At 37.7% G+C, this 288,358-nt stretch overlaps 2 protein-coding genes and 1 pseudogene across 4 annotated transcripts; all 3 read right to left on the reverse strand.

Annotated features, from left to right (window-relative positions):
- Window positions 1–38,249: 38,249 nt before the first annotated feature.
- Window positions 38,250–148,507, reverse strand: AFTPH (aftiphilin). 3 transcript variants are annotated; one of them, XM_016428037.2, is made up of 10 exons: window positions 148,373–148,507; window positions 108,067–110,003; window positions 73,130–73,281; window positions 70,792–70,918; window positions 70,141–70,197; window positions 66,428–66,550; window positions 55,734–55,794; window positions 54,067–54,150; window positions 50,406–50,529; window positions 38,250–39,413 (listed from the first exon to the last, which is right to left on the reverse strand). In XM_016428037.2, exons 2-10 carry the CDS (start codon window positions 109,969–109,971, stop codon window positions 39,269–39,271), a joined length of 2,778 nt encoding a protein of 925 aa, XP_016283523.1. In that variant the 5' UTR covers window positions 109,972–110,003; window positions 148,373–148,507; the 3' UTR covers window positions 38,250–39,268. The 3 variants fall into 3 exon arrangements, 2 of the variants coding, with proteins under 2 accessions (XP_016283523.1, XP_001374789.1); XM_001374752.5 differs by lacking the exons at window positions 54,067–54,150; window positions 148,373–148,507; XR_008915624.1 differs by lacking the exons at window positions 54,067–54,150; window positions 55,734–55,794; window positions 148,373–148,507 and having other exon boundaries at window positions 39,389–39,413.
- Window positions 148,508–156,169: 7,662 nt separating this feature from the next.
- Window positions 156,170–156,532, reverse strand: LOC130457316 (gamma-aminobutyric acid receptor-associated protein-like 1; annotated as a pseudogene).
- Window positions 156,533–249,966: 93,434 nt separating this feature from the next.
- Window positions 249,967–268,751, reverse strand: LGALSL (galectin like). Its single transcript, XM_001374799.4, has 5 exons — window positions 260,352–268,751; window positions 259,358–259,429; window positions 259,121–259,209; window positions 257,913–258,090; window positions 249,967–255,601 (listed from the first exon to the last, which is right to left on the reverse strand). Exons 1-5 carry the CDS (start codon window positions 260,385–260,387, stop codon window positions 255,458–255,460), a joined length of 519 nt encoding a protein of 172 aa, XP_001374836.1. The 5' UTR covers window positions 260,388–268,751; the 3' UTR covers window positions 249,967–255,457.
- Window positions 268,752–288,358: the final 19,607 nt, after the last annotated feature.

Genomic DNA, 288,358 nt, shown 5'->3' on the forward strand with positions numbered 1-288,358 from the left:
GGTCTTCTCTGCATTCAAACAGCCACTACCCTACTTCAGTCTCTCATCACCTCTTGCTTGAACTATTACAGTAGCCTTCAAAATGGTTTCTCCTCTTTAAGTCTCTTCCCATTCCTGTCCATCTTCCTCACCATTCTCAGTGATTTTCTGGAAAGCAGGGGCATGACCATGCCTCTATTATTCAGTAAATTCTGTGGCTTCTCATTACCTTTAGTATTAAATGCATTCTATTTAGCACTTAAAACTTGTTGCAACTTGGCCTTAAAGGCAGTTAGGCAGTGCAGTGGATAGAAAACTGGGTATGGAATTCAATTCAGCCTCAGGTTCTTACTGGCTGTATGTACTTGGGTAAGTCATTTAACCTCTGTCTCAGTTTTCCTAGCTCGAAAATGGGAATGATCATAGTGTCTCCCTCTCAGAATTGTGAAGATCAAATAAGATGATATTTGTAAAGCACTTGACACACAGTAAGTAAGCACTTAATAAATGTTTATTCCCTTCCTCATTTTACCTTTCCAGTCTTCTTATTCTTTCCTCCCCTCTATGTACTCCAGAATCCAGCAGTTTTATTGAACTTGTCCTTCCCCACACAGTATACTCCATTTCTTGTCCTTAGGTGAGCAATGACTGTCCCTCCTCATTTCCACTTCTTGACATCCCTGGCTTCCTTCAGACTCAGCTCAGATTCTGCTGTCTGCAGGAGACCTTGTTTCCTGATCCCCACCACTGGCTGCTATGCCTTCTCTTAGATTTCTTCCATCTACTTTGCATTTATCCACTTCTCTACCCCGTTATTTGAACATTGTCTCCCCTCTTCAAATGAGAGCTCCTTGAGGTCAAGGGCTGTTATTGGCTCCCTAGTGACTATTACAGAGTTGTGCTTGGTCCTTTGTTTCCAAGAGAGCCAGTGACATCAAAGGGTGATGCCTGGACTTGAGCCTGAAATGGTTTTAAGTGAGGTGGAGTTGTGCAGAATCTTCAGTCTCATTCTTTCTTCTAGAGTCATCCAGTCCAGTGGCAAGAACAAAGTCAGCAGGGCTGGTGATGGCCCAGGATGTAGTGGATGACCTTGGCATCTTCCATGTCTGACCAAGCTCTAAGCACTCCCCAGTTATTGTTACAGAGTAAGTCTGGGTGCAGAAAGAGGGACTGACCAATTCAGTTGGACTTTCATCACTTTCAACTGTACTACTGGAATGGTCCAGATCTCCCTGTATCCAGTTTCTTTCGTCTCCAATCCATTGTCCCCATAGCTAGTGGCTATCTTCCTGACTCACTGGCCTGACCACATCCATCCCTTCCTCAAAAATCTCCTGTTTCCTATCACTTCTAGGCAGGGGTGTGCTGGAGCCACTTCAAATTGGCTTGTGGGAGCCCATAGTTAAATCTTCGATGTGAGCATTTACACTTTGGAACAAATGAGAACTTGCTCTATTGTTTTGTTGATTGGCTAGACAAGAAAAGTGATGGAGAAAATGCGAACTTAAGATGAAGTGATGTAGAACATGTTAATAATGCAGATGTAATATGTTAGGTTTATACTACTACTTTCCATGCTCCTTCGCTCTTCCCTTTTTCCCTTTGGAGAGTCAGTTGTTAAACTTTCTCTAGAACATCTCTCCTTCTAGGATAAAATACAAACCTTTTACAGATATTTACAGTCTACTTTTGTTTAAGCTTTTATCTTCTGTCTTAGAATCCATCCTAAATATCAGTTACAAGGCAGAAGGGCATTAAGGGCTAGGCAACTGGTGTTAGGTGACTTGCACAGGATCACATCTGAGACTGGATTCGAACCCAGGTCCTCCCTTCTCCAGGCCTGGCTCTTTATCCACTGAGCCACCTACTTGTCCTTACAATCAACTTCTTTCCATTTTATTTTAAAAACCTTTACCTTTTGTTTAGAATCAATTTTGTGTATTGGTTCCAAGGCAGAAGAGCAGTAAGGGTTAAGTAATGGGAATCAAGTGACTCTCCCAGGGTCACAAAGCTAGGACAGTCTATTTCTAATCTACACTGCCAGACTCACAGGACTTCTCTTCATTCACACAACATTCTAGGTAGACAATAATTTGCACAAACCTTATCCCAGACCCATAATGCTCTTCTTTGCTATCATCACAGTATCTTCTTTAAGGCTCACATTAGAGACCACCTCCTCTGTGAAGCCCTCCCAGATCCCCTCAGTTGTTATGCCTTCTCCCTTCTCACATTTTCCTTAAGTCCTAGTTATCATCTTTTTCTAATATTCTCTTCTCTGTGTACAGCTTATACAGTTTCAGTAGAAAGTCATCTCTCTGAGGGCAGGGATAGGTTTTTGTTTTGTTTTGTTGTGTCTTTGTGTCTTTAATGCCTAACAAAAACCAAATGTTTGTCACATTGAATGAGTCAACAAGCATATTTAGTCATAGAATATGAAAGCTCAGAGGAACCAAGAAACCACAAGCCCAACTGTTTACAGTTGAAGAAACTGAGGTCCAGGAAAGTTGATTGTTTTTTACTGAAGTCTCATAGCCACAGTCCCCGAGAGAAGCCCCCTCTCTGATCTCTTAATCAGTGTTTTTCCCCCCTGATGGCAAAGCCTATTTATTAGAAAGCTGATCATGTTGGGACATGAAGGGCAGGTGTTTGATGAGGCTCCTGCCCTCTGAGGGCTTACAGTCCAGCTGAGGAGAGTAGCCATGTACCCCTGGAATGAGGGGAGGAAGAGTTGGAATTCCATTGTCAGTCTTCTGCCCCCACATTCCCATGCTTGACATAGGGCTTGGCAGATGATAGACAGATGCTTGTTGTTGTTCAGTTGTGACCCTGGCTGGGGTTTTCTTAGCAAAGATACTGGAGTGATTGGCTAATACCTTCTCCAGTTCATTTGACGGATGAGGAAACTGAGGCAACAGCGTTAAGTAGAGTCCCACGGCTGAGGCTGGGCTTGAGCTGAGGGAGAGGAGTCTTCTTGCCTCCCGGCAGGCACTCTGTCCACTGTGCCGCCTAGCAATGAATGTGTGCCCACTCACTGCCCCAGTACTCTATCCGTCTCTACCGAGAGGCGCCAGACTGAAGCCTGGAACAGAGCCCCAGTCCTGAAACCACTGTGACGCTGACTCCAGTACCGCGGGCAGATGGGTCCCCCACTCTTCGGACCTCAGCTTCCAGATTCCATGGAGGGAGCGGGACGGACCCATTCCGTCTCCCCCTTTCCCCCCTCCCCCCCCCCCCCCCCCGTTCGAATAGTCCGTGTTCTCTGCCGCCCTGCCCAGGCCGTGACATCTGCCCGAGGCCTCTCTCCATCTCCTCCGTCTAGCGCCTGCTCTTCTCTGGGGGAAAGGTGCCAGAGGCGCTGGATGGCGGAAGAGCGCTTCATGGAGGCGCAGGGAGGAGCCCATGGGGTAGCCTCTCCCCAGAGCAGCACAGCTCCTGGGGAGCCCGACCTCCGGGGAACTTACACGCCCCAGGGAGGGGAGCAGCCCGGGATCAAGTCCGTCCCGCCCGGCTCCCCAAGCCGGTTTGAGCGTTCGGCCCCAGTGACGGCCCTTGGGCCGCCCCTCCCAGCCTGCTTGGCTCCAGTTTCGGGAGGTGTGGGGGTGGGGAAGGATCCGCCCCAGCCTATCCCCTAGAGCCCCGACTTAAGAGAGGCAGGTGGGACTGGAAGCTCGGAGCGGGGCCTGGACTTCCGCCTGGTAAAATGAAGGCTGTGCTCACAGTTAGAAGAGCTCCGGCCCAGACGGTTTCCCAGCCATAGATCCCGTAGGAAGTCGGAGAGCGCGACAAAGTGGGGGGGTTAGGAGGGGGCTTAGCGCTTCTTGGCATCATGAAAGAAGCTGGAAGAGACCCCAGGGGTCGTTTAGGCCAACTCTCTAATTTTATAAGTGAGGAAACTGAAACTGAGGTGCTGGACCTGGAATCAAGAACTGGTTTCAAACCCTACTGTGACCCTGGGCAAGTTACTGAATGGCTCTTTGCCTCAGTTTCCTCATCTGTAAAATGGTAATCTTAACAAAGTCTACTTCACTGAATCCATCTTAGTCTCAGTTTCCTCACCTGTTCAGTGTGGAAGATAAAGCCTGTTTCACTTAACTCCGCTCAACCTCAGTTTCCTCATCTATAAGAGAATGGAGAAAATAAAGCCTACTTCACTTCACTCATCTCAACCTCAGTTTCCTCAGCAGTAGAATGGGGACAACAATAGCACAGGGCTGTTTTCATGGGGATCAAATGAGGTATTTGCAAAGCTCTTTGCAAACCTTAAAGTGTTATCTGAACGCTAGCTACCATTATTTATTCAATTTAATTCAATAAACGTTTATTATATAAATTTCTTTACTGCTGAGCGCTGGGCAAAAGAGAGAGTGCCACGGGACTCTCAGTTTTTATAGGAGCGACGCCATGCAAGCACATAGACACAAACACACTTAGGTGCAACACAAGTCCGATGCAGGATCTTATTCTCATTATTACCCTAGGAGAGTGAGGGGCAGAGCTAAGATCCGAAGCCAGGTCTTCCGAGAATGAAGAAAGACTGGGAATTCCTGAAGTTTGGGGGTCGGAGGAAGCCGGCTGATGGGGGGGGGGGGAGGAAGGGGGCCGGACAGGGGCTAAAACAAGTGTCGATCACTTCTCAATTTTCCCGCCGGAGGCTCCTGCTGTAGCCCAGGAGAAGGGTCGAAGCTGGCGGAATCCTTCCCGATTCTCTGCGCCAATAAGAGGAAGGCGAATCCGTTGAGCGAATCTTGGAAACCCCCCACCAGCTCCTGCGTAGGTGTGCTGCCATTGCGTGCTAAGAAGCTAGGGAGGGAGCAGGAACGAACAGGCATGGTAGAAACCGGAAAATCCAGCCTGGTCAGAGGAGGACCTGAGGTTCTTGTCGAGACTCTGAGCCCAAGCTGAGACAGTTTTCCTCTTCGGCCTGGAGCTTTGGTCAGAGAGACACTCGGTTAAGGAGGCTCTGCTAGGACCTCCATCTAGGGTGAGGCCCTTAGGGGGCCGCCAAGCCCCAGGGGAATCAGATAGTCTTTCCTGAGAAAGGGCAGAAGTCTGGGAGGGAGGGAGCTTTGGAGCAGAAGGGAGCCCAGAAGGAGAAGACTAGGCTTTTGTGCAATAGGTTCCTCACCCTCCCCACAAAAGTCATGGATATGTATAATTCTGAAAAAGATGACTCTTCATTTCTTCTTACATGACAGGTTCAGAAATGTATTGATTGCTGTTGGGTCCTTTCAATCATGACCAGCTCTGTGTGGCTCCATTTGGAGTTTTCTTGGCAAAGATACTGGAGTAGCTTACCATTTTCTCCTCCAGTTCATTTTTACAGATGAAGAAACTGAGGCAAACAGGGTCAAGTGACTTGTCCAGAGTCATATAACTAGTAATGTCTGAAGCTAGATTTGAACTCATGAAGATGAGACTTCCTGATTCCAAACCTGGCACTCAGTTCTTCCTAACTCCAGGTCCAAATTCTATCCACTGAGCCACTGAAGTTCAAGTACTGATAACTATAAAAGCTAAAGATGAGGCTTTTAAACATCCTTTTTTAGAGTCGGAAAGGGTTTCAGAGTTAGTCTAGACCAGAATGGTCAAACACAACATTCATAAATAATGTCAGAATCAGATTAAAATGTAATTAGGAGGGGTGGCTCAGTGGATTGAGAGCCAGGAGGACCTGGGTTCAAATTTGGCCTCAGATACTTTTTAGCTGTGTGATCCTAACCTCTTTGCCTAACCTTTATTGCTTTTCTGCTTGGAACCAATACACAGTACTGATTCTAAGATAGAAGGTAAGGATTTTGGAAAAAATGTATGGGAAATATTTAACAAAATAAATAAAAATACAGTGAAACATAGATCATGTTAATATGCTGAATGTTAACATGCAGTTTTCCAAGTCAGTGTGCCCACCTACATCAGGATATTTATATATGACTTAGTGCCCCCCTATCTATTTGAGGTTGACACCACTGGTCAAGGCCACCTCCTTTGATTTACAGATGAGGAAACTGAGGCCCAGGGAGATGTGATTTGTAACAGCTCACCTAGGGAGTGTGGTGCTTGAGCCAGGATTCAAATTTTTCATCCTCTGATTTCAAATCCAATGTGTCTTTCACAGATCCATCTTGCCTCCCATCTCATACTTGAAACCAATAGATCCTCTAGTTGGGACCCAGTTTGGTACCCCAGAAGAGAGGGGGGTAAAGCTTCTAGGGAAGAAGTTTTCTAATGTTTGGAGAGGAGGAAGGCAAAGGGAATGCCCAAAGAGTCCTCACTCTACAACTGATTCAAATTCCATTCTAAGGCTAATTTCTGGGTGACCTCAGATAAATCACCTAAACTCCCTGAGCCTTAGTTTATTCATCGGTAAAATGAGACAGTCTGATTATGTGGGCTTTTCAGCTCTCAATCTAAGACCAGCTGGGTCCTGGCCATTTATGAAAAGCCAGTGTAGTGACTGTGTAGTGTCCAGAGCTCCCTGGTCTGCTGTTCTGTGTAGGTCATCCTGTTCTCTCCTCAACTGCCCATGTGGCCCAATGTAAAGTCATTTTAAAGTGATGGGGAATCTAGGTTTGCCCATTTGTATTTCTTTGATCATGAAGGCCCCTCTTTTCCTTTTTGGCTTGGGGAAGGGCTTCCTTGGATAGTTAATTAGCAGCAATGTGTGATAGGACCTCCCCCCCTCACTGCCCCCCCCCAAGAGACACCAAGGTTTCCTGATTGGCCGAGAGTGAGCCTGAATCTTTAGGATGGATAAATGAGTTCAGTCTGGAACAACTGGCTGAGCTGATCCCAAATGGGCAGGGGGAGGGAGGGGAGTGTTCTGGGAAGAAAGAGGGAATTCTCATTTTGGATCATAAGGGAGTTGGATGCCATAGTGCCCAGGGAATGATTACAGGCCTGGAGAATGTTAGCTAGCTAGAATAATTAGTGTACAGAGGCACCACCCAGGATATGTTGTGTTAAATAATTTAAAAACAATTTAAAAAGTTTTACGGTTTTATTTTTCACATCATCTTTATTAATATCTATTAATAGCCATATTATCTGTAATATCCATTAATATCAATGAACATATATTAAAATCCATAAATATTAATTCCATAAGTCTAATCCCAAGTACAGTTTTCAACTATTAAAAGTTTATTTAAAGTTGCACTAAAACCTTGGGGACACCCATCCACTTCCCTGACCTTATACCAAAGAATAAGAAAGGAGACATTCCTGCCCTGCAAGAAAGGCAATTTAGCAAAACTAATCAACACATCTACCAAGTTGGACAATGCATATGAGTCCTTTCCCCATCATCTCCCACTTCTTCAAATAAGGGAGGGCACCATTTTCTTTTCTCTTCTCCAAGACCCAGTTCCATCATTCTAATTAGTTTTTTAGTTTTAGATTTTTGTTGGTTTTGCTCCTGTCCTTTTCATTGTTGCAGACTTTTTTTTCTTAGTGTTTTAATATTCAGGTTCTGCTCAGGTCACTTTACATCAGTTATATACATTCTTCTTGTCTTTTCCATTAGAACATTAATTCTTCGTGAAGAAGGTTCTTTCCTCCATTGTATTTTCATCCCCTGCACGAGGTTCAATGCCGGCTGGCACACAACAGTCACTCTATAATTGCTTGATTGGCCAGGCAAGATTGCCCACCCTTTTCTGTATTCTTCACATTCTTTGTTTTTTGTGCTTCAATGCTGTTTGTGCCACGATTTGTTTAGCCATTCCTCAACCAATGACCATCTATTTTACCCAGGAAATGGGTTGTGGGATGGCCCTTGGAGCTCAGAAGTGAGCTAGCTTGAGGTGACTAGAACAATTCTGGGGCTCTCAGTCATACAATTTACTTTGACTCTTCATCACCTAGAGACTCTATCAGGGTCATTTGCATCACTGGCCCTGGATAGGAGACACAGGGAACTTGCTATGTTCTATCAAGTGAGAACATGGGTCTAAAATGGGGGTTTTTAAACTGGGATCCCCAAACCTGGATCTGTTTCTTTGTTTTTTATTTCCAGCTTTGTTTCTACAAAGAGTTTGGCTATGAGTATTTTGGAATATGTAGGGCTTTTCTTTCTGTCTTTGAACTCTTTAGGGTATACATCCAAGGTTTCTGGATCAAAGAACATGGATATTATAATCGCTTTTTTTAAATCCTAATTCCAGAGTGACTGAAAAGGACTAATTCATGGCTACTCCAACAGAGTATCCATGTGTCTGATTTTCCACAACCTCCCCATGGTAACAATTTCTAGTTTACCATCTTGTATTATGATTTGCATATATGTCTAATTAAGTTGTGCATTATTTCTGAATTTATATCCTCTTTTCCTTTGTGAACCGACCCCTAGAAAAACATATATACTGACTCGATGGCATTTTGGTGAAACCCTAGACCCAGGGAGCAAGTGGCTTACAAGTCAGGTACATAGAGATAATGAGCCAGAGATGCCACAGGTTTGAGCTCATAAAGGTGAGGTTAAGGTGAGAGGAAGTCCAGGACAAAGATCAGACTCTGTTCATTTTTGTTCCCAGAGATTAAGAGAAGTTGGGTCAGTGGGAATCTGAGAACCTTGAACCTTGGCTTAGGGCAATGATGGTGAACCTTTTAGAAACCAAATGCCCAAACTGCAACCCTCACACTACATGTGAGCTATTCTCTTATCCCAGTCTGGGGACGGGGGAAGCTCTCCCATTGGGCTCCTGGGCAGAAGAATGGGTGCTCAGGCACCCGTGGAGAGGGGAAGGGAGCAGTCCCCTCTGGCATGCATGCCATAGGTTCACCAACATGGGCTTAGAGTTCTCTCTTATACTGGCTACCCTCAAAATCCAAGAGCTCCTAGAAATACTAGGATTATAATTCAAGTGAAGGAGGCACTCCTAGTGTTTAGTAAAACTAATTTTGGGCAGCTAGATGGCTCAGTGGATAGAGTTCTAGGCTTGGAAACAGGAGGTCCTAGGTTCAAATACAACCTCAGCTGTATGACCCTGGGCAAGTCACTTAACCCTCATTGCCTAGACTTTACTGTTCTTTTGCCTTGGAATTGGTACTTAATATTGATTCTAAGACAGAAGATAAGGTTTTTTTTTTATAAGATCACTCAATTTACAAGTATTTATAGACCCATTTATGTATAGGGACCATAACAGTAAGGATGAGTTTAAAGGAAAGAAGTCCCAAAGAATCAGAAGATTGGGGTTCTAGCTCTGTGACATGGACAAGTCACTCTGAATCTGTTTTCCTCATGTGTAAAATAAGGACAATCTCTAAGGGTGACCCTTTTGCAAACAGGCCCTGTGAAGATTGGATTTGGCTCTCCCTTGATTGTAACAATGAAGGTACTTAGTTCTCCACAAAAAGTGCAAACACAATATTTGAGTTGAGTGGGAAGATCTTCCCATGTTAGATCTAATCACCAGAAGGCAGTTAGAAGATCTTGATTTGTTACCTACTATTTCACACCTCCCACCAAATTATTAAGTGGGATCTTTACACCTTTGGTGTTGAATCTAAAAATAAGCAGGTCTCCATACTTAACTTTTAAGTAGGGTGTTTACACTTATGGGGATTAAAATCTAAAAATAGACATGAGTTATCATTTAAATCTTCACAATCAGGGGAAGAGCTAAGTACCTTTATTGTTACAATCAAGGGAGAGCCAAATCCAATCTTCACAGCACCCTGCCCCCAAAACAGACTAGCTGCTTGTGGATACTCCTTTTGTGATTCTGGATATTCAGAACTCTGTGATATACTAGCCAGGATTGTCTTGTCCATGATTCTCCTTTGGCCATGCCCAGAGAGGCCCTTTTGGTGCCTCTGATTTCATACCTGGGTAGTAGGTGCTCATTTCAGTTCAAGTGACAACTGGAGAAATCCTCTATTAAGAGACTAATTCCTTCTCTTAACACCTAGCGCTTCCATCCCTAACCCAGGCTGTTTCTTCACTTAGCACAGGGAAAGGCAGGTATTTGTAGATTTCCTCATTCTTGGGCAACTCTAGAATTTGGTCACCGATCTCTAAGGGTTCTCAACTGTTCGTTTGTTTGTTTTTAGTAATAATATGTATAATAATGTCTTGATAAGTGGGAAAAGGATGACAAAGAGTTATTCAAAGACATCTTTCCCTTTCTCATAATAGCTTAGATCCAGAATTAAGGCCATATCCTTCCCCTCTTAAAACTTTTTATTTTATTTTAAGCCCTTACTTTCTTTTTAAAAAATCTTTATTTCTTTTAAAATATTTTTCCATGTTTCCATGATTCATTTTCTTTCCTTCCCCTCTTCCTTCTCCCCTCCCAGAGCCGACAAGTAATTTCACTGTAAACCCTTACTTTTCTGTCTTAGTAACAACTCCAAAACAGAAGGACAAGGGCTAGGCAAACAGGTTAAGTGACTTGTCCAGGGTCACATAGCTAGGAAGAATCCAAGGTCAGATCTGAACCCTAGTCCTCTTGACTCCAGACCTCTTATACATTTTAGACTAGAAGTTTTGAGGATTTTTTGTCTATTGAAGTGATTCTTTAGAATAATGTTTTTTTAAATATATAAAATAAAATCTATTAGATTACAAAGGAAAACAATTTTATTGGAATATAGTCATCAAAGTATAAAAAAAAAAAACTTAAAAAAACCAGGTTCCTGGATCCCAGTTTAAGAACTCCCATTTTAGATGTTTGCTCTCTCTTATGTTCCAACACAGCATGTCCCCTGATTCCCATATCCAGGACCATCGAGGCAGTTTCCCCTAATGTAGAAGGTCTCTGGGTACTAGAGAAGCAGTCAAAGGAAGATGTGTAGATGAAAGCCCCAGAGTTGTTGGTTGAGCTCCAGCTAGCTCTGAGAACTAGCCCACAACCCACTTCCTCAGCAAAGCTGGTGCCTGGTGGTCCTTCCCTCCCTTAGACTTTGGAGCACCTGTTATCTGTGCTCCTCACATGACTTCGCACCAGCTGCTTGCATTATGACTTTTTTCATGTGTAGACATCTGTCTAAGCTCCCCAGTGAGGTAGTGGGTTGCAGCATTAGTAGATCATCTTAAGGTTTGCAAAGTGATTTCCATGCCTGAATTTTCTCCTCTGATCCTCACAATCATTCTAGTAGGGAAATGCTGTTATTATCCCCATTTTACAGTTGAAGAAACAGAGACTGAGAGGGGGTAAAGTGACTTGTCCAGAGGGGGAAAATGGGAATCATAATATTTGCACTGACTATATGCAGTAGACACTTGGAAAATATTTGTAAACTGAGTATCCCCTTTAAATGATACCCAAGACAGATGGTGAGGTGGCTCAGTGGATAGACACTTGCTAGCTGTGTGTCCCTGGGCAAGTCACTTAACCCCCATTGCCCAGCCCTTACCACTCTTCTGCCTTGGAACCAATACACAGTAATGATTCAAGTTAAGATTAAAAAAAAAATGATTCCCAAGATCCCATTCCACTTGCTCTTCCTTGGCATCCTTTTCCTCATGAGCATCACAGACATCCATTGACTGCTTACTATCCTTGATAAGAAATTCCCCAAAGGGCCCTGCTTCTCCCCTAACACCAGCCAAGACAGAACCAACCTCTATTTCAAGAAGTCTTTTTTTTGTGGTGGTCCTTGATGACTAGCTTTCTTCCATCTGTGGTTGGGTGATTCAAAATCACAAACCATCTGTTAAAGATCTTCATCCCCCCCTGGGAGTTGTGCGGTACCTCTTCAGGGTCTGATGGCTTCGTTAAAAAAATAATAATAAAGTTCTCTTAAAAAAAAAAAAGTTCTGCTCCCCAAGCTAGAACCCATCATTGGCTTCACCACTGCTTGCTCCAGGAGCCCATCCTGAATTTGTGTCCAGCAGCTCCAGGACCCTCTCCGAAAGGTTAAGCAAGTGACAGACAAAGATCTAAACTCCATTCCAGCAGGGAGGAAGAAAATGACTTTTCCTTCAAATGGTGAATCTCTTTTCTTGATCTAAGAAACATGACATCCATTGCTGACCTCGGTGTCAGAAGTCTTACCTCTGATACACGTTGGGCTGTGTGACCCTAGACAAGTCATGCTACTTCTCTGTGTCCCCAGATGACTCTCAGAAACTACAAATAGTGATTATTGTTCTTATATAGTTTTTTTCAGTCATGTCCTCTTCTTTGGCACCCCTTTCTGGGTTTCCTTGGTGGAGATACTAAAGTGGTTTTCTATTTCCTTCTCCAGTTCATTTTACAGATGAGAAAACTGAGGCAAACAGGGTCAAGAGACTTGTTTAGGGTCACATAGCTAAGCTGTATTTGAACTCAGGTCTTCCTGATTCTAGGCAGGCACTCAACACAATATTCTCTTTACTTTACCACCTAGTTGCTGTCCAAAAAAGTAGTGAAGCTGGTGCCAAGCAGTAATGGGAGAGGATGTTGCCTTGAACCCATGAAACCATAGGCTTGGGCCAAACAAAAGCAGAAGCCGAGTTCCAGATTAGGATTTTAAGCCCGCTGGTGGGTCCACCTGGATCATTAAGGGTTTCCCAAGCACCTACTATGCGCTGGGCGTGTGAAGCAGACGGGGAATACCGAATCATAGTCCATATTCCGTTCCTCGACTCCTAAGAGAGTTTCCAACTTTTCCAGATAGATGAGATCGAGTGGGGAGTGGTGGGAGGGAAACGTAGCCGGGTGGGACCAGGGAAGTTTCAATATAAGAGGTGAGGGTGAATGGCATGAGGAAGAGGCTCTCAGGAAGCTCTGCTTGGCAGTGGGGCTACAAGGATTCTGGTCTAGCATTTCACCTCTTCCTCCCAGAGACCCATCTGTACCTTTTTAGTTTTTGGATCCTCCCTCTGGGGCAGCAAGCTTGTGCTAAGGCCAGGTTAATAGCATCCACCCTATGCATGCAGCGAACTCCAGGCACTTAACCCTCTCCTTCCCAGCTGGGGTTAGAGTAACGCGGGCAACCCTCATGGAGTGTGGGAGCTCTTCGAGGCTCTTCTTGAAGCTGTTGGCATGAGGACTTGCTTCCTCGGACTCAGGGCTGTGCTGGAGCTAGTGTAAGAATGGAGACTTGAATCCAGGACTCCAGTCCCCAGAAATCCTTGTTCACTTCCCAGAATGCTTTGTAATCACACTGAATTCTCAACTGGTGGAGATCACAAATTATTATTTAAAGGAGGTCTCTGCCTACTGAGGGTCTCTTTCCTACTTCCTCTTTGGAGCAGACGTGTCTCATGATGTGAGTGAAATTTGAATGGGCCTCTCTGCCCACCTAGCACATACTTCTTTTACTTGAATATTCTTAAATTCCTTATCTTAAATAAAACTCTGAAAATATAATACTCCTTGCAGAGAGAAACTAATTTCCACCTGCCTCAGTTTCCCCCTAAATTTTAACTCTTTTGCTAATTACCTCCGGAAGAACCCATTGGCACATTTTCCTTGGGAAGATTTTCTGCTCAGAAATCAGTGAATGCTATGGATCCAGGTTGGGTTTCTATTGTTTGGGTGATTGTCTAGACCAAAGTTGGCAGCTCCAAGATATCATTGAGAAATGTTTAACAAGTAAATCGAAGTACAAGATATATAATGCCAATTTGTGTTTTTCTAAGTCAGTATGTGGTCCATTGGGATTTGTTTCTATTTGAGTCTGACATCATTTGGAGCTAGAGGCAGCTGGGTGGTCCAGTGGATAGAATGCTGGGCCTGAAGTCCAGAAGACTCCTCTCACTGGGTTCAAATCTGGCTTCAGACACTTACTAGCGGTGTGACCCTGGGCAAGTCACTTAATTCTATTTGACTCGGTTTCTTTATCTGTAAGATGAGCTAGAGAAGGAAATGGCAAACCGTTCCAGTATCTTTGCCAAGAAAACCCCAGATGGGTTCACCAAGAGTTGGATGTGACTGAGCAAGAACCACAACCATTAATAGAAAGAAAGCCATGGAGACAATGTTCTTAATGCAGATTAAATTTGAGTGTGTTGTGCATACGGTGCCCCCAGCCCACCCCGGAGACCTGATTGCTAAACACCACTGTTCTTTTTCCACACCATGCAACTAAGTCCTTGTGCCAGTGGAGCACAGTTTTGTACCCAGGATGTGGTTGCCTAGGCTTCTGCCTGGGGCTCTGACATTATATGAGGCTGTTTCCAGAATAGCTAAAATAGCCAGCTCCTTCTTTGCCCCTACCAGCCTACGATGAGCTCCTTTGTACCTTTGAGTTTCTTCCTCCACTCCCCACCCTTACTCTTTCCTCCTCCCATTCAATGGAATTAAAATAAATAGAGAAACCAATAAACCAGTCAATAAATAAAAAGGAGAATCTTAGATCCTTTAGAAGTGAAAGGGGGAGGTGGCATCTAGGTGGACAGGAAGTTCTGGGTTCAAATTTGGCCTCAGACACTTCCTAGTTGTGTGACCCTGGGCAAGTCATGTAACACGATTACCTAGCCCTTGCCACTCTTTTGTCTTAGAGCTGTAAGGGATAAAATTTAGGGGTTATTGACTGAATATATTATACTAGTGGTTGCCTGGGATTAATTCAATCCCAAAAAAATACTCAAGTCAGTTTGGGATTTTTATGGTGGTTTAATTATAACAGAGGGAAGAAATTAAGAAGAAGAAGAGAGAGAAAAGAGAATTTAAACTGTTTCAGCCTGGGCTGAGCCAGGCAGGAGTTCAGAGACCTTGGCCAAAGGGCCTTCTCAATCTAACTCTGTTACCAGCCATGAGGCCTCCTCCGAGATGAGGGGTCTCCTAGGAGGATAGTGTTTTAGGAGGTAAAGGAAAAAGGAATCAGCCTAAACCACTCACCAAGCATGCTAAGAACTTCTCCCAGTCACCTCATCGATAAGTCGCAAGCCATGTTGCCACAAGCAGAGAGAGAGAGAGAGAGAGAGAGAGAGAGAGAGAGAGAGAAATCGAGGGAGAGTGCAACGTCTGTATGTCAGAGGCCAGGGAGACGAAGTGATGTAAAATATATAGACCATTCTTTACATCACTTCCTGCATCTCACATGTACCAATGGTAGCTTAAGCTTGACTAAGGACAGCCCAGAGGGTCTGTCAGTTGTTTCTTATTTGTCATTTGCTAGCACATGTCTGTTATAGGCCATCCTCCTCAACACTTAATCCTTAAGTAGGGGTGTATACATTCTTGGTTGCTACGACTTTAAAGACTAATCAGGGTGGAGAAAATCTAAAATTCACAATTCCCCCGATGATGATTGGGGGACTAGTGTCCCCAACTAATCACTAAACATAATCATCTTGCACCTTTAAATTCTTCTATCTGCAGGTGCATACAAAATTTTCCCTTTGAAGAGGAAACTATAATCATTAGAGAGAAGAGGGGAATAGAAGAGAGACAGTAAAACCAATGCTTTGCTGGGCATATTGACAAAAACCAATTAGGGGAAAGTCTCCTTTTGGCATTAGAGTATACATTCAAAAAATGTTCAATCAACCTTCAGTTCAATCAATCACACCCAAAGTTCATTATGGATCTTCTTGATGTAGGCATCTTTCTGCAATAGTTCATTCTCTGGATTTAGGAGTTAGCAAGCTTCTTTCCTTGAAGATCTTTCTCAAACAAAAAAAAATTTTAATTTTGGATTTTTTATTAAAATACAATGCCCCCTGAAGTGGGTGTTAAGAAACACACAGTTTAGCTTAGGCTCAGGGTGTATGAGTCAATTATCAAAAGAAGAGAAAAAAAAACATAAAGAAAAAATGGAAGAAAGTTAAACTTTTGGGAGAAAGGGAAAAAATCAAAATCAGAATCAAAATATCAAAATCTATATATACAAAATTTTGAGTAAACAAGAATAATTTCATAATAGGCCCTTGTATTAGGGTCTAATAAATTTCTAACAGGCCCTTGTATTAGGGTCCAATTAAAGTAATTTCTACCCCACAACTCTGTAGGACAGAATGCAGTAATATTTCACTTACCCATTTGCAGCCAAGATTACAGGAAGTTGTCATACTATAGGAAAGAAAAAGACTAGATTTTTGTGTGTGATAGGGAAGTGTCATTCCCTGGTCTGATTTTTTGTCATTCTCAGGGATATGGGGAGCCAGTATGATAGCCAAACTTCAGTACTTGTTTGTGAGTACTTCACAAAGAGTGTGGATACAGAGAAGTCCTACATCTTAACATATGTCAAGTGTCGCAACCTTGAGTCTCACACTAGGTTCAAGTCCTTTCATATTGGCTTAGAAGTTCATCAGTCCCTACCTGAATTGGTTTTTTTCTTTTGACCTGTGTGCTCTTTTTGGCACTATTCAGGTTAAGTCTGTGCTTCTATGGCACTGTATAGATGAAGTCTGAGCTCCTTTTTGATCCCTTTTCCTAGAATCAGACACAATCTTTAATCATGGTCCCATAACATTTAATTAATAAATGGTAGGTTCCCACAGTTTAAAGCTTTTGGGTATGCATTAATATTATAGCACATATATATATGCATACATATATAACTTATATTACTGCTGAATAAAAAACTAATATTAATTGTATGTACCTTAAGTACAAGAAATGAAAAAAAGGAAAAAATCAAATATTCTAATAAAAATAAAAGCAATAATAAAAATTAGGAAAAAAATTCAGGAATTCGACGTGTTCCCAAAAAACAGCATCCACTTGTCTATGGATTATTATCTCCAATGCATGTGGTAGGATACAGTCAATCAGTCTCAATACTGGTGAAGTGCTTCAAATGCAAAAAATGAGAGAAAAAAATAAAATACTGTATGGCACAAGTAAAGTGCAACAAAATAGTACCGATCCATCAATAGGGAAGAAAAACAAAAATGTTAAAAATGCATATATTTTATAATCACAGATGTACTGTATTCAAAAATCCATTTCTTCTTTTATCTTCCTTCTTCCTTCTTCTTGCTACTATGTAGAGGGGACACAAAACTGAAAAGGGTTAATATCTACAAAAACAATAGAATCTAAGAGGTACCACCTTCTTCCCCATGTGGAGGGACAGTAGCATCCTTACTATTTCTTGGACGAGCTCCACTTAAGTTATATTGTTGTGGAGTCATTTGGTTTGAGTTATCATTTTCCCAATTTCTATTCCTATAGTTATCATTCCTAAAGTTGTGGTTTCTATTATCATTATTATAGTTATTTCTGTAATTATTATTTCTGTAGTTGTTATTAAACTGCACATTATTTCTGATTGCCTTGAATAAATTTCTACACTCCATCATTCTGTGGCCCTTTTCAAAGAATTGACAGGTAATGGATCAATAGTTAGATTCTTGGAGAGGGGTAAGTGCCATTGGTTGAGTATCATGCCCTTTTCCCAGTTTAGCAATCTTATCTGTTAAATATTTCAATTGTTTCTCCATATTCTTTATGAGATCATTAGTCTCTTCCTCTTTTTCTTTGTTTCTTCTGTTTCTTCTCCTTCCATTCTTCCTTCCTTCCTTCCTCCTTGGAAGGATTTTTTTTGGGTCTATTTATCTCAGTACCTAGCCCACAGTAGGTGCTTAAAAAATGCTTATTGGATATAGTTCTCAGTGGATTGAGAGCCAGCTATAGAGATTCCGGCTGCAAATACTCCTGAGCTGTGTAACCCTGGGCAAGATACTTAATATAGATTCTCTGATAGAAAATAAGGGTTTAGGAAAAAAAGAAAAATTCTTGTTGAAGTGAATTTGGGTCATTTACCTATGTTACCTGAATGAATGAATGAATGAATGAATGAATGAATGAATGAATGACTTTGGGTCAGTTTCTGCTTTTGAGTTTCCTCATCCCTGAAATGCAAGAGGTGTTCTTGATCTATAAAATCTCTTTCAATTCTAAAGCAAATAGCTCCTCTAAATCCTACCAATCTCAGAACCACAGAAATCATATGACTTCAGACATAGAAGAGGCTTCTGAGATGAACATCTAATGGCATTTTATAGATGATTTCTATTGGAGGGTTTTAACTTTTATCTTGGGGGTGTGTATATATATATATATATATGTATATATATATATATATATATAAAATCTTTCCATCTAAGAATCAATACTGTGATGGGATGGTGGTGTCTTCAGCCTCCTCCAAAGCCAAAGCAGGAATCTCCACAATCAATCTCTCTAGAAGCCAGGAAAGGAATCATGCTAAATTCTGTTGGGCTCTTTTTAGACCCCCTTTTTCCATGCCACTTCCTTTCACTCCTCCTTCACAAAAACCAATGGCAGTCTTTCAATTTGCCTAACACTGCCCAAGGAATGGGGCAGTGGCCTTCGGAGTTGTCACTTAAGTGGCCTGTGAATTCTCATACTTAATGGTAAGTAGGGGTACTTTTAAGTTCTTTATTTGTAGCTAAAAATAGGCAAGGGAAGAGTTAATCCTATCTTCACCATATCCCCAGTTTCTAGTGTTTAATAAATGCATGTTGACTCAGAATAAATATCAAGGCAAGATCATTAGATAAATGATGATATTTGATTCAATAACTGAAGGATTATGAGGGTTAGAGATTTTATAGGTTAATAAAGCTGGTCCCCCATCAAATAATGAGTGGGGTGTACCACATCCAGCCAGTTGGCATCAAAGATGGAGTTAATGGTTAGGCCATTGGCAGTGAGGAGTAACTAGCTGTTCATTGAGGAAGGTAAAGAGGTGGGTGCAATGCTGGAAGCAGGAAATGATGGCTGAACGGCCAATTTTGAAAAGAGAGCCTCAGAGAGAGGCACTTACTCCACCAGGACATCAGGATTAGAAGTCTGGGAATTTAGAATGGATCAACTTATTAAACTGTATCTAACAGGGACTGCTATTTTTGTTTGTTTGCTTTTTTTCCTCTTTGCACTCCTGGCACTCAGTACAGTGCTTGGCATACAATAGGTACTTAATTAATGCTTGTTGATTTTTTTTAAACTGGAAAGGACCAAGATGGGTGGGTGGGATATCATGGGTTGGCTCAGAGTAGTGCTTGTTTGGAATCAATCAATGTGTCAAAATAAAATATGATCAACCTAAAATTATTTTCCTTTCTTTTTTCTATTCCTGTCCCTTTTCTTCCTTCCTTCCTTCCTCCCTTCCTCCCATCCTTCCCCCTCTTTCTTTCTTTCTCTCTTTCTCTCTCTCTCTCTTCCTTCCTTCCTTCCTTCCTTCCTTCCTTCCTTCCTTCCTTCCTTCCTTCCTTCCTTCCTTCCTTCCTTCCTTCCTTCCTTCCTTCCTTCCTTCCTTCCTTCCTTCCTTCCTTCCTTCCTTCCTTCCTTCCTTCCTTCTTTCCTTCCTTCCTTCTTTCCTTCCTTCCTTCCTTCCTTTCTTCCTTCCTTCCTTCTTTATCTCTCTTTCTTCTCTGTCTCTCTCTTCCTTCCCTTTTCCCTTTCTTTCTTCCTTTAACCCCCTTTCTCTCTTTCATGAAGTTTTCCCTGATAATAATACTAGTTCCTATTTTACAGTGCTTTAAAGTGTTGCCTCCAGGCAGCTGTGATCTTTTCCTTTCCTGACTGTTTCTCTATTCTTTTTGGCTCTTTCTTGCACTTATGAGGCCAGTCCAAAAATACTTGATCACACTGTTACCTTGTATTATTCTTTTAAAAAAATGTTTGTTTTTTATTAAGAACTATAACAATTATACAACACACAAACATATTGATACTTAATGAATAAAAAAGAGGTTTTTATGTAAAACCATGAACTTCTGTTAAATAGTTTGTTTTAAAAAAACTATATATTACATTAAATGAGTCAGTAATTAAATCCCCCTATTTGCATTCCTATTTGAACTTTAAAATTTTTTCCAAAAAGGATTTTTATTGTTATCTTTTGTTTTTGTATCATTTAGATTTTTCCTATATCCCTCCTTCTACCCTCTCCCAGAGAAAGCTATGTCTTGTAAGAATTAAAAAAAAATAAAGAGGAAGAAAAAATGTTTTAGCAAAACCAATCAATATGTTGAAAAAACCTAATATTATATACAATGTTCCCCCCTCACCTTTGTCAACAAGTGGGGAGAGTTTTCTTCCCATGTATCTGCATGTTGTCTTCTATTGTTTTCTGAGTATTCTATGTTTTTAAAAACACTTCGTGGACACCACTATAACACTAAGCTATCCACTGGTTATCTCTTGCTATCTCTCCTTTTCTGCCAAAAATCTCTTTGATGATGATGGCTTTAGAAAAAAAATGATGCTGGCTAAGTGGATAGAACACTGGACCAGGAGTCAGAGAAATCTGAAGCTCTGATATGAATTAATTACGTGGCACTGGGCAAGTCATCTCCGCCTCTCAGCCTCAGTTTCCTTATCTGTAAAATAGGGATTATAACACCTACTTCATAGGGTTATTGTGAGGATCTGAGAGTTAAAATGTAAAGCCCTTTGCAGACCTTAAAAATTCCATCTAAATGCTAGCTATGGTTACTCATTATGACTTTGACATCCATCAAGATTGAGTGTGAAACAAGCTATCATCTGGCAATGTGCTGCAACTTCCACTCTTCTGAGATTATGATGTTCCCTGACTCACAGCATTATACGGATCATTGGTGTTAAAAAGCTGGTCTTACTGGATTGAGTTCCAGGACCCTTGCTTTGGGGACAGAGCTACATAGCATTATACACTTTGGATTGTTGAGAGTCCTTGATGCCCTATGCTTCCTTTCCTCTGGAAACGATCCTCCACTGGCAAAAATTACAGCTCAACTTGGGCACTGCTGGGCATCCACCTTATGAATCCGACAAGCTGCCAAGGACCATTGAGGGCTTATTCGCAGGAGAAATAGAACTGAGAGCCTTCTTTTGTTCTTTGGCTTGACACCAAGTCCCATGTTGAAATGATTATCTGAAATAACCAGCTCTTGCCTACTCTTTCACAATCTTTCAAAAGCAAATCACATGACAATTAAAACCATGGGCAAATGAAGGGACCTGTTTATGGAAAAGTCTGCAATAAGGATTCTCACAGGATTTCCCCAAAACACTGAAGCCCCAGACTCATTCCTTCAATAGTCTTCTCTTCTAGCTCCTCCCCCTCCTCTACTCTCAAAATATAAGTGAAAAGCATTTCTGAAGGTTTACTATTGTGCCCAAAATTAGTTAAGACACTTTTTTAAAATTCTGAACTTAACAAACACCAAATGAGCATTTCCATATACAAAGCAGACCAGAAAACCAGAATTGAACAAGCAGCCACTAACCTATACTGGGTATAGTTTACTTTTCTCTCCAAGTATACAACAAATGCAATAGGTTATTTTCAAAGCTGTCCAGCTTGCCTGTGTTTCTCACTAACTTTCCCGTTTTTTTTCCTATGGATTTAAAAAATGCTTTAGCTCCTTCCTTCCTTCCTTCCTTCCTTCCTTCCTTCCTTCCTTCCTTCCTTGCTTCCTTGCTTCCTTGCTTCCTTCCTTCCTTCCTTCCTTCCTTCCTTCCTTCCTTCCTTCCTTCCTTCCTTCCTTCCTTCCTCCCTCTTTTCCTTTCTTTCTCCCTCCCTCCCTCTCACCATACCTTCCTCTCTCTTTCCCTCTCTTCCTTTGTTCTTCCTCCCTTCCCTCCTGTATTTGAGGGGTTGTTTATTTGTATTAGAGGGGTTCAGTCTTTCAGTACTGAGAGAGAAGAGAGGAGACTTCCCTTCTCAAAGTGGGGGTTTAGGGGAGAGAGCTGATGTTTAGGGTTGGCTCAGAGAGAGGAGAGGGTTTTTTTTTTTTTAAAGATTTTTCCCTTTCTGCCTTCCCTCCTTAGCTAAGGCTGCTCTCCCAGATTCACTCTGGTCCCTCTTGTCCCCCATCCACTACTAGAGACCAAAGGGTCTCCCCTTGATCTGTTCACTCACACTTGTTCATACTTGAAAAACAGATAACTTTTAATGTCAACTCAATCAGGGTAATATAAAGAATAACTAGCACAGAAAGAATGGGAAAGGGAAGTGGGGAAAAGGGGGTCCCTGTCTCTATCTAAACCCTTTCTCCTCCCTCGAGTATGGGGGGGAACTCAGGCCTTGGCAGCCTGAGCCCTCTGAGAGAAAGTTAGGTTGACTCACCCTGGGTTTGGCCCCCCAGCCGCAATTCAGACTCAGGGCAACAGGAGCTGAAGTAAAGTTGAACAGAGATTTAAAATGTCTTTCTCAGGCTTCCTCTTCAATAGTTTTTTTTAATTTGGAAATGTTGGGGGGGAAGGATTTCCAGTCACAAGCAGGAAAAGTGAGTAACCCTCAGGAGAAAGTGTTTTTCAACCTTCTCTCTTCGACTTCTCCTCACTGAGAGACCAACTCCTCTCCCAGCCAGAATCTTCTCCTCCTCAAGATCCCAATCCCTTGGGGCCCCTCTCCCATCAAGGTGATCAGTTTCACACACTCTTCAGCCTGGCACCTTTTCTTTAGTGCCAGCCTCTGTCACACTCCTCCCTCTCTCCCTCTCTTCTTTCATTCTCTTGTTCTTTTGTTTGTTCTTTCCTTCCTTCCTTTTTACATTTTGGCAACTCCTAGTATTGCTAGCATTCCTCTCCCCCTAAAGCCCCATGGAGGTAAAGGAATGCAAAACACAGAAGAAATACAAAAGAGATACAAAACCCTGGTAGCTAGGTAGTAAAAATTAAGCAAGTCAGATGCTCCCACTGGCTGTGTCTGAAAATATACACCTTATTCTATACCCTGTAAGTTCTTTATCTCACTTTCAGGAATCAGATACTAACATTAGTCCTCTGAAATCATGTCTGGTCATTGCATTGATCAGAGTTCTTAAGTCTTTCAAAAAGTCTTTTAAAAGTGTAGTTCTTAATGAATTGTTTTTTGGGTTCTACTCATAATGCAAAGGTGGATAAGTGGTGGTCTTTTTTTTTTAAAAAAAATCTATTTTAGCCTGTTTATTTTATGGATCAAATTTCAGCAAGGAACTCAAGGAAAATTGTACCTGCCATATTTAGGCATCTGTGTAAAAGGGTTGTTTTTATTAGTTTTTACTTTTGATGCCACTTTTTCCAAATTCCTTTTCTGCTGTTCTCTCACCAAGTTTAAAAAGTTACACTTTTGAATAGATTTTGTTATTGTTGAAAATGTGTTTTGGAACAAATGAAGAAACATATTTTCTGAAATAACTAAATAAAAGTCTTAGAACTGTCAATCCTTTTTAAAAATCTGCAATCTTCTCAGGCCTCACCGAAACTCTTTTTTTGTCATTTCTCATGGAGCAATAATAATCCATTACATTCCTATACCATAATTTGTTGGATCCTTCTGTGAATGATGAGCATCCCCTTAGTTTCAATCTTTGTTCTTATAAAACACCACTATAAATAAATTTAAAAAAAATATATATATCCTTACCTTCTGTCTTGGAGTCAATACTGTGTATTGGCTCCAAGGCAGAAGAGTGGTAAGGGCTAGGCAATGGGGGTCAAGTGACTTGCCCAGGGTCACACAGCTGGGAAGTGTCTGAGGCCAGATTTGAACCTAGGACCTCCCGTCTCTAGGCCTGGCTCTCAATCCACTGAGCCACCCAGCTGCCCCCTATAAATATTTTTGTATGTATAAACTTCCTCCTTTTTCTTTGATCTATTTGGGAATAGAAGCAGGAGTGTGTGGGACAGCTCATGCCTGATTGTTAAATTTTCCCTGTGAGTGTTTATTCTTCTGTTATCAGAGAATACAACAAATTGAAGCTTAATTGATTTAATATTTTGTTGATTGTGTAGAATTAAGAACATATTAATAAAAATGAAATTTATAAGTGCTTACCCATTTTTTCCCCCCTGAGGGGGAATTGTTAAACATTTATCAGCAATATTCCTGGGTAGGCTTAATAGTGGAACTAATGGCTCAATTCATTGCCTTTTGGAGTAAAATCCCAAACTTCTTTCCAGAGAGGCTAAGCCAATTGACAGCTCCAACAATAGGATATCTGTGTACCTGCTTTGGGGGCAGCCAAGTGGTCCAGTGGATCGATAGCTTGGCCTAGAATCAGGAAGACCTGAATTCAAGAGTTGTCTCAGATACTTATTAGCTGTGTGACCCTGGACAAGTCCCTTCCTCTCCAAATGCCTCAGTTTCCCCATCTCTAAAACAAGGATAATAATAGCCCCTCTCTCCCAGCATTGCTGTGAGGATGTAAAAGCATAGTGCCTAACATGTAAATATTATCTAAATGATGATAATGCAAGGTCATCTAAGCAACTGTCATTTGAGGTAGAACCTCAGATTTGTTATAATTTTCATTTTTCTAATTATTTGGAACATTTGTTCATATAGTTACTGATAGCTTGTTTGTTTTTTTTTTCCTTTTTGAGAGTATGTGTTTTATTTTTATTTTTTTAAACCCTTACATCTTAGAATCAATAAGGCAGAAGAGCAGTAAGGGCTAGGCCATGGGAATTAATGACTTGGCTAGGGTCAAACAGCCAAGAAGTGCCGGAGCCCAGAGTTGACCTCAGGACCTCCCATCTCCAGGTCTGGTGGCGCTCTATCCACCAAACCACCTTGCTGCCCTCTAGATGTGTCTGTCAGCTCCAGCCTTCCCTGGCTTATCTACATGGGAATCAGTTCCCTGTTTATTCTGGATATCAGATCTTTCTTTCTAGGAGAAACTCACTGCCGAGATTTCCATTTCTGATCATGTTTTCTTCTCTTTCCGTATGTTCTAAGATGGGGCCAAGTCTGCCCATGTTCCCTTACTCTGACACACCGTAACTTGACACAGGTGCAACCTGTGAGCATTTCATCCTTTTCAAAGGTATTTGGGTGAAGCAAGAATCACTTGACTTTGATTTGCTTAAAAAAAAAAGAGAGAGAGAGAAAAGAAAAGTTTGGGGTGAGTCTGGGAGAGGGCAGAGGGAAGGCAGGGAAGGAAGAGGTGAAAATGAAGCTTTCTGGATCATTTAACTGAAGATTTTTCTTTCCAAACATCTGAAAGGCCAACAGATGATCAAATAGAGGGACCGGCGTTTAAGGAGCCAGCCGCTGCCCTCCTCCCAGGGCCCAGGCGATGTCAGCGCCGGAGTTCCACCAAAAGCATGTCTGTATCATCTCTCAAGGACGGCACAGCGGAAGGATGCTGGAAGGGACTTGGGAAGGGTGATCTATGCCAGCCTCCTCGATTCAGAATCTCCGATGGTCAATGGACTTGTCCAAGGCTGCGGGGACTGTCGGAAACAGCTGGGATTCAAAAGGAGCCTTTTTGACTCTTTTCCCTCTCCCACATGGAGACCCAAAATGTGAATAAATATTGTGGGTGATGAAGCCAACAAGGAAAAGGGAGGGCTCCCGCTGACCATTCCAGGGTGATGGGGAAATGTGTTCGATGTGTTTTCTGAAAAGGTTTTACTTTGAAAAGATACTCAACATTGGCCTGTGATGTTCTTTTGAGCAAATTAATGAACAATTCCCACCCGTATCAATGTTCCGGTTGCCAGGGAAACTTGGGAAAACGGCAAGGAAACATCCTAATGGCTCAAATGGATGGTTTTTGTGACAGAATCCTTAACCAGGGGGTGAGATGGCTCTCCTTCCTCCTCCCAGGACGCCAAAATATCCATTACAGCAAAAGCTGCCTGGCTGGGGAGCCAGATTCTGTTGTTGCTGAAATTTTTCAGTAAATAACAAGCAGGCAGTGCCTGTGCAAGATTTGGGCGGCATACTTGCTCAGTAAATTGACCAGATTTATGGTCCTGGGCCCAGGAGGGGAGTTTGGCCACAGACATAAAAAATTTCGCCAAGATTTCAATGCTTAGAGAAACATTACCCCAACATGGACTGAGCATAATTGGAGAAATACACATCTTTTGACATGCAAAAAAGGGTAAAAGCAAAGAAATTCTGCTCTGAAAAAAGCAAGTGAGTGGCCAGGAAGAAAGTTAATCCTTGGCTGGGTAGCTTTCTCCCCAGGGTAGGCCCTCCCTTCAGTCACCTTCCATCAGATTCCTTGAAACGGGGGACCGTCCCATCCATCCATCTGACAACATCAGTGAGGCAGCTTTCCTAGCAGCTGTGGCCATTGCACAGAACACGTGGCCATCCAACCTCTTCTAACCCATTTAAGTGATAAATGACAACATGGCCAACTTTGGACCTCAACAGGCCTCCACAGTGACAGTCTTCATGCACATTCTCTGGCTCTCTGATGGGTGTCCTGAGCCATGCTAGGAGAAGCGGAGGGATCTAGACCCTGCAAGCCAAGAAGCATCTGAGAAATTCTGAAAGCACGGCCTCTTCCTGTGGGTCTAGTCCAGAGAAAATCCTTCTCAGAAGTGCTTCAGGGTCAGGCCAGACATGGGGTCTTTGCTGCTCCAGATAATAAGATGATGGATTGAGTTCAGGAGTTCTAAACTGCAGTGGCTAAAGCCAGTGGAGTATTATTCATACTAGATCTAGTTGCAAAATGGCGAGCATCTAGGAGCAGAGGGCTGCTAGACCATGAAGGAGGGTAAATTGGCCCTGGTTGGAAAAACAGAGCACATTAAAGCGTCCATACCAGTTAGTAGAGAAAGATGGAGCCTGGGAGTTGCTACCACACTTCCAGCCTGGATGAAATAAGGAGCCAGTCTCTCCTTTGCCTTCTCTCCAAAAATGATTTTCTTGGCTCTTGGATACTCACACTGCTTCAGAACTGAACCAGAATTGGGGCAGAGAGCTCTCCTGTGACAAATTGTTTTGAAAAATAGCCATTTTTCACAAACATGACATGTTAATAATGGATTTATTGTTCTTTTAAAATGAATTGATAAATCTCTTCTATAGGCATTGGGAGAACCAATAGTTAATTTGAAAAATGTTTCAGTGAAAGGGAAGCCAGCATAGAGTATAGTGTTTTAGGGTTTCTTCAGAGGGATAACTGAGTCTGTTGTGGTCAATGATTGGATGGGAAATCCAATGGGAAATCTCAATGGGAAAACAGAGATAATCAACAACTTTAGTTAAACTCCTTGAAGGTCTAGAACTGAATGAGACCTCAGGGATTACTGAATTCAGTGGTTCTCAAAGTATGATCCTTGGGGACCCTTGAGGGTCCCAAAAGACCCCTTTAGGGGCTCTGGGAGGTCAAAATTATTTTCATAATAATACTAAGATGTTACTTACCTATTAAAATACTCTTCCTTTTTCCAACTACATGTCTGTATCAGGCTATATTTTCTTCAATACTTTAATAAAAGCAACGTAATCACAATAGATTGAATTCAGAAGTAGATATAAGAATCTACCTGTTTTCTATTAAACCAGATATTAAAGACATTTACAAAAAATATATTTTAAAAAATGTCCGTTTTCACTAGTAGGTGGCCCTTGAGTCTTAATTAAAAAAAGAAAATGAAGTTTTATATGGTGGCTAAGTTAGTTTGTGGAATTCGTTATCCCTATTGGTGAGACAGTTTATTAACAAATAGATTCCCCAAAAGTTTAGATAAATTTGTGGAAGATAAACAGTTCCATTTGGGTAATTTCTGGTTTGAGAAAGGCATATATATATATATATATATATATATATATATATATATATATATATATATATATATATATATACTCCATTTAACTGAAATTTCTCTGGGTTCTACACCACCAGAGAGAGAATACCAATTAATCAACAAGTATTTAATAGGACCTTCCTATGTACCAGAGTCTATGCCTGTGAATTAAAATACAAAGAACTAAACAGCCCCTTACAAGGAAGGAGCTTACATTCTAATAAGGGAGAGAAGGATGTATAAGAACATATATGTATAAGACACTATAAAGTAAATAAATACAGATATATTCAAAATTAGATATAGAATTATTTGGGAGGGATTAGAAAGGGTTTCTTATATAAGTTGGTGTTTGAGCTATATCATAAGGGAAGAGAAGGAGAGAAAGATATTAAGTGGGAGAGTAAGAGATAGAGACAGAGGAGAAAGAGACAAAGAGAAGAGGGAGAGAGAAGAGAGAAAGAGAAAAGAGGAGAGAAAGGAGAGGAGAAAGAGAAGAGGTAGGGAGAAAGAGGAAAGGGAGGGGGGAAGAGGAGAGAGGAAAAGATAGAGACAGAGGAGAAAGAGACAAAGAGAAGAGGGAGGAAGAGAGAGGAAGAAGAGAGAGAGATTGACAAAGATAGAGAAGAGGAAAGAAGGGAGGGAGGGAGACAGACTGTGAGGTGGTGGTGAGAAGAGAGAGCATTCCCTGCCTTTACAAAATCAAAGGAATAGGGGAGATGGAGTGTAGTGTGAAAGAAACAAAAAGAAAGGCCAATTTGGCTGAAGCATAGAGTCAGAAAGGGGAGTAATAGATCTGACTAGGCTGGAGAAATAGGTTGGGGCCATGTTGTGAAAGGCTTTAAAAGTAAAACAGAGGAGTTTATATTTTACTCTAGAGCAGGAGTTATTAACCTTGGATCCATGGATAGACTTCAGGGAATCTGTGATCTTAGATGGGAAAAACAATTATATCTTTATCGCAATGTGCTTGAGTTTCCTTTTGAATCCGAGTGTTTTCTCTTCTGTATTTAAATACATTGTTCTGAGGAGTCTGGGCTTCACCAGAGGGCCAAAAGGATTCACGCTACACAAAAGTGAAGAATCCTTGTCCTAGGGAAAAGAGAAGTCACTGAAGTTGATTGTGTAGGGAAGTCCCATGGTCAGATTTTTGATCCCCAAGAATGACTTTGGCAAGAGTCTGTAGGAGAAGCTAGAGGGATGAGAAACTTGTGGTAAGGAGACCAATTTGAAAGTTATTGCAATAATCAGGATGACTAGCTTCAAGGGCCTGAACTAAAGTGGTAGTTTTGTGAATGGAAAGAAGTAGAATGTGAGAATTGTTGTGATGCTAGAAATAGTAAAATTTGGCAACTGATTGGATCTGTGGAGATGATAGAGGGGAAGGAATCCAAGAAAATCCTGAAATGACTAATCTGAAACACTTGAAGAGTAGTCGATGCCTTTCTTCAACAAAAATAAGGAAGTCTAGAAAAAAGGAAAGTTTGGGGAGAAATGAGTTCATTTTTAGATATGTGGACTTCAAGAAGTCTCAGGGAAGAGCTCAATAACAGAAAAATGTATTGTAAGTATCCTCTGCCCTGGAAAAATCCCCCAAAGAAATCCAAAACTCTCACCAGACCAAATCCTGATGAAGAAATCCCACCTAAACGACAGTGAGTTATTTACCCAGTTCAGATCAGAATAGGGAGACAGAGATTTCTTTGGACACTGGGCAAGGGGTTTGGCCAGATGTGCACAGAGAATAATAGTCCAACACTCAGGAAGAGATGTGCACCAGGGCATGTGGAAGTCTCAGATCCACACAGGGCAACTTCGTTCAGGGTACAGGAACAGGTGCCAGCTGGCAGCTTTGTTTCCCACTACTCAGTTCTGGGTCACAGATCCAGGGCACACTGAGAAGAGGTAGAAGAGATGTTTAGTTTCTAGCCTGGAGAAATAATCAGGGCAGGCAGTGAAGACCAAAAGGGAGCTCACAACCCTGCTATCCTGAACCAAAAGAAATTTTGAGCTGGCTGAGAAAGTAGCAACAGGACTAGCCTAGCCCTAACATCCAAATCTGAAGTCAGGAAGTAGGCTGAAAGAATAAGCAAACAAAAATAATCTCACCATAATGGGCTATTATGGTGACGGAGACACTCAAGACATAAAATCAGAAGAAAATGACTTCAAACATCTACAAGCAAAACACTAGAGAAAAATATAGCTTGAAATCAATTCAATTAGAATTCCTGGAAGAAATGAAGTAAGAAAAATATTTTTGAATATGAAATGAGAACACTTGAGAAAAAACTGGAAAAGAAATAAGAAGTATGGAAGAAAGTTTGGAAAGGGAATTAACACCAGAGGTATAAAACCTTGACCAAGCAACAAATTCCCTGAAAATCAGAATGGATCAAATAAATAAAAGCCAGTCACTTTATGAGGCAACACAAGTACTATTAAAATAAAGTCAAAAGTCTGAAAAAAAATAGAAAAAAAGGTAAAGCATCTCAAAGGAAAAACAACTGACTTGGAAAACAGATCAAAGAGAAGAAGATTAAAAATTTTTGGACTATTTAAATGCCAAAAAAAAAAGTGTAGACAGAACCACAGAGCAAAGTGGAAATAGAGAGATAGAATCTACTGGTCATCTCCTGAAGCTCAAAATGGAAACTCCTAGGAACATCACAGCCAAAATCCAGAGCTCCCAGGTAGAGAAGAAAAAAGGAATGAATTCAGGTACCAAGGAGCCATAGTCAGAATTAAACACGACTTAGCAGCTTCCATTCTTAAGCAGTGGAGAACTTAGACTACAATATTCCAGAAGGTAAAGGATATGGATTTATAGCCAAGAATAACTTGCCCAGCAAAACTGAGTATAAGATACAAGGGGAAAAAATGGGTATTTAACAAAATAGAGGATTTCCAAATATTTCTGATAAAAAGCCTAGTGCTATACAGAAATGCTAAAAGTTCAAACATAGGAGTCAAAAGAAATATACAAAGGTCAACATGCTTGTACACCAATATGCGGTGATACCTACGTCCCCTTTGAACTCTACCATCATCAGGGGTCAGAGAGAGTCTAATTGGACTAGTGGTTCTATTTTATGATTCTATTATGTCCTGATGATCTTAAGAGAATGGAAGGAAAGAGGAATATATTACCAAAGGTGGGAGGAAAGGAAGGTTAGGAAAACTTTTCTCACATAATTAGGGTGCATGAGTGGACATCTATACAAACAAGAAGGGTATGGGGAAGGAGTGACTGACATTTTTATCTCACTCTCATCTAAACTGGTCAGGTCAGAGATAAAAAACATAATTACAAAATTTAATATAGATATATATGTCTTCGACAGGGAAATAGGAGGGAAAGGGGAGAAATAGAAAGAAGAGAATTAGAGAGAAGGTAGTTTAAGGAAGGGACTGGGAGCAAATTCTAATGAAGGACATACAAATTATGCATAGCTTTAAGTGAGGTGACAAAGAATGGGAATCTGAGAGGGTGCCCAGAAATTGGGAAATAGCTGAATAAGTTATGGCATATAAATGTGATGGAAAACTATTGTGCTGTAAGAAGTGAAGGGGGTAGTTTCAGAGGAACCCATGAAGACCTGCATAAACTGATGCAACGTGAAATAAATAGAACCAGGACAATTTATACATGAAAACAATATGGTAAAGATAAACAGCTTCAGTATAATGACTAATGGTAATGAATATACAATTCTAGTGGAATAATGATGAAACATGCTACTCACCTCCAGTTAGAGGTGGACTCCAACTGAAAAACAAGACATATCTTTTTGGACATGGACAATATGGAAAACTATTTTTCTAGACTACATATCATTGTTTCAGGAGTTTTATTTCTCTGTTGTTCAAAATTGGGGGTGTAGAGGAGTTAGGAAGTTGAGGTTTTTTGCTAAATAAAAAAAATACATAAAATTTAAAAATAACATTATTTTGTTAAAGAAGACTCCAGGACATCCAATTTGAAATGTTCAACAGGAGATTAATAATGTGAGATTGAAGCTCAAAAGAGAAATGGGCTGGATATATAGATATGGGAATAAATCTATGGGATCTGAGAAGGTCATTGAGTGTATAGAGGAAAAAGAGGCCCTAGGATGGAACTTTGGTGAATAATCACAGTTATGGAGTGATACACCAGCAACAGACTAAGAAGTGATCAGAGAGGTAGGAGATAAATAAAGAGAGATTGGTATCAGGAAAGTTCAAAGTAGAACATCCAGGAAAAGGAAGTCAAGGGTGACAAATGTAGGAGATTGGCCATGAAGGATAATGACTGAGAGACCATCAGATTTGGCAATGAGATCAATAGTAACTTTGGTGAGAGCATTTTCAGTTGAGTGAGTGAAGAGGTTGGAAGCCAAATTCCCAAAGGCTGAATAGTGAAAAGTGGAAGCAATTTGAAAAAAAAAAAAGACATTTGGCTGAGAAAGGTAAGAGACATAGAAGATAGCTTGTGAAGGGATAGTAGGACCTAATACAGATATATTTTTTTTAAGGATGGGGAAGACTTGGGCATGCTTGATATTGGGGATGTAACCAATGGAGAGACTGAAGATTCTAGAGAGGGGGGCTGGTCCAGGATATAATCTGCTAGAGAAGATGGGAGGAGGTGTGATTGGGAACATATGTAGAGGGGTTGACCTTAGCAAGAAAGGTAATTTCTTTGTCAGGATACAGGAAAAGGAGGGAAGGAGGAGAATAATGTCCAAAGGTTTTAAGATGAAGGGTTTGGGAAAAGAGGAAGCTAATGCTGAATAGCCTCAAATTTTTTCAGGAAGAAGCAGTGGTTTTCATGGAGGAAGAGGAGGTATGTTCATGTGTGGGAGGGTTAAACTGCAAAGAGGTTTGAACTAGCTTCTATAGGGAGTGAGACAGGGAATCAAAAAAGGAAGAATAGAATGATTTCTTTGCTGCAATGAGGGCCCATGGTTTTGTGGCAAAACATGAATTGGTAATATACCCAGTCTGTGATTCTGAGACTTCCTCCAATTTTGTTCAGGAGCTTGTAAGTAGGAGAGAAAGAGGCAAATGGATAACAAGCCAGAAAGAATACAGTAATTTTTTGTCCTTCTCCTAGTAAATATTGTCCCTCAAAATATGTTTGGATATTGGATCTATGGAAAGGAAACTAGACTAACAGTTGGTGGGGGAAGGGGCAACTGGGAGTGACGATTGGGTCTTGTGACTTTTTATGATATCCTTTTGTATAAAGTAGAGAAATGTAGGAAGATTAAAATAGATGAGTTTGTATCTTGTTGAATCATTACCAAAGAGCGTTGATCAAATGACCCATTGTCAGACTGGAAGGTCTTTACTGGTGTTAATTGTGTGATAACAAGTCAAAAACTAAAAAAACATTTTGCCTGGCTAAACAGTGGGATTAAATTAAAAACATGAAATTTGATTGAGATATAATGTAAACTACTTTTAGAGTAAAAAAACCAAACTGTACAGAGGTAGGATAAGGGAGTGTGTGTGTGTGTGTGTGTGTGTGTGTGTGTGTGTGTGTGTGAAACGCTGTGATTTACCAGCAGTTAAATGGGTATAAGACTCAGGGGTTCAATCTGATAGCAAGCTTAATGAATCAACAATGTGATGTGGCTGTCAAAGAATCAAATGATGTCATAGGCTACATTAAAAACATCCAAGGTCCAGAATGAGAAGTGATTCTCCAATTGTACTCCGTGCTCATTGAGAAAGTGTGGTGCAGTGGGGAATATTCCTGAATTTGGAGCTGGAGGACCTGGGTTTGAATTAGCTATGAGAACATTGGCCGATTACAATCTCACTAGGCTTTAAAATGAGCAGCTTAGACAAGTTGGCCACGTCTCTAATCCTATGAATAAAAAGGCCAACTTTGGAATACATGCTCAGCTCTTTGAAAGATATTGAGGGTTACTGATAGAAGGTGAAGGAGAGATGGCGACCGGCCGGGAAACCATCTATGGGTGAAACGGTTGGAGGAACTTTGGCATGTTTAGTCAGGAAGACAAGTCAGCAGGGACATGATTCTGCCTTCCAGTACTTAAAGGGCAGTAGTACCATGCATTGAGGATAAGATTGGATTTATCCAGTATGGATATACAACAGAATGAGGTCCAATGGTTCAGTTACAGGGATACAGATTTTGCTACCTAACAAAAGAAGGAACTGTCTAAAAATGAGAGCTGCTTAGAAATGAGCTTAATACCTCGCTGGGTATTGAGCTCTGCATTATTTGGTAGGCTTTCAAGTAGTGGTTTGATGATTGATACCTGGTCGAAAAAAATTGTTGTACTGACTGGAAGTCAGGAACTAAGGTTCCTTCCAAAGCTGAGATTCTATGATTCTCTTTAATCTAATTCTTCAACAAGAAAGGGAAAAGAAACTAGTATTTATTGTATTTTCTCCCGGCCCTAAGTGTTTTGGCAAATTTTATCTCATTTGATCTTCATAATAAGTGTGGGAAGTAGGTATTATTACCATTCCTCTTTAGTTGAGGAAACAGATTATGTGACTTACCCAGAGTTACAAAGCTAATATGCATCTGAGGGTAGATTTGCATTCAGGACTTCCTCTTAGGTCCAGTATTCAATCCACTGTCCCACCTGGGTCCCTAAATTTTACAGATGAATAGCAGTAGCACAAGAAAATGGAAGTGGGTTTACCCCAAGTTGGTGGCAGCCAACTCCAAATAGAATGAATACCTGTTCTACTACACCATATATATGATCCTATCATCAGCTTTTCTCATGGTGTTTCTCCAATCAATGAACAAGTATTTACCAAACATCTAATATGTTGAAGCAGCTAGGCGGCACCCAGGGCACTAGGTCTGGAGTCAGAAGACTCCTCTTCTGGAGTACAAATGTGACCTCAGATATTTAGTGGCTATGTGATCCCGGGCAGGTCACTCAGTCCTGTTTGCCTCAATTTCCTGAAGGAAATGGCAAACCACTCCAATCTCGACCAAGAAAATCCCAAAGGGAGTCAGGAAGAGTCCAACATGACTGAAAAATGACATTCTGCATTAAGTGTTAGGAATTCAAAGAAAAAGAATCACTTCTTGTTCACATTCTAATGGAGGAGACAAGAAATACATATCCTCCCATAAGCACACTCAAGTCATTAAATAAAAAGTAGTTTGGTAGTTGGGGAGATCGGGAAAGACTTCATGTCCAAGATGGTGCCCGAGTTGAATCTTTTTTTAACAATGATATATCTATTACTAGGATTTCAATGTCAGAAAGGTGTCCTGCCTTTGAATATACACACACTTGTGGATTATGGAAATCTGAGCTGCAGCTTAAAGGGAGAGGGACTTGAGTGGAAGTGTACGCCACGCATGTGGGAGGGAGGGCCAGGACAAAGGCAGGGGGCGATGGGAGATGAGTGTGAGCAACAGAGGAAAGAGAAGTTTGGTTGGAGCACAGAATGGGAGAGGAAAAGGGATATTCAGCGAAGCTGGAAACACAGGATGGGACCAGATTGCATTGGATTTTAAAAGTTAAATAGCATGGATAACCCAGATCAAATGACTTATCATCAAAGGGAGGGGAAGTGGGGGAGATCATTTGGATCTCATAAGCTCAGACACCGTATGCTGAAAATGGCTATTTACATGTAATCGGGAAAATAAAATATTAAAAAAAAAAGACAATAAAGCTAAATAGATGAGTATATTTTATCCTAAAGGCAACAGGAAGCCACCAGAATTGACTGAACAGGGAAGCCTCATGGTTAGATCTTTGCTGAAGTAAACTGAATTGGCTACAGTAGGGTGGAGGATGAATGGGAGTGGTAAGAGACTATAAGGGAGACCCATTCAAAGGCCACTGCAACAATCTAGGCAAGAGGTGATGGAAGTCTGAGCTGAAGTAGTTAGGTGAGTGGAAACACAGCATGTTCTCCCAAAGTCTCAAAAAACCTTAGGGCACTTGGGGAGGGGGGACAGGAGTGTGGTGTTTTAAGTTATGAAATGCTATAAAGTAACTTGGGAAAACAATATCCCAGAAGAGTGAAAATTCTCTCCTGGAACATTGTTGCCTACTTTGCAAAGACTCTGTCACCTACCACTTATTTTCACTATGTTGTATACTTAATTATGGCAGGCAGGGTCATGAACAGGAGACCCTGAAGGTACCAGTTATAGCGAATATAATTACAAATAGCATATAGAACTGTCAAGCGAGAGAGAATGCCAAGTTTCCATACTTGGGGGGCCAAGTACTGTGGTTGAGAGAATACTGGATTTGGGCTCTGGAGTGAGACCCAGGTTTGAATTGTACCTATGTGTCCCTGGACAAGTCACTTAAGGATCTGTAAAACAGGGAAACCTGTAGGTAGTACTTATCTTAAAAGGCTGTAAAGAGCCCGTGAATACGAATCTAAAATGTGTTGCCAGCATTAAGCCATCTCTAAATGTCAGTTATCATTATGACATATCAGACATAGAGACCAAAGCATAGAATGCAATGACTTGGGTGGTTTGAATCCAAACTTCTCATCATGACCTGAATTACCCCAAGACATTCTAGCTGTTGAGCACCAGTGGTAAAGGGGTGGGCCTCGGGGTGCTTGGTTGGCTGTTTCTATAGTACTGAATCCAGGCCTTCTGGCTGGTTCTGATGGCTCTGGGCACCAACCAGCTCTTTCATGTCTCAATGGAGTCTTTCCCTTCCCCCCACTGCTTGGTCCTCTGGTTGTGCTTAGGAAACAAATGGGCAGCTGCCACTACGGGCAGTTGTGAGGCTGGGTATGGAGATCAGCTTGCAGCTGGCAGCCTCTCCCTTTGCTATGCTCCCCTCCCTATGAGCTGGGCTACGGTGCCAGGAGTGATGAAAAGAGCCTACTATGTCAAGACTCCAAACATACTTTCCTAGACAATAGACAGTGCTCTTTAACACAATTATACCACAAATCTGGCTCAAGGGTACACATTTTCAGTTGTACAAACTAAAACCATGGATTTTAACCCTATGACTAAATGTTAACGTGCTTCATTTAAAAAGGAAAGAAAGAAAAAGCAGACAAAAAAGGGAAATACCAGTGCTGCTAAAACAAGTCCTGAGATAAAGCATGCATCATAGGAACCATCATAGTGGTAGCCATTTCACATCAAAGGAGGTACATTTAACCTTTCCTAATTGGGAGAAGCAATGTAATGTGGCAGAAGTCACAATAATGATAAATAGAGCACTTTGAAGGGTTAGAAAGTACCTTTTCCAGCATAACCTGTGAATTAGGTAGAGAGGTGAGCAGCAGACTTGGGTATAAGAAAGATCTTGGGCTCAAATTCTGCCCTGGTCATTTTTCAGTTATTCAAACCACAGGCAAGTCACTTAAGTCTCTGTGAGCTAGGTTCTTCAACTATAAAAATGGACTAATTATATTTGTAGTACCTATACCATGGGGTTGTTGTGACACTCGATCACTTTGCTTTATATAAGTGGCCAATGTTTACATAAGTCCCACATAAATGCTAATTATTAAGTGACAGAATTATGATTCCCATTTAACAGGCGAAGCAGCCAATGCCAAGAGGGGCTCAGTGACCTTCCTGTGGTCTTATCGTTAGTAAAAGGCTAGATTGAACCCTGCTTAGAGATCTTCTAAGTTCAACATTTTGAATTATACTATATGGCTTTGGATTTGAATCCAGAAGGCACAGAATCAAGCCTCACAGGCACCCCTTCTCGCTATGATCCCTCCATGTCCTCACCTCTCAGATTCTAGTTGCTTTATAAAATGGAGGTGACAAATGTTGACCTTACTTACCTCATAGGTTCCTCTGAGGATGAAAGGTGATATTATATACCAGAACAAAGTGTTATAGAAATGTCAATTCACAGAACACAATCAGAGAACTTTAGAGCTGAAAGAGATTCACTCCTCTTACCAACTCAACTTTCCACTGCTAACTGCTGTTTTTCACAAAGCCTTCCAAAGAGACCAGGATTTTGGTAGAGCTGATTACCCTTAGTCTGGCTAGGAGAGATCCTAAATTTGAAAAGATGCTATTTGTCAACTGGCACTTATCAAAGGGCTGTGGACACAGAAAAAAAGTATGTGGAGGTCTATCTTTTGACCCTTTTCATGGAAGAGATCTATAAAGTGAAACAGTTATGCCACCAAGAGATTCTGATTAATTATAACTTGGCATATTGGGAGCAACAAAAGTGGGTGATAGAGCCCTGGGTCACCACAGTTAAATAATTACAAATTTATTTTCTGATAGTATTATCAGATATATGACCCAAGTCATAAGGCTCAGACCCAAGTCTTACTTTAGGTAATCAGATGGAAGATGGTTTGGTTGCCTCTTCCATAAAAGGGCCATTTCATGAGGCTTTTCAAGTTTTGCTACAATTCAATGTAGCATTTTTACAAATTAATTTTTAAAATATTACTTTTTTAATAGTTAAGAATAGGTTCCTACTACATAGCTACAACATGAACAGGCTTTGATGAACAAATTATTGAATTAAAATCTTCCAGGAAGGTTTAAAAATCACTCGGGAGGAATATGTTGTATGCCTTGTTGACTTCATACTCTGCTTTGTTTGGGAAAAATCAAAACGAGAAATAACAACCCAGGTCTTAGCACTTCACTGTAGCATTGTCAATATATTCAGGATACCACCATGATCTGTTAGTGTTCTGTCATATGGTCACATGCCAGCACAGGTCAGCTGTGATCTAATTCTCATGGGCCAGAATAAAATTCTTTTCTAGCCTTTAGACAGTAGAGAACTCACCATTTCTGAAGGCTGTTTGGTATGGAAACTAAATAGAACTTTATCAAAGCATCCCTTGAAGTTCCTTAATTTTGTTCTTATTCACAAAACAGAACTGATAGCAACCTTCTTCTCTCTACAAAGAAGACCAGACTACACATCTTTTAAATTATTTTATTTCTGTATAAGCTAAAAGGAAATTTACACACTTAAATCTCAAAAGACCTGGGGCATGCATATTAACCTTGTTAGAGGTTCTTCTACATCTCTCTTTTTTCCATAGGAATTTCCCCAAACATTTACAACCCCCAGTCTTTTACTGTATATACAGCCTAAACCATAGCAATCTATGATTATGTCATTTTACACTGTGCAAAATCCTCAAACAAAATAGTGGTATAATAGAACGAAAAAAAAATCAGTAACAGGTAAGTTTCATTGCAAGACATTCATGTAATTTTGGTCCTTCTCCAAATCAAATTGATTAAAGCAGACACAATATTTTTCTAATCCAACCCCTCCCAATCAAGTTTTGACAATGATCCATCCCTATTAACAGAACACCAAATGATGAAAGTACCTTATAAAAGGCTGTACAGCTATATGCCAGATGGAAAAGATGAAAAAAAAAAATAGCTTCAAATCTTCAGCAACAGCCTTTAAGAAAAAGATCTGAACCAAACCCACCACATACAAAAAAAAAAATTAAACCTTTTAAAACTCATTTGTAATAGCAAAAGTAATTCCATGTGTTAGGCAAATTAAGAGGACATTCAATGCAATCTGAAAAACACCTGAAGGGGATTTCACAGACAGTGAAGATTTGAGTTTTTAAATTTTTTTTTCATTTTAAAAGTTTTGTAAGAAGGACACCACCAGTGTATTTCACAAAGACATAAATGTATACACCCCAGCAACACAAAAAGAATAGATCTTCAAAAATGTTCACCCCTGATTATTTACATTTTTCTAATATAAATTTAGGACTTCAGTATGTAAATAAATATACATTACTATGTATATCTTTCTAGTGCTGCTTACCAACAAATCAGCTGAACTTGAAATCTGTTTTTTTGTTTTTGTTTTTATTTTTTAAATTAAAGCCAGTATGCTTTTGGTGGTGGGAAGGGAAAGGAAGGAAGCAAAAATCAATAGAAACTGTCCCATTCACATCCCTTATCAGTCAGCCTTCTCGTGGCAGCTTGCTGAAGGTGTTAATGTAGCTGGGAACATCAACACCTTGGCGTGCATGAAGGTCAAGTCGGGAAGGCTAGCAATCACCTTGGCGGCCTCTTCACTCAGACGCTCTTCTCTTTTAGGCTTCCTGTTGACAGAAGAAGAAGATTTTAATCATTTCTTTGTCAATGGGGAAAATCTGCTCCACATTATGAACCAGCAACCCACCAAGGACTTAAGTGTTTGTTACTCCCACTAGTCATTGATGTTCTCTTTTCATCCCAAGCTCCGACTTGTATTTGCTCAATACAAGCTTTTCAAGATATTTCCTTTGTCAAATGCAAGGACACTTATGTTTCTACCTAAGTGAGTAGTTTTTATTTTTGAAAATAGTTTACAACTTTGCTTAGATATCTCTACAATTCAAAAATGTTACTAAAGGAGGACAATAAACCCGTGGTCACAGGTCCACTTTGCCTAACACAGGGCTTTCTTTATTCTCTAAAAAGCAGGGGCAGCTAGGTGGCTCAGTGGATGGAGAGCCAGGTCTAGAGATAGAGTACCTAGGTTCAAACCTGGCCTCAGATGCTTTGCAAGCTGTGTGACCCTGGGCAAGTCACAACTCCAATTGCCTAGCCCATACCATTCTTCTGCCTTGGAACCAATATTTTAGTAAGGGTTTGAGAAAAAAAAGGAATAAAAGGAAATATAACAATCAACATAACAGAGTATAAAATGCATCTGGCCTGAATCCTTGCAAGAAATTTCAACCTTGGGCTCTGTTGGTTCTCATCAGGGAATTCCAGAAAATGAGAAAGCCCTCTATGTAAAAACACCCAGACTTTGCCCCTTTGGGATTCAGATAGAAAGCCCATTAGCAGCAGCACAGAGGATGAATTCTCCTGTTGAGGATGCTCAGAGAGAGAGGGAGAAAGAGCAGAGGGAGAGAGGTAGTCTCTAAGGTAACCGGGGATGAAACCATACAGGGTTTCACAGGTTATGATCAACAGTACCAACTGCTCTGGAAGACTAGGGGGAGTAGTGGAGGCATATAGACAAAGCATCGCTGCTTCCCCAGTACCACTAGAAATGCTATATAATCTTCAAAAGTAGCTCAGGAAGATTCTATTATTGTAATCTAATCTACTATCAAAAAATATTTGCAGCCAGATCCTCATTTTTCTACTTAAAAAGTTTCTGATTTTAAATGAATGATAATCTTTCTTTGAGTGAAAAAGAAGTTTGGGAGCCAAGCTAATAACTAGTTAATGACTAATCTACTTCTTTTTACCAAGTCATTTCTTTTATTACTTCTTCCTTGAATCTAGGGAACAGGGAGAGAGGAGGGTAGGAGAAGTAGATATAAACAAAACTATTGCAGGCCACTACTTTACACCTAAACTATATTCTTCTATGTTACTATATGTCTCCTTAATCCAAGATGCAATCAAAAGGCTGGTAGGCTGCCAAGAAAAGTCAACACCAGATTATTAGGGCCAAGAGGTGAAACAAAAGTTCAGGGTTTCTATTTGAACTGCCATCAGAGACACTGGAAATTCTATCAGTAGATAAACTACTGAACCAAGAGTCTACAGCAGTGTGAAAAGAATGAGACATAGCCAAGGCTTTGCAAATGACCTGCTTCATCTGGAGGGAGAGAAAGAGGAAAAGGGCTGAGGGGAAGTAGAAAGGATATTTTTGCTTCAGAATCACCACACATGACTGCTGGAGATTACCCTAGGGGTTTCTTAAAACGTCTTCACTTTTTAACAATTAGGTAGGGGGGACTGGAAGTACTTTACTTTAAGAGACTAAAAGCAAATGACTTATAGCATGTATATTTAGTTTGTAATCATTTTTCACACTGACATGATACAAAGATATGTGGAGACTCTGAAAAGAAAAGCACACTTGAGACCTGTAAACAAAGTTGCATTGTTGACTTTTTCTTTCGGTCTTTGGCATCCTGCAGGTGCTGACCTAATTCTGGTTTTATCAATTCAGGTTCTCCAGGTATGACACTTCCAAAATCTCTAGCTAAGATCTATGCTCAGGTTTTATTTTATTTGTTGGGGTTTATTTTATTTTACATTTTGGAGGATAGAAGTCTTTTTTGTTATTTGAACCTTTAAAAAGTTTTCTTAATAATAAAAAATTTAAGTATTTTATTTTATGTAAAATACATGTAGTAATTTGATCATAAACTCTTGGGTTTTGAAATTCTATTTTTCTGTCCTTGAAAGATACACCTGTGGAAAACCATAAATAGAAGATCATTATGCCAATGAAAATAGAAATTAACACATTTTGTTGCTCTCAAAGTGAGGAGAACAAGGTGTTTATGTGAAACACTCTGTAGACAATGAAATAAATCTTTTCATCTAAAGTTAATGCCATGTATGCTTATCCTCTCAAGAAGGAGTTGATGTTTAATAAATGGTAGCTGCCAATGATAGTTATGATACCATTGTTATAATTCTAAAACCATTATATCTCTTCTGGATTAACTTCTGACTCAAAACATAAGATGAGAAGTATGTGTATGTGCATGTACACACACATGCATGCACGCATGTATAGAACTATAGGTATCCCTTCCACATGGTGACTTTCCCCATTGTGGTTTCACTCTATTGTGGGTCAGCATAAGAAATTAAATGGGAATTTTCCCCCCCAGTTTTACGGGAGCCATAGATGACATGCAAAGGCCAGCAGAAGATACATAAAAAGTTTAGATACTCAGAAATGCATAAAATATATGTATAATACTGGATACTGGATTTTATCTTTTAATACCATAGTCACACACACACAATTTCTTTTTAAAAATTAAAATGGGCAAAAAGTTAAAGGTTTTGAAAAGAATGTGAATGCCACCAGACAACACACAAAGGTTAGAAATATTGATATCTTGAAAGGTTTCGTAACTCCTAAATGTATATGTTATCATACAGGGAAGTATAATAAGACAAGAGGTGGAGGGGATGGTGGCTGATAGAAGGGAGGGTAGACTGAGGAAGTAATGATCAGAAGCAAAACATTTGAGGAGGGACAAAGTAAAAGAAAAGAGAGAAAAGGATAAATAGAGGGAAAAAGTAAGATGGAAGGAAATACACAGTAATCATCAGTGTGAATATGAAGGGGATGTACTTGCTTATAAAATGGAAGTAGATAACAGAAGGGATTAAAAACCAGAATCCTATAGTGTGCAGTTTACAAGAAACATGCTTTAAAAAGAGATACATATAAGAGAGTAACATAAAGGGGTCTTGGGAACTCTACATTTCTCCACCCTACTTATTAGTTTAACAAGGTCAGGAATGTCTGAACCATAGATTTTTTTAAGTCACAACTATAAATTATCCTTACAGTTTAATATTGATAATACTTTGTCGTCTGTTGTACCTTTTAGCAAAATGTAGTCTTCCCCCATTTATTTCTTTTAATTAGATCTATTTTTGCTTTTGTTTTTGTCTCATATCATCAATGCTATCCCTCCCTTTTTATTTCAGTAAAAGCACGTTAGATTCTGCTCCACTGGCCAAGACAGCAGTGACCATACCCTTCCTTAGATCTTACCAACTTGAAAGTATTGAAAACTTACAGAACCCAAAAACTAGCTGTGAAAGCCACTGCACACACTAAAACATATGAAGTCTGAGGTAATGCCCTGTCCATCCTAGGAGAAGAGTCCAGTGATCTGTGAGTGACCAGAAGCTTTCTTTTTCTTCCTGATATTGCAACCAGGATCCATAACCCACTGCAGCCACATGCTCTACTGTTTTGTTTTAGTGATCTTCCTTGCTCTGGCACTACATAAGGATAATCAAGAGAGTAATGCTCCCAGTTCCTACAAAAGGTGCCTTGTAATATCCCTACCAGATTTCTGACTCCTTCTCATCTGTGAGCTGAGAGCTCCTGGACACAGCCTATGCTGGACTGTGTTCCTCTCACAATTTGTCTTGAGATGGAAATTTGTTTTACCCTGTTCTTTTGTTGATTCTATTGTTCTTTATGTCTCAAGTTTTATGTGGATTTTCCAGATTGCAGTGGCACTGTACTCAAATGCTCACAAAATTTTAAGATAACATACAAGCACCAAATGATACAGCATCCATATTTTTAAAAGAAAATGTGAGTAAAACTGTACTAATGGGGAAACTCAACTTTCCCCCCTCAGAACTAGAGAAATCTAAATAAAAGAGAAATTAAGGAGATGAATAGAATTTTAGAAAAGTTAGATGTGATAAGACCTCTGGAGAAAACTGAAGGGGAATAGAAAGGAAACAAAAATCAAACGTATATTATGGCACAAAAACTTCACAAAAATTAAATTAGAAAAATTAAATGCATCCTTTTCAAATCATAATGCAATAAAAAGTACATTCAACAAAGGTTCTGAAAACAGATGAAAATTTAGAAAATCAGAAATTTAAAAATCTAATGTTAAAAGATTGAGTGGGACAAAGAAATAATCAATATTTTCATTAAAGAGAATAACAATGAGATAACATACCAAAATTTATAGGATGCAGTCAAAGCCATATTAGGGAAAAATATATATGTATAAACATTTAAATAAAAAAAAATTGAGTAAGGGAAGATCAAGAAATTGGGCATGAAACTAAAAAACCCAACAAAAAATATAGAAAAAGAACACATTAAAAATCCCCAATCAAACATCAAATTAGAAATCCTGAAAACCAAAGGAAAAATTCATAAAAATGAAAGAAACCACTGAACTAATAAATAAAAACTAGAAGCTGGTTTTATGTCTCCAATAAAATAAATAAATTATTGGTCAACTTGATTTAAAAAAGAAAACCAAATTATTAGTATCAAAAATTAAAGAGGGGAATTCATCACCAATGAATATGAAAAAGCATTAGGAGCTATTTTGCCCAATTATATGCCAATAAATCTAACGATCTGAGTGAAATGGATGAATATTTATAAAAATATAAATTGCTCAGATTAACAAAAGAGGAAATAAAATACTTACATAAATAACACTATCTTAAATTGAATACGTCATCAATGAGCTCCATAAGAAAAAAAATTTCCAGGATCAGATGGATTCACAAATGAATTCTACCAAACATTTAAAGAACAATTAATTCTAACAACTATATAAACTATAAAAAAATTAGGTAAAGAAAAAGTCCTACAAAATTCTTTCTATAAGACAAACATGGTGCTGATACCTAAACCAGGAAGAGCAAAAACAGAGAAAGAAAACTACAGACCAATTTTCCTAACTACATTAATGCAAAAATTTTAAATAAAATACTAGCAAGGAGATTATAGAAATACAATCCAACAAAACACAATGAACAGGTGAGATTTATACCAGGAATGGAAAATTTGTTCAACATTAGGAAAACTATCAGCATAATTCACCATGGTAACAAGACAACCAACAGAAATCATATGATCTTAGTAATTGCAGAAAAAGCTTTTGACAAAATATAACATTCATTTCTATAAAAAACACCAGGAATCAGTGGGGACTTTCCTTAAAATGGTAAGTAGTATCTATATAAAACTATAAGCAATCATTATTTGTGACAGAAATAAGCTAGCAGCCTTCCCAATAAGATCAGTGATGAAGCAAGGATATACATTATTGCTACTGTCTAGTATTATAATAGAAATGCCAATTATAACAATAAGAGAAGAAAAAGAAATGGAAGGAATTAGAACAGGCAATGAAGAAACAAAACATCACTTTCTGCAGATGATGTGATGGTCTACTTGGAGAATCCTAGAGAATCAACTAAAATCTAGTTGAAATAATTAGCAACTTTAGCAAAGTTGCAGGATATAAAATAAACCCATGTAAATCATTAGCATTCCTATATATTGTCCACAAAGTCCAGCATCAAGGAATGGAAAGAGAAATTCAATTGAAAACAACTATAGACAATATTAAATAATTGGGAGTCTACCCCCAAAAGTCTAGTCTATAAACCCAGGAACCATATGAATACAATTACAAAACACTTCACAGAAATAAAATCAGATCCTAAAAAACTGAAGAAATATTAATTGCTAATGGATAGGCAAAGTCAATATAATAAAAATGACAATTCTACCTAAATTAATTTGTTTATGCAGTGTCATACTAAATTACCAAAAATTATTTTGTAGATAGAGAAAATAATAAAATTCATCTGGAATAAACAGTAAAAAATATCAAGGATATCAATTAAAAAAATATGAAGGAAGGTGGCCCAGTCATATCAGATTTCTAAGTATATTATAAAATGGCAATCATCCAAACAACCTGGTACTGGCTAAGAAATAGAGTAGTGGATCATTGGAATAGATTAGGTACACTATATGCAGTAGGAAATGACTATAGTAATCTAGTGTTTGAGAAGCCCAATGATCCAAGCTTTTGGCACAAGAACTCATTATTTGACAAAAACTTCTGGGAAAAATGTCAAGTAGTTTGGCAGAAACTAGGTATAGACCAACATCTCACACCTTATACCAAGACAAGGTCAAAATGGATACATGACTGAGACATAAAGGATGATATCATAAGCAAATTAGGAGAAAGTTTATGAACAAATAAGAGATGAAAAGCTAATTATAGGATGCAAATGGATAATTTAAAAAAATTAAATAAAAATGTTTTGCACAAACAAAACTAATGCAACCAAGATTCAAGAAAGCAGGAAACATGGGAAAACATTCACAGTAAATTTTTCTGATAAAAGTCTCATTTCTTAAATATATATAGAGAGAGCTGAGTCAAATTTATGAAAATACAAGTTATTTCCCAATTGAAGAATGGCCAAAGGATATGAACAGGCAGTTTCCAGATAAAGAAATCAAAGCTATCAATAATACTATGAAAAAATGCTCCAAATCATTATTGATGAAAAAAAGCAAATAAAACAATTCTTAGATACCACTCTCATACCTAGCAAATTGGTTACTATGACAGAAAAGCAAAATGACAAATGTTGCAGGAGATATATTATAATTAGAGTTCTGAACTAGTCCAATCATTCTGGAAAACAATTTGGAACTATACTCAAAGTGCCATAAAACATCTTCTTTGACACAGCTATACCACTACTAGGTCTGTATCCGAGATTAAAAAAAAAGAATGAAAGCAAAAGAAAAGAATCTATATGTACAAAAATATTTAGAGCAGTTCTTTTTGTGATGGCAAAGAACTGGAAATTGAGGGGATGTCCAACAATTAGAGAATGACTGAACAAATTGTGGTATATAATTGTGATGGAATACTATGTGCTATAAGAAATGAAGAGCAAGATGCTTTCAGGAAAACTTGAAAAGACTTACATGGACTGATGCAAACTGAAATGAGCATTATCAAGAGAAACAGGGTACATACTATCAGGAATACTGTACAATGATCAACTGTGAATAACCTAGTTATTCAAAGCAATAAAGTGATCTAAGTCAATCCCAAAGGACTCATGATGAAACTTTAAAAAAAACACCTTTATTTTTTGTGTGCATGTATCTATGTTTTTTTGGTCTTCATTTTCTTTCATGTGACTAGCATGGAAATGTTTTGCATGACTGCACATGTATCAAATTGGTTGCCTTCCCAATGAAGGAGGAGGAGGAGATGGAGGGAGACAATTTGGAACTCAAAAAAAAAAAGAAAGAAAAAAAGAAAAGGTTAAAATTATTTTACATATAATTTGAAAAAATAAAGTAAAAAATAAAAAATGATAAAGTTGAGAGTTCCAATTTACTTTCATATCAAATGCATATTGTATATAGCATAATTCATCATTTTCTCTAATAACTTGTTTAAGCTGATGCTACCAAGACAAAACATTAAACACTATATAAATATTCTTTAAATGCCTAACAGGGATCTTGCTAGTAATTGTGCTCAAAAACTTTAAGCACTCTACTCTGAGTTTTTGAAAATGTGTTAAAAAGATAAACTCACAAAGTACTTCCTAGCAATAACACTGAAGTATTAATATTTCCTCCTTTTTCAGTGCTTATAATCTTAAAAAGAAAAAGAAATTGAATTAAACTATTAAAAACTCCTCAAATGATGTTTTCTTCCTTTTTATTTCAAAACCATTAAGTGCAGTTGCTGAGCCAATTTGTGGATCATTTGTAATTTTAAAAATTGTAGGAAAAAAAATAGGAGCTATCTTTGATGAAGGTTAATGGTTGAATTTTAGTCAATTTTTTTTCATAACAATAACATTAGAATAAATGAACACTTGAACTCTCTGCCTTCTTTTTCATTAAATATGAAAAAAGTACATGCATATACACCATGGACAATAGAAGCATGCTCACAATCACTACCTCCTTTTAGTTTAGAGTTAAGGCTTAGGCTATTCCTTCTAAAAATCTTAACTAGGTATAGTCGGTCTATTTTATAGGAAAATTTATGTGTGGAATAAAAGTTTGTATAGACCTTGGAGTCATGTATCTAATGTGTCTTTAGGAATAATCATATTCTAATATTCATATGAAATTTCTGAATGTTATTTTAATTGAGGCCAATGAAACCTTTCAAATCTCTAAGCTTATTGTCAATGAATCTCATTAATCTTTTTCCCTCTTTTCCAAATCTACCCTACTTACTGAGGTAAGTCCTCTAGGCGTACTTAATTAAATCCGACACTTAATTGTAGGATTTAATAGTAGAGGTCCATAGGAGGCTGGAAAGAAAATTGAAATTCCCTACTTGGTTCCTGAATAAAAATGGCTATATTTACATAATTAAAGTTTCTAATGCCATTTCATTAAAGTTAGTTATTTTTTCCTTCTGTCTTTCAATCTCAAGGATGATCAATAACTAGAGGAGGGTCTGTATATAAATAAAAATTTAAGGTGTAAAATTCAAAGAACCTTTCCTTAAAACTTGGTTGGATATGACCAAACAGGTTATTTTTTTCATTATTGATTTAAAATAAAAATGCCTTCTTGTAAGCATCATTTGTTCTAGTCAATATACAAACTACCAGTGTACCTGAAGCTAGGCTGTCTTTGCTGTATGAGAGACACAGTGTTTATGGAGCTGGACTTGAAATCAGGAAGACCGAGGTTCAAATCTTGCCTTAGGAACTTTTGAGCTGTGTGATGTTGGGCAAGTCACCTGATCTCTCTGCTTGAGTTTCCTCATTATAAAATTAAGGGGTTAAAAATTTTCTGTACTCTAAGGTCAATTTCAACTTGAAATCTTTAAACCTATAATTCTGTTTTTAAAATTTAAAACAGGGATAATAACACCTCTTAATAGCTATGTCACAAGGTTGTACTAAAGGTTCAAATATGAAGAAATTTATTAGAGTATTTTGCAACACTTAAAATACTATAAAAATGTCAGTCATTATTATTCATTTAATCCAGGAGGCTGGATACTGTCATTTTGCATTGTGTTTCTACAGTGGGTGTGAATTTAGCCTGAACAATCTATATTTTCTCGCCCAAGTTGCCTCTTGTGACCCAGGCATGGTGGCTTGGGGGGTACTTACATTTACTTTTGCTGGACATTTATATTTTCAACTTTCATTTACTTATAAAGTTTGCGGCCAATAATTTAATTCTTCAAACCTAGAAATGCTGGGCTTTCAAGGTTTGGGAGTTTTTTGTTTTGTTTTTAAAAGCAAAAAGTAAAATATACACTAAAGAACTCAAATGCAGCTGTAAAAATTACTATAGGAAACACTCTACAACTTTTTATCAATTCAATCCCAAAACATCCTAAAAAAAAAAAAGGAAAAGAAGTTCTTAAAGGGATATGGTTTGGGAAAGTTTTCTATATATACAGTACTCTTCAACAGTTATTTTGAAGAGCTAAAATTAGGCAAGTTAACCAAGAGGTTTAGAGCGCCTCCTAATGGTTCAAAGAATAAACTTTCATTGCTAGCAATTTAAAAACTTTCCAAGTCATATCATTAATAGAACAAAATAATAAGGAAAATAATATCAAACTAAATTTCCAATAATAGAAAGAATTAGTTGGGCAAAATGGAACTTAAAAAAATATTCTAAAAGCCTTAAAAATTCAACTTAATTTATAGTTTCATTTAATATAGAGCTTTATTAATTCTAAATGCTACCTTAAACATACTGCCAAAGAGCACAAGTATGACAAAAATGGTTGCTAGTTTAATAGGAGAGAATCTGAGGGAAAATAATGTGTAGAAGAAAAATTTAACCTGGCCAGAGTTATAAGTGGGTCTTCTGTAGATATTGACAGCATGCCTACAATCTTAAAATGATTAAACATATAGTAAGTGGAGTTCTGATTGGCACTGTGATATTTCATGCTAAAATTTGGAGACAAGGAAGAAAGTTCTGGGGGCAATTTTGTGATGAATTAAAAGTCAAATGGAAAGAGTTTGGTGTAAATGATAAATATCAGATTTGATATGCATTTAGAGGGTGTTCATTCAAAAATGAGCACTGATACATGATAAAGGGTACACAGGAAATGAAAGGTAAGCATTTTCCTTTTAATAACACTAGAGAATCACTAATCTTTTGTAGCACAGTTAGTATAAGAATGAAAATAATTCCTGAAGTAGTACTTTAATGTCTTTAGCATCCTACTTTTTCTAAAACCCATCACCTTCAAGGTTTTCATGAAGTGAAAAAAGTGTCCTTTCCCAAAACCAACTGGGTTTCAAAATAGCTTATTATAGAAGTATCTAGGAGAGCTGGCTGTTATTTTACTTGTAACAGTCTAGTAAAAGGTATACAAGGGCAAAGTTCTAGTGAATCTGGAGGCAGGTAAATAGGTATGGAAAAGTATAGCTTAATATATGGTGTTTCGTTAGATGGATACAGGGAGTGAAAAGGTATTTATAACCAAAATCAGGAGATTTCAGTATTGAAAAAATCTAAAAAAAGCCTACAAATATCAGATAGATAACCTGTTTATAATCTTTTATCTCTTATAAAATGATAATTATTATCATTTAACTAGAATACAAGCTTCTTAAAGGGATTTATTCAATTAAAATAGTTAATTTGGTTTATTAACACAACGGACACTTAAGTCTTTTCATTTCTGGCTTGCTTTGTTTAACATGGAATCTAAATAAGTAGTTAATATTTAGGATTTGAAATTAACAATTTTTATCTTCAAGAAGCTTAGGTTGTTAATGCAATTTACCTGGTAGATGTGCTTGTCTTTTCTACTGTGGACATGAGTCTTGCAAATGCATCAGTCACTTTTATGCTTGAGTTGGCGGTTTCCAATTTTGAAGTTGTCAACTCATACAATTCTGGATCCACACCTTATAGTATAAAATGACAGTCAGTGATGGTAGGATGCAAATGTGTCAATCAGCCATAATCCAAGATGCAAAAGGATTAATTCTGTAAACATCTGAGTAATTTAAAGTCACCACAAATTATTTTCAGAGTAAGGTACAATAGTAACATTCTCATTATAACTTTTGTTCTTAATGGAAGAAAATATGCTTTGTATAGATTTGGGTGTAAAAAGATTTTATTAGAATAGTTTAAAAATAGACAGGTAAGGTAACTGGAAAAAAAACCACCCCAGCAAATTTTGATTTAATTAAAATCATAAAAAGATGCCCCCAAATTTTAAATTTCCTATATGTGATTTAAGATATATAGCTAGGATTATTTAAAATTTTTTTTGGGGGGGGCGGGAGGTGGGGAAGAACAGACCGAAGTCAAACCCCACCCCAACATAAAGCATTGGATCTAGGAATTAAAACATTTAGATCATAGTAAGCTGAACGAAAGTTCAGGAAGACAATTTTAGTTGTTTACAGAGCTATTGCATATTGTCTCTCCCAATAGAATATGAGGTCCTTGAGGACAAAGGAGCATAGTGCCCTGGCATATAGAAGGTGCTTAATAAATGCTTATTGTTTGACTAATTTGATAGGTTAAAAGAAACAATGCAAATCCTGGTCTGACACTACATTATGATGCCTAAAAATGGGATTTTTAGGAAAACCAATGATTAAGTAACATTAGTAACATCCAGAACTGTCCTTTAGTTAACAGTAGGAAGAGGTGAAATACACTCCCCAGAAAAACTTTATGCTTCCATGATAGTTGCTAGTACATTTATTAACTCTTTGCCTCAGCTGTAAATTGTGCTGATAATATTTGAAAACTATGATTAAATGATAATAAAAGACAATTTGAAGATGTTTCGACCTTCTTACTCATAAACCTCTGTGTTAATGTGACATGCATTTTGTGTTCTCAGATTCTAAGTAAAACTCTTATTGGTAAATATAATGGAAAACCAGAAATCAGATTGTAGTAAGTCTACTTTTTAATAGATTGGCAGACTTTTAGAAATAGATCTCAGATGTTCACAGAATCTAAACAAGCAAAAGCAGCAAGCCCCACAATTTCCACTTCCAAAAAGGGAGGAAGGTATAGAAAATGCAAGAACTCCCTCACAAGTTCTTGGGAATCCCATTAAGGTATACAGCATATTATTTCAAAATACATTAATAGACCTATTCTTTTTAGAGTTCTGTATTTACTTAGTGTGATAGAATGTTAAAATTATGGATTTAAGAGACAAGTTGGAAAGAGAAAAAAAATTTCTTTTTAAAGGTTAAATTCTGAGGTTACTTTGGAGTCTAAGTTAATGTTCAATGCAGCATGGAAAAATTATATCCCGACTAGCAACACAAAGGTGTGAAAGAAAGCTTGGCTAGTTTTGACAGGTTAATAAAAGTAACACTGGCTGTTTTACTGTCAAAACAGTAAAACAGGAGATTTAAAAAAAATAGTATGGTTACATCTTAAAACACAGTAGAACTATAGTATAGATATAAATGGAGAATAATTTGTGATTTCAACAGAACCTTAATGAGGTTTGGTTATACAACTCAAGTTAGTCAACCAAATTCTATGCCAACCTCCTAAATAAGTTTTACACACAAAATAATAATTGCAAGCTAAGACAAAATGACTTTCCCAGAAACAAGTCAGAAAAAAATGCAAGCAAGTGGTGAAATGACCTACCAAGGAAGGTATAACTATTGTTTGAGGATAAATTTTGAACAAAACTCCAACAGCAATAAGCCAAAACAGTATTTAGATTAATCAAATTCATATTGTGGCTGGCATATTTATAAGAATACTGTAAGAAGTATAAAAATGGGTAAAAAGTAATATATGCTATGATTAATGGTGCTAAAATGCACTTGCCTCTCCAGCTTGTTCTTTTGGCTCTGAGCACTTGACATTAAGCTGGGTTATCAGGGCAATTCTGCATCTCTATGAATTCCTATAATTTGTGCTCTTGTGGAGGACTGGATGATTTTTAAATGAGAGTTTGGATTATAATTAAATTTAAGAGATTGTTAGGAATTCAAAAGAAAAAGGAAGTGAGCTCATTTAAATTATAATATGAAATTGTGAGAAAATGAATATAATGGAACTAATTTCATCCCAAGGAAGTTGGTGCAGCTTTCCCTGGTAATCAGCAAAACTAAATGCATTGGTGTCAGTTCATCAGATGTTCTCCATGACTAACTTATTCATATTGGCAAGTCTACTGAACCAATGCATTTAAAAGTAATTCAAATGAATGACAAATCATTTGGAAACAAACATTGTATTTGTTTTCACAAGCTTGCAAAATCTTAAAATGAAAACAGTAATCAATCACCTGGATTCCAGGGTATGGTCACTGTAGCAATTGGCAGCAAAAAGGTTCCATTAATGAGTGAGCAGATCTTTGGGGGAGATCCCCTGGGAAAAACCATAGGGTCACACCTCAGCCACTCCTCTCAGGACCTCCCTGATTCCTAGAAATTGCCCTTGACTGGGGGATTGTGGGGGAGGGAGTTATCAGTTCTTAAGAATCTCTTGCAAAGTAGGGCAAGGGGGCATATTATAGTAACTAAGAAAGGGGTATCAAAAGGGTCAACAGTAACTCTTTATTGACATATATAGGTATATATCACCCCAACAGCTGTTCTGTAGACCAATTGACAGGACAGCTAGACCATAAGTTGAGGTAACAAGAACTCATAGAAAATTATCTTAAAGAAAATATAACCATAAAAATCTAATTACAATGTTCATATTTTATTTGGTTAGAAAATGACAAAATCCATTAGTCCTTTGGTCAATGGATTGAACTTCAGCATAGCTGAACATTCCTTTTACAGGCATTTTGCAGTATATTTTCTTGGGTTTTAGCTTTTCATATCTTTCTACTATTTTGTGATAACTCTTTTCTTCAGAGGTAATAGAATACCTACTCTTTAAAAAATAACTACATAAAAACTATAATAGAGATGTATGTGTCATCTATATGATTAAACAATGGGCTCCAATATTTTAGAACCTAATTCTACAATAGCAGTACCAAAGTACATGTAATTATCTGAATGCCAGAATTACAATAATACTCTAATCACAGGCACTATAATGTAAAAGATGCATATGCAATTGTACTTGGATACTTTAAAAATGGCTTCATGGAATGTGCCTTTAAATTAACATACAAAGTTTCACATCTTTCATAAGTGAGGTTGGGAAAATCTTTAACACACTGAGTTGCTATGATTAATTTTTCATTCCTAAAAGCTACCTTCAGCCTTATAACAATATTTTGCCCTTAAAACATACTTCAAATTAAGTTACTAGCTTGGTACTGCAAAATAAATAACAGCAGACAGATGAAAGAAAAAAAAGTATTAGAAAGATACCACAGAAGAATATGATAAAACTATTTTCCTTGCTTATAGGAAAGTCAAGTGCCATGATCATGCTATTAGTAACGAGTTAGATCACAGTTGTGGTTTTAACACTCTGCTGACCTGGGATGGTGGTGCTGCTGCTAGAGCTACTGTCATCCACGGGCCCAAAGAAATCAAGGTTCAGGAGAGTGGAACCTCCACTAGCTTGGAATTCAGTGACCATGGTGGTAGGCAGCCATACAGAAGGTAAGCCAAGGGAGGAGGGGTTATGTGTAAAAAGGGGTAAGACACACACTTGAACATGCAAGTTATAATTAGTACTCATTATACAATTTAAAAATTAACATTAAAACAATGCTTACAGAATTAGTTTGTTATATCTAAAGACAGTAACAACTTAATAACTCAATATACTTTTTTTCATGTACAATGCAAGTAATTGAACACTAATAATTTTGTAGTTAGAAAAAGATTTATTTCAATTAAAAAAAGTGGAGCCATATCAGAAAGACCTGAATAAGTCTGCCTGTTAAAGGGAAACAATACTGTAATTTCAGTCCATCAGAAATTCATCATTGTACATACCCAAACCAGTCTTCCAAATTAGTAATGCTGGTTTATAATTAGTGACTTAAAAATCTGACAAATTTATTTGCCAGTTTCAGGATATGGATCAATAACAGTGACTTAATTCAAATATGCTAAGTGGTCCTAGATGCCACAAATCGCCCTACTCTGTTAATATACAACTTCATTGTTGTACTGTTCCCCTTTAACTCTGAAACAGGAATCAGGAATGAGATACATTTTTAAAGAAGTTGTTTGTTAAAAGAAAGCATGATGATTTGACTGAAGTAATAAGACACTAGACAATAGCAAAAAGGTCCATCCAGGCTTTCCTTCATCACTAAGGTATCCAATCTCCTATAGTCAAAGTATCCTTGCATCACTACTATCCTATCAAAAGGGACCATGAAAGAGTGATACAAAAAAGGTTTTGTCTAATGTTCAAACAACTATAATGAGGAATCATATTTTTACTGGAACCTAACTAAGTTTTTCTCAAAAAAACAAAAAACAAAACTCAAACAGAAACAATTCAACCAGCTTTTTATGTTTTTATCTACTTTCGACTCTCTAAATTACAGGACTAATTTGCTTTACTTGCCAGCATTTTGAAAAGCCATAAGTGATACCAGTTACGTGGACAAAATTTGAGTGCTGGCATCCATTACATATTAAGAATTCTGAACAAACTAAAATTAACTGAATTTAGAAAACAACCATTAAATCACATTTTTTCATTTTTAATATTGGTGTCCTATAAAATATGAATATATCTGAAAACTTGAGTCAAAAAATACGTATCTTTTGCAAACTGCTTTTGGTTAAACAATTATGTTTTGAAACACCTTTTTTCACTGTATTTTGCATCCAACTCCCCTCCCCCCCAATAAAATGAAGTTTGTCAGGAAAATATTTTTCCCAACTCATATTTCAAGCTACTATTTAGCTACTTATGAGAATGACCAGAATCATCTAAGTCTTTAATGTTCTATTGAAAAGAAAATTTTAGCTAGTTCTTACTAAGTACATTTTGAAATTATATGACAGATATTAATGGCTGCTTTTCTAGGGGGAACTACCAATCAGAAGGAAAGCCTGAATTTCCAAAGATAAGAATAAGAAATTATGTCTTTAAAAAAATCAGCAGAGAGAAGTTTGTCTGAACTTTGTAGCTTTCTTAACTCTAGCTCTTGTGCTAGAGGCTCTACGGAGAGACGTACCATCTAAAGGGTTAGTAAGGCCACTGCTACTCCAGTCAAACTGGACAGGTGGTAGAGATTCCTAGAGTTGGAAACCAAAAAATAAAAATTTGTCAATCCAGATTATAGCAATGTAAGATTTTAAAAATAAAGTTTGTTTTATTTATTAAAATGATAAGGTAATAGCATAAAAAAGATTAGAATACTTCATAAAACTTAATTTTACTAAATGGAAAATTATGGATTGATCTTAAGTTGTACTATAATCTTCTAAACCAAGCTTTAAAATTCTTGTTAACGAGCAATAAAAAGATAAAAATTTTTATTATAGGATCTTTTCATTAAATGTTAATTTTAGTCAGTACCTATGAATGATGCCTAACAAAATATATGCTGTAAAATCTTAAAATGTTGTCCAAGAATTAGTTACTAAAAACTTCTTACATATTGGGAGTCAAGAGAACAAGGCCATATAGTCCCATTCTACTAGTAAGGAGCTGTATGACCCATGCAAGCCATTCAACCTCTACCACCAATTGTTTCCTCACCTCTTGAATGAGTTGGTTGAATGAGTTTCATATTTTCACTTTTCCCAAAGGGAACAGAATCTTGATAATTGATAAAACCATCAGACAAAGGCTTAAAACCATGGAACTACCAAGTTTTTAAAAGAGTACTTAATTTTTATTTACCTTTTTTCATCCCTGTTAGTGGGAGAAAAAAACCTAAAAAAAGGGTTACTTATTGTATAATCATCTTTACTTCCCAAAGATGTGGGGCATCAGCCAAACTAATTCTAATCTGTGATTTTAAGGAAGCTAAATCTATTTTGTGAATTTAGAACATTCTTACTCTATAAAAATTAAATAAGATTCTGATGCCCAAACAGAAAAAGTTACGTATCAGATTTTGGCATTTATAGTTTTAAGTGATGTATATCATCAAAGACAAAACATTTAGAACCAAAGGCATCCCCCCAAATTTCCTTAACAATCTATGTTTTAAAATTTCTCAACTTCCCCTAAAATATCTCTAACTAAATTATGAGAATATAACAATGAGAAAGCAGAGAAATATAAACAGAAATGAGACATAAACAACAAAAAGGTGCTATGAAAATATACCCAAAATAAACAAATTTGGAGGTTAATTGAGAGTCTGAAGTTGATGGCAATTGTTAAAATAATGAGTTATTTCATCAGGTTCTCATTTAAGTGACAGAAAAGTTCTAAAAATGTTTTAACAACATCTATCATTTATATAGCACTTTAAAAACATCCTATTTAATCAATAGAACAATCAGGGGGTGAGGTGCTAATATCATCGCCATTTAACATATGAGAAAATTGAGGCAGACAGAGGTTAAACAAGTTACGCAGGGTCACATGACTAGTAAGTATTTGAGCCTGGATCAAAACTCCGGTCTTCCTAACTTCAGGCTAGCACTCCATCCACTGGGCCACCTAGCTGCCTCTCAGAATAAAAACCAAGACTCTAAGTTCTTCTAGGACAGGAGCCAGGCACTGTAATTAGTAGTATATACTATTGCAATATGTGGGAGTGTGTGTGTATATAATATATGTATGTGCATATATATGTATATGCACATATGTACATAATTAAGGACTTTCTCATAATGTTTTACTAACAAATATCAAATCTGTGTTCTTGGTTATTATTATATTACTATACAATTTCTTATTATATATGTCAATCAATAGTGCTTTAAAAAAGTCACTAGGCAACAACATTAAGTGAAATGAAAAAAGTACTACCACTGAAAATTCTGTAATTTTGTAAAGCTTACTTTTCTATTATATTATTTGTTTTACAATGTTTTTTAAGTGTTCTAAAAACAAAACTAAAACATTCAACAAACTTCCTATTATTTGGACATGGAATTTAGACCCACTACACTCATCCCATTCAATTTAAAGATCAGTTTTAAAAATTAATAGTCACATTCAGTATTGTATAGTGGATCAAACACATCATCTAGAGAGTTGGGATGGTGTAGTGCAAAGACCATTGGATTTGCTAGGAGTCAGAAGGTCCAGCTCTGAGTCCTTGCTGCTGACATTTATTAGTAGTATGAATACAAGTAAATTTTAAAACTTCCTGAGCTTCAATTTCCTCATCTGAAAAATAGGGATATAAATACTTGCACTACTTACAGAATTGTTGAAAGGAAAGTGTTCTGCTTAAAATACCATTGAGATGTGTTACTCTCTGAATTAAAAGTTAAAAAAGTCATGAGTAAGATCAGCAAAGGGATTCCTTGGCAATTACAATTACTCTGATAGTAAACTGCTGGAGAAATTATAGTTAAAGCAACAGAAGGGAGCATTACAATGAAGCACTAGGAAAAAAAATTGAAGAATGTGGCACAGTTAATGCTCTGAATAAATTGTAAGAAAGATATATTTGTTTATAGTCATTTGTTTATAGTCAAAGTATTCATAAGATGGTGGTGAGGAGACATGGATTTTAGCCATAGCTTTATCACTAACAATCTGTAATCTTATATGAATTAGGGTAACAATGTAATGGAGGCTTAAAGGCAAAAACAGCTGACAGTAAAGATGGGTTTTATAAAAATAGGGCAGACTATATATACTTATCACTGTATGAAATGGGTTTCACCATAATCCTCAGTCACATTTATAGTAAGAGGTACATGGGTAATAGGACTACCAGTGGTGTCCTTAATGTAAAAGATGGTAATTTTTTAAAACACAAGAAACCATTCCTAGCTTGTATCTACACATTGTCTTCTCAAATGCAATTGATGGAGGCATCAAAAAGTTAGGTCTTAATCAAAACAACTCTGAGGTATCACCTCACACCTAGCAGATTGGCTAACATAACAGCAAAGGAAAGTAATGAATGCTGGAGGGGATGTGGCAAAGTAGGGACATTAATTCATTACTGGTGGGGTTGTGAATTGATCCAACCATTCTGGAGGGCAATTTGGAACTATGCCCAAAGGGAGCTAAAAGATTGTCTGCCCTTTGATCCAGCCATAGCACTGCTGGGTTTGTACCCCAAAGAGATAAGGAAAAAGACATGTACAAGAATATTCATAGCTGCACTCTTTGTGGTGGCCAAAAATTGGAAAATGAGGGGATGCCCTTCAATTGGGGAATGGCTGAACAAATTGTGGTATATGTTGGTGATGGAATACTATTGTGCTCAAAGGAATAGTAAAGTGGAGGAATTCCATGGAGACTGGAACAACCTCCAGGAAGTGATGCAGAGCGAAAGGAGCAGAACCAGGAAAACATTGTACACAGAGACTAATACACTGTGGTATAATCGAAAGTAATGGAATTCTCCATTAGTGTCAATGCAATGTCCCTGAACAATCTGCAGGGATCTAGGAGAAAAAACACTATCCATAAACAGAGGACAAACTGTGGGAGTAAAAACACCAAGGGAAAGCAATTGCTTGACTACAGGGGTTGAGGGGATATGATTGAGGAGAGACTCTAAATGAACACCCTAATGCAAATACCAACAACATGGAAATGGGTTCAAGTCAAGGACACATGTGGAATCGCACGTTGGCTATGGGAGGGGTGGTGGGAGGAAAAGAAAATGATCTTTGTTTCCAATGAATAATGTTTGAAAATGACCAAATAAAATAATGTTTAAAAGGAAAAAAAAGTTAGGTCTTAGAAAAAAAATTACTGAAAAACTGTTGTTGATTTTTACCAGATTCAGAATTTAGACCAACGTGGAATGTGTCAGTGGAGGAAATAAACAAGGCTATCAAAATCTGAATAGAAAAAGACCCTTCATCTCAGAAGGTTAAGATGTAATTACAGAATTTAATTCAGTCCAGTTGGAAAGTTACAGGATCATAGGATTACAGATTTAGAGATCATTGATACAGCTGAAAAGACCTAAAGTTTGCTGAGGCCAACATTTTATTCATTTTACAAATAAAAACCTGAAGCCTAGAGAGGTCACATAGCTTTTAAGTATGACCCATGGCATATCAAGGTAGGATATGAACCTATGACTTCCTTACTCAACATCCAGTAATTTCTTCATTAAACCATACTGCCTCCCCAAATCACTGATTCTTTCATGCTGTCAGAAACCAAAACATGAATGAGAGGGTCTGGTGTCTGCAGATCATACATATTTCTTTATGTGAAAGGGGAAAGCAGTTCCTTCCTTAAAGTTCTTCAGCTCAAGTATGGTATTTTGTCAGACTGAAAAGCAGGTGGGATAAGAAACCTTATTATATGCAAAAAAATCTTATTAGTGTGTTCATTATCTAGGATTACATTTATACTGGTCAATCATTACAACTTGTTTAAAATGTGACATTCTTAGATGATAATATTCACTTCGGAATGGAAATAATATATTTGAATTTCTCAGATAAGTCTGAATTATACATCTATATTTTCTACAAATCTTGGTCATTTCTCTCCACACCAAAACAGTTTGAAATTCAAGACTTATAATCATATTCCTCATTAGTTCCCAAAGTCCCTAATTAATGATTTGTTAATTCCAAACTTATGTATCAAAGTACATAAAAAAGAAAATATATGATATATGTCTTGGAATAACATTGAAGTTATATATGTTCATACGTAAAAATGAAATAACTTTTGGACAAATGGGAAAAGAAAAATGTTCTCGGGGTTTTTACAAAGCACAGTAGGATTTTTTAAAAATTAAAGTTCACTTCCTAAATACCAAATTTGATCCAGACTATTCAAGATGAACTAGGAAATCAAAAGAACAAAAAATCTGCAGGTGTAGGCTGAAAATGGATGGGGAAGAAAATGTGACATTACTCCAAAAACTGGTACCAACTGCTAAAAAGAGCCTCAAAAAATCCCCAAGAAAACAAAGGTTCTCTAATTAGGAAAGCAGCAAATGAATACTTATATTCTACCTTAAAAGATCAGTTACTGAATGAATGCTGAGTATCTACAAGTCATTTATTCCACATCCCCATCTCCAATTAGATCACAACTGCAAGAGTGTAAAGGATGAGCATATAGAAGGCATGACTATAAAGTAATGAGACTGATCCTGTACATAAATACCAGTTGTATTACTTTATAATGACATCCTGTATCTTAGAAACCTCTAACCATGAAAAACCCATCATTTCTTTTGGAAGTCTTTTCTACTGTTTTTAAGGGCCTATGGAGGAAGGCTTCCTGATGTCTAGTTGTTTAGGCATAAATTTTTTTGTGAATTTAAAAGATAGGATTTAATGTCTCAGTTTTCTCTTTAATAGGCATATTATTTTAACTTTTTTAAAGGAACTGTTTGCTAATTCTTTGCTCATTTTTATTTTTCTTCTTTACATCTCTTAAATGATGTCATATATAGAGTAGTAGCACTACTTTTATAATCTTTTAACTTAAAAAATGCTTTTGATCCATACTAATCCTCAATTTTTTTAACCATATATGTTTGGACAAGCACTGAAGAGTAAGAAGACTTGAAGTTTAGGTAATATCTGGTTCTGTCACATATTTTACTTACTAGCCTTGTAGCTGTGGGCAAGGTACCTGATCATCCTAGCTCTAATATTACTCTTGATCTCTACTTCATTGGATTTCTTGTGAGAATTAAGTGAATCTAAGATGCTTCATAGCCATAAATGTAAGGCATCAAAGCTATAATTTATCGTTAGTTGCCCTTGCTTCATGACTTACTACTACTTCTGTGACTCTGGACAAGCCATTTAATTTTTCAGAGTTTATATCCTCATCTATTTAAAATCAGTTCTCCATCCTTAACAAGGCTGCTATGATAATTAGATAATGTTAAATATAAAAGTCTTTATAAAACCATAAAATTCTATACATTTGTTAAATACTATTAATCAGCTGAATTAAGAAAACATAATCTATCTTTATGTAATCTTTCTACCTAGACAGATTCCTGAGTTTTATCTCATTTATTTCTGCTTAAGTTGCTATAAAATATATTAATTTGACAGGATTAAAAATTCTTTTATGATGTTTATATAATACTTTGTAATTTATGAGGCACTTTTATACACAATACTTTCTTTATTCCTTATAGTCATCCCATGAGGTTGGTAATCACAAATAATACTATCTCTATTTTATAGTTGAAGAAACTGAGGCTTAAAGAAATTAAAAAGCTTGTTCAAAGTTACACAAGAAAAAAATTCAGAGCTGTTCCCAAATCCAGTGAGTGTTTTTGAAATATTGGATATTTTATTAGGTTGATGATTTATACTTAATATGAGAAAGGATTTTTTCACTATATTGTTTCTCAAAATAGACTGTAGACAAGACACTTAGGTGATAAAAATGGATAGAATATATTATGATCCTTTCATAGCTAAAAACATTCAAGAGTCTCCTAAATGAGATTTATGATCACTTTAAACAGTTTGGGTTAAAGCAAGGCTCACTCTGCTCCCCATTATTTGACAAAGTTCTAGAAATACTATTTGTGGGGAAAAAAGACAAGAGAACCCCCCCCCCAGTAAAAGTATCAATAATAAGATGACAAAAACTATTCCTATTCGTAAATAATATGGTAAATAATATAAGGTAGCTCCAGATTCAGTGAAAAGATTGATACAATTATAAAATTCAATAAAGTAGTAGAATGGAAAATACCCCTCCCCCAAATTAGCACTTATAACTAACAAACACCAAGAAAAAAATAACAGAAGTTTTATCCAAAATAACTACAAAATGCATAAATTATCTATGAAGTAATCTACAAAGGTATACACGAGTTACAAAACACTTTTTGACAAAATAAAGGAAGACAAATAATTGTAATGGGTCATGCTAATATAAAAAACATTTTAAACTAAATTAACAGATTCATACTAAAAAGACAAAATAGCAATAAAATTACGAACAAAAGGTCTAAGATCTCAAGGAAAGTAATGAAAAAAAATAAGAATGAAAGTAGCACAGCATTACCAGAATTTAAATTATATTACAAAATAGAAATCATCAAAAACTCTTTGGTATTGTTTTTAAAAACATCAGATCTTGTCTGTAGAACCAACTAGAAATAAAAAAAACAAAATCCAGTAGCCCAAGGTTTGCTAAATCCCAGGGAAAAAAAAAGATTGTGAGAAGATTCTCTATTTGACAAGAACTACTAAGAAAATTGGTTATCAATTTCAGAGAAAATTAGGTTTCTTTAAACTAGTATATGTAAATGCACTAAAACTTTGGGAAATTTCATATAAGACCTAGTGCCATTCCTCATAGACAAGTCAAGGATGTGTAAAGAGCTATTAACAATCATGTGAAAACATGCTCCAAATCACTAATAATAAAAATGAATTCAATCAACTCTTCATTGGAAAAAGTGACCCCAAAAAAAGGGTAATTAAGTATATGTTGGAAGGTTGTGGATTGGAAGGCTTACTAATAGGAAGTGGAACTGTGAATTAGCCTAACTGCTCTGCAAAACAATTCAGTATTATCTGAGTAAAGTAAATAAAATGCTCATATCTTCTGACCTGGTGATCCCATCAGTGGGCATATTCCCCAAAGAAGAAAGTAAACAAATGTTCTAGTATATATATGCCAAAATATTCATAGCAACATTTTTTTTATGTGTTAGTAAATAACTAGAAACAAACTGGATGACAGTTAAATGAAGAGTGGCATGTCAAATGATTACCTATGATATGGGACTATGGTAATATTGTACATTAAGAATTACAAATATGAGGAATTTAAGAGAAATATGGCAAAATCTATATGAAATAAAGCAGAACTAAAAAAAGGTACAATGCTGGCAATACCATAAATAAGTTGTATAAGCTAAAGGCAGCCAAACTAAGTTACAATCTTGGCCATAGAGAATGACACATACCTTCTTTTTCTTGGTAGAGAAGTGGGGGAACTACAGAAAAGGACAGAATGTTGCCTTCATATTTGATTCAAGTACTGTATTTGTTATTTTTGCTTAACCATTCTTTGTTACAAAGTAGGGTTCAACTAAAGTAGGGAATTCTGTATCTAGAAATGACTATGATAAATACAAAAAAAAGGAAACTCATAAATATATATATATATATTTATGAGTCTGTATATATATATATATAATCTACCCCATCCCACTGAAAAAGATTCAGTCTTAATTATCCACAAAGGAAAAGTCAAGTGGATGAAGAAATGTCTATTGTTTAGATTATGACATGCAGTTGCACAGAAAATCCCCTCAAAATGAGGGAACCCATCAATAAATATACCTTGGAAAGTCATTACACATGGACAATGAGCTAAGACCAAATCTGAATAGGAGGAGAGAGAGCTAAACTGCTTTGGGGAAATTACACAGTATTTTTTAAGGTCCCAAACTTAATCTCAATATCCTTCTAATAATGCTGTATCACTATAAATCACAGAATAACACTGTCAGAAAGATTAAAGTTGCAGGTTAATTAAGGGGTAACATTGATACATAATACTGATACACAGTAGTTATCAGTAGATGGCAATATGTTACCATTGCAAAATTGTACTGAAGAAATGGCATAAAGCATATCCTCAGAAATATTAATAACAAGAAAAAAGAGGTAGGCTTGTCATATAGTAAGTATGAAGGTTAATGAAGAGAGAAGGTGTGTGGTCCGAATGATAGTCTCGAAATATGAAAAGATCTAGAGAAAAAGCAACAAGTATGATAGGTAGATCCCATGTGGAGGAAATGAACATGACAATGATTTCATATTATGATGAGAAAGCATGGATGGGTTTCATTTTGTACTGTTGGAGAGAGCTTCCACACTGATGATTTAGTTCCAATATTAATGTGCTCTCCTAGCTTTAAGCTTTAAGTCAATCATACTGTTTGAGCAAAATAGTACAAAGACTATGTATGTGTGTATACATATACATGGATACAAACTAGATTTCACACAACTCAAGGGTTGATCTTTAATAAATATTTACCCAGTATCACTGTGCTAGATGCTGAGAGCCAGAAAATTCTGATGAGAATTTGGAGTTGATGAAAAATGTAAATCACTTCTGTGAGTTACATGTGGACAAAGAAAATTTTATATATATACATATATATAAACATGCACATTTATATATATATATATATATATATATATATATATATATATAAATATGTTTAATATATAAAAAAATATCCTGATACCCAGCACAATACACTGCATACAGTTAACATTTAGGATTAAAAACTAAATATATAGCAAAGTCAATCTATATTTAATAATATGCATCATAGTTATTGTGGTTCAGGGTAATTAAGCATATCTATCATTAAATAACGAAGTAGACAAAATAAGCATTTCTAGGGCCAGTTGGAGGAAGAGATGATTGTGAGAAGAAATAAGATTGTGGTCCCCAGAGCTCCTTCCTACCAAGCTTTCCTCTCTCCCAGCATTTCTGCTCTGAAGAATGGGTAATGCCCTGCCTCAAGCTAAGACAGTCTCATTGGTGTCCACACTGTCTCATTTTCAAAGAATGGTCTGCTGCCAGGGTTTTTTTTTTTTTTTTTAAAGATATTTGTCTTCAATTCAGCTCTCTGGGAAGAAAAGAAAAATGAATGTACTAAGGAGCTGATTTAGATGCTCAGCAAAGGAAAAGTCTCTAGTGACTTTTGGGGAAAGGGTAAGTAGTGTGTTATATTTTCACCCTAGGGAAATAGGATTGGGGTAGTGGAGAACAAGAAGGCCACAAGGGGGCACTGACCCCTGGGGAGAAGACAAAGAAGGCATCACAGACAAATCAGGCCTGCTCTTAAGTTCTGCCCAGAGTTAGGCTTCACTTTTGCCTTGTTGCCACAAGAGTCAAGACAAGTGAGAAGGAGAAGCTGGGCACACAAGATGGCCTAAATGGTTTTGCTTAGATAGTTCCCATACTATCAACCATGAGCTATGGATTTATTGTGGTGGATGCCCCGAGTTACATACAACATACATGCACATGCATCACAGGGAACCCCACCTACATACGTAAAGCCACTTTAGTCTTTTATAACTATCAATGCCTACGAAGCTAAGAGATGGCAAAGGCAACAAAGCCTTGGTTTTCCAAACCAGGAAGTGAAAGTTGGGAACACAGAATCTTAAAACATAAAAGCAATTAAAAAAAAATACTGAGCCAATCTGGATCTTGGGAGAGAAACCAACATACCCAGAAAGGTTTACCCTATGCTCTCCTTTTATCCAATGGGTCACGATACTGTAATATTTATACAGAAAGTAAATTGAGGTGTTCTGATACAAAGAACAGAAAAAACAAGCCAGATTAAATTTTGCTATGAAAATGTATGTATAAAATGATGATTTCAATAAACCTTTTGGCTTAGTTTAGAAAATAAGCTTAGCTTAAAGATGACATTTAATTAATTCAAAAAGAGTACCCAAACCATGGCTTTATGCAAATGTAAATACTATACCAGCTTTGCAAACCTTAAATGAGTTGCTTCTGACACTTTTAATGCTCCCTAAAATGTAATATTTCACACTACTCAGAAAAAAGTACTTAAAGTATAAGTCAAGATTTAGGATCATAGAATTTTAGAGTGAAACAGATCTTATTAGGAAATTGAGCTCATATTACTACTTTTTGAAAACAAAATACCCCCCCCCCCAAATTAACAAATAAAGCCTTTAAAAAATTTATACAAACTCACTTATACATATAATAAAGAAAAAATGGTCAAAATGCACCCCCCCCCCTTTTTTTTACCTGTAATTGATCAGATGTACATGCATTCATCTCTGGTGATATAAGGGGAGCTTGACCAATTGAAGCTATTTTCTCTGCAGCAGATAGTGGTTTCAATGGTTCCTTTGTGGGTTCTAACATACCCTAAAAAAATTATAATAGCAATCAGCAAAAACTATGTAAAAGGCTAGAAGATGCTAAATTCAGGATTAAGCAATAAAACACACAAGGGAAAACAGGACAATCAGAGAATACTTCCAGAAAAAAATTTAAAAAAAAAATGTTTTTAGAAATCCTTTTAAGCAACTATATATACAGATTTTGCTTTTGTCTCACATAAGACTTATTTTCAAAGTATCATCATCGATTAGGGTAAATTATCTCATAGGCACTTAATATTTTTCCCTTCTATTATTATCTACGAGAAATAATGATGGAATAAGTTATATCACTACAACCTAAAAACAGAGCAAAACTGGAATGGGAGGGCTCACAATGACATACTCTATTTGGGTTCTCAGGAATTCAATACACAATGTTTTCAAAGTATAATGTTCTACACTTTAAAGTTCTTTTAGGATATAATAATTTCCCCCAATGTTCTTAGAACAAGCTTCTCAACAAGATTTAAAATATTCAAGGGCAAACTAATCAATCCATCTTCTATTACTACATTTTTTGCACAGGCTATCCCTCAATGCCTGGAATGTATTCCTTTCAATATCTCCATCTCTTAGAATCCTTAGTTTCTTTTCAAAGCTAGCTCAAGTGTAGTATGCTAGATAAAAAGCCTTTCCTGACTCTTTCTTCACAACTTCCTATATTTATTTTATATGTTATATGTGTATATATATATAGTTGTCTCCTCCATTAGAATGGAAACTCCTTGAGGACAAGGTATGTTTCATTTTTGTCTTTGCATCCAGAAGACCTGGCACAAAGTGGTATTAATAAATTACTATTAATTGATATAGTGAATGTGCTGCTGGAGACCTTAGACCTTCAATATAGCTATGTGGGAAAAGTGAATGTACATGTAGAATTGATATCCAAATAATATTTTATATAAGCATCTACATATCACCACCAAAAATTTACACTGAGGCTACTCAAAATTTTTAAAGACCCTGAGAATTTAAACATATTGAATAAGTCATAAAATAAGAAATAGATTACAGCCAAGTCCTAATTAAAGCAAATAATGAATCCCATGAAGTGGCCACATTCCTCAAATTCATACAATATATTTCTAATAGGTCAGAACCAATTGCCATATTTTACATAATTATAACTTTAAATAGTGTGAAACTGAATACATGTGACCACTTCACAATGCATTATTCACACTAATCCAGATCTAGCTGTAAATTTGGAGATTAGGCAGAGCATAGGCATAGCAACTGGCAGTCAATCTGCTCTCTGGTCATGAATCTCTCTTTTTAGAAGACTAGAATGGTCCTAAGACAAACACATGGTTCATTTCCTAAACCCACATTTAAAACCCTTCTAGATCAGAAGATTCACCAGACCTTTTGCTCTAGTGGTATAACCTTCTAGAACCCAGGGCCATTTCCATAGAGGCAAAATAATAGTAATTTAGGAAAATGCCTGTTCAAACTGTCTCTAACATAAAAACCTCAAGCTACTAAACCACTAATAAGAGACACTGTATATTTCCAGATAAGCTATTAGGAAGGTTTATCCCTTAAGTATGGCATAAGGAAAGGTGACAAATAAGATTTAGAAGTTTAATTCTTGTCAAAAGTGCCTATGGAAGCCTTTGACTTAACAGTCAGGGATAATTTAAAAGTTTATCCCTTATATGATTATGTGCTACTTGTTCTTTAGAAGACTTTAAATTTCCAATTATATCTCCTAATGAACTACTAGAGTCTTAAAAAGTCTTCTTTTCCCTCCCAGCAACAGAACTTCACATAGGAATTGGAAGAGAGTGAGAGATGGCATAGAGAAATGTTGATACTGAATTCTATTATGAGTTTTACTTTGTACAGAAAAAGAGTATAAGTCATTACATAAAAAATAGTACTACTATTAAGCTTTCTGTTAATGCCTAGGAGGAAAAAGGAGGAGCAAATAAATCTTACTAAAATCAGAATTCCGGTATGCCTCTTTCCATCCAAAATAAAACACCTGAGAAAACTAATAAAGCTATGCATGCGTAAGCACAAATATACATAAATTAAAACTTCTCATATAATAAGTTCACAGTTCCTGAAATCAGAATAATGATAGATTCAAAGTTCTTAAAAAAAAATTTAAATAACATTCTGTTTCATAAGCACCTATACTGAAACAACTGAAAATAAAAACAATCAAGTCTGCCAGGAAGAACAGATTTCACGAAATTACTCAATCTCTTAAGGCAATATACTCTTCCTTCAGGAGCAGAAAAAACTTAAGTATAATAAAATCCATATGACATTAACAGTGACACCAAATGCAAAAATATCAGATTGTCCCATCCTCTAATATTAATTCACTTCAGGAAGATCTTTAAAGTGTAGTACCCATAAGAAGATATATTGAGTTTCCTTAGTCTTTGTTGATTAGCAAAATTATTTACATGTGTGTATATATGTAAATACACTACACATACTATATATACACACATGCACAAACACATATAAATAAAACAGCAAGCCAATATCTCTTGCAAATCCACATGCTCATGGTTTTAAGGACTTTTTCATAATTAATTTCATAATTAAGTTTTATAATTCTATGAATAAGTTGAGTTCAGAACACCTTAAAGGATCCCCCTGCCCTTTCTTTAAGTGGACCACAGGATTTTCCCTCTAGTTTAAGTTATTGGTGAGCAGGTTTACAAAACATTTTGTGTTTTACACACAGAATTGCTTTGGCCACCAATAATTCACAAGCACATCAATAAACACAGCAAACTTAAAAGTATTATTTCATAAAAAAGGAATTCCTTCTGAATTTTCCTGGACTACACCTGGCATATCTGGAAAAAAACAAAAAACATAAAATTCAACCAATTTTAAGTAACTGATCAATTTATAAATGTATTCAATAAGGAATCCATTATAACTATAACTTCGCTACAAAACAGCTGTGGTTTCTTTCTATAATTTCCATAAGAACACTAGTTACTTAATGCTAGGCATTAATGTTACTGTAAAGCTTCAATGGTAAATTAACTAAATGTAGCATTGTATAAGATTTAAATCCAAGGTTTTTTGTTTTTTTAAACTTTCAGATACACTTTATTAATTCACTCTTTTTGAAAGAATAAATACTCTTTCAAATAATAAGTACATTAGAAAATAATATGCATTTATATGAAAAAATACAGTTATTTATATAAAAAAGTTATCACAAGTGCCATCTTAATAATGAGGAAGAAATGGAATTTAGAGTGCCAGGCTTAGAGTCAAGAGAACCTGAGTTCAAATCTGGTCTCAAGAGACTCCCTAAGCTCTGTGACCCTAGGCAAGTCACTCAACCCCCAATTACCTTGCCTCTCTTCTGTCTTAGAATTCTAAGACAGAAAATAAAAGTTTAAAAGAAAAAAAATGTTCCTGCCATTTGCTTCATGAAAGAAAGGAAATGTTAATGATACTTCTGAATTTAGCAGAAAGGATTTTTTTCATATTTTCCAATTTCCACTAATAATTTATTTTAAAAATTGGGGACACCCAAGTTAAGTATAGTAAAGACTGAAGATCCTATGAGGACATTCCTATACTCACCAGTCCTGCTGCATACATGGGCACTATAACAGGTTGCTTCTTATTGCCTGTAAAGAGCTACATGTGGGAGAGAAATAACACACATTTAGAGACTACTCTACCATACCCTTAAAAAAAGTCCTCTAATTTTCCAAGTATTCAGTTGTCACCTGTATATTATACATTTTGAATTAGAGTAACAATTTTAATGTGAACTATTAAAAAATTGTTTTAAATAATAGAATTTTAATGTGCTGTCTAAATTGAAAAAAGTAACAACTCTTTAGTAAAAAAAGCAACCCCCCAAAACAATAGTCACAATTTAAATTGTAAATATTTATCATATATTAATGTGTCTTTTTGAGAAACTACTTCCTTACAACTTATAAAAAATACCAGGGGCAGCTAGATGGCTCACTGGATAGAATGCCAGGCCTAGAAGGAGGTCCTGGGTTTAAATCTGGCCTTAGATACATCTTAGTCATATTACTGGGAAAATTGCTTAATCCCAACTTCCTAGTCCTTACTATTCTTCTGCCTTGGATCTGATACTCAAGTCAGTGATTGTAAGACAGAAGATAAATTGTGTGTGAGGGGAGGGGCAGAGGGGAGAGAAGAATCAGAGTAGGGTTTAAACATACATTCAAAAGATAAGGCACTTTATAAACTCACAATATTCCGTGTGTCGATTCCCAAGGAGCATAAAAGTTTCTTGTTACTATGGGAGCCACCCCACTGGTATCTCAGGCCATATGCATCATGGATATCCTGTAGCTCTGTCCACACATCCAGCAGTTCCCTATAATAGTCAATGACCATTTGAAAGTCATCAAGATGAAGATGAGTTAACTCAGCAACTTTTGCCATATATAGTTGGTGGATGCATTATAAATTTCCTTTAAACTTGTTTCTATACATGAGTATTCTAGGGAACTAAAATCATTAGTTTTCTTAAAACAATTATTAATCAGACTTAAAATTGGGAAATAATACCCCTAGCAGAGAGAATACAATCTACTTACACTTCATCAATTTATAGAATTTTATAGAAAGTATAATACAATACTAAAAATAATTTAGGCATTGCCTAAAGTATTTGAAACCATTATCTACATGAAGAGGAAAGTTAACAACTGTTTGTTGACCACAAATGTAGTAATTATTAATTTGATTTGGTTGATATGCAAATATATCATATGTATGTATCAAATTTTATGTTCAGTGGAAGAGGAAGAATTCTTGGAGTTAGAAAGACTTGGGATCAAATTCTACTTCTGACACCTAACTATGTGACCCTAGAAAAGTCTCTTAATCTCGGAGTGCCCCCTGACAACTCTTTAAGATAGAAAGGTATAGAAAAGCTTTCAATCTGTTTGGGAAGGGTGGGGAAATGGCACATTGTTTCCACTGAGAGAATTTTCTGCACTTATAAAATTATAAGTCCAGATATGAACATGACTGAGATAGAAATTTAGTAACCCAAAAATGGTTTAAAAAAATTATGACACCCCTCCCTAAAATCTTACTTTTTTAAATCATATCTTGACCAAAACTGCTCTCCAATAATCTAACAGGGAAATACAATGGCCATTTACTATTTTTGACTCCTTTGACTCTCCTCCTCAAGTATTCTCTAACCTGCCCCCCAGTTTGGGGATTCTTTCCTGGTTAACTTCATACCTCATCCCTTTGCTATCTATCATTCGTGTTCTTCACATGTCCCCTAATTGTGTGTGTATATCCAAGGTTTAATAACCAGGCTGCTTCTCTCCTCTGGTGAATAGCTCATCAGTTCCTATGGTTTCCATCTTTTCTGTACTAAATCTAAATACCAATTCTCTCTCTCTACTATACTTCAGTTCTATATTTCCAACTACCTACTAGATATCTACATTTGGAATATCCCATAGGCATCTCATTCAAATTTCCCAATCTGTTGAGGACATATTCATCCTTCCAATCAACCCACACTTGTAATCTGATTCATCTTTGTCCTTTTACTCTCCCTCACTTTCTTTATCCATCCAGATACTAAGTTTTTCATATCCTGCTTCCACAATTTTCCTACCTTTTCCTTAGGGGTAGCTGGTGGTATTGAGGGCAGAGTGCTAAGTCTGGAGTCATGAAGTCTAGGGTTTGACTTTAGCATCAGACATTAGTTGGGTAACACTGGGCAAGTCACTTTGTTTGCTTTAAGTTGCCTCAACCATAAAATGAAGATAATGATAGCAACTACCTTTCAAGATTGTTGTGAAGACCAAATGAGAAAATATTTATAAAATTGCTCAGCATGGTGTTTGCCATATAATAGATGCTATACAAAAGTGCTTATTCCCTTCTCTTGCCTTTCTCCACTTTCAGACTCTACCCTAACTCAAATCCTAATTGATTTTTTCTTGGAATACTGCAAACAACTTCCTGATTGGCATCCTTCCCCTTTTTAATTCATCCTCTAGCCAGCTGCCAAAATTACTTTCCTAAAACTCAAGTCTGACAGTGTCTCCCCCATGCTCAAGAATTTTCCAGACTTCCCTATTACCTTTAAGAAAAAATATAAACTCTTACTTGATACCTAAGGCTAGCTTCAGCCTATTTTTCCTTCTTGTTTCAAACACATTACTCATGTACTCCAACAAACTAAGTCACTTGTTCTTCCCCATCAATGTTTTTGTCTCTTAGCTCTATGCCCCAGGACTATAATGCACTTCCTTACTTCTCTTAGAATCCCTTGCATCCTTCAGATTTTAAGTTGAGCCACCACCTTCTTCATAAAGTCTTTCCTGATGTGCCCAGTTGGTAGTATTTTCTTTCTCCTTAAATTACTATTTCCTTTGTATATAGTTTGTATTTACTTAGATGTGCACATACTGTATCACACTAGGAGAATGTTTGCTTTTTGAGGACAGGGACTATCTCTGTTTTTCTTTTGTATTACTAGCACAGTTTCTTTGCATAAAGTAGGCATTTAGTAAATATTTGTTGAACTGAATTAAAATCGTCAGCTACTCACCAATTTTCACCCAAAGTCTCTCTTGTTCTGATCTGCGTATTGCTTGCTTCTAGCAAATGTTCTAAGGAAGTAACTCCTTCTTTAGTTTCAGGGACAGGTAAGGAAGGAAAACAGGCTTCAAATATTCGTTCAAGGCGGTTTAGCAATGCTATCTGCATCAAAACAAAATTCCCATACCCCCCAAAAAATTACTTTAATTTTTCTAAAAGTATTTATCTCAGTTGGGGGGGGGAGGGGAAGAGGGAAAGGGAGAGAGTATTTCCTTGTAATGGCACTGATGGGAATAGAGAGAGAAGAAACACTGTGAAGTGGGAAGGAAGGTGGGGGAGAGATGACACGCAGTTTTCAGCACAAGAAATTTCAAATGATAGGAACATAATTCCCAATCATGTAAGCAAAAAACAGCAATAGAATTTGTGTATGCTTTGGCTAAAAGAGACCTCAGGTCAACTCAGTTCAATTTATTCATTTTAACCTTGAGGAAACTGAGAGCTGTCCAAAGTCATACAGGTAACAGAATTGGGATCTGAATTCAGGTTCTCTGACTCCAGATCCAGGGAGGGCTCTTTCCTCTATACTGTACTTTGAAAAAGCAATGGGAGTTTTTTATAGCTGAAATAAGAGCCAGTATGCTTTAGTGTAAAGAGTCTTCCATTTCAATTTTGATGACCTAGTTCCAAACTTGGCTCTGCTTATTAGCTATATGACCTTTAGAAAGAATTACATTCTCTGGGCACCAATTTTATGAGTAAAATGAGGGGACTGAATAAGATGATCTTTAAGATCCCTCATGGTTCCACCACACATTAAATAATATTGAAATATTTCAGAACCTTTTCATCTAATATATGGCCCTTCACAGCCAGTGCTTGGGACATGCTGCCCGATTTCCAATTTCCAACCATAACCAGAGTTTGGACTCTCACCCCTGTGAAGTTGTATTCTGATTAGGGAGTATTCACTCTATCATGCCTGGTTTCAAGCACACTGGGCAACTTCCTAACCTCTCAAGTCTTGCTCTGAGAATAGCAATCAAAACAACACTACAAAATTCCTAGAAAGTACATGCTGATTATTCATCCTATGGCTCTAATCACCACACAAGATATCCCTGTCCAAAACACTCCTTGATGGTCTATATTTGCTATTTTTTTACTTATTAGAATATGAGCTCCTTGATGTTGGGAATTGTCTTTCTTGCTCGTATTTGTATTCCTATTCAATCAATAAATTATTAAGCACCTTCTAGGTGCCAAGCAATCCCTGTCTTGAGTGCCAAGAATTCAAAAAGCAGCAAAAGTAGTTCCTGCATCTCAAGGAACTCACAGCTTAATGGGTGAGATAATATGTAAATACCTATGTACAAAAAAGACATATACAGAATAAAAAGGAAATAATTAACAAAAGGAAACCATTAGAATTAAGGGGAAGGGCAAAAGGCTTTCCATAGAAGATAGGATTTCAGATAGAACATGAAGGAATTAAGGTGATAAGATGAGAAGAAAGAGTATTCCAGGTTTGGCAGAATGGCTAGTGAAATTGCTGTCAGGAGATGGAGTACCTTGTGCAAGCAACAATAAGAGTAATGAAGAATACATGGGGGAACCAGGTGACAAGGAGTCAATGGAATTTATCTAGTGAGTGGCGGGTGACATGGTCAGATTTACACTTTAGGAAGGTCACTCTGAGAGCTAGGTGGAAAAACTGGAATAGAGAGAGACTTGTGGCAGGTAGATGATCCAGCAGGCTATTACAATAGTTCAGGCATGAGATGCTAAAGGTTTGCATCTATTTAGCTCAGAGGATAGAAGAGACTATATATAGGAGACATAACAAGGTAAGCCTGATGGGCCTTGGTAAAAGATTAAATATGGGGCAAAGAGGGGGAGGTTTGAGAGTAAGGAGATCAAGGATGACGCAAAGAAAGCAAACCAGCACCCTAAACATTAACAGAGAAATCAGGAAGAGGATAGTTAGTGGGGGGGAAATAGTGAGTTTAATTTTGGATGTAATTAATTTAAGATGCCTACAGGCCATCCACTTAGAGATGTCTAACATGCAGTTGGAATTGTGCAACTGGAGGTTAGCAGAGAGATTAAGGGTAGATAAGTTGGTTTGAGAATCTTTGGCACATAGTTGCTAATTGATTGCATGAGAACTGATGAGATCACCAAGTGAAGTACTATGAAGGGAGGCTGGTCAATTGTGGGGTTGTGGGGAACTAAACAGAGCCCCATAGGACACTTGTGATTAATGGGCATGACCTGAATGAAAATTCAACAAATAAGGAGATAGGCAGGAGGAGAACCAGGAGACAGTAGGATATTACGGATATTAAAAACCTATGGAGAGCAAAGAAACAAGCATGACTTCCATTGTCAAAAGCTGCAGAGAGGTTGAGAAGGATGAGGACTGAGGAACGGCCTTTTTTTTTGATCTTTTTTTTTTAAGAGAAAAGGACATTTAAAAGATTGTTAGTAACTCTGAAGAGGGAAGTTTTTATTGAATAAGAAGTTTAGAAGCCAGACTGTAGAAAATTTAAAAATGAGCAAAAGGAGAGGAAGTGGAGGTAGCTATTATAGATGGTTTTCTCCAGGAATTCACAAAAGAGAGGAGAAATATGGAACAATAAATACCAGGGATGGATGAATCAAGTGAGGTTTTTTTTTTCTCTGAAGACATGGGTATGTTTTGTAGGCAGTCAACAGACAGGGAGAAACTGAAGATAAATTGAGACATTAGGAATGATAATACAGGGGGGCCATTGGGGATGGGATGGAGTGGTACTGTAACAACTTTTAATAAGAGCTTTCTTAATCATTCACTCATATGCATGAGGTCTGGAAATGTTAAGGATACATCCAATACCAGGAGTAGAGATAGTAGTAGAAATTAAATAAAGAAAATGTTTTAATCTTCCAAAACTGAAGCTTCTGCAGGTCATGGTATAAAACTGAGAGTATTCTGAGCCACATTAAAATGCAATTGGGAAACATTTGACAAAATAAATAAAAAATATGATACAGTATGTTATTTATAGTTTTCTAAGTCCATATTCAGGATCCATTTCCAACACATGCTAATTATATGAAAGTTCTTGTAATATAATCTACTAGATGATTTTAAAAGTCCTTTATAGCTCTAAATCTTCTATTCTTATGCCTTAGAAACAAAAGATTCATGTATTATTCTAGTTGCTTATATTTACCTTTACTATTATTTGTCTTACTGTACAGCTATAATGAGTAGAGAGAATATAAATACCAAAAATATATAAATTATAGTTTAGGAACTATTATGTATTAATGGGTGACCTCAAGCAAATTCATTTTATTTCTTTGCCTAAAGAGTCTTCATCTATGAAATGAGAATTTTTTTTTTGCATTATCTATATCATATGACAATTTTAAGGAAATAATGTACAAAGAGTGCTTTGTGAACCATGAGTGATATAGATGTCAACTAATAGTACTATTCTTCTGCTTTGGCAAATTCCTAAGTAGATAGCTACACTTCTTTCCTAATAAAATTGATTCATGTTCTCTAGTGCCTATTTACTAAGATTAATTGGGTAAATTTCCTGGTATCTTGCCTAAATTTATTAGTCAATTTAAATATCTATTTAGATTTAGAGGATTAACTCAAGATCATTTTAATGATACTAGTTTTATCTTACATGTAACTGCTTTGATCTCAATTGTACAAGATAATATACTAAGCTCCAAATTAGAATATTTTGTCTGAAAATAGTAGTCATGAACTTCTAAGATGTAATATTACTTCATAATGAGTTTGAGCATTACCTTATACCATATCTTCAACAGTTCTGTTAAGACTGGCTTTTTCATGGCTTTATGCTTTAAGATAATATCTAACATTTCAATATGGGGAAATAATCTTCCTTCAAATGGAGAAAACTAAAATAAAGAATGGACTCAAGATCCCAGGACTCAGGCAACTTGAGTATGTCAAGAGGGGTAAGCATTTATTCTCCACAACAGAGGGACATGAAGCTACCTCAAAAGGGATCAAATAACCTGTTTAATTGGAAACATGATGCAACCTTTGCTTCTCCCAGGCAAAATAAAGTAAACAAAAATCGCATATATATGGCTCCCCAATTTATATTTTTGCAAATTAGAACTAGATCTCTTTCTACTATTCTAATATGCTAGTTCCCTCTTCAACCCAAGTGGAATGCAAAGCTGAGCATTAATAAAAGAAATGTTAGAATATATTGTTCAAGATTAAGAAACAGTCCAAAGTTTAGAGATAATTCAGAAACCGTATACCTGTACATAAGCATTTATTGTAAGTACATTAAGTACTTCCTGTGTGCCAGGTATTGTGGTAGGCAACGGGAATACAGTTATAAAGAATTTTTAAAATCTCTCTCACAAAGAGATTATATCATACATATAAAGTTAGTAAAAAAAAAACATTCAAAATATTTAAATACAAAGTAGCTTGGGAGGGAAGCAGTAGTGGAGTTGGGGGAGGGGGAAATAGGGATTAAGGAAAGTTAATTTGCAGCAATATGTAGGATGTATTAAAATGGTGAGAGATTTAAGTCTGGGGGATTTATAAGGGCTAAGGTGTTGGAAAGAAGAGGTCTGATAAAAGAATTGTAAAGCTCTGCCATAATGAACATCAAAGGACATCACTAAAAAATGAAACATTAAATGTTGACAGGTCAGTGATGGAAGAAATTTGAAAATGAATTACTAATATGAACACAGGCCATTGATTTGTTAGAACAAAAGTAAAAAACACCAAACAAATGTTATAAAAATGACATTATGGGGGGCAGCTGGGTGGCTCAGTGGATTGAGAGTCAGACCCAGAGACAGGCAGTCCTGAGTTCAAATCTGGCCTCGGACACTTCCTAGCTGTGTGACCCTGGTCAAGTCACTTAACCCCCACTGTCTCACACTTACCACTCTTCTGCCTTAGAACCAATACCCAGTATTAATTCTAAGACTGAAGGTAAGGGTTCAAAAAAAAATGACATTATGGACAATTATAAAAATTCAAACCTGACCAGTACAATCAAAGTTTTAGATATTTAAAAAAGGAGTGGATAAAGGAAAAGTTAATCTGTTGGAAAACTTTTAGAAATCTCAACTAAGACAGATTTTCCCTAAGTGTGTTTATATGTAAAAGGAGAACAAAAGATGAAAATTGTAATTTTGTTTATACAACCTCTTTCCATCATCTATAACAGTTTAGTTATTTACTACATTTGTAATCTTAACACCTTGATCCCTCCTAATGTGCTAAATGAAAAAGTGGAAATGGCTTAAAAATGAAGTAGAAAGGAACAAATGGATTGGATTAAGTATAAGAAAGAAATACGAGATGAAGCCAGCAATTTTGAATACAGTGAGACATCCCAACAAATTATCATTCAACTTTTGCTAAAAACTTCAAATAAGAGTAGAACTCTTTAACTCCAAAAAACCTATATTCTGATTCTGAGAAGAGGTCTAATTATTAGAAAAGTTTCCCCTCACATTGAACTGAAATCTGTCTGGGTGCAATTTCAATATGTTAGTCCTAATTCTGTCCTTCAGTGCCAAACAGAATTCATATATTTGAAGGCAATAATTATGTGTGCCTTAAGTCTTCTCTTTTCCAGGTAAAACACATTTTGCTCCTTCAATTGATCCTTTATGACAGTTTCTATGCTTTTTACAATCCTTGATGAGCCTTTAAAAAACAAAAACAAAAACCAGTGCCTTTCTTAAAATTCATTATTCCCTATTCCAGTGGCTAGAGAAAAAAATAATCTGGGACTCTTCTTTTCGTAGACAGAAGTGATTCAAAGGGTAATAGAAGCAAGAGGGACTTAAAGTAGGTTGCAATGTATTATCAAGAATGACTGTTTACAAGAACTAGCACAAAAGAGAACACCTAGGAAAAGAATGATAGGAAAAAAAGTGCTTAGCAAACAAGAGAAGATTATTGGGACCCATGCAGTGTTAAAAGAACAGCCTCTAGCACAGTAGGTAGATTCTCCTGGGCAAATTTACTGGAGATAGTAAATGAACTGAAAAAATCTATGAATGGATTATGATTGGCACTGTTGGAAGGAGCAAATATCACCAGTAATATCAAAGATGAATTGAAGAGTTTACTAAATAAATACTGTGTTATCACACTTGTGCATTACACATGGTCAACAGTTTAGCACCCACAACAGGTTTTTTTGGGGGATACTAATTATCATTAGCAGGCCTTTCTCCTCTGAAAAGCCTTTAGCCAAAAACTAGAGACAAGCTATAAAAGTCTTAGAATAACTGTTTCCATATGAAGACTCCTCTTCCCTTCAGATTTATCATTCTTTTTTTTTTCCATTGTTTATCTTCTGCAAGGAATTTTGAGTTTTTTTTTAAAATATATTTTATTTGATCATTTCCAAGCATTATTCGTTAAAGACATATATCATTTTCTTTTCCTTCCCCCCACCCCCCATAGCCGACGCGTAAATACACTGGGCATTAGATGTTTTCTTGATTTGAACCCATTGCTTTGTTCATAATATTTGCATTAGAGTGTTCATTTAGAGTCTCTCCTCTGTCATGTCCCCTCAACCGCTGTGTTCAGGCAGTTGCTTTTCCTTGGTGTTTCCACTCCCATAGTTTATCCTTTGCTTATATAGTGTTTTTTTTTCTCCTGGATCCCTGCAAATTGTTCAGGGACATTACACCGCCATTAATGGAGATGTCCATTACGTTCGATTATACCACAGTGTATTAGTCTCTGTGTACAATGTTCTCTTGGTTCTGCTCCTCTCGCTCTGCATCACTTCCTGGAGGTTGTTCCAGTCTCCATGGAACTCCTCCACTTTATTATTCCTTTTAGCACAATAGTATTCCATCACCAACATATACCACAGTTTGTTCAGCCATTCCCCAATTGATGGGCATCCCCTCGTTTTCCAGTTTTTGGCCACCACAAAGAGCGCAGCTATGAATATTTTTGTACAAGTCTTTGTGTCCATTATCTCTTTGGGGTACAGACCCAGCAGTGCTATGGCTGGATCAAAGGGTAGATATTCTTTTGTCGCCCTTTGGGCATAGTTCCAAATTGCCCTCCAGAATGGTTGGATCAGTTCACAGCTCCACCAGCAATGAATTAATGTCCCTACTTTGCCACATCCCCTCCAGCATTCATTACTTTCCTTTGCTGTTATATTAGCCAATCTGCTAGGTGTGAGGTGATACCTCAGAGTTGTTTTTATTTGCATCTCTCTGATTATAAGAGATGTAGAACACTTCTTCATGTGCTTGTTAATAGTTTTGATTTCTTTATCTGAGAACTGCCTATCCATGTCCCTTGCCCATTTATCAATTGGAGAATGGCTTGATTTTTTGTACAATTGATTTAGCTCTTTATAAATATGAGTAATTAAACCTTTGTCAGAGGTTTCTATGAAGATTTTTCCCCAATTTGTTGTTTCCCTTCTGATTTTAGTTACATTGGTTTTGTTTGTACAAAAGCTTTTTAGTTTGATGTAGTCAAAATTATTTATTTTACATTTTGTGATTCTTTCTACGTCTTGCTTGGTTTTAAAGCCTTTCCCCTCCCAAAGGTCTGACATGTATACTATTCTGTGTTTACCCAATTTACTTATGGTTTCCTTCTTTATGTTTAAGTCTTTCACCCATTTTGAATTTATCTTGGTTAGGGTGTGAGGTGTTGATCTATTCCTAATCTCTCCCACACTGTCTTCCAATTTTCCCAGCAGTTTTTATCGAATAGTGGATTTTTGTCCCAAAAGCTGGGATCTTCGGGTTTATCGTATACTGTCTTGCTGAGGTCGCTTTCCCCCAGGCTATTCCACTGATCTTCCTTTCTGTTTCTTAGCCAGTATCAAATTGTTTTGATGACTGCTGCTTTGTAATATAGTTTAAGGTCAGGGACTGCAAGGCCCCCATCATATGTGTTTTTTTTCATTATTTCCCTGGATATCCTTGATCTTTTGTTCTTCCAAATGAACTTTGTTTTGTTTTTTTCTAAATCAGTGAAGAAGTATTTTGGTAGTTCAATGGGTATGGCACTAAATAGATAAATAAGTTTGGGTAGGATGGTCATTTTTATTATATTGGCTCGTCCTATCCATGAGCAGTTAATGTTTTTCCATTTGCTCAAGTCTAGTTTTAGTTGTGTGGCGAGTGTTTTGTAGTTGGGTTCATATAGTTCCTGTGTTTGTCTTGGGAGGTAGATTCCTAGGTATTTTATTTTGTCTAAGGTGATTTTGAATGGGATTTCTCTTTCTAGTTCTTGCTGCTGAGCTGTGTTGGAGATATATAGAAAAGCTGATGATTTATGTGGGTTTATTTTGTATCCTGCAACTTTGCTAAAGTTGTTGATTATTTCAATTAGCTTTTTGGTTGAATCTCTAGGATTCTTTAAGTAGACCATCATGTCATCCGCAAAGAGTGATAACGTGGTCTCCTCCTTGCCTATTTTGATGCCTTCAATTCCTTTATCTTCTCTAATTGCTACTGCTAGTGTTTCTAGTACAATGTCAAATAGTAGAGGTGATAGTGGGCATCCTTGTTTCACTCCTGATCTTATTGGGAATGCATCTAGTTTATCCCCATTGCAGATGATAGCTGATGGTTTTAGATATATACTGTTTATTATTTTTAGGAATGACCCTTCTATTCCTATGCTTTCTAGTGTTTTTAATAGGAATGGGTGTCGTATTTTATCAAATGCTTTTTCTGCATCTATTGAGATAATCATTTGGTTCTTGCTAGTTTGCTTGTTGATGTGGTCAATTATGTGGATGGTTTTCCTAATGTTGAACCAGCCCTGCATCCCTGGTATGAATCCTACTTGATCATGGTGAATGATCCTTCTGATCACTTGCTGGAGTCTTTTTGCTAGTATCCTATTTAAGATTTTTGCATCTATATTCATTAGGGAGATTGGTCTATAGTTTTCTTTCTCTGTTTTTGACCTGCCTGGTTTTGGAATCAGTACCATGTTTGTGTCGTAAAAGAAGTTTGGTAGAACTCCCCCTTTGCTTATTATGTCAAATAGTTTGTATAGTATTGGGATTAACTGTTCTCTGAATGTTTGATAGAATTCACTGGTGAATCCATCAGGCCCTGGGGATTTTTTCTTAGGAAGTTCTTTGATGGCTTGTTGGATTTCATTTTCTGATATGGGATTATTTAAGAATTCTATTTCCTCTTCTGTTAGTCTAGGCAGTTTGTATTTTTGTATATATTCATCCATTTCTCCTAAATTGGTGTATTTATTGCCATATAATTGGGCAAAGTAATTTCTAATGATTGCCTTAATTTCATCTTCATCGGAGGTGCTGTCCCCCTTTTCATCTTTAATGCTGTTAATTTGCTTTTCTTCCTTCCTTTTTTTAATTAGATTGACCAGTACTTTGTCTATTTTGTTTGTTTTTTCAAAGTACCAGCTTCTTGTCTTATTTATTAAATCAATAGTTCTATCACTTTCGATTTTATTAATTTCTCCCTTAATTTTTAGGATTTCTAGTTTGGTTTTCTGCTGGGGGGTTTTAATTTGATCGCTTTTGAGTTTTTTTCATTTGCATTTCCAATTGATTGATCTCTGCTCTCCCTTGTTTGTTAATATAAGCATTCAGGGATATGAATTTACCTCTGATTACCGCTTTGGCTGCATCCCAAAAGGTTTGAAAGGATGTTTCGCCATTGTCATTTTCCTCGATCAAATTATTAATTGTTTCTATGATTTCTTCTTTAACTAAACAGTTTTGGAGTATCATATTGTTTAATTTCCTATTGGTTTTAGATTTGGTTTTCCATGTACCATTACTAATCATTATTTTTATTGCCTTGTGATCTGAGAAGGCTGCATTCATTATTTCTGCTTTTCTGCATTTGTGTGCTATGTTTCTGTGACCTAATGTATGGTCAATTTTTGTGAATGTGCCATGTGGTGCTGAGAAGAAGGTGTATTCCTTTTTATCCCTATTTATTTTTCTCCATATGTCTATTAATTCTAATTTTTCTAAGATTTCATTCACTTCTTTTACCTCTTTCTTATTTTTTGATTTGATTTATCTAAATTTGATAATGATTGGTTTAAGTCTCCCACTAGTATGGTTTTATTGTCTATTTCTTCCTTCAATTCTCCTAGTTTCTCCATTAGAAATTTGGGTGCTATATTATTTGGTGCATACATGTTGATTAATGATATTTCCTCATTGTCTAGAGTCCCTTTTAACAAAATATAATTACCTTCCCTATCCCTTTTGATCAGGTCTATTTTTGCATTGGCTTTATCAGATATCATGATTACCACTCCTGCCTTCTTTCTATCAGTTGAGGCCCAGAAGGTCTTACTCCATCCTTTAATTCTGACCTTATGGGTGTCAACCCACCTCATGTGTGTTTCTTGAAGACAACATATGGTAGGGTTTTGGATTCTAATCCATTCTGCTATTCGTCTACGTTTTATGGGTGAGTTCATCCCATTCACGTTCAAAGTTATGATTGTCATTTGTGGACTCCCTGGCATTTTGATAGCCTTCCCTAATTCTAACCTTTTCTTCTTCAGCTCTACCTTTTAGTGCAGTGATTTACTTTGAATCAGTCCCCCTTGTCCCCTCCCTTGATGTTTCCCTTTTTAGTCCCTCCCTTTTTGTTCCCTCCCCCTCCCCCCTCTCTTTCCCTCCCTTTTTGTTCTCCCCCTCCCCCTCCCCCCCTTGGTTTTCCCTTCTCCCTACCCTTGTTGGGTAAGATAGAATTCAAGATCCCAATGGATCTGGATGTTTTTCCCTCTCAGAGTTGACTTCCCTGAGATTAAGGTTTAAGTAAAAAAAAACCCCTCTCTTCCTCTCCTTCTTATAGGAGTTTTCTTCCCCTCCCCTTCCCATGTGAATCTTTGTGTGAGAAAGACTATTCTATTTGGTCTTTCTTTACCACCTATTTATACATTACATTTTCCCCACATATTAGTATACATAGATTGATATAAATGTAGTCCTTATAGAAGAGAGTTTGAGTAAAAGAAGAAGATAACATTTTCCCCTTTCCTTAATATTTACCTTTTCAGGTATTCCTTGCTCTTTGATTTTCGGTATCAAACTTTCCACAGAGCTCTGGTCTTTTCTTTGCAAAAAGTTGGAAATCTTCTATTTTGTTGAATGCCCATACTTTCCCTTGGAAGTATATAGTCAGTTTTGCTGGGTAGCTGATTCTTGGTTGGAGATCAAGCTCTCTTGCCTTTCTGAAGATCATGTTCCATGCCTTGCGATCATTCAGAGTAGAACTTGCAAGGTCTTGTGTGACCCTGATTGGCATTCCTTTATATCTAAATTGTCTTTTTCTGGCTTCCTGTAGGATTTTTTCTTTTGTTTGATAGCTTTGGAATTTGGCAATTACATTCCTGGGAGTTGTCTTTTGGGGGTTTAGTGTAGAAGGTGTTCTGTGAGCTCTGTCAGTGGCTGTATTGCCCCCTTGTTCTAGAATCTCTGGGCAATTTTCTTTGATTATATCTTGTATCACCATGTCGAGTTTGGTATTTATTTCTGGCTTTTCTGGGAGTCCAATTATTCTTAAATTATCTCTTCTCCCTCTATTTTCCAGATCTGTCACCTTGTCGGTGAGATATTTTATGTTCTCTTCTAATTTCTTGGTATTTTGGCTTTGCTTTATTAATTCTTGCTCTTTTACACGATCGTTGTCTTCCAGCTGCCTGATTCTGGCCTTTAAAGCCTGGTTTTCCTTTTCAGTTTCATCACACCGGTTTTGTAGATGCGTGAATTTCTTTTGCATTATTTCCAACTTTTCCTCCCAGAAGGCTTCCATCTTTTTGGTCATTTCTGATTCAAATTCTTCATGGGTTTGTGGAGAGTTTCCATTTCCTTTGGAAGATTTTGGAGCATTTTCTTGTATATCATCTTCTATCTCCTCTGTATTTTGTATTTTGGCTCCATAGAATGTGTCCAAAGTCGCCCCTTCTTATTTTTCTTGGTATTTTGGGGCTTCTGTGCTTCTGTGGAGTTTGCCATCTCTGAATGTGGAGGATTAGCTTTTCTTATCTCTGTCTGGTGTTCAGAGGCTTTAGTCCTGGGCAGACTGTTGGTTCTATGAGCTTTCCCTGGGTTAAATTGAGTATGCCTCACTGGAACTGGAGTGGAAGGGTCAGACCAGGGGGCCACACTCTCCCCCGGCTCTCTGGGCCGGGTTGCTTTCCGGAAGTTGCCTTCAGAATAGCTGGCCGTGAGGCTGTTTCGTCGGCCTGCGGGGGGATGGGCTGCGGCTTCCCGGAGCTCTGAGGGCAGTGACTTTCACTGAGACTTGGATAGCAGGATCCAGCCTGAGAGGCTGTCTTGCCCGCCCTGAGGGTTGCTGTTGTTTCAGACAAGCCTGCTCTCTGCGGGGGGAGCTCCAAGGGCAGTGACTTTCACTGAGACTTGGATAGAAGGCCCTGAGGGTTGTTGTTGTTTCAGACAACCCTGCTCTCTGAGCGGGGCGGGGCTGCGGCTTCCCGGAGCCTTGGACTCTGTGCTCCTACCCCTTAGGTCCAAGTGATCTCGGGTTCTGGCTTTTGAGGGGGGGCCGTACCTTCTGATCCAAGTCCAGGTCCAGGAGGAGGATTCCCAGGGTCTATGCTGTTGATCGTCTTGAATTTCGGAGCCTTAGGAGCTTATAGTTTTGAGATCGGTCGGGAAGGGTTTTCCGGAGATCTGAACTTTAGCTTTCTCTAAGCCGCCATCTTGACCGGAAGTCTTGAGTTTTGAAAAATAAAAACCACAACTGAATCTGAGTCAAGACACAGGAAAAGAGCCACCATTAAATCTGGCAGCAGCTAATGAAACCAGGAGCTAGGAAAAAAAAAAACCACAACAAAAATTGTGCTCATCTTTTTTTTTTTTTAAACCCTTACTTTCCATCTTAGAATCAATAGTATGTATTGGTTCCAAGGCAGAAGAGTAGTAAGGGCTAGGCAATGGGGGTCAAGTGACTTGCCCAGGGTCACACAGCTAGGAAGTATCTGAGGCCAATTTGAACACAGGACCTCCTGTCTCTGGGTCTGGCCACCCAGCTGCCCCTGTGTTCATCTAAATTAATTCTCTCTCTCTCTCTGAATTTTTATTCAGTTAGTAAAACTGTATACAAGAGAATTATATCTTTTTTTTTACTTCAATTCTGAGGCCTTAGACAGAGGACAACTACAGTTTTTGCCTTCAGTCAGGAAATGAATTTTAAGAACTGGGATACAGTCAGTAAAATATTTAATTTGTAAAAATGGAGACTTGAATCCAGGACTCCATTCCTCAGAAGTCCTTGCTCACTTCCCAAAATGCCTTGTAACCTCACCTGGGCTGAGAGCGAGATGGGGGTATTTAACCTGGTTGTAAAGGCTACGTGCCCTTTTTTTTTTCTACTTCCGCTGCCCGGCAGACGCATCTCTCATGATGTGAGTGAAATTGAATTGGGTCTCTCAGCCCACCTAGCACGTGCCTTTCTTACTTGTATTTTCTTAAATTCTCAACCTTTAATAAACCTCTAAAAATATAATACTCCTTGCAGAGAGGAACTAATTTCTACCTGCCTCAGTTTCCCCAAAATTTTAACTCTTACAAATTCGGAACAAAACCCACCACATTAAGTTGCATCAAAGACAAAGAATTAGAATTAAAGCCATAATATTAACAATAGCATAGAATGATCTTTCATTTTATATATAATGAGAGCCAGACCCAGAGATGGGAGGTCCTGGGTTCAATAATTATATATATATATATATTATATATATATATATATATATATATATATATATATATATATATATATATATATACACACACACACTAAAGTCCCATTCTAATGCTTCATCACAGTATGGAAGTGTCCCCAGGTTCTGGAATGCTATATTAGCAGAGTATAAGCTCTGGCAGGTTCTACCATGGTGACACGGCTTTAAGTATGGTCTTAGCAGCAGAGTTTGCTTTCCAATGATTAGTATAGCTAAGTACTGAGAAGCTTATCACCAGAAGGGTGTCCATTTAGTGATGATTTCTTGGATAAAAACCACAAAAGTATTCTTAGCTCTATGAAGCCCCTTTCTGCAGTGATGGTAAAAATGTGGATAAAAAAGGTGGGGTAGGAGGCTTCTCTAATCCCAAACACCTTCCACAAAGGATGAAGATTACAGAGAAAAATTTCTTATTAGCATAAGGAAATTCAGAGTGAGGAATCTGTTTATCAATGAATCTTTGCAACTTCACTAATGCCTGAAGTGCCTAGAGCACTGAGAGAAAAACGTTTTTTGCAAGGTTACACAACTTATTCTGTGTCCTGTTTTCTTAGCTCTAAGATTGGCTCTTTATCCACTCTATCATGGTGCCCTCCTCCACACCATGTGTACACACACATGTATATATGCATCCTCTACCATCAAAGCCTTCATTCAGCATAGATGTGGTTTGAGGGGAGAATTTTCTTAATAGATTTAGGGATCTGGGGGGGTGGAGCATGGGAACATGAAAATTATTAAATAATTTAAAATAAATAAAACCTGTAAAGTATGAAAAGTAGTCATAAGACAAGCTTGTATAGAGGCCTGAAATCAAGTCATAAAGATTATGTAAAACATAAAGTTATGTAAAAACCCCCAGAGAATCTCTTATAATAGAGTAACATTCAATTTGGATTTACTCTGTATTTTTTTAATGTAATTTGTAAACTTTTGCCAAAATAACCACCTGAATAGAGGCAGGCAACCTCACTGCCACATACTTACTCTCAACAAAAACCTAAAAATAATACTAGAACAAATACCAATCAAGAAATCTAATGAGAAACCAAGACTTCTTCCACCCCCAAAATGCATGAAAAGTCAACCAGAAGTCCAAAGGAAGCAGGAAATGCCATGGCAGAAGGCAACCAACATGGCAGTCTCTCAGTATGAACAGAGGCTGTGAGAGTTACTTGTCCCCTGAGACAGAAGGCTCCTCTAGAGAAAAAGCTCCAGCAAGGTCAGAAACCCACAGCCTGAACCCTGGAAACTATCAGGAGCAACTACACAGTACTAACAGGACACCTCAAGGCCCAGGGATTCCAAGGGCTCTAGTACTTTAGACATCAAAGATTGACCAAAGGACCTGAAGACCTAGTGTTCTCAACCTCAAAAATTCAGGGGGAACCAACCAATCCGGAGATGTAGTGGTTGGCATAGAAACCCAGGTAACTCAGGTCAAGACCAAACATCCTACTCAAAAAACAACAGTGGTTGTTGAAGCTTGGCTCTGGCAAAAAGCCTTAACTCAGGCTTGAGTTAATGAAGGACAAATAAATAGAAGAGGGCAACCACTATAAAAATTTAAAATAAAAAACCCAAAAATCCAGCTGAAAAGAATATACATGAATGTAAGCAGAGACTAAAATATATATATATATATATTTTTTCCCACAAAGACTATATGAATACCTATAAAAAAATGGGACAGGATTTAAAGTGGAAACAAAAGCTCTACAAGAAAGAACTGGAAAGAGAATAAAATTGCTTAAAACATAAAGCCATAAGCCATATCCAAAAAAACAGATTCTTTGAATATCTAAACAGGACCTCCCAACCCCAAGTAATGATTCCATGAGACAGCAATAAATATTGGGGGTGGGGGGGAATCTGATTTTTTTTAAATATAAGAAAATGAAAGTTCTCTGATTTTAAAAAAATAACTAACCTGAAAATAGGCCAAGAAGAGATTACATAAGAATCAGATTCCTAAAAACAATGATTTTTTAAAAAAGATACCATATTTCTAGAAATCATAAATGGAAACTCCAATGGAAATGGAAAAAAACCCACAGATCAACTTCTGAAAGAAACTCCAAAAGGAAGTTTCAAAAATGTCATAGCAAGGAGTTGTATTAATTTGCTTTAAAAAAAGGCCTTTAACAAAATGGACAAAAGGAAGGATACTTCAGATAGAAACACACACAGAGGTTTGTTAGAAAAAATTTTGGGGAGCACTGGTTGGTTCTGTTGCTTTAAAAATCGAGTTGAAATGATACAGGTATAGCCCAGTGGAATTGCTCATCAGCTCAGGGAGGGGGGAGGAAAAGAGGGGAAGGAAAGAGAATGAATCATGTAACCATGGAAAAATATTCTAAATAAATAAATAAGTAAAGATTTTAGAGGGTTGAGTTCAATTCTGTAATGTTAAAATTACCATAGGCCCGGGCAGATGTGGATGTGGCAACTATATATTCTGATGTTGAGGGAAAAAAATCAACACATTTTGAAGGTGGATGAAACAGGCTTAATTCTGAAAAAGGATATCTACCAGAATTTATATTTCTTATACTTTCCATTTCAACCTGGATTTAAAGTGTCTAAGAAGCACTTTTACTGGTGGTTAATACAGAAGGTGATTTAGAATTAAAGCCAATACTTATTTATCAGTCTCAAAGTTCTGCTGGCCTGAAAGGCTTCAACCATCTTGTTGAACCATACAGTTCTCTAGTGATCAAATAAGAAAGTATGGGTAAATAAAGCTGCTTTCAGAGATTGATATTCAATAATTTTAGCTCAGCTATTGAAATATTTCAAGGACAACAATGTCACATTTGAAAGCATTACTTATTTTAAGATAATGCCCAACTCATAAACTATACTTGGTTCACTGTGTGGGAAAGCAAGCATGCAAATCTACTGAGATGTGGATAAAGCTCTCTGCACCCACCAGTATATATATATGATTTAAAGAAAGAAAAAATAGTTCAGTTTATATTGCTAAACATTTTAAGAACATAGTTTTGTCATATCGTTAATATAGGTTTATCTTTAAGGGGGATAATCAGTAATGTTTTTATTTTTTAAATTTGCTTTCTGTAACTACTCTATTATCTTGGAATAGATTTTAATTAAAAATTTTAATACTTTGCTATGTTACATTAATAAATTGATTCTAAAACTGAGTTTAAATTTTTTTCATTGCATGTTTACATTAGGCTGGAATCAATGACCACACTTTTAATAATAATAATTGTGAATAGTATAAATTTGAATAATGTGATCATTTCATGGGGCTCCATTTACACTAACCTGGACTTTGTAGTAATGACTAGAATTCTAGAGCAAAAAGCTATATATAATACATATGGATACATAGATAGATAGATAAGTAGATAGCTTAGTTGTGCTATAGGTTCAGTACACATGATGATCAGGTGTTCTTAGCAAGATAACACTGAGTATATGCAATGGTTAAGAGCCAAGCACAGTGCTCTGCAAGTGTCAGACTCTCTTTTGACTCAATCAGTATCAAATACCTATGAAGCCTAAGTGAATGATCTGCTGCTTACATAGAAAATAGGGTGGTTCTCAGTAGGGTTCCCACTTGCTAACTATTCTGAGAAAGAGGACTAGCTAAAAGTGGTTGGTTTTGCTCTCAGAATGCCTCATGAGTATATTGCCAAGAGGTGGCTCAAAGGTCATTTCCACATATATTTACCAGTTACTTCCTCTGGTACCAAAGAATCTGACCAGTATCACTGTTTCCTTTAAGATTTTGAAGATTGGGGGCAGCTGGGTAGCTCAGTGGATTAAGAGCCAGTCCTAGAGACGGGAGGTCCTAGGTTCAAATCTGGCCTCAGCCACTTCCTAGCTGTGTGACCCTGGGCAAGTCACTTGACCCCCATTGCCTAGCCCTTACCACTCTTCTGCCTTGGAGCCAATACACACTATTGACTCCAAGACGGAAGGTAAGGGTTTAAAAAAAAAAAAGATTTTGAAGATTATCTTTACTCATTCATCGTTAGTTAAGTAGCAAAGCATTGTGCAAGGTGTTGAAAAGATGCAAAGATAATTGGGCCTGACTTATAGATCTTAAAATCTTATAGTGTACATACAGCAAGGTACTGAATAAAATGAGAGAGGATAAACGCATACAAAGTGCTAAATGATAAGAAAAAAAGAAAGATCATTTGTGATTGGGGAGGAAAAAAATGAGGGAAGATTTTACTAGCAGAAGGATCAGTGGAATTGATCCTTCCAAGTATACTATTGTTTTTCAGTGTTTGTGACTCCACCATGGTCAGTATGATTCATGGGGTTTTCTTGACAAAGACATGGGAGTGGTTTGACATTTCCTCCTCCAATGGATTAAGACAAACAGAGGATAAATGATTTGTCCAGAATCATAAACTAAAAAGTGTTTGAGGTCACATTCGAATTCAGGGCTTCCTGACTCCAGGCTCAGTGTCTCTGACTTATCTACTTGTCCCTTCCAGGTTTAGAAAAATGAATAATGGCACACATGTATGAGTTGCTGCTAACAGCTGAGTTTGACTACAATGTGACATGTGGATGAGAGAAGAGAAAGGAAGAGATTCCAGGTTATGAAAGGTTTGGAATGCCAATTTTAGAATCTAAACCATTTAGCCATAATACGAAGAGCAGATTTTGGAGATGAGAAACTCTTTCTTTTACACTATTTTTATCATTAATTTATACTATTGTTTTAGTTATAGTACACTATGGTATATGCATGGTATTAGACAGGTACTATATGGCATTTATTTGGCCAAAGTCCACACATGACTCTAGATTTCTCTGCCATGCCACAGTAGCCTTTTCACCCTGGACATTCACTCTGCCCTTGTGGCCCCTTGTTCTAACTGTCTGGTTCTTCCTATCACCTGCTCCTTGGCCTCTACTCCTGATTCTCCATATTATTCTCCACCAGGTTCCTTCTTGGGTACCTTCTCTCTCCTGTCTCCCTTTTTCAGTTTCCATATGTTGCCTTTCTCCATTAAATGTAAGTTCTTTGATGGCAAGGACTATCAGCTTATGTTACCATCAAGTGGGTGGACATTCCCACTTCTTAGCACAGTGCCTGGGCAGAGTAAAAGCTTAATACATGCTTAACTTGACACACAGTCTATAGTAATAAACTTATTCTTTTCTCCTTTCCTTTCACATTGTCTTCCTTTAATTGGAAAGGATGCTGATTTTTAATTTATAAAATTAAATTGATTTTATCTTCCTGAAATATCACTGTTGCCTGTTGCTGTAAAAACTGCCTGCAAATGCAAAAGAGCACTTAAATGCAACAAGTAATAGTGCCTAAATGTACCAATCCTGGTCCAAGGTGCCAGCTCCCTATCTCTTTTAATACTTGATCTTTGTCAGGTCTAATTCTTAGTGGAGTCCCTACTGTTTCATATTATCTCATCCTTCTTTCCATTAATAACACTTGAATGTAACTGTGATCTCCCCAATGTACATACTGCCTCCAGTAACAATTTGCCTGACTCCAAGCTCAGCATTCTATGCATTGTTGCTCAAGATCCCAAATGGCATATCTTGCAATTTAGCCATTTAGCCACATCTCACTCTGCAATTCTTGTCCATTTCCTCTGATAATTTACAAGGGTTTACACAGCATGTGAAAAGTTTTACTCTAGATTTCTTGACATTAAATGTGTGCTTAATTCAGCATAAGGCTGTCCATCTCTTAATTCTTCCCCATTCCTACATGACTGGCCTATCTTTCTTATTCTAGTCATATCTGATCTTTTACATGTCATTCATCACTATGCTATATATGCTAGTCTATCTACACCCATAATACATTTCTCCAATTCCCTTTGTGTGACATGATTTTGGTTCTTTACAAAATAAGGTATTCTATGATTCATAATATAACATTAGTGGAAGAATATTTATATTTATATGGGATTTTGTTTCAATAAGAAGCTTGAGGTTATTAAAAGAACTATATAATTGCCCAAATGCAGTCTAGTCTATTCTTTTCCCCCTAATCATTTCTGGGCCAAGTTTCACTGTTCATTTACATATCTGTCCAAGATATTATGTGTTGATGAACCAACTCCATAAGGTTGTCCACTAACTCCATCAACTTCTATAACTAAGAATTAAATCTCCTGTTTTACAGTTACAGAAATTCTGTGAGGCATATATGCACAAATGGCAATTCCATTTTGTGGATAACAAAAAGGAAAGATTTAGTGTGACACTCATGATGATACATCTTTACAAGTAAGCATGGGAATAAATTACATCCAGGTCTCCAGATTCATGTTGCTGTATTATAGTCCTTCCTATATACATCATCTGAAAGAGATCATTAAAATTCTTCTGACAAGCTTCAAGCTACTCTTCCAAACTTCCTTAAATACACACACACACACACACACACACACACACACACACACACACACACACACACACACAATAACTCTTACCAGCCTTTGTTGATCCTACAAGGTCCTGCATATACGTGAAAGTATAAAAAGCAATCTAAAAGCAAAAGTCACTTCATCTTCCATTTAAGATGATATCATACATATACCTCAATACTGTTAAATATTGAGTAGTTTCAGGTAGAAATCCACAACTGTATTTTTTATCAGTCTTCAACTGATAAATGAAGGATAGCCAACTAATCTAAAGTAAAAGTAACCACAGATATTGACTGTTCTTTTGAGGAATACTTTTTTTGATCCTTCTGTAAATTCTTTGAATGTAAATCTTTTATAAAAGTGCTACCACAGGGGCAGCTAGGTAGTACAGAGTAGAGTCCCAGGCCTGGAGTTGGGAGGATCAACTTCAAATCTGGCCTCAGACAGAGGCTGTGTGATGCTGGGCAAATCACGTAATCCCTTATTGCTCTTTTGTCTTAAAATCGATACTTAGCATCAATACTTGATATTGCTTCTAAGACAGAAGGAAAGGGATTTAAAACAATTTTTTAAGTGCTATTGCATTAAGTGTTTGAAATATAATAAAAGTAATCACGATCAAATTCTGAAAATGTATTTCAAAAGGCATATATCATCCTTAAATGATTTGCAAATACCTAAAGAGGGCAAAAAAGTCTTCTCCCAGTGAACTTTCAATCTCAAAAGCTGTCAGTATGTAAGTTAGGGAGTAGTAAGACAAATATTAAGAACCATGTTGTTTTCCCAAGTCAGGGACAAAGGAACTTGTCCAAACTTGCAAGTGTTAAGAAAGTTAGTTTTACTTTCTATAGTTTTCCTCCTATGCTTCAACTAACTGAAGAGAAGAATCCTAAATTTTCTCCCTTGTAAACCTTAAAATTTCTTAGACTTATGAATGTTGAAAATTTCCCCATTGGGAAATCTCATACTGGAAAAAATTTCCTACTGATAGTAAGAACTCTATTGAATGTGAAACCCCTTGGCATGGGAGGATCCTTCTCCTCCCTACTTAAGACTACTTTAGGACAGAAACCTTTTGCTAAATAATAGAAAGGGCTTTGACCTATGCTTAAGCATAGAACAGGAAGTTCTTTGAGTCATGATTGATTTTAGAATTGATACAATAGAGATACTTGGAATGACAGAACCAGGTATTGGAACTTACAATCTCCACCCTACTCAGTCTAACAGGATTTAGGAAGGGCTGCAGCATAGAACAAGATTTAATTATTTGAGAATATGACCTTCAACAGACATGTGCAAAGGGGGCAGACCTCTGGGCGGTCCTGGGTTAAGCTAGAGCCACCATTGGCACAGGGGAGACATCGACAGTGATTGGTAGATGTGAGAACTGAGGGGAGGGAACTGAGATTGTTTGCTTTAAGAGAGCGGGGTCTGAGGACAGAGGGAGGAGAGTTTCAGAGATTTTGCTCTGGAGGAGTCTGAGAGGAGAGAGGTCCTGGAGGGAGAGCTCCTGGAGAGGTCTTGAAGGAGGCTGTGGAAGGAGAACTCAGGAGGAGAATTCTCTGGAACATTTCTTGAAAGGAGGCTCTCTTGAAGGTGGAGCCTGAGGTTGACACGAGAAGCCTTACCTAGAGAGATCTTGGATGAGTGATAAAACCAACTGACTGATTTATTCATTCTTATTCCTTTCTTACTTTCTCTCTTTTTCTATTGATTAATCAGTGTATTATAAATTAAATTTCTCTATAAAATCCAGTTGGCTTGGGCATATTCATAAATTGGGAATATATTCCCTGGCGACCATCTTATATTTATATAAAACCAAGACACAGTAGAAAACATATTTCAGCGGTCATAATTGTTATATATTTCCCTTGCTCCCAAAACATTTTAATTATCACACCCTCTTAGGGTCTCAGGCCCTCAACTCATGACCACAGAAAGGACATGTCTGTGTTCCTTTGATTATATAAGTAGAGATTTTAGGTTTTCAAGAAATTTAAAGTCTACACACACTTACAATACAACCACAAGTTAGTTTTAACTCATGAAAATTATACTTCAAATTGGAAAAGTTTCAAACTTCTTAGATTTTTTCTTCCCATTCAAGTGAATTTTTAAAATAAATGTTTCCAAAATGAGGACTATACCATGACCAAAAGGAGCATCTGAATTTAGAGTGGAAATATAGGATGTGTAACAGTCCAGGCATGTATTAATCTTGAAAATATTATATAAGTACTCAAAAACCACACTTATGATGAGCATTGTGCTCATTTTCCAGCTATGCCCTTGAGTTCAAATTAAGACAGTAACCCTGAAAAATTCCAAACCATCCCCTGAGGCTACACTTAGGTTAGGAAGACTAACCAGCTATCTTAGTCTCTTTTGTTTTGCCTAAAACAATCATTTAATATTTGCATCATGACAAGCTTAGATGCCTAAGGTAAAATGAACTCCTGATCTGGGCATTAGCTATACCTATCCTTTTAGGATCAGGCAGCTGGTATCTTGTGATTACCTCATAATGTTAATTTATTAACCATCATTTGATTATCATTTTCCCTTTCCTGCTATTACCCCAATAAAAATCAGTATGTTTGGCTAAGAGTTAGTTAACTCTTAGTTTTCCACCAGAGCTAACTTGTCATACCTACTTTATGTTGAAACTGTGTCTCTGTCTTTCTTCTCGCCTTATGATCTCCTTTCCTTAGACTACTTTTCACACATATTCATTCAGTCTCTAGTTTCCCTTTCTAGTGTTCTACTATTATCCCTCACAACTCCCCTACTCTGACCAATGGCACTCCATAGATGACCTAGGTAGTAGCATTCTGAGGAGCCAATAAGCTAGCTAGTTATAAGGTAATTTGCTGTAGTTGTGAAGGCAAATTTTCCTTCCCTCATCCCTATCAGTATCCTCATTTCTACTCCCACAATTCTCACCTTGGGATACAGTAAGTGACCTTCAGATTTTAGGCTCTGTGTTCGGGGACTCTTTCCATTTTAGATAAGGTAGAACAAATTATGACCTGCATTACAAGTCTCTTTATGTTCTCTTCCCCCAAAACTTGATCCTCTTTTCAATCTGATTTCAAGGGCACCATCAAGCTTGCAACCTCAGTGTCTTCAACATTTCATTCATCTTTCATATCTAACTAGTTGCTAAAACCTGTATATCCAGATAATAACTCTTGCATCCATAACCATCTCTCTACTTATGGAACCACCAAATTAATTCAGACCCTCACCACTCTTCTCCTAAACTATAGTAATAGATCTCCTAGTTGGTCTGCTTCAAGTCTTTTCATTTTCTAATTCATCCTCCACTCAGCTGCTGACGTGATATTCTTAAAAGTGCAAGTCTAATAATAACTCATTCAAATTCTAGTGACTCCGTATTTAGAACTATTTTAAAATTCTTTTGAACTTTTCATTTTGTATAAATTTTATAATGTATATTGCCTTTAGTATATTGGCATATATAAATATTTTATAAGAAATAAGCATATTGAAGGATTCTCAAAAATTTTTACCATCAAAGATGTTTGTAGATCATTGATCTAAATAATTACAAGGCAGGCTAATTGCTTAAAAGTTATCATTAGAAGCAAAAGCAGTTGTCAAGTAACTTGTACCAAAGTTCTTGGAAAAAAACTAAAAATACAGTATAGTGAAAAACAGGAGCTTAGAGAAAATGCCTGATTACTACTTTCAATATTTAAAACACTTGAAACATTAGAATGAAATTACAAGTAAATTTTTTTAAATGGAAATGACTACTATATTTCACAAGCATACTTGTCTCTCTCACTATATTCTCAAGGGGTATATTTAAAATGGTGAATGAGTTTTTAATTCTGAGAGGCTCCCACTTTTCAAAACAGAATCATTTGAAGGCTATTATCATGGTACTAGTTGCATTCAAATGAGATTGAATGGGAATTTCTTCAAGTAAATCTTTTCAGGTTGAACAAGGTCAAACAACAGACTGGTTTGTAGCCTGAGGACAATCCTAGTTGGTTACAAAGTGATTAATTTCTTCTTTGGCCAAGGAAATCCATAAGGACAAAATTTCAAAGCATACCTTCCCTTTCTGCAGAGACAGTGGTAAAGAATGCTAAGATTCATATTTCTTAATCTGCAAATCTTAATTAAAAAATAACAGCTAGCAGTTATAATGTTTTAAGGTTTGCAAAGCACTTTACAAATGTTATTTCGTTAAAAAAAAAAAAAACAACCCTGGGAGGTAGATGCTATTATTTTCACCATTTTATAGGTAAGGAAATTGAGGCAAAGAAAAGTTTAGGAAATTGTTCAGTGTCTTGCAGCTAATAAGGGTCTGAGACCACATTTAAACTCGGGAGTTTCTTATTCCTAAGCCTAGGGCTCTATCCACTATACTACCTAACTGCCTCATATATTTAACTGTTGGTTCTCCATACACAGATAATTTTGTGGATCAAATGAGGTGATATATGTAAAATACATTGCAAATTGTAAAGAAGTTAAGCTATTAAAGGCAAAAAGCTGCACTCTAACTTTTGGAATATCCTGTATAAATGTTAAGCTACCCTCATCATCATCATCATCATCATCTAAACTTTATCTAACATCCAGTAAGTTGATACAGTACTGGAAAACCTGCCTCAGGTTCTCCTCAGTGAGATAAAAAAGTTTTAGAGTTGGTTTCATCTTGCATCCAAAAGAAACAAGAAACATTTTATGAGACATGTGGTCACTTTGCTTTGAGATTTTTCAAGATGGATTTAGACAAAGGCCATCATAACATCGATAACCACTTCAGTCTATAACTCCAACATTTTATACAGAGGAGGAATTTTTTTTTGAGTAGACATCCCAAATGAAGTCATCTTACACCTCAATATGAGAGGCTACATGGCATAGTGGACTATGAAAGAAACTTTGGGCTCAAGTCCCTGAACTGACACATTGGCTATGTGACTTTCAGGCAATCACATAACTTCTTGGTACTTTAATTTGCAAAGAAGTTTCAGACCTGGATTGGTAGAAAGAATGTGGTCACCCAGGATTTCCCTAAACCAGTGAAATCTAATCTAGTGTCTATTTTGAATAGAGATAAGAAAGAGGATAGTATCCCTGGATGCTAATTTCAATGTAAATGTGGGTCTAGGGAAGGCCAATGAAAATTCTGTTGGACAACATGGGCTTTGTTTACTACTCAGAAACCTCATTTCTATACCTTAGAATTTTTTTCTTTTCCAAAACTAGTCAGATGGTACTATATGTAGCTGGTAAGTACTGAACAACAAGAAGTGAAACTGACTGTCTTAACAGATCTGAATGATTTAGCAATTATTTAAGTCTGAGTACATTCAGATTACTGACTGGTTAGAGTAAAGGTCCAAGAGAATTCCAACTTGGAAAAAAAAAAAGATAACAAACAAGAGAAGATATTACCTGTATCCCCAGTCAGTTACAGAGAGTAGCTCCAATGTAAGAGGGTAGTAAGAGGGAAAGGGAGTGGATGAAAGCAAGGTTTTTATCATTATTTTTCAGGGATGTTCAACTGATGGAAAAATCTCAACTCTTTGTCACATGGAGAGGTATGGCAGCAAAGGGCAACACCAATTTAGAGTATGAGTACATACATACATTATGGAGAAGGAAAATGAAAGTTTATAAATGATTTCTGACTCACAAAACACTGAAAAGTAACCAAGAGAAAAACAAGTCTGCCAAAACTTGGCATATAATCTGGCTAAGTCAAATTATTATATTTGAAGATGAAAAACAGGAGGAAGATACAAACAGACTTAAAATGGAACAGATCTGCCAATGTTTTTAAAGGAATACATTCTCATCAGCAGCACTAGTACAATGACATTTTGCACCTACCCCAGGCACCTGATGCACTAGTATTTGCAAAGATTAAGTAAAGAAGAACAGCAGGCCATGCCAAAATATATTTAAATCTCAGAGAAGAAATTTTTTACTCTATTAAAATTTTTTAAATTAATAATCATTAATTTTTTTCTTCCTTTCATTGAGGAAAGAAAAATAAAACATTCTCAAATTGGCTATGTCCAAAAAAGTCTCAGTTTGTACTCATTTTAACCTCTATTAGGAGATAGGTAGGTAGCATGCTTCAATATCAATTCTCTATCATTACTATTGTAAAAGGGAATTATTAATCCCTTTCTTCTAATTTAACTGAGGATCTGGAGGTCCTTTTACCATAGAGATGTATAAAGATATACCAGCCCATAGTGAAAGGAAGTAGAAACCAAAGAGATAGGAAGCGAGATAAGAAGGGGGTATTAAAGGCCAGTGTGAGGCCTAAGAGAGGCCTTTTGGCTTTTGACCTTTTTTGAGTTGGGAGGTGGTTGGTAGTTGGTTGATTGCTGGTGGTGATTAGTTAATGGTTGGGATATCTATATCTACAAATATAGAGATAGATAGATTCTGCCTGGTAAGCCGAGCTAAAGGGTGATTAGCTGGATTTTTTCTAACAGCAATTATAGGTAGTTACAGGGTAGCTAGTTAGGTATTAGGCAATTTCTTTCTCTACCTCTTTCCTATATTTCTCTCCTTTACTATATTCTTTTACTATCTCTATTTTAATAAAACTAAATTGTTAACTGTTAAAGGCTGCTAGAAGTTTTCTTTTCTCTGACTTAAAGGGATAATATTAATTTACAACTACTATATTCTCATTAAAACTTAAAAGTTATTAAAAGCTGCTCTCTTATTTTGTCAAAACTCCTAATTTAACTTTACCCTATGTTAAAATTCTTGCCAAAGATTTTTTAAGCATTCTTTAAAAAAAAGTTAATTGTATTTTTCTCAACTAACAAAAATCTTTTTCTCTTCCCACTACCTTATCCCACTCCCCATCTCCCACTGAAAAAGGAAAAAAAAAACGTGACAAATATACACTTTAGCAAAACAAATTTTGCATTGGCTTTGTCCAAAAAATATGATTATCAACATGTACCCTGAGGGAGGTGCCAAATTTAAAGACAATCAGAAACTAACTTTTAAGATATCAAAGAAAAAAGAGTGTGTTGGCTGGAGGAGAGGTGGACCTGATCAATGGAAATGAATTCTTTCTTCCTCCACCCTAAATTTCAGATAGCAATGGATAACTATAAAACTGGAACTGGAGAGAGGAAAGAGGAGAAATCTTGATTGTATAATTTAAAAGAGGTGTTCTTACCTCTTTTTTGTATCATTTACCACCCCACCACCCTCACCTTTGGTAGTTCAGATGAAGCCCATGGATCCCTTCTCAGAATGTTTCCACATGCAAAAATAAAATGCATAATATTACACACAAATCATATTTAAATACAGTTGTCAAAATACTAAAAAACAAATCTAGAACTAAAAATAACAAAATGGAAATGTGAAGAATCCACTGATAACCTTCTGAAAGAGATCCCAGAAAGTATAATTCCCATGAATATTATAGCCAAATTCCAAAACTTCCAGGTCAAAGAGAAAATATTACAAGTAGCCATAAAAAGAAACAATTAAAATTTCATGCAGCCACAGTCAGAATAACAAGAATTAGCAGCTTCTACATAAAAGGATCAGAGGGACTAGAATATGATATTCCAGAGAGCAAGGGAGCTAGGACTTCAACCAAGAATGACTTACCCAGCAAAACAGAGAATAATCTTTCAGGGGAAAAAATGGGTATTCAATGAAACAGAGGAATTTCAAGTATTAATGATGAAAAGACCAGAGCTGAATGGAAAATCTGACTCTCAAATACAAGACCCAAAAAGAAGCATATATGGGTAAACAGGAAAGAGGAATCAAAAGACATTTCATAAGGTTAAACTGTGTATATCTATATATACGGAGATGATGACTCTTGTAACACCAAAAAACTGTCATTATTAGGGCAGTTAGGAGTATACATAGACAGAGGGCAGGGGTGTGAGTTGAATATGATTGCATGATATAAAAAATAAAATTAAAGTATGATAAAGAGGAATACATTGGGAGAAGGAAGGGAAAAACAGAATGGAGTTAATTATTGCATATAAAGAGACATGAAAGAGCATTCACAGTGGAAGGGACAATGGGGGAGAAGAGGAGAGCAAGTGAAACTTACTCTCATTAGAATTGGCTCCATGAATAAAGAATATACATATCAATTGGATATCGAGAAAGTTATCTTACCCTGCAAGAAAGTAGGAGGCAAAGGGGAGTTGAACTGACAGAAAAGAAGACAAAATAGGGGATGGGGAGGTCAGAAACTAAATGGGAATAAACAGGATGGAAAGTAATACACAGTAATCATCATGGTGCAAAAAATATTTACAAGTCTCTCTAATACAGGTCTCATTTCTCAAATACATAGAAAAATGAATTGAAAATGTAAGAATACAAACCATTTCCCAATTGATAAATGGTCAAAAGATACAAAAACAAGTCAGTTTTTGGGTGAAGTAATTAAAGCTCTCTATGACCATGCTACAAAAATGCTCTAAGTCACTGTTAATTAGAGGGATAAAAATTTAAATAATCCTGAGGTACCACCCCACACCTATCAGACTGACCATTATGACAGAAAAGGAAAATGACAAAACTTGGAAGGGATATGGGAACAGTTGGACAAGAATGCCCTTCTGGAGGAGCTATGAACTGATTCAAATCATTCAGGAGAGCAATCTGTACCTTTAACTAGGTTTGTATCCCAAAGGGATTTTAAAAAAAGGGGGGGAAGGGCCTATGTGAACAAAAATATTTAAATCAGCTCTTTTTAGAGGGGCAATTAGAATTAGAAAGTGAGGAGATGCCCATCAAGTGGGGAATGGCAGAGTAAGTTATAACATCAGATTGTAATGAAATACTGTTGTGTTGTAAGAAATGACAAGCAAGAGGAGCTCAGGAAAACCTGGAAAGACATGAACTAAAGCAGAGTGAAATAAGCAGAACCAGAGAACATTGTACAATGACAGGAATACATTACAATGAACAACTGTGAATAACAGCTATTCTCAGCAATATAATGATCTGAAACTATCTCAAAGGGACTCATGATAAAAAATGCTATCTACTCCCAGAAAAAAATAATAACTGAATCTGAAACTAGACCAAAGCAAACTTTTTTTTACTTTCTTAATTTTTTCTCTCTCTGAATTTCCTCCCACAAAAGGATTACTATGGAAAAATGTTTTACATGATTGCACATTATTATATGAGACTACTTACAGTTTGGGGATGGGGCACAGGGTAGAGGTCTGAGATGGAAGGAGAGAATTTGAGATGCAATATTCTTTTAAAAATGTTGGAAATTGTTTTTACATGTAATTGGGGGAAAAATAAAATAAAATTTAATACCTTAAAAAAGTTAAGATAATAAGTCATGGTTTAAAAAAATACCACTCTATAATAATAGAGAAAAAAATATTTTGAAAGACTTTAGAAATCTGATTAATGCAATCACAAACTATGAATTCAAAAGAATGGAAGATGAAACATGCCACTTACTGCCTGACAAGAGAAATGTGAGCTTGAAATGCAAAAAGAGATGTATAATTTTGGAAATGGCTGATGTGGGGATTTGTTTTCCTGGATTATGTAGCTATAAACTGAGAAACTTATTTCCTTATTTGGTGGTAGGAGGAACATAGTAATAAAAATAACTGTTATTTGAAAAATAAAAATAATAAATTGTTTTTAGTAGGCCAGGCAAGAGATTATAGGGACCTAAACAAGTGTGAGGGTTGTGTAAATGGAGAAAGGGACAGATGAGTGAGATATTATTTTAGGATATATAAACTGAGGGAGAAGGTAGGATCAAGGATAACTCTAAGGCTGAACCTGGTCACTGAAAAGATGACAATACTTCCAACAGAAACCATTAAGTACAGAAGAGAGATGGTGTTTAGGGAATCTATGAATTTCATTTCAGACACACAATTTCAGATACCTATAGGTCAACTCAGTGGAGATGGCCTGCAGACAGAGTTTAAGGGAAATTAAGGATGGATGAAAAGACTTGGGAGTCACTTACACAGAACTCAAGGGGACTAAGGGAACATTAAGAATGAGGGGGGGGGGGAAAGGAGGGAGGGGCAGGTAGGTGACTCAGTGGATAGAGAAAGCCAGGCCTTGAGATTGGAGGTCCTGGGTTCAAATTTAAGCTCAAATGACACGTCACTTAATCCCCATTGCTAGCCTTTACTGTTCTTCCTTAGAACTAATACATAGTATTGATTACAAGATAAAGGTTTTTTAAAAAGTGAGTGTGAGTGTGTGGCATGTAAAACCCAGAGGGATTGCCCGTTGGCTACGGGAGGGGGTTTGGGGAAGGGCAGAGAAAGAACATGAATCTTTGAACCATGGGAAAATATTCTAAATTAAATAAATTTTTCAAAAGAACAAAGTGAATGTGTGGAAAGAGACAAAGGACAAAGTGCCTTAGAAGATTCTCCCACACTTAATATTCAGGAGAAAAGAGTATGATAATCCAGGTAAAAATGCCAAGAATGAATAGACAGGTGGCTAGAGAAAGAATCACAAGAGAGTAGTATTACAGAACCTAAGGAGAGAAAGTCTGAGATAGGGATGAAGTATAGAGTTTGGTAGTAAATGCCAAATGCTATAGAGAAATCAAGAAGTATCAGGACTAGGGGTAGCTAGGTAGCTCAGTGGATTGAGATCCATGCCCAGAGACAAGTCATAGTTCAAATCTGGCTTCAAATATTTACTAGTTGTGTGACCCTGGTCAAGCCACTTCACCTCCACTGCCTAACCCTTACTGCTGAAGTTACAATACCCTTACAAAATATTGATTTTAAGATGGAAAGAAAGGGTTAAAAAAAGTAGTATTGGGACAGGAAAAAAAGGCTTTTATAAGCAATTAAAAGTTTGTTGGCAATTTTGGAAGGAGTAATTTTGTTCTAGTGGTGGGGCTGGAAATTAGGCTGCAAGGGACTGGGAAGTGAATGGGAGATGAGAATAAAACTATGTATAGAAATACCATTTTAGGAGTTAGGTTGTGAAAAGGAGAACAAATATAGAATGACAGCATGAAGGAATGGTAGGGTCAAGTGAAAGAGTTTTTTTCTTTCCAGATTTTGAAAGGCTTCTTTTTTCTTTTTTAAAGGGTTAGGCAGCATCTGAGAACAATGTGAAATTAACATAAAAATATAAACCCTCACTGGGCATGCACACACTATGAAAGAACACCAAATCATGTGAGGGGGAAGACTGCATGGTCCGACTTCCTGCATCGGCTGGCAGAAGCACCTGCGTGGCATGGATGCCTGGAGAAGAGAACTCATGATCCAGACTGCCCAATCAGAGCCAAGTAATCATCATCTTGAGGGCTTTCTTTTTGGCATGAGTCCCTTCCTGAACACAAGCTCTATCTTTGGCTGGCCTTTCTGGCCTTAATTTATCTGGCCTGACTATTTGGCTTGCTAGGTGGCCTTGCAAGGTACAAGGCTCGTAAATGGGCCAAGGTTGGTTGGGAATCTGGGAACTGATGAAGTCCCGTGAAGCTGAGAGACTATGGTAGTTATGGGCAACTTGGTAATATTATTCCCCCTCTTATTCTCTCTCTTTACTAATACATAATTATAATTTTATATAAAGCCTCCAAGATTAATTTTAATTATTACAGAAAATTTATGGGTGATAGGGAAGAAGTCAATGGTTATGAAAAGATTAAATATGAGAGAAACAAAAGAGATGATGGAGAGGAAAGGCTGCCAGAGGAGCTAAAAAGGAATAAGATTAAGAATTTAAATAGGAGATTTGGCAAGAAGCCTTACCTCTTCATCAGTAAATAGGGAGTGAATGCAAGAAGGAAGGAAAGTGACGTTTCAGTGTTTGTAGAAAGGGAGAAAAGGAAGCTTCAAATGAATGGTTTCATTTCTCAGTAAAGTAGGCATGTAAGATTCTCTGCTATAAAGGAGGGAAAAAGTGGTGTAGAAAGCTGAAAGGAATTGAACCTGGTTTGGAATGTCTATGTGGAAAATATGATCAAAGAATACAACAGGAAAGAATAAACACTTCACTTTGTAGTGAAGGCCCAGTTAATGAAAACATAATCAGCAAGGAACCCAGTTGGTAGCAGTAGGACATTTCTCCACAGTGCTCCATCTAGAGGCAGAAATGGAAAAGCAGTTCATGGGTATTAAGACAAGACAGGAAGAGTTTCAAAGGTACCTGCTAGTGGAAAACTGAAATAGTTGGCAATAGGTTCAAGACTGAAGGGGTCAAGTGATGCTCTGGGAGAAGGAGGAATAAAGAAACTGGAGGTCTCACTTGGTGAGGATAAGGAACAGAAAGAGTAAGGCACTGCAGGAGATGAAGGAAAAGAAGTTACAGAAAAATAGTGAAAAGTCAGGACTCTGGGTAATGAAGAAAGAACAAATGTGTGTGGCTCATGCAAAGTCAAGATGGGGTCATTTGAGCTTAAGAAATTGATGAATTTGTAGATAAGGGCATTTAAGTGGACATCAGCATGAATGTTGAAATTTGTAGGGGTTAAGCTGGAAAGAAAGATTGTTACTTGGCTACTGAACTTGGGAAAATCTACCAGAGACTAACAGGCTAAGACAAGGAGTTACTCTAGGGGTTAGCTATAGGGAGAATCTATAGTCTGCTCATATTTAAATGCAGCCCAATAGTAATTCTCCTTTTGTTCATCATCAAAGGTAGTTTGATAAAGAAGACTGAATTTTTCATTGAAGTTACAAAGTGATGATATAAAAGTACAGTCTGGACTTGGGAACAAAGATCAAGGAATGTTCCTACTTCTTGGCCTGTTGTCTTTGTAAGCCTAGCACTTAGGACAGTGTTTCCAAATTAGTGCTTACTATACATACTCATTCACTGACTGATTCCTACTCCTCCTGCCCCCAGTGCTTAAAGGTGTATATGAAGCTTGCCCAGCATTGGTGGCTAGGGATTTCTGAGAAGAGTTAGTTTAAGATGAAAAGAACCTTAACCTCTTTATCTTTTATCCAGGATAAAGGGAAGCCTGTGTTTAAGAGGGAGGATTCCAGAGGGCAAAAAGGAAAAGAAAGGCAGAGGAAGATATGGACTATATAGGGGTAAGGCTAAGGTAAATAGGTATGAATATTTGGAGAGAGACAGACAGAGGAGAGAATTTCCATTTTGGCCTGAGGTTAAGTGGAGCTTCAGAAGGGAATTTGTTTTTATAGAAAGGTGAATGATCAGAAAATAGGGTGAAGCCACTATCTAGTGTCCTATGATGTATAAGTACTGTTAGTGTTGAGCTCTCATTGTTTCCCAGAAGGCCAGAATCTTGTAGCTCCTCAACCTCCCTGGCTAAAGAAGGATAAGGTGGTGATTATGTCCTTGGAGACTTGGCTAAACTCAGGCTATACAACCCAAAGCCCCTTTTCTCTCACTGAAACCTCTATTTTGAGGAAGGGCTTAAACTAGGCATTCTATTCCCAGTTCCTCAACCTCTACTTTTCAGCTCTTTTTTTATGTGTCATCTCTCTCCTTTAGAATTTAAGCTCCTTAAGGACAGAGACTGTCTTCCTTTCTCCATATATGTGTATATCCACAGAGTCTGCTTAGATAGTAAGCACTTGAATATTAGTTGGAACAGTTAGGTAGCTTAGTGGATAGCTGAGCCTTAAGGGAGGAGGTCCTGGGTTTAAATCTAACCCCAGACACTTCCTAACCGTGTGACCCTGGACAAGTTTCACTTAACCCCAAATGCCTAGCCTTTACTGCATTGAAACTAACAGTATTGATTCTAAGAGAGAACATAAAGGTTTAATAAAGAAATAAATGTTTATTAGCTTCCTGAGCCTCAAAAACAGTAGGTTTCAATGTCAAGTCACACAGACACTTAGTTCCCATTTATTGTCTCAGCAAAGGCCTCACCTATCTTAGCTACAATGAGACTTAGAATCAAAGTTGTTAAGAGTATTGTTCAGAAAAGAAAGAAAGAAAGAAAGAAAGGAAGGAAGGAAGGAAGGAAGGAAGGAAGGAAGGAAGGAAGGAAGGAAGGAAGGAAGGAAGGAAGGAAGGAAGGAAGGAAGGAAGGAAGGAAGGAAGGAAGAGAGAAAGTGAGAGAGAAAGAGAGAGACAGAAAGAAAGAGAAAGAGAGAAAGAAAGAGAGAAAGAAAGAAAGAAGGAAGGAAGGAAGGAAGGAAGGAAGGAAGGAAGGAAGGAAGGAAGGAAGGAAGGAAGGAAGGAAGGAAGGAGAGAGAGAGAGAGAGAGAGAGAGAGAAAGAAAGAAAGAAAGAAAGAAAGAAAGAAAGAAAGAAAGAAAGAAAGAAAGAAAGAAGAAAGAAGAAAGAAAGAAAAGAAAAAACCCTACTATTTTTCTGCTTCACCTAGGGAACTTTTAACAAACATTACTTCTGGGCTTCTAAATTTCACCAAACTTTAAAAGCCAAATTTACTTTTTTCTTTTTAAAAGCAGTAGGATTAAGAATTGGAGGTCTCAATGTAATGGATGAGCTATCTCATATAGTTTTGGAAAGTTTTAAATGCATTTCTACAGGAATAGTCATTTAACATGGCAAACTGAAATGTAAACAGTATGTTCTGTAATCATAGAAATTCACTCTTCAAATATGTAGGCTAGCACAATTTTCAATCTACCAGGAAGTTCAGTGGAAAATGTAATAAATTTACAAATCTATCAAGAAATATTTGTCGTAAGAACATCTTCAACATATCTGTTAAAATTATCTTTTGAACATCTGGATTGCATGCTTCCAAAGCAATTCATGTACTAAGAAATGGAAAAATAGAATAAATTACCTGAATTGAAGATGCTGATTCATGTGAATGGTCACTAACAGCTGTTCCTTGAGAAGTTGCCAGAGGGACAGTGTGAGTCTTTTGGGTCACTGGACTAACAATACTTTCACCTGTCCTATGTGATTGGCAGGCCTCTTTTCTATGAGGAGACTCCATAGTCTGCTCATCTCCAAATGCAGCCCAAGAGTAACTCTCCTTTTGTTCATCATCAAAGGCATTCCAATCTGTAGCTTGGTTAGGACCAGCTGAACTAAAATCTGCAAAATCATCAGGGTCTTGAAAAGCACTGCATTCATCTTGAATTTTTGGCCCCAAATCAAGATTCTCAACTTGAGTATAACAACCATTTTTTAGCTTTGAAGGAGGTTCAATTCCTGACACAGAAGACTTTCTTGCAACTTCATAACCTTCTGATATGATATTGGAAGTCTGTTTCAGTTCTAATTGGGAAAATGTTATTTCCTCTTGACAAGCAGCAGCATCTGTATCCCCAAAATCTCCAAAATCATCACCTGGTTCATTAAAATGTAGAAACTGTTCTGAAGATTCTTCAAAAGTTATGTCACTCATTGAATCTTGAGTACCACTAACAAAAGGTGGTGTTGCACCACTGACTGTGCCAAAGTCACCAAAATCATCTTCATTTGTATCACTGCAAGATACAAAATCATTACTACTATCACCATTTTTTAAATCTGTAGAATCATCCAAAACATTTTCTTCTGTCAGATCAATGCTGGTGCTTTGGATGTCTGTAAATTTAACAGTTTCTTCTTTGGAAGGATAACTAATGTCATTGGTTTCAGAAGTTTTAATACTGTCCATACATAAAGTTGAGCATTTAAAAGTTAAGAAATCAAGTTTTTCATCAGTTTCACACTGTTCTCTCCTGCTAAGCATTTCTGCATTATCAGTTGTGTCTATTGAATTCAAGGCTGATTGTGTGCTAGTATTTGATTCAATTTGTTCCAGTGTTGAAGGGTCATATTTTTCATTAGTTACTACACTGATTTCTGAAATGCAAACCTGATTCTCCTGAACAAGAGTTTTTTCTTCATTTTCACAGCTTCTATCCAAAGATACTTGTTTTACAGAATTTCCTTCATGGATTCTGTTTATTTTATTGTTTTCCTGAATAGTTAGCGCTCCTCTAACATTTAAAACTTCACATCTTGTTTCTTCCAGTTGTACCCTTTCCTTTTTGGAAAATGTGGCAAAATCTGCAAAATCCTCAGCAGGACTAGGTATGGAGTCTAAATGAAGCTCGGTGCTATGACTCTTTAATCTCTTTGAATCAATGATATCTAAGTCTTCCTTTTCCTGAGGATTTACAGTGTCCAATGCTGCAAACCCATTTGTTAGAATCTCTATACATGTGGATTTCTCACCATTACAGCTATCTATTTGTTTGTCATGACTAACTACTTTCATATCAGTTCTAAAACTGTCAGAAGAGAAGTTTTCAGATGTTTCAACATTATCTCTCTGTTCTATTACTTCTTTTAAATCTCCTGTACTTCCAATATTATCAATTAAAGTAGCAGAAGTTCTGGACTGAATTATTTCTTTGCTGGTGGTAGAAGGTAAAACATCAGACTGTTCTTTCATGAGACTAGGAAGTTCAGCAATGCTGTCTTTACCATTACCATTTTTAATAGGCTTAAAGCTTGTAAAGCTATCAACATTTTCTGAGAAACCATGAATTGGCATAAAATGATTTGAAGGTATAAATTCTTCCTTGGAATTAGTAAACTCTGGTGCATCAAAATCAACAAATCCTACACCAGAAGGGCTGACTTCAGAAAACCCACCAAATTCTCCAAATTCATCTTCTTCATCGTCATCAGCTCCATTGTCTAATGGTGGTGGAGATGAAGAGTACATTCGAATGATATCTGGTTCCATTGTTCAACTGCTTTTAGAAGATCAATTTATACCTGCCAACAAAAAAGGAAAAGTTAAGTTTTTCTTTAATTCTATTTTTAAAATCTCAAAATTTTAAAAAGTGATGCAAAATACTGGTTTTTTCCCCCTAGTTTCTTTAAGGGTTAACCGTTTAAAAAGCTGTATCACAAATAGTTTTAATTTCTAGGGCTTTTGGTTTAATTACTGTGATAAAAAAATAAAAGATTTCATTAGAATAGTATGTAAATCTATACATAGGTATACTGTTCAATGATGTTACAATGCATTTGTCAAAATTTATTTTTGGCTTTGGTTCTAAAAAGCAACCAATCATTAGATAGCCTCAGGCTTACAGCCTTTGAACAACAGAAACAATAGAACAATAGAAAAAGAAAAATCATTGAAATTCCTTAACTATTTCTGGTATAGGGGATACTAGCTGCCATGGAGAATAAAAGAAGAGGAATATTAATTTTGAGGAAAGTGGAATAAAGAGTTACTTTATTTCAACCGTTTTTGAATTTTTAAAAATCATGATAAATTTAGTGCTTCTACTGGTTCTTAAAAGTTAACAGTAACATTTTTCCACTGAAGAAAAATAAAGGCAGTTTAATTCAGCAAAAGTTTAAATAACAAAATAATACAGATTCCCTGGCATGTCCTTCAGTTACACTTAAAGCTTCCTTCTAAAATGTCTCAAAACATTATTAATACTTTCTATTATTATTTTATTTGATTATCCAGGTAAAGCTAGTTTTGGCAATGAAATGTGCAATAGGATACTATGACACAAAATTCTGGAAAAGAAAATTATGTAATTTACTTAGTTGCATTTGAAGTTTCAGTATTAAATATTAATACAAAAAAAAAAAGAATCACAATATAAACTACCAAAAAACACCCTATTTTTTAATTAAAAGAATTTAATAAAAATTACAGGCTTCTTAATATTTCACAATTCAGAAAATCCAATCTGTAAACCTGAGAAATGTTAAATGCTGATTTTTAAGCAGTTATCTCACTCTGAAATATTTTGAAAACAAAAAATACTGAAATACAAGATATCCACTGTGTATTTCAAGCCTTGGTAGCATTTCCCTTACTTTTTTGTATCAGTCATTCATTGGGAGTACTTCCTGCATACCAGGTGGATTCAGACCCTAGAAAGACAGTGTCTCTTGCTCCTTCTCAATACTGCTGCCACTAACCCAACACTGCACAATCTCTTCCATCTTAGGCCAACTGTCCTGAGGCCTTGTCCCCAGAAGATGTTATTAGTTTAGATCATCACTGTATACAGATATAGAAATTGTTAACCCAATCACAAACAAGCTTTTTAAAAGCACCTTCACTATGTTGGAACTGGAGACTGAAATGTAAAATCTAAACAGCCCCTGACCTCAAGGAGTTTATATTTAACCATCTGTCCTCAATTCTTATGTATATATAAAATTTAACCTTCAAATTATAAAACACTAAGTGAAGTTATAGATTCCAGACAAGGTGCTCCAATTCAGCTATCCTGACAACAGGAAGAAGTACCAGACAGTAAGTACCAGACAGTGTGGTACAGTGGAAAGAATAATGGATTGAATCAGAGGACTTGGGTTCAAATTATGATTTTGACACTTATTACTTCCATTGTATTGGGCAAGTAATCCTTTCTCTCTAAGTAAGTTTCCTCATTTAGAGTGATAGGCCTGAACTAAATGACACTCAAAGGCTCTTTTAAACTCTAAATGTATGTTTCTGTGCTTTAATGTCTGTTTGGGGCATGTTGCTATTAACAATGCATTATGTCATTTAAGAATTATTTCTTAGAAACAAAGGGGAATTAGAAATAGGTCAACTATGTCATCAACAAACATGTGTAACTATTTTACTTCTTGGTTATAAAAGGGAAATCTCATATTGTAATATCAAAGAGCTTATTTTTGTAGTTGTAGTTTTTTGTAGTAGCTTATTTTTGTAGTACAATTACAAGCTTATACCTTGTAGTTGTACAAAGATGTCAACCCATTAGAAAAATTCAGTCTGCTGGTATGAAAATATTTACTATAGACTTTACCATAAAAAGGAAGGATATATCTAAGAATCAGAAAATTAACTCCTTTATAAGGCTATAAGCACATGTCAATTAAGTCCTAGCAGTAAGAGCACATTTGAAATGAAGTCTACTTTACCACTTCTCTTTATAAACAGTACAACCCTGCTCATCTTTTTAAAATAATTTTTTATATCTTTTGCTTTTTTTATCACAAATTCCATTAGTATCTCTCCTCCTTCCAGAGAGCCATTCCATAAAACATGTATTTTTAAAAGACCAAAAAAAGAGAAGAGAAAAAAAAATCAGTATCTTATTAATATATCAAAAAAGGTCTAAAAATATTTTAAACATACAGCAGTTGTGGACCTCCCACCTTGCCAAAGGTAGTGTTGTCTTCTCATATCTCTTTTTGCTAAACAATTTTGGGGCAACTCAATTCGTATGGCACTGAAAAAGTAGATTAATTTGGGCAGGACTGCCATTTTTATAACATTGGTATGAGCAACCCATGAACAATTAATATTTTTCCAATTGTGTAGATTTGACTATTTTTGTGAAAAGTGTTTTGAACTGTATTCATATAATTCCTGAGTTTATCTAGACAGGCAGCCATCATTTTATATTTACAGTTAATTTAAATGGAATTTCTTTTTCTATCTCTTGTTTCAGGGTTTTGTTGGTAGTATTAAAGAAATTCTGATGATTTATGTGGATTTGGTATATATTCTACAACTTTGCTAAAGTTGTTGATCATTTCAACTAGTTAAGTTGAATCTTTAGGATTTATCATTACATCATCTGCAAAGGTGATTATTTTTATTTCTCCACTGCCTTGTATTCCTTTTTCACCTCTTATTGCTATAGCTAGCTTTTCTAGTACAATATACTGAGTAACAGTGGTGATAACGAGCAGCCTTGCATCACCCCTGATCTTACTGCGAAGGCTTCTAACATCCCCACTGCAGATGATATTTGCTGATGGTTTTAGATATGTACATTTATCATTTTAAGGAACACTCCATTAATTTCCATGCTCTCTAGTTATGTTGTCATGCCTCTTTTTTCAAGTGATACTTCTTCAAAATTTTGCAGGTTTCATTTTTTGTAGTTATTCTTTTTCTTCACAGTTATAATCATTGGGTATATTGTCCTTTGGCTCCACTTATTTCATCCTGCACCAATGAAGATTTTTCCCATTTCTCTGTATCACATTGATCATTTCTTTCAGCATAATAATACTATATTACATTCATGTACCACAATTTACTTAGACATTCCTCAGTTGATGGGTATTGCTATAAATATTTTAGAATTTATGGGGACTTTTTCCTTATCCATGGTCTCCTTAGGTTATAAATCTAATGAAATTTTTGAGTCAAAGGGTATGGAAATTTTAGCCACTTTATTTGTATAATTCCAAATTGCTTTCCAAAACAGATGTACTGATTTACAGCTCCATCAACAACAACTTCATACAGGGGCTACTAGTGGCTCAGTAGACTGAGAGCCAATCCCTAGAGACTGACTTCAAATCTGGCTTCAGACACTTCCTCCGTGACCATAAGTAAATCACTTAATCTGCATTGCCTATTTGGAAACAATACACAATATTGATTCTAAGATGAAAGGAAAGGGTTTAAAAAAAATTACTTCTTGCAATCCCTCTAATACTACCCCCATATTTTGTAATCTTTGCCAATTTACAAGTTTAGAGATAAAACCTCAGGGTTATTTTGTTTTGCATTTCTTTTAAACTTGTTAGCAGTTGGCAACTTTTCTTTTGAGAATTGTTTCTTTATAACCACTGACCTTTTACCTACTGGGGGATGCTTTTGGTCTCATATTTCTATATATTTATTAATTATTTACAAAGATTTTTTCCATTATTTACAATAATGTACAATAGCTTTTCAATTTTATATAATTAATCTATTTTTATTGCTTATAATTACCTGTCTCTTATTTAAGAATCTCTTAGCCGACTGATACACTGTGGTACAATTGAAGGTAATGGACTTCTCCATTAGTGTCAATGCAATGTCCCTGAACAATCTGCAGGGATCTAAAAAACACTATCCACAAGCAGAGGATAAACTATGGGAGTAAAAACACGGAGGAAAAGCAACTGCTTGACTACAGGGGGGAAGGGGATACGACTGAGGAGAGACTCTAAATGAACACGCTGATGCAAATACCAACAACATGGAAATGGGATCGAACCAAGAACACATGTGATACCCAGTGGAATCGTGTGTCGGCTAAGGGAGAGGTGGTGGGAAGGGGGGGAGGGAGGAAAAGAAAATGATCTTTGTTTCCAATGATGTTTGGAAATGACCAAATAAAATAATGTTTAAAGTGAAAAAAAAAAAAAGAATCTCTTAGCCATAGCTGTGAAAAGTGTATGCTCTCTTTTTTGTTTATTTTTTTTTTGTTAGTATGATCTTTAATATTAGGTTCATGTATCCTAAATTTAGAAGGTGGAATATGGTATAAGGTGTTGATCTAAATCTAATTTCGGTCAGACTACTTTCCAATTTTCTTAGCAGTTTTTATCAAACAGGGAGCTCTTTTTTCGGTAACATGTTTATTGGTTTACCAAATACTAAGTTATTAAGTTCTATTATTTCTGATTTCCTTTTTCTAGTCTGTTCCATTGATCACGCTATTTTTTTAACCAATTAGCATGTAAGGTTTTATAACTGCTCCTTTGTAATAGTTTCAGGTGCTATCATGCTGTTCCCCTTTCATCCCTTCCTCTTTTCACTGTTCCATTTTTTTGAGGTCTAAATCAGTGATGGTGAACATATGGCACACATGCCAAAAAAAAAAAAAAAAGCACCAAGAGCTCTCTTTGGGCAGTCACCCACCAAAGTTCATTATTAGAAAGCCAGAGGGACTTGGAGTGGAGCTGTTTTCTCCTCCTCTCCATATGTCTGAAGACATTCCTCATTTTACCTACCCTATGCCCAGCAGTCAATGGGAATGCTTCCTCCCTCCCCTGTCTAGAGTAAGGGGGGTGAGGGAGAGGGCAGGGCATTCGGTCTCTGGGTAGTGGGGTGGGGCACTGCACTCTGACTCCAAAAGTTTCACCATCACTGCTCTAGATCTTTTATTTTCCCAAAAGGATATTCTTATTTTGTTATTATTTTAGGCTAATTTGATTGATTGAGCATAAAAACCTTAAACTGATTTTGGTAGGGTGTTTTTTTTTTTTTGTATTATGCTGAGACAGACCAGAACTAGCTAATTAAGTTGATCTTATTTCTTTAAGGAGTACTTTGTAATTTATACAAATTTATATTTGAGTACTCTAATAGATTGATTCCTAGATATTATGTATTCTCTGTAGTTATCTAGACTAGGATTTCTCTTTTAGTTGCTGCCTCTTAGATTTTGTTATTACTGCATAAAAACACTGTTGCTCTTTGAGGGTTTATTCTGAAGCCAACAATTTTGTTAAAGCTAATATTTCTTTCTTTTTTTTAGAAAAATCTTTACCTTCCATCTTAGAATCAATATTGTATATTGGTTCCAAGGAGGAAAAGTAGTAAGGGTGAGGCAATGGGGGTTAAATGACTTACCCAGGGTCAGACAACCTGGAAGTGTCTCATGCCAGAGATGAACCCTGGATCTCCTGTCTCTAGATCTGGCTCTCAATACACTGAGCCACCCACCTGGCCCCTAAAGCTATTATTTCAATAAGTATTTCTGTTAATTCCCAAGGATTTAAAAAAGTAAACCATTATAGTGAATAGGAATACTTTTACCTCCTCTTTAACTATCATTATGCCTTTCATTTCTTTCCATTGTCTTACTGCTAATGTTAGCATTTTCAGAAATACATCAGATAAGAGTGGGCATTCTTGCTTCATTCTCAAATTTATTGTGAAAGGTTCTATGTGTAATGATGCTTCCTTTTGGTCTTAAATGCTTTTTGTGATACATTTTATAAAGGTATTTCTATGCTTACATTTTTGAGATTTCAGTAATAAAATGCATATGGTACTTTGCCAAATGCTTTTCCCTCTAAGATCTATTATGGTAATCATGTGATTTTTAATGTTTTTTTTTATTTGGTTAATTATGCTGACTGTTTTCATAATGAACTACCATCCTTGAGTTCTTGGTACAAATCCAAACTGGTTTCTGATTAATTATTTCTTTGATGAACTGTTTTAATCTGACAGAAATTTTATTTAAAATTTTAAAACTGATAATCCTATCTTGTGACCATAGACAAGTTACTCGACCTCTGACTCAGTTTCCTCCACTATAAAATAGGGGTAAGGATGGCATCTACCTCCTAGGGTTGTCGTGAAGATTAAACAAGAGAACTGTAAAACACTTAGCAAAGGGTGTGGCACACAGCAGGTTTTATATAAATACATACTCTTTCCTTCTCTGTCTCCTCTACTTTATTCTTCTTGACCTTTCTGTACTCTCATCTTGGGCATTTTTCTCTCCTGTTTTTCTTTTCTCCTTTGCATTATGAACTTAAACATCAAACATAAACACTTCAATATCCAAAAAAATAGAAAAGAGGTTTACATATTACCTATGAAATTAATAAGAGTTCAACAAAACTGAAAATTGACTCCCTCTCAAGTTCCTTTGTGCTCACTTCTGTATGTTTTTTCAAATTTTAATCAATGTTCTTTTATTGCTTCACTGTTTCTATCAATTCCATCTTCACAACTGTTACCCAAAAAACTATAGATCTAAGCTCTAGTCCTATAGCTCCAACTGGACATAGGCATTTCAAACTCAATACATCCAAAAGAGAATTCATTATTTCCCACCACCAATCATCCCCTGAACTACTTTGCTTCTTCTTGATGAGGGCATCACAACTGTTTCAATTACCCATAGTTGGAAATCACAGTCTTCCTCTTTCATCCCTCATATCCAATCTGTTTCCCAGTTTTGTTGATTTAATTTGACCTAGAATGCTGCTGCTCTTCCTTCTTCAATGTGTCCTCTATAAAGCCAACAAATTGGTATTCCTAAAGTTAGTACAAGATTAGATAAGAGAAAATGCCTCAATTTGCAAAAAAGAGAAGAGAACAGAGTTTGCAAAATATAGTCCACAGCCAAGACTGACTTTGACTCTTGGGAAAATTCCAGAAAAGATCACTACAGATATGGTTGTTGAATATCAAGAAAGGTAAGTGGTGGGATTACAAAAGAACCAGCAGTTTCATCAAGAACAGGTCTGGCTATACTAATCTTGTGGGGTTTTTTTGGGGGGGGGTCTCTAAACTACTGGGTGAGGGGAAATGCTGTGGATGGAGTGTAGCTAGAACTTAGTAAGGCTTTTGATAAAATATCTCATTCTTGTGAAGAAGTTGGAGATATTCATAACTAAATGGATGGCTAAACTCCAATAAGTCATTCATGGTTCAATGTAAACATAGAAGGATGCCTCCAGTGGAGCTCAATTACTTGAATAAAGGCACAGATGGCATACTTGTCAAGTTTGCATCTGACACAAACCTAGCAGAGATAACTAACAAAGTAGATGATAGAATCAGGATCTAAAAGCATCAAGATATTAGATCATCAGCTTGGCTTTAATTAGATAAATTCAATCCAGAGAAACAAAGTGTGGCACTGGGATATAAAAAAATCAACTTCAAAATTACAAGATGGGAATGGGGAGTATGGCTGGGGATATCAGTTGTTCTGAAAGAGAGCTAAATGTTTTAGTGGACTACAAGGTTCAATGTAAGTTATTAGGGTGATGTCGCAGCCAAAAAAGTTAATTCAGTACTGGGCTGTAGTAAGATATAGCTACCAAGTAAAAAGGTTATGATAGTCCCATTGTGCTCTGCCTATTAGTTCTTATCTTTTCAGTTCCAGGCACCACAGTTTAATTATACTGATAAGCTTGAAAGAGTATCCAAGAGTGCAACAAAGATGGTAAAGGACATCTTGTGTTCATGCCATAGAAGAATTTGGCTGAAGGAAATCAGGATATTTAGTCTTAGGAAGAGAAAGCCTAGAGGGATCATAATAGCTATCTTCAGTATTTAAAGGGCTGTCATGAAGGAGATATTAGATTTTGTGTGAAGGAAATCATTGAGTAGATTGGGTCACAAGGACAGAATGGCAGATGGAAATGGCAGCAACAGAATCAAGAGATAAGGAGACTGGGCAGGGCAGATGAGCCACAGTTGGCTCCTGAAACATGATGTGTGAGAATTAGTGGGAGGAGAAAAAGTTTGATAAACTGAGGCAAGAGTGGATTTTGGCCTCTTTTCTTCTAGGTTTGTTGCTGCTTGGATTTCCCTGTGAATGTGGCTAGGGGGCCCTAATGTCAGCCATAGAATAGCAAGCTAAACAGAGGAGCAAGGAAAGTAATATCTTTCTCTCAATTTTCCTATATATCTCTCCTATTTTTTCATCTTTTCCCCTACTACTTTTGATTTAATAAAATGATTAATTTACAGCCAGTCTTATAATTTTTCCTCTTACAATTTGTTCTGTTTCATCCCAGAGACCAGAATGAGATATAGAGAGCATAAGTTGGAAGAAGTCAATTAGCCTTGATGTCAGAGAAAATTTAATAACAATGAATTGTTAAAAAGTGGAATAGGACCAAAGAAAAACAACTGCTTGAATACATGGGTCCAAGGGATATGGTTGGGGATATAGATTCTAAATGAATATCCTATTGTAAACAACATGGAAATAGGTTCTGATCAAGGACACAAGTAATATCCAATGAAATTGTGAGTTGGCTGCAGAAAGAGTGGGTGGAGAGGAGAGAGGGAAATAATGTGATTATTGTAACCAAGGAATAATGTTCTAAATTGACTAAATAAACTTGCACAGGTTTTTTCCTAACTCTGAATTTTCTGATTATATGAAAATAGATTTTTAACTATAGTACTTCCTTTCTCAGGAAGCTCCAGTGACATTCTAGCAAAGAGATCACAGAAATATATCACAAGGATCATTTGCTATGACCAGACCATATCAATAATAAAACTAAAAGAAATCACATGATTATCTAAATAAATACAGAAAAAACTTTTGACAAAATGTAACATCCATTCCTATTAAAAATACTAGGAAGTATAGGAATATATGGGCCTTTCTTTAAAATGAAAATTATCTATCTAAAATCATCAGCAAATACCATCTGCAATGGGGATAAGTTAGAAACCTTCCCAATAAGATCAAAGATCACATGAAGCAAAGATAGCCTATATCATGGCTATTATTTAATATTGTATTAGAAATGCTAGCTTTAGCAATTAGAGAAAAAAAAAGAATTGAAGGAATTAAAGTAGGCAATAAGGAAAGTAAGCCATTACTCTTTGTAGATGATATGATGGCATATTTTGAGAATCAACTAATAAATCAGTTAAAATAATTAATTTTGGCAGTTAACATACAAAATAAACTCACATAAATCATCAGTATTTCTATATATTACCAACAAAGTCCAGTAGCAAGAGATAGAAAGAGAAACTCCAGTTAAAATAACTCTATAGTGTAAACCTTAAACTTTCTTAGACTTATGAATGTTGGAAATTTCCCCATTGGGAAATTTCATACTTAAAAAAATCTCCTACTGATAGTAAGAACTCTATTGGAATATGAAACTCCTTGGCATGGCAGGATCCTTCTCCTCCCTACTTGAGTCTACTTTAGGACAGAAACCTTTTGCTAAACAATGGAAAGGGCTTTGACCTATGCTTAAGCATAGAACAGGAAGTTCTTTGAGTCATGATTGATTTTAGAATTGATACAATAGAGATACTTGGAATGACAGAACCAGGTCTTGGAAACTACAATCTCTACCCTACTCAGAGTAACAGGATTTAGGAAGGGCTGCAGCATAGATCAAGATTTAATTATTTGAGAATATGACCTTCAACAGACATGTGCAAAGGGGGCAGACCTCTGGGCGGTCCTGGGTTAAGCTAGAGCCACCATTGGCACAAGGGAGACATCAACAGTGATTGGCAGATGTGAGAACTGAGGGGAGGGAACTTAGATTGTTTGCTTTAAGAGAGCGGGGTCTGAGGACGGAGGAGGGGGAGTTGATGCTCTGAAGGAGGTCTGAGAGGAGAGAGGTCCTGGAGGGAGAGCTGCTGGAGAGGTCTTGAAGGAGGCAGTGGAAGAACTCAGGAGGAGTCAGGAGGAGGATTCTCTGGAAATATTTCTTGAAAGGAGGCTTTCTTGAAGGTGGAGCCTAAGGTTGGCATGAGAAGCCTTACCTAGAGAGATCTTGGGTGAGTGATAAAACCAACTGACTGATTTATCTGTTAGGACTGAGGTCTAGGCCTTATTGGCTTAAGGCCCTTCATTCTTATTCCTTTCTTACTTTCTCTCTTTTTCTATTGATTAATCAGTGTATTATAAATTAAATTTCTCTATAAAACCCAGTTGGCTTGGGCATATTCATAAATTGGGAATATATTCCCTGGGCGACCATCTTATATTTATATAAACCCAAGACACAGTAGAAAACATATTTCAGAGGTCATAATTGAGATATATATATATATATATAATATATATATATATATATATATTATATATATATATATTTCCCTTGCTCCCAAACATTTTAACTATCACAGTTTATGGCCCCCACTCTCTTATCTACAACTATTTAATGCTCAAAACTATTTTAAATCTAACAATAGACAATATAAAATACTTGGGAATCTACTTGCCAAGACAAATACAGAAATTCTATGTAACTCAATTACAAAAAAACTTTCATATAAGTAAAGTCAGATCTAAACAACTGGAAAAATAATTTCTCATAGGTAGGTGGAGTTAATATAATAAAAATGACAATTCTACCTAAACCTATATACTTATTCAGTATCATGCCAATCAAATTACCAAATAATTATTTTAAAGAACTAGAAAAAATAATAAAATTAATTGGAAAGAACAAAAGGTCAAGAACATCAAGGGAATTAATGAAAAAAAAAACAACACAAAAGGTGAGTTAGCAGTACCAGATTTAAGACTATACTACAATAAAGCAGTAATTATCAAAACAATTTGGTACTGGCTAAGAAACAGAATAGTAGAAAAATGGAATACATTATATACAATATACAAGAATGTAGCAATCTAGTGTTTGATAAAACCCAAACCCCAGCTTTTGGGATAAAAACTCACTGTGATAAAAACTGCTGAGAAAACTGGTAAATGGTATGGCAGAAACTAAGTATAGATCAATATCTCACATCCTATATCAAGACAGGGTCAAAATGGGCATATGATTTAGACATAAAGGATGATAAGGGAATACAGAATAGTTTGGGTCAGTAGAAAAGGGGAGGATTTATGATTGAACAAGAGACAGAGAACATTACAAGATGTAAAAGGAATAATTTTGACTATATTAACTTTTAAAAGTTTTTGTACAAACAAAACAAATGTAACCAAGATTAGAAGGGAAGCAACAAACCATGAGGGAAAAGTATAGCAAATTTCCCTGATAAAGGTCTCATTTCTCAAAATATATAGAAAACTAAATAGAATTTATAAGAATGTCAGTCATTCTCCAAATTGACAAATGGTCAAAGGATATGAAAAAGGACTTTTCAGATGAAGAAATCAAAACTATCAACAATCATAAAAAAATGTTCTAGATCAGTCTTAATGAGAGAAATGCAAATTAAAATAACTCTGAGGTACTACTTCCCACCTATCAGACTGGCCAATATGAAAGTGACAAATGTTGGAGGGGATGTGGCAAAAATGGGACACCAATGCAAGTTATGAAATGATCCAGCAAAAGGGGGTGGGTGCAATTTGGAACTATGCCCAAAGTATAAAGTTCTGCATATAGTTTGATCCACTACTTGGTCTATATGCCAAAGAGATTTTTTTAAAAGGGGGAAAGGTCTTACTTCTTAAAAAATATATATAAGCAGCCCTTTTTGTTGTGGCAAAGACCTGGAAATTGAGAGAATGTCCATCAATTGGAGAATGGTAGAACAAATTGTAGTTTATGATGGTGATGGAATATTATTAGACTGTAAAAAATGATGAACAGGATGATTTCAGAAAAAGCTGGAAAGACCTACATGAACTGATACAGAGTGAAATAATCAGAATAAGAATAGTGTACATAGTAACAGTAATATTAAATGATGATAAATTGTGAAAGACTTAGCTACTCTTAGCAATAGAATAATTCTAGTCAATTCAGAAGAACTTATGAGAAAGAATGTTATCCACACTTCCAGAGAAAGAACTGATGGAGCTAGAATGCAGATCAAAGCATACTATTTTTCACTTTCGTTTATTTATGTTTTTATTTTGGGGTTTTAATGAATAATATGTATGATAATACATGAATAACCCAGATCAAATGGTTACCATCTCCGGCAGTGAGGAAAGAAAGAAACTTTGAATCTTATATCTTAAAAAAAAAAGTGTAAAAAATTATTACAAGTAATTGTTAAAATAAAGTATTTTTTTCTTAAAGCAGCAGTTCTAGTGACTTCCTCTAGTCTCTAGGAATAAAGTAGGAACCCTTCAATTTGGCATTTAAAGGCTTTAACAATCTTACTCTGGCCTACTCTTCTAGTTTTCAATGCTTGTTAATACTTCTTTCCTTCACATTCTCTATATATATACATAACTCACCTACTCTATGTATATACATAACGACCCCCTCCCACACTCTTTGGGCAAACTGGCCTCTATTCCTCATACACAGCACTCTGATACTCATCTCCCCCAATGCTTTTAATATATTATCTCATTCAGAATGAGTTTGATCCTCAGATGATCCCTTTTGGATCCATCTCTCAGTTGCTAATGCCTCCTTGCTCACTACCTGGTGTCACTGCCTTGTGTTTACTTTGGATTTATTCTGTATGTACTTAAAATGTACATGATGTCTCTTCTGATAGAATGTAAGCTCCATGAGAGGAAGAATTCAGAATAGGGTCAAGATGATAGAGTAAAAGAAGCAGTACAGAACATCCCACTCTCACAATTCCTCCAAACAGATCTAGAAAACACACCAGACTGAATCCTGATGGGAAAATCCAGACAAAGTCACAATGAGTAATTTTTCTAGCCCAAGTCAATTGGGGGGGAGGGGAGTAATAAAGAGAGACCCTGAGGATGGGGTCTCTCAAAAAGGATGAAATGTAGAACTTTCCAGGGTAGGAAGAGAGTGTTCAGAACAAGAAGTCCAAAACCCTTATCAGGACATCTGCAGACCCATAATGGGGTACCTCAATGTAGATAAGTGTCAAGTGGCAGCTTTGTTGTCCATAACCCAATTCTGGATCAAAGATCCACAGAGGACTGATGAGGGAACCTGCACCCAGGGGAGGCATTCCCAAGCAGGGAGGTCCTGGGAAGTATACCAAAAAAAAAGGGAACAAGTTCAGAAGTAGGCAACAACAGCAGCAAGGAGGTATCTCTAAAGCCTACAAAGGAATAACCATGGCAAGAATTTCAGATCAAGGAGAAGTGTATCACTCTGTAATTCTGAAACTGGCTGATTAAGTTTCTCTGTCTTTGAATTCCTGTGTTTGAACTTCACTGGCTGGTTAAGTCCACCAGAATTTATTCTTGCTCAGACGCAAACCCAGGTCAGAAAATTACAATTCTAAGATCAAGATGGCAGCAAATACCCTAGAATAGAACACTAGAGAAATCTGAAGTTTATAGGAACCTACCTCTATCTCCTAAGAACACAGGAACATGATCAGCACAGTTCTTTCCAGAAACATACAAAGCCTAGGCTTAGCATCAAGTTCAAAGTCAGAAAGTAGACATTTAATTGAGAGGCAGAGTCAAGATGGCAGTCTAGAAGGAGCAGGAGTTCAGACCTCTGAATACCCTTCCTAACCGATCATAAACTGAATGCTCCCAGAGGACTGAAAAACAAACTTAACAACAAGACAGAGCCAAGGAACCCTCTTGCTGGACTTAATTCAAAAGGTACACCCCCCAAAAAGACGGAATCCGAGAACACTCGGGTTTAAGGGGAAGACAGAAGGAAGGTCCCATGACCCATCCCCCCCTCCCACCCAGAGCACTTAGATTCCAGCAGCAGCAGAAACTTCTGGGCAGGCAAAGGTGCTGGTCTGAAGGGCAAACATTGCAACCAGGGATGTGGTAAGTTTAGTCTCCAACACAGACAACGGGGAAGGAGCTAGAGAGGGAGCATAGACCTGGCAGCCTGGCCAGACCTGTGGAGATCCTCCATATTTGCTCCAGCCTTCCAGGAAGTTTTGGATTCAGAACACACCCAGCCCAACTAACCTGAACTTAATCCCATCAAAAGTCTCCATAACTCAGTGGAGCCTAGGCTCCACACCCATCCTCATTGACTGTTGGACTTTAATCCAATCAAAAGCCTCCAGAGGAAAGGGAAGCTCAAATCCCAACAAACCTCCACTAGAGACTACACCATGAGATCTCCTGTTAAAGCTCCAAGAAGGGAGACTGACAGAAGCCCCCAAACCCCCCCCCAAAAAAGAGAGAGAGAGAGACAGAGACAGAGACAGACAGAGAGACAGAGAGGAACAAAAGCACAGACAAATACGGGGAGTAAAGAAGGGGTGAATTTGAGCAAACAACAGAGAAAGAAAGAAACTACAATAAACAGCTTCTACTCAGCAAATGGAACAGAGGGAGAGAGATCAGCAAACGATAAATCAGAAATCCCAGCAAATTGGATAAAGGCTGTGGAAACACAATTAAGAGAGGCTGAAGACAATTGGGAAAAAAACCTAAAAATTAAGATAAGTCATCTGGAAACAGAGGCACTTGAACTAAAACAAGAAAATAGTGTCTTGAAAGCCAAAATCAACCAGCTGGAAAATGAGGAAAAGGAGATGAAAGACAAGGTAAAGAGGATGAAAGATGACCTCCAAAGAAAATCAGACCAGAAGGAAAGGGATGACCAAAAGCCAGGGATGAAATCCAGTCTTTAAGAACCAGAATACAACAACTGGAATTAAGTGACCTCACAAGGCAGCAGGACACTATAAAACAAAATGAAAAGAATGAAAAAATTGAGGAAAATATGAAGCATCTCAATCACAAAAGAGACGATTTAGAAAATCGTTTGAGAAGAGACAATTTAAGAAGCATAGGTCTACCAGAAGACCATGACAAAAGAAGGACATAATACTACAGGGAAATTATTCAGGAAAACTGTCCCGATATCCTAGAACAAGAGGGGAAAGTGGAGATTGAAAGAATCCACAGATCACCTCCTGTATTTAATCCCCAACTGACAACACCCAGGAATGTTATAGCCAAACTCAAAAACTATCAGACCAAAGAAAAGATATTACAAGCTGCCAAGAAAAAGCCATTCAGATACCACAGAAACACAGTAAGGATAACTCAGGATCTGGCTGCATCCACACTGAAGGACTGAAAGGCATGGAATATGATATTCCGGAAAGCAAGGGAACTAGGTCTACAACCAAGAATAAAATACCCATCAAGACTGACTATAATCTTACAGGGGAAAGTATGGTCATTCAACACAATAGAAGAATTCCAAGCATTCATAAAGAAAAGACCAGACCTGAACAGAAAATTTGATGTCCAAGCACAGAACTCAAGAGAATCATCAAAAGGTAATTTAAAAAAAGGGGGGAAAAGAAAAACAAAAAAACAACAAAAAAAAATTTTAAGAGACTCAATAAGTCAAAATATGTATCCCTATAAGAAAATAGGTCATTGGTAATGCTTAAAAACTGTTGCTATCACCTGGGCAGCTAGAAGAATTACACTTGGAGGGAACAGTGACAAACTGTATAGGATGAAAGGACAAGACACAAATAGGTATATAGATATATGCATGCATAAATACATATTCATGTATATATACACACACACACACACACACACAGACAACCAGAACTAAAAAAAAGGAGGGGGGGGGGCTAATACTAAAAGAAATGGGAAAAGAAACAAATGGGGATAAATTGATATGTCACAAAGTAGCTCATGGCGGGAGGGGTAGAACATCGATACACTGGAAGGGTAAAGAGGTTGGAGATAGGAAATACTCAATTCTTATGTGCTTTGAAACTGACCCAAAGAGGGAAAAGCAATCCAATACATTGGGGCAGAGAATAGATTTGCGCCCTATAGGGGACTAGAAGGGTAAAAAACAGACTGGTGGGGAGGGAAGCAGTACAAGGGAGGGAGAGGGTGGGGGGTATTTTAAAAAGACTACAGGAGAAAATAAGGGGGGAATAAGAAGGGAGGGGTATAGAAAGGGAAGTAAAATAAGGGTGGGAACTAGGGGGACTGATTATAACAAACACTGGTGTAGAAGGAAATAGTGAAAGAAGAAAAGGCAGGACCAGGAGTAGAAATCAAAATGCTGGGAAATACACAGCTAGTAATCATAACTCTGAATGTGAATGGAATGAACTCACCCATAAAACACAAGCACATAGCAGAGTGGATTAGAATCCAAAACGCTACCATATGCTGTCTGCAGGAAACACACATGAGGAAGGTAGACACCCATAGGATAAAAGTAAGAGGTTGGAGTCAAATCTCTTGGGCATCAACTGATAAAAAAACGGAAGGAATCACAATCATGATATATGACAAAGCCAACGTAAAAACAGATCTAGTTAAAAGAGACAGGGAAGGTAATTACATCCTGATAAAAGGCAGTATAAATAATAAGGAAATATCAGTACTCAACATGTATGCACCAAATGGCAGAGCATCCAAATTTCTAAAGGAGAAACTAGAGAAGCTCAAGGATGAAATAGACAGAAAAACTATACTAGTGGGAGATCTGAAACTTCCTCTATCTGAACTAGATAAATCAAACCAAAAACTAAATAAGAAAGAGGTGAGAGAAGCAAATGAAATCTTAGAAAAATTAGTTAGTAGACACGTGGAGAAAAATAAATAGGGACAAAAAAGAATATGCCTTCTTTTCAGCAGCACATGGTACATTCACAAAAAATTGACCATGTATTAGGGCACAAAAACATTGCAAACAAGTGCAAAAGGGCAGAAATAATAAATGCAACCTTCTCAGACCACAATGCAATGAAAATAATAATCAGTAAGGGTACATGGAGAGATAAATCAAAAATTGATTGGAAATTAAATAATATGATTCTCCAAAACCGGCTAGTTAAAGAACAAATTGTAGAAACAATCAATAACTTCATTGAAGAAAATGACAATAGTGAGACATCCTTTCAAAACCTATGGGATGCAGCCAAAGAAGTACTCAGGGGGAAATTTATATCCTTGAGCTCATATATAAACAAATTAAGAAGGGCAGAGGTCAATGAATTGGGCATGGAAATTAAAAAACTAGAAAGTGAACAAATTAAAAATCCTCAGATAAAGACTAAATTAGACATCCTAAAAATCAAAGGAGAAACCAATAAAATTGAAAGTCAAAGAACTATTGATTTAATAAATAAGACTAGAAGCTGGTACTTTGAAATAGACAAAGTGCTAGTCAGTCTAATTTAAAAAAGGAAAGAAAAAAAACAAACTGACAGTATCCAAGATGAAAAGGGAGACCCCACCTCTAATGAAGAGGAAATTAAGGCAATCATTAAAAACTACTATGCCCAATTATATGGCAACAAATATGGCAATCTAGGTGATATGGATGAATACTTACAAAAATATAAATTGCCTAGACTAACAGAAGAAATAAATTGCCTAAACAACCCCATATAAGAAATTGAACAAGCCATCAAAGAACTCCCTAAGAAAAAATCCCAAGGACCAGATGGATTCACAAATGAATTCTATCAAACATTCAAAGAACAACTAATCCCAATATTATACAAATTATTTGACAGAATAAGCCAAGAAGGGGTTCTACCAAATTCTTTTTATGACACAAACATGGTACTGATCCCAAAGCCAGGCAGATTAAAAAACAGAGAAAGAAAACTATAGGCCAATCCCCCTAAGACACAAAAATCTTTAATAGGATACTAGCAAAAAGACTCCAGCAAGTCATCACAAGGGTTATCCACTATTATCAGGTAGGGTTCATACCAGGATGATTCAATATTAGGTTCAATATTAGGCAAGGATGGTTCAATATTAGGAAAACCATCCACATAATTGACCATATTAACAAGCAAACCGACAAAAATCACATGATTATCTCAATAGATGAAGAAAAAGCCTTTGATAAAATACAACACCCATTCCTATTGAAAACACTAGAAAGTATAGGAATAGAAGGGCCTTTCCTAAAAATAATAAACAGTATCTATCTAAAAACATTAGCAAACATCATCTGCAATGGGGATAAACTTGAAGCCTTCCCAATAAGATCAGGAGTAAAACAAGGATGCCCATTATCACCTTTACTATTTAATATTGTACTAGAAACACTAGCAGTGGCAATTAGAGAAGAAAAAGAAATTGAACAAGCCATCAAAGAACTCCCTAAGAAAAAATCCCAAGGACCAGATGGATTCACAAATGAATTCTATCAAACATTCAAAGAACAACTAATCCCAATATTATACAAATTATTTGACAGAATAAGCCAAGAAGGGGTTCTACCAAATTCTTTTTATGACACAAACATGGTACTGATCCCAAAGCCAGGCAGATTAAAATTGGCAATGAGGAGACCAAGCTGTCACTCTTTGCGGATGATATGATGATTTACTTAAAGAATCCCAGGGAATCAACCAAAAAGCTAATCGAAATAATCAACAACTTTAGCAAAGTTGCAGGATACAAAATAAACCCACATAAGTCATCAGCATTTCTATATATCTCCAACCCAGTTCAGCAGCAAGAATCAGAAAGAGAAATTCCATTTAAAGTCACCCGAGACAATATAAAATACTTGGGAATCTATCTGCCGAGACAAACACAGGAACTATATGAACACAACTACAAAACACTCTCCACACAACTAAAACTAGATCTAAACAATTGGAAAAACATTGACTGCACATGGGTGGGACGAGCTAACATAATAAAAATGACCATCCTACCCAAACTTATCTATTTAGTGCCATACCCATTGAACTTCCAAAAAACCTTTTTACTGAGTTAGAGAAAACCATAACAAAGTTCATTTGGAAGAACAAGGGATCAAGGATAGCCAAGGAAATAATGAAAAAAATACAAAGGAAGGTGGCCTTGCAGTCCCAGATCTCAAACTATACTATAAAGCAGTGGTCATCAAAACAATTTGGTACTGGCTAAGAGACAGAAAGGAGGATCAGTGGAATAGACTTGGTGCAAATGACCTCAGCAAGACAGTCTATGACAAACCCAAAGACCCCAGTTTCTGGGACAAAAATCCACTATTCGATAAAAACTGCTGGGAAAATTGGAAGACAGTGTGGGAGAGATTAGGTTTGGATCAACACCTTACACCCTACACCAAGATAAACTCAGAATGGGTGAATGACCTGAACATAAAGAAGGAAACTATAAGTAAATTAAGTGAACACAGAATAGTATACATGTCAGACCTTTGGGAAGGGAAAGATTTTAAAACCAAGCAAGACCTAGAAAGATTCACAAAATGTAAAATAATTTTGACTACATCAAATTAAAAAGGTTTTGTACAAACAAAACCAATGTAACTAAAATTAGAAGGGAGGCAACAAATTGGGAAACAATCTTCATAACAAAAACCTCTGACAAAGGTATAATTACTCAAATTTATAGAGTTAAACCAGTTGTACAAAAAATCAAGCCATTCTCCAATTGAGAAATGGGCAAGGGACATGAATAGGCAGTTTTCAGTTAAAGAAATCAAAACTATTAATAAGCACATGAAAAAATGTTCTAAATCTCTTATAATCAGAGAGATGCAAATCAAAACAACTCTGAGGTATCACCTCAAACCTAGCAGATTGGCCAACATGACAGCAAAGGAAAGTAATGAATGCTGGAGGGGATGTGGCAAAGTGGGAACACTAATTCATTGCTGGTGGAGTTGTGAATTGAGCCAACCATTCTGGAGGCCAATTTGGAACTATGCCCAAAAGGCGATAAAAGATTGTCTGCCTTTTGATCCAGCCATAGCACTGCTGGGTTTGTACCCCAAAGAGATAATAAGCAAAAAGACTTGTACAAGAATATTCATAGCTGCACTCTTTGTGGTGGCCAAAAATTGGAAAATGAGGGGATGCCCTTCAATTGGGGAATGGCTGAACAAATTGTGGTATATGTTGGTGATGGAATATTATTGTGCTAAAAGGAATAATGAAGTGGAGGAATTCCATGGAGACTGGAACAACCTCCAGGAAGTGATGCAGAGTGAAAGGAGCAGAACCAGGAGAACATTGTACACAGAGACTGGTACACTGTGGTTCAATCGAATGTAATGGACTTCTCCATTAATGGTTTTACAATGTCCCTGAACAATCTGTAGGGATCTATGAGAAAAAAACCTATCCTCAAGCAGAGGACAAACTGTAGGAGTAAAAACACCGAGGAAAAGCAACTGTTTGACTACAGGGGTGGAGGGGATATGATTGAGGAGAGATGCTAAATGAGCACCCTAATGCAAATACCAACAACAAGGAAATGGGTTCGGAGCAAGGACACATGTGATACCCAGTGGAATTGTGCGTTGGCTAAGGGGGGGGGGGGGAGGAAAAGAAAATGATCTATGTTTCCAATGAATAATGTATGAAAATGAACAAATAAAATAATGTTAAAAAAAGTCAGAAAGTAGATGGGAAGAATGAACAAACAAAAAAAATTTCACCATCAATAGCTATTATAATGATAGCGATGTTCAAGGCACAAATATAAGAGAATGATTTCAGAACACCTACAAGCAAAGTCCTGAAGAAAAAAAAATCATGTGGACAACTTCAACAAAAATTTCTGGAAGAAATTAACCCAAAAAAGGGCAAAAATATTTTTGTCAATGAAATAAGAGGGGAGAATTGTAAAAGAATTTAGAATTACAGAAGAATTGGAAAGGTAAAAAACTTTGCCTAAACAACAACAAACTTCCTGAAAAAACAGAATGGATCAAATAGAAAGTTAATGACTCCACAGGACAAGAATAAATAATAAAATAAAGGCAAAAGCAAAAACAATTCATCTGGAAAACAGATTGAGGAAAATATTTAAGAATCACTTTGGTTACCTGGATGCTATGATCAAAATAAAAGACATATTTCAAGAAATCTTAAGAGAAAATTGCAGAAGTCTCTTAAAACCAGAGGGCAAAATGGAAATAGATAGAATCTGCTGGAAACCTCTTAAAATAAACTCCAAAATTAAAACTCCTAGAAACATTGTAGCCAAAATCCATAGCTTCCACATCAGAGAAAAAATACCAGCAGCCAGAAAGAAAAAATTCAAGAGCTAAGCCACCCCAAACAAGGTCACACACAATTTAAAACAATTGTGAAGAAGCATAAAGCCTGGAATACAGTATTAGAGCACGCAATGAATATAAGGATAACATTCAAGAATAACAACCAGCAAAACCAAGTATGATTCTAAAGGAGAAAAAGAGGAAACTTAATGAAATAAAGTATTTCAAAGCATTCCTGATGAAAGAACCAGAGCTATTTAGAAACTGTGAAGTTCAAACACAGGAATTCATAGACAGAAAAACAGAAAGTAAGTTTAAAAAACAATGCTAAACACATTTGGGAAAATGATAGAGGCATCACCACCGAATCTCTTTCATAAAGTGACAGAGGGAAAGTGAGTAGATAGAAAGCCTGAGAATGGCTCTGTTATGTCTTGATAATCTTAAGACTGGAAAGAGAAAGGAAATGGAATACAGTGGAGAGGTTGGGGGTTGGGAGTAGACAAAGGAAATAATCTCACAAAATCAGAGTGTACACACACACACATACATACATACATACATACGTACATATATACTCTCTCTCTCAGATTTGGTCACTTAACAAGGAAATCAGAGAAGGGGTAATGAATAAGGTAAGGATTTAAGGTAAGGATTAGTCTTAAGCAAAATAAATTCTAAGGATATATAAAATACAACAGCTCAGTCTGAGGGGATGCCTATACCCTGGGGCAAAGCTGAATAAGTTACAGTATGTAAATGTGATTGAGTATTATTGGGCTGTAAGAATCGATGAAGGACATGGTTTTGGAAGACTTCAATGAACTGATACAGAGGGGATAGAACCAGAAGAACATTTTATACACTGAAAGCAATTAACACAAATAGCTTTAAAAGAATTAATAACCCTAATGTGAACCTTAAAAATTCTCAGACCCTACTTCATAAGGTTTGGTTAAGACCATTCCCCATTTTAAACAATGAAGAAACTTAGATCAGGAACGTGAGACCTCTACTCCATCCCTACTTAAGCCTGCTTTAGGGGAAGAAACTCCTTGCTGAACAATGAAAAATACTTAAACCCATACTTATAGAAAGGCAAAAGTTCTTAAGCTGTGCCTATTTTTAGATCGAATACAAAAGGGTGCTAAGTACCTATAAAGGTCAGGCAACTTGTGAATTTACAAGGAGCAAAGAGGTGAGAAACTTACTCAGAGGTTTTTCAGGTGTGAACTTAATCAAAAGTTCAAGCCTTCTTAGGTGTGAATTAAGAATGGTCTGTCCTTTGGAAAACGTTTACTGTGATTGGTAGATGTGAGAACTTAAGGGGAGGTGACATAGGAGAAAATTCCCTTTAAAAGAAGAGGAAAGGCTGTCTTGAAGGGGAGTCTCAGAGATTCTCTCTCTGGAGATGGCAGCTGGCCAAAGCTGAGCTGGTGTCTCTCTGAACACTAGAATCTTTGCTTGGACAAATCTTGTGGTGAGTGGATAAAAGACTGACTGATCTTTCTCTTAGGGCTTGGGCCTGGGTTTGGCCATGTGAAAAATAGACTCGAATACAGGACTACAATCCCCATGAGCCTTTGCTCCACTTCCCCAGAATGCCTTGTAATCTCACCTGGGCCGAGATCGAGAAGGTATTTAAGCTGATTCAAAGGCTTTTGAGGGCGCTCTCTCGGCTCTTTTTGGACTTCCATTTTGGAGCAGGCGCGTCTCTTGCGTGATGTGAGGTCATTTTGTCTAGGCCTCTGGCCTAGGCACATGTTTCTTACTTGTATATTCTTTAATCTTTAACCTTTAATAAACCTCTAAAAAATATAATACTCCTTGCAGAGAGAAACTAATTTCTACCTGCCTCAGTCTCCCCATCTCCCCTCATTTTTAATCTTTACAGCCAGAGCTGGCCTGGGCTGGCCTAGCCCTTTTCTCATTGTTTCCTCTTACTCTCTCTCTTTCATAAATGTCTTATTTGTATTAATTAAAATCTCTATAAAACCCAGCTGACTTGGGTATATTTAATAATTGGGAATTTTTCCCTGGCGACAACCTTATATTTGATTTAAAACAAGCCAGTGTCTTGAAAACATATTTTCTGCGGTCACAATTTAAGCCATCCACTCTTTTATCTGCCATAGTTTGTCTTCCACTATTTTAATCACTACACTAATAAGTGGAATCAGTAATCATGATTCCAGAGGACTAATAATGAAACATGGTTAAAAAAAAACTCCAGATAGAGAGATGAAGGAATTAAGCTACAGAATAAGAATAAACATATAAAAATAAATATTTTTGGATCTGGTCAATATTTTAGATTATTTTAAATTTGTTTTGCTTGACTTTTCACAGTTGTAACAGAAGTTTTGTTTGTCTTTTATTCTTAATGGTTGGGGGAGAAGGAAAATGAGAGAGAAAATGGATTTTTGCTGATTTTTAAAAAATTAAGTTTGTTAAAGAATAGGAATTGATATTTTGCTTTTGTAGCTCCAGCACCTAGCACATATTAGACAATTAAATTCTTACTGATTCTAACCAAATTGGCTTTTATGCTGTTCTCCAAATATACTGTTCTCCAAACAAGGATTACTTTTTCTTTATACAAACTACAAATGGAATTTACTCCTTTCTCACTTCCTCTTAGAATCTTCTGATTCCTTGAAAGCTCAATTCATGTGTATCCTGATTCTCTCAGTTTCTAATCCCAATCTTTTTCCCCTGGAAACTACTGTGTATATATAGTCTCTATTTGATTTTCTATATATAAGTTGTTTCCTCTAACTAAATATTAAGTTCCTTAAGGTCCCCCCCCCCAAACCCTTACCTTCCCTCTTAGCATCAATATTGTATATTGGTAGGAAGGGCTAAGCAATATGGGTTAAGTGACTTGTCCAGGGTCACAGCTAGAAGTGTCTGAGGTCACATTTGAAGCCAGATCCTCCTGTCTCTCAGTCTGGCTCTCAATCCACTGAGCTACTCAGCTTCCCCCAAGTCTGAACAGATATACACAATCTCACTTTTTTCTTATCTTAAAAATTTTCTCTCTTTGATCTTGAAATTATTTTACCTTATTTATATGATCTACTATTATACTTTCTGAAAAGAAAAAATACTCAAATATAAAGACTACAATTATATGCTATGAAATACATATGCACACAGACATACAATATGATTTCAAAGATTACAAACATTATTTTGAAGGCTAAAATTAAATCATTCATCTTCCATTGTCTTTACTTCTAATTTTTCCTATTACAAAAAAGCTTTAAATTCACAAAAAACTAAAGACATGAACAGTCAACTTTGAAAAAATTCTTACACTAAAGAAAAAAATTCAGAACAATTAAAATAACCAGGTCTATTTCTTAAAACTTCTATATTGTTCATCCAATTATTCATCACATCCCTTAAAAAAACCTGAATATCATGAACTCATGTAAGTAACAACCAGCAAAATAAATCCCAGCAAGCAAAGCTGAAGTTTCCTGTTTCAATATTTATGTGCATGGAAATTAATATAATCAAACAGCAGACTGAGAAAAAGATGCTTTTTAAAAATTCAAATATTAAAAATGTCTGTGATAGCATTCTTAATTTATCTTTTAAGCTCTTGGGCAATGATGGCAAACCTTTTAAAGAACAAGTGTCCAAACTGCAACCGTCATGCTGCATGTGAAAAATGTCCTCAGGTGTGTATGGAGAAAGGGAAGGGTGCAGACCTCTCCAGCATATGTGCCATAAATTCATTAGCTCAGATCTTAGGGAGTTGCTGAAGATACATAGATATCTTCCCTGTCCCAAAGGCACTAGTCAGAGAAGGGGTCTGAACTTAGGTATTCTTAATTCAATGAAGCACAGCCCTCTATCCACTATGCCAGTGATATAGAATCAATGGCACACAGAGTTCTCTAAAGGCAAAGGGACTCAGGCAGAGTTACTCTCCTCCCCCTCTCTACCATGCCAGACTACATTTTTTCACATCTCCCATCCATCTGGGGTAAAGTGGGCAGTTCACAGGAGTCAGAGCTAGAGGGGAATGGAAGCAACACCCTGTTCTCTCCTTGCACTAGCTGAGGATATTCCTTACTTCACCCACCCTGCCACCCAACAGCCCAATGGGAGTATTTCCTCCTCCCCCTGTGTGGGGTAAGAGGAGAAGGGCATGGCATAGTGCAGCGGTGAACCTTTTTCACCATATTGCTTTGATAATCCAAGGGCCTGTGCATGAATCCTGACTGCTGCTTTACTGCCTGTGTGAACTTGAACAAGTCATTTAACTTTGTTGAGGCCTCAGTTTCCTTGTCTAAAAAAGTGAAGGCAAAACTGGCCACAGACATTTCCTAGCTGTGTGACCCTGGGCAAGTCACTTAACCCCCACTCCCTAGTGTAACCGTGAAAATGTGGTTTACCAAGACTGTGAATTGACAAAATTGTAAAGGTTTCAGCCAAACTGTAAAGATAATTTTTAGTTTCTTGATTTTAAATCTAAAATTAAGTGGTCGCCATGGGAAAATTCCCAAATATGAAAATACCCAAGTCAGCTGGGTTTTATGGAGATTTTAATTAATATAAATGAAGGAATTAAGGGAAGGAGAGAGAGAGAGAGAGAGAGAGAGAGAAAATAGTAGAAAGGGCCTAGGGCCTGAGACTAAGGGGGAGCAAGCCACTCTTTATCACTCACCACAAGATTGTCTCAAACAAGCAGTCCTCCACCAAACTCCTGAACTGAGTTCAGAGTTCCAATTGAATTCAATTGTGTCACCTCCCCTAAATTTTCACATCTACCAATCATAGTAGACACTTTTTCCCAGGACTGCCCATTCCTAGTTCTTATCTTCTTTTTTTCTCACCTTCTCTGGTTAAGACTAAAACTTCACACCTCTTTTGTTAAGCTTGTCTTTTGTAAGTTTCTTGACCTTTTAGTGATTAATTTAACCTTTATTTATTCATTCATTCATTCATTCATTCATTCATTCATTCATTCATTCATTCATTTATTTATTTATTTATCTTAACATCCTTCTGTATTAGATCTAAAAGTAGACCTAGCTTAAGGTTTTGACTTTACTATAAGTATGAGTTGGAGACTTTTCATTGTTCAATCAGGAGTGTGCAACTTTATCTTCCCCTAAGGCACTGTCTGAGTAGGGTGGAGTAATTTTAAAAGTTCTCAATACATTCCTGACCAAGTACTTCCATTGTTACAATAGGGGAATAGCTTAATCAAATCTTCTGAAGTAGAGACTGAGCAGTTTTAAGATTCACACTAGCTCCTACCACTCTTCTGCCTTGAAACCAGTACTTCACATTGATTCCAACATAGAAGATAAGAGTTTAAAATTATAAAAAAAAAAAAAGTAAAGTTATTGTCCTGGATGATCTTGATGGTTACACTTTCAGCTATGCAGGGTTGTACAGTTCCATTGTATTTATGCTTTAAGATACTATCAAAAAGCTAGGCAGCCATATATTCTTTCCAATTTTCTTAATTATAGTATCAAAGGTTCCACTTGTACATCAGTGTCAACAGGCTAATAAAATAATCTGATATTACTTAAATTTAATGAAATAACATCTAGGCCAAGTGTAACCAAATAATTTGTTTTTTTGAGAAGGAAGTGCAGAACTGTTTTTAATAACCTGATTAGAGTTGAACAATAAAAAAATTATAATAAAGGAAAGCTTTTCAGATTTATTTAAATTTTTATTTTTTTATATTTTAGCCTACTAAAAATCCATAATCAGAGACATTTCTGGGACTAATTTTGGGTAACAAAAGTCAGACCATGAAATGATAAACAAAAAGCTTCTACATTTATAAGATACCACATTTTAGGCTTTGATTATTTTTCCCTACTGAATATCTTAGTTTTCTGCCCTTTCATGGTCTTCTAACCTTCATCTGTTTCTGGTAGCATGGTACAAGAGCACTGAATTGAAAGTAAGGTGATCTTGGTTCTAGTACCAGCTCTGTTGCTGATCATGGGTGATCACTTACCTCTCTCTCAGCTTTTGGTTCCTCAATTGTAAAATGAAGATTATCTAAAGCCATTCCTTCGGGCTTTAACTTACCAAGATTCTAAGCTTTGTGGTTATTCTCTGCTTTTTTTTAAAAGTCTCCATTTCCTTCACATTCCTCAAAAATTTTCCATTTTTTCCCCCTGTTCACTTTCTAATTTTTGTCTCTCCAACTATTTCAATATTTCATATACTTCAACTAAATATAGTTATCTTTTTTGGATTAAAAATTCTTCCTAAAACAGACTGGTTTCTTGCTTCAGTCATTCAGAAACATTTGAAATTAAGGGGGACAGGTAGATGGATTAGTGTCAGGTCTGGAGACAGAAAGTCCTGGGTTCAAATTTAACCTCTGACACTTCCTAGCTATGTAACCCTAAGCAATTTGCTTTACCCACCATCCCCCACCCCCCATTGCCTAGCTCTTCTCCCTCAGAATTGATACACAGTATTGATTCCAAGACAGAAGTTAAGGGTTTTGAGAAAAGAAATTAGGGATAACAGAAACTGAGATGACAATAACTATTAGCCAAGAAAGGATATTTTTTATGCACCTCTATATCTGTATTTCATGCTAAACTGCAATGATCATAATTATAGATCTTTCATTGATGGGAATATTATAACAGAAGACATAAAAAATTAAACATGTAGTCAATGAAAATTATCTACAAGTAATTATTTTAAGAGGATGAATAATGTCATGGATAATTTTTTAAAGTTGCTTATATTTGACTTACCATAATGTTAGATGAATTTGGAGATATTTATTTTCTGAATTACATTTTCATTAAGGCAATAACGAAAATCGTTTACATTTCCTAAAAATCTGGCCTGTCATATTCCAGTTTGTGAAGGAAAACTGTTTTTAAAAAGTGCTATCATTTAAATAGTATATAAACAAATCTGTATATGAATAATAATCATGTATGAATTTTCTAATAGCTTCAACTGACAGTTATGCTTACTTTGTAAGTATCTGGCAAAGTGCTATGAGAAAAGAATAGCTGATCTGGAGTCAGAGCACTTAGGTTCAAATCCCAGTCCTATCTCTTACTACGTAGAAGCTTGGATTCAACCGTAACTCCAACCGCTTAATCTCTGTGGCCTCAGTTTTCTCATCAGTGAAAAAAAGATTTTGGAGGAGACAACATTTAAAAGTAGGTCATTTAAAATTGATACTATCAGTTCCAAGGCAGAAGAATGGTAAGGGTTAGGAAACGGGAATTAAATGACTTGCTCTGAATCATACAGCTAGAAAATATATAAGATCACATTTGAAACTAGGACCTAGTGTCTCCAAGCCTGGAGCTCTATCCAGAGAATCACCTAGCTGCCCCTAAAGTTGGTCATTTATGGCATCCTTGGATCTCCATTTTTCTATCTGTAAAGTAAGAAAATTAAACTAGATTATCTCTAGGGTTTCTTCATATTCTAGTTACGAAGCACTAAAAAATAATTTGGGGAGGGAGAAAAAGGGAAAGGAAAAAGCCCCTTCATTATGAATTGATACTCTTATAAGCTTTTATATTCATTTTTAAATTTACATATATATGTACATGTATGGATAAAAATAAATCTTCAAGAAATTGTATATTTTTCTAGAAGCCAGCAGTCTTCGTAGCACACAAGGCAGACATGTAAAATTATAAACTTAATTAGGCAGTTGTAAGTCCACAACAAAAGGCTATTTGTACTACCAATCCAGCTAGTTGACTTTTTAGAGTGATTTCCACTTGATTAAAGATTTTGCTTTTTACTGGGAAAGGAAAATAACTAAGAGTTAGTAAGTAACTTTTTAAAGTGTTTATAATGCCAAGGAGTTTGTAAGATGGTTTGAAGATTTTTTTCCCTTTTTTTTTTATTGGGGAGGTGGGAACAACCAATGATATATTAGTGAAAGAAAACTCTTTGTATGGAAACCACTTCCACAAATGCACTCTGAAATAGTCAGCCTAGGACTGAGAGATGGAGTGACTTTCCATGGCCATGTAACTAGTATATGGTCTCTATCCACACTGCCAAGCTGACTCTACTTTGAATATTATTATATAAATTATGAAAAAGGATCTTGAAAATCCATAAAATGATGATCACAGATACCTATCACCACAAAGTTGGGGGGAAAAATTTCATTACAATAATGTTGTGAGCAATTATTTAATTTATAGCATATCTTTTTAAAACAGTAAGCCATGATGTTTCTCCTGGTTTTTATATTTTTAAACCATATGAAAAATGATTCTTAAGACACGCTAAACTTCTATAGTATTTTTATACTAGATACTTGCAAAAGAGCCACCACCTACTTCTTAGCAGACTTTAGAGAACAAATAAACACTTATTTCACCCTCTATGAGCCCGTGTGAAAACTCAACAATTTAATTAAACAAATATTTATCCTGTCTACTGTCTAAAATAGTTTAACCAAACAACAACAACAACAAAGCCACTTTCAATTCGAGAACATGTTAACAATACCAAAACAAATCAAGAATATGATAGGATAGTTTATATGCAACAATTACTTATCATTTACAAGAATTCCCTTTCTTCTTGGCCCTTTTCTTCTCTCTCACAATGCCACCTTCTACAGTTACTCTGACAAAGGATCTTACAGGATTACTTTCAAAAGTTAGTTTTAAAATCATCTAGAAATCAACACTGTGCAAAGTAAAAACATCTCTTGTGCTTTCCTTACACAGGTAATTTATAAACAATTTAAGAAATAAAATTGCTGCCTTATTTTAAAACAGCAATTCTTTCAAATTTTTGGGTTTCAGTGAATAAATTAATCAAGAAGGAATATCACTATTAAAAGGATAACATAGATCAGAGATTTGGAGCTAGAAAGGACCTCAGAACTCAGCTATTTTTACAGATGAGGGAACTGAGGTTGAAGGAGGTAAACTCCTTACCTATCTTGGGTTACACAGAGTCTGAGTAGAAGAGATAGGATTTTAACCCCACATATACAATCAGTTGTCAAAATGTGCTATTTTTACTTCCACGAGTCTTGATTCCTACCTTTTCTATCAATTCACAACTGTGATCTACAAAAGACTCTATTACCTATTGCCTAGATTACTATAAGACTTTCAATGAATCTTTGTGTCAAGTCTCTCAAACAACATTGCAGTCCAGCCTATACACTGCTGCCAAAGTGATCTTCCTTTAGTGCAGATCTGATCATGCCACTCCTCTACTCAATAAACTCTAGTGTTATCCTATTATCTCTAGGATGAAATATAAATTCCTCTGTTTAAAAGTCCTTTACAATCTTACCCCAACCTATTACCACTTCTTTTCCACATTCTGGAGTCATACTTCTTTCTCCAAGCCTCTACATTTTGGCCATCCTCATGCCTGTAATGTTCTGCTCCTCCTCTCTATTTCATGGAATCCTTCCTTCAAAGCTCAGCTTCAAGCCCTAGCTTCTACATGAAGCATTTCCTTATTTCCCCCTCCAACTGCTAGGGTTCTCCCTTCCAAATAACTGGATATTCGACATCTTTGTGTTTATTCTTTATATACTTACATATACACTTACTGTCTCTCCCATTAAAATGTTAAGATCCTTGTAAATAAATTGTTCCATACTTTGTATTTGTCTGTCCCAGACACAATACCTGGCAAACAGTAGTTGCTTAATAAAGGTTTGTTTTCTGACTGAATGGAAAGCCTAATTCAAGCCAATGTTCTTTTAAAATGCATCACAGTCTCACTTTAATAAAAGACCATAAAAAAACTTAATGAAAACAAAGGCTTTCACAAACTGGTATATTGATGTTAAAAGTTGACCAATGTTTCGTGTAGCTAAGATTTTTAAAAATACTGGCAAAATATTAGAGAAATCTCAAAGTCAATAAATATTTATTAAGTATTTACCCAGTATGGCATTGTGACATGCTGAAGATAACGAAGAAATGCAAAAACACAGTCCTGCCATTAAATCTCAAGGACCTTACAAATACTTATAGTATAAATGGGAGGTCGTTTGGAGGGAGTGCATGTGGAGTGGAGTAGGACTGATAGTTGGAGGAAAGGGCCTTTGCAGAAGATGGGATTTGAGTTGAGTCTCAAAGGAAACCAAGGAAGCTAGGAGTTGAGAGGGAAAGAATTCCAGGAACCAGGGGCAGCAAGTGCTGAGGCAGAAGACAGATCATCCCATGTGAGGAACAGCAAGTAGATGAGTATATTTAAGTCACAATGTACAAAGAGGGAAGTAAAAATTGATAAGAAGTCTAGAAAGATAGGAAGGGCCCAGGCCATGAAGGACTTACATGTCAAATAATTTCCTATTTCATTCTGCTGCAGGGGTGATATGGCAGACACATACTTTTAAGAAAATCACTTTGACAACTGATATAAGAAGATAGATTAGAGTAGGGAGAGACTTGATAAAGAGAGGCCAATGAAAAGGTTTTTGCAATAGTACAGCTGAAAGGCAATGAGTATCTTATAATCAGGCGATAGTTGTGTGAATGGAGAAAAGAAATGAGAGAAAAATAGTACTATTTAAGAACAAACTGGATATATGGCATATGGGTGAGCACAGAGCTGAAGATGATAGCCAAGTTGAGAGTCTAAGTGTTTGGGATAAAGAGAGTACCTTGGACAGTAATAGCAAAGTTTAGAAGAGGAAAGGGGATGTTGTATGGTGGGGGTGGGGTGGGGGTGGGGAGATAATGATTTCTGAATTGGATATGTTGATTATGAGTGGTCTCCAGAATAGCAAGTATAGAGATGCAGGGCTGAAGCTCTGGAAAGAGATTAGGGCTAAATATATAGATCTGGGAATCATCTGCAGGAAAGGAAAAATAGAACCTATGGGAGTTGATAAGACCAAAAAGCAAGACAGAATGGGGGGAAAAGAGAAAAGGATCCAGGACAGATGGATAGATCCTTAGGATACACCCAGAGTTAGTGAGTGTGACCTAAAGATGTAGCAAAAGAGACTGAATAAAAGGGGTCAGACAGAAAAGAGGAAAACCTGAGGGGAAGAAGTGTCACAAAAGAAGAGATAAAAGAAAAGTGACTATCTAGGAGAGGATCTTCACTGGTGTCAGGGAGCTCAAAGAGGATTCAATGTGAGAAAATGTCATTAGATTTAGTCATTAAAAGATCACTGCTACTTTGGAGAGGCCAGATGTCAGATTTCAAAGCTAAAGCACTGAAGGTAGAAAGCTTTCTCAGGGAGTTTACTAGAGAGGGGAAACATAGGATGATAATAGCTGGTAGGAATAGTAGGAGCAAATAGTAGGAGTTTTTAAGGCTAGAGCACACACCCAGGTGAGTCTAAGTAGTGTACTAGGAAAGAAGCTAGTAAATATGCAGAGAATGATGACTATAAGACAGTGGAGATGGTAGTGGGGGCCATTTGTTGGGGAAGTTGAGAGGGGATGAGAGCAAGGGCACAAGTAGATTAATCATTCATAGCAAGGAGAAGGGCCACATCTTTTTGGAAGATAGGGTGAAGGAGAGTAGAATCTGAGTAATACAGGAAGAGGGAAAAGGAGATCTCATTCAATGAGGACTTTGGCAAAAAGAGGAGGAGGGAAGAGAAGAATAAGGGAAAATGATGCTTTGATTAAAAGTTTAAAAAAAAAATCAAACTCTCTGAGACAGACCACAATTTTGATACTCGAGGTTCTATTTAGTATTTTTTGAGGAAAAATTAATGAATAATTCTATTATTCTAATATTTTTTAAAAGTCAGTTTAACATGGCTTTAGTGATTAAACCAATTCCTTAGCCCTCCCTCCTCCCCTTAGTTTTAAAACTAGCTACAAAAAACAAAAGCCTGCCTCTAGTGACAACCTTTGGGGGGGGGGGGGGATATCAATGCTTTTTGATTCTGAGTGTATTACAACAAGAGTATCTTGTCTGCACGTAGTTAGACCAACAACTGTGTGCGTATAATGCACAATTAAGGAGAAAAAAGATAAACAAGCCACTGTAAAGAGAAGTTTATCTATTAGATATAAGCACTAAGTTAGAAACATCTAACAAATGATATAATCATGAGGAAAAAGACAAATGATATTACTTTCTTCAAAAACACATAACCTCTTTAAGATTTAAGTTTTACCAACTAACAAACATTTACATAACACCCATAGTACAATATAAATTAGATAACATAAAAACAATCTGGCAAAGGAATGGGCATTTATATACTACCTACTGTTGTATGCCAGGAAATATGCTATGCAACACAGATGCTATTATAACCTCTATTTTACAGTTGAGGAAACTGAGGCAAATAGAGGTTAAATGTTTTGCCCAGAGTTAAGCAGCTAGTAAGTGACTTTTATTTGAACTCAGGTCTTTTTGACCCAGAACTCTATGCCTCTGGATTAGAAAAGATTTTCACCAGTATAAGCCATTCTTTGCAAAGGGTAACTACTGAACACCTTTAAAATATGCAAGACTTAGGAATTTCCTCCAATATTATATAAACAATATGAATAGCAGCTTATTTAATAACAGAAAGGTCACCTGTGCAGCCAATGCTATTTTTGCGTAATTTAAAAAAACCCAAACAACCACCACAAAAAAAAAAACAAACAAAAAAAACAATTTTACAAAGGTATCAATGTTTTCATCTGACACTATTTCTCCAAATACAAAAAAAATCAGAGGTGCTTTCTGGTTCTCCAATAAATCTTCTGAATTTATAACACTGCCAGAGTTTATAAAAGGCCTTAATTTTCAGAAATAAAAGCCATCAAGTACTATTACTGCTATAGTTATCATAACTGAATTTCATCAGCTACAGTAGTTGGAAAGTCTTTATTATGTATTCAGCTCTGGGGAAGGAACATGTTTCCAAAGAAATTAAATATGCATTGTGTAAGATGATCTACACATACATAAAAGAGTAAGCATTTAACCCATTTGGCCTAACTTATCTCTCAGTTTCACTTTTGTAAATGGTTTTTCCAAATAACCTGAATGTTTCTCACAAATGCCTATAAAGATACCTCAAAATAATGGTGAAAAGTTTTATTAACCTCAGGATTATATTAATTTATCTGTTTCAAGTAAAAATAAGATGTCCAAGATATCTACTTTTTTTATTAGACAAATTCATCACATGCAATTAATATAGCATATATCAACCTTCAGCTATATTTGATAAAGATAAAAAACCAAGATAAGGTTGGCCAAAAAGTGAAATTCTTTGTTCAAATGTTCAGTTCAGTTGACTGTGTAAAACATTTTAGCTATAAGAAGAGCTGTTATTATTCCTTTTCATTATCATAGAGCTTACTAGTTTAGGGAAAGAGAACTGTGTCAAAAACAGAAAGGAAAAAAATTCAGGTTGGATACTAATTTAAGTACAGAATGCAGTAATATGCCAAATGATTGATTATACAAGCTATGCCCACATTATCAGCAAAATAAGATATATTTTTGTTTAAAATTACTATATAGAATTTTAGAATTTACTTATTTTCTAAAAAAGTAAAGGATTATACTCTTTGCCTACAGCATCCCTATCTCAAAAATTGTATCTTTTGTAATTCTTATAATTATGTCTGAGCAAACATTAAGCAAGAACCTTCTTAAGAAACAGAGATAATTCACTCCTCTAATCCAGAAACACTATTTTGAAAATCACTTCTTTATACTTCAAGTGGTTAATTTTAGAGTATCATAAAAAAAAAATAAAGCTGTTTTGATTGTTCAATTTCAATCTAGAGCTGCCATTTAAAAAATGGCCCAAACTTTGAAATCTATTGTTTTAAAGTATATTTTTAAAAATTCTAATGAAAATAATATAGTAGATATTTGCTTATGACAAATTGCTTATGACAAAGTATTTAAGTTACTATAATCTCCTGGCAATTGCCTTTTCTTTTTCATTACCACTCTCCCTGCTGGAAGTTACTGCATTTTCAAAGGACCAGAATGGAGATAGGGGTTGGAGCTGTGATTTCACTGCTACAGGAAAACTCTCAGGTGATGAAAACTCTAAGGGCAACTTAGAAAGTCACTGAGGGCACTGATTGGGTGAATTTATTTGCACAGGGTCACACATGCAGCATGTCAGAGGCAGGTTATGGAGGTTGCGGGGATGGTTCTCTTGCACTATACCATTCTACCTCTCTTAAAAAGACAGCTTTACAAACAGAGGTTGTATTCAATTTATAAACTGGTTATTCCCAAAAAGTTAATTTGCAAATCCGTTGTTGACAATTTGGATAAAAGCAGGAAAATTGGCTTAGCCTAGGACAGGAGAAAATAAAGAGAACTTGGAGGTGAGAAGGGAAGCAACTAAGATGCTGCTTGGGGAGAAGGAGATGACAAAAGGAAGGACTAACTGGAACAGAGGCCTGGGGAGAAAGATGCAGGTGAGTGAGGGCTCTGAAATGAACAGCACTAATAGGAAAGCAACTGGAGGAAGAACAAGTGAGAGGGGAATAGTGTTGAGTACAGAGGATGGATATGAATTTGGTTGAGGAAAGCAGAAGCAGGGGGAAACTACTTTGATTGAGGGTATTGTGGAAAGAATACTGGTTTTGGATTCAAAAAAGCATTTATGTAATTCTTTTAGGTTTGCAAAACACTTTACATATAGTAGCTCATTTTATCTTCGTATCAGCACTGGGATGGAGATGCTATTAGGATCCCAATTTTACAGATGAAGAAACTATGGGAAATTAAGTTACATAACTTGTCCAGGGTCACTCAGCTAGTAAATGTGTGAGGTCTGATTTGTACCAACTAGCTGCCTGCCTCCTGTTAAAAGCCTAGAGCTGTCTTTTACTAAATGTTGTGACTTTGAACATATAATTTGCCTTTTGTGAGCCTCAGTTTTCTCATCTGTAAAGTGACAGGCTGAGCTAAATAACCTATTCTACTTCAGGTCTTGTTAAAATTCTAATTTCAAGTTACAAAGTCATTCATTTATACGTTTTAATGTGAAATATCAGGTATCTACCTCAAACTTTCAAACTAAGCAATTCTTTTAGTCATTTAAGAATTCGTGGTAACTGCTCTTTTCTTTGTACAAAATGATGTCTAATTACATAACAATTGTGAAGCCTTTGTGAAGCTTTTTTGGGTTTAGGAAGGGAGATATTAACCAACAACCAAATATTATATAACTAATTACATCATAAATCAAATACATGGAATGGGTATGACATTTTAGGGTACATATAGAATACTGATAAATTCTTTACATGATTAAGAACAAGTATGTTTTTGCAAAGTTCTGCCTGGAAATTTTTACAATGGGGAGGATTATAACCCTTTTTGCATTGGCCTACTTAATAAGAAAATGTGAAATACAAAAATAACAGATGAATAATTTACTAACAGTAAACATAACTGAATAATAAAGTTTTCAACTGTGATAATTTGTAATAGTTAAAAAAATACACAACCCTTCCCTTTTCTCTTAGAATCAATACTGTGTATTGGTTCCAAGGCAAAAGAGCAGTAAGGATGAGGCAATAGAGGCTATTTGACTTGCCCAGGGTCATACTGCCAGTATAAAAGAAGTTTTTTAAAGACCTAAACATTTGGTACATTCTATGATCAGAATTTTTTTTAAGTTCTTGATGAGAGGCAGAACACTTTATATGGAGCTAGTAGCCAATCCGTTTTCCTGGGGTAGGCTTTAGTCATTATACAAAGAATGCATTTGGTACTGATTGCTTAATATTTTTTCCTGAATCAGTTTAACTATAAACTAAATGAATTCAAATCTTAAAAATTAAAAAAAAATCTATGATAATATAAACCTAGTTTACAATAATTCCTACATGAAAGAAAATAAAACTTCAGATTCAGGAAGTTAAGTTCCAAATTGTTCATTTTAACAAATATCATTGATCTGATCCTGCAAAATACAATCTAATTATTGATAGTTTCTGCCTCTACATCAGCAAAACTAAATAACCACTTTATAATCATTTAAATAATTGTACAAGTCAGGAAATCAAACAATGCAACACTAAAATAGACATCAACTGTACTTATATGATCAAAAACTGAGCTAAAAGAAAAAACAAACTTGCTTTCGAAACTCATCTTCCATGGAGTCTACTGAAAATATCTGACCTCCAATAGTTTTTAATTTTTAGAAAACATACTCATGGTACTCCATGTAAAAAATGATTAAATTTAACACACATGCACTTCTAAAAATTTGAAATACAGATTTGTAATGCCTGGGCACCTTATCTCCATATTAATTCAAAAGTACTTTCTGCAGTTTATACACAGTCCAATATTTCTGTGGACCAAATGTTAAACATTCAGGAAAATGATGTTTTACTTACTATAGTTAAATGTTGATGAGATATGCCAAGAACATTTCAGCAAAAATTAAATTGAAATCGTCTACAGCTACTGGCAAAAATTATAGATTTGAATTCAGAGATCCTGGGTTCAAATTTCAGCTGTCACTTACTTGGATAAGTCAGTTTTGGGGTTTATTTCCTCATTTGTAAAATAAGGAGGTTGGACTAAACTGCTATGAAGTTCCTTCCAATTCTAAATCTATGATTTCTACGACAAAAGACAGTATTTTAAGTTAGCAAAGTATGCAAAATGTTGACACACATTCTACTAGCCAAGTCAGCACTTCAATGTCATCAAGAAAGGTTATATTCATGTTTAAAAGGGCAATTTCAAGACTACAATTAAGTTTTATTTTCAAAGGTAAACCCTATCCTTTAAAAAAAGATTCAAAAGTTGAGAAAGCTGGATGGCAGAGAGGATAAGTTTATACCTTTGGTAAAGTTCAAAAGCTTAATTCGACTTGACTTCCCCATAAGAGGGAACAAACAAAACAAAACAAAAAATGCAAGCCAACTTGAACGCCGCTTCCGTTTGCAAAACATCCAGTGAAACAGGGCGAGTTATATATTCCTTTTTTTTCTCGGTCCAAATTGGAGGCTCAACGAGAACAAACAAGCGCGATCAAAACCACAAGCCAGACGTTCTCTTCAGTCCTAACATGGGGGTACTCCACCAGAATTTAGGACCACCCTCCGAGGCATTTAAACCAATCCCTTATTCAAGCGAGGTCATCCTACCTCCCAGCCTAGTGAGGTCCGCCGGACCTCGATAAATTAAGCGTCATCGGAGGCACAAGAGATTACTTTGAGGGTGGCAGGCAGAAGAGGAAGCGGAGAAGGGCAGGTGGCTGGGCCGGCCCCCGGGAAGCGGCCTCGAGCGAGGGGAACGTGTTTACACCTGTCACGAGGAAAGGGCAAAGGGTGGGAGAGAGAAAGCAAAGCCCCAAACTTCACAACTGTGTGTTTGCTTTTTTTTTTTTCTTTCCAGGGAACAGAGGAGAAAGAAATCAAGACAGGTAGAAGGATCGGGACCAGGAGAGGGGCGAGGAATCTAATCAGGTGAGAACGGGGCCCACCCCGGGAGGGGGAGAAGCTACCCCTAGCTGGGGCCAGGGACCCGGGGGAGGCGGAGTGTCAGGGCGGCGGCCGGAGTCCCGCAGCAGGGTGCAGGGAGGGAAGTGGCCCCGGAGGACCGACTCACTCGCAGGCCCGCAGTCTTTTCCTTCCCCGCACCCCTCAGGCAGGAGCCCCTTGCCGCCGCCACAACCGTGGCCGCTGCCTCTCGTCACCCCCACCCCCGGTCAGTCGTGGGGCGGCCGCGGAGGCGGCGCAGCGGGAGCTCCTGGCACCACAGCAGCCCAGTCCTCGGAGGGGAGGAGACCCCGGCGCAGCTGCCGCTTCTTACCTGGCTCTTCCAGGGCGGCCGCGATGGGCATGGCTCGGGGCCCGAGGAGGAACTGGCTCCTCCGGGGCGGAGCGGAGTGGGCGAGTGGGGAGGGCAAGCTTCCCGCCGCCCTCTCAACGGAGCGGCGCCATTGACACCCACCGGGACTTTCAGTGCTGCCGCGGTACCGCCATCCCGCTACCCTCCGCCCGCCGCCGCCACTGCCACCGCCGCCTCCGCCTCCTCCTCCTCCACGGAGATTCCCCCCGCCCACTTCACACATTCTCCCATCATGCAGCGGGGGAACCGCCGTCGCGGCCACGTCATTTCCGGGCGCAAGGTGGCTGGGTCTGGTCCGGGCGGGCGATGTGAGGAGGGACCCCTGGAGGGGAACCGGTGTCACAGATGCTCTCGTCGAGTGCGGAGCCTTGCCCGCCATTTTGGGTGCGGGCAAAATTGCCCTTTTCTTGGTGTGGGGCGAGCCACTGAGGTAAGTGGAGAAAAGGTCTTCTTCCCTCCTTCGTCCCTGCCCCAGTAGTGTCCGAGGCCGACGAACGGTTCGGACGGTTAATTGCAAGTAACGGCCAAAGCAGCCTCGATACTGAGCCTCCTCTCCTCGACCGTCGCTGTCTCCGGGTAACACTGATTGGAAAGGGGCCATAATCTTGTTCGGCCAACACTCTGGAGGACCTCAGAGATCTCTATTTCTCAGGAGTTTCCTCCTACCTTTCTTCCCTCTTGATCCTGAGGCTAACCCTAGTCCCCTCCCCCACTCTTCCGCTGGGCTTCCCAATCTCCACCCCGTTCACCTGCGGCTCTTCCAAAGGTGGTAAACCCGATTTAGGAAGTCCCGGGGTTTTAACGGCCAAAGGGGAAGTCTGTTATTGCCAGTTTACCCAAATGCCATAGGAGGGGTAATAGGGGTTGGAGAGGCATAGTTTTAAAATTTAAGGACAGCGTGGAGTTGATGCTTTTGTGGGTCTGGGTGAATAATCAAGGCAGCGACTTCACTCAGAGATATAAATTGCGTGAATTATTGACGGAAACGTTAGTGAGGAGGGAAAACGACTCAATTGAAAGGGGGATAAGCGGGTTGTATTCTTTATTTAAAACTATTTTTCTAATAGAAGGATCATAAAATACTGCTGCACTCTCAACGCCTATCTTTTCTTCAGAGTACCCAGTTCCTTCAACAGAATTAATTACCTGGATATATACATGGATTATTGTAATCATGAAAAATAAGCCTTCTTGTCTTAATGAAATGTGATTTAAAATCACATTTAGTTGTGCTCATTACAGTGTGTGATCCATCTGTTTCAACGAGTGTAAATTAATCTGAATAATTTAAGATATTTTCAAAATTTCAAAGTAGAGCACTTACACAGAAGAGGCAACAAGAAAAAATACCACTGCATTACCTAAGGCTGTCCTTTGGTGTGAGAGAAAAGCACAATACTAGCGCATAATGATTTATCCCCTCGTCTTCAATCTAGTCACATTGACTTAGAAAGGTAAAAAAGAATATTTGTCCCTGGCAACCTAGGCCTTGTAAGACAGAGATTGCATCACTATAAATTGATGGACAAACAGATTTATTTTCCTGTTATCAGAATAGTGACAAAAATTATTATACAGTATCTAATTTATTCCTATTGTATTTTGCCCCCTGCTGGTTCAGCCAGTATATATTCTTGCATATAACATTTTACTACAGACTGAAAGGAAATTTGAAAGATTAGGGGAGAAACAAAGTAGATTGCACAAAAGGTAGTATGTGCATTAATTTAGAAGTTGTACTAAATGGTAATGTTCTGGATAGAACATATGTAAAAGAAATATTAATGTGAATTAAAGTATCATCTAATTATCCTCTTTCATCAGAAGAGGTTGCCATCCAGAGAAAGGAATAAGATAGATCATGAATTCAGATCATCTAAAGTTTAATTTTGGGGAAAATTTTGTTCTTGACCTCACCTAGCATTATATTTATGATTACAAAATGAAAAATGTTTTAAAGTATATGATTCTAAAGAACTGGAGGAATTCCATGTGAACTGGAACAACCTCCAGGAATTGATGCAGAACAAAAGGAGCAGAACCAGGAGAACATTGAAAACAGACTGCTTAATCGACTTCTTTACTAGCAGCAATGCAATGATCCAGGACAATTCTGAGGGACTTATGAGAAAGAATGCTATTCACACCCAGAGAAAAAACTGTGTGAGTAGAAATGCAGAAGAAAAACATATGATCATTCATGTGGTTCGATGGGGTTATGATTGGGGATGTAGACTCTAAATGATCATTCTATTGCAAATATTAATAATATGGAAATAGACTTCAAACAACCCAGTGGAATTGCTTGTTGGCTATGGGAGGAGGGAGGGAGGGAAAGAACATGAATCATGTAACCATGGAAAAATATAAATAAATTAAAAATAAAAACAAACAAAAGTATATGATTCTTTTGTTCTAACCATTGGAATTTCTGAACTCCTCTTTTCAGGAATCCTCTTTATGTAAGATTCAGAAGCTGCTAAGGGTAATGGAATCAGGACTCTGATGGTCAGGTTCTGCCTCTGACAGATAGACCCTGGTTGTGTGACTCTAGTAAGGGGCTTAACCTCTTAGTATCCCTAGGCATCTCCTTAAGATCATAAATTACACAATGGTTGCCACTCTTCAACCATGAAAGAAATTTTCTGACCATGTAATCAGAAGTCCAAACCTCCTCTCCCATAATAGTTAAAGAAATTTCTAACTGAATATGAAAGTCAAGTAGATATGTAGTTAGCTAACATGTGTAAGCAAGTAGCATTTAGAAATATTAATGGTGATATATTTAATCAAGAAGGCGTTTATCCTTTTAAAAATGTTCATCTAAAGCAAGAGTCTTTTTACTCCTTTTTTCTGTCATAGTGTCAACTTTAAAATCTCTCAGACTTGTGAATGTTAAAAATTTCCCCATCTGGGAATTCTTAATTGGAACAAATTCCCTACCCAGAAACATTCCCCATTTTGATGTGAGAACTCCAGGATCAGAAAGGGGAGGACCTCTACTCCACCCATACTTAAGACTGCTTTAGGGGAGAAAACTCATTGCTAAACAAAGAAAGTACTTGGATCCATGCTTATGGTGGGCCAGGCCTGTTTTTAGAATTGATACAATGGGATGCTAGGTACCTAAAAGGGTCCGGCAAGTTTTCTCTTGATGAGATTAGTTGACTCAGCTGTGTTTTCTCTCCTTCAGACTTACTGAGGAGATTGGTCGACTTAGCAGGAATTTAGATGGGCAGTCCTTTGGAAAGCGTCTACAGTGATTGGTAGATGTAGGGACTTAGGGGAGGTGACATGGGAGAAAAACCCCTATATAAGAAAAAGCAGAATCTCTTGATAGATATATGTCCTTTTGGAGAAAGCCTTTTGGATGATCTCTGATGAGGACCGCTTGGGAAGAATCTCTTGAGAGAGGCCTTTTGGAACAGTCTCTTGCTGGAAGGCTCTCTGGTGAAGTCAGCTTAGAAGGAGCTGGCCTGATGTCACTAGAATCCTTGTTTAGTCAGACCTTGTGGTGAGTGTTAAAAAAACTGACTGATTTCTCTTTTAAGACTCAGGTCTAGGCCATATTGGCTTGAGGCCCTTCATACTTATTCCTTTCTTACTCTCTCTCTCTTTCTTTGAGTACTCATTGTATTGTTAATTAAAATCTCTATAAAATCCAATTGACTTGGGTATTTGAATAATTGGGAATATTTCCCTAGCGACCACCTTATATTTGATTTTAAAACCCAAGACACTGTAGTGAAACATATTTCTGCGGTCAAATTTACTCACCCTCTCTTATATCTATCACAATTTATATCTTCCACTATTTTAATCACTACAGTTTAAGACCTAAATCATTTTAAATCTCACAATAGTCACCTTTGGCAGTCTGTTGAAGACTATAAGGCCCTTCTCTAACATTTTAAAATGCTTAAACTTACAATAGTGACTAATTATATTGAAATATAAGTACCAAAATTTAATATTAAAAAAATTTCATAGATTCATATTAGAAACTGCTCCTGTAAAAGAAAGTTTCAATGATCTGAAATTTTTGCTAAATGGTTAAAATATATTCATGATTTGGGGAATGGCTAAACAAAATTGTGTCATGAATAGAATGTTATTGTGCCATAAGAAATAGCATATATGAAGAATGAAAAAAATATTGTATGATATGTGAAGTGGTAACAAAATAGAATCAGAATAACATACATATACTAACTACAAATATATTTTTAAAAGATTAAAATCTGAAAAATCTTAAGTTCCAAATTCAATATAAGTTAATACATTTTATATACTGTTAAAGTTAATACAATTTAATATACTGGAAAAAAATAAACTTACATAAATCAAATAGTAAAATTTAAGTTCCTATGGTGTGCCAGATATTGCATTAGAACTGGAGAGCCAAAACAAACAAAAAAAGACAATGCGTGCCCTGAAGAAGCTTACCTACATCTAATGGAGGAAAAAAACATGCAAATATATACAAAGCAAGCTCTATACAAAATAAATAGGAAATAATTCACAGAGAGAATACACTATAAGAGAGGTTGGGGAAGGCTTCCTTTAAAAGATTATAGTAATAAATTGATTGCATTTTAATAGAAATATAAAATCTTAGCAATGGAAGAAACTCTACAAAAAGTTTCTTATATTTACAAAAGAAATAAGTGGTTAATGTCATGCAGTGAATTAGACTTAGTCATGAGTCCTTTAAACTTTTTTTAATGTATAACTTAAAATAAATTATCCTTATAGTGTTTTTAATAAAAATAATATTCTAATTCATAATGTAATTTTCTTTGTACAAGACAATCCTATTTAAGAAGCAGTTCTTAAAACTGACTAGTGAAGGGGGCAACTGTAAGTGGCTTAGTGGATTGAGAGTCAGGTCTAGAGACAGGAGATCCTAGGTTCAAATCTGGCCTCAGACCCTTCCTAGCAGTGCAATGCTGAGTAAGTCACTTAACCCTCATTGCCTAGCCCTTACCACCTTATTGATTCTAAGAAGGAAGGTAAGGGTTTTTTAAAAAATTACTAGTGAAGGTTTTGCAAGTTCAGTTTGCTTAATAATAGTCTTGTATTCATATAGCTATTCTACTTCTCCCAAGTGATTTTATGTATATTATATTGCTTGATCATACTGCCCTAGTAAGGCAAATATTTTTCCTATTTAACTGTGGTTACAGGGAACAGAGAATCAGATCTAGTTTCAAATCCTGACTTCTAATATTTACTACCTATGTGACCTTAAGCAAATCATTTAAGTATTCTCAGCCACAAGTTTCAGTAAGAAACCTAGCTCATAAGGTTGTTGTGAGAAAACAACTGAACAACTTTTTTTTTTAATTAAGAGAAAGGAATTTGTTAGACACCTAATATGGACTGTGCTAATATTATTACTTTGCAAATATTATAATTTGATTCTCCCAATAATCATGTGAATAAGGTAGGTGCTATCATGATCCCCATTTTATAATTGAGAAAACTGAGGCAGACAAAGGTCTTGGCCAGGGTCATAAAGCTAGAAGGTCTGTGAACTTAGATTGGAATAAAGTTCTACCTGATTCCAAATTTGGTATTCTATCTACTGAACCACCTGGTTTCCTAGAAATAAAAGAACCCCTCAACCTCAACAGAGTCAATAGACATTTATTAAGGATCTGAAGTGTTTCAATTATTTCCAGTGTTCATTGTGTTTAAATACTAGGGATATAAACAGTGGTATATGATAGTCTCTGACTTCAAAGAGCTTATAATCTAATTTTTTTTAAGTGTGCAATTTTATTTCCTTGCCCTGAAAGCAAGAACTTCATTTACACAGGAACCTGCAGCTAGTACAACAACTGACAGAGAGGTGTCTCCCCATCACAGGGGACCAGGTTTCCAGCAAAACAAAGATGGAACTAAAATGGCTGAACTCAATACCTCTTTCCTTTCCCCCTACCCCCCAAAAGAGAAAACAGTCATCAAGAGACAAAATAATAAATCAGGACGCAGACCTTTCTAACTAGCAGCTTTGATGAGTGAATACAGAACAAGGGAGTTGAACTTACCAACCATTTTTGTGTGCATAGGAGCAAGAATGCTAGGAGGGAGCTTAGCCACCCCCCCACCCCAGTTTCCCCCATATCCTGAATGGTGCGTTTTGGAATGATTGGGAAGGTTCCTACTTCAGAGGTGGGAATGTTTGAAGATTATGTAAGTCCAGGGCAGACAGGGCTTCTTGTTCTATATTAAAAGGTTCCCAGAGAGAGGCTGGGACAAAGATTCTCCATAAATTAAATTTTAGTGATATATCCTGCCTACCTTCCTTCCTTCCTTCCCAAAGTGCACAGAACCCAGAGCCACTTTCTGTTAGTTATTTTACCATTGTTGGGACATTTCATAAAACAGTAAGTTAATAAGCAAGTAAGTTAACAGGAAGTTAATCAGGATGGTGAAGAAAAGAGGAGTTATATTTTAGGGTCCTAATGTCAAACAAGTGTCCCCTCTTTGGTCCCAAGACCTGCTTGTCAATTTAGAAGGACAAGTGAGACAGAGATGCAAGCTCCTGGCCCAATACCTACATAGAAGACATAAAGGAGTGAACATTCATTCCCCCTTTATCCTCTAAACTTCGTCTTCTTTTTTTTTTTAAACTGTCTTTTAAGTGAAAATTTTAAGGGAGACAGAGGCCCAATAAAGCTAGGCAATAGTGGTTATAGCTCTAGGGTCATATTCCCCTCTGAGAATGATAGTAGGGATACTGGGGGAGGATAAAGCCCGAAGTAGAACTATGGAAGAGATGTTGCCAAGGAGATGATAAAAACAAGTTTGGTCAAATACTGGAGTAGTCATAGAGCATTTTCTTCTGCCTGTCCCACCCATACCCCTTCTTCCAATGTACGAACTGGGTTTCCCACCCCCAGAGTAAGAAAACTGGGAAGTCCTCCCTGGACAGAGACTATCTGGAAACCTATCAAATTCCTGACCCGTACAGCACAACAAAGGCTAATTTGCAGGGTGGGAGGAGGGCAGGAAGGATGGATGCCATCCCTATTTCCCAATCACACATGTCGAAAAATTCCCCCAGCCAATCCAGCGGCTCTGGTCTACAATGCCTTCTTCCCATAGACGCTTTCATCACTGTAGGCCACATAGAGAAAATAAGTCTTCCTCATGGTTGTCCTCATAAAGCTGGGTTCATGGTGGCACTAGTAGGGATAGTGTTGTTGACGAAGAAGAATAGGGAGTCTTCTGGTCTAAGGTGGATCTGTTTCTGAATTAAGAATTAGAACTGACCAACTGTAAGGTCAGAGAGGACCAGGTACTTCCTTTTGACCAGGTCAGGAACTCTGGCTTTAGGTGCCTTCTCCACAATTACAGGGACTCTTTTCTGGGTATTTCTTCCAAATCTTCTCCCCTTCTTTTTTCCGGAACTCAAAAGAATGATCTTCCTTGTATTGGAATTTCATGATGCTCTGCAGCATCTCCGGTCTCTTGTCTCCCCTGCTGGGAGTCTGGCAGCAGCAGAGAGGGTTGATTCTTTGAGTCTGGCTGCCTCCTGGTTAGAGCTAGTTAAGAGCCCAGGCCTTGCCAACCAGCACTGCAATGCCTGCTCTGCCCCACACAGAACTCGAGCTTATAATCTAATGAAGAAACAGAAAAAAAGTTGAAAAGGAGGTAGGGGAAAGAAGTTACCTGGCTAGGGAGCTGGGGAGGAGGACATAATGAAATCATGCAGCTGGGGTAGAAAATGATCCGAAGAGGTATGAGTTAATGAATTGATTTCATCTCACAGAGTGGTAAGTTTCTGGAAATGATGAAAGGAAAGCAGCTGAGTGAGGAATAGACTTATGCCCTAGATCCATATCTGTTCCAATCTCCTCTGGAGGCATATTGAGCATTTTCTCTTTTTTCCCTCTTCCTGTAATTGTTGGATGCAGTTTATTTACCAAAATAGAGGGGGTTGATTAAAGTAGAGAAATGTGAAAGAGGTTAGAGAAAATACCTATACTAGTCCTCAGCTAGGAGAGCCAGTAGTGTGTAATTATGTGGCCTCCTCCAGAATGGAAGCTGATTTCTGGAAACTAGGAAAGGAGTCAGCCTTTTCACTCATCCAACCAAGTAGTCCAGGAGTCAGTCTAACTTGAAGTCGGGATCCACGCAGCAGTCTCCAATGAGGTTTCCTCAAAGAGTTTCTCCAGGAGACACTCTCCATAAGACTCAACTTCTCCAGACTGCCAGCCCAAGGATTTTGTGGCTTTTATGGTGGTTTCTTATCCCTGCCCCTCTTCACAGGGGCCAATCACAGTTTTGAAAATTATTAGACCTCTTATCCTCTGAAGGTAGCAACTCCTAGGATTCACACCTTTGGAACCACACATTCTGGGTGTGTGAACTCTTAAAAGAATTCAAAAGTTTCTGGCTGAGTTAGAAAAAAGGATGGAGCTCTTCCAGGTATCTTGCTGGCTCTAACACCTCTAAAGGTGTTAACTATCCCCCTAGGAGTAAGAGTTTGTGAACTTCCCCTACTTTAGGGTTAAGTATGGGTATATTCACTTTTGTTGATTAATTCAAAAGTAGACAAAAGAGTTAATCCTGTCTTCAGTCTAATGAGGTACTAAGTAAGGGTACTTAATTATTGTTATTCCAAAGTGTTAACTCCAACTAGGCAAAGAAAACAAAGGATTCCCTTTTTACAAAGTGCAAACTAGGAATAGACAAAGAGAACCAAGAATTTCCTTTCATATTCCTCAATCTCCCTTAATTCATGGACTCTTCTTGCTTCTTATACAGTGCTTGGCACTTTGTAGTAGGAGCTTAATAAATGTTTATTGATTATTAATATAAACAATACCCTATTTTTCTAAAATCTACCCTAGACCCTTTCATCTCTACAACTGTGATCCTCTATCTCTTCTCATTTTCACATTCAAATTCCTAGAAAGGTCTTATATACTTAAGGCCTTGCTTCTCAAGCCATTGCAGTCTAGTTTCTGACTGGACCACTACCAAACTGCTTTCTTTTAGGTTATCATTGATTTTTTTTTAACTGCAAAATCTAGTGGCCTTTTCTCAAATTGGCTATCATTCTACTTCTATGAAACTTTTGTCATCAAATATAGCATCCTCTTAGTCAGCCTTTCCTCCTTGGTTTCCATGACACTCTTAGTTGTCTTCCTATCTATTGACATTTCTTTTGCTGGATCATTATCTTGATTCTGTACTCTCCTGATAAGCTCTCCAACTCCCAAATGTTCAATAATTTGTTCAATAATCATTTATATTGCTGATGCCTCTCACATGTATGTAGTTCTAATCTTCTCAGCTCTCCATTATACCCATTGACTGCTGGACAAATATACTTCAAACTCAACACAACATCCCCAAATTTAGCATTACTAAAATGGAATACATTCTGTTTCTTTCCAAACCGACCTCTCCTCTGAATATCTTTCTTTCACTTGTGTATATGGCAATCATCTAGTCACCCAGGCTCATAACTTCGACTTTTCTTCTTCATTCTCTATCCAGTCTGCTGCCAAGTCTCATCAATTCTGCCTCTGTATCCTTTCAAATCTATACTCTTCTCTCCACTTATATAGCCACCACTCTTTTTCCAAGTCCCTTATCGCCCCTCCCTAGGTCTGGACTATTGCAGTAACTTCCTAATCTTGCTTTCGGTCTTCTACACACGAATCAAATTGAAATTCGCCAGCATAAATCAATAGGATCATAGATCTAGACTTGGAAAGACTATAAATGAGGAAGCTGAGATCTAGAGAGTTTAACTGACTTGCCTAGGGTTATACAAGTAATAAATGACACAGCTAGCATTTGAACTCTTATCTAGGCACTTCAGGTTCAGTACTCTTCACTGCACCACCCTGCCTCCATATAACTATCCATATAAAATTCTCTGTGGCTCTATCTTGCCTCTAGCATAAAATACATATTCATCATTGCATTCAATGCCCTTCACAATCTTAACAATACCTTCCCTTTTCAGGCTTACTTTATATCATTCCCCTTCATGTAATTTTCGGTTCCAGGCAAACTAACCTATTTATTCCTTTTTGTCCCTAGCTATGATGCTAAACTTTCTTATCATCATGTCTTTGCATATATTCTTTCTTTCAGAGGCACCTGATTTGCTTTAAAGCAAAGCTCAGGTGACCTAGATTTCCTTTTCCTTCTCAGTTGGTAGTGCTTTTTCTCTCAATATTAAATGTACTTTGTATTTACTTATGTACATGTATCTTCCAATAGAAGTAATTTCTTTGAAGGCAAGGACAAGTTTTTGTTTTTTTTTTCTTTCTATACCTACATCTTAGAACAGTATGTAGGTACTTAATAAATGTTTGTCAAATTGAATTAAAAATAAGTTTTAAAAAAGGCTTTGCAAATCTCAAAACACTATAAATGTAAGCTAATATAAAGACACTTATAATAATTGCCCTTTCTTAAGCTTGGAGTCAATAAATACCCCCTAAAGTCATGATGGCGAACCTTTGACATGCATGTCAACACTGACATGTGTAGCCATTTTCGATGACACGTGGCTGCATGCAGCCGCATACAGAAAAGTATGGGGTCACATGCCAAGAAGGACTGGGGGGTGAGGGGGGTCTTGAAGTGTCATACCACCCAAGTTATGCTCAGTTTTTTGGCCAATTTTTTTTTTTAAACCTTACCTTCTGTCTTGGAATCAATACTGTGTATTGGTTCCAAGGTAGAAGAGTGGTAAGGGCTAGGCAATGGGGGTCAAGTGGCTTGCCCAGGATCACACAGCTGGGAAGTGTGAGGCCAGATTTGAATTTAGAACCTCCTGTCTCTAGGCCTGGCCCTCAATCCACTGAGCTACCCAGCTGCCCCCTTTTTTGGCAAATTTTGACACACCAAGCTCAAAAGGTTGCCCATCACTGCCCTAAAGTCTGTGTGTTTCACTCTTATACAACATAATTATGGGCATTTTCCAGAAGAAAAGACATACCTTCAGTCACAATCACTCTGACTTCGCAGCTAGGAAAATTTATATCTATTATCCAGTTAATCCCTCTTTTGAATGAAGCAAAATTAAGAGTACTGGTAACTAAACATCAAATTATATAAGTGTTTATGGATGGATAGGCATTGGAAGGAGAAACTGGGAAAAGACCTTTTCTCAAGACTTCATTCCTTAAGTAAGTGAGGATACTTGTATATGTCCAGTCTTCTGTTTCCAGATACCTCTTTGATTCTCCAGAACAGATCAATCTTCTTTCTCCTTTCTTCTTAACTCAGCTATGACTTAGTCCCTTCCTCTCTTCTATTAGACCCTCATGATTTCTGTTTCTGATAACATTTTTAGGGTATGACCAAGTGTCACAAAGGAGCAGCTAGGTGGCACAGTGGATAGAGTTCCTTTCCTGGAGTAAGGAATACCAGAGTTCAAATCTAGCCTCAGACATTTACTAGCTGTGTGACCCTGGGCAAGCTAGCTAACCCAATTTGCCTCAGTTTCCTCATCTGTAAAATGAGCTGGAAAAGGAAATGGTAAACCACTCCAGTATCTTTGCCAAGAAAATCCCAAATAGGATCATAAAGAATTGAACATGACTGAAACAAGTGAACAACAAAGTCTTATCTGCAATAGTTTTGCTTGATTCAAGGAGGTATGTAGGCCCTGTTCATACTCAGTTCTGATAGATTGATTCAATCAGGAAGTATTTTTACTTAATGAAAGATAATTCCTTTGAATGGATGATCAGTGGCCTTGCCCCCCCCCTTATACTAATATGATTTTTATAGATGTTGAAACTGAGTCAGAAAGGTAAGATTATTTATTATGGACTGGAACCCTGCTGCGTTGTTTCCTGTCCAGTGCCTTCTCTTCTTTATTTGTTGTTTCTCTGTGGTATGGCTGCTACAACACTTTAATTCCTCTAACATTCTCTTCTGTTAAGTCAAAATTTTTGCCTTGTAATAATTTTCCAAATTGTCTAAATGTATGTAATAGTTTTCATATATTAGGATTTGTGATTACTATCTTTAATAAATACATATATACTATTGCTGTATCCTAAAAATATTGTGTTTTTAGATGTTTTATATTAGACAGAATTTAATCTAATTCATTTACGGGTGAGGAAACTACAAATAAAATGTAAAATTACTGACTTTAGATCAAAGAGAAGCAGAGTAAATACCTAGCAATCAGATTCCTTGACCAGTGTGCTTCAACTGTACTATAGTGTTCAGTTTGGTCCAATCTTGTTCTTTTACTGAATGAACCAGTACTATTTTGGATTCTAAGAAAATTGTTTTTGGTCAGTTGTATGCTTATCTGATTTCACTCAGCTATCAGTGACTTCATGAAGTAGAAAATGAGGAAGCATTAACTATTTGCAGATGAAAATGATGTCATAATTAAAGTAGGATCATTTAGTTATTTTGAAAAGTTTTTTAAAGATCAACTCACTAGCAAAAATTAATTTTGTAGTAAGAATACATTTTTCCTTTTTTTGTGGGGGATCATAAAGCTTCAAAACTATTCTAGTTACTTAAGACCTATTTATTAGTCATTGCCTTTTGCCTTCATTGGATTCATGTGTCAAGTTTATTGCTTATATATTGAAATTTACGGTATCATGTAAGGTTGCATTCTGGGCAAGAGTTCAAGATTTCAGCCTACTGCAGAATATTTCCTAGAGGCTTATAACATTGGAGGAATGAGTTCTAAGGATGGAGCTTCCAGAGACAGAAATTCTTATTTCTTGATTCTGTCATAAAATGTTTGTGCTTTTAAAAAATTGTTAATGTATAGTCCAAGGCACTCACAAATAAAGCCCTACGCCTAGGGGACTAACTTTGATTCCTTTTTTTAAATACTTCTTTTTATTAATGAGTTAGAATGGCCATTAGAATACTAGCGATGATAATAGTAATTGACATTCACATAGTTCTTTAAAAATTTTAAATGCTTTATATTCTTTAGAGTTGAACTGTATAACCACACTTAGCTTGTCACTTATACATGGTCATGTGTTTAGTATCAACAGTATAATTTGGACCACCACTGAAAACTCTACACTTGGGCTAACTTTATTAGAAGATTAGAATCAAGGGAAACATACTTCAAAGATCCAATCCATATTAGAGATATTTTAATAAGTTTAAGTGAAATCAACATTTGTTCTCACAGGAACAATTAAATTGTTGATAACCTCCTAGGAGTTTTAGATTTTATCCTTTCTATGATTCTTCAATAAATTATGTAATACAATGAATGGATCCATGATTTCCATAGTACTGGGAATATCCCCTTACACTGGAAGATTATACTCCTGTCCACCCCCCCCCCATTCAAAAATGGGGGAAATGCCAATATATCCCATGCCCTCCCCAGAATTAACTTCAAGACACCAAATTCATCCTGGTATATTAGTAGCCTATTAAGAGAAAAAGAGCACAGGTATGCTTTACTTTACAAAACATTTTTAAAAAACCACTACTACCTTCGATTTTAGAATTGATTCTAAGTATTGGTTCCAAGACAGAAGAGCAGTAAGGGCTAGGCAATTGGAGTTAAGTGATTTGACCAGAGTCACATAGCTAGGTCAAATTTAAATTCAGGGCCTCCTGTCTCCAAGCCTGGCTCTTTCCACTTAGCCAACTAGCTGCTTCCAAAATGGATTTTTTAAAGTTATGTTTAAATCTAATTCTGAAAAAAAGAACCAGTCTTTAAATGTTCTAAATCCTTTAAGGAAATTTATTATTCTTATTATTAAATCATAGATGGGTAGACTTGTGATTTCATTGACAGCCAGTCAGTAAACATTTATTGCTTACCATATTACCATATTCCAGGAACTCCAATAAGTGCTGAGAATACAAAGAAAGGCAAGAGTCAGCTCCTGCTCTTAAGGAGCTTATGCTCTATTGGAATAGAAAATGCGAAGAACCATGTACAAGCAAGCTAGAGGATAAATTGGAGATAATCAACAGAGGAAAGGATCAGAAAAGATTTCCCATAGAAGGTAGGATTTTAACTGGAACTTTAAAAAAGCCTAGGAAAGCTAGGAGGTGGAGATGAGGGAGAATAATTCCAGGCATGAGGGACAACCATTGAAAATGCCTGAAGTTGGGTTTTGTGGTGTCTTATGCAAAGAACAGCAAGGAGGTCAGTATCACTGATTCATAGAATTCAAGGAAGGGTGTTAAGAGAAAAAAAGACTCAAAAAGAAGGGAAGGGGACAATGAAGGGCTTTAAACAACAAAAATATTTATTTTTAATAAATATAATATATTATATATTATATATATAAAATATAATAATAAATAATAAATAATAAAAAAATAAAAAATAAATTATATTTAAACCTGGAGGTGACAGGGAGCCACTGTAATTTATTTGAGTAGTAGGGTAAAATGGTCAAACCTTTTCTTTAGGAGTATTACTTTGCCAGCTTAGTGGAGGATATACTGGAGTGGGAAGAGACTTGTGGCAAGGGAGACCAACTAGCAGGCTATTGCAATAGTTTAGACAGGAAGAGAAATGTTTAGAATGTTATTTTCTTGAGTAGACTTTTGTACTTCCTATTCCACTTGGCCAATTCTGCTTTTTAAAAGGTTTTTCTTGTCTTTGGATTTTTGTGCCTCTTTCACCAGTTAGCCTAGTCTATTTTTTAAGATGTTAATTTCTTTAGTATTTTTTTTTGTGCTTCCTTTATCAAGCTGTTGACTCTTTTTTTCATGGTTTTCCTGTATCACTCTCATTTCTTTCCCCAGTTTTTCTTCTTCCTCTCTTATATGATTTTTAAAATTCATTTTGAGCTCCTCCATTAATTCTCTTTGGGCTTGTGAGCAATTCATATATTTCTTGGAAGTGTATGCAGCAGTGTTTCTTCTGATTTTGTACTTTGATCTTCCCTGTCACCAAAGTAACTTTCTATGTTGTTTCTTTTTTTGTTGTTGTTGTTATTTGCTCATTTTCCTGACTTTTTCCCCCTTTTAATAAAAAAAAACCCTGTTAAAGTTGGTTTTTGAATGTGGTGAAGTGAACACTTGTTCTAAGCTTCAGGTTCTTTGTGCAGCAGTCTTCAGAGCTGGCTGTAATAGAAGAATTGGGAGAGGAATAGGGGGAATAGAAAGAGAGAGAGAGAGGAATGGGGAGAGAGGGTGAAGAGATTCTTCTTCCCCTCTCTTTTCTGGGAGAGAGGTAGCCAAGTCTTGTCCCCCTTACAGAGGGAATATGTCTCCTCAGAGAATAGTTCTGGGAGATGGAGGACAAGAACTGGAGAGATTAGCTTTGGTAAGATGACTCACTGCCTTCCCTTTGGTCCCAGCTATTGTTGAGAGGTATTGTTGATTCTTGTGCCTCTGGTCTCCTTAGGGACACCCACTGTCACTTCCCTTTAGAAACCTGGGGTCACCCTACTATCAAGGAGAGATGTTGTTCCTTGGATTAGGCTGTTTGGATTACTGGGATCCTGAGCTAACCTTCCCCTTTTGGGGGAGAGATGTGATTCTCCCCAAATCTTCTGTCCCGTTTCCTTGTGTCAGAAACCAGCCAGATCTAATTCTAAAGTTGTAAACAATTTATTTGGGTTCACACAGGGAAGGAGAGGTAGGGGTGTCGGGCAAGGAAAATGGGTAGTAGGAAACCCTAACACTTATTCCTTCTGGCAGACTGCCCCCCCCCTTCCCCACGTTCTTGGAATTCAAGGCTGTGTGCCTTGAACCCTCTTCTGGCCAGCTGCTGGTTGATCCCTATTCCTCAGCTAACTTGCTCTTAATTTAGGAGTCCAGGAAGAGGTCAGGGAGAAATATAGGAGATCTTTGACAGTAGATTTCTCTGTAGACAGCTTCCTTTCAAAGTCCCTTTCTACAGTATTCACAGATGACTCTATGCTGGTTGTTGAGAATGAGCAAGAGGTGTTCAGGGGTTCACAGGGAAAGCTGTTGATCCCTGAAGAGATCCGGCTTCTTCCCAGCTTGGAAGGTTTGTTTGCCTCCTTCCTCTCACTCTCAGCTGAAGTGCCCAAGTGACAGTTGGAGCTCACCCATCCCCCGTCTGCTCTCCGACTGGAATCCTGAGGTTCTGCTTTTTTCTTCCCTGCACCTCTCCCTTGCCTTGGATTAAGTCATCTCTTACATGACTATGGGGAATCTTATCAGCTTTCAGTTTTTCCAAGGTGATATGTTATAAGGAGAAGTATGTTTAATACTCTCCTGACTTGTGCTATGGTCTGTGAGTAAATGCAATCACTTTTTTGCCTCTGGGAACTGTGACCAGGGGTCTCCCATTCCCCTGTGGCTTCAAGCACTGAGGTATATGAGTGCTCCTCCTGACATTGAGATCACACTCCTGCACTGTGATCTGGTTCTGCAAATGGACAATGCAATCAGAAGTCTTGCACCCAGAGCCAGCAGAGGTGAGGGAACTTGTTTCTGTAAAGACAGTACTATCTAATGGAAGGGCTCTGCAAAAATTCTATTTGTGGTTCCCTTATCATGTGAAGAAGAGAGATAACAACCAAGGTGTTTTCTAACTCTTTGCTGACTGCATTTGAGTGAAATACTGTAATTCCTGGGATGCAAAGCGGTCTCAGACCTTCATCTCCCAACCTGGACCCAGACATATATGTGAACATAGGGTTCTGTTGTTTACCATTTTGTGTTTGTTCTTTCCTTCTTTGAAGTGAGAGAGTATTGGAAAAGTCTACAACCTTGCAAGCTTCAAAAAATTGGAAGAGTGAACTGCACAAGACCAGTGGCAGGAGGCCAGCTGGAGTTTGCTACCAACCAAGGCTTCAGAGCAACCCCCATAGATCTATAAGGATTGGAAGCCAAGTAGTTGAGAGATTGACTCACCCAAGGGTTAAGCTAAATTCAGAAGTAAAGTTGATGGGGAAAATGCCTTGTAGGAAGTGCTTTAAGTTTGAGTCTACTCTCCCCAGGAAACCATGTTGGTAGAGAAGAGAGTGTACCTCTTAGTTGTTGTTGGAGGTGGAGCTCTTCCTTTGGTAAGTAGTTCAGATATCATCCTCTGCATGAAGAAGATCCTGATGCTTCCAACTGCTAATGCCCTTTCTACTGAAATAACTGTTTTAAGATTTTGTATATATTAGTATTTTATTATCTTTGTATTTTTGCTATATGCATTTTTAAAATGTGTACTTGTCTCCCATATTAGATTGTTAAAAGATTAGGTCCAGTGGTTTTGAAACCATTATGACAATTTTCCCTTTAAAAGAGGCTAATAAGCTAATAGAACATACTAATGGGAAAATACTGATAAGATTTTTTTAAAGGTTAGTACAACTGTGTTCCTCAAATAATATTTTGTCTACTATGAACTTGTTTTTCTCCTTGATTACAAACCCTCAAAATAATATTTTGCCCTGACTTCTATGATATGCAAATTAGCCAGTTTAAGAGAAACTATCCAGAAATCCAAGAACTCCACTCTCAAAAGGACACATCTTCTCTAGCAGGAACATACCTTCCTGATGAATGGACTCATTTCTTTGTGCTTCCTAGCTTAACATTACTCTTACGTGAATTATATTCTGTGTTTGTGTGTATGCCTAAATTGTGTGTCTGATATCCTTTTTCTCTCTTCTCTTCCCCCTCTTCCCCATTGCTTGCAATAAAGTTTGGCATTGAAATGATTTTCATTGTTTTCCATGTTATTCTCAGCACTAGAACTCATTAAGAGATTGTTTTTCCTGACCTCTCTGGCTGGCCCATGGGCCATAGCTTAGACATAAACTGGGTACGCTGACAAGGGCTTAACCTTTTGACTGCTGCACCTACTTTGGTGGAGCAGGGTCCTGTGAACCTAGTTGTAGAAAGCAAGGGTCAATAAGCGAACCATATGTCCTTCCAAGAGAGACTCCCTCATGCCAGACAGGACTGTCAAAAAAAAAGAAACAAACAATTGAAGTGCAGCTGGGTAGCTCAGTGGATTGAGAGCCAGGTCTAGAGATGGAAGGTCCTAGGTTCAAATCTGGCCTCAGACACTTCCCAGCTGTATGATCCTGGGCAAGTCACTTAACCCCCATTGCTTAGCCCTTACCACTCCTCTGCCTTGGAACTAAGGAGGAAGATAAGGATTTTTAAAAAACAACAAACAAGACCAGGAGTTGGTATTTTGGAAAAAAGCAAAATAAAGTACTGGTTAGTCTAATAAAAAAAAGAAAGAAGAGAATCAAATTAATAGTATCAAGGATGGAAAGGGTGATCGCACCTCTAATGAAGAGGAAATTAAGGTAATTATTAAGAACTATTTTCCTCAATTATATGGCAATAAGTATGACAATCTAGGTGAAGTGGATGCATATTTCCAAAACTATAAATTGCCTAGATTAACAAAAACGGAAATGCAATGCTTAAACAATCTCTTCTCAGAAAAAGAAATACAACAAGCCATCAAGAAACTTCCTAAGAAAAAATCCCCAGGGCCAGATGGATTCCCAAGTGAATTCTATCAAACATTTAAAGAATAACTAATCCCAATACTATACAGATTATTAGACAAAATAAGCAAGAAAGGAGTTTTACTAAATTCCTTTTATGACACAAATATGGTACTGATTCCAAAGCTAGGCAGACCAAAGAGAGAAAGAAAACTACAGACTAATCTCCTTAGTGAATATAGATGCCAAAATCTTAAATAGAATACTAGCAAAAAAACTCCCAAGTTATCATGAGGATTATTCACTATAATCAGGTGGGATTTAATGGTTTAATATTAGAAAATCAACCACATAATTAACCATATCAATAATGAAACCAACAGAAATCACATGATTATCTCAATAGACACAGAAAAAGCCTTTGACAAAATATTTAAAACACCAGCAAGTATCATCTGCAATGGGGACAAGTTAGAAGCCTTCCCAATAATATCAGGAGTGAAACAAGGATGCCCATTATCACCTTTGTTATTTAATATTGTTCTATAAATGCTAGCGATAGCAATTACAGAGGGAAAAGAAATGGAAGGGATTAAAGTAGGCAATGAGGAAACTAAGCTATAACTTTGCAGATGATATTATGCTATATGTAAAGAATCCCAGAAAATCAACTAAAAGACTAGTGGAAATAATAACTTTAGCAAAGTTGCAGGGTATAAGATAAACCCACATAAGATCATCAACATTTCTATATATTCCCAACAAAACTCAATAGCAGGAGTTAGATAAATTCCATTTAAAATGTAGCATACCAGTTATATTAGCATCTTGAAAGTGATCAGTATATTGATATTGTATCTTATGTGTTCATATACCAAACTCATGGTCCTGTTACTTATTGTATTTTTGTATTTCCAAATTTCCAAATGATTGTATTTCCAAATCTTCAGTCCAAAGGACAAAAGAATTCCTGAGCAGGATATTATTTGTCATGGGATCCTAGTTCCCACCTTGTTAGACCACATTTCTTACCAAGTCACATGTTTGATTAACCTCCTCCTCTTTGATTACGTGATTGTCAATTGTCAACATTGAGCCAGTGTTGAAACCTATGCCATGTCACATGTTCATTAGCTACCTCCCACTCCACTTTTCTAAATTCTCCAATAAAAGTTTGAGAACATGTGTAGAGCCCTCTCTCAATTCCATCAGAGGGGCATGCACGACAGAGCCTATATTTTTTAATTCTTTCTCTCTCTCTCTCTTTCTCTCTTTCTCTTTCAATCTCTCTCTCTCTCTCTCTCTCTCTCTCTCTCTCTCTCTCTCTCTCTCTCTCTCTCTCTCTCTCTCTCTCTCTCTCTTTCTCTTTCAATCTCTCTTTCTCTCCTCTATCCATTTTCCCTCAGTTTCCAATCTCCCTCTCAGGTGTCCACCCACAAAAATATTAATATGTAACTACAGGAGGTTACATAAAATGACACTGGACAATATAAAATATTTAGGAATCTATCTGCAAAGACAAACACAAGAATTATGTGAGTACAACTACAAAACACTTCACACAATTAAAACTAGATCTAAATAATTGGGAAAATATTAATTGCTCCTGGGCAGGATGAGTTAATATAATAAAAATGACAATCCTACCTAAATTAATCTACTTATTCAATCTACTATCAAACTACCAAGAGACTTTTTTTTTTGTAGAATTAGAAAAAAATTATAGCAAAGTTCATCTGGAAGAACAAAAGATCAAGGCTATCAAGGGAAATAATGAAAAAAAAATGTCAAAGGTAGCCTAGCAGTACCAGATCTTAAACTGTTCTATAAAGCAGAAGTCATCAAAACAATACGCTATTGGCTAAGAGACAGAAGGGAGGATCGGTGGAATAGACTAAGAATAAATGACCTCAAAAAACTAGTGTTCGATAAACCCCCAAACCCCAACTTATGGGACAAGAACTCACTATTTGACAAAAGCTTCTGGGAAAATTGGAAAACAATATGGGAAAAAATTGGTTTAGATTAACATCTTACACCCTATACCAAGATAAATTCAAAATGGGCAAATGACTTAAATATAAAGAGTGAAATCATAAATTGGGTGAACATAGAATAGTATACCTTTCATATCTATGGGAAAGGAAGGAATTTAAGACCAAGCAAGAGATAGAAAACATTGCAAAATGTAAAATGAATGCCTTTGATTATATTAAAGTAAAAAAAGGTTTTTACAAACAAAACCAATGTAACCAAAATTAGAAGGAAAGCAACAAACTGAGAGAATATTTTTATAACAAAACTCTCTGACAAAGGTTTAATTTCCCAAATATATGAAGAACTAAGTCAAATTTACAAAAAATCAAACCATTCCCTAATCAACAAATGGTCAAGGGACACAAATAGGCCATTTTCATATGATGAAATCAAAACTATCAATAAACACATGAAAAGTGTTCTAAATCCTTCCTGATTAGAGAAATGCAAATTAAAACAACTCCGAGGTACCACCTTATACCTAGCAGACTGGCCAATATGGCAGCAAAGGAAAGTGATAAATGTTGGAGGGGATGTGGCAAAATTGGGACACATACATTGCTGGTAGAGTTGTAAATTGGTCCAACCATTCTGCAAGGCAATTTGGAACTATGCCCAAAGGGTGCTAAAAGACTGTCCTTTGATTCAGCCATACCACTGCTGGGCTTGTACTCCAAATAAATAATGAGGAAAAATACAGGTAGAAAAATATTTATAGCCACACTCTTTGTGGTGGCCAAAAATTGGAAAATTGGGGGGGGGGTCCATCAATTGGGAATGGCTGACCAAATTGTGGCATCTGATGGTGATGGAATACTATTGTGCTGAAAGGAATAATGAATTGGAGGAATTCCATGTGAACTGGAATGACCTCCAGGAAGTGATGCAGAGTGAAAGGAACAGAACCAGGAGAACATTGTACACAGAGACCGATGCATTGTAGCAAAATTGAATGTAATAGACTTCTCTACTAACAGCAATGCAATGATCCAGGACAATCCTGAGAGGGTTATGAGAAAGAACACTATCCACCTTCAGAGAAAGAACTGTGGGAGCAGAAACGCAGAAGAAAAACATATGATCAATCACATAGTTTGGTAGGGATATGATTAGGGTTTTGATGTTAAAAGATCACTCTACTGCAAATATGAATAACATGGAAATAGGTTTTGAACAATGATACATGTATAACCCAGTGGAATTGCTTGTCAGCTTCAGGAGCGGGGAGTGAAGGGGGTGGGGAGTCATCAATCATGTAACCATGGAAAAATATTCTAGAGGAAAAAAACCCTAGCAACAATTGGCATGATGAGCAGGGTTAAAACAAAGTAAGCTCATTTAGAATAGTTTTTTTTTTCCTTTATGCAATACTAACAGATACTAACACTGTATCTGGTCAAGGCAGCTTCATTTTGGCAAACAGGCTAAACCAAACATAGAATAACTGACAGGCCTCAAACCTGTTGATAAGTTAGGGAAATGTCTATCCCAAGACTTCCTGCAGTAGAATGAGCAAAGGAGAACTATTCTTAAAATAGCTGTGAAGATGGTTGAAGCAGGCACTCTGGAGCACTTAGAGCTTGGGTCTTCATCAAAGATGCCAAGGTCATCCACTGCATCTTGGAGCATCACCAGTCTTGACTTTTATCTTGCTACTGGACTTCAGTGACTGAAAGACAAGTGAGCCTGGCCACCTTGTGCTCCTCTGCCTCACTTAAGTCAAGTTCACTCTCAAGTCAAGACATCACTCTGTAATGTCATTGGTCCTCTTTGAAAATGATTGTATCTGGCACCTGCTAGGTACTTAATAAATATTTGTTGATTGCTTGAAAGCTATTCTTGCCAAATCTCTATAAATCTTTCTTGATAAAAGCCAATTGATGCTTATTAGTAAAATGAAACTGATACTGAGTATACCAGATTGGATACTCTAGCCAATAGCAAGAGAAGGGCACTTTACCCCTTCAGATGTACCCCTAGGATCCTGAGAAGAATAAATATAGCTAGCTGTGTTCTGGAGATCCCACTCATCACTTTGAGTATAAATGGAAATGAAGATCCCAATTTACACATACATGACATTCATATGTGTGTGTATTGTATCTTAGTTCAGTTTTAAATATAATCTGACAAGGGAAGGGAAAGTGTTTTCAGCTGGAAAAAACCTCCCACAGAATATAAGATTTGAGTTGAGCCTTGAAGGAAGCTAGAGGAACTAAGTAGCAGAGGTGAGGAGGTAGAATAGAGTGGGGAGACAAGAGTATCATGCTTGAGGAACTGCAAGTTGGCCAATGTCACCGGATTGTAGAATGCATGGAGAGGAGTAAGTATAAGACTAGAGAGGAAAACAGAACCAGGATAGAGTAGAAAGAAGAAATATTATGAGCCTCCCATCTCCTCCCCACAACCCCAACTCCTCCAAACAAATGTAGAAAACACCAGATGGAATCCTAATAAAATCCAAGAGAAAATCACAGTGAATTATTTTTCCAGCCCAATCCTGGATAGAGAGCCACAGAGGAGTTCACAGAAACTGGGGACAGAATCTAGCCAGGAAGGACAATGCAGAACATTCCAGCACAGCAAGAGGCTATATACCAGGGAAAGAAGTCGCAGAGCTAGCATAGAGCAGCCTAAATTTGTCCAAAGTTCAGGAATAAGTGAAAATATATCTCTTACTTCCCAGTTCTGGGAATGCAGGTTCAGGGATTAGAATGTAAGGGTAGTGTTCCAGGATGTGTACTGAGCAAAGAACAAGATCAGAAGTAAGCTACGCCTGTGTGGCTTGGACCATAGGAGTGAAGCAAGCTCTTGGTTCCAACTTCCAAACCAGTCTGAATCCTTCAGTGGAATTACCAGGGCAAGACAGTACTATTACTCTAAACCAGAAGAGATTTCCAGCTGCTCAAATAGTGATTGAATTCAGCAGTAGTCTACTGGAAACTCTATAGCCCATAGATGTGTTGTTCAGACCCAAACCCAGGTTGAGAACTTGCATGGCTCAGACTGGAAGGACTAAAGTCAGATTTTACCCTAAATCAGACCACTCAGCACTGAAAGCTTGAACGTCCTCAGGCCGAGTCCCTGAGATCCTAGAATAATGTAACAATCAATATACCTCAAGAAAGCAGCAACATAATCAACCCAGATATTCAGAAGTTGCAGGGCCTAACAAAAGTCTGAAGTCAGTAGACATAATAATGAGCAAAGAAAGAGAGTCTCACTGTAAAGAGCTATTATGGTGACAGAGAAGCACAAGACATATAAAAAAAAAAAACCCACAAAAACAAAAAACCCAATTACTCTAGAACATCTACAAGCAAAGCCTTAGAGAAAACATGATTTCTTTTCAAGTTAGACTAGAATTCCTAAAAGCTCTAAAGCAAGAGTTAAAAAAAAAATATCAATGAAATGAGCCAGCTAGAGGGGAAAAAAACAAAAGAAAGGAGAGTTATGGAAAGAACAAGAATTGGAAGAGGAATTAATAGATGGCCCAAGAGGTACAAAACCTTGGGGTGGGGGTGATGGTGATATGATTAGACCTGTATTTTAGCAATATCCATTTTGATGGATATACAACTGAGTGTAACAACCAGCAGGTATTGCAATTGAGGTGATGAGGACCTAACCTTAAAGAGAGAGGGAATCATATTTGAGAGAGGTTATAAAGGTAGAAAAAACAGGACTTAATTACTGATTGGATGTGGTGGGTGAGACAGTGAGTTGATGACATGTAGGTCTTGAGCCTGAGAGATGAGGAGGAGGATGGTACCCTCAGTAGGAGTAGGGAAGTTAGGAAGAGGAATTGGGTATAGAGGAAAAGACAACGAGTTTTGGATATGCTGAGTTTAAGACGTCTAAGGGGCATCCAGTTCAAAATGTTAGATAGGCAACTGGAGATGCAAATCTGGAGTTTGGAAAAGAGGTTAGGGGGGACAATTAAATTATAGAATTATCTATATAGATGACAGTTGAATCTTAGGAGCTGCTGAAATAATCAAATGAAACAGGCTATAAGAGAATAGGAATAAAAGAAATAGAGAACTTAGAATAAAATATTTCAGAAGGCAAAATATATAACTAAGAAAACTTACTCAGCAAAACTGAGTATAATCTTACAGGGGAAAGAATGGATATTTAAGGAAATAGAGGAGTTCTAAGCACTTCTGATAAAAAGACCAGAGCTGCATAGAAACCTTGAAGTGCAATCACAGGGATCATGAGAAACATAAAAAGGTAAACATGAAAGAACAATTGTTAGAAAAAATGAGAATAAACTGATTATATTTTAATATGAGAAGATAATATATGACCCTTCTGAATTCTATCAGGAGGGGTCATTGAAGGAATCTAATTAGATCGATGGCCTGGGAATGATTCTATTTTTATCCTGATCTTAAAAGAAGAATGGAAAAGGAGAGGAAGGTTGGGAAAATCACATGAAGGTACACAAATAGAAATCTAGACAAACATGGAGGAAGGGTTAGGGGGAGCACATGACATTTGAACCTCACTTCCATCTGAATTGATCAAAGAAAGGAAAAATATACACACATATTCCCTCAACAAGGAAAAGATGGAAAAGATAGGAATAAGAGCAATGGTAGATTTGGTGGTAGCAAAGAATTGGAAACTGAGGTGGTCACCTTTAATTTGGGAACAGCTGGTCAAGGTATAGTATTTGATATAATGGAATATTATTATGCTGTAAGAAATTATAAAGAAAATAGTTTCAGAGAAACATTCTGATACAGATCAAAGTAAATAGAACCAGAATAATTTACACAATGAAAAAAACATTATAAAGAAAAGCAATTTCACTTTATTAGAATAATCAATCATAATTCCAGATGACTCAAGATGATTCATCCTACCCACCTCCTGATCAATAGGTAAAAGACTCAGAATGCAGAATGAGATTTATTTTTTGGGGGGGGGCCATAACCAATGTCAAAATTTGTTTTGTTTATATAGTAATAGTATTTTGTTTTTCTTTATCAATAATGGGTGTGGGGAAAGGGAGAGAAATTGGATTTTTTCTGACTAAAAAAACAACAGCCCTATATCTTCCAGATTCAAATTTAGAATTTCATCTTCTCTACCATGATACCATTTTTGGTTGGCAGCATATTGGGGCCTCTCATACTTCATCTTTTGGCTACTTTGTCTTGGGGCTATTTATTATATTTTCTGAGAGAGTTGGAGGTTCATCCTATTTTCTGTTAATACTATTTTAATCTTGAGTTTAGGTTCTAAAGTAGATCTAGAACTGCTAATCCAAACAATGTAGCTTCACATTTTTTATCCAAGTACAATATACAAAGCTTTGGTCAATCAGGAAATGTTGGCATGTGAATGGGGGGTGGGGGTGGGTAGAGGGTGATGTCAATGGCTTCCCATTTCAAAGAATGTGTGTTTATCACATTTGTGAGGCTTACATCTACAAACTCCCTTCTTTTGAAGTTACCACAGAGTATAAGTAATATTCTCCTAACTTAAAAAATATTTTCTTCTTTTATCATGTCTACCCTTAATTTTCTTTCTTTTTAAATTTGATAATTTTTTTTTACATTACCATCCCTTCCCAGTCTCTCCCCTGCTCTTTCCTAAAAAACAAACAAACAAAAAAAAAAACTAAATACAGTTGAGGAAAACAAATGAACACATTGGCTTGATTAAATTATGCGTTTCTTAATGTTCCTGTTCTCTGTCACCTTTCTGTGAAGAGGTGAAGACATGGTTCATCATCATTCCTCTACAACTATAATTAGTCACAGTCTTGAGCAGAGTTCCAAAGCCTTTGTTGTTTCCCCTGTCATTTGGAACTCATGTCCAAGATTTCCCAAGATCCTGGGTTAATACCCACTAGATTGGATCCTGGGGATTGACCAATGAAGGAGATTTTATCTTTTTGGTTTATTGATCCTACCTGGAGTTAAGCCTGAAAAATCTCAATATGTCAATGGTATAGCTTGTGTTCAGATTTCCCCAAATGTGGATGAAAGAGATTGCCAGTTCCTGAACAAATAGTGGCATAAACAGATTAGGTATGAGAGCCCTTATTACATGTCACAGAAAATGCAAGCCTCACAGGAACCCATGGCAGATACAGAAACAAAGGATTCAAAAAGCCCATCCACTTACTTTAGAAGGAAACTGTAATATTGGGATTTTGTTAGGGGAAAGAACAAGAAGGAAACATAAAAATCAGGTTTATTTTTGGGAAAAGGAAGAGGGTAAAATGGGTAAGGAATATTATTACAATTAAACTTAAGCCCTAATTTCTATAAACCTATCTTAACCTAACTTTCTAAGCTAAAAAAAACCATGAAATTTCCTCAACACAAAATCTCACAAATGGAGTCCAGTCAATGGGCCAGGATCTTCAGATGAAAACTGTCCAAATCAGGTCCAGTGGAGAAGTGAATCTTTAGTCCTCTGTTCTAGCTGCCAGCAGCCAGTCCAAACAGGATTCTTCTCTCTTCAGCTGGTATCACCAAAAGGCCAGAAACCTGATGTAAAACCTGCAATCTCCAAGGTCCTTAGTAGAGAAGTGAAGTTTCTCCTGGGACCCTAGAATCTTTACCCAGATCTTGACCCTTAGGCTCCATCACATGCTCCTGTCAATCACTTGAAAGTTTGCATTGCACAGTCTTTTTGCAAATGTCCTCTTCCTATTAAAAACTAAATTTGAAAAACCCTTTCACATTCCAGGGAGTCCCTCTTTCCCACAGAGTCCTACATAATTCCTTTAAGACTCATGGTTTAGACTCCTTCCTGAAGGTAATATAACACCTTTCTTCTCCCTCCTTTCCCCATTCCCCTATCTCCCATTCCCAGAGGTGAGCTAGATCCCCAGAGGGCAATTACTCCTTCTCCCTCAGAGTTCTAAGGCTATAGAGATTTTAAAAAATACTACCACTCATGAGACCCCATTTGGAATTCTCCCCATTGATTATCAATCAGCCAACCAGAGTTAATTAGTGTTTAGAAATGAGAATTTATCAACTCAAATCTTCCAGTCTTCCAAAGTTCACAATGTTGTCCTTTCATTGATGTGAGAAGTTGGGTAGAAAAGAGAGAACTTAATTCTTTTCCCTTTCATTCCACCCAAGCAGAGAACTTAATTCTTTTCCCCTTCACTACCACCACGACACTGGCTTGTTGTTGTACTCTCTTACTGGAATGCACATGCTGGAATGCTCTTAATAAACAGGGCTGGGGTATGTGTGATTCTTTCAACTAGTTTCAATACATTTCCTCAATGGTGTGATATGATTTTAATCAACGTTAAGTTGCTTCACAACTCCTTATTTGATTAAGGTCCTATTCACACCCAGGGAAAGCACTGTATTGAGTGCTAAAGATACAAAAACAAAATGAAAAAAAATCTCAGTTTTCAAGTAGGTTAAATTCTACTGGAGGATAAAACATGCAAATAGGTAAGTCAAGTCATGACAATTTGAATTATGTGAGTATTAAGAACTGGGAGAATCAGGAAAGGCTTCTCATAGGAGATGGCACATAAGTCCAAGAACAAGCCAGAAGGCAAAAATGAGGAAGGGTTTAACTTGGGTCTTAAATACATTCTAAGCAATAGTTTATGCAAAGATAAAGAGTTGGGAAGAGATGAAATTCCAAGTTAGTGGAATACTAAGTAGGTGAGTTTGGTTGTAATACAGTGTTTGAAATGAAAAATAGTCCAGAGCTAGATCATGTAAGGCTTTTTTTTTAAATTTTATAATATTTTATTTGATCATTTCCAAGCATTATTCGTTAAAGACAAAGATCATTTTCTTTTCCTCCCCTTACCCCCCATAGACGATGCGTGATTCCACTGGGTATCACATGTGTTCTTGACTCGAACCCATTGCCATGTTGTTAATATTTGCATTAGAGTTTCGTTTAGAGTCTCTCCTCTGTCATGTCCCCTCAGCCACTGTAGTCAGGCAGTTGCTTTTCCTCAGTGTTTCTACTCCCACAGTTTATCCTCTGCTTATGAAGAGTGTTTTTTCTCCTAGATCCCTGCAGATTGTTCAGGGACATTACACCGCCCCTAATGGAGAAGTCCATTACATTCGATTATACCACAGTGTATTAGTCTCTGTGTACAATGTTCTCCTGGTTCTGCTCCTTTCGCTCTGCATCACTTCCTGGAGGTTGTTCCAGTCTCCATGGAATTCCTCCTCTTTATTATTCCTTTTAGCACAATAGTATTCCATCACCAACATATACCACAATTTGCTTAGCCATTCCCCAATTGATGGGCATCCCCTCGTTTTCCAGTTTTTGGCCACCACAAAGAGCACATATATGAATATTTTTGTACAAGTCTTTTTGTCCATTATCTCTTTGGGGTACAGACCCAGCAGTGCTATGGCTGGATCAAAGGGTAGACATTCTTTTGTCACCCTTTGGGCATAGTTCCAAATTGCCCTCCAGAATGGTTGGATCAGTTCACAACTCCACCAGCAATGAATTAATGTCCCTATTTTGCCACATCCCCTCCAGCATTCATTACTTTCCTTTGCTGTTATGTTAGCCAGTCTGCTTGGTGTGAGGTGATACCTCAGAGTTGTTTTGATTTGCATCTTTCTGATTATAAGAGATGTAGAACACTTCTTCATGTGCTTATTAATAGTTTTGATTTCTTTATCTGAGAACTGCCTATCCATGTCCCTTGCCCATTTATCAATTGGAGAATGGCTTGATTTTTTGTACAATTGATTTAGCTCATTATAAATATGAGTAATTAAACCTTTGTCAGAGGTTTCTATGAAGATTTTTTCCCAATTTGTTGTTTCCCTTCTGATTTTAGTTACATTGGTTTTGTTTGTACAAAAGCTTTTTAATTTGATGTAGTCAAAATTATTTATTTTACATTTTGTGATTCTTTCTATGTCTTGCTTGGTTTTAAAGTCTTTCCCCTCCCAAAGGTCTGACATGTATACTATTCTGTGTTTACCCAATTTACTTATGGTTTCCTTCTTTATGTTTAAGTCATTCACCCATTTTGAATTTATCTTGGTGTAGGGTGTGAGGTATTGATCTATTCCTAATCTCTCCCACACCGTCTTCCAATTTTCCCAGCAGTTTTTATCGAATAGTGGATTTTTGTCCCAAAAGCTGGGATCTTTGGGTTTATCGTATACTGTCTTGGTGAGGTCGCTTTCCCCCAGTCTATTCCACTGATCTTCCTTTCTGTCTCTTATCCAGTACCAAATTGTTTTGATGACTGCTGCTTTGTAATATAGTTTAAGGTCTGGGACTGCAAGGCCCCCATCATATGTGTTTTTTTTTTTCATTATTTCTCTGGATATCCTTGATCTTTTGTTATTCCAGATGAATTTTGTTATGGTTTTTTCTAAATCAGTAAAGAAATATTTTGGGAGTTCAATGGGTATGGCACTAAATAGATAAATAAGTTTTGGTAGGATGGTCATTTTTATTATATTGGCTCGTCCTATCCATGAGCAGTTAATGTTTTTCTAATTGCTCAAGTCTAATTTTAGTTGTGTGGAGAGTGTTTTGTAGTTGTGTTCATATAGTTCCTATGTTTGTCTCGGGAGATAGATTCCTAGGTATTTTATTTTGTCTAAGGTGATTTTGAATGGGATTTCTCTTTCTAGTTTTTGCTGCTGAGATGTGTTGGAGATATATAGAAATGCTGATGACTTATGTCATGTAAGGCTTTTCTTTTAAACCCTTGCCTTCTATCTTAGAATCAATACTATTGATTTTAAGCAGAAGAGCAGTAAGGGCTAGGCATTTGGGGTTAAGTAACTTGCCCAGGGTCACTGACAGTGTCTGAGGTCAGATTTGAACCAGAACTTCTCATCTCCAGGTCTGGCTCTCTATCCACTGAGCCCCCATATAAGACTCTGAATGATAAGCTAAAACATTTGTGCTTTATTCTGGAGGCAAGAGAACCACTGAAGAACCTTATTGAGATGAGGAGTAACATGATCAGCTTTGAGCTTTAGGAAGATTTTCTGGTCAGCTTTTCAGAGAATGAATTGGAGAAGGAAGACACTGGAAGGTAGTGGACAGTTATGAAGTGGTTATAACAGTCTAGGTGAGAGGTGGTTAAAGGCCAGAGGAAGATGGTAGCCACGAGACAGAGAAAATTGGTGAATATGAAATATGTTGTGGAGGTAGGATCAACAAGAAGTGGCAATGGATTGTATATTGGAGTAGGGGAGAGGGAAGAGGACAGAGGTTCCTAGCCTTTTTTGTGTCATAGACCCCTTTGTCAGTTTAGTAAAACCTAGGAACTCCATTTCTCAGAATAATGTTTTATTGCCCACATTCATAATGGGAAGAAATGCTAAATTTCAGTTAGAGCTTAATGAACATAAAGATGTAATTTTTTTTCCATTCAAGTTCACAGACCATGCTTTAGGATTACTTTTAGTTGTAAAGCTGTCTTAGTAGGAGGATAGTGGTGTCCTTAATAGAAACAAGAAGTGTGAATAGCTGTAAATCAATTAATATTTATTATGGTCTTCCTATGTGCCAGCATTGTGCTGAGCCCTGGAGATACAAATACAAAATAAGACAATTCCTACCCTTAAGGAGCTTACATTTTACTAGAGGAATACCACTTGTTCACAGTCAATCAACAAACATTTATTAAAGGCCTACCATATACCAGGCACTAGGTTAAGCACTGGAGATTAAAAAAAATAGAGGCAAAAGATAGTCTCTGTTCCCAAGAATTTTTCCTCCATTTTAATGAAGGAGAGGGCATGCAAACATATATACTAAACAAACTACATACAGGATAAATAGAAAATAATGAACATAGATGTAGCAGTCCAGCCCATAGGCATTATGGGGAGACAAGGATTGTGAGTGAGCACATGGCCATCCTGCGCATGGCAATAAGTTTTATTGCCAGCGTGGCTAAAGTTTAGGCGCGAAACCTTGCTTTCCTTTGCCTCACTCTCCCGGGGATAATAACCCCACCTTCACCTTGTCATAAGTTGCATTATCCAATGGGAATACCCCAGGTAACTCATCCATATGCATTGAGGTATCATGTAACTGTTCAATATGTATTGAGCTACCAAGACAATAAATAAACAAGCCACAGCCAGCCCGCCCACTTGGAGGACATCCACAGGTTTGCAAAGGAGCATCTTCTCCCCTGTCTCTCTCCTCTCTATCTTTCTCACTAGGGCCTGGTCTTTAGGCCAGGCCTGCCTTACTTCCTCTCTCTCTCTTCTAATACTACCTAGCATTATCTACCTCCTTTAGATTCTGATCTCCTTTCCATCTGAGCTAGCATTATCCTCTGACCAGTGTAGTGTTAAATTGAGATCATTGGGTGGGTCAGCCTGGATAGTAATACCCAGTGGTCGGAGCAGCTGTGGCTCTTATAAATGATAATTGTTTACTGACTCAATTATTTACATCTCTAAAGTTGGCTCGTTCACGCCCTTCGCGGGATCTAAAACTTCTACTCTATCTCTATCTTCTCACCTTGCAGCCTCTCGCGGGCCAGGAGGCAGCAATAGAGAAGACACTAGAGTTAAGGGGAAGTTGGGAAAGGCTTCCTATAAAATTTTAATTGCAACTTAAAGGAAATGAGGGAAGTAAATAGGCAGAGTTGAGAGGAAAGAGTATTTCAGGCAAGGAGGACAGTCAGAGAAAATGTCTAGAGCCAAAAGATTGAGCATTTTGTTGGAGGAAAATCTAGGAAGCCAATGTCACTAAATAGAGAAGTACATGTTGGGGAATAAGGTATAATAAGACTGGAAAAGTAGGAGAGGGCTATGTGTTGAAGGGCTTCGAACTTCAAATAGAGCATTTTACATTTGATCTTAGAGGCAATAGGGAGCCTCGGAGTTTAATGAGTAGGGAGATGACATGGTTCAATCTGTGCTCTAGGAAAATCACTGGGGCTGAATGGAGGATGAATTGGAGTGGGGAAAAATTTGATTGTAGGCAGACCTTACAAGTAAGCTATTGCAATAGTCTAGATGTAAGGCAATAAAGGCCTTTGCTAGAGAGATGATAGTGTCAGAGGAGAAGAAGGGATATATATGAAAGATGTTGTGGAGAAGTAGATCCAAGATAAATAGCCCCCCACAAAAATACTCAGTTCTTTGTCAAGGGGTCAGTAATACTAGGGAATTAGCTCTTGAACTGAGACTAGAAGAGAACCATAGGTTCCAAGACATGGAAATGAGAGGCAAGATTCTTCTATGCATGATGGACAGACCACCTATGCAAAGACAGAGGTGATATATGGAATATTGTTCATTCTGTATGCCAGTGTTGGGCGAAAGTTGGGTAGTGGTAACAAGTCATACTGTTATTAAATCCAAGCCCATTTAGGCCAAGAACATCATGCTGTATTGCTAATCTACAAGACCTAGGTTATATAAATAAGCATGCAATTATCAAGTGTACACCAATCAGAAAAAAATCATTTTTTGAATCATATGGTGTTTGGTTTGTAAGGACATATGGTCACCAGACAGGGAATCACAGTGCATACTTATAAACCCCACTGACTTCTACTACACCTTTAAAAATACTTAAGGGCCTACATTTGCATTTTAATACATATTCCTCTAGCTATCATTTTGGGGGGAAGGGGCTATTTCAAATTATAAGAAACATTCTGAAGATGCCATAAGTAGCAGTAATAATAATGCTACATTTTATTTTTTTAGAATAGATGTGATGAACACTAACCTGAATAAAAAGTAGCTACCAGTTCTGAATTCTGAATGGTAAGATATATTCTCCTAAATTGTACTAGAGAATCCAATTCTGATTTTGATTTTCTGTCTGATTTTAGCTTTCACATAGAATTAAAATGTATTACTATTGTTCAATTTTTAACTCTATTCAATTGAATCATGGGCCCAGAATGAACTTCCCCTATCCCCACCAAATGATCAGAACATAATACTATATGTTGGAGCATATAAATATGGGGGGAAAACAGGTGCAGTTCTTATCCCCAAGAAACTTACAATCTAGTATAGAGGCGAGTCATACCAAAAAAAAACCAACCCCCAACAAAACAAACCCAAAACTATAATACATATTTTTGTTCAATTGTATTTCAGTCATTCCTGACTCTGTGACTCCATTTAGATTTTTATTGGCAAAGATCCTGGAGTTGTTTGTCATTTCCTTCTCTAGCTCATTTGACAGATGAGGAAATGAAGCAAACAGGGCAAATGACTTGCCCAGGGTGATTCAGTAAGTATCTGAGACTAGACTTGAAGATGAGTCTTTCTGACTCCAGACATAGTACCTGATACACTGCATCACCTAATTTCGTATTTCTAAATATTTGCTTAATAACTCCACCTTAACAAGGAAGAGATGTTAAACATTTGGAAATACAGGACTGGACATCAGGAAAGAGGTTAGGGGTAGAGATTTAAGAGTCATCCCTGGTAATAATAAAAACCATCAACCAATCAATCAATGAGTAATTATTAAGTGTATACTATATGCCAGGACATGTTGATACAGATGCAATGAATGAAACAATCCCTACTCATAAGAAGCATGCATTGCAGTAGACAAGCATGTATATAAATCTATACAGCATAAATATGTAGTGGGGCTCTGCTACATGCCCACACTGACAACCTGCTAAACTGCTGACCAATGCAATGGAAGGAAGATGGGAAATGAGTCATGTGTAAGGAAAGGAGGGGTCAAATTGGCTGGATCACAATGAAAGAAGGGGAGATACATATAATGAAAACAGAAAAATAAATTAGGGTGAGGTTCTGAAGGGCTTTAAAAGCTAAATGGAAGAGTTTATTTATTTATTTTTTTCTACAAGGCAATTTGAAGCCACTGGAGTTGACTAAGAAGGGAAGTGAGGGGGTCATTTCTTTGCCTAAGGAAAATTACTTTGCAAACAATGTTCAGGATGGACTCAAGGGGTAAGAGAATTGAAGTAGAGAGACCAATTAGCAGGCTGCTGTAATAATCTAGATGAGGGTTGTTAAGAGCCTGAACTGCTGTGTGAGTGAAAAGAATGATCAGATACTGTTGTAAAGAAGAAACAAGACCTGAGCAATGATGGTACACTTGAGGAGTGAGAGTGAAGAATATAGAGAAAATGCTGAGGTTATGTATTTGGGAGTCTAGGACAGTGATGCTTTTAACAGAAACAGGAAAGTTTAGAAGAGGAAAGAGTTTTGGGGAAAGATAATGAGTCAAGTTTTCGATGTGTTCAGTTGAAGATAAATCTGGTACATCCCACTGTGTGGGATGAAATGTGGCATATTAGACATAAATTAATGCTCTTGAAGTCAAGACCTTGGTCAAGTCCTGCCTCTGAGAAATACTGTCTATATGACTCAGGACAAATTCTTCAAGACCCCCCGCCCCCCCCCCCCCCAGGAAACTCTCTAAGTCTCTAATTTGCAGAGCAGGTGCTGATCTGTATTGGGTAGGGTTGGGGTGTGAGAAGGGCATTCTTCACAAGGAGTTCCCTACACTTAGAAATCACAATCTAGAGAAAAACAAAATAAAGTTAGTGGGGTAGGTGAAATTGCCAGGTGAGAGATAGGAGAAAGGAAGATCAAAGGCAGAGCTATAAAGGCTTTCTAATTTAGAGGGCAAGAAGAAGACTTAATGAGAAGGAATACTCTGAAAGTTAGAAGGACTAAGGGAGAATAATGTTGCAGGGATATCATAGATTTAAAGTTGAAAGAGCCTAATCTAAGTCCCTAATTTTACAGATGAAGAAACTGTGAGCTAGAAAAGCTATAAAACTTGATGACCCTGACCCGGGGTCACCAATCTAATAAGTATCCGAGGCTGGATCTGAACCCAAATCCTTCTGACTCTAGGCTCTATCCACTGGGCCACCAGCTTCCTCAAGGGCCGCCCTTTTGTAATGCTTAGACTTAGCTCAAATGACTGTCAGATGCCTATTTGTTCTGATGTTTAAAGTCCCATGTTGACTTAGCTCCCTGACACTCTCAGAACAGTTTCTATCCTGACTTTTGCCTAAATCCTGCCCTCAAACAGGCAGAGCTCTTTCCAGGCCCAGAAACAAGTAGTAACAAATTTACATAGCCTTTCATCAACTAATTCAATTCATCCATGAATTTGAAATGCCTTTTCTTTCCCCCTCTTGCAAAAATTATCTCTTTTCAGCTTCAAACATGCTCTAGAATTCTATGGCCTCTTTGCCCAGGAAATGATGTTTTCTGTCTCTTTACAAGAAAGAAACTGTGTAGTGTTTGGAAATACATACCAATAATGTCAAGGCATCCTCTGATAAAATTGTCATTGGAAATCATGTGGAATCTTACTTCACTTAGAATCATGTTTGATAGGGTTATTAAAAAGTAAACCCATGAAAGAATGACTTTAAGCTTCTTGTTGGATGGTGAAATGATTTCTTTTCTTTTCTTTTCTTTTCTTTTCTTTTTTTTTGGTGGTAGAGTTGTGGTCCTTTGTAGTGGAAGAGGACTGAATGGTATCACTAGTGATGTCTTTTGACTTGGAAAATATTAGATTTAAATAAGGCAGAGTTGCACAAAGTCATGAGTCTTATTTACATTTCCAGAGTCTTCTAAGTCCAGTGGCAAGACAAAAGTCAAGATGAGTGGTGATGACTTGGGGTGCAGTGTGTGACCTTAGCTTCTTCATATCCCTGGGGTAGACATTCCCCTAATTTACTGATGGATTTGAGACCTATTGATTACTTTCAACCTAGCTTATTTCAACTGGCAGAATGGTTTGCTGGGCTGTGGCAGCTGTGCACGCCAAGTTTCTTGGAGCCATGGGTGAGAATTAGGTAGCAGGTGGACCCCAAAAGAGGAAAGCAGTCCTGAAAAGCTTTGTGGTATATATGAATACAGTATGTGTGTATTATGTAGCTAACCTCCTGCTTAAAGAGCTGTTTCTCAAATATGGAGGACAAGATCCCAGGGAAATAATTATGATTTTAATAGTTTACAGTGAGTAGGACATTTCATTTCTTTAAGTATTGAAGAGTACACGCGAATTGTTATTCCCAGGCATGAATTAATCTCCCAAAGATATCCATCTGAAAACATTCAGATATATGTTCTAACATTCACCAAAAATCAGCATAGACCTATAAAGACTTTTCTATTATTCATCTATTTATCCCCAATGCATTATCTAAACATGTTTATTTTTCCTGAATCATGAGTCATTTTGTTGTCAGGGAAATGTATCCATGACTTTGTTCAATATTTCCCTAGTTCCTAGAGTACTGGAAGATGATTTTCAATTGAAAAATATGCAGATTTAAAGCTGAGAGGGATCTTAGAGATCTAGTACAATCTCCTCATTTTGCAGATGAAGAAACTGAAGACTAAAGTGATAAAGATACTGACTTGAGACATCCAAGGGGTCAGTAATGTAACTAGAATTTGAATCAAGATTCTTTGATGATCAATTCAGTCCTCTTTCCAGTAGGCTAGGGTTTGGGGAAAGGAGGACCTGTTTTTATAACCCAATGAAACAAAAGTATGAGAAAAATGGGTTTGTGATACTGTGATAATTTCAGGGATCTTTGTTTAGTCGTTTTTCCATTGAGTCTAAGTCTTTGTGATCCCACTTTTTTTTTTTTTGCAAAGATACAGGAATGGTTGGCTATTTCCTTATTGTAGCATACCAGGCATGTTGGCATCTGGGAAGTATGGTTGATGTATTGATATTGTACTATACATATTCATTTATCAGATACTTCGTCAGATCAGTTAATGATCTTTGTATAGGAAGTTACAGTCCAAAGGGCAACAGAATTCCTGAGCTGCCACAAAGGCTTAGCTCTCACCTGGTCAAACCACATTCCTTTGAAAAGTGCAGGTCAGGTGAATCTCCACCTCCTCTGATCTTGTCATTGTCTGTTCAACCAATGTTAAGGCCTATGCTATGTTACATATTCATTGATCACCTCTCAATCCACAATAAATGCTGGGGTAGGGAGCGCTATTCTCTCTCTTGATTCTTGGATCCTAGGAGTTCTTTCTCCTTATTTCTTCTTATCTGTCCTAACGACACTGTCACCCACATGCTTTCTATCTAGGAGTTCTTACTCCCACGTGTTTTCTTATTTCTCATGTTTTCGTTTAATTGATTATCCAAGGAAGACATTATAAGGAGATAACACCTCTCCCCATCTTTTAACTCGTCTTTGAGTCTTCATTTACCATCCATTTCCCTCAGGCTCCCTTCTCCTTCTCAAGTTATAACCCATAGGAAAATCTTTATATAACAACCGAAATCTTGGATTGGTATACTTATCCAGATTCAGTGATCTTAGGCGAGACCAAATAACTAAGTTGATCCAATAGTCCAGGTTTTGAACTTCTTGTCATTCTAGAAGCTCCACCAAAGTATCTTAGTGGCCTGCTTGCTCTTGACAGGTCCCATTTCCTTTCTTTCCTCCATTTTTCTTTTCTCTCTTTTTCTTTCTTTTCAGCAAGTCATGCATAACTAAATTTCTATAAACTAAAATTCTATGTTTTAACTTCTTTTTCTTTTTTTTAATATTTTATTTGATCATTTCCAAGCATTATTCATTAAAGACATAGATCATTTTCTTTTCCTCCCCCCACCCCCCATAGCCGACGCGTAAATCCACTGGGCATTACATGTTTTCTTGATTTGAACCCATTGCTATGTTGATAATATTTGCATTAGAGTGTTCATTTAGAGTCTCTCTTCTGTCATGTCCCCTCAACCGCTGTATTCAGGCAGTTGCTTTTCCTCGGTGTTTAACTTCTTTTTCTAAGGAAATTATGTTTCTAGTGCCACCTGCTTCTCCTGTTTTGTCTTTCTCTTTCTATTATAGTGATTTGTATATATATCATATTCTTCTATAAGGCTATAAGATTCATGAAAGCAAGGATCATGCCTCACCTGAGCATTCAACAGTCTTCTAATGCTCGCTAGTTGCTTGTTAAATAACAAATTTTTATAGTTGAAAGGGACCTCAAAGGCTTGTTTCCTTTTTTTATTTCTGTGTCTCTAGTGTCTTACACATTATGTTGCACAGAACAGGCACTAATAAATGTTTGCTCAGTTCAATTCTTGAATCCATCTAGTCCCACTACTCAAACAGGAATCTCCTTTATAATATTCATGAGAAGTGGCCATCTAGCTTCTGCTTGAAAATCTCCAGTGACAGGGAACCCACTCTCATCCACCAGCATATGGCACTTTTGAAAAGATCTTATTACTAGGACATTTTTCCTTATATAAGGATGAAATTTGTCTCTCTATAGCTTTCACTACTCATTCCTACTTCCACCCTCTGATACCAGGCAGAACAGGTGTGAATTTTAGATTTACTACACCCTGCTTGGTCTTTAGAATTCTAGCAACAAGGAATGTATACACCCCCACTTAAGAATTAAGTGTGGGGGAGGAAGGTCTATGACCTGAGTGTGCTAGCAAGTGACAAATCAGAACACAACTGATTGACCCCCTGGGCTGTCCAAAGCCAAGTTTAAGCCACCATTGGTACATGTGAGACACAGGAAGTGATGTAAAGAATTGCCTTTATATTTCATGTCACTTCTTGTGAGAGGGACTTTTTGCAGTCTTTGGCAATGGAACTTGACTTGGATCTCAAGCATGGGCCCATAGATAGCTTTCCTGAGATGACCACTTGGTGAGTGCAAGGCTTAATCCCCTTTCCTGGGCTTTCTAAAGGCACAAGCCTCCAAGGAGGCCCCTGATCTTGGAGGAGGCCTTGTGGCTAGAATCTGAGCTAGATTTAATCTTCTGGGAAGGCCCCTTGACTGAGGCCTCTGAACTCCCCCTGGCCCAGACCAGGCCAGAGCAGATCTTCCCTTCTCCCCCCTCTCTCTTTCATTCCTAGTTTCTTCCTTCTATTGTAATAAACCACCATAAAATTCCATTTTGATTTGAGTATTTCATTGGGATTTAGAATTTAAATCCCTGGCAACCACTAAAAAATATATTCAACTCAACCATAAAAATTTACCCTTAACACAGGTCAAATACTACTTCCACATATCAGCCCTTAGAATGTGCCTTAGGTTGAATATTTTGGCAATTGAGAAAATTAGATTGGAAGGGATAGAGACTAGAAGTAGAAAGATTATTCAGGAAGCTATTACAATAGTCCTGATGAAAAAGAGATGAGGATCTGAACTAGAGGGGTGGCTGTGCCTGTGGAGAGGAGATACTTGGGAAAGATATAGAGCTCAAATGAACAAATTAGTCAAGTGATTGATCAGGGCATGAAGGAGAGTGCAGTGTTAAGAAAGACTTTTGAGCTTAAGAATCACTTTCCTTCTGGGAAGGAAATATAGAAATTTGGAAAAGTAGTAGACTTAGGAGAGAATGAGCTTTGGCTGGACATACTGAGTTTGTAATACTTGCAGGTCATCCACTTAGAGGTGTCCAGACACAGGTGCTGGCTAAGGAATTCAATTAAAAAAACATATATTATTAAGCACCACCATGCTAGGTGCTAAGGATGCAGAATCTGTTCTCCAAGATGTCATAAAAGGAAAGAAGATGTGCAGAAATAAATACGGTTTGTGTTCCAGTACTCAAAATATACATGATTCCATAGATCTGGGGCTTCTTCTGCCAATGCAGCCCATAGGTTGTTTTATGACTTGCCATAGCCAGAAAAAATCCATTACTCAATGACCAATATCTCAAAACTTAGGTAGGCTGGTCTTTGGAAACATGGGGTCTTTTTGGTATTGGAAAAGTACTCAAAGCCTTTCCAGCTTGGGAAGAAGTGCCAAAATTTGCATGCATTTAGTTTGTCTTAGAGAATGGAAGGTCACTTCCATGCCACAATGAGAAATTTGGAAAGTATTTTAGTGTAGGAAATAATAATATAGATTAGAAAATTGTTAAGAATAAAGAAGAAATCAGTTTAGACTGAGAAAAATGTAATTTTATTAATTATGGATATGTTAATAATAGCAATTTAATGTAATAACATACCAATTTATTAATTAAAATAATTAAATTTAATTCTAGATAATTTTTTTTTTGTAAATTCTTACCTTCTGTCTTAAAATTGAAATTGATTCTAAGAGAAGAGCAGTAAGGGTTGGGCAATTGGGGTTAAATGACTTGCAAAGAATCTAAGAAATATGAGGCCAGATTTAAATCCAGGTCCCCTTGTCTCCAGGTCTGATACTCTATCCACTATGCCATTTGCCTGCCCCTCTAGCTCAGATTAGAGAAAGTATCATGGAGGAGAGCAGATTTACATATATCATCCTATGAAATGCTCTTTGGACATGCTTCACTACAGGCAAAGACTTGTAAGACAGTCTATGCATCTCTCTTGGGAGGAGATTGTCAACTTGCTTCATACTTAAATGCTTTACAACAACGACTTAAAGAATTACATGATATGGGAGTATTGATCCAAGCTGGTCCATTGGATCATTCTCTCCACAATTTCAAACCAAGAGATATGGTATATGTGAAAAATTTTCTAAAACATCTGCAACACAAGAGGAGTTTCTCCATCTTCAGTAAAAGTTTTGGGTAGAGATTCATGGTATCATTGTTCACATATAAAATTAGCACATGGTATTAATAATGAAGATGTACAAATCATTGAAAAAGAAAAAATTGTGAAAGCTGAGAATCATCAGGAAAATTGAATCTGCAGTCAGAAAGATCAGTAAGGAGAGGACCATTCCAGTGGAAGAGGACATTTAGAAGAGGACAATGCCAATCATGAGGAGAATTCAGGAACTTAATGGACGTTGTTTATAGACTGGAAGGACTTATAAACATTGAAATAATGACTTTGAATGGAATTTATCATGAAGAGGATGACAGGATTAATGGACTAATGAATTAAGAAAATTGGGGTAATGTATTATAACACAAAGCAACATAATATTCACAAACAAACATAAATATATTTACTACCATGGAGTTGGTGAAGAAGAATTCTTCAAGAAAAATGAGATGAAAGAGCTGAAGTAGTGGTAAGTAGATTATATGCAACAGTAATATAACACTAACATAACAGTAAAACTGACATAACACTAGCAAAACAGCATAACATAACAAAAAATAACAACAACAAAACAAGACAAAAATATATAAACATGGTTAGGTTACATTGATTCACTAGTTGAACGAGTGAAACAATGTATAGCTAGAGTACTAACGATGTTATAATTAGCTATAAATTAGTTAATAACAAAACTTAGTTAGATACTTAGTTTAGCATAGGAATATAGGTAGACAGGAGAATTTTGAAGTTAAGGATTTAGTTAGATTAGAATTTAAGATAAATAAGATAAGGTAAGATACTTAATTACACTACAAAAATACATTACAACATACATTACATGACACAAATGACATAACCACATATCAAACAAAATTTGCAAATACATATATAAAATACATAGTGTGTATAATAGTTTGGATTGTAAAATTAATTGTATCATAGTGTATGTATATGAATATATGTAACATATATGTAAATATGAAGTGTATGTATACCACACATGTATGAATTATATGTATGTATGTGAAATTTATGTAAATAGATCACTTTTGTTTAATTTTATCTATTGTCATATGTAGTTTACATAAGTGAGTTTAATGTTTGGTTTAATTTCTTTGTAAAACTTATGCAATGTTGTGTTTATTGTAATTTTCAAAAAATGTTCACTAAGTTTGCTGTTATGCATTACAATAGTAGTAGAATGTTCTGTATTAGTTGATAGTAGTATTTATGAGTTTAATGTTTGCATGGAAGTTGTGTTTATCTTTTGCTTTGATGTTATTTGCTTTTGATGTTATATTCTTGCATATGTTTGACCTGTGTTTGAAATTTGCACCCATTTATTATTTAATTCCCTTTTTTCCTTTCCTTGATAAAATCCCTAGAATAGGCTAGTATTAGATAGGTTGAGATAATTGAGTGTAGGTTGTTTGTTATTTTGGGTAGATATTTTAGTTTAGATATATGTAAATAAGTTAGCTAGTGCACAAATGCCAAAATAATGTTTTCAACATCGTTTGGGCTTTGTGAAAAGGGGGGAGGGGGAAGGACTGTAGCAAGGGAGAGAATGATTGACAGGTCTTGAGCCAGAATCTTACCTGAGCTGGTTGAATCAGAGTTCCAAGGAACAGTTTTGCCAACTGCCTCTCTGGAGCTGAAAGGTTAAGGAGGAAGGTGTATAGCTGAGACATCCTGGAAATCCATCCATCAAAAAACCCCAAATTCTCACACACAGAGTCAATGGTTGATCAGATTACAGGAATCTCAGGTATGGTGTTCATAGATGGTCTCAGCAAAGTAGATTTCTGCTCTCCAGTAACTGTCCACCAGAAGACTAGAAATTTCCTCTCACCACAGCCAGTAGATCCTTTCTTGTTTATATCTCCCATTTTCTACACACTTTCAAACATCATTGACTTCCTAATGTGACCCGTCATTTCTTTCATTATCTAAGGATGTAATTTATCTGGGCCAGGTGATTTGAATTCATCAGGAGCAGCTAGTTTCTCTCCTATTATTTCCTTTTTTACTGGGAATATCAACTCCTTGTTATCCAATGAACTCAGTATGTTCAATAGAGAACTCATTATCTTTCTCCCTAAATGTACCCTTCTTCTTAACTCCCTTATTTCTGTCAAGACCATTGCCATTCTTCCAGTCACCTAGGTTCACAATCTCAATTTATCAACTAACACTTCACTCTAATTTCCTCTTCATGTCCAACCAGTTGCCAAGTTTTATAGATTCTACTTCTTTAATATCTCTTGCATTTGTCTCTCTACATACACCATAGTCACCCTGGATCATGCCTCCATTGCCTCTCAGTTGGACTATTATAATAGCCTCCTAATTGGTCTCCTTGCTTCAATCTTACCTCTCTATAATCCTTCTTTACATAGCTTCCAAAACAATATTTGAAAGACCTGTTCATGTCACAGTTTAAGAAACTTTAGTGACTCTCTATTGCATTTAGGACAAAATGCAAAGTCTTCTCTTGGTATTAAAAGCCCTTCACAGTGTGATACTATATCTTTCTAGGCCAATTATGCATCACTTTACCTCATCCATTCTGTCCTTTAGTCAAAGTCCCTACGTGCTCTTCCCTATACCTGACACTCCATTTCCTCCTTCTATCCTTTCCCTCCTCATCTCTGGAACAACTAGTTCCCTTCAAGGCTTAGATCACTTATCATTTCCTTCAATAGATTTTTCTTGACTCCCCCAGTTTTTAGTGCCCCTCAGACCACATATGCTTATTTTTTATTTATTCTGCATTTAATTATCTGTGAACCTGTTGTAAATCCCTAGCATAATGTAAGTTCACTTTCTACTGAAAATCTCTCTAGTATCTCTAGTACTAGCCTAGTAATGGAAACATAGGAGGCACTTAATAATTGTTTATAGATTAGTTGACTGACAGATATAGTCTCCATGGTTGTACTATTGCTAACCACTTCAGGTTTATAATGATCCTGCCTACCCCACATCATTGTGAACAAGGCGATGACCAAGAACAAAGAGAAAGTTGAAATTTGAAGAGATGCTGAGAAAAGGAGCAAATGGAACTTTCACAAAGCCTCAGGGGATAGGATGGAGTTCCATCCAGGTTCAAAAGCAGTTGGAGCCAAAGACCAAGAGTTCTTATTATCTGAGACTCTGCGTGGAGCTGGGTGGAAGAAATTCCAGTCTCAAAATCCTTTTGCTTGAATTGAATGAAGATCTCAGTGCTCAACTGAAGCCAATTTTGGGATAGAAACTCTCTTTTCAGATCTTAGCCCTGAAATCCTCAAGGGTTTCAGCATCTCAAGGATATTATTAGGAAAGAAATCTCAGGGACTTCCCTCTGCCCTTCCCTTTCCTTTCCTTTTTTTCCCCCTCATTCTTTCAACAACCCTATACCTGAAAAAATTAGACACCTTGAGTTATACCAGAAATTGATTCAGAGTCTATGTAGTAGGAGGGGAATTTCAATCTATCAGTTAAGAAGGAAGCTGTGGGAGAACAGACTTACCCTTTAGTCTAGATTGACTGACTCCATTGATAACAGCTCAACTCAGTGGAAGAAAGAGGAAGTGCCACATAGAACTCAATCCTCTAACAGCTGTTCAGTGGTTCCTTCCCTTTCTAAGTTCCCCTCCCTATTACATCATTAGCCCTCTTATGGAGAAAAATACTTTAATAGGTTCATGATTTTATTGATGAAGATATTTCTTTCAGTTGTACAGATGGCAATCCATCCATGCCTCCTTGTGCTGTGTGATTCTTGGTCATATTGTTCCACAAATCCTTCATAAGAGTGTACTTGATGTTCTGGAAACCAGTCTCTAGGTTTTTAAACATTATATGGATACCAGGATAGTACTTGGGTTGCCCATCTACTATCCTTCATTCTTTCTACATGGCTGACTCATCTTCTTGTTTATTCATATGTTCATTGGATACTTTTTGTGCCCTTTCTTGAACATGTTATTAGTAATAACCTATAGCCTATGCATGCCTACCATATTTCCCTCTACTGAACTTTGGGTAAGGGGCAGGGAAAGGAATAAACAGTTACTTATTATATGCCAGGGACTATGGAAGAACTTTTACAAATATTATCTCATGTGAATCTCACAGCTTTGTGAGGTTTGTGCTGGTTTAGAGTTAAGGAAACAGAGATTAAGTGACTTGTCCAGGGGCATACAGTTACTAAATGTCTAAGGAAGGACTGGACTTCAGATCTTTCTGACTTTAGGCCCAGCACTCTATCCATCCATCTTGTGCCTTTTAGATTCTAAACCACCATTTGTTTAGATGGTGTAATGGAGAAGGTTTGTGGGTGGTAAAAGAAACAGGATCTAGGAGAGACAGCTGATGTTTAAGGTTGGCTCAGAGAGAGGAGAGGGGGTTTGAAGATTTCCCCCCATTCAGCCTTCCCTCTTCAACTATGGCTGCTCTCTCAGATTTGTTCTGGTCCCTCTTGTCCCCCTCCACTACTATAGTACTAAAGAGTTTCTTCTTAGGAAGATGTCTCTCCCCTTGAAGCTGTTCACTCACACTTGATTCAAATTTGGGAAAGGATAACCACTTTAATGTAAATCAATTCAATTAGGTTAATACAAAGGAATGGCTGACAGGGAAAAAATGGGAAAGGAAAATGGGAAAGAGGGTCCCTTCTCTAACTAACCCTTTTTCCATCCCTCCTTGAGTTTGGGGGGAACTCAGGCTTTGGCAGCCTGACCCCCTTGAGAGATAGTCAAGTTGACTGACCCTGGGTTTGGCCCCTTGGCCACAGTTCAGACCCAGGGCACCAGGAGCTGAGGTAAAGTCTGACAGAGATTCAGAAATGTCTTTCTTAGGTTCCTCCTCAGTAGTCTTTTCAATTGGGAAATGTTGGGGGGGGGGAAGGATTTCCAGTCACAAGCAGGAAAAAGGTGGGTAACCCTCAGGAGAAAGTATTGACCAGCCCTCTCTCTTCAGCTTCTCCAAACTGAGAGACCAATTGAAATCCCAGCCAGAATCTTCTGGTTTCTTTCAACATTCCAGACATCCTGTGACCCCTCCCCTCTTGAGGTGATCAGATCTACACACTCCTCAGCCTGGCACTTTTCTTATGTGCCAGCCTCTGTCACAATGGTAAGATCCTCCTGCTATTCCTACTAGGAAAAAATAAATGTCTCTATTGCATCAAAGCTCCAAATACTACAGAGCCTTCCTAAAAGTGTGTCACCTTTCTTTACCTCGTCCCCAACAACTAGGTCTCTTCCCTCTGGTTGGAAAGTTGAGCTCTGAAGAATGGATGCTTTCAAATTGTGGTGCTAAAGAAGACTTTTGAGAGGCTTTTGGACAGCAAGGAGATGAAATCAATCAATACTTAAACGAATTTACGCTATTCATTGCAAGGACAAATGCTAGAGCCAAAGCTTAAATACTTTGGCCATGCCATGAGAATACAGGACACATTGGAAAAGACCCTGATTTGGGGAAGGGTTGAAGGCAAAAAGAAAAGGGGATGTCAGAGGATGAGATGGATAGGAAGCATCATGAGAGCAACAAACATGAACTTGGACAGACTTCAAGAGATGATGGAGGATAGAAGAATCTGGTGGAGTTACAAAGAGTTGGACACAACTGAACAAAAAAAACCAACCAGGGGACTCTGCACCCACATTCCCTGTGAAGATTGGATTTGGCTCTCCCCTGATTGTAACAGTGAAGGTACTTAGCTCTTCCTTGATTGTGAAGATTAAATTGTAATTCTCTATCTATTTTTAGATTTGAATCCCCCAAAATGTAAGCCAGTACTTAAAGTTGACTATGGAGATCTACTCATTTTGGATTTTAACCACAAAAGGGTATGAACACCATTTCATACATTGAGTGGGAGGTCTGTGACCCATATGTGAAAGAGTGGGGAGTCTTGGAGTGGACCATCGGCTGTGATTGGTAGATATAAAAATTTAGGGGAAGTGGCACAAAAGAAAAAGGTCTTTAAAAGTGGAAAGACAGATACACACAGACACACTTGGAGTGAGGAGACACACTTGGAGTGAGGAGAGTCACTTGGAGTGAAGAGACACACTTGGAGTGGAGACTCACACTTGGAGTGGAACCTCCTGTAAGAAATAGTTCTACTGGAGTTAAAGCTGATAAAGAATCTGCTGATTGAACTGACATGTGGTGAGTGTAAGGGCTGACTTTACTAATTCATTTTTGGGATTTAGTAACTAAATCCCTGGCGACCAATTAAATATATTCAGTCCAACCATAAATTTAACACATCCTACATGAGATTTACCAGATTCCAACTGTATCCTGCTTGAACACACCTGAAATCTGGTTATTTTATCAGATGTTTGCAATGTCAGAATAGAGCAAACACCCTTCCCCCAAACCAAACCTTATCCATTGAAACAATCCAATGAATTACACCACTTGAAGTAGCTCTGTATCCATTCTTCTTTGCAAGAATCTGGAAGGTCTTTAGCTTCTATGTGAAAGTGTTAAAAAATGACTGTTGTCCTTTATATACTCCTTTTATAAATTTAGCTGCAGCATTTGATGAAGACATCCCAGTTTAATAACTATTATTACTTTTATAAAGAGGATATAGCCTTTCATTTTTCCTAGACTCAACTAACATTAACACCAGTGCAAAATCTTTTGCCTGAACTCTATTGACCCAGGAGAGGGACTGTGGGTCTAATGTGTTCACATTCTGAAAGGGAGAGATAAAGAAACTGCTGGTTTCATGACAGTGGTTACAGCAAGCCAAGAAAAACTGACAGACATGTCAAAGATTTAGTAACTCATTAGCATTTCCACCACACAGAGTGCTAGCAATACTATCTTCCCAGCCAATCATTTTCTTATACTTTGAGAGCAAAAACTATGTCTTCAAAGCCTAATCTGCTCAATGGAACCCAAACACTTTCCTTTGATGTTGATTCATAAGGATATTAATAAGGATGCTTTTATTTTCTTCTTAAAAGTTTGATGTCATAGGGTTCTATTTCTAAATATCAGGAGGATGTAAACGTCTTTGAAACTGGTTACCCCAAATTTGCCTTTATCTTTTCATTCCTGGGTCACTCTTTCTAGCTGTTTTAATTCTTTGGGGTTTAAACTCTGAACAGGAAGCAGAACAATTAAGATTAAATCAGGACAAAGTATAACAATTTTCTCAGATAAAAGAGAAAGAAAAGCTTTGGTTGTATAAGCAACTTGAGCACCACACACACAAATACGTTATAAGCTTTTCTGGATCTAGAAGAGACATGGAAATAAGAGAAGATATTAGAGTGATGGAAAAATACAAGTTCATGATCCTCAGGATCCTCAAAATGATTAATTTTTCTGGCCTCAGAAAATTGGGGGGCCTGATTTGAAGAGTTAATCAGAGACCATCTTAGAGGACCTAATTAATAGAATTAGATAACCAATCCAAAACAGATTCTGCCAAATCTCATGATTGGGCAGTCCCCAGAGGTGACCACTGCTACCTCCTTCTGATTCTCTATCTCCAACCCTATCTCAACAAAGGGGATATAAGGGAAGAGAAATAGTATTATATGGTGGTTAAATTTTAGTCACTTTACAAATATCAACCTTGGGAAGTATTACTATTATTATCAATTTATAATTGAATAATTGAGGCCAAAAGTTTAAGTGGCTTGGCCAGGATCATACAGCTGATTAGTGCATCTGAGGCCAAACCTGAACCTGATTCCAGGTCCCATAGTCTCTCCACTGTGCCACCTCAGTGCCTCTAAAGAAGAACAAAAGGTTGGGTCAACAAGGTAACACAGTGGATAGAGTGTCAGGCCTGGAGTCAGGAGGACCTGGGTTCAAATTTGTCCAAAAGACAGTTCTTACCTGAGTATCCCTGGGCAAGTCACTTAATACCTATTGCCCAGTCCTTGCTGATCTCCTGTCTTAGAATTGAAACGGACAGAAAGAATATGTTTAGAAGAAGAGCAAAAGGTAGCAATTATCCCATAAGCTATTTTTTTTTAAACTCTTACCTTTCATCTTAGAATCAACACCACGTATTGGTTCTAAGGCAGAAGAGCAGTAAGGGCTAGGCAATGGGGGTTAAATGAATTGCCCAGGGTCACACACATATAAGCTCTTTTAAAAAAATTATTTATTTAGTCAATTTAGAACATTATTCCTTGGTTACAAGAATCATATTCTTTCCCTCCCTTCCCGTCCCCCATCCTTCCCATAGCCAATGTGCAATTTAACTGGGTATTACATGTGTCCTTGATCAAAAACTATTTCCATGTTGTTGATGTTTGCACTAGGATGTTCTTTTAGAGTCTATATCCCCAACCATATCCCCCTCGACCCATGTAATCATGCAGTTGTTTTTCTTTTGTGTTTCTATTCCCACAGTTTTTCCTCTGAATGTGGATAGTGTGCTTTTTCGTAGATCCCTCTGAGTTGTTCATGATCACTGCATTGCCACTAATGGAGAAGTCCATTACATTCAATTGTACCACAGTGTATCCATCTCTGTATCTAATGTTCTCCTGGTTCTGCTCCTTTCACTCTGCATCAATTCCTGGAGGTTGTTCCAGTTCCTATGGAATTCCTCCAGTTTATTATTCCTTTGAGCACAATAGTATTCCATCACCAAGATATACCACAATTTGTTCAGCCATTCCCCAATTGGAGAGCATCCCTTCATTTTCCAATTTTTTGCCACCACAAAGAGCACAGCTATGAATATTCTTGTACTAGTCTTTTTCCTTATTATCTCTTTGGGGTATAAACCCAGCAGTGCTATGGCTGGATCAAAGGGCAGACAGTCTTTTAGTGCCCTTTGGGCATAGTTCCAAATTGCCCTCCAGAATGATTGGATCAATTCACAACTCCATCAGCAGTGCATTAATGTCCCGACTTTGCCACTTCCCCTCCAACATTCATTATTTTTCATTGCTGTCATATTAGCCAATCTGCTAGGTGTGAGGTGATACCTCAGAGTTGTTTTGATTAGCATCTCTCTGATTATAAGAGATTTAGAACACTTTTCATATGCTTATTAATAGTTTTGATTTCTTTAACTGAAAATTTCTTTAACCATTTTTGTCTCTTGCCCATTTATCAATTGGAGAATGGCTTGATTTCTTGTATAATTGATTTAGCTCTTTATAAAATTTGAGTAATTAGACCTTTGTCAGAGGTTTTTGTTCTGAAGATTGTTTCCCAACTTGTTGCTTCCCTTCTAATTTTTCTAATTTTGGTTGCATTGATTTTGTTTGTACAAAACCTTTTTAATTTGATGTAATCAAAATTATTTATTTTACATTTTGTTATTTTTTCTAACTCTTGCTTGACATTAAAATCTTTCCTTTCCCAAAGATCTGACATGTATACTATTCTGTGTTCACCTAATTTACTTATAGTTTCCTTCCTTATATTCAAGTCATTGACCCATTCTGAGTTTATTTTGGTGTAGGGCGTGAGATGTTGATCCAAACCTAATTTCACCCATACTGTCTTCCAATTTTCCCAGCAGTTTTTTTTTTTATCAAATAGTGGATTTTGGTCCCAAAAGCTGGAATCTTTGGGCTTATCATAGACTATCTTGCTGAGGTCACTTACTCCAAGTCTATTCCACTGATTCTCCTTTCTGTCTCTTAGCCAGTATCAAATTGTTTTGATGACCACTGGTTTATAGAATAGTTTGAGATCTTGGGACTACAAGGCCTCCTTCCTTCACATTTTTTTTCATGATTTCCCTGGATATCTTTGATCTTTTGTTCTTCCAAATGAACATTGCTATGGTTTTTTTTCTAATTCAGTAAAAAAGTTTTTTTGGTAGTTCAATGGATATGGCAATAAATAAGTAAATTAATTTGGGTAGGATTGTCATTTTTATTATGTTAGCTCATCCTACCCATCAGCAATTGATGTTTTTCCAATTGTTTAGATCTAGTTTTAATTGTGTGGAGAGTGTTTTGTAGTTGTGTTCATATAGTTCCTGTGTTTGTCTCAGCAGATAGATTCCCAAGTATTTTATATTGTCTAGGGTGATTTTAAATGGAATTTGTCTTTCTAATTCTTGCTGCTGAGATGTGTTGGAAATATATAGAAATGCCGATGACTTATGTGGGCTTATTTTGCATCCTGCAACTTTGCTAAAGTTGTTAATCATTTCCACTAGCTTTTTAGTTGACTCTCTAGGATTCTTTAAGTAGACCATCATATCATCTGCAAAGAGTGATAGCTTGGTCTCCTCATTGCCTATTTTAATATCTTCAATTTCTTTTTCTTCTCTAATTGCTACTGCTAGTGTATTGCTGGGAGCCATCTGGCCACAACACCTTGACAGAGTAACACGTGGTAGCTAAGGAGGCCACAGAGTGGCCCTTGGCAAGATGTGACTGCCCACTCTATCCCCTTTGTATAACCTTTCTCATTAACATCCCTTACCTATGGAATTGACATGATTACTATTCCCCCTAGTCTCAGAAGGAATAATACAAGAGCAAAATACCTGTGCTGTGTTTCTCTAAAATGTCACCAAAAGATCAGACTCTCAAACCCAATCCCAAAAGACTGCCATGGGTTAACTTTTACTTAGGTACATAATTCCCACCAAAACCGCAGCTACAAGCCAAGCCCAGAACTTTCCCACTCACAGAAACTTATTCTCATGAAGCCAGCACACAAATCAATCATAAAGGCCCATTCAAAACGTACAGGTATACCAAGCTTCATCATGCTTCAGTAACTTGATTATTCCCCTTAATAAACTCCCTAGTAAATCCTGAAAAATGATCAGTCTAATATTAAATCTGAATTGTGTTCCCAGTATCTCTCAACCTCAATGATATGATTGTTGAATTGTCTTTTAAGAACTTTTGATTGATTATTTCTTTTTATTAAAAGTAATAAGTAATTTTCCTTGATTGCAAGCTCAAAACTTCTCACAGGGTAATGAGAAAATTAAACCACCTGTGACAAAATCATTTATCTTGTGTGAAACCTTTATCCTGTCAAGAATCTGTAATCATAATACAAGAATATAGATTGTTACTTAAATGATTTGTTAAAAGTTAATGTATCACTTTCCCAATTACCTCCATTTAGACATGTGTGTTAGGTAATGTATCTGTGTGCCAAGAAAATGGGTATAAAATAAACATCAGACCTAGGGATGGCAGAGCAGCTATCAGATGCAAAGCATGCCTATGGCTGTGAAATATACAACTGTCTTCCATTTGTTATTTTTTTGACTGATCATTCGCCACCTGTTGGGAACCCCTGGAGTCACGAGTGAGGCTGGACCTTGCCCGTGTTTCTAGTATAATGTTGAATAATAGAGGTGATAATGGGCATCCTTGTTTCACTCCTGATCTTATTGGGAAGGCTTCTAGTTTATCCCCATTGCAGATGATGTTTGCTGATGGTTTTAGATATATACTGTTTATTATTTTTAGTAAAGGCCCTTCTATTCCTATGCTTTCTAGTGTTTTCAATAGGAATGAGTGTTGTATTTTGTCAAAGGCTTTTTCTTCATCTATTGAGATAATCATGTGATTTTTGTCAGTTTGCTTGTTAATATGGTCAATTATGTGGATGGTTTTCCTAATATTGAACCATCCTTGCATTCCTGGTATAAATCCTACCTGGTCATAGTGAATAACCCTTGTGATCATTTGCTGGAGTCTTTTTGCTAATATCCTAGTTAAGATTTTTGCATCTATATTCATTAAGGAGATTGGTTGATAGTTTTCTTGCTCTGTTTTTGACCTGCCTGGCTTTGGAATCAGTGCCATATTTGTGTCATAAAAAGAATTTGGTAGAACTCCTTTGCTTATTCTGTCAAATAGTTTGTATAATATTGGGATTAGTTGTTCTTTGAATGTTTGATAGATTTCATTTGTAAATCCATCTGGTCCTGGGGATTTTTTCTTAGGGAATTCTTTGATGGCTTGTTCAATTTCTTTTTCTGATATGGGCTTGTTTAGGTAGCCTATTTCTTCCTCTGTTAGTCTAGGCAATTTATATTTTTGTAAGTATTCATCCATATCACCCAGATTGCCATATTTATTGCCATATAATTGGGTATAATAATTTTTAATTATTGCCTTAATTTCCTTTTCATTAGAAGTGAGGTCTCCCTTTTCATCTTGGATACTGTCAATTTGGTTTTCTTCTTTCCTTTTTAAAATTAGATTGACCAGTACTTTGTCTATTTTATTTGTTTTTTCAAAGTACCAGATTCCATTCTTATTTATTAAATCAATAGTTCTTTGACTTTCAATTTTATTAATTTCTCCTTTGATTTTTAGGATCTCTAATTTAGTCTTAGTCTGAGGATTTTTAATTTGTTCACTTTCTAGTTTTTTAATTTGCAAGCCCAATTCATTGACCTTGTCCCTCCCTAATTTGTTAATATATGAACTCAAGGATATAAATTTCCCTCAGTACTGTGTGACTGCATCCCACACACATAAGATCTTAAGCAAACACTTGATTGTCCTCTAGCACAATCCTGCCCTCTAAATATGAGTCCAACAAAGCCAACCGAATAGGAATGCCCTCTCTCCCAATAGTACTTTTCACTGTCATAGCCAAAAGTCTAGTTCTTTTTTTTGCTTCAGCCTCAGAAGTTAGGATCAGAACTAGGCATATAGAAATCCAAATGTCATTGATATTTCAAAAGAATTGGATTGATCCATGAACTACCTGAGGAGTTAATTTCTTCCTTGATTTTTTTATTGGATCACTGGTCCATATCCACAACTCTACAACTTGACAGGAATAAAACCAGCTTCTAATAGTATTGTTAACCTCAATATTTGCTGTGGTACTTCTAGTACTTTTTGAATCTTGATATAGACTTCCCCATGCAAAGACATTCTCCAAATAATCTTGTATGATATAATTTGAGAAAAAGAAGTGATAAAATGAGTTTTGGGCAAATGGCAACCCTGATGATTGTTTTTGCAAGGAAGAAGAATATAGGTGATTCTCACTTGCCATTGTCAGCCTTTCTCCCTTTACCTTTTATCCTTTAAGGATTCTTTCAGCATTTTATTCTTTATGTAACAATGATTACACTGGTCCGGACTGCCTTATGGCTAGCTATGTTACATTTCACCTCTCCCACAAGGTTTCTTGGTACCCTTAAAAGGGTTTGCAGATGTCTAACATCTTTGTCATTGGTGCCAGCCCCTACTTATGGCATTCCCTCAATTTTAGGGGGCCCTCTGAACTCCAGTTCCATTTAACCACTTAACAGTCAGATTAGCTATTACAAAAGAACACTTATTTCAAAAGTATAAGAACAAATATACAAACCCTCTTTCCCCAACACACCCTCTTACACTACCTCAGTCTCTGGAGAGGAGAGAACAATCAGAGAAGGGAGAATAAACATTTATAAAAGCTTCTAGGACATGCTAGGCATTTGTTAAGTGCTTTATAAATATTGTCTCATTTGACTCTCCCCAATAACCCTGTAGGTGCTGTTATTATCTCCATTTTACAGTTGAGGAAGTTGAAGCAAACATAGATTGACTTTTCCCACTAGAAAGTGTCTAAGATTGGATTTTACCTCAAGTCTTCCTGACTCAGGCTTAAAACTCTACCTATTACCTGCCTGCTCTTGATCAGAATCAGATTCACACCTTGCTTAGTTCTTATATAGCATGATCCCACCAAATCTAGAGCCTCTCCTGGGCTCAACTTCCAGGTTCCCTGGCTTCTCAGGGTTTTCTTGCTGGCTTGGAAGCAATGTGCAACCCAAATCCTGCCTCCAAGGATGTCACAGCTCAAGTCTGAATCAGGTGAAGATTTTTCTCTCCTGTACACAGGGAAGAAAAGAGCAAACAAATCAGAGCAGAATTAAACTGCAAACTTGTTTCTAGGGTCTATAAGACCAAAAATGGGTTTCAACTTAGTTCATGATGCCCATGCCTATGAATAGGATCATGATCCTTTGGACATTGAAGGAAAGAGAGATTGTTACAGGCTGATAGTTCTAAAGATATAGCTATATAGTCAATTAAAAGAGCTGTTACCACCCACACAGTAGGAAAATTCAAATTTTTCTCTTCCTAGGAGCTGGGCCCTGGCTTCTCCCACATGGATTCCACCATGTTAGGTGTCTGAAAATGAAAGAAGACCCTTTTAGACAGTCAATACAGTGAGAGTTCTGATGTGAAAGTGATCTGAACTTGAAGTTCTAGAAATAAGTCCTGACTGTGCTGTTTACAAGTTGTATAATCTTGGACAAATCATTTAACCTCTCTAAGACTCAGTCTTCTCATCAGTAAAATGAGGATAATATTACCTCTTTCTGTGGTTGTAAGACTCAAATGAAACCATGACTATGAAAGTGCAAACTTGGGTTGTACTTGGGGGCCACAGCTCCCAGGACTAGGAAAACCATAATTTTAATTTATCAGATCAGATCAGAGAACATCTTGAGTATACTACTTCAGGAAGGACACCGATAAGCAGAACAACTGCAGGAAGGCAAGCAGAGTGGTATTCCTGCTTTATGCGTCAATGAAAGAGGAACTAAAGATATTATTAATTATAGAAATTTATCTTATAATTAAAGACATAAAGGAACTAAAGATATTAGCCTAGAGAAGAAAAGATCTAAGAGCCATCTTCAAATATTTGAAGGGTTGCCATATGGAAGAATGATACTACTTTGACTTCAAAGAGCAAAGCTAAGAGAAATATATTTGAAACCCATTGGAGTCAAACTCCAGGCTACTTCCCAGCCTTACTTCCCATTACTCCCCTTTCAAAATCTATGTTCCTATTTCTCTAACTTACCCCTTTACCCCGACCTGTACCCCTTTGCAGAGGTTATCTCTTAACCCAGAATGTGCTCCATCGCCTCAGTGTCTTAGCATCCCTAGTTTCCTCTCGGGCTTAGTTCATGTGCTCATTTCTTATAGGACCAGATTCTACTGGTCCCCTAAGTTGTTAGGGCTTTCTCCAACCTTCTCGAATTGTCACACATACACATCGATTTCTACAGGTGTGTCTAGACCAAAGCATGGGCCAGATGTGCTGCAGTATCTTCTCAGAAAAAGACTAAGGGTAAAGTTCCAGTCAGGATGATGTATTCCACATCCGTTTTTGACAGTGTCTAGCTTGGTACCTTATACATAATAGGTGATTAATAAGGGCTTTGGGGATATGGTTGGAAGTTGGAAAGAAGCAAATTTAGGTTCGATGAGAAGACAAATCTCTCAAGAATTAGAGCTATCTATCTCAAAGTGAAATGTGCTCATTCTTGAGGTATTTCTTCTTTCCTCCCCCAGCCTCCCTATTCCTTCTATCCAAAGGTCTTCCTACAGTGGTTGGGTGGCTATTTGTAGGTGAAGATTCTTGTTCCAGTACAGCTTGTACTGGTTCCTGAAGAACCTTCCAACTTGGAGATTCTCTGATTATATCAGAAGATTGGCTACCAGATAATAAATATTTTAAAAATTCACCAAATGGTCAACGGAAACATGGAAGAGTTTTGATCTTAATTGGCAGAGGCAATATTCATACAGGTGAAATTGTGGATCCTTGAAGTATTAAAGGATGAAAACAAAGGAATAAGAAAAATTAGAGGGGAAAAAAAGACAAGGCTGAACCTGAATGAACCAGCAGAGGGAGCATGGATCATTAAACGATAGACTCATTAAACTGTGTAAATAAGGAACTTGTCAGCCACACCTATATTATTCTCAGACTAATGAAACTCTATTCTGTTTACACTCTGCTCTTTGATTGTTTTCAGATGTTCCCAAATTAATGCTTAATGCCCCTAATCAGAAAACCCTTCCTCCCAGGTAACCTAAATCCATCAGACTATACATGCCTATTTTATCTTATCAATAGGTAGATAGATAAAAACATTTATTATGTACCAGATATTTATGTTCTCAGGATAAAAATACAGGCAAGCAATGGAATCTTGGCTTTCAGGGAGTTTGCATTCTTATTAGAAGCAACATATATAAGGGGGATAAAAAGCAGGGCTGGGAAGAGCAGTAAGCTGTGGGGATGGCTGGGAGGCCATGGAAGCTTGGTTTCTGATAAGAAGTTAAAGCTCACCTGTCAGAGCCTAACCTCCCAGAGGTAGTGCCTAGGGTTTCAGGGAGAATGATAAGCTGATGGCCAGAGTGCAGGAAGCATAAGTGTGGAGAAGACTTATTCTGTTATTGAAAAAGAATGATATACACCACAGCTAGTGATCATATCCATAAATGTTCATGAACCTTTACACAGTTTTTCCTTTGCAGATTTCTTTTCTGAGTCTAGCTACCCCTGAATCCTTAGACATTTCCTCATAGATCCTATTTTGCATTTGCAATATTAACAGCTGCTTGGGGCCACTGAATCTTCTCCCTCTCCACTAAGGGGTCTTTCTCTCACCTATGGACCAGGTTCAAACTTGGGGGAATTTGACCTCCAAAGAAAAGGGTCAGATTCATTTGTCTCAGTGTCTTTGGCATGGTAATAATAGTAATTGGGCTAAAATCACAAACCTGAAGTTTACTACCCACTATAACTTTACAGATGATAAATCCTATACTACAAAAACAAACAACACAATATCCATGAGAACTGAACAAACAAACTGTACTGGAACCAAAGCATCATTGCTCATAATTACTTGGTCATAATATAGATCATAAAAATTTAAGAACAATGTTTAAAATAGATGTCACTACACATAGCTTTAATAATATTCTATATAGAATGAAAAGCTTTCAAAATATATAGACCTAAGTGGAAGACAACAAAACTATCTAGGAACAAGATAAGGTACTCGCTATCTCTATTATCCTTTCTCCTGTTTGAGTTTTCCATTATGAGTATACAGAAGATGAGTCTACATTCCAATAAAGCCATCATTTAATCCACCTGCACATTAGCTCACAGAACATTAAATATAAAATAATAGCAAGAATAGAATTTTCTTAGAATCTTTCTATATGAATTTCATTTTAAAAATGAGATGAATGAGACCATTATTATCAATAACATAAGTGATATTCTTTGACTATTTTGGAAAGAGTAAAAAAGCATTTGCTGGCTTTGGATTTAGAAGTCCTGAGTTCAAATTCAAGCTCTGCTACTTATTATTTGTGTGACCTTTTCAGTTTCCTTTCTGATCTTCATTTTATACACCTGTAAAATAAGGATGTTGGGTTGGATAGCCTGTAACATCCCTTTCCTCTCCAATCTGTGATGCTATGATCCATCAAAAAGATAATGAGAGGGGCCTTGCAGTCCCAGACCTTAAACTATATTACAAAGCAGCAGTCATCAAAACAATTTGGTACTGGCTAAGAAACAGAAAGGAAGATCAGTGGAATAGACTGGGGGGAAACGACCTCAGCAAGACAGTATATGATAAACCCAAAGATCCCAGCTTTTGGAACAAAAATCCACTATTCGATAAAAACTGCTGGGAAAACTGGAAGACAGTATGGGAGAGATTAGGAATAGATCAACACCTCACACCCTACACCAAGATAAATTCAAAATGGGTGAATGACTTAAACATAAAGAAGGAAGCCATAAGTAAATTGGGTAAACACAGAATAGTATACATGTCAGACCTTTGGGAGGGGAAAGACTTTAAAACCAAGCAAGACTTAGAAAGAGTCACAAAATGTAAAATAAATAATTTTGACTACATCAAATTAAAAAGCTCTTGTACAAACAAAACCAATGTAACTAAAATCAGAAGGGAAACAACAAATTGGGAAAAAATCTTCATAGAAACCTCTGACAAAGGTTTAATTACTCAAATTTATAAAGAGCTAAATCAATTGTACAAAAAATCAAGCCATTCTCCAATTGATAAATGGGCAAGGGACATGGATAGGCAGTTCTCAGATAAAGAAATCAAAACTATTAATAAGCACATGAAGAAGTATTCTAAATCTCTTATAATCAGAGAGATGCAAATCAAAACAACTCTGAGGTATCACCTCACACCAAGCAGACTGGCTAGCATGATAGCAAAGGAAAGTAATGAATGCTGGAGGGGATGTGGCAAAGTAGGGACATTAATTCATTGCTGGTGGAGTTGTGAACTGATCCAACCATTCTGGAGGGCAATTTGGAACTATGCCCAAAGGGCGACAAAAGAATATCTACCCTTTGATCCAGCCATAGCACTGCTGGGTCTGTACCCCAAAGAGATAATGGACAAAAAGACTTGTACAAAAATATTCATAGCTGCGCTCTTTGTGGTGGCCCAAAACTGGAAAACGAGGGGATGCCCATCAATTGGGGAATGGCTGAGCAAATTGTGGTATTTGTTGGTGATGGAATACTATTGTGCTAAAAGGAATAATAAAGTGGAGAAGTTCCATGGAGACTGGAACAACCTCCAGGAAGTGATGCAGAGCGAGAGGAGCAGAACCAGGAGAACATTGTACACAGAGACTAATACACTGTGGTATAATCGAACGTAATAGACTTCTCCATTAGTAGTGATGTAATATCCCTGAACAATCTGCAGGGATCTAGGAGAAAAAACACTATGCATAAGCAAAGGATAAACTATGGGAATAGAAACACAGAGGAAAAGCAACTGCCTGACTACAGTGGCTGAGGGGACATGACAGAGGAGAGACTCTAAACGAAACTCTAATGCAAAAATTGACAACATAGCAATGGGTTCGAATCAAGAACACATGTGACACCCAGTGGAATCATTCGTCGGCTATTAATGAATAATGCTTGGAAATGATCAAATAAAATATTATTAAAAATGAAAAAAAAAGGTAATGAGATAATAGCAACAGCAGGAATCAATGATCTCTTCAAAGCTATGGGGCATGGGAAAATGGCAAAGTGATAGCTTGGGTGATGTATAGCAGAGACTTTGTGTGCTGTGAGACTGATATTATAGTAGGCCTGGTAGGAGCTCTGAAATACTGGCCAATTAGGCTTTGACAGTGTCATTGATTAGATCAGCATCCAGGTCAATGTGATTGAACTTCTTAAAATCAAAGATATAGATCCGGCAACATAGGGTTTCAAGCTGGCTATGCTTGAAACCAACACAATGATGGTTTTGACATGGAGAACACCATCTGCAAGTGGCGGCCCATGTTCTTATGTCACATGAAGTCAATATACTTGGGAGTAAATTAGAAATACCATTACCCTTCCTGTTAGAAATGTTTCTATATAGATATCACATAAATTGGGCAAACCATGAGTACATGTGATTGACTGAAGATCTGATTGTTTTTACAAAGTTAGAAATAGATCTTGCCAATGATAAGTAAAGGCTTTATACTGCTTTTTGTTACTATAATAATACCCTTAGCTCCAAGTCATACAACAATGCATTACAGACAAATGCAAGGTAATGATGCTTAAACTTTGATAAGATGAAATAAAAGCTGAAATCTAGGAACTATTAAAATCTAAAGAAGGAAAGGTTGGAAAGCTTGAAGGTTTGAAATCTTCACTTAAAGTAAACTTCATAAATATTACAAAATGGAGCATTTCCAATATAGCTGGCTTGCCTTCTCAGAGAGATATGACCAATGTAATTTTAAACATTTTGTTGATCTGTTGTTTTTCCATTTTTTAATTTTTCTACTCACAGGTGTTTCTAAATCACCTTACTGTAGGTTGAATAAATCTATTGGATTAAAAAAAGAGGAGAAAGGAATTCCTTTTTTCCCTTATAAGTCAGTCACATTACTTCCACACCAAACCAAAAAGTTAGTTATGTAAATAAGGGAAGTGAGCTATCTATTCACAATGGATTATCTGCACCAATTTCTTAAACTATAACTTGAAGGTGGAAAACTCACATCTGCCCTCTTATGAGAAAGAAAATTTATGTGGCAGACAATGCCATTGGGAGGTAGCAAGACAAAAAAGATCATCCTTGGCATCCTTGGACCTTCCCCCCCCCCCAGATCCAGTAAACCATAGCCTAGGCTTTTCATGACAAGATGACAACTCATACCGATTCAGGAGAACTGGTCACTTCTGACTGCCAGTGTTAATTTGATTCCTTTGCTAAGTTGCCATAAAGACACAAATAGCTGAACAAAAGAAATCATGGGAAAGTAATATCTTGGGGATACTGTTCTGGACTATGTGAGTCATAACTTAAATTTAACAGGATGAATTTATAGGACGTTTCCTTATAACTAGTTTCCACTACAAAGAGGGTCAAAGGAACCAAATTTCTTGATCTTCAAAGACTCATCAAAGAATCCTTTAAAGACCAACAGTTTCTTCCCCATAGGAGGTCCTCCTAATAGGGAATACAAGAGTTATTAATTAATAGCTCTGGTTTACAGAGACATAATTTAAAGAAATTCTACTTGGAATGCAATTCTAAAATGTATAAAATACCTCTTGTTTTCAATAATAACTTGTAAGGGTAGCAGATGGTGTCCATGATATATAGTTCTGATTCAAAGTCCCTACATTTCACAATTCTGGCCTTTCCCCCATTGTCTTTAAATATAAATTTAAATTATGATAATAGCAAATAATTTTAGCAAGAATCTCTTACATAATATTAATTTGCATTTATGTGCACTTTAAGTTTTTCAAAGTACTTTAAAAAATAAACATGAGGAAATCAGCAGAAGTATTATTCTCCTTATTTTACAGACATCGAGTTTCCAAAAAGTAAAGTGAATTGCCCATGTCGTAGGTAGTGAATGTCAGAGCCAGCATTCAAAACCATTTTTCTCCTGATTCCAAGTCTGAGTTTTGTTCCAGTACACTGAGCTTCCACTTGACTATAAGGGACAGTCCTTTTTGTTTCTTCTTTCTTTGGGTATAGGGTCTTGTGACAATACCAAGGACCTGAAGCTTGCAGCTTCAGTAGCATCTCTTGGAGCAGTGGAGGTTGGGCACAAGGTGAACCACCTACCTTTGGAAGTTCAATTAAGGCCATGGAGGGAGTGCTGAAGTGGTAGCAAGATTGGACTGAGGACAGCTAGGTGGCACAGTGTGAAGAGAACCAGGCCTGGAATCAGGAGAACCTGTATTTAAATCTGTCCTCAGATACTTCCTAGCTATGTGAACCTGGGCAAGTCACTTAACCCTCATTGCCCAGGTCTTACTACTCTTCCTCTTTGATATACAATACACAGTTTTAATTCTAAGATGGAAGGGTAAGGATTTTTAAAAAAAGAGGAGAAAGTGGGCTGGCACCAAGGTATGAGTCAGTCTCAGAAAGGAACCTCTAGGAAAAAGACCTGTATTGGCTGTTTGATTGAACAAAGTCCAAGACAGAAGTGAAACAGATAATTAGTAGAATTGCTGAACTGAATTACAAAATCTTGAAGACTGAGAGCCAGGCTTAGAGATGAGAAATCCTGGGTATAAGTCTGGCCTGAGTAACTTTCTAGCTCTGTGATTCTGGGCAAGTCCCTTAATCTTCATTGCCTAGTCCTTATAGCTCTTCTGCCTTGGAACCAATATACAGGATTGATTCCAAGACAGAAGGTAAGAGTTTTTTTTAAAGTACATCACTATGTATTACTGTATGGCTAAGTATAGGGCTGGGAGCAGTGAATTACCATCATTGCTTGGGAGACCCAGTAGTGATCTCCTCTAGCTTCTCTTTGAGATAAGTCTATCTATAATCTATACAAAATGATAGTTATGGTAGGGAGTGCAGCTGGGAGAACCAGGAAACATTTCACACCCCTAGGCCATCTGTCCAGCTTATTGTCCAGCCACCACAGCCTTAAACTGAGGAGAACAACTAATTGGTGAAGGGGTCTGACACCATCAACATTCACTACAAACCAACTGCTACTTATGGGGAGGTCAACCCAAGAGCCCCAGGAACAGAAGTGCCCCCCAAGACTTCTAATCCTGCTACAGCTATGGCGCTGAAGCCATCAATGGGGAGAGTGATGCCTAGAAAGATGAGATCTGTCAAATACCTTTGCAAGATATTGCATCTCCCACCTCCTCAGCAGCCTGAAAACCCAGAAAAGAAAGTTCTCACCATAGAGGTCCTTGACACTGCCAAATGGTTCAACATTAGAAATGGATATGGCATTATCAGTGGAAATCACACAGTGGAAATTAAATAAGATGCATTATCATCTGCTTTGATCCTACACTCTAAGGACTATTGTGCTTTTCCATCTATACAATGAATCTGAACCAATGAAATCTCCTAATATGTGTTGTCTCCTCATATTAGAATGCGAGTTCTGGAGAGAAAAGATTGTCTTGTTTTCCTGTTCATTTCCCCAGAACTTTACACAATGCTTTACCCATCGTATGTGTTTGATAATGATTTTTCTTTCATTCATTCATACATACATAATAATATGACATAGACATGAGAGATTTCTCTCTTGTCACTGGTCTTAGAGGTAGAAAAATTGTATGTTTGAGTCCTATGTCTACCATTTATTGTGCTACCATGGGCAAGTCATTTAATTAAATGAACTGCTTATCAATCATGCCTCTCAAATGTTTGACAGTTCTCAAACAGAAGACTGGGGAAATTAAGTGATTCAATGGATGCCAAGCTTAAAGTCAGAAAGACTCATCTTTCTAAGTTCAAATCTGTTCTCAGACACTTATTAGCTGTGTTGCCTTGGGCTAGACACTTAACTCGGCTTGTTTCTGTTTTCTCATCTGTTAAAGGAGCTGGAGAACAAAATGGCAAACCACTCTAGGATCTTTGCCAAGAAAACCCCAAATGGGGTCATGAAGAGTCAGACAGAACTGAAACAATCGAATGATAAATAGAAGATCATATTCTTATGAAAGACAATCTCCAGGATAAATCACTGACCTGTAACTCATATAACAGAAGTTGGCAACCTATGGCCCAGGTCCTGAAGAAAATACTTTGGTTGCTAGTCCCTTTGCCTATTGCCTTTGAGAACTTTGAGAACTGTCTAGCAGCTGCTATCCCAATTCCTTACACAAGCAAGAGTTAGCAGTCAGATGATAGTAGTGCTTTGTAATTCTGATTCAAAGTCCCTATATTTCACAATTCCTGTCTTATGACTCAGTCTGAGTTAATCCCTTTCACTTATTCCCAAGAAAGAATACTTTACCCTATAACTGTACTTTTTGACATTCCACCCATTCTTCTAGTTTCAACTTAAATATTACATCTTCTCTAGGAGGGCTTTCTTTTCCCTTTCCTCTACCCACTGAATGCTCTTCTTTCAAGGACCTTATAGCACTTTATATTTGTAGTCACTCATATTTTAATTTGTATTATATTTGTGTGTACATCATTTATCAACCCTGTTATTATGTCCACCTTTAAGCATAAACACCCCAAAATTAAGAATGTATATTATTTTATGTTTTTGACCCTTCTAATATCTAGTCCTGTAATTTGTATATAGTAGACATTTAAAAATATATAAACTTTTACCTTGTGTCATAGAATTACTAAGTATGAGCGCCAAAGCAGAAGAGTGGCTAGGCAATTGGGTTTAAATGACTTGCCCATGGTCACACAGTATAAAGGGTGAATCCCAAATAATAAAATACCCAAATCAGCTGCCAAATTTTATGTTGATTTAATTGAGATAGTAAAGAAGATTTTAAGAAGGAGGAAAGAAGGGGCTAATACCGGGCAGGAAGATAGGAGATCTAGAAATTAAGGGTTTGAGTGTGAAGGAGGAAAGAATCAACTTGACCTCCAAAGAGGCTTAGCTAAGATGCCCAAACCTGAAATCAGCTCCAAGGCAAACTCATCATCCAACACTCCAAGATGTCAGAATGCTTAGCAGGCTGCCAGCCAGAGTCTCTCCAGAGAAAAAGAGAGAGGCAGAAACTGACATGCCTTATATGGACGTTTTTCATCACTTTTCTGTGTCTCATCTGTACCAATGAGGACTTAGCTTGACTTAGGACAGCCCAGAGGTCTGTCCTTTTTTTTTGTCTGTTGAAGGCCATCTCCTCAGATAATTAAATCTTGAGTTTGATGTAGACCTTTCAAAATCTTGTTAAACTGAGTAGGGTGGAGAATGTGGGTTTTCCAAGACCTGATTCTGTTATTCCAAGCATCTCCATTGTTATTGATCAGGAAGTAGCTAAATCAGATCTTCTAAAGAATGGTCTGATTAGGGTGGAATAGTTTTAAAATTCACACAGCTAGGAAATGTCTGAGGCCAAATTTGAACCTAGTACCTTCCCTCTCTCTATTCACTGAGCTAATGAGCTGTCCCCACAGTAGACATTTAATAAAAGATTTTTGAGTGAAACATTGGATGGATGGATAGATGAATATGTCAAGGTTGTATAGTGAGGAAGTGTGCACTAAAATTGCAGTTCTACAAACTCATCTGTTCTCCAGAGCCTTGGGTTGGGGTTGCTGAAGAGTAATCAATTAACTCATTTAAGGAAAGGTCTGGCTGTGAGGAAACACTAGTGTTTTTAGAACTAGTTCCATTATTTTGCTGTTGTAAGGTCAAAGACTGGCAAGAGAAAGAATTAAAGAGGCTTCAGTCTAGGATCTTCCAAGGGGTCAGATATTCTGTTTGCTTTAGTTCCTTAACTGCCCTGGCCAGAACCATCTTGGAGGCTGTGAAAAGAAAAGTTTTAGTTATTTGCTAAATACCATATTTGACACATTCATAGGACCTGGTGGGAAGAGGTGGGTCTAGACAGCTGAAATGTATCTGGGATTTCCTAGGTTAGGACTCGGTTCTTAATCGACTGAACATGGTCTGAGGCACATGCATAGTCCTCATGGCAATTATTATTTTTAATATATTTTGATTGTCATCCTTTTATCTTTTTGGTCATGAGTAAAGACTGTATGTCCTTAAGCCAGGTAAGTGGTCAACTTCATTGTGCCATGGGAGGCTTAATGTAAATATAGCAGACCATTGAGGAAGGTGAAATTCCTAGTGGATTGGGGCTAGATCCAAGATTCTAATGGAATAAATTCACAGTGACCACAGCCTTCTAGACTAATGAATAGAGTAGCTGCCAATGGGAAAAGGGTAGAACTGCAAGATAGTTGGAAGCTGCTCTCTGACATACATAGGAAAAAATGCTTTTCTTTTTGAGTGCCCTCTAGTGTTGAGTGGAACACCAAATTATTAGGATGAGCCTGGGATTATTAGTACATGGGCACTCATCTCTCCAAAGGGTCAAGCAATAATAGCTAACATTTATATAGGGCTATAAGGGTTGCAAAATGCTTTACAAATAGTATCTCATTTTATACTCACAACAGCTCTGTGGGATAGGTGTTATTATTATCATCATTTTATTTATTAATGAAGAAACTGAGGTAGATAGAGTATTAAGAGATTTATGCAGGGTCATACAGCTAGTAATATTGGAGGCTGTATTTGAATTTATATCTTCCTGAATTGAGGTCTAGTGCTCTATGAATTGCAATACCTTATTTTGTAACTGGGAAAAAATGCTTCCCAGTAGCTAAAGCAAAACTTTCATTTATCTTCTGGCAGTCATTTAGGCCACTGCTTCCTAGGCTTTTTGGAATCGTCTGTTCATTCATTATTCATTGTCTCTTTGATTCCTTAATCCTTCTCCCTCTCTCCTTCCTCCCTTAAAATGTTATGTGAAATATTCTTTTTAAACTAAAGAGATAATTTTGCTTTTAGGATGCTGAGAACTTATAATTTGCCCTTGAGATACCTGAAGTGACAGGGGCTAAGATTTTAAGTCAGACTGGAGAAAACTGCTTTGGGCTTGAGGTTAGGAAATATCACTCCAATTTCCCTTAACATAATATCTCTTTATTCCTTTACTTTTATAAAAACAAATCCAAAAGGCTAGTTAATGGGATACCTATTGCAACATAGGCAAGGCTTTTCATTATTGTCTTTGTCAGACACAGAGCAGACATTTAATAAATGCTTGTTCATTAATTGATAAAAGAAAAAGAACTTCTGGCTCTTTCAAAACAGATGAAGAAGTATTCAATTAAATTATTAAATGGATCTTCAGTTTTATCAATGTGACCCAGTTTGGGTCTACCCAACCAAAGGGTCATCCATAGAGAAAAGAATAAGTCCATAATTAGAACTTTCCTTTACTGAAGAATTCTACTGGCTACCAATAACATATAAAGAAATTTAAATCCTACTCTGCTGTCCTTTACCACACTTACAGAAGGTAATCATTGCTCCTGGTGAAGAAATAAGAAGTCTTGTTGCTCCTATTACAGGATGCTTGGGCTTAGAGGTCTTCTTCTATGACATATGTCATTCCCAGAGATCCTTGCCATTAGCCTCCTTCACGGTATTCCTGACCATCACTTTCATTAACTCTTGCCTCTACCCTTGACAATTAAGTTTCTAAAGTATTGACACTTCTCCAGGCTTTTGGCTACTTCCTACTTCCCTAATTCCTGTGGTTCAGAGTCATCATTTCCTGAGCTGCAAATTTCCTTTCTTGCATTTTCATCCAAATCCAGGCAAACCTCAGATCTCTCCAGTCTCTGACTCTCACTTCCTTTTTCCTCTGTATCTCTGGAATTCCCAACTGTTTCAATAATTCAACTCTCTACTTTAGGTCTTTTCCACACAGGACTCCTTCTATCTTCTGGTGCCATGGAAACAGCCTGTTCTGGAAGATACCTCTTCCTTTCTGGTACTTGCTGCTTAACTCAATCTCTCTGACACATTGGACCAAGAGGAGGAGTTGTCATATTCTTTGTTCTCCAAGTCCACTTTGAGATCCTTCCTCTGCTGCCATTCAGCAGCCTTTATGGGATGCTTTGAGGTTCTTTTCATTCAGAGATTCATTCTAATCATCCACTGATAACTCCATACCCAGTTCCAGTATCACCATGATGATGGCATGGATTTTGAAGCAAGAGGCAGAAGCCAGGAAGTTCAGATGTGCTAGCATACCCTAAGGGAGCCTTCCTACTGACCTCACTTTGCTTCCTACCACCCTATCCCCCATCCCCCAGGGGAAGAGCAAACATTCTTCATCATTACTATAACTTTTAGTTCCTTTACCTTGTTCTCCTGGTCCTTCCTTCAAGGGATGGGCCAATGGAAATATTCCTTCATAATGTGTTGGCATATCTGGCCTATACTCACCACATTTATATACCTAGAATCTGGTTAATGACTACAACAACTATTATTCCTCTTTTTTTTGAGTGGTATAGTGTTAGGCTTGGATAAATGGATCTATTTGCTGGTTGCTATACGTGTTCATTTTGGAATTTCCATTTGGTGAGAGGTCAAGCCTTGTCTACAGAGCATGGAGCATAATTTCCTCCTTAAGGGATAATCATCAGAAGCTCAGTTTAAAGCTAAAAATTATTTCCCTTAGACTAACCATAATTAAGGGAGTGAATAAATATATATAGGTATCCCTTCCACATTGCAAGGGTTAGGGGCACAGCGCCCCCACAATCTGAACAGTCTTTTAAAAACTTTTTGACCCTCCTTTCATACCAGAGAAATGTGATTTTTTTCTTCTTCTTTTATGGGGTGTTTACAATACCTTATTCTAAAATTTCTAAGTATTTGACCACAGATCAATATTAAGGTATCTACATTTCTAGACTTTACATGTTTTTGCTGGCTTTCAAGTTCTTTTCACAAACTAAGTTTTTACTTATTTTAACTTAAAAATTATATATCTGTATGATATCATAAGATAAAATATGTTGATTTTATATAATATACATATATTTCATGCATTTCTGAATTTCTAGGTTTTTTCTGTCATCTACTGGCTTCCTATGTCATCTTTACCTTCTTCAAAACTCCCAGAAAATTCCCATTTAATTTCTTATGCTGACCTGCAATATATCAAAATCACAGAGGGAAAAGTTGTGATTATGGAAAGGATACCTATAATTCTAGTTTGGTATTCCCTCTGTTTAAGGAGGGCAGAGTGGCCAGGCTCTGGCCCTTCCCTTTAAGGGAGAGCAGAGTGGCCAGTCTCTGGCCCATCTCTTTAAGGGAGAACAGAGTGGCCAGTCTCTGGCCCCTCTGTTTAAGGAGGGCAGAGTGGCCAGTCTCTGGCCCTTCTCTTTAAGGAGAGCAGAATGGCCACTCTCTGGCCCGATTTTATCACTCTCCTTCTGGCAGGAATCAAACTCTCCCCTGGGAGAAGAGTGGAGGAAAGATACTCTAAAGATACCTGTTTACACTTTCCTGTAAGCTACATCTAATCAGACCCATGTGGACATACATAACCTTCCATAGGCTCTTACTTTGTGCCTGTGCTAATCAAGACAGTGTTAATTAAGCTAACTACTGTGTTAATCAGGACATTACTCTCAAGGAGTTCACACTCTAATTGGAATATATATATACAAAGACCTGGAAATTCAGTGGTGCAGTGACGAGGTGAATGGAAAGGCCCTGAGATTATTTGAGAAGTTGAGATGATTCTGCTGAGAACTACAGGACACAGAGGCAGGACAGACAGTACAGTCTGGAGAAATTTAGGAACCAATTGCTAGATAAATGTTAAAGGATGTCTTATTAAAAGATAAATTGACTCAGTGACCTATTGTGTTCCCAGTCCTGAAGGCCAATCAGTGTTGGGGGAGAGGGGGAGGCATCACCCTAGTCTGCAACTTTGCATTCCCTAAGATTTGGTACATGGGAAAGTCAAGTACCCCACCTGTCCCACCTGTGCAAAGTGTCATGTACTTGGGGAGGAAGCCAGCTGCGAGGGCCCATCTCTTGCTGATGGGAACCTATCAGAAATTATCTAACTTTTTTACCAAAGTTGTATTATAAAAAAACTGGCTTACCCTGAAAATGTATTATTTTATGAATATATATAATATTATGTTCAATATAATATTATTAGTAATGTATTATATTATGTGTAATATGTTATGAGTAATACTATATTATATATAAAACTTTTATATCCAGCAATCAGCCCATCACTGTGTTGCTACCTCAATGTATTTTTAATAAACTTCTTTAATTTCCTTTGTCCTGACTTTTGCCTCATTAATCAAGGTAAAAGCCCTAAAAGGGAAAGAAGTTCTCATTTTATTAGAAGGAATGGAACTGTTGACTTCTATCTCATTCAAACTGCACGACCTATAAAACAGCCTGGGCCCAAAGGGAAAGCCAAGATGGGAAGGTGCCTTTGAGATTGCAGGATCTTCTCACTTCTTGGCTGAGTGGGGCAACGTCTTCAGACACTCTTGCAGTATGGTAGAAGCTCTTTTAGATGCCAGCTCTTTTATTTCATTCTCTGGAGAATGGCCACTCACAAGTACAGCATTATAAGTGTTTTAGTCATCAAGGGTGGAATACATGGGCTTCCAGCCTTCCTTTTATCCTGCTCCCTAATGCAAAAATGGTCCCTCTCCTTATTCACCATTGGCTGGCCACTTGATAATTACAATCTATACATGGAAGCTAGCTAATCAGAACACAGGCCTGTAATACCTAATTATACTAAATATTCATTTGGTCCTAGCCAGAGTAGAGCACATTTTCAATTCTACTTATTTGCATAATATTTTTCTTCAGTCAATAAGGGGAGGAAGAGCTTTTAAGTTTCAGTTTCTACACCTCACTTCTTATCTGGTCAGCCAGATGTACTCCTCTGAGAGGATTCTGTGCTATCTCTGCTGCCCACTTTGGTCATCCTGTTGGGTTCTAAGATGGAGTTCATGGTCAGAGGAAGGAATAAAGGAACTAGGCCACCCAACCCAGTGGTGAATGCTCTTCATAAGAGCCAGTTGTCTTGGATTGGAGAAATACTGAAGGATTGGAGAAGGCAAATGTTGACCCCATTTTCCAAAAGGAAAGGGAATAGATCCCTCAAACTATAAATCATAGAGTTCAGTTTTGGTTCCTGGGTAAAATTTTAGACTAGGTTATTAAAAAGATAATTAATGAAGATCTAGAAAAGGAGCAATAATTATAGAGATCCAACCTGCCTTTAGCAAAATCAGATCATTAAAAAAGATCAGACTATGCAGATTTAAAAGAGTGCTCCAGTAAGACTTCAGACTAAAGAACAAGGACATTGAAATACAGAAGAGAAAGTCTTCAGAGGAAAAATATAACCATCCCCTACCCCTCCTTCCCCTCTCTCCATCTACCATTGGAGAAGTCTAAGGCTTGAATAGCTCCATTGCATATGAAAAGATCAGTGAACAAGGAACTTGCCTTGGAGTGCAAGCTGCTTTCCAACCTTTGCCCCCATGACATAGTTACATAAAATCCCCAGAGGATTATGGGTGATGGAACTGGGTAAATCTTAATAGATCACCCTAAGGAAGATAGTGAATCTTACCAAAGGAAAGAATTTTAAGCCAAGAAGGGTTGTCATTCAGGAAAGACTATGCATTATCTCTCCAAATTCCTACCTGGAAGTGAGAACCAACCTTGGAGCAGTGGGACTGGTGAGTTAATGTTAGGAGGATTGAAACCTATAGTGTTACCTCTAGAATCGTGATAGTGAACCTATGGCACATATGCCAAGGATGGCACACAGAGCACTCTTTGTGGATACACATACTGCCCCTCCCCAACCCTCCCTAAGGCCAGAGTTACTAGAAAGGCAGAGGGACTCAGGCAGAGCTGCATCCCTCCTCCTCTCCACCATGCCTAATGACATTTTTTCAAATCAGCAGCATACAAAGGGTAAGGTGGGCAGCTCATAGGTGACAGAACTGAAGGGGAGCAGAGTGCTCAAGCCACTCCCCTCCCCATCTCTATATTAACTGAGTACATTCCTCACTTCACCACTTCACCCTCCCCTCAGCCGAGCAGTCCTCCCCTTGTGTGGGGTAAAGGGGGGGGCACACCCAGCACTTGGTGGTGAAATAAGATAGATAGTCTTGATGGTAGTTTGGTAGAGATGAAATATCAAGGTTTGATGGCTCTTGATAACCCACAGTGAAGATAGGCCTTGCAGGTCTCCCCCACAGGCTCAGTTTGCTTATTTGACTTTTAGACCAGTTAAAAAACAAAGATGGGTGTTATTTGAATCTCAGTAAGCAGAATTGGAAGATTAGGGAATAGGATGCCCTAAATCTAAATTTTCTAACTGATCCAAACTTCCTTCTAATACCCCTGCAAAGAGATATCTTCTCGTCTTCTAACTGCCTAATTTACTACTCTAAGATTTTCCCCAGCAATCTTACTACCTGACTAAAATCCTCCCAGATAAGTTTGGTAAGGTATATAGTTTTTTTAGATCAGGTAGATTGACCCTCTATCTCAGGGACCAACCCTGGCCAGTTAGGCCCAAGATGGCTGAAGGCCTTCTAGTCTTCCTTCACTAACTGGCTGAACACAGAGCTCACAGCAGTTGGAAATATTCTCAGGATGCAAGAATCTCAAGTAGATGAAATAGTAGACAGGCTTGTTCAAACTGGGCACCAGGATTGGTAGCTTCAGCTACACAGGGATAAGAAACCAAACCCCCACTTTGTTCACTCAGATGGCAAGCAGCAGGAAGTTATAGCTTATAGTCCCCCCCCAGAAACAGGAAACCAAAAGCCCAGAGTTCTCTCTGTATCCATTTTTATAATGTCCCAGATTCCAGAACTGAGTGTATATTGTTCCATGGCATGCAGCAAGGTCCCTCTTTGCAAACTCTCTCCTCTCCTACCTGTTTGCAAACCATTTCTTTTCTTTCCTAATTACAGTGGGGGTTGGAGGGTGGGAGACATGGCATGTGGTCTCTAAAAGGTTCACCATCACTGTTCTAGAACCTTAAGGGTAGTAGCAACCAGCTCTCTGAGGATCCAGCCTGTGACTAAGAAGGGAGAAGTGAGCTTTTCAAACTTCACACCATTTTGTTATTTATTTTTCATTGGGTCTGACTCTTTGTGACCCCATTTGGAGTTTTCTTAGCAAAGATACTGAGGTGGTTTGCCATTTCCTCCAATGTGTCTCCATTTTAAAGAAGAGGGACTGAGGTAAATAGGGCTTTAAGTGACTTGCACAGGGCCACATAGCTAGTAACTGTCTAAGGCTGAATTTGAAGATGAATCTTCCTGACTATAGGCCTACCTACTGTATCAACTAGCTGCTACCCCAGCTATTAGTAGATTATATCATCATAATTATATTGTCATATGTTATAATGGGGCAGCTGGGGCAGTGAAATGGCACAGTGGATAGAGTGCCAAGCTTGGAGTCAGGAAGCCACTCAATTGTGTTTGTTTCCGTTTCTTCATCTATAAAATGAACTGAAGAAGGAAATGGCAAATCACTCCAGTATCTTTGAGAAAATTCCAAATGAGGTCACAAAGAATCAGAAACAACTGAACAACAAAACATAACATCATAATAGAATATATTATGCACAACATTAATAATATATCTTTAAAAATCAATATATTATATTAGTAAAACATCAATAATGTATTATATTAATAATATATTATAATATATTGTGCACTTATTAATAATATAATATTATAACAACATATTGTGTATTAGTAATACCATAATATATATGTTATGCATATAATATATTATATTGATATTAATAATGTATATTATAACAATATATACTAATATATTAATAATAATATATAGCAACAATATAGCAACAATATATTATGTATTATTAATCATGTATGATATTATATCATAATACATATCATGTATTATATTATTAATAATATATTATAATGAGATATAAAATATATTAAAATAATATATTGTAACAATATCTTGTGTATTGTATTATTGATAATATATTATATTAAAATGTTGATATATAATAATATATTAATATATCATGTAATATATTATCTATAATATATTATTTATAAAGCATTTTACATGTAGTTCTAGGAGTATATTATAGAATTATAGAGATAGCTAGAGTGGTGCAGTACATAGAATAATAGGCATGGAATCAGAAAGACCTGAGTTCAAATTCTGCCTTAGACACTTAAGAGTTTTGGGCTAAGTCACTTAAGCTTCTATGTGTAAGAATAAACCCAGATAACCTTTGTAAAGTGTTTTGTGAAGCTAAAATCACTATATAAACACTATCTATTATCCTAATGTATCCCTGTTTATAAATTCTCCTGTTCATAAAGAATCTGTGCTTGCCCAAGGGTATGATCATAGTGTCTTTCTTGCATTATGAAAAATGCAGATGGAATCACTACCATTTCTTTCTTTTTCTTCCTGAACTCTTCTTCCCCAGCCTGCTCTCAGGCTGGGACGTGTTTCTTTTCTTTCTAAAGGTATCAAAATCTCTTGCCGAATCTCTACCCTAGTCAGGCATTAGACCCACAAGACACAGATTAGTGAGCAGCAAATTTTCACTTACATCATTTTCAGGTGAACAGCATCCTTTTATTCCGTCATCTATGATCCCTATTGGTCGCTAGGTGGCATAGTGGATAGAATGCCAAGTCTGGAGTCAGGAAGACCTGAGTTCAAATATGACTTCAGACTGTGTGACTGTGGGCAAGTCACTTAACTCTGTTTGCCTCAGTTTCCTCATCTATAAAATGAGCTAGAAAAGAAAATGGCAAACCACTTCAGTTTCTTTGCCAAGAAAACCCCAAATGGAGTCACAAATAGTTGGATGCGACTGAAAACAGTGAAACAACAACAATAACATCATTGTTTCTTCTCTCAAAGTACTCCATGTAAATCAAAATAACATCCATATCTTTCTCTGAAGTGTTTTACACATGTTTTTAATTGAGGAATGAAAGATTTGATCCCATGTTAAAGGTTAAGCTTGGGGAGCTAATAATCTGGTGAGTAAAGGAAGGGCTTTCTTTGCACCCCTAAATCATTTCACCTTTGTAGGACACTGACCCAACATTGTGATTTCTGCCCCCATCCTCTTCTTTATATCAAAGATAGTAGCCCAGAGTCCTTCGGGAGGGAGGTAATATTAGCTGCTTAAGAAAGAGGAGAATTTGAGGCAAAGACCAGAAGCTAAGCCTTTGCAAGTTTCACATTCCTGTGGCGCCCTTTCAGTTGTGGTTCCCAAACGTTCTTCTGGGAGTTGGCCCCCTCCTCTTTGCTGGATCTGTTTCAGTCATTGCCACGAGGGGAGAGAAGGGTGGGCAGGCTCGTTTAGATTCATGGACTGCCCTTTTGCAGCGAGGCTGGGAGCCTGGAATCTCCAGAGTCCTGGGAGTGTGAGGATTTGTGGGAGAGGAAGGGGGTCTTTGAAATATGACTTGTGGCCTTAGAAATCCCAGCCGTGCCACGCACTGCCCCCTGTGACTCCTTCTCCGGAAAATGAGGGAGCTGCAGAAAAAGGAATCAGGGTAATACAAAACAGTGGAATTTTAGGGTGAGAAGAGACCTTTAAAGATCATTTAACCACCTATAAAGAGACTTTGGATAGTAGAATGATTGATTGGCATCTTGTTTTATTGTCTAGTCCTGTCTGACTCTTTTTCTTGGCAAAGCTGCTGCAGTAGTTTGCCATTTGCTTTTTCACTGTGTCCCCAATTTAGAGAAGAGGAAACTGAGGCAAAGGGATTAAATAACTTGCCCAGGATCACAGAGATAGTAAGCAACTGAGGCTGGATTTGAACCTAGATCTTCCTGACTCCAACCTCAATACTCTATTCACTATACTATTAGTTATCTAATATATATATATACATATATATATAATTAATAAATTCAAATATATACACATTTCTCATTATAGTAATTAAATACAAAGTGATTTGAGAAATATGTGTATCCATGCATGTGATGTAGGAAAAAATCATTTAAGCATTTGCTGTGTGCCAGGCACTGTGCTAAGTGCTTTACAAATATTATCTTATCTAATCCTCACAACAACCTTGGAAGTAAGGTGCTATTATTGCCCCCATCTTACAGTTGAAAAAAACCGAGATAAAATAGCTTAAGTGATTCACTGGAGTCATACATAGTAGTATCAGAATTAAAATTTGAACTCAGGTCTTTGTGGGTCCAAGTCTTAGCCTTCTGTCTACTATGCCACCTACCTGCCTCACACTTTCTAGCATGACTGAAGAGATATATTATGAATAAATAAAATTCAGAAAGTCAATCTGAAATAAAAATAATAAATTGATAAAGAAATAAAATAAGGGGATTGGACAAAATGGCCTCCAGGTTGCCTTCTAACTCTAAATGTATAATCCTATGATCCTTACATTAAAGAATCTTGAGGTGGATCAGAGGCTTGAACTCACTGAAATTTTATATAGAAGGAAAAATGAAGCCAATAAAAGGAGAGAAGAAAGTTAAAAAAAATAGGAAGGAAGAAGCCAGGGTTTCCCTGATCAAGTGATAAGTTTAAATGAAAAGTCCAATGTAAATGGTAATAAAGCAAATTCATATAGATTATAATTTTAGTTATGAAATTTATGTAATACATAAAATTTATATATACATAAATGCTATACCTAAAATTCAAGGAATTTCACCCCCAAATCACAAAAGAAACATTGAAAAGATAAAAGAAAAGTTTTATTACAAAGTTTAAAATGCAAATTTTCAAAGATTAAATGAGAAGAATTTCACCCTTAAGGGGTTTTACATGAATATTTAGCTCAATACTTTAAGATCTATGAATTTGTTGGTGTGGGTACTTCCTCCACAAGTGCAGATTGCATTTCTTCTGTGCCTTAATAGAAACTCATCAGGAGACAGTTGGAAAATGTATCCTTCTGGGACATCCTTGGCGATGAATCTCTTTGGATTGATCCAGGCTGAAATGGACCATCCACTGACAGCTGAAAGTCTTTTGAGCTTGAAAGAGTCCATTCGAGTTTGTATTCTGCTGGTCTAACCTTTGAGAATCACCCAACAAATATCTATGAATCACCTACTATGTGTCGCATGCTACTAGGCTTCAGGGATGGTTCAGAAAAGGAACCCATCCCTACTCCCAAGCAGTTTATATTCCTGTAGGGCTGACCACACAGATGTACATAAATACATAGGAGGGAGAGAATGTGCATTTACATTGTGTCTACTATATGTAGGCTCTGTGTTAAGTGCTTTTCAAATTTTGTTGTTCAGTCATTTTTCTGTTGTGTCTGACTCTTCATGACTCCATTTCAGGTTTTCTTGGCAAAGATCCTGGATCGGTTTGTTGTCTCCTTCTCCAGCTCATTTTACAGATGAGGAAACTGAGGCAATGGCCTTCAATGACTTACTTAGAGTCATAGAGTGAGGAAATATCTGAGACCAGATTTGAACTAAGGAAAAGGAGTCTTCCTGACTCTAGATCCAACACTGTAGCCCTGTAGTGGCAAACCTATGGCATGTGTGCCAGAGGGGGACACTCAGTGCCTTCTCTGTCTCCATCACCCCAGCAAAGAGTTCTCTAGAATTCATTACTAGAAAGCCAGAGTGAGGCAGGGCCAGGCTGCTCCCCTCCCCCTCTTCAAGGACATCTGAGGATATTTCTCACATCACTGGCCCCTCTCAAAGGTTAGCCATCACTGGTCCAGCCACTGTACCTTGAGCTTTTCAAGTTATTATCCCATTTTACATTTAAGGAAACTGAGGCAAACAGAGGATAAGTGACTTCATTGGAGTCCCAAAACTAGGAAATATCTGATACTGAATTTAAACTCGGATATTCCTGACTCCAAACTCAATACTCCATCCACTATATCATGTAGCTAATATGTAACATAACTATAAAATGAATAAGTTCAAATATATAACATTTTCTCATTATAGCAATTAAATACAAAATAATTTGGGAAGGAGTACACTAGCAGCTGTGAAAAGCAGGAAAGGCTTTATTTAGAAAATGACCTTTGAACTCTATATTTTATTTATTTATTTTTAAAATCCTTATTTTCCATCTTAAAATCAGTACTATGTTCTGGTTCTAAGGCAGAACTTGCCCAGGGTCACACAGCTAAGACATGTTTGAGGCAAGATGTGAACTCAGAAATTCCTATCTCCAGGCCTGGCTTTCTGTGTGTTGAGTCACTTAATCAACTCCTTTTATCTATTTTTTTAAAATTCTTACCTTCTCTCTCTCTCTGTACCTCTACCTCCCTCTTTCTCTGTCTCTCTCTTTTTTACTCTCTCTGACTCTTTGTCTCTCTGACTCTTTCTGTCTCTGTTTCTCTTTCTCTCTGTCTCTATCTTTCTGTCTCTCCTCTCTCTCTGTCTCTCATTGTGTCTCTCTCCTTGTCTCTCCTCTCTCTCTGCCTCTCTGTCTCTGTCTTTCATTAGACAGATAGATAGACAGATAGATAAAGGCTTCCATATATATGAAATGCCTTACCTTCTAAATATCGGTTCCAAGGCAGAGAAGTGGTAAGGGTTAAACAACTGGGGTTAAGTGACTTGCCCAGGCGTGCAAGGCAGGAGGAGAGTTCTGCCTCCCAGGCATTGTAGAGTATATTTGTATGTTTGTTAATGTACTTTTTGCAGTAAATATTCCTTTGTAAAAGCCAATCTGTTAATGGCTAAATGGAACTGGGGTACAGGGGTCCCTCCTACCCTTGAGAGAACACTATTGGTTTTCCCCTTAACCCTATACCCCCTGAAGGGCACTGGAGATACTGGGGGGGGGGTGGGGGTGAAATGTGACATGCCTGGCCTTCGGTCAGTAGAGTCCAGGGACTGATAGACATACATACATATACACATATACACAGGGGAACATATATCTACCTATATACACAATATGCATATATATGCACTTTCTGTGGAAATATATATACATGCTAGTATGCACACACACACACACACACAGTTGTTCTGTCATTTTTCATTTGGGGTTTTCTTGGCAAAGATACTAGAGTGATTTGCCATCTCCTCCTCCAGCTCTCTTTCCATGGAGCATACCAGGCATCTTAGCATCTTGGAAGTATGATTGATGTATTGATATCGTATCATACGTATTCATTTACCAGACTCGTGGTCAGATCACTTAATGATCATTGTATGGAAAGAGACAGTCCAAAAGACAAGCAAATTCCTGGGTGGGGTGTTGCTGGCCACAGTGTCCTAGCTCTCGCCTTGTGGGACCACATTCCTTTACAAAGCGTATGTTGGATGAATCTTCTCCTCTTTGATTTTGTGATTGTCAAATCAACCAATGTTAAAACCTATGTCATATCACATATTCATTAATCGCCTCCTACTTCACATTCCTAAAATCTCCAATAAAAGCTGGGGAACATGTGCAAGCCTCCTTCTTATATCTCTTGCCTTGCCTCTCTTGTCCTTGCTCTTGCTCTTGCCTCTTGCACCTCTTGATCTTGGTCTTGCCTATAATGCTCCTCATGTCTGCTTGATTCACCCAATGCAGTTGCCCCACATATCTCCCATTAATCTTTTGGCCCTCTGGCCCATGGGAGGTATCCCGGAGCTCTCGGCTACTCACATGTTCTCTTGTTTCTCATAATTTCTCCACTTGTTATCTTCTTCTAGAGAGGTATTAACAGAGTTCGCGACTCCCCATGTGTTTTAACTTGTCTCTGAGTCTTTATTCCTGTGTCTCTCCCTCTAATTGCATTATCTATTCATCCATATTCCTCTAGCCTCCATTTTCCTTCTCAGGTCATCACCCACGAGTAAATTACATAGGAATGGCAGGCAGTAACTATATTCCAGGTGAGAAAACTGAGGCAAACCCCTTGCCCAGGGTTACCCAGCAAGGCAGTGTCTGAGGCCAGATTTGAACTCAGAAAGAGGAGTCTTTCTCATTCCAGACCGAATACTCACTCCACTGGGCCATCTCTCTGCCCATTGTAGAATCTAGGAAACAAATTTTCATAAACAAGGAAGGTGTGGGGATGTTGGAAAGAAGTAAGGAAAGGGCTAGTGGAGAGGGAGAAAAACTGAAAAGTAGGGAAAGAGGGGACATGACTGAGGATATGGTCTGAGGGGGAAGATAGCGGTGGATGTGGTCAGAAGCACACATGGAGGGGTTGGCCTTAGCCAGGGGAAGAGCTACTTCTCTGCTATAGACTTTGGGAAAAAGATGACCAAATGAGGGAACCCCAATGACACTCATGCTAGGTATTAGAGGAGGACTTTGGTATCTTCTTTACCTTAATATTTGCCCAAGAAATTCAATGACTTGGTTGTAATTCCTTTTCCTTAGATAGAAGATGTTGTGGCCTGTACCTCTTCAGTACTTAAGAATTCAATCTAGGAAATTTATCTTGGAGAGAAACTCTCTCTATAGCTACAGATGAACAATGCATCTATAATTTATAATTATAGAAAGTTACCTGATTAACTCAAAGTTTTGGTGACTTCCTGGTGGACATATTTGTAAGTATCAGAGAGAGATCTTGAACCCAAGTCTTCCTGACTCTAAGACTGGCCTTTTCTCTAGTAAGCCTCAGGACACCAAGTTATTTCTCATAAGTGTATTATTTGAATGTTTGATTGAATCATAGATGAAATTTAAGAAAGTGATAGAATATTAAAGCTGGAAAGGGCCTTAGAGTCCTCAGCAAGCAAGTCAACAAACATTTACTATGTGTTAATCATCAGAGATTATTTTGTCCAAACCTCTCATTTTATTTTATTTATTTATTTTAATATATATAATTTTTTCCAATTACTTGTAATGACAATTAAAAAAATTTTCAAGTTCCAAACTCTGTCCCTTCATCCTTCTCCTACTGAGTCAGTAAGCAATTTGATGTAGCAAACCCTTTGTTTTTGTTTTTTCTTAAACCCTTACCTTCTGTCTTAGAGTCAATACTGTGTATTGGCTCCAAGGCAGAAGAATGGTAAGGACTAGGCAATGGGGGTCAAATGACTTGCCAAGGGTCACACAGTTGAGAAGTATCTGAGGCCAGATTTGAACCCAGGACTTCCTGTCTCTAGGCCTGGCTCTCAATCCACTGAGCTACCCAGCTGCCCCCTGAAACCCCTTGTTTGAAAAATTTTAGAAAGCAAATATTAAGGTAATAAGGTTGGAGATAGAAATCACAGGGATTTTAATAGCTTCTCTCTTTCTTCTTATATTGTTTCTTGTCCTACTCACATTTCATTTTTACAAATATAAAATGTTTTTCACCTATTAATGTTATATAACTGTCCAAGACACCATCATGATAGTAACAGTGACAATGAATCTGCTGGCATTTTTTCAGAGCTTACCATGTGCCAGGCACTGGAGATAGAAATATAAAGGTAGCTCTGTGATTCCTAGAACATGAAGAATTTCACATTAAAAAATATTCTGATAGATGGGCATGGCATGTTCTATGAATGGAAGAGAGGGGAGGAGTTTCAAAAGGACAATATTTGGCTTTATCTCTCCTTGCCTGGAGGAGAAGGTATGTTGAGAGGGAATGAGGAGCTCTAGGAGTGAGAAGTGAGTAAGCAGGTGGAGTTTGATCTCTCCACTGCATAAGAGTGATGCTAGTGAGGAGTTAGCTAGGTCAGGTTGTCCTGATATGTAGGATTAATTCTAACACAGAAGGTAAATGTTTTTTAAGAAAGAGAGAGAGAGACAGACAGACAGACAGAGAAAAGCAAGGTAGGCAGGAAGGAAGGAAGAAAGGAAGAAAGGAAGGGAAGAAAGAAGGAATGAAAGAAGGAAAGAAGAAAGGAAGGAAAGAAGAAAGGAAGGAAGGAAAGGGAGGGAGGGAGGAAGGAAGGAAGAAAGGAAGGAAAGAAGGAAGGAAAAAGGGAAGGAAGGAAGGAAGGAAGGAAGAGTAACAAGAGGAGCTACCAGCTGTGGTTGGTGTTAAATGAGATCAGGCTCATTTGCTTTTATTTAGTGAGGCAAAATGGGACAATTGAGACCAGAGGGAGACATGTATCTCACTGGTGGTGAATTTCCCACACTGAGATTTCATGCAGTGCAGTACTGTTTCTTCGATAGATCTGTAAAATGTTCACCACAGTTCCTGGCACATAGTAGGTACTTAATAAATGCTTACATCCTTCCTTTCTCCTCCCTCTACCATTTCCTCTTCCTTATTGTTTGAGGAAGTAGCTGTCTAATCCAAAGGTTTTCTGTTCTTTAAGGCTTTAATGTAATAAGCACTTTTATGCTAGATTGCTCTAGATAATGTGTGATTGATCATAACTTCTTTTAATTTATGTTTTTTTCATTTTTTATGAAAAGGAAGTTGTGAAAGAGAAGGAACAGTGACTAATCAATATTCAGGTGGAAATGAGTCACTGACAAATTTGAATAATAACTGGGGGCTCAGGAGCAATACAAAAGAAAGAAAAATTTATTCATATATTAATTTTTATAAATGCCCTAAAGTGGGTAAAGGTAGGTTAGGGACTTTTGTTGTCTGGTAGGAGGCTGATTAGTCAGGAATACATATAATAGGGTGAAGATGGAAATATTATTTTGAGATAGAGAGAAAGAAATTAGATTAGGAAATAATAACTTCCCTTTTCTGGTTTGTCCTTTGACTTCATTGGTATAGGGAACTCCTGGTGAAAAAACGAACTTCATCAATGGTGCAGTTTGTAGAAAATTGTCTAGGGAACTCAGAAGTTTTGACTTTTCCCAGTATCACAGCCAGTAGGTGCCAGACCTTCATACACATTTAAAACATGAAATAAATTCCAATGGTGCTAGACTAGGTGTTGGGAGACCTCAAGTCAAGTCTTAATTCTTCAATTTCTCAGGTGTATGATTTTGGCCAAGCCTCATCTCCCGTAGTCTCAGTTTCTGCTTCTGTAGAATGAAGAGATTGAATGAGAAGACCACTAAAGTCTCTTTTGGTTCCTATAATTCCAACCCCCCCACCCCCCCAAAACATAAAAATATGCTTAAATTCCCTTCCTTCCCTTCTTCTCCCCATCCCTTACCAGAATCCCATCAGGCTTCTATTCCCTGGAAATCTTAATGCTCCAGTCCTCAATTGGATGTGAATCATCTCATCAGCATGGACACTCCTTTCTACATTGCAGTATCCAAAGATGTAGACTATAATCCATCCATGGTTGCCCATCCTGCATGATTTCACTCCACTCATTATTCGTCCCCTTGTAAATGTGTCAAAGGGATTTATTCACTGGTCTGGGAGATCTTCCTTGAATTCTTTTGATTTCATATAGATACCAATGGAGTACATGTCCTATTCAATTGTTATCTCTCATTCTTGTTACATGACAGGCCCATCATTTTTTTGGGTCATGTACATATGTGACCAGATGTCTGATGTTAACCTTTACCTTGTATCTCCTGTGCAACTTCTCATCTGCAATATTTTGCAACCTGTTCATGCCCTGAAACATAGTAATTGGAACTCTAGGAATTATCTAGAACAAGGAGTTTTGGAGTCAGTCTGGGGATATCTGCTGATCCATCAGTCCTTCTGTTGGTCAGGTGATTCCTCTTTTCTTCATAAAGATATTGATGAATTTTACCTTGCATTTTTATAGCCTCTTTTTACTTTTCACAGTGTTTTTATGTACACATTCTCATTTGATCTTAATAGTAATCTGAAGATGTAGGTCAACAAGACATTTTTTAGGCACAAAGAAATTAAATGACCTGCATGAAGTCACATGTTGGAAAGTTAGTGGCAGATCCAGATCACTTTACCTAACACCCTAGGGATCTTTCCACCACATTTCCACTTTATACTTTTGTTTCCAGCATGAATTAATGATTAACATTTGATATTTAAGGAAAACCAGGCATTCCTTAGAGAATTATACCAATAGCAAGTCCAATGTTCCCACCTGTTTTCTCAAAGTTTTTATTTGTAATGGCAAGTAGTGGGAACAGAGGTGATATTAGAGGGCTTTCACTTCAGTAAGTTGCCCTTCAACTGGATAGTTTGAGAACTGCTGATCTTGTCCATTTCCTTGCCTTCAAATAGGGAAATACCTAAGTATCTCATAAATGCATGATTAAAAAAAAAGTACGCTATATTTCTTGTCAGGAAAAAGACCACAAAATGTGTAAGTGTCTGAGTGAAAATGACCACATCTTAAGCCTTTCGGTAAACATTTTGGAGTCTTTTAAGTAACTCTGTTGACAGCTTGCCAATTGCTGCTGGTGAATTGTGTCTGAAGAAAGGAAGAGAGAAAGGGAATGCTTATGTTCCCAGTACTCACAGTTTGGAACCATCAAAGGGTTATTTCAAAAGGAGGAACATGTTTATAGGATGTTCTTCCCAGGAACCAGCAACTTTGGAAACTGGGGGTCAGATGATGTTATACCTGAAGGAACAAAATCTGATTCCACAAGTTTGAACCAAACCAAGGGATGAGTCTGAGCACCACCTTGATTGAATAGTTTTGCTTATTATGGGATTCTTCATATCCAGATAATGGGAAGCATTTTTAAGTGGGGACTGTATCCTTTTCAAGGTAAGTAGTTTTATGGAAATTTACTATTTGGGGCATAGAGTGAGACTATTAGGCCAAGTTTGCCTCAGTTTCTTTAACTGTAAAATGAGAATAATAATAGACTCTACCTTCCTGGAAAATAGTATGGCAGGAATTAGGTATAGACCAACACCTCATGCCATATACCAAGGTAAAGTCAAAATGGATACATGATTTAGAAAAAAAATAAAATAAAATTAGGGGAGCTTAAAAGTTCATCTGTCAGCCCTATGTAAGAGCAGAATTTAGGACAAAACAAGATATAGAGAACATTATGAGATGTAAAATATATAAATTTTGACTATATTAAATTAAAAAGTTTCTGCATAAGCAAAAGGAATGCAACCAAGATTAAAAGCCAAACAATAGTGAAAAAAATCTTTATAGCAAGTCTGTCTGACAAAGGCTTCATTTTTATTTTTCAAATATATAGAGAACTGAGTCAAATTTATAAAAATTCAAGTGGTCAATGGATGTGAAAAGGCAACTCTCAAATAAAAAAAAACAAAACTATCTTTAGTCATATGAAAAAAATGCTTCAAATCTATTGATTAGGGAAATGCAAATTTAACAACTTAACTCTGAGATATTACCTCATACCCATCAGACTGGTTAACATGACTAAAAAGGAGAACAATAAATGTTGGAGAGAATGTGGAAAAACTGGGACACTAAGCTGGGAACTGAACAAAGAAAGCAATCTGAAACCATGCCCACAAGGCCATAAAACTGTGCATACCCTTTGACCCAGCAATACCACTAAGAGGTCTGTATTCTAAAGTGAATAAAAGATAGGGGAAAAGGACCCACTTGTACAAAAATATTTATAGCAGCTCTTTTTGTGGTGGCAAAGAACTGGAAACTGAAGGGATGTCCATCAGTTGGGAAATGGCTGAGCAAGTTGTGGTAGATGCTTATAATGGAATACTATTGTGCCATCAGAAATGACAAACAAGATGATTTAAAAAAGCAAACAAACCTGGAAAGTCATAGGAAGTGATGCAAAGGAAACATTGTATACAGTAACAGAAATAATGTGTGATGATCAATGGTAAATGATTTAAGTATTGTCAACAAAGCAAGGATCCAGGACAAGTCCAAGAGGCTCATGACAAAAAAGGGTATCCACCTACATAGGAGGAACAGATGGAGTTCAAATGCAAATTGAAATATACCGTTCTTTACTTTATTTCCTCCATGAATTTCTCTCAAGTGTAAGCAATATGTATCTCGTTTCACAACATGATGAATAGGGAAATATGTATTATATGATAATAAATGTGCAATCTATATCATATTACCTGCCTTCTTGGGCAAGGGGAGGGGTGGGAAGGAGAGACCATGGATTGTAAAATATTAGAAAACAAAAATTTGATAATTGTATTGACATGAAAACAAACACACACAAAAAAACCATTTGTTATTTATAGAGTCATTTGGTCTCTCTGGGTCTCAGTTTATTGGGTAGTAAAGACCTTGGAAAGGAAATGGTTATAATAGAGTCAAAATAGCCTCATCAAGGATAGATCATGCCACACTAAATTGATTTCCTTCATTTACATAAGGGTCCCTTTCCCAACTTCCTTTCCTTTTAGTGTTTTTTTTTTATGTCCTGCTAATCAATTTTGGAAATCTCTTCAAAATCATATGACTGGTGTCATCTACCATTGAGAGAAAGGGAAAAGCCTTTATTAAACTATGGAAAATTAATATTAATCTAAACCCCTTTGGGACCCCCAAAACAACTTTTTGATTGTAAAACAAAAAATCTTAAGATATGAAACTCTGCATTGTTATCTCCCTGAAGCCTGGAGTGCAGTCCTTCTTCCTTTTACCTACCATGCATGTACATGCATGTACATGCACTGTGAGGCCTTTTTGAACACCTGGTGTTTACCCCTGGCATCTCAAAGACCCATTTCTTGCTCAGGATCGGGATATCAGGAAGAACGTAAATAGATGAAGGGGACAGGAAATTACTTTCTTTTCTTGGAACCACAGATGAGAGAGGGTGCACTGTCAGGCTCTGGGCTGGCCCAGCCTGATCATGGGGGAAGTGACAGAAAGAGCCAGCCACACATGGCTTGTGCTTTTGTTTCTCTGGTTCACTTTTTTCTATTTAATAAATAATAATCATAAAATGAAGAAACTGTTTCTAGAGAATTTTAATCCCACCCAAACTATTATTATATGCCAGACAATTTACAGATATTATCTTTTAACACATTATCCTCACAACCATCCTGTGAGGTAGACACTATTATTATTCTCATTTATAATTGAGGAAACTGAGGCAGTTGGAAGTTAAGTGACTTACTTGGGGTCACTCAACTAATAAATGTCCAAGGCCAGATTTGAAATCAGGTTTTTTCTAATACTAGACTCAGAACTCTACCCATTAGGGGCCCCAACTGCCTTGGAAACACATACCCTTTCCTTGTACTTAGAGATTCATGGAAAACTGCTATCTTCCTGGAAGAGAGTAATCATAACCCGCATAGTGAACTATCCATTTAGGCAACTCTGGTATATTTGCTGCACACCACTATTATTCAAGATAGGCTTTATTAATTACTTGCTTCTAACTTTCATTCTTGGGTAACTTGAGTGATAAATCGATCTTTCAACCTAATCTTTGCTGGAAGCATCACTGTTTGCTTTAAAAAAAAACTGCAATAATTAAAGCAGATTATTTAAAGGCAAACAGCAGCTTGTCTCATCTGAATCTTCCTTTTCCCACTAGAGAGGTCTCCACGATCTTTGGGGGTTATCTGATTAAATAGGAATGGTTCCGTCTCTTTTTTCTACCCCAGATCCCTCTTCTCTTGTGTCAAGGTCCTCATGTCTTCATCTTTGCATTTCTAAACAGGCAGGGATTTGATCCAGCGATAGTGTCCTCCTTGCTGTTTTACTAATAAGACACTCCATCTCTTGGCCCCAGGCATTTTCTCTGGTTGCTCTCCATTCCTACAATGCTCTCCATTCTCTGCTCTGTTCTGCACAATCTTCCATATTTGAATTATTTCCTATTTATACTGTAGATGACATATTTCCTTGCTTTCCTCCCTCATTAGAGACTGTGAACTCTGTAAAGATAAGTTTAGGGTTGAGACTTAAAATCGAAATTAATTGGTCACCAGGGAAAAAATCCCAAATAAAATATCCAAGTCAGTCTGGAAATTTATGGTAATTTTAATTAATATAGAGGGAAGAATTTAAGGAGAAAGAGGGAAGAGGATTTCTCCCGCCTGGTCTGTGCCAGGGGGAGTTCAAGATTTCCGTTGCTAGGACTCTGAAGGAGATTAGAGGCTTCTAAGAAGTAAAGTAAGTAAAGAAAGTAAAGGAGAAAAAACTCAGCCAGAAACTCACCACCGAACCGGACAATAACTGTAGCCATGCCAAGATGCCGAAAGGTCCAGCACGCTGCCACCAGCCAACTCTCTGCCACCAAAGGTACCTGAGAGAGGAAGTGACATGAAATATATAGACCTTTTACTTTTGTGTCCCCTCCTCTCAATTTTCATGTCTACCAATCACATCAGAGATATTTTTTCTCTAGGACTGCCTATTCTTTAGTTCTCATCTTCTTTGATTAGATTATATCTTTTGAGTTACTTAACACTTCTTTATTAAGTTCATCTTTTGTTAGTTACTTAACCTTTTTGTGATTAATTTACCCTTTATAGTTACTTAACACCTTTTTGTATTAAGATCTAAAAATAGACTTAGCTTAAAGTTCTAGCTTCACTATACAGTAAGAACTAAGTACCTTCATTGTTTAATCAGGAGATTACAACTTTATCTTCACCATAAAGTAAGTTCTAAGTAGGGTGGAGTAATTTAAAGTTTACAACTCTTTGAGGACAAGAACTATCTTTGCCTCTTTTTGTATCCCCAGCTCTTAAGTACTGTGTCTAGTATATACTAGCTTATTAAGAAATGTTTATTGACTGACTGGCTAGCATGTGGCAAAAAAAAAATGTGAATTAAGTCACAATTATCTTTGATCCTATAATTTCAAGAGTTGGAAGGGGACTCAGAACCCATTTAATCCAACTGGTAGACCTGACCCCAATTTTTCCTCTATAGCTTATGCAATGTGGTCATCTATCCTCCCCTTGGAAACTTTTGGTTAGGAGCTTCAGGTCCAGAACAAACGACTTTCTGCCTTCTTGTTGGATTTCCAAATGGACCTGAGGATGCATTTGCTAGACCCTGATGAGGAGGGACTCTAGTCTAGGGAAAGTCACCTCTGGCTTCCTCTCTCAGCTTCCCCACCAAAGGAGAGGGTAGGGTTACCCAGGCTTACTACAATTAACTTCAATTATAGTAGGCTGGGCATTTGAGAGACACAAATCATCACCTTTGAGCCTTCTAATCACCTACCTTCATTAGCCAGCCTCACGGTTACTCTGCAAGGATTCATTCCCTATTGTTTAACATACTGTCCCCTACTGTTTCTCTCATCCCTACCTACTGTACAACCTTCCCCTCTCCTAACTCAGATGTGAATCCTTCATTCCTATCTCCCTCTATCTCATTCCCTCTGCCTCCATTTCAGATCTGCCTTCCCTTGTGCTCCCATGTCCACTGGGCTCTTTGGAACGCTTGCTGTATAATGAATAAACTCGCTTTCCCCTTAAACCTCTTGCTTTTTCATTCCATCTTTTGGTCCTCACTGAGTCTTTGCTCTCTCCTGATGGCATTGCTTCCCTTCCCACCCTTTCCATGATGGTTGTGCTTGGTTGTGGTGGTAGAATTGGAATACTTGTTCTGCATTGCCACTTACAGATTTGCCTCTTATTACCATCATTCAGCAACTTCTCCTTTGAGTTTATTTCAACCCAAATTTATTACGGAATCCAGATTCTGTTAGCTATTATTTACCAACTTCCAGGATATTCTCCTTCCTTTCTCAATGATATCAGTATTTTGCTCATAGTCTTTCTCACTACCTAATTCTTTCCTTCATTCTAATAGATTTAAATATATATATATATATATATATTTATCTTATATGTTCAGATTTTATGTGTTATCTCCTCCATTAGAATGTAAGGTTTCTGCAGGCAGGGTTCTTTTTTGCTTTTTCTTTGTATTCTCACTACTTAGCACAGTTCTGTCACATAGTAAATGCTTAATTAATGCTTGTTGGTTTGTTGATTGAATTATTGAGAATTCATTACATTTTGAGGTCTATTCTTATTTTGGATAGGCCATATTGTTTTATCAAGTTAAAATCCACTCACCCCTTTTCTCTTCCTAGCCCGCCCTCATTTTTCTTTCTCTCTTTCTCTCTAACTTTTTTCTTTCTAACCTTCTTTTCTTTCTTATTTCCTTTCTCTAGTTTGCCAATGTTGTTCCTAAGATGTGATGCTCAAAACTGAACACAGCATCCTAGATGTGTTCTGACAAGGACAGAATAAAGCAGGGCCATTGCCTCCTCTGTTTTGGATGTTATTATAGTCAAGAGATTCAGGAGTCGAGTTGGGGGGTGAGCTAAACTACAAAGCCTTTCTATCCTATTCCTCATTCCTGCAGTGCCCTATTTTCTGCTACCATTGCAGCTTTCTAAACAGCACATTTGCATTTTAACAGAGACTTCTAGAGATGATGTCTAATAAAAAGGATCACTCTCCCAGATGATGGGAGAGGAGAATTCTAGGTCCTTGGCAAGCTGTTGAGGGGATACATTGGGGTTTGGATTCTATGGTGTCCTCAGATAACCTAAATGTAGTGGAATTCCCCCTTGTGTGTGTGTGTGTGTGTGTGTGTGTGTGTGTGTGTGTGTGTGTGTGTGTGAAGGGTTATCCCTGCTTACTGATCTACTTTAATGTAATAGACCTCTTTTTTTTAAAGAACCTTTTCAGTGCAGAACATTGGTCTAGATAACAGTGATAATGCAAATTTTGCTTCCAATCTAGCCTCACACTGGTAGTGAATTCAGTATCCTGGAAGCAGACTCCTTGTCTTAGGTCCCCAGAGGGCCATTTATACCACTCATTCCATTATCACTCATGATAAAAAGTTTCATTTTTATTTGGGGTCTTATAATTATTGATACAGAGCACTACACAATCACTCTGGGACCTGGAAAAGAGTTACAATTCCCTGCCCCAGCACAGAAAGACAGTTTCTGAAAGAACACCCCATTACTTTAGTGATCCATCATTTCCTAGGAGGAGGCTCTTTCCATTCATAAGCCCTCCATAGCGTTTGAAAATTTCTGTAGTGAAAAAAAATCAATCATCCTGGTTGATGAGCCTCTCCCAATTCATCTAGGTTGGCCCTGGGCCCTTGTTCAAAGACTTTCCAGCTTGGTCGAACATTCCAGAAGTTGTGTTCCATTGATAGAACCTTTGAGAACCAATGGTGGCCTTCACAACATGATTAAAGTATCTGTGTAGGACGTTAGCAGAGGTCTGGAAAGAAGGAGAATGGATATTTCCTATATTTCTGGTCTCGGTCTAGAGCGAAGGCCCCAAACAATGAAAAAGTATGATCTCTGGGGTAAAGACAAAGCTGAGGCAGGTGAATTGAAGAGAGCCAAAAAAAAAAAAAACCCAAGCCCCAGATGGAATGAAGAGTCAATCTCATGAATTGTGTCGTTCATAAATGACTGAGAATGTGAACAAAGCAAAAATAGTACAGCCTATGAAACAGCTCGATGAATGGCCGAGGCAAGCTAATTAAAAACAAGAGTTTAGACATTTTCCTGTCCAGTGAGAAAAATCTTCTAACAAAAATGAAAAGGAATAATTAATGACTTTCAGAACTCTCAAAAATTACAGACAATCAAGCTTGTTAAGACCTAAATAGCTATTTTCCCACCTGGCTATAGTGGTTAGGTGCACCAGGGTGTCTTATTGGGGAAAATGATGCCCTGTCAGAGCCATCTTCTGCACTGTTCATTAATCTCTATAACTCCTGGTAGGTAGGTCTGGTTCTCGAATCTTTTCCTGCAGAAATAGCTGAGACAGCTCCCGGCTCCTCAGTTCACCTTGGCGATGACTTTGAGATGACCAGAATACAGGATCCCGTGACTGTGTGATTGCTCCATCCATTAGCCTCTGCACACCACTATTTCTTGAGCCCTGTCTTTGAGGTGACCTTGCCAGATGTTGAGCAAGGCCTTTGGTAAAACTCCAGGGAGACACCAGACAAGTGCAAACCAGCCGAGAGAAGTAAAGTAACCAGAGTCATCTCTCTAGACTGTTTTCTTATCTATAAAATTGTGGGTGATGGGCCGGTACTACATGATCTTTAAAGGCCCAGATGTCTATAAAATTCATTTTCTGATGAAATAGTAAACTAGGCTTGTGTCATAGAAGTGCAAGTGAAAGATGCTTCATGGGGAGAGAGAGAATAAGCATTCTTATAGCACTAGTTTAGGCCAGGCATGGCGCTAAGCATTTTGCAATTACCTTATTTGATCCTTATAACAACCCTGGGCGATAATAGCCCCCATTTCATAGTTGAGGAAACTGAGGTAGGCACAAGTTAGGTTTCCACTGCTGAAATCTGAGACCAGATTTGAATTCAGGTCTTCCTGACTCCAGGCCCAGGGCTCCATCCAATGTGCTAATTAGCTAGGTACAGCTGGTGCAAGAGGATAGAGGGCCAGGTCTGGAAGCAGAAAGACTCCTCTTCCTGAGTTCAAATCTGTCCTCAGATATTTAATAACTGTTTGGTCCTGGGCAAGTCACTTGATGCTATTTACCTTAATTTCCTTACTTGTAAAAAATGAGTGGGAGAAGGAAATGACAAACCATTTCAGTATCTTTGTTGAGAAAACCCAAAATGGAGTCATGAAGAGTTGGACACAACTGAACACAAGAAAAATTTCAAACTCCTTATTTTATGTAAAACAGAATCAAAGGTCAGAGAAATTGCAGCATATTTTTAGTTAATAGAAGACCCAGGATTTGAATTCAAGTCTTCTACTTCCTTCTACTGTGCTGATATCTTTAATGGATGCTCTTTAAATTTCTTCTCTCTTTTCCTGGGATTGAACTTTCTTCCTTTGCCAGACATGAAGTTAGAAAAATTCCTTTCAGTTTTGTTTTACATTTCTGCCTTTGTTATGCAAACATGTCAGCAAAAGAAAAAAAATAAGTTTTAAAATGCTAAACTTTGTTCTCCTCACCTGGAAGATTTAAATCTTTTGTGTCTTCAACTCTGGAGCACCATGATCCTGTATAAGGAGTGCTTCTCATGGCTCTAGTTGTATTTTGATTTGCTCACCTGTTGCCTCACAGCTTTGTGCCCTCTAATTCCTTTCCACCCTCTGCTCATCATTCCTTGCTTTCCAATCTGAAATAATTATTGTTATTACTACAGGAAAGAGCAAGGCCAGTCACTCCCCAGTGGCTTGACTCACCATCCTAGGAAGTTTCTAAGCCACAATAACCTGCTGGGGCCACCATGGCCCAATTGGTGCTGTTTCCCACAATTGAAGGAGGATCCTTCAAGACAGGAGTGGGCCTCCTTTTTTTGCACCCCCAGTACCGAGCACATCTTAAGCACATAATAAATGCTTTTGAAAAGTTAATTCATTCTGTATTACTATCCCTATACTCTCTGCAAGGAGAATAGTTTGGTTTAGAAATAATAAGGACTCTTCATTTTTTTTTATTCTTTAATCAAAGAAAGGAAGAGCTGGGTTCAATTTCTGTTTCTGACACACACTGAGAAAGTCATTTTAATATCCTTGTCCCAGATAACTAAATCTATAAGCAATTGAGTAGACACTGGTGTACATTGGTAGAATAGAGTTTCCTCATTGGGAGTTTAATACGCTAATGTAACCATTAAAAAAAATTAAAGGGAAACAAAACCCATCTTTTTCCCCCTTGATCTTGTTCCCATCCACAAATATTCTACTCATGTTCACAAAATACTTTTATCTGATTATATCTTTAAACATTCCATCTTGTCTATGGCCTCAGCCTTGTTCTTCATCTTCACCATGATTTCTAATCGTTTTACAACTCAGTTTTTTTCCTAGGCTATCACCCCTGCACAAGCTGTACTCTCTTCCCTCCTCTATCCTTTTGGTGAATCAGCTCAGCGCCATGCTTTTGCCCTCCAGCCCCTTGTAGCCTTGACTTATACTTTGCCAAACCCCAACCCGGAGTTACTCTTATCTTCCACTGACTGCTCTGATTGACAGGCTACTAAATGGAGGTAGAGGCAGCCACAAAACTTTGCTGACTGGGACCACTGCAGATGTATGCTGCATACTCTCAATGGGGCCTTCACTGCAGCAAGGTAATCCTTTTTCACCTCCTTCTTCCACAGTACCCATTCCAAACTATTTTCAACCTTCCTCGAGGTTCCCATGGCATACCATTCCCTAGCCTCTTAACTGAGGGCATATTTTATTTTTTTAAAGGAGGCCATTCACTGAGAGCACCCTCTTTTCCTTTCCTCCTTCTCTCACATCATTCAGTGTTTTCCTCCTACTATTTTCTCCTTTACCTTTGCTTCTCATGAAGAGATAATAATGAGCATGGGCATTATGCTAAGCATTTTACAATTATTATCTCATGAGATCCTCACAACAATTCTGAGAGGTAGGTGCTATTATTATTCCCATTTTACAGATGAGAAAAATGGGACAGACAGGTTAAGTAACTTGCCCATGGTCACACAGCTAGCAAGTGTCTAAGGCTGGATTTGAACTAGGTTTTCCTGAATCCAGGCCAGGTACTTTATCTATTGTGCCACTTATCTACCCATCTCCATGTGAAGCAGTGAGTATATCTCTAAATGTATTCTTGGTCCCATTTCATCTCTCCAACAGATTGTCCCTTCAATCGTACTCACTCTCAAAATTCTTAAAAAATTATTTTTATTTTTAAATATTTTTCCATGGTTACATGATTCATTTTCTTTCCCTCTCCTCTCCCCTCCCCCCTCCTGGAGCCAACAAGCAATTCCACTGGGTTGCACAAATGTTATCACTTGGTACCTATTTCCATATTATTCATTTTTTTGTAATTCACTTTCAAAATTCTACCTGTCTACTGGCTCCTTCTCTGCTACCTACAAACACCATATGCTTCCCCTATCCCTTAAGGAAAAGACCTTTACTTGAACATACTAGATCTTTCTTATCTAAAACCTCTGCATTCTGGCTTCTGATTTCATTTTTTAGCTAAAACTACTTTCTTAGATCCCATTTACAGGGGGTTGATATTTTCTGGGGTTCAGTTTTATTTTCAATTCTAAATTATCTTCTTTGCCCTCATCCATTGAGAAAATAAGAAAAATAAAATTACAAATACAGATAGCCTCGTTAAACGTGATACATTAAAAAAAGAAAGAGAAGGAAATGTGTTTTGATTTGTACTCTGAGTCCATCATCTCCCTATCTGGAGTGGATATCATGTTTTAGCATGAATCTTTTGGAATTGTGATTAGTCATTGATCCAAGTTACCTAAGACTTTCAAAGTTGATTATCTTTACAATATTGCTGTTAGTGTTTGAACTATTCCCCTGGTTCTGCTCATTTTACTTCACCTCAATTTACAGAAGTCTTCCCAGATTTTTCTGAAACTACCCTGTTCATCATTTCTTGTAGCATAATAGTATTTCATCATATTCATATACCATAACTTGTTCAACTATTCCCCAATCAAAAGGCATTTGCTCAGTTTCCAGTCCTTTGCCACCCCCCAAAAAAAGGTGGTTATAAATATTTTGGTACATGTGGGTCCCTTTTCACTTCCTATGATTTTTTTTTTTGTGTGTGTGTGTATAGTAGCAGTGGGATTGATTCTTTATAAAACTTGATGATAAATGGTCTCATCTATAATACAGACACATGGCACTATGTATATTTCCTTTCCTTCTACTTCACATACTTTCTGGGTGTTGACTGTCAGCCTATAACATATTTAGCCACAAGTTTCATAGACCTATAGGAAAGGCTTCATTAAATTTGAGACAATGATCCAAATCGCCAGTTAGCCTTCTCAAAAACTATCATTATAAACAATAGCCAGATCCAATTTGATCTGATATTGCTACTTAATTTCATCCTTAATTGGTGATGTGGATTCTCAGTGAAGTCTACCATCTCAATCTCCCTCTCAAAAATGCTTTATCACAAAATGAAAACAAATCAGAAAGTTTCCATTATGATGGCTTTTCTCAAAAGTAATTTATGGTTTTATTTTTTTAAGTTAAAGAGAAATCTAAAGCAACAAAGTGAATAATAGTTGGCATTTACAAAATGCTTTAAATGGTCCCATTTAATCCATACAACAACCCTATGAGGCAATTTGAATATTATTCTCATTTTACTGATGAAGAAACAGAAGCTTATTTGGAAGACGGAGGGTATTAGGCAAGATGAGTTTTAAAGTCCCTTCCAACTCTGACAATTTATGAATCGATGAAAATTGAAATGACTTGCCCAAAGGTCACCCAGCTTGTAAAGCCAGGAATTAAACCTGGAATTTCTGTTCTCCAGGGAGACAGATTATCTCTAAGAATGCCTAGCATTAACCTAGCTTTAGTTCTGCTTAATGAATCAAGCCTTCCAATGCAATTCTGTACTCCTAGAATTTTTGTCTTGTTTCTGAACCCTCTTAGTTAGAAGGATAAGTAACTTGGTCAGAGAGATTTACAGTGGGTAGTAGAACTCTGTCCCTTTTGATCTCCTTTCCCCTCTAAAATAGCCATTCTCAGATAGACAAACTAGTAAATTTGTGCTGGACAATTTTGTGCCAGATGGGCAGTTTTTCTTCTACATACCTTTGCTAGATTCTATCATCTACTATCACATCTCATTCTTGGCACTACTATCCCTGTACCTTGGCATTAACCTTCCCCCCTCCTTGTCACTGCCCCACAGAATCCCTCCCTTCCTCCAATATGGGACTCAAGCACTACCTCCTTGAACCTTTCCTGACTCCCCCTTCCCAGCTGCTAGTGCCCTTCCTTCCTAACTTCTTTGTATTTTAACTCCCTTATATTGATTCTGCAAATATGTATATGTATATTTGTTGTCTCCTCTGATAGAATGGAAGTTTTATGAGAGTGAAGATTGTTTTACTTCTTATTGTTGCTTCCTCAGTCTGTAGTTCAGTGTCTGGTTTTTAGTAGGTGCTTAATAAGAGTTTAGTGAAGGCATGAAAAAGTGTTCTAAATCTCTCATAATTAGAGAAATGCAAATCAAAGTAGTTCTGAGGTACCACCTCACCCCTAGCAGATTGGCCAGCATGACAGCAAAGGAAAGTAATGAATGCTGGAGGAGATGTGGCAAAATTGGGACACTAATGCATTACTGGTAGAGTTGTGAATTGATCCAACAATTCCGGAAGGCAATTTGGAACTATGCCCAAAGGGCAATAAAAGACTGTCTGCCCTTTGATCCAGTCATAGCACTGCTGGGTTTGTACCCCAAAGAGAAAATAAGGAAAAAGACTTGTACAAGAATATTCATAGCTGCACTCTTTGTGGTGGCCAAAAAAATTGGAAAATGAGGGGATGCCCTTCAATTGGAGAATGGGTGAACACATTGTGGTATATGTTGGTGACAGAATGCTATTGTGCTCAAAGGAATAATGAACTGGAGGAATTCCATGTGAATTGGGACAACCTCCAGAAAGTGATGAGGAATGAGAGGAGCAGAACCAGGAGAACATTATACACAGAGACTGATACACTGTGGTACAATCGAATGTAATGGACTTCTCTACTAGTAGCAGTGCAATGATCCAGGACAGTCCAGAGGAACTTATGAGAAAGAACACTATCTAGTCAGAGGAAGAACTGTGGGAGTAGAAACACAGAAGAAAAACAATTGCTTGATCACATGACTGGGGATGTAGATTCTAAACGATCACTCTACTGCAAATAATAATGACATGGAAATGGGTCTTGATCAATGATACATGTAAAAAATTAAAATTAAAATAAAAAATAGAGTTTAGTGATGGGTTGATGTTCAAAACTAAATTTATCCTTTTCCTTTTTAAACCTGGCTCTCTCCTAAAATTCCCTTTTTCTATTCATGGCACCACCATCTTCTCAGTCATGCAGGTTGATAGATCTCAGGATCATTTTTTAAAATCCATACCTTCCATCTTAGAATTGATACTGTGTTGGTTCCAAGGCAGAAGAGAGTCAAGGGCTAGGCAATGGTGGTTAAGTGACTTGCCCAGGGTCATACAATTAGGGAGTGTCTGAGGTCAAATTTTAACCCAGGACCTCCTATCTCAAGAACTGACTCTCAAACCACTGGCCCACCTAGCTGCTCACTGATTATCTTTGATATTTTCCTCTTCCTCATTCTCCACATCCAAATCAGTTGCAAAGTCTTATTATTTCTGCCTCTAGATACTCTCTAACAGCTAGATTAGTGAGGTAGATAAGTGATGGACTTGGAGTTAGGATGGACTGGGTTCAGGTCCTCCTTTTGGATATTTCTTAGCTATGTGACTCTGGACAAATCCCTCAGTTTGCTCATCTGTAAACTAGAGATAAGATAGCATTTACCTCACAAAGTTGTTGTGGATACTTATGTGGAAAGTGCTTTGCTAACCTTAAAGTGCTATTATTATTTGTCCCTTTTCTCAGTTCATTGCTACCACCCTAGGTCTGGTCCTAATTACTTCCTGCCTGGACCGTCATCTTTCATCTGCTCTCCTTGTTTCTCTTCTCTTCCCTTTATATAATCACAAAAGCGATTGTCCTAATATACAGGGTTATCTTTGATACTCCCTTCCTTGCTCAAAAAATTTTCAAGAATAAAATACAAAGTCTTTAGTCTAACATTCAAGGTCGCACACATTTTAGCTCCAATCCACCTTTTTAGTCTTGGACGACTTCCAGAATCATATAATGTTTTCTTTGGAAGACCACCCAGTGGTCAACCAGTCCAAATGGTTCCTGAAAAGCCCTCCCTCTGCCACGTACCTGAGAAGCGACCCTCTATCCCTTGTTGGACAATCTCCAGTGAGTGAACTCACCATCTCCTCTAATATCAGTCTGAATTATTCAGGAATTTTTTCTTATATCCAAGCAATGTAAATCCCCTTCACTGATTCTATAATTTAATCAAAGAGGGATTGAGGTCCTGGATTCAAATTTTGGTTCTTTTACTTACTGTCATCTTGGGATCTTGTACAAGTCACAATCCGTACAATAGGGAGGCTGGACTTTAATGGGTCTAAGACCTTTTCTGGCTTGAAATCCGTGGTCATGGGTACTGGTAGCTTTCTCAGGTAATCTTACTGTTGTCTACCTCCCTTCTTCTGTGTAGACCATCTCTCTGTGCAAACTCCCTCATTTCCCTTGTCATAATCCTTCCCTTCTACACTCCTGATCCTCTTTCTTTTCCCTCCCAGATGAAAGTGTTCCCTCCCTCATCAAATCTTCCTAGAGAATCTCTCTGCCCCATCTCACTGAACTTTATTATTATTGTAGTAGTAGTAGTAGTAGTAGTAGTGGTGGTGGTGGTGGTGGTGGTGGTGGTAGCTGTAACAGCAGCTAGTATTTATATAGTGCTTGAAAACTGCTTTACAAATATTATCTCCTTTGGTCCTCAGAAATAACTTTGTGATATATTATTAGTATTCCCATTTTGCAGATGAGGAAACTAAGGCAGATAGAGGTTACATGATTTTCCCACATTAGTCACTTAACAGCAACTATCTGAAGTCCGATTTGAACTCTGTCCTTGACTTCCATTAAGTCTTCTTCTTCCATCTGTCCACCATGCTACCTACCTGCCTTAATGTAATTAATAAAACTAAATAAATTTAATATAAAGGGCAGAATGTACTCTCCCTCCCCACCACACCAGTGGATTACAAACTTTTGAGGACAGGGATTGCCATTTTTTCATTTTTGAATTCCCAGCATCTAATAGTGTTTTATATGCAGTAGAAATACACATTTCAATAATATTTAATTAAATTGAATTATATGATTTATTGGATGTGTTATAGGAAGGCTCATATTATAATTTTTAAAACTGTATATGCCTTACCTTTCCAACTATAATAAAAACTCCTTTAGTATAGATATTTTTTTAGTTTTTTTTTTTATTCCACCAAGTCTTACCACACATTTTGGTGTCTAGGAGTTACTCAATATAATTTTTTTGTTTGTTTGAGGCTGAGAAACCCACATTTACTACCAGTTGAGACTGACTGTCTATGGCCACATTCTGCAAATATGGGATGGGCACTCCAGGGGACACAGAAATGTCTAGAAGGTGAAGTCTTAGATTTGTCATCTCATAGAGGTATTGAACCCCATCCAGGGTGCCGTAGCACACAGGTCTTACAGAGAAGCAGATTCCTGGAGGGAAGCAGGATGAACCAAGATGGCGCCCCAGAGGGGTGGCCTGTGAGTCTGGCTTTGGAGTTTGGGTTTTGTCAGGAGTGGAGGCTCAGGCTGGGGAAGCTGAGGTGGATGGATCCTGAGCTCAGAAGTGAACCAATCAAGCATCACTAGTGAGCTGGGGGTGAGCAGGGGCCACTAGGCTGCTCAGCCAGGGGTGATGGACCCACGTCAAAAACAAAGCAAGCCAAGGTTCTCACGTTCATAAGAGGTGGGACTGGCCTGGGACTGGCCACTTTTTCTAGCCCAGGGGAGGTAGGGAAACTTAGCTTCAAAATAAACAAGTAAACAAATAAATGTTTGGTTGGAATTCAACAAACTAAGAGGGGAAAGAAGACATTCCAGTGATGGATAGCCACGTGGGCAAAGGTGTGGAGGCAGGAGGGCTTGAATTGGTGAGAAGGGCTGAGAGGGAAAGAGCTTTTTTTTGGAGAGTTGACTACATAAAAACTATCTTGATGACATGAATGATTCCTAACTATGCAACAATGATATTTTTACCTTTCAGTCCATCAGGGGGATGACTAGTCATCAATAACCAACCCCAGAAGTTGATTTTTAAAAATAAATTTGAACCCAAGACCTGGTTCTCTATCCACTGAGTCACCTAGCTGCCCCCAGATGATGTCAGTGATAAGGGGATGCCAAGTCACACCTCTAATCAAATTACAGGCTTCTTTTGCTTTGGGGAAGGAGGGTGGGAGGGTTATAGATTGGAATCCTAGCTGAGCTGGGGCCATGGAGAGGTTAAATGAGTTGCCCAGGGTCACCAAGTCAGTAACTGAGAGAGGGGAGGACTTAAAGCCGAATCTTCCTGACTCTGAGGCTGGTGCTCCATCCACTAGGCTTCACTGCTCCTCAGGACCTCAATGGTCAGGATGTTAGATGGCTCGGAGAGAAGCATGGAATGACTAACTAGGAGACATGATTCTACTCTTAGGCTTGCCATTGTTTCTGGATCCTGGAGCCCATTCCTATTGACCGAAACATGAAAGAAATTTGGGATTATTTCGAAGCAAAAGGCAACAAATTATAGCACTTCATATATATTTCAGTCTTTTTTTTTTTAATTAAAAGGTCTTTCCCCAAGTGGTACAACACAGAAAAATAGGCTTATGGGTTAGAATTCCCATTATTTTCAAGTCATCTAATACATGCCCTTAGTTTATTTAAAAAATAACAATAAAAAATAATCCCCTGTGCTGAATCTGAATTTTAATAATATTGCTTTGGGAGAAGGCCATGCCTTCTCATCAAAAGATTAAAACATACTGATTATATTCTCTTAAAAATTTCTGAAAGGCATCTAAATACACCGCTAATACTAGCAATGCTTCAAACATTTTGGGTTGCAAACCTAAAAGTAGGGTACAATAATTTAAAATATTCAGACTCAAGGAAGCACACTTTTAATAGTTTTCATAACAAAAATCATACAGGATAAGTACAGAAATTAGTTTCACATTTATTTTAGGCCTGGATTATCATCTTTAATAAACATGATCTTATATTCATCTAACACCCTGTCATCTCATGTCAAAAACAGGTATCACAGGATCCTATGACCTCTTTTTTCTGGGTGGGAAGGCAGACCAAAGCAGAGGTCGGATGAGCTGCCCCTATGGCGACTGGCATGGGATTGGCGGAACAGACTTCCCCATTCCTGATTCCTACTCTACCACCCTCATGAGCCAACTATTTCTTTTTGTCTCCTAGGCATAGAATGGGTTAACTCTGCTGTATTTTAACATCACAGAATAGTGTATTGTACACTAAAGGGTATTGTCCAATGGACCCTACAGCGTAAAGATGCAGGGATTGTTAATTGGAGAACACTTGTCATCATTATTACTTATGGGTGACATGCAGTTCAAAATATCCTGCACCATCCAAGAAGCCAAAGGCTTGTAGCTCAAAAGAGTCTTATTTGGGAATAACATACACTATGTCCAACAACAATGATCTCTCCTTTCCCTGGTTGTTTGTTAACATAATCCCATATTTTTCTAAGAGATCGTAGGGTGTATCAAAGCAAGGGAGAGCGTCTGTGGATTTTCGCCCCTTCTCTTTGGGTTGGGCATCATGGATACACCCATTTTAATTAATTGAAAAGAATTTCTTTTGAATGAGAGTTCTCTACCTTTTTTTTTTTTTAAGGAGATCTTTTTAGGAGTAAAACATTGAGAAATTAAAATACTTAGGAATGCATCTCACTTGAGGCAACTGTATTTTTACACATAGGATGCAAAGGAGCACATGTTAACTCAGCTATACTTTTCTTATGGAAGCTGTGTTTTACATTTAGGTCTAATATGCCATGCGTTCATTTCCTCTGGCATTTTAAACCCTCTTCAGCAAATGTCCCAAACCTCAATATATAAGCATGTCCCCTCTGGAAATCCATCATGTAGCTAGAAACACAACCTAGTTCTATTTTTTTCAAGAGTAATTATAATGATTGCCAACTATGTAAAGGACACTCCCTTTCTCACCCCCACCCTCAACTACTTCCCCCCCCCCCCTAAATTGTGTGGCTCACTGCCCTCACCTTTTGGTATAAGAAAAATCTAAATTTCCTTCCAAAAACATCCTGAGCCTCATGAATTGTATTAAACTCTTATTCGTAAAGCAACGATTTTTTCTTTGGTACTATATTTTAAAGGGGCAGATAGGAAGACAGTAACAATTGTGACAATGTCCCTGATGGACAGTGAAACATCATGTTTGTAGACATGCAAAAATCAGTCATGGGAGTATCATGGTCCCCATGCTACTTTACAATTCAATTCTATGACCATATTTAGGGGAGGAAGAGAAGTGAAGTGAATATGGTCAGGTTTTAGTGGTGTATTGACTAGAGGAAATTTACTAATTGGAGAGAAAAAATTTGTGTTTGACACCCAGCATCTTTTCTCTCAGGATTCTCTCCCAGATTAAGAATCTGAATTGCATTTAAAACTGGCACTGACTCATTCAGAAAGTTATCAAGCAGGATTAGTAAACTAGCTCCTATGACTCTGGACCTCTTCAAAAGAAATTAGAGGTCTGAGATAAGTCTGGCCCAGGACACTTCATGTGCCTTAATTTATTACATACTACTTATATATATATATGTTCACTATATTATTATATACATAGTAATCATAAGTACCTACTAAGTGCAACACACAGTTGGTGCTTAATAACTATTGACTTGATTGAAATTTGTCAAGGTCCTATTTACCACAAGTTATTTGACCAGACACTAAGCAACGAAAAGCCAAAATTTATTATCTATATTTGACCCTCCATGGATTTCTTTCTTGATTTCCAAACAATTTAAGGAACTCAAGAAATACAGTCTTAACAGGTAGGCAGATACAGCTAGGAACATATTCATTCACTCAAATATTTTTCTAACACCTACAATGTGCTACAAAATATTTCTTTTATATCTTTCCCCAGATTCCCCTTTTCATTCTTTACCTCAATGTACCTAGTCAGTGATAGCCATTTCCATGAGTAATGGAGATCTTTATTTAAAAGGAAAAAAAAGGAAAAAAACCCAACCCCCAACTCCCTTTAAAGTGCTTTCCACCCTTAAAACCCTAGCCTTTGACCAGCTCATTAAATAGATAAATCACTATCAATTGGCTAGGAAATCAGGTTTCAGAAAGAAGAGTATGGAATATTGTTCGCTATACTCAGTACTCAATTTAAGGTAAATTAGAAAATGGGAAAACCACTTTGTACAAAATGCTCTTTTATTTTAGTGCAAATAATTTTTAGCAGTGACATAAAAGAACACATTTAGCAACATTTTACACCACGCAGAAAATAAGAAAGTGTTTCTTTGAAAATCTCTTATAGGAATACTATCTCTACATGAATGCGTAAGAATGTCAAGGCTCTTTTCTGTCAAGGCAACATTTCTCCTTCCCTCTTTTTTGGGGGGCGGGGTTAATAAAATGAAAATTATTACATCATTTTTATGAGGGAGCCTTATAAGGAGTTGTACATGAAGGCTGGCTTCATAGGAAACACGTCCCAAACAAAATTCATTAAGTTCCTTGGATGACCCAAAAAGTCAATTCCATTTTTGCACTCGATTTTGTGGGAAGGAAACAAGATTGTCTAAAGCAGAGTTTTTAATTTAGGAGCTTGTAAACTTGTTTTAAAAATACTTAGACAACTGTATTTCAATATCATTGGTCTCCTTTTAATCCTCTGTATTTTATATTATGCCAAAAAAAACATTATTCTGAGAAGAGGTCCGTAGGCTTCTCTAGACTGCAAAAGAGGTCCAGGACACTAAGGTTAAAAGATTTCTGATAAAGCTTACTTTATCTTTCAAGAGTCTAATTTTGGTATCTGGATGATTTTAATAAATTTTGGGAAATGAGGGCTCTGGAATTCAATGACTGCCTATATAACATTTTCTTATGAAATTTTAAACTGTACCGTCTCATCTTCATTTCCCACCTTAGACCTCATGGGATAATGAGAGGTGAAAATTATTTCCAAGTCGTAACTAACAATTAAAGCTGCAGTTTTATTTACCTTACAATTTAGTAGCACGTGAATCAAGCTCTTTCACAGCTAAAATGCATTCCTGAAAGGCTTATTATGGGTTCCCAAAGTCCTCTCTGAGTTGAGATCAAAGGGTTAACAAGGTACCTTTCCTGCTAAGCTGTGTAAAGACCCGTTAATTGGTTCAGTGATAAGTAGGCAGAATTGCGTTGAGTCCAGGAGTTTACACTCAAGTGCCCTCTATTTTCTGCCGAATTATGTCGCTGGTGGGCTACCTTCTAAAGGTGATTATTTAATGATGAGCAGAGCCCAGTGGTGCTATAAATAGGTGGCAAGCATTTTCTGCTACAAACTCCCTTCAGAATAAGGTGGGTTGTCAGTGCCAAACTAGTACAAAAACTCTTCACAGCAGAGTGGCTCAGAGAGGACATATCTTCTCAGACAACACACTGGGACTGTGGCACTTTCTGAAATGGGGAAGAATCCTCAAAACTTGGGATTTTGGTTCCCTTTCCTTTTTTTTTTTTAAGATTATACTTTGGTACTGAAACACTGTCTATGTTCACTTGACATGTGGAAACAACTTGGTTATTTCCATTTATCTGCATGTTGTGTAAAATAACTAAAAAGCAAACAAGAAGGTAACAAGACTTGATATTCTACTAATGAAATCCAAACTATATATAAATACACCCCATCCCCAACCCCCGTTGCTCATAGGACCAGAGGTTTTGAAGCTGGAAGGGACCGTGGAGATCATCTTTTTGGCCCAACACCTTTAGTCATGGCCACACAGAGAGCAGAGGTGGGAGTCAAGTCCTCGGTCTCTCTTCCCAAGCCATCCTCTGCTCCCCCCTTCCCTGCCCAAGACCCTTATTAATTCTAATACATGTCACCAGCACAGGCAAGGAGCCTGAAGTTCAGAGCCACAGTACTTCTACCTTTCCCTGGAGAAACCTCACAGTTTATCAGCTCAGCCAGGATTCAGGATCTCATTTCTCTTGCACCTACAACTGTCCACACTCAAAAGTTTGACAATATGAGAGTTAATCCTCTGAAATAAAAGCCTTGATCCTAGTCCCCCCCCACCCCACCCCACTATCAATAGAGACAGAAAATAATCTATTCTGTCCATTTGGAACAGTGAGCCAAAGCAGAGGAGGCACCCCCTAGGGATATTGCTAAGAGTGACACATGAAAAGAGACCTGTGTTCTGAACTCTGAAATTCAGCAGCTGTTGTTGGTATAGCATAAACATTATTATCTTATTTCAAAATCCAGCAAGTTTTCTTGATAGTCTTACTTCGCTATGTTACATCACAAACATCCTCTTCAAAATATGCCAAAAGTCCCCGTAAAGTACATTTTTTTAAAATTGTCTTTGCAATTGTTTCATAAGTATTTTCAATTAATCAAACAATTTTACAATGAGCCATAATATAAATTCTAAGAAAATGTGGGAATTTACCCTTAGGGAAGCCCTATTATATATTGTGTGGACTCACAGAAAGGAGCAAAATCAGTAAATGTAGTTACATGTAATGACCAATAGCAAATAATTTTACTTAAATCATTGCAAAGCTCCCTCCCCCCTCACAAAGCATTCAAAACAACAACTCCAAAGGAGCTTAATTTTAGGGGTGTAAAGGACACCACCAGAACTTAATCATTCCAACAGAATTGTATATGTGTTTCAAGAATGATAATATTTACTTTATCCCATGGACCTAAGTCATTTGTACATTCAAAACTTTGACTTGATGTTCTCTGTACCCAATAACATTGCTTATTTTTTCTAATACATACACTGAGTATAAATAAATAAACTACAAGAAAGCTTTAAAAACTGTATTAATATTATACTGTGCAAAAAACTTTTAACAACCTACATTCTATGTAAATACCCTGACTAAATTATTATTGGTTGTGCTACATGAATCTACATCAGTGCAGAAACAATAGTTGCACAAATGAAAATTTTTCTGTGTACCATGTTTAAAATTATTATAATTTTTTTAGCACTTTTTGTTTGCAGACCTACTTCTGCAAAAGAAAGATGAATACACTGCTGCCAATTAAGCCCCAAACCCATTCTAGTTTGATAGGAACAAAACCCAGTAAATGTATTACTTTGCTCCAGGAACAACGGCTCAGTGTCTGTTACCCAAAAGTTTTCTTCGTGAGGGTAAACCACGGTTCAAGTCCTCATTTTGGATTTAAACTGCACACAGAGACTGGGAAGCTCGTCTTTTTGTTTGTTTTTGTTTGTTTTGTTTTTGTTAAGTCTCTATATCCTGCTAGGATTGACCTTCCAGACAAGCGAGGGTGGCATCTGCTCCTATTTCGGAATAGGGGTGATGGTCTGGGCACCAAGATCAGCCAAGTTTAGTGATCTGGAGGTCTCCATTGATCTTTATTGTGTCAATTGCAGACAGTGTTTCAATTCGATGGTAAAAATCAAAAAGCTGGTGTCCATCCACAAATACTCTAAATCGTGGGTGTTCACAAAGAATTTCCACCTGGGGAAAGCAAAATGGCGAAATGAGTACATCGTTTCAATGAATTTTACCTACAGCATGATTTTGTAATGTCTATGAACTCAAGGCGATGTTCACGCTTCGTAAGCACATTTTACAGAATTACAATCGTTTCTGCCTTCAAATTCTTCTCATTTCCGGACACCCAGGAAATGATGATGCCCCAGTAGGAGCATGATATGTTACTGTGATGCCACCACTGTCTTCCCCACCAAATGTCTGCCACCAATTTCATTAGGAGCTTCCTCCTGAAGAGAAATGATTCTATTTGGTCAGAAGGTGACATGTCAGTTCCTGCTGTTCCAACTTATATTAGTAATAGTTGGCATCCATATAGCAGGTCAGGGTTTGCAAAGCACCTTACACATATTATCATCAGGGCCTCGCCAAACAAACATCCTGCTTCCAAGCTGCAAACATTAAGTCTTCCTCCTCTTTCTTAACTATTCCTTAAGTAATCTGCTACAGCATGTAATTAATGGTCCCCTGGTATGTGTTTATTAAGACAATAGGTATTCACCATGTAAGGAGAGACTCCACACATGACATTAGTCACAGCTAATTAAGATTATTATTGAGGTGATGTTAACATAGAAGGTGGCCCCAATCCCAGTTCAATTTATTGTTGAGATATTTTAAAATGTTGTTGAGAAGCCTTAGTGACTCCTATCCAGAGGCTACATTCTAGGATCCCTCCTCCTGGCCACAAACCCACAGAAGGCAAGTTTAAATTAAATGAAGGGGCTAAAATTCCTAATTCTGCAACTGATGCAAGTTTACAATTCTGGGCGAGTCTCTCACTTTCTTTATCTGTAATAGTAACTACTATCATTTCTATGGTTTCAAGTTTGCAAAACTCTTAACTCACATCATCTCACTTGAGGCTCATAACACAATCCTGTGAAGTGGGCATTACAGGTGTCTATTATCTTCATTTTATAGATGAGGAAACTGAGGCCAATCCAGGCTAACTGATTTGCATCTGGTTACATTGCCAAGTGTAAAAACTGGGATTTGAATCCAGGCTTTCTTCATTTCAAGTATACTGTCCACTATACTGTCTTGCCTCTATTTTTAAGATGGGAAGAGGTACTTCCTTGTAAATCTCATGCATGGCATTTTCTAGATAAGGAACGAGGAGTAGTAGATTAAGGGCAACATTTTACTCAGAAAAAGATAACAACAACAACAATAATAATAACCAGCATTTATATATAGCATTTTAAGGTTTGCAAAACATGTGGCAAAGATTATCTCTCTTCATCCTCATGACAACTTGGGAAGAAGCTATTCTATATTATTCCCGTTTTACTGGAATGAGGAATGAGGAAACTGAGATAGGGAGCAGGTTAAGAGACTTGCCCAGGATCACACAATCAATGCTGAAGCCCGGGTTGAGGTTTGAACTCAAGATTTCCCGACTCTAGGTTTCAGGATCGATTCACTGTGTCAGCTCGATGCTCACACAAGTTGGCTGTCCCCAAGAAGTCCATGAGAATAATTAAAGTACATGTGAGATGGAGCCTTCAACTGCAGCTGTCAGTTGTGAGGCATAGGTTAACAAGAGGCCACACAAAACTTTTTATCACTCGCTTTCCGTATTTTAAACCACAATACTGGGAGGAGGAAGGGCTGTATGACCCAGTCACTCTCTTGTCCAGTCCCAAGGGACTATAAGAGAGGCAGGAGCTTCAGAATAGGGAAATAGTCATCACAATTCTTAAAAGAAAAGTGGCAACACAAAAAAAATTTGTTTAAAAAATTATTTGAGGACTGAAATATTTAATCCTTGAGGAATAATTCAAGAAATCATTGAATGTGGCTATTGCAGTCTGAGAGGGAGAGCAGGGGAGAGAAATAGAGACAGAGACAGAGAGAGATAAGAGAGGGAGAGAGACAGAGAGACAGACAAGAGAGAGAGAGAGAGAGAAAGAGAGAGAGAGAGAATGTGTGTGTGTGTGTGCGCGCGTCCACTTAAGCAAAAGTATCTCTTCCTAGTATTCTCTACATTCATTTCTGTGGTTCATAGGGCCCATCGAATTTATTCCACAAACTGCATTAGTGGCTATCATTGCAAGCATTAGCCCATGAATTAATGTATAACACTTATCCCTCCTTTTAAAAGTTTAAATATTTAAATATTTTAAGTTTTAAATATTTATAACTCTTAGATGACCTATTTCCTGAATGTGCAGGAAACTTCAGCAGCTTAGATATTTCTTCTTGGCCAACCACCTAGTTACATACACCACACCCCCATGCCATTTCATTGTATATTGTCCTTTGGACTCACCCTAAAAGGCTGATCTGGGATGAAAGGAAAATAAGGAATTGCTGATTGTTCTTCACCTCTTTCTCCAGATATACAAGAATTTCTGATCAGTTGCTTATCTGTAAATACAGCTTTCAGTTCAATGGCCACGTCGGCAGGAGGGTCTTCAGAGTCCCCGCATGTCAAACTGATCTTGAAACTGAGAAGACCAACACAACCAACCTCATTTAATATGGGATCGGATAATGCAACATCCTTTTTAGGTTAAGTTTTCTAAGTCAGCTGGCAGCAGAACTGGGGAAAAGAAAACTTTACTGGAGGGAAGGGGGATTAAAAATAGGATTTTGGATAATATACAGATTTTCAATTACCCATATGGCCGTTATTCCCGTAAAGAGAGTGTCTCCCTCTCTCCCCATCCCTCAAAGGAACTCTTTCATATGCTGACTCCTTACTCTAACAGGGTTAAAATTTACAGGGTTAAAGTTCTCAGTAACCAGACATAGCTTGAGAGCTAGAAGGAAGGATCAATAACTTTCCCTGTTTTAGCTTTCACTGAATTTTGTTGGTGGTGGGTTCTTTAAGTCATGTCTAGGCTTCATATAACACATAAAAGAATCATGAAGAGATCCTAACCCCCTCTATGGGTCAAAGGGAAAATGTGTGTCTATATTTATAATTCCTGATAAAAATAGCTGTCTGCAGAAATGATGGATGGGATTCACACAAATTCTTTTCATGGGAACATGGTACTTTCTTGGCATTTCCTTGGCCAGGAAATGTATCCAGAAGCAAGAGAAGCACCATATCACACAAGTTGGAAGGGAGAGGAGAGCTTTATTGCTTTATTGCTCTGCTAGGCACTCCACCAATATTTCCTGATAAAGGCAGGAATTCTAATGATTTTATTTCCTTCTTCTCTCCTCCCTCCCTCCCCCCCTTTAGCATAAAATTAAAACTAAATATTGGTTCTAAGGCAGAAAAGGAGTAAAGGCCAGACAACTGGGGTTAATGGACTTACTCAGGGTCACACTGCTAGAAAGTATCTGAGGCCAAATTTGAAAGCGGGATCTTGTCTTCAGGACTGGATCTCTTCCCACTGAGTCATCTAACTGGCCCCCATCACCTTTATTTCTGAACATACCTCCTCCCCCATTTTCCTAGCAAAATTTCAAAAGGGGGGAGCAGTAAAACTAAGAGATCTGATTATGAGAGTAATTAAGCCTTACCTCTCAGGGTTGAGGTCTACAATCCCCATCACTAAGATCTTCTTGCCTGGCCTCATTCCACCTTTAATATGCCCACAGAATGGTACTATCTGGAAAAAGCAAAAGATTACAGGAGGTTGATGGCCCATTAGGGGAAGATCCCACTCCTCACGGCTGGAGGGCATGGTCCATGCAGAAATATGGGAAGAAGGAAGCAGGTTTAAAAACAAAAAGGGAGCCCAAAAGGAAATTATTTACCAGTCTTGGAAAGTACACTTCCGCTTGGACAGGAGATCCCAAGGAGTTGTTTAAATGCCCATCTTCTAGTTTCTAAAAATAGAAGCAGAGATTCGCTTTCAGAAGCATTTGGAGGGAGGTGAAGGGAGAATCAGGGCACTGGGATCTGGGCTGGGCATACCCTCTGCCGCTAGACTTGGGGATTTTAGCTCTTCTCTCTCTCTCTCCTGCGTTTAAAAAGGATGCCCTTGAAGCAGGCTCTGAATGTTGCCTGGTCCCACGGATCCAGGCTCATGGCCAAGGTCCCACAGACACAACCGACATTCAAGGTCCCGAGCCTGGATCCAGCTCCAATTCAGGGTTTCACGGATCCGGCTCCAATTCTCTCCGACTTGACACGGGGAAACCTTCACCTGAGGAGGTGCCGGAGAGGCCCTGGTCTAACCGCAAACCCTGCCCTGACTGGGGACGTGGCTGGCCTCAACCTGGAGCAAAAACTCTCAACTTCTCTCAGGCTGCCCCGTCGCCAGACCCATATAAAACGGGGGAAGCCTCTGGAGTCTGAGCGAAACCCACCCTGCACGTGCGCGCACACTCTCCCTAACGCCCATCGGCTCTCAACCAGCACCTGGCCGGTGGGAGGGGAAGCGGGATGGCGGTGGCGGGGAGAAGGCAACGATCTCCCCCACTCTAGTCTCCGCCTTATCATTCATTACCAGACCAGATCTGGCCCGGGTACCCCCTCCTAACAACGGCCCCCAAAACCCCCTCGATCCCTTGATACTGGCTGCGCTACTGGGGGCGGTCTGCAGGCAGCTTGGGCTCCGACTAACAGGTATTCGGGATCCAGGGACTTCCCCCAAAAGAGGCAAGGGAGGGAGGGGTTGCAAATTAAACACAGTCCCCCTTCCATTTCCAGCCAGTGGCGGCTCGGGCCCCACGGCTAGCGCCCGGGGCTGCGCTGGGGGTAGGGGGGCCGCGTCTCCTTCCCTCCCGAGCGTCCTGCCACACTTACCTCCAGCGCCTCTCTCTCGGCCACCGATCCCGCCATCTTGTAGCGCAGCCGCCGGAGCCGGGTGGGGGGGCCCGGATGGGGGGAGGGGACGGCAGGGTGGGGGTAGGGGGAAATACCCGGGTTCCGCGGCCTGGGGGAGGGGAGGAGACCCAGGTTCGGAGCCCCGCTCCCGCGCGCACCGCTGGGGCTCCTGCGGGCGCAGCGGTGGCGGGCGCGCGCGCGCGCACTCAAACGCAGACACGCGCAACTCACCAGTGCATACAGACTCACACTTGGCGCTGACCTGGCAAGACAGGAACGGGGAGCGGAGAGAAGGATAGAAGCGAGGGAAATGGAGGGGAGAGAGAGCTAGGATGGGGGGCGGTGCTGGCAGAAGTGCGGGGCTGCGGCTCTTTTTTTTTTTTTTGGCAGTGCCCGGGAGCTGCTGCTGCTGCTGCTGCTGCTGCTGTTGCTATTGCAGCTATTGCGGGAGGAAAGGAGGTGCAAAAGAAAGCCGCCGCACTGGGCGGGCTGCAGGAGGCATATAAAGGCCCAGCCCCGGGCCCTCTGCATTACCCAGGCAAAGGAACCGGGAACAGGGCGGGGACCCTGGCTGGGGCTGTCGCGGCTTGTTCTGCTTGCCCTGCCCCGAGGCTATTGGATGGTGGAGGACTGGCAGGAAGCGTGGATGGCCCGGAGGGCGTGCGTGTCCGTGTGTGGATGGCTGGGGAGTGGGTCTCCTTTCCTGCTCCCAAACGAGTATGCGTGTGTGTGACAGAGAGAGAAACAGAAAATAGGTGTCCATTGGAAGAGGGAATGGGGGGAGGAGAGGACCCGGAAAGAAAGACCTGGAAGGTTTGAACGATATCAGCCTGGCTGGTCACCCGAGGTGGAGACCTGTGGCCCACTGGAATCCGCTGTGTCCTCTTTTCTATGGGACACTCCTACTCCTACCCCCGAGAACGGGGCATGTATACGTGGGTGGGATGGGGTGGGAAGCTTGCCAGAGAAAGCGTGCCTCGGATCCCTATTTTGCCTTAGCCCCCCCCCACTATAGAGCATATGCCTTTGTGTAGATATGGGCAAAGGAAAAGCTCCACTTGTCTTTCCTTTAGAGTGTGAGCCCTCTGAGGGCAGCACAGCGGGTTTTTTTTTGTACCTTTATATCCCATTTGCTTGACACATTGACTGGCACATAATAAATGCTAATGGACCAGCTGACTGAGGAGACTAAAAGTGTGACGTTGGAAGGAAATTTAAAGGCCATTTAGTCTAATTCCCTCATTTAAATAGAAGAGGAAACTGACCCTAGAGAGGTGAGGTCACATAAGTAAATGGCAAAAGTGGGATTCAAGCCCAGGTCCCATAATAATGATAATATTATTATTACGATTATTAATAATATACTTATAATGAATAATAATAACCGAGCCCTCCCTCTTCGCCAGGCTCTCCATTCACGCTTAGACTGACTTAATATTAAAAGGCTCTAAACTTGCCTAATTGGAGGAGGGGAGCGTAGCAGCCATCTTTTGGAAGGAAGGTTTCAGGTTAGGAAAGAGGGCTCGCTGAACCCCTCACTCCCGTTCTTCCCCCGCCCTGGCCCCCCAGGTCAGACGTGAAACAAGGGCAAATTTAGTCAAGAGATTTTCGGACAGGGCTTTGCTACCAAATCGGACCTTCCTCTGGGAATTGGGTGGCGCCAGGATAGGTGCTATAATTCGCAGGAGTGACATCCTTAAGGGTTAATGTACAAAGCCGAAGCAGTCACGGTATCTACCTGTCGGAGGACTAATGTTCTAACCGCATTTTCTCTGTCACCTGCCGGGTTAAGGAACCTGCTGGGAGCCGTCTTTGGCAAGAGGTGTAGCCACCCAGAAGGGGGTGTTTTTTTTTTAACACACCAAATTCCTTTACTGTTTTTATACATTAGGCAGATGATGTAATTCCCAGATAAAGCCGTATCTCCATGCTCTAAATGAGGTGACATCCTTAGCTTAAACATTCCAGCTTGTGAATCACCGGGGTGTTTGATACTAATAATCAAGGGAGCGTGTCTGACCCTATACAAACTGAAGGGAACTCTCGGAGCTTCCCAGCTTGCCTCTGCTTGCTTCCTGGGGGAAAGAGGGGTAGGGAGTGGCGCAGGAATGACCTGCACTTAAAGTCACTGAACCCTGCCTCAGTTTCCTCATCTGTAAAAGGAGCTGAAGAAAGAAATAGCACTCCGCTCAAGTATCTTTGTCAGAAAACCCAGCATGGGGGTGACACACTGAATGAGAAACAGCAGTGTTTATAAACGGCATTGGTAGGGACAGCAAGTGGCTCAGTGGATAGAAAGCCAGACCTAGAGATGGGAGGTCCTGGGTTCCAAGAGTGACCAGTGTGTGACCCTAGGCAAGTCATTTGACCCCAATTGCCTAGCCTTTTCCCTTCTGCCTTGGAACAGATACTCGTTTCTAAGAAGGTAAAGGTTCAGAAATAAATCAATAATATTGGTATTCTTGGCTCCATGACCTAAACTGGGATTTGAGGTTTAGGCAAGGTGGAGATGATGGTTCATGTACCAGCTGCTTACTTCTGGCGTCCCAGTCCTAGTTTAGTGACTCATTCATCAATATCTCAAGGATAAGTGATTTTGTTATTGGGAATATTTTCTCTCTTCACACTCCTTCTGCAACTTAAGTCGGAGTCCTTCCAGAGTTACCATGGCCCCAGAAATCATCCCCCTGGAGCCAGTTTGGTGACAAGCTTTTCTGAACTCACAGCATCAGATGATAGAGATCTGTACCTTGTTAGGATCTTGCTTGGAGTCCTTCCAGCTTGGCAGACAGAGAAGGCACTGGATTTGTAGTCAGAAGACCTGAATTCAAATCCTGAGCATGCCATTTACATGTGTGACTTTGGACAAGTCACTTGTCCAACCCTGTATGGGACTCAGTTTCCTCCTAGATGATCATTAAAGTCCTTTAGAATTCTAAATCCTATGATATTAAGTGGTTTATCATTTCAAAGAATTTTGGGAAGGTCTTTTTATAAAATAAATAATTGTTTTTGAAGTGAAGCATAATTTTCTGTTTTGTTAAGTCTGGAAGTTCAATATATCAATTTTGCCTACAATAAGATGCATGGCATGGTGATGAATCAGGTGTGCTTGGAGTATGTTAATATGTTAACCTACTATGTTAATATTTGAATCAATTCATTAATTAATGCAATATGTCTACTTTAGTGTTTTAACATAGTAGGACTAGTAGGAGAGGCAGTTTTGAATATGAGCCATAGGAAAAGGAACCTATGTGAAATATAGTTCTAATATAAGAGACAACTAAAACAATAAACCAATTCCCATTAATAGGGAGAAAAGTATAAGTTAGTTGGTGAATTTGTGTTTATGTTTGAAGTTCTGTAATGAAAATTAGGTTACAGGACTTTTTTATATTAGTATATTTAAACAAGCATTACAGTTTTGCCCTTTTAGATGTAAGCCTATGATATTTTGACACATAACTTATTGTTCACCAACATTAGTTAATGAGAATAATAAAGGAAGAAGTCTCTAATTCCAAACAAGTACATCACAATTCAATTTCTCCTTGAGGCTCGAATATAGTTTTGCATTTTAGCTTGCTTTCTAACTCACAAGGCATACTTTCACAGATAATAAAATATAGAATCCATGTTCTTTTATTCCGTTATGTAAGATAGTGGAAGTTTTTTATTTTAAAATGCCTTCCATCTTAAGAGTCAATGTATATTGGTTTCAAGGCAGAAAAGCACTAAGTACTAGACAGTGGGGGTTAAGTGACTTGTCCAGGTTCACACAGCTGGGAATTGTCTGAAGTTCAGATTGGACCCCAGGACCTCCCCTCTCTAGGACTAGCTTTCAATCCACTGAGCCACCTCGCTGCCCCCTGAGAGGGGAAGTTTTTCAGGTTCTTTTACATACTACTATATATGTTTAAAGTCATAAATTATTTCAAAAACACTGTCATGATCAATTATTAGACAACATATTCTTTAAAACATCTGAAATAATTGTGAATAAAACCCAATGAGACTTCAGTTTTGAACATTTCATTCTTTTTTGTCATATACAATACTAGTACAAAATTATTCAGAACAGAAACTGTGATTTTTAAGCAATCTTAGTTTTTTTAAAAGAGAAAATAGTATTTTAATTTCATTTTAAAATAACAATTCCTTGCTAACGAGATATGTGTGCCTATTGGACATTGTACAACTTCTCCAACTTGGAATCCTATTGGATATTACCACCCACCCTTCTCCCTCCTCTCCTGTGATTTCCAGCCGTACTTGTTTCTTTTTAATCACAGCAACTGTAACTCCCCGCGTATATACTAACAAGCATATTCTTAGGGAGAATTCACAGTTTAAAAAGACATGCTATGCTTGTGACCTTGGGGATTCCGTAGCTTTATCTTTTAATGTTTTAGTAAGGACGTCTAGTTCCGTTACCTTTTTCTCATGCTCCCTCTCTTCGCCTCCCCCATCGCACTGACTTATGAATGAACAAAAGTCCACACTGAAGGAGAAACACTGGGTTGTTATTTAAAGATGGAAAATCTTAATCAGACACTACTGGGAAGAGAGTTTTTCCAGTTTTTGGAGCAGTTTGCATGAAAGGAAGACATTTGGGGATTGTTTCTAACAGGCCTAAGGAGCAAACTCGGAGAGGCAAAAGGGCACTAATGTGCCTTCAACTGCTTGGAATTCCAGGTGGTATATATATATAAAGGAATGTGTGAGCAGGGCTACATAGTGCTCAGGAGTCCTAATTACACCTTCCATTTCTTACTTCATTATGTTTGACATTTCTATTCTCATTTTCTGGTTTATGGTCCTTTTATTGTCTGTTTTTATTTTATTGCTGTCAAGTAGTATGAAGTGTTAGTTTCATGGAAACTTCCTTGGGTTGCTGGGTGGAAACAGACCAAGATTCTGATTTAGCAATCATCTGGGAATCCTGACTAATGAGCAGGAAACACAGGAAGAAGATTGCCATATTTTAATTGCTAGAGAAAACAGACTTGAGTGACATAGATTATTAAAGTGCTTGAGATGGGAAATGGCAAAGAGCAAGAATTACCCTTGAACAAACTCCTTTTGATTTCCAGGGGCCTGTAACAGCTAAGATGAACCACAAAGGATTTGAATTTGGCACCCAGGTTTGACAGACAAAATGTGATGTCTGTCGAAAATGCCATAGTTGGTTAGGTAATTTCTTACTTATTTAAACACACACATATACATGGAACCCTCCTAGAATTTTGAAAGATATTATCTTTGATATTCTTCCAACTTTTGAACCAACTTCCATTTTAGTTCATAAATTTTTGGTATCTGCTTCTCTTGGCCAGCAATATACAAATGGATCAGAGGCTATCCATTTAAAAAAAAAAAAAGCACCACTCTTGTCAAACCTTCATTGTCAATGAAATGAATGTCTAAGACGCTAGTTCAAGTAGTTCTAGTAAAATTTTGCTTAGATTTGATTAAAGTACATGCTGACTTGAATTATTTATGATATGCTTGCCACTCTAGTTACACAGTGAAAAAAATATATAACCCTGGGTAAGTCAATTTTTTTTTTTTATTCAACAGACATTTATTGAATACTTAGTACATGTAAGAAAGCTGGCGGGGGGGGGGAGGGAAGGAGACACAGGCAGGGGGTTTAACCCTCATCTTTCTGGTCTTTATTTTTTAATTTTAAATTAATTTTTTTTTAAAATTTAAACCCTTACCTTCTGTCTTGGAATTAATACTGTGTATTGATTCCAAGGCAGAAGAGTGGTAAAGCCTAGGCAATGGGGGTCAAGTGACTTGCCCAGGATCACACAGCTAGGAAGTGTCTGAGGCCAGATTTGAACCTAGGACCTCCCATCTCTAGGCCAGGCTCTCAAACCACTGAGCCACTCAGCTGCCCCCTAAATTAATTTATTTTTAACACTCATTTTTTTTAAAATGCTGAGTTCCAAATTCTCTCCCTCCCTTTCCTCTTCCACCCACTGAGAAGGCAAGCAATATGATGTCAATTATCCATGTGAAATCATGCAAAGCATTTCCATATTAACCATGTTGCAAAAAAAAAAATTGAGAAACAGAGTGAAAAAGTATGTTTTAATCTGTTCTCAGATTTGATCAGTTATTTCCATCATGGGTCCTTGGGAATCATCTCTGATCATTGTATTGATTGCGGTAGCCAAGTTTTCCACAGCCGATCATTCTTACAATATTACTTTTACTGTCTACAATGTTATCCTAGTTTTGCTCACTTCACTTTGTATCAGTCTTGGATAAGTCGATTAACCTTTGTGAGTCTCGGTTTCTCTGTATGTAAAACGACGGGACTAAACTCCAGAATTCCTTCGAGCTCACACTAGACTGAGTTGGAAACACCATCCGCCCTTATCAAAACTCAGTTTCTTTCATGTTTTTCCATATAATGCCAGCTGTCTTTGGAGACTGTACTTGGGTGTGCACCTAAGCGAAAGACTGATTGTGACTAATGAAGATTGATACTCACCAGAATTTGTCCACCCAATTCTCCACCTGCCATCTTTTAATTGGGCAGGAGCTTGCATGATTGTCACTTGGCTATGGGTTTCTTGGCTTACGTTTTGTTTAAGATCCAGGGCCTATTTTACGAAATAAACGGGAAAGTCCCTTCACTAGGCACCTACTCTTCTCTCAGCATTGTATAGACTGACCTGGGTCATGAAGGCTCTGTATGCCGTTTATTGGAACACAAGGTTTGGCAAGTCCTCCCAAGCTAGGAAAAGGCGCTTATGGATCCCCTGAAGACCAGACTGCGCTCATCGCCTGGCTGATGGGAGTCTGAGCATGTCTTGGAAAACAGTGATTCTCACAGACTACCCCTATTCCCCCTGGTGTAGCCACAGAGCCATAAACCCGGTCCAGAGAAGAGCGGCGGGGAAGAAGAATCAGAGTTTCCGATCCTCTCGTTTCTGTCCTGCTTCCTGGGAGAGGGAAGAATACTAGGAAAGAAATGAATGTGCCTGTCTTTGGGCAGAGGAGAAGGGTGGAAGAGTGAGGGAAGGTCAAAGTACTAAACTTACTTTCTTTCAAGTTTTCTCTGCCTCAAAACTGGACACAAGCAGAAGCTCAGGTTTGTTTGTTTGTTTGTTTGTTTTTTAAACCCCTACCTTCCGTCTTGGAGTCAGTACTGTGTATTGGCTCCAAGGCAGAAGGGTGGTAAGGGCTAGGCAATGGGGGTCAAGTGACTTGCCCAGGGTCACACAGCTAGGAAGTGGCTGAGCTCAGATTTGAACCTAAGACCTCCTGTCTCTAGGCCTGGCTCTCAATCCACTGAGCTACCCAGCTGCCCCTCTCCCCCCAGAAGCTCAGGTTTTAAAGAGAAAGTTGATAAAGTTTTATGAAATGTTTACTGTGCCAGATGGGGCAGTAGATAAGAGTACCGATCCTGAAGGCAGAAAGATTCTTCTTCCTGAGTTCAAATCTGGCCTCAGACACCAGCTGTGTGACTCTGGGTAAGCCTCAGTTTCCTCATCTGTACAATGAGTCAGAGAAGGAAATGGCAAACTGCTTAGGAAAACCCCCAATGGGGTCATGAGTCAGATGTGACTGAAATGACTGAACCACTGTCGCCACTTGTGCCGGGCACTACGTTAAGTACTTAGAATGTAAAGGCAAGCAACAACTGTCCTTGCCTTCCAGGAGCTCACTTTCTAATAGGGGAGATGACATGCAGACATCTAGGCATGGGCAAGATCTATACAGTGTAAATGAAGGTGATTTTTTTAAAATGAGCTTTTTAATTTGAATGCCATAGTTACATTTTGAGAGGATCACCTTACAGAATATCCTTAAATTAAATTCCTCACTCTGGCTAGTCAGTCAGAACAGTGGAAATCTGCCAATAACCTCATCGTGTCCCCGTGTGTACAGATAGACGCTGTCTATCTGTACATGCGTGTGTATTTATGCACACGTGTGTACAATACATCCATATACATGTACACACAGTTATAGCTGTTTTGTGACACATCAATAAAGGCACCAGGCTGGGAACTGGAACCAAGTCTGGAAGGAAGCTAGGAGACAGAGGAGAGGGGGAGGGAGAACATTCTTTAAATAGATATATTCAGGAAAAAGGAGATGCAGAGGAACAGCAAGGAGGCCTGGACAGCTTCCTCAAGTCATACCGGATCTCTCCGCCTCAGCACCAGGCACAAAAGGGTGCTGGCACACAAATACCATGTGGGTTGTCGGCGGAATCATTCCAACTTCCCCAGCCCAGAGGTTTCCCTTCTTTATTCCGATCCCATTGGACTTCTCTTCCACCCACCCAATAGACTCGCCTCTAATTTCTTCCATAACCTTTAATTCACTCAGTTTGATGAAAAAAAAGAAAAAGAAAAACATATTTAAAAAAAGCAATCCCTTGATTTCTTCTTTAGAGAAGAGGCTTCGTAGGAGTAGGCTTTGGAGGCCAACAATGACCTCCCTTTGCCTTTTTCTGTTATTTTTACAGGGCTGGTGATGGCTCCAAATGTTATTTCACTGTGTCTTGGTACTGAATGAGCCTTATCTAAGAACCATCACCAATAAGACAAAGAAGAGTTTGATGCAGAATCCTACTTTAGAGCTAGAAGGAATCTCAGAGGCCATCTAGTCCAACTTGAAGAAACTGAGGCTGGGGGAGGCTGTGACTCATTCGAGGTCACCAAGTATTAAGGGACAGGATTCAAAGCTAGATCCTCCCACCCCACCGCCAGCATCTTGTCCCTGTACCGCCGAGAGACACAGTGCCACATCTTCCCGGCTGATACGAGTCATGGGAGGAAAGCCTAGTTTGGGAGCTAGAATGCAGCTTTGAAGTCATAAATTCCAATAACGGCATTTAACTAAGGCCCAAGGAGAAGCAAAGTGCTTTGCCTGTGTCATGGTTAGTTATTGTAGGTAAGATAAGTAAATAGTTACAATAGCTAACACCAATATCAGGCTTACTGTGTGCCAGGAATTGTGCTAAGCTTCTTGATAAATTAACATTTATCTGAGCCTCAAGACAACCATGGGAGGCAGTGCGATTATTGTCCCCATTTAAAAGATGAAGAAACAGGTGTAGAAAGGTTAAATGACTTGCTTAGGCTCACAAAGCTAGTAAGGATCCGAGGCCAGATTGTAATTCAAGTTTTCCTGACTCCAGGCCTACTCTGTCTATCGCACCGAATAATTTTGTAGGGCTATCCATTCTAAAAAACTATGAATAATATCAATATGTTGCATATAATATAAATATTAATATACTCACACTATATAATATAGTAATATATAATATAGTACTTTGTATATAGTATATAAATATATATTTAGATAACATATTATATAGTTATATATTAATTATATGTAATTAAATATTACTTTTTAAATATACTATATTATAAAACATACTATTAATTATTAAATTACAATTATATTAAATATATCATGCCATATATAAATTAAATATACTGTGTTATAATCTTACTATACTATATTATTAAATATACTATATTAAATTATTGTTAAATATACTATTATATTAAATTAACTATATACTATATTATATTAAATTACATTTATTATTAATTTAATTTTATATACTATTAAATTACTTTAAAATATCTATTAAGTTACTGTATCAGATTAAATGTTAAATAGAATAAATAGTTAAATATTCCATGTTATATTATTAAATGCTATATAACCTGTTAATTAATATTATATTAATTAATATTTTATTAATATAATAAATATATCTAGAGAGCCTAATTGTGATGTAGTCTTTGTTAATAGCTCACATAGAAGTGCACAGTAAATGTTTAATAATCTGAATAATTTCTAAATACAGTTATTATATATATACCATTATCCAACTCTGATGACCAAATATCCACTCAGATCACCACCTGGATGCTGGATCACCTATTGGTTCTCTTCCTACCTGTCTGACTACTCCTTTTTATTACAATCCTTACCCTCCACCTTAGAATCAGTGCTGTGTATGGTGCCAAGGTAGAAGAGCTGTAAGGACTAGGCAATGGGGATTAAGTGACTTGCCCAGGGTCACACAACTAGGAAGTATCTGAGACCAGATTTGAACCCATGTGGAAGGGAAAACTAAAGCAAGTTCTGGACTTTCTGCCACTGAGTTGGAACAAACAACAGTGGGAATATTAGAGAGAGAAGATATTGACAAGACTGATAGTTGGTGGGGGAAGGGGCAACTGGAAGTGGAAGTTGGTATTGTGACTAGCATTTCCTGCCTGGCCCTGGAACTGGTAGGAGGGCTCTCTCCCTGTCTCTAGATAGAAGTGCCTCTATTTTCCTGATTTTCCCAACTGTGTGCTCTCCCTGAATCCCTGTGATCATGTTCATCGGACAAAAGGACTTAAGGGAAGCAGTTTGGACTGTAAGGCCAGTCTTTAGGGCATCAGCCCAAAGAGATAGGCCCAATCAGCTCTGAAGATCAGAACTTTTCTTCTTCTCGCTGTCTACTGCTAAGTCTTTTGAAATTAAGAAAGCTAGCACAGATTAGCATAGACAGGAATAGCAGAAACCCTCCACCAGCCTGTGAGGCCTTGCCTCAGCTCAAAAGCTGAGAGAGACTCAAACATCATCTAGAGAATCCCTCTTCCCTCTTCCCTGATACCCTCCCAATACAACTTGCTATTAAAATTTATCTTTATTGGATGTTGCAGTTAGATAAGAGGACTATCTTTTCAGGGGACATAGAGGGAGTTGAACCTCAGGACAGCCATTCAACTATAAACTGTCCTTATTGCACCCCTGCTGGTTGACATTGGTCTGGGGGGAGGCTTGTCCCTCAGGAGAGTTCGTGCTTACCTGCTCTGGGGTATTTTCAGCATCAATCCATAGAAAAGACATCCCCTTATGCTCTCATAAGTGGCCCATTTCCCTGGAATCCCATTTTTCAAAATAGCCTCTCAGCAGGGGGCAACTCTCTCCTTTAACCTCACTGACAGCCATATTCCCTCTCTCCCTTCAACTCCTCCATTCCCTGCTACAAAACTTTCCATATCCCCTGTTCTTCATATCCCACCCATTTCCCCTATAAATATTATACCCAGGTCCTCCTGTCTCCAGACCTGGCTGTCTTGCTGCTCTGAACAAATTTCTAATTGGTCTCCTTTCCTCATGTTTCTCTCTATTCTAATCCATTTTCTATATTATTACCAAAAGTGAACCCCGCCTAAAATGTTGTGCCCCACCTCCACATAAATTCCAGTGGCTTCCATTATATTTAAAGTCTTGTCCTACCTGCTCCCATTTGTCCTTTCCTTCACTCCTCCATGTTACTGTCCCTCATGTACTCTACTGTCCAGCTCAAATGACCTTGTTCTTCCTCACTAGTGACACTCATTCCTTATCTTGACACTGGCTGTCCCCCAGATCTAGAATGCATTCTAAATAAATAAAAGCATTTCTCTGCTCCCTCCTCTTCAAATTCCTGGTTTCTTTCAAAATTCAGTGTAAGGGGGCATTTGGGTGGCTCAGTGGATTGAGATTCAGGCCTAGAGACAGGAGATCCTTCCCAGCTGTGTGACCCTAGGCAAGTCACTTAACCCTCACTGCTTAGTTCTTACTTTCTGCCTTGGAACTAATACATAGTATTGTGTGGAGTGTAAGGGTTAAAAACAAACAACATAGAACCTCAGCTCAGGCTCTCCTTTCTGTTTCTTGAGATTGGGGCTGTCTTTCAGCTTTTACTTGTATTTCCAGCACTTAAGATTTGTCCAGCACCCAGTACACAGTTTGTTGGTAACTCTGAACTTGAAGATTTTTTCTGTAAGATGGAGAAGTTGGACTAGCTGGCCTCCAAGGTCTCCTCTGGCTCAAACTCTTATATCTTAGTAAAACAACACTTTGGATAGATTTTCCCATTTGCTACTTTTTAAATCAAGATTATGACAAGATTATTAAATCATAAGATTTTTATTAAAAATTATACTCTTTATGTTCCTCCACTAAAAAGTTAAATATGTCATTGACAGTGCTTTGAATTCAAGCAAATTTGACCTGCTGGGTGATTAACACTGGACAGTAGCAACAGCGGTTGTACAAGATTTAGTATAAACCAAAGAAAAACTATACATGAAATAAGAGCAATATCTTTTTCAAGACCAATTATTAGGAAGAAGGATTTAAAAAAATAGATAAATCTGAAGCTTAATAATGTAATAGTATACTTGCTCTCTGTTCATGTTAAACATTAAACTGCCCTACAGGATGTCTGAATTTAGCTCAATATTAAACATTAACCATAACACATACAGGTTCCAAAGTGAGCTGAGCAATGAAGATGTCAGTTTTCAACAGGTGAGATTTCTTCACTGAAGGCTGAGAAGCAGCTTATCAGCCATTCCCAAGTAAATAAAATGTTGTTTTCATAGAAAGTGATCAGAATTTTTCTATTTCCAAGAAAAAGACATGGATATAAAATTTGCTGTGCGGAAATTAAAGCCAAGAAATGAAAAAGAATTTCTTAAAGTCAATTGAGTTGTGGAAATGGTTTCCTGCTATTGATATGGAGAATAATTCTGTCCAAAGGTGAGGACAATAAGTAGATGAAGTGCAAAGGAAGCAGATAAGCACTTTTCAAAAGAATTTAAACTGTAACTGACCACACAGAAACAGGCTTCAAATTTTTTAATAGGGTAGCTAGGTGGTACAGTGGATAGAGCACCTGGCAGGGCGTCAGGAAGACTTAAATTCAAATCAAGCTTCAGATACTTGTTAGCTTTGTGACCTTGGGAAAGTCACTTAACCCTATTTTGCCTCAGTTTCTTCATCTACAAAATGAACTGGAGAAGAAAATGTCAAACCATTCCAGTATCTGTACCAAGAAAACTCCAAACAAAATCACAAAGAATAGAACACAATTCCTTCCTTCCTTCCTTCCTTCCTTCCTTCCTTCCTTCCTTCCTTCCTTCCTTCCTTCCTTCCTTCCTTCCTTCCTTCCTTCCTTCCTTCCTTCCTTCCTTCCTTCCTTCCTTCCTTCCTTCCTTCCTTCCTTCCTTCCTTCCTTCCTTCCTTCCTTCCTTCCTTCCTTCCTTCCTTCCTTCCCTCCCTCCCTCCCTCCCTCCCTCCCTCCTTCCTTTTTTCCCTCCCTCCCTCCCTCTCAGGGTAGTCAAAGATAGAAACAAAAGTCCAGTATTCATCCAAAAATATTTATTAAGCACCTACTATGTGGCAGGCACTATGCTAAAAATTCATATCAATCCTTTCCTGGTAGCAAAGAAATGGGAACAGAGTGAGTGCCTAGCAGTTGAAGAATTACTAAAAGAGTTGGTATGTGCATGTAATAGAATATTATTGTGAAGTAAAAAATGATGACTATGAGAACTAACAGCAAAGGAGAATTTAAGTAACTTCTAAGGGATCTCTTTTAGCTTTATTGTTATTTTTTAGGCCTCATAGTAATACCCTGTAGTTGTTATTGAACTGATGGCAGAAGTGATTTGCAATATGCATGAGGCAGAATAGGAAAGCGGATAGGTGGAAGCAGGCTGGGACTCTTAAAAGCTCTTCCCCAGGCAGCTGATTACTTTGTCAATGACTTTGTGTAAATCACTTAGTCTCCCTGGGCTTTGGGTTCTTTGCTTATGAAATAAAGGTTCGGAAATGTATCCCCAGCTAATATCAGCAAAGTGCTTGCAATGGCTTGATGAGGAAAACAGTACAAATGTAAAGCATTTCTAATATTACATATGCAGCATTCACTGATTAAAGCCCATGATGATGCTAAGTTTCCATTTTAGTTTTATGTAGGTGAATCTATTCTGAGGAGCAAAGTAAACAACCATCTCCCATTTCTCTCTCTGTCCAAAATTTACAGAAACAAACCATTTATTTTAGGACTTTCAAGATTCCCCTAAAATTATAGTATTTTATTAAGGTTTTCATTTTTCTGGCTTTCTCAATGATGGGGAAGGAGAGAGAAAATTTGGAAATGAAAATGAACTAAAATTGATTGAAAAATAAATACATTTTTTAAATGTAAAGAAAAGCAAAGGCAAAAAAGCATTTAATTATGGCACTAAAGTCCTAGTTGGATGGTCAGGAGTGGCCTCAGGCAATTTTTTGATGTGTGATTCTGGGCAAGTACTTAATTCCTGCCTGCCTCAGTTTCCTGATCTGTATTAAGAGGATAATAATAACTATTTCCTGGGTTGTTCTGAATATCAAATGAGATATTTGAAAAGTTAGCAAAATTAAGTGCTTAATAACTCCTTCCTTCCTTCCTCTCCCACTTTTCCCTTCCTTCCTTCCTTGCTTCCTTCCTAGCTTCCTCCCTCCCTCCCTCCCTCCCTCCCTTCCTTCCTTCCTTCCTTCCTTCCTTGCTTTCTTCCTAGCTTCCTCCCTCCCTCCCTCCCTTCCTTCTTTCCTCCCTCCCTCCCTTCCTTCCTTCCTTCCTTCCTTGCTTTCTTCCTAGCTTCCTCCCTCCCTCCCTCCCTTCCTTCCTTCCTTCCTTCCTTCCTTCCTTCCTTCCTTCCTTCCTTCCTTCCTTCCTTCCTTCCTTCCTTCCTTCCTTCCTTCCTTCCTTCCTTCCTTCCTTCCTTCCTTCCTTCCTTCCTTCCTTCCTTCCTTCCTTCCTTCCTTCCTTCCTTCCTCCCTCCCTCCCTCCCTCCCTCCCTCCCTCCCTCCCTCCCTCCTTTCCTTCCTTCCTTCCTTCGTTCCTTCCTTCCTTCCTTCCTTCCTTCCTTCCTTCCTTCCTTCCTTCCTTCCTTCCTTCCTTCCTTCCTTCCTTCCTTCCTTCCTTCCTTCCTTCTTCCCTTTCTCCCTTCCTCCCTTCCTCCTTCCAGAAGTGATTACAAAAATCTATGGCCTTTTCTTTTGGTATATCTTAAAGGGGTAGGTTGTTGCACTGACCAATATGTGATAAATGATAAACACATGGTACTTTTCTCTTGGTATAACATGATAATTTAGAGAACATGTAACAGAGGACAATATAGCTTTTAATTTTAAAATATTTTTCCATGTTTCCATGATTCATTTTTCCCTTTCCCTCTTCTCTCTCCCCTCACAGTGTCAACAAGCAATTCCACTGGGTTGTACAAATGATATCACTCAATACCTATTTCCATATTATTCATTTTTGCTATAGAGTGATTTTTAAAAGCCTAAACCCCAGATTGCATACCCATATATACACGTGATAAGCAATATCATATGTTTTGCTTTTGCATTTCTACTCCCATAGTTCTTTCTCTCAATGTGCATAGCATTCTTTTACATAAGCCCTTTAGGAGTGTCCTGGCTTGTTGCATTGCTACTAGTAGCAAAGTCCATTACTTGGATTTTTCCACAATGTTTTACTTTCTGCGTACAATATTCTTCTGGTTCTGCTCATTTCACTCTGCATCAATTCATTAAGGTTCTCCCAGTTCATGTAGAAAGTCAGAGGACAATATCTTTGAAACATTCAGCAAAAGCCAGAATTTCTTATTTTGATTTTACTTTCCAGAGTTTGGTCTCTCCAAGAACCCTCTATTGCTGTGTTGGCAAACCTATGGCACGTGTGCTGGAGTGGGCTACTCTGGTCCCCCTCTCCACATGCCCCACCCCTCTGCTCAGCAGTCCAATGGGAATGCTTCCTCCCTCCCTTGTCTGGGGTAAGGTGGGGGCTTACATGTGGCATGAAGGTTGCAGTTTGGGCACTTGGCCTCTGAAAGGTTCACCATCACCACTCTGTTATAATCTTTCGCTCATTTTGATGACAGCACAATCTAAATGGTTTGTAGAATGATCTTTTTATCCTTTTTAAATTTTAAGAATGTTACTGCTATTGTTTCTTTTTTATATCACTTACTTTGTAAAATATCTTTCCTCGAACCAGAGAATTTTCACTTATAAAAAAATAAAAGAGGGGAAAAAAAACAACAGTTCAGCAAAACTACTCAACACATTAACCAAGTCCCACATTATATGAAAAGTTCTATACCCATATTCCTTTTATTTCTACAGATGAGGGAGAGAAGTACCTTCTTATATCTTTTTTTTTAAACCCATACTTTCTGTTTTAAAATCAATACTAAGTATTGGTTCCAAGGCAGAAGAGCTGTAAGTGCTAAGCAATTGGGAGTTAAATGACTCGCCCACAGTCACACAGATAGGAAGTATCTGAGGCCATATTTGAACCCAAGACCTCCCCTCTCCAGGACTGGCTTTCTATTCACTGAGTCACCTAACTACCCTCTTATGTCTCTTTTTTCAGGCCAATAGTGCTCATTAATTTAATTTATAATATTCAGTCTCTATTTTTTGGTTGTTCTTTTGTTGTTCTTTTCATATATACTATCACAGACATACACATTATTACAATTCTTCCCATGCTTTTCATATATTATTTCTTTCTTGTGGCTCAATAATATTCTATTACATTCCTATATAGTTGTCCCTTGGGTCCACTTATTGCAGCTTCACTGTATCGTGTGTTTTTAATATCTATATCTATATATCTATATCTATTTCACTCTGTATCATGGAGTTTTTGCTGTTTTGCAGGATTTTTTTTTTAAAGAAACTACCAGTTTATTGAAAGAAAAATCCGACAGCAACTCCCCTGTTACCCATGTCCCAACCAAGAGAGCCGCTGAGCCAGGCAAGGTGCTTTGGACAGCACGACTGAGTCACAGGATGAGGTCACAGGAGGGCTAAGAAGAGAGAACTTTCTGTTCAGAACTCTGGGATGGAGATGATCTCCAGGGCAGGAAAGAGGTACAGAACACTGCAGGACCAAGGCCTAGCACTTGGGGTTCAATTCCCCCATTTTTAGGGGGGGAGAGGGAGAAGCTCGGGCTGAGACGTGTTCACCATGAGAAGGAATGAGGCCTGTGGACACAGCCAGACTGGGCCAAGAATAAAGGGTGGAGGGATCCTGGCAGGGGCCTGCCCGATCTGGGAGGCTGCCCACAGAGGGAGAAGGTGTGAGCCCGGGGGAGGCAGGATGAGGCTGGAATGCGGGTGGACAGGAGCCCAAGAGGGCAGGGCCTGGCACTCGGGAGTCATACCCAGGCAGGAGCAGGGAGGCAGGAGCAGAAGCCAATGAGTTCCAGAAGACACACGCATGACATAACCAAACAGTCCCGAGGACACCAGGGATGCTGGGCAGGACCCTTAGAAGTGGGGCCCGGGGACAGAGGAGGCCCTTCCCTATCATACCCAGCTAGCCAGAAGACAGAGAGGCTCGGCCTCCCTGACTGCCCCTTTCATGCTGGCCAGCCAGCTGGCTCCCTCCCTTTGGCCTCAGGCCGCCCCTTCTGTCCTCCTTGGGAAAGCCAAGCTGACTTGAGACAGACATGACATTCCTAGAGTGAAGTGGGCTGAACTAACTCCTAACCAAGAGCTGGGGACCCATGGGTGCCCCTCCCCAGTGCTGGGTTCTGTATCCTGGGTGCTGATTGGCTCAGTGACTGCGGCATCACTCTGCTTGCTCTCCCACTTTTCACCTCTCGGGTGTCTCTGGAACATCACTCCTGCGATAGGTGAGGGATCATCACTGTACCCTAATTTGTGTCGCTATCCCCTCACTTATGGCCATCTGCTTTGTTTTTGCTGTTCTTTGCTACTACAAAAAGTGGCACCATGAACATTTTAATGATGTTTTTTAAACCATTAACTTCGTTGGGGTATGTACCCGGAAATGGAATTCCTAGATCAAAGCATATGGAGCTTTTAGTTACTTTCTTTTTTTTTCTTCTAATTTTCTAAAAATTTTTCAATTTTTCCAATACTTTCCAAATTGCTTTCCAGAATGATTGGACCAAATCCCTGTTCCAAAAAAAGTATTATGATGTAGGGCAGCTAATGGGAGTTTCTGGCTTCAAAGGTGGCCTCAGACACTTCCTAGCTGGGTGACCCTGGGCAAGTCACTTAACCCCCATTGCCTAGCCCTTTCCTGCTCTTCTGCCTTGGAACCAACACTTAGTATCTATTCTAAGACAGAAGGTGAGGGCTTAAAAAATGTGCCAATGTGCTCAATATAGTGATGTCTACACAACCCCTGACTGGGAGGATTCATGGCAGTAAGTCTACCATATTCCTCTTGAGAATAATAAACAGAAGCACAATTCAGCACAATGATACATGGGCTTTCCTGGAGACAGTGCATGTTCTTGCAAGTGTTTTCACTCTTTCTGAGCCAGGGATGGAGAGACTCTGGCTGAGCGAGAACTGAATCCAGGTCACTCCCGTTGCTGAGAAGATTATGTCATCATCCTTGACCTTGTTGATGCCGTGTTGACAGATTCTTTCCTTTGCAATTTTTTTTTATCACGTGTGCTGGGTTATGTATTTTCATGATTTATGTATTTGCTCATTTTCATAATGCAAAGAGTCCTTTTTGGAAATATCCTATTGTCCAGAGCACAATGAAAAGCTAAATAATTCATAAAATGGTTGCTTAACAAGGTAAAGGAACTGCAGTCAAACAGAGCATCCGTCCGGTTCTTCTGTAACGTAGTTGTGCTGCCCTCCCCTCTTAGAAAACAACAGGGCTGGTTATACAGAGTTAATTATTCTCTGGAGCAAGCTGTTCATCTCTTTGGAGGTAAATGAATTCTTTTAGGATTTCAGGATTCCATTCAGGAAATGTTCTTTTAGCAGCCAACCTGTCCCTAGGATGGTAGACATGAAAAATAATTGCCTGGAAAGAACCAATAAAGATGATGATTATTTTGATAATAATAGTAAGTAGTATTCAAAGAGTTTAATCGTCACTGTCTTTATTATTTCTTTTCCTATTTTATAGATGAGGAAACTGAGGTGGAGAGAAACTAAATGACTTGTTCAGGTATTAAAGAAAATGAAATAATAACAAAAATTTAAGGGCAAATTTCTCTGATAAAGGTCAAACTAGGTCTTTCAGTCATTAGAGAAACAACTCAAATATATGGGGAACTAAGATGAATTTATAAAAATACAAGCCATTCCCCAATTGATAAATGGTCAAAGAATATGAGCAGGTAGTTTTCAAAAGAAGAAATTAAGGCTATATATGGTTATATGAGAAAATGCTCTAAATTATTGTTGATTAGAGAATCATAAATTAAAATGGCTCCAAGGTACTGCCTCACACCTATCAGAAATTACAAATACTGGGGGAAATGAGGGAAAACAGGTATACTTGTATATTGTTGATGGAGTTGTGAACTGATCAGATTATTCTAGAGAACAATTTGTACCAATGCCTAAAAGGCCATAAACTGCATACTTTTGGACCCAATAATGCCATTACTGTAGGCCAAAGAGATCAAAGAAAAAGGGAAAAGGACAAAAGTATTAATAGCAGTTTTTTCTGTGTTGGCAAAGAATTGGAAATCGAGGAGATGCTCATAAATTGGGGAATGACAACAAATCGCATCATTTGATTGTGATGGAATATTTTTTGCTATAAGAAATGAGAAAAGGGGTGGTTAAAAAAACAACAACAACCCAATAACATGGCAAGGCCTATATGAACTGATGCAAAGTGAAATGAGAACCGAGAGATCATTTGTGCACAGTAACAGCAAAATTGTAATGATGATCAATTGTAAAAGATTTAACTACTCTGAGCAATACAAAGATCCAAGATAATTCCAGAGACTCATGATGAAAAAAAATGCTATCGCCCTCCAGAGAGAGAACTGATGAACTCTGAGTGCAAAGTGAAATATAGTTTTCTCATGTCCTCTATTTTTCTTGTTTGTTTGTTTGTTTGTTTGTTGGTGATATACCCAATATGGAAATATATTTTGCAGGAATTCACATGTATAATTGATATCATATTGCTTACTTTTTCAGTGGGTAGAGGAAGGGTGGGAGAGAGGGAGAACATTTGGAACTCAAAATTTAAAAAGAAAAGAATGTTAAAAAGAAACAAATGGTATTTTTTGGTAGGATTGTCAGAGTGGTTTCAGTTTTAGCTGCTACTAATCCACCATCTCCAACAAATGATATTAAAAAAATAAAGATGACATTCAATAAAGATTTTAAAGATAACATCATACACCTAGGTTTTAAAAAATCATCTTTATAAGTTCGAGAAGGGAGATGCACGGTAAAATAGCATTTTGTCTGAAAAAGATCTGGGGATCATTGTGGATGGCAAACTTAATAAAAATCAACCAAAAAAGGTTTTATGATCTTGGGCTTCATTGAGAAGCACAACTCTTGCAATTTGAGAAGTCTGTCCATATTCTACTCTCATCAGACTTAATGTAGAGGATTGTGTTTGGTGTTGGGTGCCATAGTTTAGAAAAGATACTAAGTTGGAGAATATCTAGAAGGGGACAGTCAGGAGGTTGAAAGAAGGCCCTTCTCATATCATATGAAAATAGATTGAGGATATTTAGGATATTTAGCCTGAAGAAGAAAAATGATGGCTGTGTCCAAGGATTTGAAAAGTTGACCTGTGGGAGAAAAATTAAACTTACTCTTTTTGGCCTTGGTGGGATGGGGAGACCAAGAGGAATGGATAGAAGTTCCAAAGAAGCACATTTAGACTTGAGGTCAGGAAAAGCTTCCTGACAATTAGAGTTATCCAAAAATGTAATGATCTGCTGTGCAAGATAGTGAGGTCCCTGCCATCGGAGAGATTGGCTAGCTATTGTAATTCTGGGGAGTAGTATGTACTTCAAATCTTGATGTTAGGATTCCTTTCTGGTAGGGACTGGACTCTGTGGTTGCTAAGGTCCCTTCCAGCTTTCAAAATGTAATGATTTTATATTTGATGCAACTATGGAAATTTGGGCAGGCTCTCTTTCAAACTCCCTGGTCAATAGAAAAAAAATTAGTTGTAAATAGATTAAAATCTGGTCCAACAGGCATTGAATGCACTGCATTCTCTTTTTCCACCTGGGGATTGTGAGAGCAGGGCTGTGCCTTGAAGCTCTGTTGTTCTAGAATTAACTGTACACCTCTTTCATTAGATGACATTCTGAGCCACACAATAGCAAGAGGTCAGAGACTGGTGGGAATGAAAGTGAGTGTGGATCATAAAAGGAAAGGCACTAGAGATTTAACAAGATTAACACGGGCTCCTGAAAAGAGTGCTGGACCTGAATCACAAAGGGGAGGAAAGATGCCAGTGCACTTCTCTTGGCTCACAGTCACAGCAAAGAGGGCAGAAAGAATGCAAAGCATTGTAGAAAACTTTAATAAAGCCCATTGGAAAACAGGCTTGCCATGAGACACGGCGATGACGAATTCAGAGAAATATGGGAAGACTTGGAAGAATTGATGCAGAGCAGGTGCAGCTAGGTGACTCGGTGGAGAGAGTACCAGGACTAGGGGAGATCCTGGGTTCAAATGTGACATCAGATGCTTCCTAGTTGTATGACTCTGGAGAAGTCACACTTAATCCTTACTGCTTTTCTTCCTTGGAATGAGTACTTAATATTGAATCTAAGAGAAAAGATAAAGATTAAAAATAAAAAGAATTGATGCAGAGCAAAAACAAACAAACAAAACAACTAGGGGACACTTGACAGGATGACTATGATAATGTAAATGAAAACAACTTTGAAAGACTTCAGAATTCTGATCAAACTAGTGACCAGTCATGGAACCAGAGGAATGATAATGAAGCATGCCAGCCACCCCTTGGGTAAGAGGTGATGGATTGATGGTTCAGAATGAGCTACACAATTTTAATGGCTAACGGGTTGACTTGTTTTGTTTGATTATACCTACTTGTTATGAGGCAGGACTTCTTTTAGGACTGGGTTGGTAAGTAGTGATAAAAATGAAAAAAAGTCAATAAACATTTAAAATGCTTGGAAGAATTTTTAAAAGAGGGAGCCAATAAGCAATTTTGTTATTACTTTGTTAAATTTAATATACACTTAAAAAAGCTGTACATAGTAGGCTTGGAGTTTCTTTTACTTTTTGTATATTCTTTTGTATAATACTTTTTGTATTCTTAAGTTCTCTTACTTTTTATATATTTTGTATTTTCTGATATTTGTTAAATTCATAACAAGAAAAAATTTTTAAAAGAAGTTATATATCAAATGAATATTTCTCTATGGCAGGAGTTCATAAAATTTAAAAATCCATAATCATGTCAATATAATTGGTTTCCTCTGTAATTCTATATATATTTTAGTTACTTGTTAAAAAAAAAATTGGCCCATGACACAAAATGAGTTAAGAATCCCTGCTCTAGGAGCATTACAAAGTGAACCAGGCTTATGATTTAGCTGGTCCATTTAGTTGTAGCCACTAAAGTTGTTGACCCAATTGGTAAGATAGAGAGGTAGTATAGGGTAGTGGATAGGATGCTGGACTTAAGAGAGTCAGGATACTGAAGTTTAACTCCAGCCTCCGAGACTTACTGTGAAAACATGAAAAAAAATTAATCTCTCAGAGCCTTGGTTTCCTATTCTATAAAATGAGGCTAATGATACTTGTATTATCTATTTTACAGGGTTGTGAAAACAACGTTTTACAAACCGTAGAACACTATGTAAATATGAATTATCCTTAAACTTGTAGCAGAAACTTACCCAAGCTTCTAAATCAAAATCATAACCCTACAGGTCATAGTAAAGGCATTAAGTTTCTTTACTATCCTAGTGCAGGATACTCCTCTGTCTTTGTCACAGCTTCCATTCAGAGTATCCTTGTTCTTTGTAGTCTAAGTGAAAAAGAGAAAGAAAATTTTCCTATTTTCTAGGCTCAGTGAATGAATTAATGAATGATTAGACTCTTCATTGATAATCAGATCTAATGGCCATCCATCCATCCATCCATCCATCCATCCATCCATCCATCCATCCTTCATTTTGCTGATTTTAAAACAATTTCACTTTAGTGCCTTTGGCTCTAATAATACCTCTAGTTTTCCAGCGTACTTGTATTTCCAGCCTCTAAGTTTCCTTTTAGTAGTGAGAGATGGAGAGAGAACAATTTTGTTGAGCCCTAGAGCATCTTTAGAAAAGTTTTTTTTTGTTTTTTACCAAATTGTGATTTTATCCAGTAGGGAACACCCAGTGAAGAAATGCTTATCAGCATTTGCTGGGATACCTATCATCTAATTGTGTTGTCTGGGGCACCAGGAGGGTTGGTAACTTGAGTCAGACAGCCAGTCTATGGCAGATGGGGGAACAGAACCTAGTTTTTCTCTACTCTAAGGCTGGCCCTCAAACACAGAGCCCTCAGGCAGCCTGCAGACCACACACTCCAGGAGTGTGACCGACCCAGATTAAAATGCAATTGGGAAATATTAGCAACACAAATAAACGCAGTTTTCTAAATCACCCTGTGGCCAGTAAAGATCCTTCTGTATGGTTTGTTGTTGTTCAGTGTGATTCTTCTTGACCCTGTGGACCATAGCCTGCCAAAACTGCCCATGAGGTTTTCTTGGCAAAGATCCTGAAGTGGTTTGTCATTTCCTTCTCCAGTGGAATATGGCAAAACAGAGGTTAAATGACTTGCCCAAGGTAAAACAGCTAGTAAGTACCTGGGGCCAGATTTAAACTCAGGTCCTCCTGACTCCAGGCTCAGCTCTCTAACCACTGTGATACCCAACTGTCTACAGGTACGATTTAGTGGTCCCTATTTCTCCTTGAATTTGACACCTCTGCAGTACACCCTGCTGCCTCCATAGAAAGCATGATGCTTTACAAAGCCTTTCTAGTGGCTTTATAGGAATCCAGGACTGGAGGAGAACCCTGATGAAATGCAACACTCCTTATTTTTAGGATACACCCACCTGAAAGATGTAAGAGCTCACAGAATAAATGGCTTTGTTCTTTCTCACATGGTTCCGACTTTCCTATTTATAGTCATTTCTAGCAGAAGAATCTTTGTCCCAGTAGGAACAACGACTCTGTTAGGACATCTAAATGCATTGGGTGTTCTGTGAAGATTGATATTCCTAAGGATAAGAAAGTTCCTAATCCTCTGGATTATTGAAAAGGAAGAAGTCCCACCCAAACCCCAGCGGTGACTCTCAACGAGGAGCACAGCCCAACGGGCAAAAGATGCACATTTGCCAAGGGACGGGGCAACGAGGGAACAACTGGATGTGGTCTAAGGGCATATCCTGTGCAGTTGAGGGCTCATTTGTGCCCAAACTCTCCCAAGCCATCCAATTTAACTCAACAAGTTGGAAAAGCTTTTAAGTTCCTACCATCTTCAAGACCCTGTGCTAGATTTGGGTTACAGAGGCAACAACGAGTCAATTCTTTCAGATATTCTTTTGGGGGGGGGTAGGTGCAACATACACACATAGATAAGTAAATACAAGGTAATTTGAGGAAGAAGCAAGCACTCTGAAGGAGAGAAGGGAGGAGGAACTGACCAAGGCTTAGTGGAGGAGGTGGTACCTCATATAAATCTTGGAGAAAGATACTGAGAGACAGAGATGAGGAGGGAGACGATTGGTGACAGCCTATGTGAAGGCATAGAGCCACTAGACAATGCTGAATTTGAGAATCAGCTATTAAATGGAGGTGAGGAAATGGTGAATTCAGTTTTAATATGTTGGGTTTGAGAAGCAGATGGGACATCCATGTGGAAATGTCCAGCGGACAATGGAAATTCAGGGTTTGTTTGTTTTTTGGCATTCTTCTCGCTACATTTTTCTTTTTTTTTTTATTTCATCCTCTCTCAAGGATTCAAGTTTTAACCTGTATATGAAGGAGACCCAAATGTTGAGACTCTGAGCTCAACACTCATATTCCATGCTCACTCTTGGAAATCTCAGAATGGACATTCTGTTAGTATCTCAAACTCAATATGTCTTAAACTGAAATTTTCTCTCTCAATCACTCTCTCTTTCTTATCCATCTGTCTGTCTATCTATCTATCCATCTATCTATCCATCTATCTATCTATCTATCTATCTATCTATCTATCTATCTATCTATCTATCATCTATCCATCCATCTATCTATCTATCTATCTATCTATCTATCTATCATCTATCTATCTATCTATCTATCTATCTATCTATCTATCTATCTATCTATCCAAAACTGCTTCTCCTCCTGCCATCACTATTTCCAGTTACTTTTACTTAAGATCTTGGAATGATGTTTTATTTCTTCTCCCTCTGTGCCCATTCTCTCAATCATTTACCAAATCTTGTTTGTCCTGCCTCCAAAACCTTTCTCTTTTTCATCTCTTCCTTTCAGTTCATGCTGTCATCACACTAGTTCAGTCTCTGAGCTAACCTGACTGAACCAGCAAGGTGCTAGCAGCTACTCAGCAGTTGGGTCAGTCCAATGGGACTTTTACTTACCAAGGAAGGAGTTTGGGCCAATTGTTTATTTCTCCTACCTCAGAAACCTTTCTCTTTTTCATTGTTTTATTTCTATTCATGCTCTCATCACCGTAGTGTAGTCTGTGTGAATTTAGTATAAATTGTACCTTTTATTTTGTTTGAAAACCCATTTTGGTGGGTATCATCCCCTCTTTGACTGAGTGTGCATGTGTCCCCTAGGAGGATATCAGAGGCCTCATGGCTTCCTGGCTCTCAGAATAGGGCCCCCTAGTCCCCTGACTCCTGGCACCTGGAAGACTGGACTCTGACCCAGACTGAGGTCGTCTGTCCAACCAGAAAGACACAGAAGGAGTGACATCAGTGGCTTTATAGGAGAAGGCAATGCAGAAGTGAGAGGGCTCTTTTGGGGCTTTTTAGCTCTAGGTGTTTTGGGGCTGGAGATCCTTTCTGGTGAGGCTGCTTTTAGTTAGGGAAATGGTGACAAGAGTGGCACACTCAGATTAATTAGGTATGGCCAGATGATCATGGGATTCTCTCTGTCTGTCTCTCTCTCACACTTTTACTAATAAAGAATTGCAAATTAATATACGGACTCCAGAGAATTTTAATTATAACAAATCCCTGTGCTAGTCTAACTGAACCAACAAAATGCTAGCAACTATTCAGCAGCTGGACCATTCCAATGGGAATTCTACTCACTAGAGGTAGTTTGGGCTCACCAGTCAGCTGATCAAAGCTATTTATTGTCAAGGATGCTCAATGAGCTCACTTACTCTTTTCTTGAAGTTACTTCTGGTCTCTCAGATTCTCTAACACATTGGGATGCATTATTGCCATCTACTTTTGGCTGGGGCCAGCGGTCTTCAATGTCCTGGAGGATATGGTGTTAGAGCTTGAGGTGGTATTACAGCTTGGTCTGGATTCTGGCACCACTGGAATTTGAAGGGTGATCTGATAAATCTCTATACAGTTGCTAGCATCATGAGTCAGTAAACATCACAAGCCTAAGCCAATCAGCCTTGAGCATCACAAAGGAGTCCAGTCTTAAGCAAAGCATTACAGAATGTTTTAATCATAAGAGACCATTATAGAATATTCTGTTGAGAATCAAGGGCATACTCATGTAATTATGTTACAAATAAACCAATCAATCAGGGAATGGAAGCACATAAGAGTAAGAGATTACGTCAAGTGGCATCTGCTTTAGGGTGAGAGGGTCTTATCTGGACCAGATGTGTGATGCAAAGTAGAAGAAAAGAGCTATTCCAGGAGGTAGCTGGGTGAATGTCCACGAATTAAGAATATACTAATTTCTGGAACAGACTTATTCAATTAAAAGTATGCTTTGTGAATCACAAAGTTCTGTAGTGGATCAGTTTAGTTTTTTGCTTGTTTTATTTTGTTTTTTAGCATGCAGATGGACTTACTGACAATGTATTTGCTAGGTTTTTCTTTTTTAAATTTAATTTTATTTTTAGTTCTGATTTCTCTTCCTCCCACCTCCCTCTCCCTTACCCATTGAGGAAACAAGAAAAACAAAACCTGTTACAAATATGTAGTCATGCAAAATAAATTCCACTATTAGCCATGTCCAAAAAAATATGTTTCAAGCTCCACACTGGATAGCATGCTTCATCATGAATCCTCTGGAACTGTGTGGTTGGTTCCATTGTGTTGATCAGAGTTCCTAAAGTTAGATTTGTTAGATTTTCCTAACAAATGACTTAAGGGGATTTTCCTTTGGTTCTTTATTGATGTGTAAATTGCCAGTGGCCTGAGTAGGATATCTAGCTCTGGGTTATTTTAGGATTCTACACTGATTTCTCAATATGAAGTTGACTTTGTATTCTCAAAAGCTATGCCAATGGGGCACTAGCCATGGCAAAGTCTACTTTATTGAAACGGCTTCAAGTATTATCCTAGCAACAGAAAATATCTGTTTTGCAAGGACCAGAAAAGGGAAGTGTGAAGAGACTTACCCTCATTAGATTGGTCAGTAGATAATGAATTTTGAGCTATGGAAACCCATGAAGCAAAGAAAACTACAAAATAGCCCTTGGTCCTGCATGTCATCTTCTGCAATGATGGTATGGCAGAGTTGCAGATAAATAAAGTGAAGGGTGCTAAGAATCACACAATCTTTTATACCATCTATAAACATTCTTATCTGTTGGCATTACCAATGTATAACCTCCTAGGCCAGTGACCAAGAGGACATAAAACTGGAGGGAACTGAATGGTATCGGTCTCAGCATTGTTGCTACAATTGAGATAGATGACCAGAACAAAAGATGAGTTGATTATATAGGATGCCTCAAACGTCTCAGTGGAATTTTATATTTAAATAAGCTGAAAAAAACCCAAACCCTTACCTTCCATTTTAGAATCAAGGCTGTGTATTGGTTCCAAGGCAAAAGAGCAGTAAGGGCTAGGCAATGGGGGTTAAGTGACTTGCTCAGGATCACACAGCTGGGAAGTGTCTGAGGCCAAATTTGAACCCAGAACCTCCCGTCTCAAGCCATTGAACCATCTACCTGCCCCCTTTAATAAGTCTTGATAATGGCTTCTAAGGCACTGTATAGCAAGAACGAAGTACAGTAGGATCTTGTTTTATACAAGCTTAACACATTCGAATTCAGGTATATGAGACTGGCAACCAAAAAAAAAATAAAGGCAGAAAAAGACATAAAACAAGCAAATTTAATTACTTGCTAAATTCAAGCCATTTCCCAAGCACTATAAA

The sequence above is a fragment of the Monodelphis domestica genome, chromosome 1, assembly GCF_027887165.1.
Source record: "Monodelphis domestica isolate mMonDom1 chromosome 1, mMonDom1.pri, whole genome shotgun sequence".
In the NCBI taxonomy this organism is placed as follows: domain Eukaryota; kingdom Metazoa; phylum Chordata; class Mammalia; order Didelphimorphia; family Didelphidae; genus Monodelphis; species Monodelphis domestica.

Excerpts from the sequence above, each read along its gene's own strand:
- LGALSL (XM_001374799.4), bottom strand. The coding sequence starts at position 260,387 with ATGGCGGGATCGGTGGCCGAGAGAGAGGCGCTGGAG. Across the intron at positions 259,210-259,357 it reads AAGTGTACTTTCCAAGACTG|ATAGTACCATTCTGTGGGCA; the intron begins GTAAATAATTTC and ends TGCTTTTTCCAG. Across the intron at positions 255,602-257,912 it reads TCCCAGATCAGCCTTTTAGG|GTGGAAATTCTTTGTGAACA; the intron begins GTGAGTCCAAAG and ends TGCTTTCCCCAG.
- AFTPH (XM_016428037.2), bottom strand. The coding sequence starts at position 109,971 with ATGGAACCAGATATCATTCGAATGTACTCTTCATCTCCACCACCATTA. Across the intron at positions 73,282-108,066 it reads AATCAGCATCTTCAATTCAG|ATAGCATTGCTAAACCGCCT; the intron begins GTAATTTATTCT and ends GTTTTGATGCAG. Across the intron at positions 54,151-55,733 it reads CCTTACTAACCCTTTAGATG|CTAGTGGAGGTTCCACTCTC; the intron begins GTACGTCTCTCC and ends CTGAATTCCAAG.